A 288,358-nucleotide genomic window follows, 5' to 3' on the forward strand; every position below is an offset into this window, starting at 1 on the left:
ATTGAATACTGTACATGGCATCACATCTCTGTCAATAGGCTATATACATAGGCGGTGGGTGAATTAATTGCAGGATAAGGGTATATAAATTAAATTAAGTAAAAAATAAATAGATAACATTTAAAATGCAAATAAAAATTTCCCATCTGTATCCATACATTAATTAATTTCAAGATTTTCAAATGGCAGGTTCTGCCTACTGTACAATGTTCACACTCCATACAAAACACTCCAAATTAATACATTTTTGATTATTGTTATTTGCACAGACACCAGTAATCATATTGATAATTATACATCTCAAATTAATGCCTATCAATCCATCACTCTTTCCAGGAAATCTAGAGAATCTCCAGATGATGTCATGTGCAGCTTTAAGAGAGCCTTTAGAACCTTCTATCACATTTTCTTGGCCAGACAACCTTTCCTTCCTCATGGATCTCTTCTGAGCTTCCGAAGTTTTGTCTGTAAAACATATAAACTCCCATTTTCAAAATCAAAAAATCAAATCAAATCCCTTTATTGTGTTGCCACACAGTCATGTGTGTACAGGGAATACAGGAGTGGGCTGAGAACACAGCCCTGTGGGGCTCCGTTGTTGAGGGTCAGTGATGAGGAGATGTTGCTGCCCATACAAACCACCTGGTGTCTGCTTGACAAGAAGTCCAGGATCCAGCTGCACAGCAAGCTGTTTAAGCCCAGAGCCTGGAGTTTTACATCAAGCTTGAAGGGCACTATGGCGTTGAATGCTGAGCTGTAGTCTACAAACAGCATTTTCACGTATGTGTTCCTTTATTCCAGGTGGGAGAGAGACATTGTGTATTGTAGATGCAATGGCATCATCAGTGGAGCAGTTATTGCAGTATAGCAAACTGCAGTGATTCCAGTGAGGCAGGCAGCACAGAGCAGATGTAATCTTTGATTAGCCTCTCAAAGCATTTGCTGATGATGGGGGTCAGAGCAACAGGATGCCAGTCATTTAAACAAGTGATTTTGGATTGCTTTGGTACAGGCACAATAGTGGACGTTTTAAAGCATGTGGGGACCACAGACAAAGAGAGGGAAAGGTTGAAAATGTCCTTAAAAACACCAGCCAGTTGGTTCACGCACGCTCTGATGATGCGGCCTGGAATGCCATCTGGACCCGCGGCTTTACAGATATTCATCCGTCGGAAGGATCAGGTTACATCCGCTACAGAGACGGAGAGTGAACTAACCTCTGTAGCTTCGATCACAGGAGCTCTCTCCACGAAGATGGTGTTGTTTCCCTCGAAACAAGCATAAAAAGTATTAAGCTCATCCGGGAGAGAGTTTTTATTCCCTTTGAAGTCTGTGTATACATCAACTGACAAACACTGTCATTTATTTATAATAATAATTAAAAATAAATAAAAATAAGTCAAGCAAGATTCAAACCTGTACCCTCTCACAGTTGCACACTGAAGGTATAGGACTTAACATCTATACCACAGTTATACTGTTCTTAAGCTACATGTTTATAAAGTTTTATCCCATCTAAGGTGAACTCATTAAATTGCCTCTGCTCACAAGTGATTACCCATATATGCATTTTAGTGGAATACTGCAATAGATATTAAATATTTTCATCATATACCCTCATTGGGGGCTGAACTTCCTAAGACCGAAATCCTAGATTCATCTCTGACAAAGAGGTGCTAGCATTTCATTGGGAAAGCAGACTAACAATATTTTTCATGTTAGTAGAAGTGAATAGGCTATATCAAAGTTACTTCACACAGGCACATTTGTTTGGCAGCCATGAACTTGTCTGGTCTGACTCAGTTCATTGTTGATTGGGTGAGAACAGTTCAAACTTACTGGCTGTGGAAATCAGCGGGCGGGACTCATTATACTATAAGGAAAACGCCGTAAGTAAGGCGCGTATTTGTGCAACCAAAACGCCATTTTAAACTGCGTCGTGTGGCAATCCAAACGGCGTTTAAAGCGGCGCTTTTCACACACAGGAAAATGGCGTGAAATACGGCGTTTGTAACGTTTTTCACGCGTTTTTTTTTACGCCGTTTGCCATCACTACGGCGTATTTTACGGCGCCAAGTTAGTTTAAAACATGAAAACGCGATTTGTCTATAGCGTATTGTGAGCCTTTTGGCTTGCCATAATAGGTACATGTTAGCAACGCGTAAGCACATGTAGGAACGTGTTGGATATGATTTTATAAAAATTATATCTAATTTCGTTTTGGCTCATTGTTTGTACGTCGCTGATATGACAATTATCGACCATAATTTAGGATTTAAGATAATTTATAATATTAAGGATATTTTATTCTACAATTTACTTTGAGAGTTTTTAAAGAATGTGACATTTTAAAACAATTGCAATCTTAATTAATTACAAAGTTTAACCTGTCTGTGCGCACACTCTTCTAGGTAAATAATTTACAGATTCAGCTGACTGTAGACCTAAATGTAAAATTAGAACGCTTAGAGTTGTTTTTAATAAACCTTATCACTTTGACATTCATGAGGTTCATTTGTGAAAAATTACGCCATTTAGTAATTGTATTAAAATTCATTCGGTGTCGATATTTCTCTTTAGTTCTTGAAATAAAAGATCATGCTTAGATTTATTCACTTTTTATTAGTTTGTAGTTATATATTTTATATTATGTAATTTATGTTATTATTTGCGCTATATATATATATTCATGAATAATGTTTTTTTTTTTTTTTTTGTATTTACTTGTAAGCTAAAGCAACTTACAAATGAGGAACATTGCAAGACCAATGAATCTTATATCTTATGATATACCATTTATGACTTACAAGTTTGATGTAGTTTGGCTTAATTTAAATACTTATAATGTAGTACCTTTGAGTGTCCCGAAGATGGCGTCAATTTGTTAATTTGTTCAATAATACTGAAACGGAGACAACCTTGAAAAGTGAGCCTTTTTTGGTGAAACAAGATACTTCCATATACAGCTTTTTTGTGTAATCCCAAAAGATAAAAGATTTAACAGTGTTTGGAATGCTCTAAACTGTTTATTATATACCTGTTTTAGAAAATAAAAATATATACTTAGAATAGAAAAGTTTAGCACAAATGTAACCTATGATGGAAACATAGTAAACATAAATATACAATAGACAATGGGGGAATGTATGAATATGTTTTACAGACAAAACTTCGGAAGCTCAGAAGAGATCCAGGAGAAGGTCCTCTGGCCAATAAACTGTGAAAGAAGGCTCTAAAACCTCTCTTAAAACTGCACATGATGACATCTGGAGATTCACTAGATTTCATGGAAGGAGGGATAAAGAGTAGGGCTGTGCCAATACAATCAAATATCGATATATCGTGATACTTTTTCTCATGCTATTGTAGCGATCCCAGTATCAATATTTTATATATATTTTGTGTGTGTATTTATATCTTGTCCAACAGTTCAATAAAGACGAAGCAGATTGTCTAAATAAGAGGGTCGTTGTTCATATCTTTCATATATGAGCAAATACGGACATTATAACTGAAATATACCCAAATTAATTGGAATTGAATCAAGAGCTTGTGAATCATAACTGAATTGAATCATGATATTGTGATGTATCATGATATATTGAATCGTGACTTATGTATGGTGATACGTATTGTATCGTGAGGTTCCTGGCGATACCCAGCCCTAATAAAGAGACTGACTAAAGAATGATGGATTAATAGGCATCAATTTGAGATGTATAATTATCAATATGAATACTGGTGTCTGTGAAAATAACAATAATCAACAATTTATTCATTTGGAGTGTTTTGTATTGAGTGTGAATGTTGTACAGTAGGCAGAACCTGCAATTTGAAAATCTTGAAATTAATGTGTGGATTGAGATGGGACAATTTTATTTGTATTTTAAATGTTATCTATTTATTTATTTACTTAATTTGATTTACATACCCTTATCCTGCAATTAATTCACCCACCGCCTATGTATATAGCCTATAGACAGAGATGTGATGCTATGTACAGTATTCAATGATATGCTTAGAATATGAAAACACGAGGCAGTGAAAATGCATGTTAGATCCAGTGTACACAAGACCTCTCACCATCAGAAGATATCCATATATCAGAGTTCTGTCTGATATCCAAAACCAGTCAACATAAACTGCTTGTTATGTTAACTCAATCTCCTACCAGCTCAAGAGTCAGCAGGGGGAATATAGCATAAGGCAGGAGAAGAAGTGATGGTAAAAATTAGCAGTTTATTGAATAATCTTAAACGCGTCTTTCTCAATACTCAGTGTAAATTTATCTGACCAGCACAAATTCAACAAGTGTTACTATACCATGCAAAGTCAATGGACAATTACTTCTTCACAACATCGTCCCATGACATTGAAGACCTTGAAATTTAAACTCTTTATCTCTAACTTGAGACAATAGAGCACATAACATAAAATTAAGGAATTTGACAAATAATTATATGAAAAATGAGTAAAAAATGATTATATAAAAACTAATATATTATATTATTATTATTATTATTTATTTTTCCCCTAACAGTTTATTCAAGTTAAGGCACCGTATAACAAAGAAAAATGGACAAAACAATGGACACAAGGCTACAAAAATAAGTGGGAAGTTAACTCGTCCATAATGCGAGTATCTGAATGCTCAGAAAAAAAAATAATAATAAAAAATAATATATATATATATATATATAAAATCAATTATCATAATTTTTGACCAGTCAGTTAAGTGTACCTATTCATTGTTGGGTTACAAATTGAAGTTGGGTTACAAGTTGCTCTAATAAATATATTTCGATAAAATTTGAAGGAATGTGGCTTTAACACTCATTTTCATTCCTATAGCATAGGAATACTAAAAAACTATTTATTTTCTCCCAAAGATTAGGTTAAGTAATAAAAATGTTCATTTTACATATAACATATACAAAGTACATGTACACAAATCTCATGCAAATGCAGCTGGCAAAAGATCGAAGCAAACTAGTATTGATACTCTTTGGACACTGATAATCTCAGTAAAAATGGACAACTATCAACCATTACATATCCGGATGATTAAGGCTGGGGATCAACAATGCATTTAATAATGTACATTCAAGGAATCTATCCTTTGACAAAGGCACAAAAGGTATGCAGGCGTAGTCAGAGTAGTGCAGAAAAGACACATTTAAACTGTAAAGATGCATGTGGTGTAGGCTTCATTTGGTGTACAGTAGTCTGAGAAGTCCCTCTCTGAGTCTCTATTTGCCATAGAACTTCTTGTTGAGTAGGAAAATGAGATGGTTCACATTTATAGTAGCTCTATCAAACAGCTTCATCACTGCCACCCCCTTATATTGTAACTGGAGAAGGTCCTGTTATTCCAGCATTAATGTCTCCAAATGGATTCCCATTAACTTAGCTTTCACATCAAACACTCCTACAGCCTCAGATGGGGAGATCTCAAAAATTATATTCTTATACTGATTTGTCTGAAATTCCTCAATGTCAATGAGCACTCTTTTTAGCCTTATTGTCTCTAGGTTTCTTAATATATGATATTATTAAAAATAATATATATGAATAATAAAATAATATGAAAAACTAGACAGACATGAATTAAGACTTTGTTTGTATGTATGTATGTTTGCTCTCTTTAAGTAACACACTCACGTTGCCTTTGAAAAATGAAAACAGAACTTTAGATCCTTCTGTCATGGAATATGTGTAAGCTTCATTCAAAATTATCAGAGAAAGTCATGATAGACAGGTGGTAGCTTTTTTTATAGCTATCAGTTCATCACTCAGAATGACTCAGAATAGCCTACAACACCTTTCTCTAACTGCACAGCAGGATGCAGGAAAAATGGTTGAGTATTGTTTTAGGTATAAGATATCTACATCTAGTGCCTGTATTGTCCATTTATAGTCTTTAAACAACAGCTTGGCTCCTTACCTTGTTAAAAACCAGCTAATTTCAAGACGTTGAGGTCACACCAGGTCGTCACATGAAGATGTCATTTAGGTCACCCGCTGTGCAAGACGTTCAAAGCACAAGACATTCGGTCAGACGTTCGGTTGGTCTGTCCATGGGTGCATGCAGGACTTAATCTGAGGGTACAAACAGAAATCTGCCGTAGAGGTCTGCACGGACCTTAAAATGAAACCCGACCCTTACCTGAGAATGTGTGGCCCGACCTGGCCCGGCCCGAACGATACAGTCGAACCTGAAATCGCTTACTATCTAATTTCTTCGAGCAAGTACTGTTGCAATAGGCTGTATTATATGCAGTGCTGGGGAGTAACGGAATACATGTAATGGGATTACGTATTTAAAATACAAAATATAAGTAACTGTATTCCACTACAGTTACAATTTAAATCATTGGTAATTAGAATACAGTTACATTCAAAAAGTATTTTGATTACTGAAGAGATTACGTTGCATTTTATTGTCATTTGTTTCATTTAATATTTAGTTCTTTCAGATGGAAACATTTATACATATAAATGATGTGATCCAAAGTGCATTTGAACAGCAGTGAAACACTTTCTTATGATGTGTTACATTCATACGAGCAGACAGAGAAGTAAGTTTGAAGTAAGTTTGGAGCAGAAGAAATAGAAATAAACCTTGTGTAAATTGTCAGCTTTACGCTAAGCTTAAATGCTATTTCTAGCCATTTTACATGCACGATCATATTTTTTTATCAAGAAATTTACATTGGATCATAATTTCTTTTTTCTAGTAAGACCTTTGATAGGGCAAAAATCTTATTCTTGATAATTTTTTTAATTTTTTCCTGTAAAAATATCTAGAAATCCTTAAAACAAGATCAATTTGATTTATCTTAAAAAAACACTGCATAATATATTTAGGTTTTTCAGAGAATGTATTTTTAACATGTGTATTTTGTCTTACTTTTATAGTCAAAACAAGAAAAAAAAAAAAAAAAATCTACCAGTGCTGAAGAAGTAATCCAAAGTATTTAGAATACGTTACTATCCTTGAGTAATCTATCAGAATACATTACAAATTACATTTTACAGCATGTATTCTGTAATCTGTAGTGGAATACATTAAAAAGTAACCCTCCCAACCCTGATTATATGTAAGCATATAGGCAACATTCCTAACAGTACTGAAACTGTAAACATACACTGTTTTAACAAGGCACAGCCCACCTTAGTACAGTAGAGCAGAAGGGGGGAAAAGCATTGACTTACTATTTATTTAATGAAACTTCACTTGGTGCAGAACAATCTGGAATAAAATGAAACACTGCAACAGTCCCCTCTACGCAGCCTTAAATTGTTTAGAATATTGAATCTTTGTGACAACTGCGCTAAAAACAATATAGAAGCAGCGCAAAGAATGAAACAGAGTGCAGGTGTCTTTCTTTTTAACTTGACATGGTGTTTAAAATGTGCCGGTCCTGCTTGAGACGCTGGAGAAAAAGCGAGAAGCGGTGCAAATGTCAAAGACATTAGCCCAGCATGTGTTTAAACAATGGGAAAACAGAACAGACGCGCGCAATAACACGTTCGGTGTGAACGGCCCCTAACTCGTCCGTTCGTGCGTGTCTGTGAGTGAGAGCGCGAAACAAGTTCGGTAGGCCTCATATTTTTTCATTCATACAAACCTGAACCCGAAGCCCTACTTGAAAAATTGACCTGAACCTGACCCGAAACCCGTCGGGTTCTAGACCTCTAAATCTGCCTAATAAACCTTATTATCATGCTCCCCTGTGAGATTATTTTATTTTTTATTTTGTAAAAAAACAACAACACCAAAGCGTTCAATTCTGGTGACTTTGAGATAAGCATTTGCTTTATTTTCTCGAATATGCGTAGCAGTCATGTAACTATTGGCTAAAACATTTCTTCCAGTAACTGTTCAGACAGACGCGTTTTCGCGCAAAAAAGCAAAATACACCACAACGAATAGAGCAGAACGCAGGTGTCTCGAGATGCGTTTTTATCAGTTGAAGAAGTTTTTTAACTTGACACAGCGTCTAAAAATGAGAGATGCTAAAAGCACAGTGAAACGTGACGCAGTTGTCAAAAGACATCCATCTAGCGAATGTATACAAGGAAAACAATTGAAAAACAGCGCGAGGGGACGCAAAAACATTTTAAGTTCGAACAGCCCCTTGTTCACATGCCACAGCACTAGCTTAAGTTCCTCAAAGTTACCTCTCAAAAAGACAGCCTTTTGTTTCAGTTGACTGTAGGTAAGTTTCCACTGTATCCAGTGCTGTTTGTTCTCTGTATTCGTAAATATCCCGATACTATTTTACTGTGTGAGAAACCGCTCCAAATGATTCAGTAAAAGAGCGCTCTTAACGAATTGTACTGAATCATGAATCGATTCAGACCATTTTGTAAGCCTGTTTGTCCAATTCACTGAAAAGAACCGACTCAAAAGAATGATTCATTCGCAAATTGGGCATTGTTAGTTCTTTTAAACAGCCAACAGAAATACGGGACGCATTTCATGATTGATTAAATATTCTGAGAGTAAATATTTCTCATGTCAGTCGCAGCGCTCATGGTACGCACAGTGCGTACGGCCGCAAGCGCCACTGGGACTATCGGTTGGTCGGACGCTTGGGATTAGGCACAGTGTTCCCTCCACAGGTGAATGTCCCTAAAGCGCAGCTTTCATGCGTCTCCGCAAAAACACCGTGAATCTCGTTATATTCAATGAATGCTTGTTGTCATAAGCAGGACCATACACAGGGTCTCCGCTGTCTTCACTGATCCTGGAAGCTTTAATCTAAACCCACAAGAGCAATTTATTAAAACGAAATATTAAAATGCACATCTGATGAATGAAGCAGTGATTGTGTAAAATAAATATATCGTTCTGCACAAAACGACTGCAAAACAAAATGCAATTATGTGGTGAATTAAGTTGTAGCTACATTTAAGAAAATATTTTTACATATTTTTACATGTTTGTAAAATCGCTCGTAGAAAACGTTCTTAACCGCTAAGATCAATCATTATTGGGAAACGAGGCCCAGGTCTGTTTCAAATAATATCTGTTCTAACCAACTGTAACCTAATAGGGCATAATACACACACACACACACACACACACACACACACACACACACACACACACACTGGCGGCCAAAAGTTTGGAATAATGTACAGATTTTGCTGTTTCGGAAGGAAACTGGTACTGTAATTCACCAAAGTGGCATTCAACTTATCACAAAGTATAGTCAGGACATTACTGATGTAAAAAACAGCCTGCTCAGGAGAACTAAGGGTGGGTACAAGGGTGGGAACCATCTCCAGGTCCGACTGCTCAGATGTGGCCATGACATGGTGTGGAACAGACTCAGGCGTGGCTGTGACATGGCATGGAGCATGCTCAGGCATGGCTGTGACGTGGCATGGAGCAGGCTCAGGCTTGGCTGTGATGTGGCATGGAGCAGGCTCAGGCTTGGCTGTGACGTGGCATGGAGCAGGCCCAGGCGTGGCTGTGACGTGGCATGGAGCAGGCTCAGGCGTGGCTGTGACGTGGCATGGAGCAGGCTCAGGTGTGGCTGTGACGTGGCATGGAGCAGGCTCAGGCGTGGCTGTGACGTGGCATGGAGCAGGCTCAGGCGTGGCTGTGACGTGGCATGGAGCAGGCTCAGGTGTGGCTGTGACGTGGCATGGAGCAGGCTCAGGCGTGGCTGTGACGTGGCATGGAGCAGGCTGAGGTGTTGCTGTGATGTGGCATGGAGCAGGCTAAGGCGTTGCTGTGACATGGCATGGAGCAGGCTGAGGCGTTGCTGAGACAAAATATGGCGCTAGCTCAGCGACCATGATGAGGAACTCTGGCTCGGCGGCCATGATGTGGAACTCTGGCTCGGCGGCCATGACATGGAACTCTGGCTCGGCGGCCATGACGTGGAACTCTGGCTCGGCGGCCATGACGTGGAAGTCTGGCTCGGCGGCCATGACGTGGAACACTGGCTCAGCATCCGCCTCCCCCACAGTGAACGTAGGACCAGTGATCTGCAGGGCAAGGTCGATATACTGAGCGAGGCTGAGGGAACTGCGACCGCCAGGCATAAAAGTGGAGATAGGCTCATTTAGTCCAAATCAGAAACAGTCTTTGAGGGCAACCTCATTAAAGTCCACCTGACAGGCCAGAGTGCAAAAGTCCTCAACGTAATCCTCCAGGGGACGATTCCCCTGACGTAGGCGGGGGAGCTGGATTGCTGGGTTCATGGTTGGGTGAAGTATTTCTGTAACGAGTGGCTGCTGACACTGGCAATGACGAAGATGATGACGATGAAATGAAGAACCCAAGTGCAATTTATTAATAAATGTGAAAACCAAAAACCCCAACTATAAACATGAATGAAACATAAACATGAACTTGACATGGCTTAAAACTTGACATAAACTTGACTTAACATGTACACATGACAACGTTACCAATCACATACAATACTTCACAAAGGACAATAGAAAACATGAGGGTTTAAATACATGGACATGGGAGAACAAACCAATGAACAAACAGAACTCTAAACAAGATAATTAAACAATAAACCAATGAAAACAAGACACATGAACATAGAGGGAAAACAGGAAACACATGACATGAAACAGGAACTAAACTTTCAAAATAAAAGACATGAAATACAAGAATCAACAAAATACACATGACAATTGATACATTTGTGTGAAAACCAAATTGCTAATTAAAATTTTTTTAACTTTAGTTCAGAGCATTCGGTTAGTTCTCTGTAGCTGTTTGAAATTACCTAACACTCGCGTGACATCCGTTCCTCTGTGGTAAACATAGCGGAACATCTAAATTATCATGTGAACACGGCAACGTGATGACGTCATGTGACAGCAACATGAGGCATTGCGTGTTTACAGAAAGCAATTTTTTAAAGTTAATAAAGTTTTAATTAGCGATTTGTTTTTCACACAAACGTATCGATTCACTTCAAAAGATGTTACTTGATTGACTGGAATCGTGTGGATTACTTTGATGCTGCCTAAAGGTGCATTTTGGACCATCAAAACTGGTTGCTGTACACTTGCATTGAAGTTAGGATAATACTCCTAAAATGTTAATTTCTGTTCTGATGAAGAAAGAGTAAATTATCAGCAAATTTTCAGTTTTGGGTGAACTATTCCTTTAAGAAGGCCCCAGCAGCCAGGTAAGTGTGAACAGGCAGTTTAAAGTCATCTGACAACAGTTTTTCATGCACAGTATGTATTGCCCACATTGACTGTATCCTAAGATGATTTTCACATTTGTACATTTGCCATATTATCAATACTAAGTAGAACATCTGTTTACTGCCGTACCCTCGATCTGTTGTAAAATCTAACTCTGAGGAAGCCTGGATAGCTTATAGACAATTAGGAATCATATAGTAAATATAGACCTTTATCTACATCAGAAGTCCAAGGGATTCTCGGAAGAGCTTAAAGGTGCAATATGTAACAATTTTCATGTAACATTCACCTTTTTTTTGCCAATGTGTGAATGGCTTGTAATGCAACTTAAAAAAATGAGCCGTTCCCGGACTTCCTAAGTTGCCTATTAAAGCCTGTAGACTGATTTTCATGCGAAAGGAGAGGGTCGCTTTTGCTGGGAAAATCCAAAGGATGTGAAGTTTATACGTGCTCCCGAGAGCCTTGCCTCAGTAATAGCTTCTGTTCCGCGTAAACAGACAGTCTGCAACACTAGGTAATGTTATCTTAGAGATGAGATGGAATCCAGTAAATGTCCGGCTCCCAGCACAACACTGACTCCTACACAAACTCAGAGTAAGCCAAAAAAAAAAAAAAGGTTTATCTACTGAATCCAGTCTGGCTAAGCGGGAACGTGATCATGGTCGAGCGAAAACTAGAGTGAACATTGGCAGGACATTTGATTCCTGGAGGGACCTTTCAAAACCGACCCTGAATTGGCATTCTTATTGGACAGATAAGCATAACTACAAAGCATGTGAAATATAGTGCCATAAGGATTGATCCTTAGCTACCTTGCTTTGTAAATTTCACATAATTTCAACGATCTTCTCTTTATACTAAAAGTCAGATATACAGGATACATTTAAGCAAATACGCTGGTTTCTTGATCATAGTACAACATATGACATACAAAACATACAATAGTGCAACATAACAGTGCATTGCAACAGTAAACTATATGGTATAGTTCGGTAGTATGCAGCTGTATGTGTGTATCAGTATGCTATGATAGCTAATAAGTAGTTTTAGATTAGTCTCAAAGTTTGTAGTAAAACAATCATAACTGTGTAATTTTTAATTATGCTACCTCATCTGTCAGCATGATGCCAGTGAATCACGTTCAGTCTCTTTGTATATTACATCATTGTTTTGGATGCTTGCTCGCTCACATCCCTATGGAGTGTTCACAGCAGGAGCATGAGCAATAGGTAGCTGGCTGCAGTTCACTTAATGGCCACAGGTGTCATTAATAACAAGGGTTTCTGAATCTTACATACTGCACCTTTAAAGGAGCAATTAGCAATTTTTAGATAATATATAACAAAATAATTATATATTTTCTCCAATATATTGACATCTATTTATTTTATTCATTTAATTTGATTCTTTATTTTGTTCTAGTATGTTAGAATAAATTTTACTAGAAACCAACTGAATGCTGGGGCTGAAGTCCCATTGCATTATAAACATATGAAGAGATCATTTACAATAAAGAGATGACAAGGTTGTTATCAATTGATATTTATAATAATGTGTTCAGTGTTTCTCCTCGATTTTTTTATGCCCACGAGCATGCAACACCGGCCCATATTCACGTGCGTTGGAATAGCTTAAAATGAATAAAATTACTTCATGGTCATTATAGATAGGATTATTCATGTTTGCCTTTTGTGTCTTAATTTAGACATTTACCTGTAGAAATTTATATCAAAGAATGAAATGCCACAACACAGAACATTACTTACACCATTTATTTACAAAGAAGTAAAAAGTTAACAAATGGCTTCTACACCGAGTTACAAATATTTCTCAATCTAAAACTTGGTGACATAGGCTACATCCTGCCTGTAAGCATTTTATTTTTCTGGGCCTTTGGTAGAAGAGCTCCAGGGCTCTTCTATAAGGGAATTGGGTGGTGGGGGCCCCATTGATGCTCATGCCTGTGAAATTTTAAATATAATTTAACTATCAAGATGTATGTGTACAGGACAAAGTTGTGCACCAGTTTATTCTAAGCTTGTACCTGACATTTCTAACACTGGATAAGTAGGTAGTAAAATGTTGCAGCTAAGTCAAGTAAATAATGTTGCTTTCTATAAATTTAGCTAACATTACATAGCAGCCAAAAATGTTATGTTACTGTTAGCTTTTCCTGCTCAGCTTCCAGACCGTAGTCGGGAGCACAGGGGAGATGTTTGCTAAGGCTAACCCCCTTCAATTTTCAACCCTCATTAGAACTGAATTTCTGGTTGAGGTTTTGCATTGTGTCTGTGGAACATATGCTGGTGTGTGTGAATGGAATACAGAGTATTTCAAAATATTTATTTTGGGATTTCAGGTCATGTGGAAAGACTGCGGAGATCTACAACAGATGACCATGGCAATCCAGGTGTGGAAAATGTGGACTGTTTTTAATCTGAAATCTGCATAGTCAATGATGGACAAGTCTTCTGAAGCCATACGATTGCTCTGAGAGTGGCAAAAAATTAAATTTGATCTATACTGTATATCCATTATCCAATAATATCCATTATTATTTATCCATTTGATCCTTGTGGGGCCACTGTGGCTGCGCGAGGTTTGGTATTGCAACAGTGAGACCTCCATCTTGCGAGGTTTGTTATAAGGAAGTAAATACAATGCAAATCGACTCGAATTTCATAAATTAGTGGATCAAATTTATTTATTTTTTCTACTCACAGAGCGATCGAATGGTGTCAGAAGACTTGGATTATACTACACGAGCCGCATGGAGTCATTTTATGGACATTTGTTGTCCTTTTTGAAGACGAAAGGCTGGATTTACTGCAATTGTTTGGAAGAAAGCTCCCCTGGCAGTAATTTTTGGGTGAACTTCCATTGCCCCTGTCACTTTCCTGATAGTAATATTTTATCTTGTGACTGAATGCAAAGATTCCTGAAATCATTGCCTTTTCTTCAGGATTTTTATCTGCGAACTGCACTCATTGCTGGGCACAGCCTCATACCTTTGTTTTTATGAACATCAGGACTGGGACACTTCCCTTGAATGATATTGAACTTTGTTGAAGTTTGGGTTGTGGAGTTTAGTGGCCATGACATATGTCCAAATATTGCTGATCTTCTTCTTCAGCTGCTCCTGTTCTTCACAAGTGTGGAACAAAGTATAGCCTCCCAGTACATATTCATTGCATTAGGGAAAAAGGTCTCAAAATGACTCTTTTTGCACATAAATGAGCAAAAGGCAGATTCTGCTAGTATATGTTACAAAGGCCACCTTTTGCATTGTGAAATGCCCCCTGCAAGAGCAAAGATATTACTGACTCAGTACACAGATGGTAAAAAGGAAATGGTAGGCTAATCTTACCACTTATAGGTGAAAAAAGTTTGCAATGGGATAATTTTAGCAGAATCCACTTGGTTTCTGTTTCCTGTTTCACCATGCAATGAATGTGTATGGAGGGCTATTCAACGTTACCTGCTTGTGGAGCACAGGAGCAGCTGCTGGAGAAGATCAATATTTTGGACTTGCAGCATGGACAGTACTACACAAAGTTCAACCAAGATTCAATATCACTTTAATGGATAAAGCTGGTGTAATTTTGTATTTTACTTACTGTAAACATGGCCAGTGAAAAAAGCAAAAACTGCATTGATTTTGTATTACTAACAACAATGGTTAATCTTGCCACCACCAGAAATACTTCATATCATGTAACTTGAACTCCATGGTATTCTAAAATTAAAACAAGTCACAAACTTGTAATTTTGCTTTGGTCTGCATAATTTATTGTTACAATGACACTTCATGAAGTTGTTTCCCAGAAAAGTGTAATGAGGAATTATGCTGATCAAAGAAAAAATATAGGGCTGTGACTTGTTTTCACAGGTTTCTGGAATACAGTGGAGTTCAATTAGCTACATAATTTAAGGTGTTTCTGATGGTGGCTATATGGGCCATAGCTGGAATGCACTGTAGGTTTTGCTCTTGTCATAGGCCATGGTGACAATAAGTATAAATGTACAAACCCCATTTCCAGAAAAGTTGGGATATTTTGTAAAATGCAGTAAAAAGAAGAATCTGTGATTTGCTAATTCTCTTGAACCTTTATTTAACTGACAATAGTACAAAGAAAAGATTTCCAATGTTTTCACTGACAAACTTAATTGTATTTTGTAAATATAAACAAGGTTTGAATTTGATGCCTGCAACACACGAAATAAGTTGGGACAGAGGCATGTTTACCACTGTGTTACATCACCTATCCTTTTAATTACACTGTTTAATCGTTTGGGAACTGTGGATACTAACTGTTGCAGTTTTGCAAGTTTGCCCATTCTTGCTTTATACAAGACTTCAACTGCTCAGCAGTCCGTGGTCATCGTTGTCTGATTCTCCTCTTCATGATGCGGAATACATTTTCAATAGGAGACAGATCTGGACTGCAGGCAGGCCAGTCAAGCACACACAATCTGTGTCTACAAAGCCACGCTGCTGTACCATGTCTCTCTAAAATCCCAATGGTACCTTCACACATATGCAAGTCACCCATGCCGTAGTCACTGATGCACCCCCATACCATGACAGATGTTGGCTTTTGCACCTTTCGCTAAAAATCAGGATGGTCCCATTCGTCTTTGGCACAGAGTTCTTGACATCTGATTTTCCCCAAAACATGCTGAAACATGGACTCATCTGACCATAGCACACATTTCCACTATCTTTCAGACCATCTGAGATGAGCTCGAGCCCAGAGAACTCGGTGGATTTCTCCTTGCGTAATAGAGTTTCAAGTTGCATTTCTTGATGCAGCGGCGGTCTGTGATAAGTGACAACCTTTTCCTTAAGTACTCTCGAGCCCATGTGGCTATATTTAACACAGTAGCATGATGGTTTCTCATGCAATGGCGTCTGAGGGCTCGAAGGTCACACATATTCAACCGTGGTTTCTGGCCTTGCCCTACACAGACTGAGATTTCTCCGGATTCCCTGAATCTATTCACAATATTATGTAGATGGTGAAAGACCTAAATTCTTTGTAATCTTACATTGAGAATTTTATTTTTTAACTGTTTGACAATTCTCTCACAAAGTTTGGCACAAAGTGGTTAGTCATGACCCATCTTTGCTTGCAAAGTCTGAGCCTTTGGTGGATGCTCCTTTTATACCCAATCATGATACCCTCACCTGTTACCAATTCACCTGCTTATTGTGGAATGTTTCAAAACAGTGTAACTTAAGTATTCTATAAACTTTTCACTCATTTTCATTTTGCCCCTGTCCCAACTTTGTTTTGAGAGTGTTGCAGGCATCAAATTCAAAATTTGTTTATATTTTACAAAATAATCAAGTTGGTCAGCCAAAACATTAAAAGTAATTTCTTTATACTTTGTCAGTTAAATAAAGGTTCAAAAGATTTAAGAAATCACAAATTCTTGTTTTTATTGCATTTTACAAAATATCCCAACTTTTCTGGAAATGGTGTTTGTATACTGGCCTTATCCTTTAAAGTGCCTCACCACTATGTCGTGAAATAAATTAAAATAACACCCACTGAGTTTAAACCCTCTGACATATGTGATGTGTGGTTAAGCATGTACTAAAATTATACAGAAAATGATTCTTTAAAGTAGTCAGTTATACTATAATTTTACTATTTATTTTTTATACTCTTGTAAAACTTGTATACTTGCATTTTAATACTGTGGATTGCTGATGTAAATCCCTTAAATGTTAGCTGAACACTGTAAATGTGAAGAGATTTGCTTTAAAAAGCAACATGTGATGTACTTTGTTTTCTTGAGCATTTTGACATTTTCAATATGAAAGCTGTGTAGTGTAAATAGAGATTTGCAGTCAATATGAATTACTTGGGGATGTATTTTGAATTTGATTTTGCCATTTGAACATCTTCAAACCTATATTTAAACGAATGTGTAAAAACTGGTTAAATCCTTAAAATGTCTGATTCTGTAAATATCCAGGATATTCACTTTGAATGTAGCTACTTATTAAAGGGATAGTTTGGTATATTGAACTCTGGGCCCAAATGACGTTTTCATCATGATCGCTATTATTAGAAACCAGAACTTCGCTAGCTCCCTGGTCTGTCCGTCCGGTAACGCCGGGAAGCCCCCTCCTACTTTACTGCATGGGCATACGAGTCTTTGAAAACAATGATAAACTTTGTTTTGCAAGACACGGCGATCGCAGTGTAATAATACGCTATTAGTAGAAACCTAATAGCCTTGTAAAAAAAAAAAAGTTTCTGTAAGCAGTTATTTTTGGATTCTTCTGGCTCATGGAGCTTACACCGGCTTAGCTGATGCACTACATAAAACGTACTTACACCGGTATGATTGTACTGTGAGCGTCATGTTTTGAAAAGCATTTATCATAATTTTCAAAGACTGTCGCATATGCCCATGCAGTAGAGTAAGAGGGGGCTTCCCGGTGTTACTGGACAGGTGGAGCAGGGGAGTTAGCAAAGTTCTGGTTTCTACTAATAGGGATCATGAAAACATGTCATTTGGGCCTAGGGTTCAAAATATTGAACTATTACTTTAAGTATTTTTACTTATTTCCTGTTTTTTTTTTCCCACATAAAAACCAATATTTTGGCAGTAAAACACTTTATTGGACAATAGTATAAAAAACTACTGTCAAATGAACATTTTTAACAATAAATTTGTTCACAATTCACTAAAATGACTGTTTAATGCATTTAAATGCATAAATTAAAAGTACACATTCTGTGTTTATACAATGTGTTGTTTATACATTGTCAAGTCTAGTTAAGTAGTTCATGTTTTTGTATTTGTTCACGTTTGTAGTTAGGGTTTCTGGATATCACGTTTGTAAATAAAACTGCACTTGTGTTCATCACACATCATCGACTCTTTGCCTACGTTACAGAATACCTGACCGACCAAAATTAACCCAGCAGTCCAGCTTCTTCGTTTTCACCAGGGAAATCAATCCTTGGAAAATTATGTGGAGGACTTCTGTGCTCTGGCCTGCCAGGTGGACTTTAATGAAGTCGCCCTCAAGGACATTTTCCGGATGGGATTGAATGAGCCAATCTCTTCCCTGATGCCTGGTGGTCGCAGTTCCCTCAATCTGGCTCAGTATATCGACATTGCCCTGCAGATAATTGGTTCACTGTGGGGAGGTGGATGCCGAGCCGGAGTCCCACGTCATGGCTGCCAAGCCAGAGTCCCACGTCATGGCTGCCAAGCCAGAGTTCCTCGTCATGGTCGCTGAGCTAGCGCCATCTTTTGCCCCAGATCCTTAGTCTGCTCCATGCCATGTCACAGCAACACCACAGCCTGCTCAATGCCATGTCACAGCAATGCCTCAGCCTACTCCATGCCTAGTCACAGCAACGCCTCAGCCTGCTCCATGCCACGTCACAGCCACGCCTGAGTCTGCTCTATGCCACGTCATAGCCACGCCTGAGTCTGCTCCATGCCACGTCGCAGCCACGCCTCAGTCTGCTCCATGCAAGGTCTCAGGCTCACCTCTGGCCAATGAACCAGCATTGCAGGCCTCGTTCATTCCAGAGCCATCTCTCACTGGGGTGTTTGAGCTGGAATTGGTTCCCACCCTTGTGCCCACCCTTAGTACTCCTGATCAGGCAAGGGGAACTTTTGACCCTCCGACACCGCCTGGACCCTCCGAGCCCTGGACTCCGTCTTGGTCCTTCGATCCCTCAGTCCCACCTTGGCCCTATGTCCCTTCAGCTCCACCGTGGTCCTTCAGCCAGTTGGCATCTCTGGGGTCCCTCGTCTCTCCGGCTCTGCCTTGGTCAGTCGGTCACCTGGCTCCGCCTGGCCTCTCCTATCCTCCAACTTTGCTTCGTCACTCCGAGCCTGCGGCTTCACCAAGGACTTCCTTCCCTATGGCTTCACCTTGGTCCTCAGTCCCATCGGCTCCGCCTCTGTCTTCTGATCCCCCAGCTCCACTTCGTTCCTCCGAGCCTATGGTGCTACCTCGGTCCTCTGAGCCTCCGGCTCCACCATGTCCCTTCAAGTCTCTTACGTCTCCACCTTCCATGGCTCCACCCCTCAAGTCTCTCAAGGCTCCGCCCCTCGAGCCTCTCATGGCTCCACCTTCCGCTGGCTTTACACTGATCCCATGCTTCATGCCCTGTCTTGCCAAGCCACGCCTCAAACCCCAACCCCCCCCCCCCACTACAGCTCCCTACAGAACTTTAGGATTATGACATGTTTCATGTGTTTGTTCATGTTTTGGGGCGTCGGGAGCCGCCCCTAGTGGGGGGGATATGTAATGTTTGTTTGTGTAATGTTGGTTCAACTCAAGTAAAGTCATGTTTATGCCAAGTTCATAGTCAAGTCATGTTATGTCAAGTCAAGTCTAGTTAAGTAGTTCATGTTTTTGTATTTGTTCACGTTTGTAGTTAGGGTTTCTGGATATCACGTTTGTAAATAAAACTGCACTTGGGTTCATCACACATCAATGTCTCTTCGCCTACGTTACACTTGGAGAAACAAAAAATATGTAGGTAGACGGGGTAATTGCATAAAGTAACTACTAAATACCCTTAATTTACGGAGATTGGCCTTAAATGTAGCTATTTTTGATGTACTACGCTTGTTTTTCCACTGTCCAATCAACTTTTAAGAATATAATAGTTCTGTAAAATGATTGATTAATACTGTAAATGTGCCGATATTGTCTTTGATTTTATGTACTTATTGCGTTTTTATACATTATTTCTTAGTAACTGTACATGAAAAAAAACTATATTTTAATAGGAAATTACTGTAGATAGACTGGGTAGTTTCAAAAAGAAACAAATAAAAGCCCTAAATTTACAGAGATTAACCTGAGAGGTAGTGGTTCTTAATGTATTTTGACATAATTTATCTGTTTTTTCACTGATTAATACAATAATATACTGTAATTTAATTAATTTTGACTGTAAAATCTGCTCTGTATTTTTTATAGTTTATTGCATTTAATTTTGTGGTATGGTTATTTACTGTAATTTGACAGTATCCGTCTGGAAACTTTGCTGCCAGACGTTTTACTGTTCCTTTACAGGGTTTTTTTTTTTTTTTTTTTTTTACAGTGTGGTTCTCAACTAGGGGGCAGGGACCCATTGGGGGGCCTCAGCACACTTCCAAGGGGGCCTCAAGATGACTTAAAATTAATTTAAAATAAGAAATATTAAAATAAATAAAATAATCCTACTTAATTAAAATGCAAAAAATTACTTTAAAATGTATGCCTACAAATTATAACAGATTCTTTCTGAAACTTCTAGAATAAAAAATGATCAATTATCCATGATTAATTATTTTAATCAGACATGTCTAGTTTCGGGCGAAGGGGCCTTCAAATATTGTCTTGGACAGTGGGGGGGCCTTGGAGTCAAAAAGGTTGAGAACCACTGTTCTAAAAGAACCCTGCTGGAAAAACAACATAAACCATCTTAAATTGGTTGGTAGGTTATATTCTCCCAGCCTGGCCAGGCTAGTACTCATCTGGTTTTAGTCTTGCTCAAAACCCCTCTAAAACCAGCCTTAATCCTAAGGCCACCGCCCTTGCTTTCATTCAAAATCATTTATTCTGATTTAAACTGTAACACTATACATTAAACAGAAGTGTTAACCTCCATGAACTAATACGGATGTCAACTTTTAGTTTGCAGGATTCCATTTGAATATTATTATTATTTTTATTGCACCTGTTGTCTCTTTCTGTTCCTTGTCATTTGAACTTTTTACTCCAACACTGACCTTTTACATACTTAGTTAAAAAATGTGTAATAATATTAAAGTAAAAACCTGTTAATTGGTAGAAAAACTGAACAAGTAAAAACGAAGTTACCTTATCACATACAGTGAAAAATGATGCTACATTTAACAAGTTTGTTATGTTTCTGCTGTACTTATCTGCCACTTTTGATTAAATTGAAATCATCATGTGGCCTTTCAATGCACCACCTGTGTTATTATGGTGGTCATCCTTACATTTAATGGTATAAAGCAGATTTTGTAGTTCAAGTTGGTTGGTATATTAACATTACATCATGTAATAATGTATACAGTTATGAATTGTAAAATTTACAGCTATCAAAATACCATTGCATAATGCCTGAAACACAGTATTCCTTTCAATAAAATTCTGGCAACCACAGCTGTCAGTTTTTATAAATTAAGCAAGCATTTTACAGTCTAACCTATTCTCGGTTAAACTTGATTGTCATCAATAATGTACAGTTGCTTTGGTTACTCTGGCTTGAGGGGTATTGAATGTATGAGATTAGCATGGCTGTTAATTATAATGTGATTTATACATAACAATATCACACAATATTCTAAAAATGGCCCTCCAAATGTCTGTAATGCATGAGTATTAAAGAATTTCTGTCAGAGACTTTTTTTTTTCTCCACAATTTGGCATGCCCAATTCCCAGTGTGCTTTAGGTCCTTGTGGTGGCGTAGTGACTCGCCTCAATCCGGGTGGCGGAGGATGAATCTCAGTTGCCTCCGCGTCTGAGACCGTCAATCTGCATATCTTATCATGTGGCTTGTTGAGCATGTTACTGTGGAGACCTAGCGCTTGTGGAGGCTTCATGCTATTCTCCGTGGCATCCACGCACAACTCACCACGTGCCCCACCGAGAGTGAGAACCACATTATAGCGACTACGAGGAGGTTAACCCAACGTGACTCTACCCACCCTAGCAACCGGGCCAATTGGTTGCTTAGGAAGCCTGACTGGAGTCACTCAGCACACCCTGGATTCAAACTTAAGACTTCAGGTGTTGTAGTCAGTGTCTTTACTCGCTGAGCTAGCCAGGCCCCCTGTCAGAGACTTTTTAGGATTGATAAAGATTTTTAACCAAACTGACAGTAAACATGATGGATAGCAGATGGCGCAATAACATTTAACTAATAGTGGTATTAATGCTGTTTCAGGCCTAAGCTATGAAGCCAGTTGTCTTCATCTCAGTGGATCCTAAGACCATCAGTTTAGAAGTCAGCAGCTTTGATCTAGGACCATAATCATCTAAATATCTTCAGAATTGTGGTCGATCAATAATTAATATGTTTTTTCAAAAAGGTCGATCAGTTATCATCCTACTTTTTCAATAGATGATTCCTAAACTTTTAAATTTGGTCCTTCATCCATATTTGGTTACTTCATTGCTCTGCTCTATATTATCATTCAGGACAAAGTTAAATTCAGGACGTGGGACCCACTCATGTAAAAACAATTCAATAAATAGCACATTAAAAATCGGTGTGAAAAACTTAAAAACCCACTTCTCAGGAGAAGGCCATTTTATTTACAAAATTTATGGATTACACTCCACATTCAAGACTTATTTTTCGATATATTAGGCACAGTCAGAAATGTTCACTCACTACACTTGTTTACAGTGAATGCAAAGACATCTGAAATGTTCACTTTTTTGTGAACAGTTTTCCCCAGACCTAAGAGAGGTGTATTCACTGACAGTCACTGATGTGTCACAGAAAACAGAACAGAAAAGCCCCATCTGATCTATCAAACAGCAGCCCAAAAAAGACAAAAAGCATGAGATAGGGAAAACTGAATTTTCTCTGAAAGCATTTCAAGCTCAGGTCACAGCTATAAACATTTGATAGGATAGAAACAGCCTATTCAGTTTCCATTGCCTGAGCGCATGGAAGTTACTCTTAAGTGAAAACACTTATCCAGCGAGGACACGACATTCAAAACAATACACACATGAAAAGTCCTTTAAGCCCTTATCTGACTCATGACAACTCCAGAACAAAGGGCAAATGGCATGTGGTGTGTTTCAAACAATGCTAACTGCATTAAACTGACATTACCTCATTACATTATTCTACCTCCAGTGACTTTTTCAACTCTTCGCACGGTACAAGACAATGAATTAAGGCTTGGGCTTAATGCCTACATTTCACCCCATGTTTAAAGGTTACATTCATTATTATCATCCCATGAAGGACATGGAAGCTTCAAATATGCAAAAAGGCCAACATAAATTAGCAGAGGTCCCACAAACACATTAAGAGCAGGGAAAATAAGCAAAATAACCTTAAAGACCTGCCAAGCAAACCATGAGAGCTTCACACAGAATTGCTAGCCTGTGTGTTTACGTGCAAATTGCTGTTCAATAACCCACTGGCCAGCTAGCACTCTGCTTAGGCTTTGATTAAGAGAGAGAGCTCACCAAGCACAAAGGCCATTATCCCACTTGACATTTGTGGTTGTGTAAATGAAGCATTCTGAGATTTTCACCTAAAAACGGCCAAAGTCTGTTCTACATGGCTGATGAGGGAGGCACTTAACACAACATCCAAAATGTAATCAAGGGAGAAGACATGTCTCAGCCCCTTCAGATAACTCCCTCAGTGCGACTTCTGTAATCAACCAAAAACCCAAGAGTCGCAAAAAGGGGCCATAGATCGCCCAGATTTAGCGATAATGACCTCAATAATGCTTTGAGCGTTCTTCATGCTTGAGTTAGCAACTTGAATAAAGTACTATGTCAGTTTTCTCTGTGAAAATCTGAGAAAAATGACCAATTCTACAAGACAGAAAGCTTCTGTCCTAATTTTAAGGTGCACTCATACAAAGGTGTCATGAAATATTCAGTCCCCCCCATAAATCCTGTTTCCCTTGGATAGTTTGTAATGCCTGATCAGAAGTTGTAGCTGATCACGTAAATACAGTCAGTAAATACATTATTACTTGTGCTGAATATGTTATTATCTTGATGTAGCTTTGGTTATATCATGCAATATGTCATATAGCACAAAATTAATTGATTGATGTATTTTCATGCTTAAGACTACATAAATCTTCATGCGATATTGTAGGATTTCCAACAAGGCACCTATAGAATAGAATGTCCAAAAGAACTGCTTTTAGCCAATGGAATTGCTTCAGAGTCCAAGGGGAACATGATTTAAATGGGGGACTGAATATTGCATGACACAAGCCAGTATGGCATTCGGACCCATACTGACACCTAGTGGTGTGGATGCAGCATCATGCAAAAGCAATCATTTTCGGTGACTGGTGCCATTGTAGAAATACTGTCTTTGCAGTTAGCCATGATTAATTTATTCTGTGAGTAAAAGTGTTTGATAATGGGGGGTTACCAAGATTTTTGCTGGTCATGTGATCCTAAGTCTTTCTAGCAAGTCAGTCCACTGGCGGCCACCTTTAGAACACTCCAGGGGAACACCGAAATCTTATAAATGGTTGGTCAAGATTACGATCAAAGAACACATTTCAAATCATCGATAACACTGGAATCAAAAATTGTGCTTCTTTATCTCAGTTTACTTTAAAAAACACAATGTTCCCAACTTATATAGCTAATGCGCATGAGTGTCCTTAAGTTGATTGACAGGCGATGTCTGTATCTAAAAAGTGATTGGCTCTTTTACCTGTAAGGCAAGACTTCCTTTCTACATCCGTTGACCATTGGGCGTTCTAATTTCTCCCATTCATTTTAATAGAAGTGGCTCGTCTCTGCTAAATAGTCTCTGATGTGATCTCAACATGGCGGCCTCCATGAGGCAACCCAGCTCCATGTAAAATAAACAGCTTTTATTGGGCTACTTAAAAGACTGCAGTCTTCATCTCATGTGTACATGATTTTAAACATTTTAAAAATAAACATCAAAAGTACCATTAATTTCCTAAAGGGAAAAACTTTTTAATAATGAAACAGTTATTATTATTACTCAGTATCAATTATTACCATTACGTACACACAGACATGGAAATGTTGATGCATGCTCCTAAAATATCCATAGATGCAATAATGTCAAGGTTAAAGTTCAGAGAATGTGACACAGGGCAGGCATGAGGGGAGCTTTTAAAGCAGTTTATGGTCCATCAAATTGGTAAAGGGAAATCAGCTCTGGCACTGCCAAAGGTGAATGCTGAGCTGCATGCTCTGCAGGGAGTAGACCTGAGCAGTCTGCACCTCATTATTGCAGGGCTCATTACCAGTCCGTTGTTTTTCAGAGTAAACTCATTTATAAATAATTAAAAGCTGTGCTTGCTTATCTGAACAAGATAGCCACATAGTTTGAAAATCTTGTAAGTGATAGAGGATAGAGAGAGGAAGACATTGAAGACTTTTAGAGGGTGAAATCTAAAGGAAAATGGCAGGATGTGTATAGGGGTGACAGACAGTAATAATGAGCAATAAATAAATATGAAAATGAGGTTAAAAATGACACTCTCTTTAAATGAGGAACTAATTTAATGCTTTTACAGCTGTTTCTGCTCAAGATCACATGAAAAATTCCAGAGCACGATTATCTATTTAGTCTACTGTGCACATGCGGAAAACAAGATGTTTCCTATACGTATCCTATATAGAGTATCTGTCAATGTCCGCGAAAGTAAATAGGGCCATGTGGAGATGCTCATGATTACTGTCAGATTTCTCACTGTGGAGTCCAAAAATACTATTCGACTTTATTATGAAAATGCGAAAGTTACATGTTGTCTGTCTGTCTGTCTATCTATCTCTATGTCTCCCCTCTTTATATTCATCTTGCACAAAGACACATGAAATAACGCTTAATTTTAACAATAGAACTTTTTCACAGAATGTGATGAAGCCTTATTTATCAGCGTAAATCTAAATTTATATTACACATTTTTTAAATATTGAGTGAAAATTTAGCTTTGTGATATATTTCCCTGGAATTTTATATATACAGGTGCATCTCAATAAATTAGAATGTCGTGGAAAAGTTAATTTATTTCAGTAATTCAACTCAAATTGTGAAACTCGTGTATTAAATAAATTCAATGCACACAGACTGAAGTCGTTTAAGTCTTTGGTTCTTTTAATTGTGATGATTTTGGCTCACATTTAATGAAAACCCACAATTCACTATCTCAAAAAATTAGAATACATCATAAGACCAATAAAAAAAAACATTTTTAGTGAATTGTTGGCTTTCTGGAAAGTATGTTCATTTACTGTATATGTACTCAATACTTGGTAGGGGCTCCTTTTGCTTTAATTACTGCCTCAATTCGGCGTGGCATGGAGGTGATCAGTTTGTGGCACTGCTGTGGTGGTATGGAAGCCCAGGTTTCTTTGACAGTGGCCTTCAGCTCATCTGCATTTTTTGGTCTCTTGTTTCTCATTTTCCTCTTGACAATACCCCATAGATTCTCTATGGGGTTCAGGTCTGGTGAGTTTGCTGGCCAGTCAAGCACACCAACACCATGGTCATTTAACCAACTTTTGGTGCTTTTGGCAGTGTGGGCAGGTGCCAAATCCTGCTGGAAAATGAAATCAGCATCTTTAAAAAGCTGGTCAGCAGAAGGAAGCATGAAGTGCTCCAAAATGTCTTGGTAAACGGGTGCAGTGACTTTGGTTTTCAAAAAACACAATGGACCAACACCAGCAGATGACATTGCACCCCAAATCATCACAGACTGTGGAAACTTAACACTGGACTTCAAGCAACTTGGGCTATGAGCTTCTCCACCCTTCCTCCAGACTCTTGGACCTTGGTTTCCAAATGAAAACTTGCTCTCATCCGAAAAGAGGACTTTGGAACACTGGGCAACAGTCCAGTTCTTCTTCTCCTTAGCCCAGGTAAGACGCCTCTGACGTTGTCTGTGGTTCAGGAGTGGAATACGACAACTGTAGCCAAATTCCTTGACACGTCTGTGTGTGGTGGCTCTTGATGCCTTGACCCCAGCCTCAGTCCATTCCTTGTGGAGTTCACCCAAATTCTTGAATCGATTTTGCTTGACAATCATAAGGCTGCGGTTCTCTCGGTTGGTTGTGCATCTTTTTCTTCCACACTTTTTCCTTCCACTCAACTTTCTGTTAACATGCTTGGATACAGCACTCTGTGAACAGCCAGCTTCTTTGGCAATGAATGTTTGTGGCTTACCCTCCTTGTGAAGGGTGTCAGTGATTGTCTTCTGGACAACTGTCAGATCAGCAGTCTTCCCCATGATTGTGTAGCCTAGTGAACCAAACTGAGAGACCATTTTGAAGGCTCAGGAAACCTTTGCAGGTGTTTTGAGTTGATTAGCTGATTGGCATGTCAAAATATTCTAATTTTTTGAGATAGTGAATTGGTGGGTTTTTGTTAAATGTGAGCCAAAATCATCACAATTAAAAGAACCAAAGACTTAAACTACTTCAGTCTGTGTGCATTGAATTTATTTAATACACGAGTTTCACAATTTGAGTTGAATTACTGAAATAAATGAACTTTTCCACGACATTCTAATTTATTGAGATGCACCTGTATATATATATATATATATATAAAAGAATTACCAGTTGCGAAGAGGTTTCTATTACAGCTGCTGAGAGAGTGACTAAAAGTCTTAATCCATCACTCTCTATTTTTTTTCCTCTTCTGGAAAGTCATTTAAACTTAATAGTGGATTTTTAGGGGTCCAAGCACAGAAGGTGCAGGAAACCTATTGTATTTATTCCGATTTTCTTCTTCATATTTTTTTTTCTGCCCTAAATGTGTCTGGGCGTCAGAGACCGTAAATCGTAGAGATTCCAAACTTGGCAGGATGGTTCCAAATCCTAGCATGATTCAGCAGAGTCCCAATATGAAAAGTTATCAAAGGAATTTAGAAATTCTGATTTATCTTCAAACGGTACGCCAAAACGTTCATAATGGGTGTGGCCACTTTTACTAAAATGGTTATAACTCTTGAACATATTGAGATATTATCACCAAAAACCAATCAGCTTTCAGCAGCTTTTAAAGTACATTTTCAAACAAGATATATTAAACAGAGATTGTCTACTAAAAAGAAAAACTAATTCACAAAACATCTAAAGCAATAGAAATTAAACATACAATAAATGAATAAACATGAATAAAAAATAAAATAAAATAATTGTCACCTTCAGGAAATCAGGAGGTAACTTATAAAGAAACCATAATTTTTTAATCAACAGAGCAGTTTTAGCGGCTTTCTCATTAAATGATGAACAAAGAGAGTAATAGAATAACTTAAGATCAACACAGAAAAGCCTAAAATTGGCCTTAGAATCAGTGACTTTACATTTATGGAGATGAAAATGGCCACAGAGTGTTAGCAGTTTTAACCTGTCATCCATTTCCTTTGTCCCTGAGTCCCAAATCAAAAACAATACATTCATTATTTCAAAAATAAAAAAGTTGAAACATGTTATTCAGACCTCCTCATTCTAAACAACTTTGCCTTAAGCACCATTGGTTTGAAACAAAACGTTCAATAAATACTTGAGATTATTTTAAAAGATTACTTTTTCGAACTATTTGTAGGCCGTTCGCCCGATCGGAACCAAACCAGTGCAGAAACATTCTCTGGATTCCCAAAATGAAAAGTTATCAAAGGAATTGTAAAATTGTAATTTATCATCAAATGGTATGCCAAAACATTTATAATGGGTGTGGCCACTTTTACTAAAATGGTTATAAATCTTGAACAGATTTAGATATTATCACCAAATTTGGTACACTTATGTATGAGGTCATTCTGAGGACACACAAAAATATTATGCACCTCTGCCTCTTGGTGGTGCTATAATGGTTAAAAACAAAAATGGCTCTAACTACGGAAACGTTGGTCCGATTGACTTGAAATTTTGCATGCAGTTTATTTGTCCAAGGTGTCATCAAGGAGGACAGTCACATATTTTGAAAAACATGGCCACCATCGGCCGATCAGCTTTCAGCAGCTTTAATATAGTCAGTTTGTGTAATTTGGCATCCACTGCCTCATTTCTGTCAATTCTGATTATTTTGGTTTTTTCTTCACATGTGCTTGGACCCCGATGATTGCCGCTTACGGCTATATTTTATTTTGGTCTTGGAGCAAATGGGTAAGTGAAAATAATATTTGCTGTGATCTCCCATTCATTGCTGTCGAATTTTACCCTGCAAAAACATTACAAAACCCGGAGTGTGAAAAAGGTCTATTACTCTCCCTGTTGAGTCCCATGCCAAGCATGCTGAGAACTAGAAATCCTCTGTCCAGTTTCAGTTAACCAAACAAAAAATATAAATGTTGTCCAAACACTAATGAATTAAGTAAAGCTGACAATACACTTTTTAGTTGAATCAACTTTTATATAAGTTCCCTTGGTTACTTGAATTCTTTGGGTAATATGAACAAATGAAGATTGAGTAAAACTGATGATAGTGAAAGTTTTTTTTTTTTTTAACATAGCTTCTGTAGTTAAAGGTTTCATGGAAAAGTATGCAAATTTTTTTTTTTACTCCCTTAAAGATATGAATGAAATAAGTGTCCTGAGATATCTCACCGGTCTCTGTGACAGCTTTAGACTTTGTAAACAACAAACAAAAATTGGTCCGTGGACCGCGGACATTGACGCTTTTCACCTGTCAATCATTTTGCTCGTTTTCATAGGGTTGTATTTAAAGCGGTTCACTGAGGGTATGATTCACAATGTTTGTCAGTTGAGGGTGCTATTGTGCCACTGTTGAATTTGACAGCCACAGGAACAAACAATGCTGCACTTTTGCTCAGTTTTGGTCTCAAAATGATCTTTGGAGGGTGGTGTTTTGGAATGAGGAGGCATGGCTAATTCAACGGCTCAGACATGTGAAAGCTTCAGAATGATAAATTCACTTACAGCACCTTTAACTCTAGCTTATTCTCTTGAAACACAGCATTGTGGTACTATGAATATTGTTAGTGCCTATATGATACATATTCCTCATTTTTTAATCGCTATGGATAAAATTGTCTGCTACATGATTAAATGTCATTATGAATGATAGTATATATGTTGGTTTGATGATTCGATGTGATATTTTGATAAAAATAAAAAAACAACACACAAAGTTTAATAACATCTCGTAGTCTTTAATTATCTTTTTTTTTAGAGCTGTCACATAGCAACAGAAAAAGTAATACACATAGCTCCCTGAAAGAGAAGCCTTACATGAAAATATCGATCTTAAATCCACCAAAATAAATACTGAGTTTGCAAAAGTTCTACAACTTGTTGGGAGATTTACAACACATTCACGCTTAGAACTTTTGCCTTCAGGGCTTTGAGGTGTTATAGAATGGTTTGTATGTGAGGCTGTGCATGGAAGTTTTAAGGAGGCTGGGGGCATTAAAATATGGAACAATTCCACATGAAATTCTGACTTCAATTACTACACTGAAGGTCCAGTATCTGGGCATGAAGGTTTTGGGAGAGCTCTGAATGATACTTCTGTCATATCTGACACACCACGTCTTTTGGCCCACTCTTTTAGAAGCAATAATTAATGGCTCATATAGGAGTATTTTAAGTACTGTCATGGGTAGGAAGTTTACATTTTTCCCCCAAATCTATACATATCCATCTGGGCTCATAACACAATATATTCCCTTTTCATAACTCAAGGGAGATCTGTTGTCTGCTCTTAGCTCGCAGTTCCAAATTCTAATTTAAACAAAGTGATGAGATCCAAACAGTAATTGAAAGGAAATTGTGCAAGCTGTTTGCTCTTGTAACCAACAAAGCTGCTTACAGTTAAAGGAATAGTGCACCCAAAAATTAAAACATTTTGTCATCATTTATGTTTTCTAAAAACAAAAAATATTTATGTTGTTCTAAAACTGTACAACTTTCCTTGTTTAGTGGAAAACAAAATTAGATATTTATATTATTATATACAATAAAAGATCAGCTTGGGGGGCCTGGGTAGCTCAGCGAGTAAAGACACTGACTACCACCCTTGGAGTTCACGTGTTCAAATCCCAGGGCGTGCTAAGTGAATCCAGCCAGGTCTCCTAAACAACCAAATTGGCCTGGTTGGTAGGGAGGGTAGAGTCACATGGGGTAACCTCCTCGTGGTCACCATAATGTGGCTCGCTCTCGGTTGGGTGCATGGTGAGTTGTGCGTGGATGCCGTGGTGGATGGCGCGCGGTAAAGTGCTCAACAAGCCATGTGATAAGATGCGCGGGTTGACGGTCTCAGATGCAGAGGCAACTGAGATTTGTCCTCCGCCACCCGGATTGAGGCGAGACACTATGCCACCACAAGGACTTAGAGTGCATTGGGAATTGGGCATTCCAAATTGGAGAAAAAAAAAAAAGAAAAAGATCAGCTTGGACATTCAACTAATGTTCTCCTTAGGCGTTCCATGGAAGTAAGAAAGTTTTTAAGTTTGGAATGACATGAAGGTGAGTAAATAGTGACAGAATTTTAATTTTTGGGTAAACAATAATGACAAATTACCTTTAAATCAAAGGATGCTACATAACTGAGTGTGTAAAAATGAAAACTGAAGGTCAGTAATTTAGACATTAAATATCTCTATCAGATCCTTGTGGGTGGATGGCTTGCCAGGGAAATCCTTTGATTGTACGTTACAACCTTACAAAAAACTTTTTCTGCAATATTTTCAACCACTACCAGCATTTAATTGTGTTAACTTGCACAGTTTCACTGCAAATCACAATGATCATGTACGTCCGCGAGATGGCTGTGAAGGCACAACCATCCACATGTTGGATTGTTAAAAAACAAGTAGCCTGACAGCTTATCTGGACATTGCTTTGAATTACATTTTGGAATTCATGGTCAGCGTTTACTGATATACCAAACTGAAAGAAGAGATGCATCAGACTAAAACATTTAAAGGAACACACAGACCACTATCAAATTTCTTGCATAAAAATATATTCCTATGTACAATAAACTTCAAACAAAGCTCTAGCTTTAGAAATTAAATATCAGTTGATAAAAACATATGAACATGAAAAAAGAAACCAAAAGTGGGCATTCCCTAGAACTGGGTAATGTAGCTAGCTTTGTTTGCAATACAGGTCAGAATTACAAAAAATAAAGCCATAATAGATTCTTCCGTTGGCTGAACAAATTGCAGTCTCTTTCTCTCATTCGGTCTCATTTGTTACTTCATCACATTACCACGCATATCACTCCAACAAATGATTACATTATGAAAACTGATCACCAATGTCATATTCATTCAACTTTCATATTCTTCAAATATTAGTTTGGTCTGCAATAATATATTTGTGACCAGAATACTGAATGACTTGTGGATACAATAATTTTTATATTATAAAAGTGCTACAAGTGCTTTATTTGCAGGAGAGGTCGCCATTTGAAAATAATCAGGAAAACGATGCATGAGGATAGTGCTGAGATGTACGTTTGATATTTGTTGTTGTTGTATGTATTATGTTAACGTCATTGTCATAGATGTGTCAAGTAGAAAGTCAGTACTTCCCTGCAAAATAATGAAAAACTTCACTTTTCCCTCATGAAACTGGCTGACACATACAGAAAAACATAATTTTTTAAAAAATATTTACATTTCTTAGATCAATTCAAACAACTATTTGTGTACTGAAAGGCAAGTGCTAAAATTAGGAATTGTTCTGGGTCAGTACTGATGTGTTGGACACTTTAAGGAGCAAATATATTTAGGCCCTCAGCTCTGGAAGTCAGCTTTATAATGGCACATCACTGCTTATGGAGTGCTTAGTTTAAGAAAAAATATATTTGAGAAATGTATGTATATATGTATGTAAATATATATATAACAATTCTTTTAAGGTCATTCAATAGGTTTGTGTGAGGAACAGGCATAAATTTATGTCATTATATGCACTGAAAATCTTCCCCCTCAGTCGCAGCTCTTAAATCTCATTTGCACTTCCACATATTCAAACTTAGCACCTCAAGATGCGTCGCTAAAGCCATTAGTTCTTTGGTGTCTCGTGACTAATTTGAATACACAAAAGCATGAATGAAATTTGGTCACACTCTATGGTCATTTTATGTAGAAAAGAGGCTTGGAAGAATTAAGTCAGTCAAACTGGTTTGGAATGACATGAGAGTAATTAAAAGAAGACAGAATTTAAATTTTTGGGTGAATTATCCCTTTAAGAAAGTCTGCAAGAACAACTTCAGATTTCTGTAGATATTTTTGCCCAAAACCATTACAACCACTCGGCCTCAAGGTAACCCATGGTCATTTTTGGCTAAGGCCAGTGCCGTTTAAGACATAGTAGTTGAAATTTGGCCCTGGTTGCTGTCACCAAAGGTTTTGTTTGTAGACCCTGACACATTCTCAGTAATAGAGAGTCACCAGGCATCATGTAGCTAAAGCACTCTTATAAATACTGTGCATGCTAGTGACTTGTAATGCATGGGAAGCACAATCCTGACCTGACTGAGAATGGTTTACAAGCCAACAGCATGAAATTTTTGTCTGTGACCAGTACAACTCATTGCTCAAAGAGCCTTAGATGTCTTACAGTACATAAAGGAGATTTCAATTCATATATATATATATATATATATATATATATATATATATATATATATATATATATATATATATATATATAATCAATTTTCATGGCTAGAAGAAAAATGTGTTATCTTGCCAAAATCCTAGGTATAAGGATGATGCATCTGTGTCTAAAACTAAAATATACTTAACATTATGTTTTTATAAAATAATTTGGTGGTGCATCTTTGGAATAAATTGTATTCACCAAAAGGCATAATTTCTGCTGCATTCCTTGTCATACAAGTGTGTACGCAGACACTGGAAAGATCTCTCCCCACCAACATACAGAAATTTGATGATTTATTCTTTGATCTCACAATTAAATTATTTTCTTTCATTAAAGGCCTTTCTTTTTACTTTAAAATTTTAAATTCAATTGAAATTCCATATTGTTTTAAAGCATCAACTGTTGGTCTGAGATTTCATAGCTGAAAAGATGAAAAGAAAAACCAATCCCTTAACAGTGCTCCCAGCTGTACCTCTTAATACTGTGGTGTGAATGTTTTTGAGTCTTAACTATCTTTTATTTAAAGAATAAAACTAATCTGGATCTTCTGAACAAAGTGTCATTTTTTCTGCAGTACCTTTCAGAAAGTGCGATCCTGACTCTGGATCTAATGAAAGCCTCTCCAGATAAAGCTTGTAAGATGTTTTGGGTTTGGAAATTGCATTCCCAGGGGAACCAATAAAAAAAAAAGAAGAAAAACATATTGTGGAATTTTTCACCACCATTCCTTTACAATGGAAATACTCATATCCTAAAATATAGACCAAATACCTTTGGCAACATTGTTCTTTCCTTTATTGTTCACCAGCTCTTTGAGCAAATACTTTAGTCTGCCTCCCAGAATGTAAGTCCTGAAATGCTCGGGTCAGGTTTGAGCTGCAGGCAGGGTGGTATGGAATGGCACCTTCCAGTGATGGTCCTCATTAGAGGGTGACTTGTGTCAGAAACATGACTCCTGGGACTCTGTATCATTCTGTACTGACAGTTTCTCATGTTCAGTGTGGTTTCCATTGTGAAGAACTGAATACCTGAAAGAAAAAAAAAAAAGAGACACTACTTCACTACTAAATTCAACTGTAACATTTATAAGCACCTTCCAATCACATATTCATCTCTCTGCTTGCTTCAAGAAGAATTCTGAAGTGAACTGGAAGAGCTGATCAGCAGATATGTGGCATAATATAATAAATCATGTAACCTCTACAGTGCTGAAAAGCTTGGTTGCCATTGACCAAATATATCTGAGACAGTTGGGTTTGGCTCTGGTATTTATTTATATTTCCCTGAAGAGCTATTGTTGGAAATATAATAAATATAAAAAAATGGCTTTTCAGCAAGTATACAGTCCTTACTGCAGTCACTATTGTCAATGGTGATCATCATATATCATTATAAGGTGCATTATAAGTGCTTTCCATATTAAAGGGATTTATACAGTAGCTATACAGGGATTCAGATCAGATGTGCATACAGTGTGAAGAATTTATGTTTTTTTTATTCTTACAGCTGAAGTGTGTAATATTTGTGCCACTAGAATCATCAAGTGGAATTGCAAATATAATGACTGCTTTCAAAGAGGTTTCACAAATACTCGCCCTCGCTTCCATTGGTCAGCTAAACAGATTGGTTGAGCCAATGTTGCTGTGTCGGGCTGGTTGGGATGCTCAAACAAACAGAGCAATGTTTTGATAGCGCCACAGAGCCACACACTGCGTCTAAAATCGAGTACTGTCAGAGTATGTACTGTATTTGATGAAGAATGCACTTCTCGGCTTTTTCTTTTAGATGAACCGCTATTTACATTGTCATTTGCGGTGTGGGTCGGGAATCAATAGGCATGGGAAGACTGCGGGTCATTTAGCCAAGGCAATGTTTTTAAATGTCAAATAATGTTTATCTTTCTCATCTTTTTTCTGTTAATTATCACCACAACGTTAGGCTATATGTCTATTTTTCTTAAATGCTCCAACTAAGAGTGCCTAATGTTAGTTTGATTGCTTGAGTGACGTGAGCAAATAAACCATTTTTGTCTACCTGATATAGTAGATTAATTTTAATGCGTGTGTGGTTCGGGTCGCGGTCCTTATGTTAAACGGGTCAGGACAGGTACGGAATTAAATTAGTGCTGCTGTTGGATAACGGGTTGGGTGTTCTGTTAAGTACTGTGGGTGCAGGGGGGTGCGGGTTTACAAATCAGGACCTGTGCAGGACTCTGACGTAACATCTCCTCAGCTCCTGAGGGATAATGGGATAGTAAAGTGTCCAGTCGGTCTGCTCTTCAGAATCTTGCCGAAAATAGCAGGTCTTTCAGGTATTTCTCACTTACTGTTTTATGAATACTGAGGATTCGGACATACTACACCACTGGCATACTACATACTGTAGTAGAGAAGTATGGATATTCAGACACAACGACAGTGTTTACAATTTTCATGGAATCAGCCTAAAAATTTATAACTTATAGTTGGGTATGTTAACCGGGGATAGGAGAATGTATTTTTACATTGAAAATATTACACATTTCACCTTTAAATCAGATGGAAACCTTAACACCTTGTGTATTCCAGCACCCTAAAAGAAATGGTGACCCTGTGAAATGGTTTGAAACCTGCTGGAAAAACATTTGTGCATCTAGATGACCTATGTACAATATTTCTTGCTTTGTTAAACTACTGAAGCAGAACATATTGCCCTACTGTTGCACACTGCTCAGCTTCCTCAGTCTGTAGCCGCACCAGCCATGAACTCCCATTTCTTACGGGCCAAGAAAAAAATCATTACAATCTCTGTTCATAAACAAGCAAATTCAAGGCAATTCCTGTGGGGCAATTGGGCATGAAATTTACCTGGGAAAAAGATTAAAAAGAAAAAGCTCTCAAAAGTCACCAGTGTTCTGGGATTTAGAAAGGAAACGTGCAACAGCTTTTCAGTGAAGCAGAACCCAAAATTGCTGCCACATTGCAGCTTTCTAACAGTAGTTTGCCATAAGATGGCCCTGCACGAGCCAAGCAAAGCCTGCAAACATACAACACTCCCCACTACACTTCAGTAATGTCTTGATCATGCTGGTACATCCAGTCTATACATTAGCTGGCTGTATTAGAGGGAGAGCTCATTAATTTACATGAGCATTAGCTTTGGGTCTTACACACACAGAGGTAGGATCTACATCACTCATTCTAAAGACTTTATTCTTAATTATGTGTGCCTGTGCACCGGGAAACTGCAGTGCCAGTCACACAAGCAAGACTAAACAGATCCCTGAAGAGTGACAGGAGAGAAACAGTGGTATAAGTTGGACTTAACCACCAGAGACCCAATCATTGATATGAATTATATATTTCCTTTTCCCCCTTGAAAATGTTTTAGGAAATTACCTGTAACAGAGATAATGTTTATGCATCATGCATTTTCTTTAGGGTAAAGGGAAAAATGGGTTATCAAAGTTGCAAAATGTCACTATTTTTATTATTAAGTATACAAGCACACATGCTTTTACTTTCTTATAAATCTCTCCCAGCAAGCTAGGAAGCTGAAATGTGGATTTATTCATGTCAAGGCAGCCCTCAGACGCACTCTAAAGTTTAATGATCCTGGGATATTCCTACACATCATTAACCCTCCTGTAAATTACACTGAAATATGCATTTAAAAAGAGGCCTTAAATAGTTGCTTTGACCTTCATAAACGCTTTCCCATAAAGCTATAAGGCTGAAATGTAAGTATGTTCACCCCAGAGCCATCCTGTGACACTCAAACTCCTTTTACAATACTGTATTTGTTGACAATTTACTGAATGAGCACTGTTTGTGTGAATTACATTGAAAATGTGTTGACTGCAATGGTGCATTTGTGTAATATTTGAGAAAATGGTCTCAATTGTAATGTTTTATTGAGATTTTGCCTTTCGCTATTCACGGTTGTGATTTTGCTACAGTGGGTGTCTGGAGATTAAACATTACATATATATTTTTACTACATATGAATAGGCCTATGCATGAAACGATATGAATACTATAATAAATATATAGGTTTGTTCACCTAAGTGCTGCTATATATTACTTTATGGTTTATCAAAAAGACAGTAGCTAGTGTGTTTTCTTGTATGTGCTTTATATGACTAATCGAATATTTACAATATTTACAGTAATGTGCAAAAGTCTTAGGCACATAAGATGTTTCACAAAAACATCTGTCTTAAGATGGTTATTTCTATCTTCAGCTTCAGTGTGTCAATAGAAAATATACATTTTAGACTCCCAAACATTCCAAACAGAATAGAAACAAGAACAGGGAGCCCTGCAACAGATGGCATGTCACCCACAGAGCCCCCCACTGAACATCGAATCAGACTGGGATTATGTGAAGAGACAGAAGCAATTGAGACAGCCTAAATAGATAGAAGAACTGTGGCGATTTGTGGTTTACTGGACTTTGCACGACGTTAACTGATAAATGAAAAGTATTTATGGCATTTTTTTTTAAGAAATCCTCACTATGCAAAGTTTTTCATAAATGTGATAACCTAGTAATTTCAGGCTTTCCTGACATTAGTGGCTCTCCACGCTCACTGATGTATGAAAATGAGAGCAGCTATAACCTAAAACAAGTTAGATCTGAGCTTTACCGTCTGCCCAGTCATGAAGAGCAACAATGTAACAAAGAGTTAAAATTTTGTAAAGTGAAAATGAATGACCAACAGTGACAAAATATGTATGAATTTATCACAGTTATTGGTAGGGACAAATATAGGTTTTTTTTTTGACATTGATAGGCATGGTACATGCCAAAATGCAATGTTCCCTCTAAGCAGCATGTGTGCAGCACTTCTGATTTTGCTCCGGTGAAGACAGAAAAAAATTCTATGCAGAAGGCAGACTTAAAAATGTCTGGGAAAAGCTAGAAATGTCTTGAATTATAGCTAAATGAATGGACAGCAATTGAACTGGAGTCCATCTACATGTCCACTCATTTTCAGAATGGAACTGAAGCTGTGAGCGTAAATATGCAGCAGCAATTATTAATTTGCACGATATGGACCTCGTCTTCAACAGTCAGAATATTTCAAGTTTACAGCAGCACCATAATTTAAAACTAATGACTGTGTCCAAACATACAACATTATTATTTTTCTGCCTTGCTTTCTCCAGGTAATGACTTATTTTTCTTGTAATCTCGACGAAACAAGTTTGTGACAAGGAGGAGGGCGGAGCTGGGCCGTGACTAAGCACGCCCGGCCCCCAATTGGGCTAATCAGCCAAGGAGAGTGATAAGTGCACTGGGATGCGGCAGTTCGAGAGAGAGAGAGAGCCACATGCAGCTGCCGTGTGTGTGTTTGTGTTTGTGTCTTTTTGTTTAAATTAAATATTATTTTGACCGTTCAGCCGGTTCCCGCCTCCTCCTTTCCCATTTTTGACCTTGTTACATTGGTGCCGAAGCCCGGGAAGGAGGAGGGATGTGCTGTCGTGGAGTTTGCCACTGCCATCCGCCCAAAGGAGTAGCTGCGCCATCTGCCGGGGGACAGAGGAGTCGCTGCCAGCCGCCTGGACGCGGAGGAGGGGCTCGCTGCTGGCCGCCTGGAGCGGTGGAGCCGCTGCCAGGGGCGGAGGGGCTCCCTACCGGCCGCCAAAATGCGGAGGGGCATTCCATCTGCCAGGGGTCGGAGGACTTGCTCCGGTTCACCTGTGGAGGAGCGGCTGTCGTCCGCCAGAGGGTGGAGGAGTGGTTGAGGACCAGGCAACGGCGTGTCTGGGAACTGGCAAGTTTTTTTCTCTCTCTCACTGTCGCTCCGCCTTGCCCTTTCCCTCTCCTCTATTTTTTTTCCTCCCCTCGTCCCCCTCCCCAGCTCTAGAGAGGTGGGGAAAAGCCTGCCAGCAGGCGGGGCCAGAAGGGCAGTGTGTCCCCCCCCCTGATAATTATAACTATCATTCTGGCACACTTAGTTTAATATTTATTCATTTTTCCACACCCTCAATAAGTTAGTCTACCAAAATGTTATAAATAGCCTAATAAAGAAATGTCTTTTAATTTTCACTTCTTTTGCAATGCATATTGACGTCATTAAAATCTGTTGAGCTGTTCATTTGCATTTGTAGTTGAGAAAACCAAAAGAGCAAAGACTACATACATTGCTCTCAGTGTGAAATAAAGGCAAAGAATCGTAAGGAATTTACTTGCATTAATGTCACAGCAATACCACGGCAAGGCTCATTCGAAATAAACTGGCCAGTGAACTACTGGTCTGTGTTCTGCATATGTTTTGCAATTTAGAGTGGCTCACTGTTGCTTTCGACATATTTGAACGTCATGGTTACTTGTGTAACCTCCGTTCCCTGATGGAGGGAATGAGACATTGTGTCGATGTAGTGACAATAGGGGTCACTCTTGGGAGCCCGAGACACCTCTGGTCTTTGATAAAAGGCCAATGAAAATTGGCGAGTGGTATTTTCATGCCACTCCCCTGGACATACGGGTATAAAAGGAGCTGTATGCAACCACTCATTCAGGTTTTATGCTGAAGAGCCGATATAAGGTCCGGCCATTTCAGCGAGTAGTTCGGTGTTGTGGCTGGAGGGACACAACATCTCGTTCCCTCCATCAGGGAACGGAGGTTACACAAGTAACCATGACGTTCCCTATCTGTCACTCACTCGATGTTGTGTCGATGTAGTGACACTAGGGGTCCCTATACGAAACACCACAACTGGCTGAACTGTGTTATGTGAACTGGTGGTGTGTGGTGGGTAGACTACTGTATGCCACAAAGCCAGCACACCAGGTCGACACGTAACCTCCCCAAACATAGTTATGAGTGTCGAACAGCCCTTTTGGGACAAATTAGCTACCCAAACGATAGAGACAGGCTAACCCAGTCGTGGCCTCTTTTCCCCTTCTTTTTTTCCACTCCCTAAAAAAGAAGGGGGATTATCCGACTGGGCCGCCAGGTCCCTCCCAAGGGGAAGACACCGCGGAGACCACAGCTCGCCCAAAGAAAGGGGGGGATATTTAAGTGGAAAAATACATCACATGGTCTTTCCGACCATGTGGAGAGTCTTCAAGGTAGATCCTACCCAAAGGGGGAGGAGTTATTACAAACATGGAGACTGGGGCAGAGGGGCTCTGCCCAAGGAAGACGCAGTTTGCCAACAGGGAAATGAATTAGCGGAAGATATATATCGCATGGGGTTAGCCTTACAGGGACCCGCCACATGCGGAGCACCTACCCCAGAACAGGATTCTTAGTTAGCACGTGTACTGGGCCAGCAGCGAGTCTCTCTGAAAACTCGACTGCCACAGGACTCAGAGGAAGTCAACCAGGGAACAAAGTTTGTGAACACTACTGGGAATTAATGGCGCACGTCTTCAGCTCAAAAGGAGGTGGAAGGCACTATGTGCAAGCGATACACCCGGCTGGCTATCCCGGGCTTATCCGCTTGTGTTACATGCCATTACCTGGGACGAAACCGGTTCCACCCAGAGGCTGTAGAACCTTGCAAAGGTGTTGGGTGTTGCCCAGCCTGCTGCTCTGCAAATGTCTGTAAGAGAAGCACCCCTGGTCAGGGCCCAGGAAGCCGCTACACCCCTGGTAGAATGGGCTCGTAGCCTTACCAGGGGCGGCATGTCCTGGGCGTGATATGCCATAGTTATGGCGTCAATGAGCCAGTGAGCGATCCTCTGCTTGGAGATAGCGCTTCCTTTATGCTGTGCACCAAAGCAGACAAAGAGCTGCTCAGAGATCCTAAAGCTCTGCGTTTGATCCAAATAGATGTGTAAAGCGTGCACCGGACACAGCAACAACAGGGCTGGGTCTGCATCCTCCTGGGGCAGTGCTTGCAGGTTCACCACCTGGTCCCTAAAAGGGGTCGTGGGAACCTTGGGTACATAGCCCGGTTGGGGTCTCAGGATCACGTGAGAGTAACCCGGACCGAACTCCAGGCACGTTTCGCTGACAGAGAATGCTTGCAGGTCTCCTACCCTCTTGTTGGAAGTGAGCGCAGTCAGGGGGGCAGTCTTCAAGGAGAGTGCCTTATGCTTGGCTGACTGCAAAGGCTCAAAGGGGGCTCTCTGAAGACACTGAAGAACTACAGAGAGGTCCCATGAGGGAACGAGGCGTGGTCTAGAGGGATTCAGCCTCCTGGTGCCTCTTAGGAACCTGATGATCAGGTCGTGGTTCTCAAAGGACTTACCGTCAACTGCGTCGTGGTGTGCTGCTATGGTGGCAACGTACACCTTCAAGGTGGAAGGGGACAGCCTCCCTTCCAACCTCTCCTGCAGGAAGGAAAGCACTGATCCGACTGCGCATCTCTGGGGGTCTTCCCATCGGGAAGAACACCACTAGCGAACAGACGCCACTTAAAGGCATACAGGCGCCTCGTAGAGGGGGCCCTAGCCTGAGTGATCGTGTCTGCCACCGCAGGTGGGGGAAACACATATTTGCGCAGGCCAGGGGGCCAGCTGTGTGCCAGCATGTCTATGCCAAGGGGAGCCTTGGTGAGGGTGTACCAGAGCGGGCAGTGGGATGATTCTTGGGAGGCGAACAGGTCCACCTGTGCCTGTCCGAATCGACTCCAAATCAGCTGGACCACCTGAGGGTGGAGTCTCCATTCTCCCCTGAGGGTAACCTGCCGTGACAGAGTGTCTGCCGGGATGTGAGTGGCTCGCAGCGACTTGAAGTGCTGCTGACTCCAGAGGAGGAGATTGCAGGCAAGTTGTGACATACAACGAGAACGCAGACTGCCTTGGCGGTTGACATATGCTACCGTTGCCGTGTTGTCTTTCCGAACTAACACGTGCTTGCCCTGGATCAACGGCTGAAACCTCCGCAGGGCGAGTAGAATTGCCAACAACTCGAGGCAGTTGATGTGCCAATGCAGTTGCGGGCCCGTCAACAGGTGGCTGCGTGCCTGTTGCAAACAGTGCCCCAGCCCGTTTTGGAGGCGCCTGTCGTGACCACAATGCGCCTGGAGACCAGTTCTAGAGGAACACCTGCCCGTAGAAACGAGAGGTCGGTCCAAGGGCTGAAAAGACGTGACAAACCGGCGTGATGACCATGCGATGTGTCCCGTGGCGCCATGCCCATCTCGGGACAGATGCTCTTTTCCCAGTTGACCCGAAGCCCTAGTCGGCTGAGGTGTGAGAGCACCAAGTCTCTGTGTGCGCACAACATGTCTCGAGAGTGAGCTAGGATTAGCCAGTCGTCGAGATAGTTGAGAATGCGAATGCCCACCTCCCTTAACGGAGCAAGGGCAGCCTCCGTGAAGACGCGAGGAGACAGGGACAGGCCGAAAGGGAGGACTTTGTACCAGTGCAGAGGAGGGAGAACCTGCTGAAATGCACCGTCAGATCCAGCAGAGGTGAATGAACAGTAGAATTCAGCTCAGTGAGCATGACCGTTTGGCTCTGAAGAGAAAATCTGAATGAGTGGTTGCATACCAGCTCCTTTTATACCTGTATGTCCGGGTATTTTCATTGGCCTTTTATCAAAGACCAGAGGTGTCTCGGGCTCCCAAGAGTGACCCCTAGTGTCACTACATCGACACAACGTCGAGTGAGTGACAGATAGGGAACCCTTTATATGTTATACACATAGAAACTTTTAGTCAGAAATGTGGCATATCATTATTTATATTTCATTATAATATTCTTTTTTGCATGCTTATATTATTTTATTTGTTATATATTTTTATTAAGATTATATATATGTATACATAATAGCTCCCAGTTTATTAAATATCAGAGACATTCTTAGTATCTAAGGCAAAACAACAAAACAAAAAACAAAATACTTAACGGTGCCCTCAGTAATTTTTTATTCATTAAAAAAAGTTTAACTCCTAAAGACATGAATTGCAATATATGCAATATATGTAGGAAATCATGAGCACTCACATTAAAATGAAGACTCCAGAGATATCAGTAACTTTATAAAAGCGGTTTTATTCTACACAGAGGACATGAGAGCAGCAATGTTAGAATAACATGACCAGCCGAATACTACTTGCATAATCTCAGTAACCGTCCTGTTATTTGACACTTTCACTTATTGATTAAAGTAATTATGGCTGACTGTGAACACTAAATTTCTACAATGGCATCTGAAACTAAAAACTATTGATTTTAAATGATGCTGCATCCAAGCCGCTAGGTGTCAATGTAAGTCCAACATGACACAAAGACAAAAGTTACATATACATTAATGAGGGTTTATTACAGCCTGGCAGTACAAGGACTGGTACAACAATCTTGGTTTTTAGTTCATTCAATGTTTATGCTTCTGTTTCTTTCATTTTTAATTCATCATTTTGTGCCTGGCGCTTTACAGAAGGGTGGGGTTGAGCATTGTGGGGACTTTGATCATTTTTTTTATCATCACTATGAATTGCATTAACAGTTGGTTATTACTATAAATTACCTTAAATAAAAAGTATTGTGACATTATAGCACGTTAATTTTCAAATGCCAGTTATTCAAGGTAACTAGCAGGGCATTTTTCTAAAGGTAAAATCTGAGCTCACAAAGGCATATTCACGCGTATTTCGGACCGACAACCGTATTTACTATCAAGGGTGACTCTCAAATTGTCCTTTACATATAACAGCATACAAGAGCTGATCAAATAATGTCTATATAATCAGGTAATTAAAGTCAATCCTCTTCTTTTACTTGTGAGTAATGCTTGTAACCATATTGATTGATAACAAAAGTAAATGAAGACTTCGTATTGCATATTTAAGCATTTAATTTTCATTCTTATCTGTTTGCATTTTCGGACACTCCTACTGCTTTTATTCTCTCATATATGAGGTAAACTCTCTGTTTCAGTCCAATGGACCTTACTCACAGAAGCACCATCTTTAATTTTTGAAGAGAATTAGGACAAGGCTGTGAGTGACAGACTTACAGTCTCTTCTCTGGGTTGTACTGTTGTTTTAAGTGTTTTATATCGTTCCACTGAAGTTAACAAAAACTCCAGAAAACATGAGTTGCGGAAAATTAGTTGTCATCTAGGAGCTTTATACATCTTTATACAGTGCATGCCATTGAAGAGACGGTAAGTATATCCCTCAGAACCTCTTTTTCATTCATGTCAAAAATAAAACAAGGCGGTACTCTGAATAAAGTATATACAGGTTTGTTTCTTTCTCCTCAAACACTTAACATGAATTTTGTCTTACTCTCCAACCTCACAACACTGCTATTTTTCTACCATTTTCTGTGAGGTTGACAGCTCTAACATTAGTGATTGACAGCAAAGAATAACATGTGAAGTGTCTCAGGCAATACGTATGTCAATCATGAAAATGCAGCTAATTTCATACAGCACACATGAACCAAACTCGCTCACAAAATTTGCTTGTAACTCCTTAAAATTTAAGCGAGTCACTTTGCTTATAGAATGCTGTTTCCAAACTCTGTGTGAACAGATGTGTATTCAGAACTCAAAACAGGCCTGACAACCCTATTTTACTGCAGTGTGAATGTAGCCATAATTTGTGGTCTTTAAAGGACATGGAGTTTACAGAGGCAAATGTTCATACAAAGACCCAGAGAAGTGAAAATTTCAATTGACAGCTGATAGAATAGGTCTGCTCAATTACAACCCCCCTATTGTTACAATTTAAACAGTACAACTGAGCACAGACTAAAATTAATGCTTCCATTAAATAACAGGCTATTGTCTCCATAATATATCATTATCAATAGAGCAGTGAAAGTAAAGATGTTCTTCTCTTTAAAACAAATACACATCTCAAGGAGGTGGTGATAATGGAATACTTATTTAATTGGATCAGTAAACCATGTTTATCAAGCCGTCTTATCTGATCAATTTACCTCTTTGTAATATAGTTTGTGACATGCACACTATCATTTTAGAGTGATAGAAGATGCAATTCAGGAAAATCTCCCTCCACTGAACTGCTTAGGATTAACCAGCAAAGGCAGGGCAAGATAACTTTCTTTGCTGTCTGATATCATCTGCAATTCCAGGCTCACTTTACAGGAAAAAAGTGTGGCCAATCTATTCAAATCAAGTCATTGCAAGGCACTGCATGTATCTGCTGATGCTGATGTATCACTGCTCTCATTCAGTGACAAACTAACTGGGCCTAATTCTGTCAGACCTCAGAAAATACCTGAAAAGGCTACTCACTTAACACTGTAATACTGTGTTGACATTGATTGTGACCGGCTCCACTTGCTATACTACTTCCAAACGGCTTCCCATGCTGCTCAAAGAGCGCTTCCAAGGATGAAACAGTCAATGGATTTGACAATATTTGTTTACAACATCGACTCTTTGTAGAGATGTTCAAAAATTTTGTTTGAGACCAGTATCGCTGCTCCCTATATGTACATTATGCTGTCTGCGTAGGGCACCAACTCATTACGGGGGCACCACGTTACCTTGGGGGGCACCAGAAACTCCACTGGCTGCCCTTCCTCGCACGGTATATGTTATTCCAGGACACGACAGCACTCACGGAACCCAGACGATCGCCTCGCAGCTCGCATCGCACCTTTCCCCCCTCCCCCGCCATCCGAAAATCGCAGAGCTCTGTGTAGGGCATCAATTTGACCAGCACCGACCCTGTTTAAGATGCTTAGAAGCAAGCAAACAACACATCATTGAAGACACCTATAAATTCCTACTTGGCCTCATAGAAACACATTACTATAGATATGTTTTTGCAAAAGATTTTTTCACTGCAGTTTCCTTTTGAAATGAACACTAGAGGCATTGCAAAAACAATGATTTTATTCCCTTTCATACAAATCACGAATAAAAGTGCATATTATCAGTTCATAAACACTTATATTTCATTCTGTTCCCCAAAAACTGCTTTCTTTTGACATCAAATCACTTTTCACAATTTCCGTGAGATTAGGCTTGAATAGTCTAATGTGTTAAGCCTGCTTTCAGATATACCCGACCCTTGTAGTGGTTGTTCACTTTATGTCGGTCAGATGGCCCCTTCCTGCCTAATTGAATTCTGGTTAAGCTGATCTTTTCAGCAAGGCTGTCAGCCAAAGGATGGTATCAATCTACACTGGACCATGTCATTTCTTCAACTGGCATGTATGTGTGTGTGTTTGTCTGGCCAAAACTGTCTGAGGAAAAGCGCCAGTGCCAATGTTTACCTTATAAACACAACCTGTGTGTGTGTATTCCTGTGCAAGTCTGTCAGAACTCAGGCAAAGAACCAAGACCACAAGGCAGTGCAAGTCCATTTTGCTCAATGTTTGATTAATTTTCCATTACATAGAATAAACTTAACATTAGGCAGAAAAATCTACTTATAAAATTTCACAGGCCCCTCTGAGAAAAGCGAAAGCTAAAGTTAAGGCAAGGACAGCATCGATAAAGAATTGCACTCACATCTCTCAAAATACTCCACTACATGGCAGAGATTACTTCCAATCCAATCATGCTTTTTAGAGGTGAAATTCTTCACATCAGACAGTGACAAATTCCATTAGGTTAGAATAAGCGACTAGCACATGAATAATGGAATTGGCTGGACCAGTTTCTGATCAGTGGGGAAAGCCCTGTAAGCCAGACAGAATAAGATAGCAGCTGGTGTTTACCTGCCTATGCTGTCTCAGGTGACAGCTTATTCTTGGCATTCATAATTCATAATGATGCATGTGAATGCTTGTTTTGCATATGTTAAGTAATTTCAACCAATAAATCACTCATTCAATAAGCTTAATATATTTTTTTCCAAAAGAATATAAATCTTCTGTTGCTTGATTTTCTACATTTTATCCAGTGTTATATTCATATTATTTTATCAATCACCCCTAGAGATATTCCTTATTGTTCAAAAAGTTATTTGAGAGAAAGCATCCATATACTTTAAAAATCGACCATTCCCACAGCAAAGACAAATCACAAATTAGATCTTTTCAACATCGCCATATCTAAATGGATATTTCTGGATATAATATGAAGTCTCCTGAATCTCACATTTTTCTCCTAGAAAAACAAAACAAAACAAAAAACAGTAATATCACAAGTGTCTCCTGTAGAATTTCAGAAGATATCAAACATCTCAAACTGTGCTTAAATCTGACAAGATTTAAGAAAGTCTGCTATCAAAAGTCAATTTCAATATCAGCTCCACATTTCTCAATTATATTATTTCAAGATCCAATTATATGAACTTTAAATCAAACAACTGAGAGCTCCATTTAGTCTTCTGAGCTACAGCATGAGAGCAACTTCTGAGGGGGAAAAAAGCATTTGGGTTTACATGCCACAGAAAATGTATTTTATATCAGTTTATATCAGTTAGTGCTTCATGTGGTAACATCTAAATTAACTGGTTTGATTCAATTAATTTTTTTTTCTTTTTTTTTTTTTTTTTTTTTTTACATGTTTGTATCAACCCGTAAACACGTAACCAACAAGATTGATTAAGGATTTGATCACATAGAAATAATTCCTTAATGTAACAATGGCTGGTTACCATATTTTACAGTGTATAATGGCTTCTAGTCAGTAGTTTTATATTGTAAAAAATTTGCAACACTTCGTGGGATGAGACATTCACTCATAAACCTTTGTCCTTTTTTAGAATTTCAAATACTTTTTGCTTCGAATACAAAGTTGTCATTTTGTGATTTATCTTCGAGCTGGTTGGTTTGGTTCATTGCTTAAAATTCTTTTTTGAAAGTCATTAAGAAAATATAATAGAGAAAAAAAATAGTTCTGAAACCAATACCAGTGAAAAGGCAAACAGACACTTTTTCATTCTATTATGCCGATGTTTATTTCCTGTTACTAAATTTGCCTGTGTTGGATGTGTCATTAAAGTCACCTTAAGACTGCTAATTATTTTAGCATCACAGTATTAGCTGTGCCTTTACGGCATAGCAGGACAGAGGGTTTTGCGGAAAGCACACACTCTCCATTGACAGATCACATTGCCACCAGGTTTGGGGAGTAACGAAATACATGTAATGGGAATACGTTTTTAAAATACAAAATATAAGTAACTGTATTCCACTACAGTTACAATTTAGAATACAGTTACATTCAAAAAGTATTTTGATTACTGAAGAGATTACTTTGCATTTTATTGTCATTTGTTTCATTTAATATTTAGTCCTTTCAGATGGAAAACATTCATACATATAAATGATGCGATCCAAAGTGCATTTGAACAGCGGTGAAACACTTTCTTATGATGTGTTACATTCATACGAGCAGACAGAGAAGTACGTTTTAAGTAATTTTGGAGCAGAAGAAATAGAAATAAACCTTGTTTTATGCTAAGCTAAAATGCTATTTCTAGCCATTTTACATGCACGTTACCAGGCACAATCACATTTTTTTATCAAGAAAATTCATGTTGGATCATAATTACTTTTTTTCTAGTAAGACCTTTGATATTAGGGCAAAATTTGTATTGTTGATAATTTTTGTATTGTTTTCCTGTAAAAATATCTAAAAATCCTTAAAACAAGATCAATTAGATTTATCTTGTTTTAGAAACAACACTTCATAAGATATTTAGGTTTTTCAGAGTGTATTTTTAACATGTGTATTTTGTCTGTACTGGCAGAGTTTTTATAGTCAAAACAAGTGAAAAAATATACCAATGCTGAAGAAGTATTTAGAATACAATACTGACCTTGAGTAATCTAATGAAATACATTACAAATTACATTTTACAGCGTGTATTCTGTAATCTGTAGTGGAATACATTTCAAAAGTAACCCTCCAAATCCAGACTGCCACACTTGTTGGGTTTCCATCCAAAATTCGACTAAAGAAAATATGAATTGTTGCGTTTCCATACACTACGTAATGTGTATTATCATGAGGGAGCCCCTCGTCTAGATGGAGCAGCTGAATGACCTCTCCCTGCTTTGGGGACAGTTTTATTTGCAAAATTGGAGTAAGTAACTAATTTTATTAAATGCATCCACAAGAGATTGCAGAATAAGTGTAATATCTGATATAATGTGGGCTGAAATAGCTGCGATGCCCACACACCGCCAGGCCCAACATACCTAAGAGCGCCCGCCCTCAAAACTGTTCTGGCGGATTGTGAGAACCCACTTTATCGACCAGCTGTGGGTTAACACTTCAGAATGACAAGCGCTATGTTCAAAAAATTGTGTGCCAAGGTCGGACCTTTCGGTGGGCTAGTCACATCAAGCTATCGCACACTCATAACACATGCACTAATGGTCAAAACATGTCAACGTTTTGCGAATAAACTGTATCCATCACCTTAATGCACATTTTAACTAATGTGAAACTCTAGAAAATCCACCTCCTCTTAGTGCATTCAATTTTAAGTGAATTTAGAACGTTTATATGCATATTATTTCCATTCAGGATTTCTTATGCACAATTTGAAAATGCACACAAAAATAGTTGGATGGAAACCCACCTTCTATTACAACAATTTTAGACCACAAGCCAGTTAAAATATAATCACACTTATTTTCAAAATGTCATATGTTACAGCTATGCACTGAAGCAATATAGAGGGAAAATATAAAAACTCATAGCATATGCAAAAATGTATATTCTAAAAACTATCTAGAAGTCAATGAGTTCATAAATATAAATAACAGGTGGCATCATCGCAAGCGATCCAATTAGAAGCAGAATCACACTTTACGAGAGCAACAGAGCAACAGGGCAAAGAGAAAGGAGGATATTGAAACTTTTGGAAAAAAAACAAAAAACAAAAAAAATCAAATCAAATAAAAAACAACTTCAAAGTTTGGCCCTAAGTCACTCTGTTGAGAAAAAGTATTAGTGGGTAAAAGCAAGGAATGCTGGGCATGGCTGGACTCTTCTAAGTGCCCTGTTATTCTCATGCAACGGTTGCTGTTACATAATCTATAAGAACTAATAATAGAGCTGGGGCTTTGTTTTTACTTTATGACCTGATATAGAAGCACTCAGCCACAAAAAACCTCTTGGTCTATCAGATTTAATCCCATTCTGCTTGACATAATGCACTCAGTGGAAATGAAGAGAATTTAACATTTACCCCAAGTTCCCATTTTTCAACTGCGGAGACTCAGGTTATTGTGGGCTGTTTGCTGTTAGTGATCCTTACATCGCATTGATCTGCTCCTCTTGAATACATGTTTGTTTACATTAGGGAGCAACAGCATTTAACACACTCACAAAAACAAACATGTTTGTTTTTCTATCATGATGGGGATTCTCCATTGATTTGTTGATTTTATATTGAGCTAATAATATTTTCTATATTCTAACCCTAGTGCAAAAACCAAACCCTCATAAAACCTTCCTCTAATTTTAACTTATAATTAAGACACTATTTATTATGTTTATTAAGACACTTTCCTATGGAGACTGTGCCTAATGTGAAGTTTATTTCAGTTTTACGACAGCATACAAGTTGTTCCCGACAATGTAAGCAGAACCTGACCCATACATGCGTGGACTACAGTATCAGTATGTGGACATACCATAGATTTCTACTGTTTCTATATAAAGCTATTTATAATTATTACTATACACTAAACCTAATCCACATGCTAATTCTACCCCTAAAAGGATGAAAAAAATGTTTTGCATTTTTATACAGTGGCAAGAAAAAATATGTGAATCCTTTGGAATTACCTGCATTTATGTATAAATTTGTCTTAAAATCTCGTTTGATCTTCATCTAAGTTACAATGATGAACAAACACAATCTGTTTCAACTAATAACACATAATATTGTACTGTTCTTGTACATATTGAATACATTATTCAAACTTTCACAGCATAGGTTAATGATGTCAACAAAAGCTAATTATTGTCAGGAGTTGGCAAACCTGACATCCAATTAATGAAATGAGATTGGGAATGTTGGTTAGAGCTACTTTGACTAATAAAAAGCACTCAAACATTTTGAGTTTGCAAAAAAAAAAGAGATCTCAGAAGAAAAATAGTTGCTTTGCATAAAGCTGGATAGGGTTACAAAGTTATCTCGAAGAGCTTAGATATTCATCTGTCCACAGTTAGACAAACTGTCTATAAATGGAGACGATTTAGTACTGTAGCTACTATCTCTAGAAGTTGTCGTCCAGCCAAGATGACTCAAAGGGCACACCGCAGAATGATCAGTGAGGTAAAAAAGAACCCTAGAGAGACAGCTAAAGAATTTAAGGAATCATTGGAACTGGTTAACATCTCTGTTCATGAGTATACTATATGGAAATCATTAAAAAGTCCATGGAAGGACACCACGAAGAAAGCCGCTGCTTTCCAACAAAAACATCTCTACGTGCCTGAAGTCTGCCAAAGACCACCTTGTCACTCCACAACTTTACTGGGAAAATGTTTTGTGGACTGATGAAACTAAGGTTGAATTGTTTGTGAAGAACATGCAGCACTACGTATGGTGTAAAAAGGGCACTGCAAATCAACATAAAAAATAATCCCAATGGTGATGAGGACAATTTTGTCCCCACACAATAGCTAAGTAAGCACACACACCTAAATACACACTGGAAGAGCCCCTTTGGCTGGAAGTTGAGTTTAAACCCACTACGCTGTTGCACAAGGGGCTCTGAAACATGTTACAATTGAATAAACTTTTGAGCATGTGCTCATTAGGAGGAAAGCAGGAACCTGTCTCATGGAAACAAGCTGTAGGCAAACTGCACTTCAATAATAATACTTGCTTCTCATTTTAATGGTCTGATTCAAAGAGATTTGTGCTAAAATGTTTCTGACAAGATCTTTAACACCAGAGGACATCCTGTAATTGTGCCTGGGAATGCTAAATGTTCAGTCATTATTAAAATCCAGTTCCAGAGAATATTAATATAATTAGAGAGACCTGACACTAGCTAAAACATCCTGGTTACTTGCGTAACCTCCGTTCCCTGATGGAGGGAACAAGACGTTTTGTGTCGATGTAGTGACACTAGGGGTCTCTTTTGGGAGCCCGAAACACCTCTGGTCTTTGATAAAAGGCCAATGAAAATTGGCGAGTAGTATTTGCATACCACTCCCCCAGACATACAGGTATAAAAGGAGCTGGTATGCATCCACTCATTCAGGTTTTGTGCTGAGGAGCCGAGACAAGGTCCCAGCCATTTCAGCGGGTAGTTCAGCGTTGTGGCAGGAGGGACACAATGTCTCGTTCCCTCCATCAGGGAACGGAGGTTACGCAAGTAACCAGGATGTTCCCTATCTGTCACTCACTCGACATTGTGTCGATGTAGCGACACTAGGGGTCCCTATACGAAACGCCACAACTGGCTGAACTGTGTAACTTGAACTGGCGGTGTGTGACGGGCAGACCACTGTGGGCCTCGTAGCCAGCGCACCAGGCCAACACGTAACCTCCCCCAACGCTGTTATGAGTGTCGAACGGCCCTTTGGGGACACGTCGACTGCCCAAAAGATAGAGACAGGCTAGCCCAGTCGTGGCCTCTTATCCTCTTTTTTTTTCTCTCCCCCAAAAAAAGGAATTAACCGAGGGCGATCTCCGCGCGCTGGGTAGCGGCGTTCTCGCCCCTTCACCGAGGTGAAGTGGACGCCGCTGAACTGGCGAACTGAGTCGCATAGCCGAGTCGGACGGTCCGGACCAGCCATCGCGACGGGTTGGAAGCCAGCGAAAGCCACGCGTCCAAGCTCTGGGCAAGGGGGACCAAGGGGACAATCTCATCGGACGTACCGGCGGGTTGGGCCTCGCGGCAGGGCGGAGCCTGAGGTGCCACGTTAGAGTTCAGGGACATAGAAGCACTTACCTGGCTCCTTGTGACCACCCCCAGAACAGCCTGGTATGGGGGAGGAAGAGGCCTGTCCTCGTGACCCATGGAGACTGTCACATCGGGGGCGGATTTGTGCCACAGCTGGGTGTGCAGGGGTGGGGGGACCGCCGCTGGAGTGCCAAACCTGCCAAAATGGAATGGTGGACGGTGGTCGTGATGACGGCCGTGCACACCAAGTATGTAACCCAGGGAACAAGGAAACCGCTCTTTTGCTGAACTCTTGGGTACCGCAGCCACTTGGGCATGCAGCGAAATTTAATGAAAAGGCAACAAAAGATTCCCCTGCCAGCCCTCCACCACGCGATGGAGTGTTCTGCTTACCAGCTCCAAAGCAGTGGGTTTTGTCGTCCCTGGGCCACCTGTCTCAGGGGCGCTTCGAAGCCTTTCACGGGTTCTTGGCGGCCAGCCATGAGACGGGTGGCGTCTGCTTCCTGCGTCACCGCAGGGGGACGCCCTTGGCAACGAGCAGGTGGGGTGTGGGATCTTGAGCCACGCCGGGGCAGAATGTGCCGGATAGCCTCCGTCTGCTGCTTCACCGCCGAGATCTGCTGGGCAAAGTCCTCGATGGTGTCGCCGAACAGGCCAACCTGGGAAATAGGGGCAGCAAGGAACCGTGCCTTGTCGGCCTCTCCCATCTCGACCAGGATGAGCCAAAGGTGGTGCTCCTGGACCACCAAGGTGGACATCGCCCGCCCGAGAGACCACGCCATGACCTTCGTCGCCTGGAGAGCGAGGTCGGTCGCCGAGCGCAGCTCCTGCATCAATCCCGGGGCGGAACTACTCTCGTGCAGTTCCTTTAATGCCTTGGCTTGGTGGACTTGCAGGAGAGCCATGGCATGCAGGGTGGAGGCGGCTTGTCCAGCAGCACTGTAGGCTTTGGCCTTCAGGGATGATGTAAACCTACAGGCCTTGGACGGGTGCTTTGGGCGCCCGCGCCAGGTGGTGGCACTCTGCGAGCATAGATGCACCGCGAGCGCCTTATCCACCGGGGGAATCGCCAAATAGCCCCTGGTCGCCCCCACCATCGAGGGTAGTGAGGGCGGGGAGCTGAAAGATCAGGATTGGGCAGTAAAAGGTGACTCCCACAACCTTGTCAGCTCCTCGTGCACTTCCGGGAAGAAAGCAACTGGGGCGGGGCGTGGCTGTGAGTGGCGCCGCGAGCCCAGGAACCAATCATCGAGCCGCGAGGGTTCAGGGGAGAGCGGAGGATTCCACTCTAGCCCGACGCTCACGGCTGCCCGGGAAAGCATGTCCGTCATATCCGCGTCAGCCTGTGACTGGGCGACCGTACCCGAGGGGGGGAGCCCAGCTGAGGCTTCTGCATCCGACTGGATGAGCCCACTCTCCGATGCTGCGCTCGAGAGCTCATCACCTTTGCGGGCTCCGAACAAGAGGTCGAACTTGCCGTGAGACGAGCCGGCGGACTCATCTGGAAGCCCGATCGGGGCAGACGAGCTTGCTGGGGAATGGGAGATTTGTGGGGGGATCCCGGCGGAGGTGGTCCCATTGAGGTCCCCAAATCACCCCCAGTGCTAGCCGCGCTGGCCTCATACCCGTAGGTAGAAGGACCGAGGCGGGGAGCTGTTGGGGTGGCTTGCTTTGTTACGAAGGCAAGCCACGACCACAATGTTGCCATGGTCATGTTCTCGCAATGAGTACATGATCCATCCACGAACGCTGTCTCTGCGTGGGTTGTGCCCAGACATGAAAGACAGCGATTGTGACCATCAGAAGGTGAGAGATAACGACCGCAACCAGGAATAAAACACAAACGGAAAGGCATCTTTAAAAAGACGTTCCGTGTGTGCCACTCTTTTAGAGAAATATACTCTTTTATTTCTGCCGAAGTGCCCAGGGGTGTTCTCTGCAGTGCACCAGTGCAGAGGAGGGAGAAGCCGCTGAAATGCGCTGTCAGATCCAGCAGAGGTGAATGAACAGTCGTGGAATTCAGCTCAGTGAACATCGTCCGTTCGGCTCCGAAGAGAAAATCTGAATGAGTGGTTGCATTCCAGCTCCTTTTATACCTGTATGTCCGGGGGAGTGGTATGCAAATACCACTCGCCAATTTTCGTTGGCCTTTTATTAAAGACCAGAGGTGTTTCGGGCTCCCAAGAGTGACCCCTAGTGTCACTACACCGACACAAGGTCGAGTGAGTGACAGATAGGGAACAGACATTTCAACTTATTTTAAATCGCTGTATGCAAAATAGTTTACTAAACGTTGTGTACAATACCTACGCAATGATGCATAGGTATTGTATAGGTATAGGTGGTTGCCAGGGCATTACATTGCAGTTGCTAGTGGACTGCAAGGTGTTCTGAGTAGTTGCTAGGGGATTGATAAAGTGGATTCTAGGTAAGTGAGTTTAAACCCACTAACCCTTAGCACAAGGAGCTCTGAGAGATGTTACTAACAAAAAACAGAAGAATTTCAAAAAAAAAAAAAAAATAAAAGAGAGAAATAAACTAATTAAGGAAGACAGAATCAAACAAAGTAAGAAATAATATAAAATAATTTCCAGAACCTTTGAAAAGTTATAAAAAGGTGGAGTTGTTCAGGAGTGAGATGCTGACAGTTCAGTGCATATGGCAGTACCATTCAAAGAGCTATGACAACGATCATGCTTATAGCTCTATAAATGGCGCTGCTATCTGCACCACTCAAGTTCTTCCTTGGCACCTTCCTGTGGGTCTTTGCTGTATCTTGGGTGCAAAAAAATTAATTAACAGCCATGAAAACAAAAAGCATAAATCAAATCTGGTACACCAAGATTTTATTTGCCCTTTCAAAACTATGGGAGTAACACACAGCTATAAGAGGAAAAAGTTTATGAAAGCTGGACTTTTCCCAGCTGAGGAAGTGAAAATGAAAATTTGTGAAGCCAGACAGAGTTATTTGTAATCTATCAATGTACACCCGCTCTAAGGCTCCCAAAATCCACACTGCAATCCAGCTGTTTACAAGCGCAAATGCACAGAGCTGAGTAACATAATTTTCTCAAGTGGAATTATATTCTGCCAAAAAATATTCAAGTTTGTATTAAAACAAATTAATTAAATTATAAAATATTTTGTGTTCACTTAGCACTATTTTTTTATCATGCAAATCCAATTATTTTACCACCCACCCAGGTCAAAATGTAAGCGACTGAGCAATACTGTAATTTTCCCAGTTTAAAAAAGGTTATGTTTTTTTAAAGATGTAGTTCAACAAAGCTCATCCAAAGAAAAAAGAAAATGGAAAAAGAAAACATATTTTGCAGACTACATAAATTGTGACTTTATTTTACTGACAATTAAGCATATACGCACTTAAATTGTGAAATATATATATTTATATACAGTATATATATTTTATGTGTGTGTGTGTGGAGAACCTGGACCTTATGTGACCTGGACATCTTTCTGACAGATTTTGTGTTTCACCCAAGATGATATTTGAATGGTGTAGCACAGATAATGGAAAAGAAAGCACTGCTGTATTTTTCGTAGATGTCTCAAAGGCAACTGCAGTACAGGGTTTTAATTACTGTTATTAGACAATGTTTTGATCAGTGGGTCAGATCCACCCGCTATCAGTTTTTTTTTCATGACCCTAATGTAACTCTCCCTAGTGAAAAAATAAAATCTAATGGTTTCCTAAAGGAGCAACTTTTAGTTGCTACACTTAATTATTGAGCACTTTATACAAGCCAATGTTCTTCTACAGTCAAGAGATAAAACGCAATTTTAGGGTGAAAAGTGTCTTGATAAACAAGTCACTGGCTCTATAGTCTCATAGGGAATTTCCTGAATGTTACTACAAAGATTATTGCTATGATTGAATGCTGCTGTTTTTGGTGGAAAACAAAGCGGTTTATTGTTAAACTATCAGGTATTTATTAGGGATGGGTCAAAAAATTTTTTCAAGTCAACTGGCTCATATGAAGAATGCTGATAGGTCATTTGAAGTGTAATCGGGTAGCCAATCAACTTGTATACTCTCTCTTTGCCTACATTTAAATTTGCTCAATTTGCAAGCATCTGTCACTCACTCGACGTTGGTGTCGATGTAGTGACACTAGGGGTCACGCTTGGGAGCCCGAGACACCTCTGGTCTTTGATAAAAGGCCAATGAAAATTGGCGAGTGGTATTTGCATGCCACTCCCCCGGACATATGGGTATAAAAGGAGCTGGTATGCAACCACTCATTCAGATTTTCTCTTCGGAGCCGAACGGTCATGCTCATTGAGCTGAATAGCACCGTTCATTCACCTCTGCTGGATCTGATGGCGCATTTCAGCGGCTTCTCCCTCCTCTGCACTGGTGCACTGCAGAGAACACCCCTGGGCGCTTCGGCAGAAAAACTAGAGAGTATATTTTCTGAAAGAGCGTTTTTCCCCTCTAAAAGAGTATATTTCTCTAAAAGAGCGCACACACGGAACGTCTTTTTAAAGATGCGTCTTTCTAAAGATGCCTTTCCGATCGTGTGTTATTCCTAGTTGCGGTCGTATTCTCTCAACTTCGGATGGTCATGATCGCTGTCTTTCATGTATAGGCGCGACCCACATGAAGGCAGCGTTTATGAATGGTTCATGTTCTCACTGCGGGAACATGACCATGGCAACGTTGCGGTCGCGGCTTGCTTTTGTAAGAAAGCAAGCCACCCCAGCGGCTCCCCGCATCGGTCCTTCTACCTACGTGTATGAGGTCAGCGCAGCTAGCACTGGGGGCAATTTGGGGACCTCAATGGGATCGCCTCCGCCGGGTATCCCCCCGCGGACCTCCCATTCCCCAGTACGCTCGTCTGCCCCAATCGGGCTTCCGGATGAGTTCGCCGGCTCGTCGCACGGTGAGTCTGGCTTCTTGTTTGGGGCCCGCGAAGATGATGAGCTCTCGAGCGCAGCATCGGAGAGTGGGCTTGTCCAGTCGGACGCAGAAGCCTCAGCTGGGCTTCCCCCTTTGGGGACGGTCGCCCAGTCACAGGCTGATGCCAAAATGACGGACATGCTTTCCCGGGCAGCCGTGAGCGTCGGGCTAGAGTGGAACCCTCCGCTCTCCCCTGAACCCTTGCGGCTTGATGACTGGTTTCTGGGCTCGCGGCGCCGCTCAAAACAGCCGTGCCCCGCTCCAGTGCCATTCTTCCCGGAGGTGAATGAGGAGCTGACAAAGTCGTGGGAGGCACCTTTCACTGCCCGGCCCCGACTCCGCAGTTCCCCCGCTCTCACTACCCTCGATGGCGGGGCGGCCAGGGGCTATACGACGATTCCCCCAGTGGATAAGGCGCTCGTGGTGCACTTATGCCTGCAGAGTGCCGCCACCTGGCATGGATGCCCTAAGCTCCTGTCCAAGCCCTGTAGGCTCACGTCGTCCCTGATGGCTAAAGCCTACAGCGCTGCTGGACAAGCCACCTCTGCCCTGCACGCCATGGCTCTCCTGCAGGTCCATCAAGCCAAGGCGCTGAAAGTACTGCACAAGGGTAGTTCCGCCCCAGATTTGATGCAGGAACTGCGCTCGGCGACCGACCTCGCCCTCCGGGCGACGAAGGTCACGGCGCGGTCTCTTGGGCGGATGATGGCCACACTAGTGTTCCAGGAGCGCCACCTGTGGCTCAACCTGGTCGAGATGGGCGAGGCTGACAAGACACGGTTCCTTGCTGCCCCCATTTCCCAGGCGGGCCTATTCGGCGACACCGTTGAGGACTTTGCCCAGCAGATCTCGACGGTAAAGCAGCAGACGGAAGCAATCCGGCACATCCTGCCCCGGCGCGGCTCAAGATCCCGCACCCCATCTGCTCGTCGCCAAGAGCGTCCCCCTGCGGTGACTGCACCGGCTCCACCGCAGCCCGCCCCTTCGGCCCGGCCCCGGCGTGGAGCCCACCGCAGGAAACCGACGCCACCCGTCTCACAGCCAGCGCCGAAGAACCCACGGAGGTCCTCGAAGCACCCCTGAGAAGGGCAACCCAGGGACGAGGGAACCCACTCACGTGGAGCTGGTAGAAAGACCACTCCATCCCCCGGTGGAGGGCCGGGTGGAAAATCTTTTGTTGCCTTTTTGTTTGATTTCACCGCACGCCCAAGTGGCTGCGGTACCCAACAGTTCAGCAAAAGAGCGGCTTCCTTCCTCCCTGGGTCACATACCTGGTGCGTACGGTCGTCACCACGACTACCATCCACGGGCTTTGTCTTGCAGGATTGGCGCTCCAGCGGTGCCCTTTCCGCCCCTGAGTGCCCAGCTGTGGCACACAGCCGCCCCCGATGTGGCAGCCTCCACGGGTTACGAGGACAGGCCTCTTCCTCCCCCGTCTCAGGCTGTTCCGGGGTGGTCACAAGGAGCCAGGTAAGTGCTTCGATGTCCCTAGACTCAGCACGGCCACGACATGCTGTGGCACCTCATGCTCAGCCCCGCCACGAGGCCCCACCTGCCAGTACGTCCGACGACGTTGTCCCCTTGGTCCCCCACACGCGGAATTTGGATGCATGGCTTGCACTTTCCAATCCATTGCGGTGGCTCGTCCGGACCGTCCGACTCGGCAATGCGATTCAGTTCACCAGGTGCCTGCCCAGGTTCAGCAGTATTCACTTCACCTTGGTCAAGGGCGAAAACGCTGTCACCCTGTGCGCGGAGATCGCTACCCTCCTACGGAAGGACGCGATAGAACCTGTCCCTCCAGCCGAGATGAAGAAAGGGTTTTACAGCCCCTACTTCATTGTACCGAATAAAGGCGGTGGGTTTTGGCCAATCTTGGACCTGCGAGTACTGAACCGGGCTTTACACAGACTCCCTTTCAAGATGCTGATGCAAAGATGAATTCTAGCGAGCATCCGGCATCAAGATTGGTTCGTGGCGGTAAACCTGATGGATGCGTACTTTCACATCTCGATCCTTCCTCGACACAGACCCTTCCTGCGGTTCGCGTTCGAGGGTCAGGCAAATCAGTACAAAGTCCTCCCTTTCGGCATGTCCCTGTCTCCTCGCGTCTTTACGAAGATCGCAGAGGCTGCCCTTGCCCCATTAAGGGAGGTGGGCATTCGCATTCTCAACTATCTCGATGACTGGTTAATCTTAGCTCATTCTCGAGACGTGTTATGCACACACAGGGACCTGGTGCTCTCACACCTCAGCCGATTAGGGCTTCAGGTCAACTGGGAAAAGAGCAAGCTCCTCCCGGTTCAGAGCATCTCTTTTCTCGGTTTGGAGTTGGACTCAGTCTCCTTGACGGCGCGCCTTATGAACGAGCATGCCCAGTCGGTGCTGGCCTGTTTGAAGGCGTTCAAACAGAAAACAGCGGTTCCACTGAAACTTTTTCAGAGGCTCCTGGGGCATATGGCATCCTTGGCAGTTGCCACCCCGCTCGGGTTGATGCATATGAGGCCGCTTCAGCACTGGCTCCAGACTCGAGTCCCGAGATGGGCATGGCGCCACGGGACACACCATGTGGCCGTTACGTCAGTCTGTCGACGTCTTTTCAGCCCTTGGACGACCTCTCGTTTCTACGAGCAGATGTTCCCCTAGAACTGGTCTCCAGGCACGTCGTGGTCACGACAGATGCCTCCAAAACAGGCTGGGGCACTGTTTGCAATGGGCACGCAGCCGCCGGCCTCTGGACGGGTCCACGACTGCATTGGCACATCAACTGCCTCGAGTTACTGGCAATTCTGCTTGCCCTATGGAGGTTCCGGCCGTTGATCCAGGGCAAGCACGTGTTAGTTCGGACGGACAGCACAGCAGCGGTAGCATATGTCAACCGCCAAAGTGGTCTGCGCTCTCGCTGTATGTCACAACTCGCCCGCCGTCTCCTCCTCCAGAGTCGGCAGCACCTCAAGTCGCTGCGAGCCACTCACATCCCGGGCAACCTCAACACTACAGCGGACGTGCTGTCACGGCAGGTTTCCCTCAGGGGAGAGTGGAGACTCCGCCCTCAGGTGTTCCAGCTGATTTGGAGTCGATTCGGATGGGCACAGGTGGACCTGTTTGCCTCCCAAGAATCCTCCCACTGCCCGCTCTGGTACGCCCTCACCGAGGCTCCCCTCGGCATAGACTCGCTGGCACACAGCTGGCCCCCCGGACTACACAAATATGCATTTCCCCCAGTGAGCCTGCTTGAACAGACTCTGTGCAAGGTCAGGGAGGATGAGGAGCAGGTCGTCCTGGTAGCACCCTACTGGCCCACCCAGACGTGGTTCTCGGACCTCATGCTCCTCGCAACAGCTCCCCCCTGGCGAATTCCCCTGAGGAAGGACCTTCTTTCTCAGGGACGGGGCACCCTCTGGCACCTGCGCCTAGACCTCTGGAATCTCCATGTCTGGTCCCTGGACGGGACGCAGAAGACCTAAGTGGCCTACCACCCGCGGTGGTAGACACGATCACTCAGGCTAGGGCCCCCTCTATGAGGTGCCTGTATGCCTTTAAGTGGCATCTATTCACTAAGTGGTGTTCTTCTCAACACGAAAACCCCCAGAGATGCGCAGTCAGATCAGTGCTTTCCTTCCTGCAGGAGAGGCTGGAAGGGAGGCTGTCCCCTTCCACCTTGAAGGTGTACGTTGCTGCCATAGCAGCACACCATGATGCAGTTGACGATAAGTCCTTAGGGAAGCACGACCTGATCATCAGGTTCCTAAGAGGCACCAGGAGGCTGAATCCCTCCAGATCGTGCCTCGTTCCCTCATGGGATCTCTCTGTAGTTCTTCAGGGTCTACAGAGAGCCCCCTTTGAGCCTTTGCAGTCAGCCGAGCTTAAGACACTCTCCTTGAAGACTGCCCTCCTGACTGCGCTCACTTCCATCAAGAGGGTACTTGACCTGCAAGCATTCTCTGTCAGCGAAACGTGCCTGGAGTTCGGTCCGGGCTATTCTCACGTGATCCTGAGACCCCGACCGGGCTATGTGCCCAAGGTTCCCACCACCCCTTTTAGGGACCAGGTGGTGAACCTGCAAGCACTGCCCCAGGAGGAGGCAGACCCAGCCCTGTCGTTGCTGTGTCCGGTGCGCGCTTTACGCATCTATTTGGATCGCATGCAGAGCTTTAGAGTCTCTGAGCAGCTCTTTGTCTGCTTTGGTGCACAGCGGAAAGGAAGCGCTATCTCCAAGCAGAGGATCGCCCACTGGCTCGTTGACGCCATAACTATGGCATATCTCGCCCAAAACATGCCGCCCCCGGTAGGGCTACGAGCTCATTCTACCCGTGGTGTAGCGGCTTCTTGGGCCCTGGCCAGAGGTGCCTCTCTAACAGACATTTGCAGAGCAGCGGGCTGGGCAACACCCAACACCTTTGCAAGGTTCTACAGCCTCTGGGTGGAACCGGTTTCGTCCCAGGTAGTGGCATGCAACACAAGTGGATAAGCCCGGGATAGCTGGCCGGGTGTATTGCTTGCACATAGCACCTTCCACCTCCTTTTGAGCTGAAGACGTGCGCCATTAATTCCCAGTAGTGTTCACAAAATGTGTTCCCTGGTTGACTTCCTCCGAGCCCTGTGGCAGTCGAGTTGTCGGAGAGACTCGCTGCCGGCCCAGTACACGCGCTAACTAAGAGCCCTGTTCTGGGGTAGGTGCTCCGCATGTGGCGGTTCCCTGTAAGGCTAACCCCATGCGATCTATATCTTCCGCTAGTTTGTTTCCCTGTTGGCAAACTGCGTCTTCCTTGGGCAGAGCCCCTCTGCCCCAGTCTCCATGTTTGTAGTAACTCCTCCCCTATTGGGCAGGATCTACCTTGAAGGCTCTCCACATGGTTGGAAAGACCATGTGACGTATTCTTCCACTTAAATATCCCCCCCTCTCTTGGGGCGAGGTGTGGTCTCCGCGGCTAGACCTGGCGGCCCAGTTGGATATTCCCCCTTCTTTTTTAGGGAGTGGAAAAAGAGAAGGGGAAAAGAGGCCACGACTGGGTTAAGCCAGTCTCTATTTTTGGGTAGTCGACTTGTCCCCAGAAAGGGCCGTTCGACACTCATAACTGTGTTGGGGGAGGTTACGTGTCGACCTGGTGTGCTGACTATGAGGCACACAGCAAGTCTGCCCACCACACACCGCCAGTTCATGTAACACAGTTCAGCCTTGTGGCGTTTTGTATAGGGACCCCTAGTGTCACTACATTGACACCAATGTCGAGTGAGTGACAGATAGGGAATGTCATGGTTACTGCTGTAACCTCCGTTCCCTGATGGAGGGAACGAGACGTTGGTCCCTCCTGCCACAACGCTGAACTACCCGCTGAAATGGCCGGACCTTATATCGGCTCCTCAGCGTAAAACCTGAATGAGTGGTTGCATACCAGCTCCTTTTATACCCGTATGTCCGGGGGAGTGGCATGCAAATACCACTCGCCAATTTTCATTGGCCTTTTATCAAAGACCAGAGGTGTCTCGGGCTCCCAAGAGTGACCCCTAGTGTCACTACATCGACACCAACGTCTCGTTCCCTCCATCAGGGAACGGAGGTTACACCAGTAACCATGACGTTTCACTGCAGCACGCTGTGAGAGTTTACTATTAAAATGCTATTTACTGAGGTGGTTGCTGGGGCTTTTTCTTCTATTAGCTTGCATGGTAAGATCTGCTTTAGACCTTACCATGCGTTTAGACCTTGTGTTTCCTACTCTGTTGGGGGATTGTATTTATGTCTAATTGTGCAGAAGCATGTCATACATGCTTGATGCAGCATGTCTTGTGTTTTTATAACTGTGCAGCAGTAGCAGCATGTACATATGCTTAACTCAGTATGTCTATGTATGTTCTAGCAGTAGCAAGTCTCCGTAATTGCTCTGCAGCAGCAGCAGCAGCAGCAGCAGCAGCAGCAGCAGCAGCAGCAGCATAGCATATCTAGTCTGCCAAGATCAATGTCATCAATATGTGTTACCCACAGTAACATTCTAAATGTTGTAATTACTGAAATTACTAAGTTCAGGTATGAAACTCTGGATGGCACAAGCTGATAGGTTCTTTGTACTTCTTATGTGTTAGCCAATCAGCTCGCTCACATGTGATATGTCGAGCCAATCGCCACATATGTTGTAAGCTGATAGGTCATTTGAAGTGTAATCGGGTAGCCAATCAACTTGCATACTCTCTCTTTGCCTATCCCAGTCTCCAAGCGATCGCAGGGCTGAATGATCTAACTCTAAGATTCAAGAGACTAGTTTTGTTTATTCAAGGAGATTGAGATTTCTTTTTCTCTTTGTCCTGTTCAACTAGTTAAACTTTTAAAAACACACCTTGAGACACCAGCAATTTTTTTATATTCTGTTGAACTCTGCCTAGCTGTTTTGAATGTAAGAACGCATCCTATGTGAACGCCCCCTAAGAAACGCATCTATTCTCAAATGACACACTACATCGCTCTTAATAAGACATTTGCCTCGTCAAACATCTTATTAGATGTGACAGTCTCTCGGCTCTGGTTTGGTTTAGATCCTTTCTCTCCAATAACCTGGGTAGCATGATTTGCTATAATAATAGTCAAATTACCACAAGCTCAAGGCTATGAATGTTTCATAACTCTTAATACATCAGCCTAGACAAATAGAAGAATATTGACGTCTATTGTGGATTCACCCGCAGCCCTGCAAGGTGCTCCTCTGAGGTAAGTTTGTGCACGTCATGTTGAACAAAGCTAGTTCCTGTGGTACAGGGAAGAAATAATTCACTCTCGATGCAGAATAATAATGCTCTCATACACCAGCTGCATCTGAGAATTCCTGTCTAAAAGCCACCTCCTCCATTTATTGCACCTATTGATTTTGAGAAATTTGGCAACTGAGAAGAAAAGCCTAAAAAATGTCAGAGGTGAAGAGACATAATTTCTGGATGTAAACATGAGCGAAATCCAATTACTGGTGAGGGATAATTTACTGGAATGTGTATGTGAGGACTGCAGTCTTAACATGGTGGACCCAGCGAGCATATGCTCATTAGTAGGAAAGCAGGAGCCTGTCTCATTGAAACAAGTTATGAGCACACAGTACCTCAGTCATAATGCCTACATCTATTTTTAATGGTCTGATCTAAGGGAGGGCATTATGACCAAAATCCCACATCATGTAATGAGTAATTTACAGTAAATATCATAATATAGTTATTTTTATTTGCCAAATGCCTTATTCATTACAAATTAATTAAAAGTCTGGCATCGGTACAAAAACAGCTGCTAAAATTATGGATCACTCGAGTTAAAACACAAAACAGTTCCACTCCTGAATGTTGATTTGACAACATAGACTGGTCAAGACTCAAAGGGATTGTAAAACGGAGGATTTACACATACAAATCTGTGACCGCACATCAGTGGAATTTTATATTAATGTGTCCTAAATGTTCAGTCTTTGAAATCCAGTAAAGGCACGGTCAATTTACCTTTACGGCAAAATTACACGGGGTGAAGAAGACGTGGGTGGATGTTGAGCGCGTGTGTAACCAACAAAAAACTAACTGCCACGCAGCCACTTTTTGCTGCACTTTATACTCTGCGAGAGTAAAGTTAAAAAGAAACTTGCCGCTAAAATGATATCCTTGTCTACTGGGAATATTTCAGGTAGCTGTGTACTAAGCACTATCCACACAGAGGCCATTATCAAACAAGCATCTTCCTATTGGTCAGCACAATAAATTCACCTGTTAAAGTTCACCAAACTTGAACTCCACACAAAATCCGGGAGGGGAAATTCTTTGCCACCGGAAGTCCTTTGCGCAAATTTACGAACATGCGGATTCCCATTGAGATGACTGTATTATTAAGTAGAATTTTTTTTTCTATTTAATTTTATCCCCTTTTTCTCCCAATTTGGAATGCCCAATTCCCACTACTTAGTAGGTCCTCGTGGTGGCGCGGTTACTCACGTCAATCTGGGTGGCGGAGGACAAGTCTCAGTTGCCTCTGCATCTGAGACAGTCAATCCACGCTTCTTATCACGTGGCTTGCTGTGCATGACACCGCGGAGACTCACAGCACGTGGAGGCTCATGCTACTCTCCGCGATCCACACACAACTTACCACATGCCCCATTGAGAGCGAGAGCCCCTAATCGTGACCACGAGGAGGTTACCCCATGTGACTCTACCCTCTCTAGCAACTGGGCCAATTTTGGTTGCTTAGGAGACCTGGCTGGAGTCACTCAGCAGGCCCTGGATTCGAACTCGCGACTCCAGGGGTGGCAGTCAGTGTCAATCCTCGCTGAGCTAACCAGACCCCCTATTAAGTAGATTTTTACATTTTATGAAGAAAATTTCAGTGGTACTTGCTCATGCAAAACTCGCTACCAAAATTCAGTTGCATCATTAGTGACTATGATTCATATGTTTTAGAATACTAAAATAATTGCCATTCACAGAGCCAGCTGTAAACAAAAAGGCTAACCAACGTAAGTGTCATTATTTTCCAGGCTCACTAAAGCATGAACAAGTTGTGATGAGTCACTGGATCACACAATGTACACCCAGCATAGAAAGAATTGCAGTGATGGGACAAGAAAGGACTCACTTGAGAACTCCCTATACAGAACTAGACAGGAACAGGTCTAGTGTTGCAGAACCAGAGAAGCAGTTTGGAGGCAGAGGAGCAGCCACTGGAGAAGAAAAGGGCAGCGGGGTAAGGCAGCACACATGGAGGACAAAGAGGGAGAAGAGGAGAGAACAGGAAAGCAGGTTATTTCAGTCCCAATTGATTCAATCCATAATCAAAAAACGAGAAAACAATAACAGTGAGAACTAGAAAAGGAAAGTTTGTAAAACTTTGAATGTTAGCTTGAAGAAGCCTTAAATGTATGTTTAAGAAAAGTTTAAGATAGAAAGAAAGACAGACAGACAGACTGACAGATAGATGAGATAGATAGATAGATAGATAGATAGATATGAAAAATAGTGGATAGTGCATTGTTTTTAAAGTTTGTTCAATAACTGTATGCTGGCCTTGTCAAGCTTACATAATGAGTGAGAGAGACTGAAAGAAAAAGAAAAAGAGAAATCTGTTATAATGAGGAAAAACCTGTTTCACTGTAACAGAAAGAAACTGTTATTTTTGTGGTGTTTTAACCAATGCTTTAATGTTCAATTAATTGACTGAGAAATGGTAAGGTTATTGTAATAATAAAAAATAAAAAAATAGGCAAGAAACAAACAATGAAACACATGTAAGGTTATGCATTTTTGGGGATAATATTGAACAGATTGGAATGACATTGATATAACACAACTTTCACAAATTCTGTTGATCATGAATATAGCTTGACAGTTTGAGTTCAAAGTTCAACACCAGATCGTTTTTCAATTTACACAAAGAATTTGAGTATATCCATAAATAAGAAAGTTAACAAATTTAGCACAGTTTAGCCAATATTTGTAATATAAACTATTCTCAATAAGCAACTGGGTTGATAGATTACAGTAGCTTTTATGTACCATGTGAATACAGCTATTTTCCTGGTTTTAAGTAGTTGACACTTACAATTTACTGTATCTATGGTTCCTCGTTTGTTGGCTTGATAACAGGTTCACAACGCAAATTACTCAAACACAGAGGCACGCAATAGCCTTAAGAATGATTGCATGACTCACTGTGCTGCCTCTCATAAAGGTTATGGATCAACATTCACTCTCCAAGCTTTGAATAAAAACACTATTTATGTGTGTGTGCTATAAAGCAAACAGAGCTGACATGTAAACTTATAGACTCTCGTAATGAAATACTAACCCCAGTCTTTAAAAGTTCGGCATCAATAAATACTTGTGCAAATCAACTATTCCTGCAGAAACTAGCCAGGTGTAATTAAAATCAGAGGGCAGATGCACACTGAAATATTCTAAAGGAGCATTGAGTGTAAATTCCTCCATCTCAGACATCACAGATTAGATTGGTGCACTTTAATGCCAGGTGAAAGCATGGCAACTAGATTTGCATTTCAGGAAGTACCAGTACTTACAAAATGAAATAGTGTTAGGTTTAGTTTTAGGTAAAATAGGTTTTAGGTTTTGGTTATGTGTCAATGAAATGCTGCATTGGAGCCACCATAGCTGTTGTTATGAATATAAAATCAAGAACACAAACACAATTTAGCAGACAAATATTACAATGAAATAATTGCTGTTGGTCAGATTTGAATTTCATTTATAGGCAAATCTGACAACATTTGTCAGGTTCTTTCGCCCATCTGCACTTTTTTAAATTGTTGGTGTATGAAAACATGCGCTGGATGGACATCTTTGATCATTTAGATGCGTTTCCGGCAAAGTGCATTTCAGTGCAGGATGGTACTGGATGTGGCTGTGTCTTCAGCGTATTTCAGTGTGGACTGCACGTTTTTTCGGCTCGTATCCACGTGGATTGCTTGTGAACCAGTCATAAAACGATTCAAGCTTTGCAAAGGAACTGTTATTGAAGGATGGGGCAGTTAAAAACACTTGGACCCGATGCAAAACAAAGTAAAAAGTTCCATTCCTGAATATTTCAAATGTCATGACTGTTTGATGTCATGACTATGGTGCTGATAACATGTTTACACTGGGCATGTCTGTTGATGCGACACAACGGCTTGAGGCTGTCTACACCGGATGCGTCAACACAAACTTTCTAAACCGTTTATCTATGTTTTTGGCAGTAGTAGCTGCACTGCGCAGCAACAGACACTTCCATGGTAGACAGCATCACTGATTGTAAATGGTTCTATTGCTTTTTACATGACGTGACTCTCGCATCCGGTGTAGACAGGGTGTGAATGTTAACAGTTGTCTTGAGATAAACAGTTTCATATATTCAGATGCAATGTGCTGGACATGCATTATGAGTAAACCCTGAAATTTAGTTTTATAATGTTGTGGAGCTTTAAGTCTCAAATATGGCTGAATTTGAGGGGCAGCATGATGTTAGCCAATTAGAACAGTGGCCATTTACGTTGAAGTTTTAAGGAGGCGCTTAAGCGAGAACTGAGCATTTCAGACAAAAGGCCAGAGACAGGGTGGAAAATTATCATATATTATTAATTTATTATTATTAAATTATTACTAATACTGTTTTAAGGCAAAAAAAAACAAAAAAAAAACAATGACATTATCAGTGGACCTCAGGGTAGATAATAAAACTATATAAAAAACGAGCATTTCATGGCTCCTTTAAGAATATTGGGGGAACTCAAAAGTAAAATGCCTGGATAATGTCACAATAGAAAAAAATATTAATATGCTTAATTCAAAAATTTGAAATTGGGGTAAAATGGACCCAGACAATTCTTAAATCATCTTGATTAGGGAAGTAGTACATGTGACAAATATTTACCAGATTTAGTAAGAGCACACCAAACCATAAATTCACAATTGCATCAGATTAACCATTCACTATAAAGCCATGGGCGTGTCTGGTGGAGCATGTGTACAGTTAATCAGTTTTTGTAGCGCTACTGCACTGACAGCAAAAATCTGAATAAAACGAATTAAAAATGACAAATATTGTTTTCGTCCTCTCTGGGCATTTCGTTTGATCTGCTCTGTCAGTTCCTGCTTCATTTCGAGGAAGTTTATTGTCAAAGAGCAAAACACTTGTGGTGTGCTGCTCAGCTGTATCTGAAAACTGGTAAGAGTTGACATATGTGCGGTATTGCTTCAGTCTGAGGTTTGTTGAAGAAAACATCCGGTCCCAAGTGAGACCCGGTCCCAAGTGTTGAGTGATAGCTTATGCCAGATAACATGTGCTTATCATCAAAATCGAGAGCCAAGTCTGGCATTAGCGGGAAAACCCTTCATTAAATGCAAAACCAATATGATGGCCTAAAGATAAGCCAATCTATGCCAAAGACCTGTATGGCCTATACAAAGATTTTATAGTTCTCTCTTATGATGCACAGTGATAATATGTTACATAGTCAATGACTTAAGTCATCAAAAACATATTTTCTAATTTTCCTTCATGAAACCCATGGGTAATACGTCAATATAAATGTAAAACAAATTACAAGCTGGGCAGTATTTTTGGGGGGCTGGAGACAAGAATCGTAATTTTAAAATATGAGGCATGAGTTTGAACTGGCATGCACTCTGTGGACATGGAATGCTCCATTAGACAGAGTGTTGAGTTTGCTTCTGAATGGCTAATGGCATGAAAAAAGCCAGCTTTCATCCCCATGGTGGTGTGTTGTGACCTGAAATGCAGGTCCATCATTTCAGATAGGACTCATCATACTTGCGCACAGAAAGGCCTCAATAAATCCCATATATCAACGTAGCTCAAGTGCAGCTAACACGTAAAACTGCTGTTAGTTTTAGCAACGCCAACTGGGTGTTGTGTAGCTAACCTCTGCTTCACATGCACTCCTTGTGCTAATGTTTGCACAGGGCAAATCTTCCCGGCCCATCAAGACACAAGCTTTCAGATCTTGGGATATGCACAGGCCCTTAGGAATCACCCTTCTCCTCTCCACATGCCTTAAGTGTTGTTCACACAGGACACAATCTTTCGTGCAAAAGCAGTAAGATGCAGCACAATGTAATGGAGTAAAACACAGAGGTATCAAGATGCAAGTTGAACTTGGCATGGAATCTTAAAAAATTTGATGCTTATGCCATAGACACTGAGACTTATTGCAATGGTCAAAGATGCCTAGCATGTTTACTTTACTTAGAAAAACAATAAAAATATATGTTCACCGAGCTTGTCACCATGCATTCAGGGATTAACATTTCTGTGAAGATTACACGCAATTGCTGCCTAAGGGGCCGTTCAAACAGAACATGCTCTGGCATTAAAAAAAGCTAGACACTGCTCAATGAATGGAACAGAATGCAGGTGTTTTCCGAGAAGCGTTTTAAAAAGTTTAACTGTTTTTAAGTTGACACGGCGCACGTGTTGAACTGTTTTTAACTTGACACAGTGATTAAAAATGTGCCTCTCATACACAAGATGCTGAGAAAACAGAGAGATGCAGCACAGCGGTCAAAGACATCTGTCTAGTGCATGAAAACATAGATAAACTGTTATAAAATAGTGCAGATGGATGCAAAAATGCCTCTTGTGTGAAAGACCCCTCAAAATTTGGATACCTTATAAATATTCTGTCAAACTTTAGGAACAACCTTCGTGTAAGGAGTGTGCCTATGATGCCATAAAATGCTGTCTAGGTAGGTAGAAATTAAGTAACTAGCAACTAACTAAGTTTTGTCTACTTTAGAAAATAGCAAGCAGCAAAACTAGAATGTTTATGTGTAGAATCAATGCAGTTGCATGCCTGCAGTGTAGGCAGCTTCATTGATTATAATGAGAATGTTCTAGTTTTGTCATCAAGATTGGGTGTCAGTCTAAGGACAAGACTCATCCTTCAGGAAGAAAACTGCCTTTAAACAGATAAGAAAGAGTCAGTGAAATTTGCTGACTGGTTCAATGTGATGTGCCCTATCAGATGTTTGAAGGATTGACATGTCAAATGAATACCAGCAAACTGCGTAAAGAATACAGGCTCCCGTGTTATGTCTAGATTTCATACCTCTCTAGACCTCATTTCAAATACACTTCAATGGCCTCATCTCTCACAACCCGCTAATGTGATGAGTGCATAATGTGTTTATACAATCACACAATCTCTCTGCAAGTTGCTTTATGGAGTAGATGTTGAGGTAAACAATCAGTGGAACAAACTTCGATGCAGTCTGTCAGAAATGATTGGCCTTCCTCAGTAAGCCAACCATAACTTTAACATATAAATCTTAATAGGGATAATTTATGGCGTGCTGTAAGAGCCAGAGACCATGGCTCAACACAAACAGGCCCTTTCAGAGTAGCAGACATTACAGTTAGTTCTCTCCCAAAAGCTGCCATATACTTTGAGCCAGGTATATGCGACACTGTCCCGGGAGAGTCATACTTACAGAACAATTATGAATCCAATATATCAAATATAGTGCTGATGATAGTTCAAGGGCCCTAGGGCATTTCTATTATTAAGTTTCCATAACTCTGCATTTTTCTAAATCACTGTTGTTTTCCTTTATAAGACCACCTGTTATTTGTAATTAGCTGCCCAAACATTGCAAGACGCAAACCACATCCTTCCAAGCAGCAAGTGCTTACTCAGTTGAGTATTTTTACTTTCCTTGTGCTCGATCAGTTAAATAGCATAATCAAATTAAAAAAGAGCTACTCGACAGAAAAACAGAGCCAGAATGTTTTGTATGTAAAAACTTCTTCATAATATTTAATCAAAATTACTACCTCTGCCTTTGACACAACTTTTATTTACAGCTGATGTCACCAAAACCTCTTACTGTATTTAGCCGCTCGCCTCCAACCACCTGGCTCCATTCTGTTACGTAACTTCCCCTTTCACAATGCAATCAATTCCCAATAGAGGGCATTTGAATTTTTTTTAGTAAGCCCTAAGATCATACAATTAGTTAAGACAGAGGTTGGCAGTCTGGATCCCTTAAAGAAAAAGAGCAATGTTTTGAAAGCACCACAGAGTCAGAGTGTTTCAAAGAAAACACGAATTCCTTGCTATTATTAAATTGGGAAAGGATGAACTACATTCACTGAGCACTTTTTTTTAGCAACGCCTGTACACTGACTTATTCATGCAATTATCTAATCAGCCAATTGTTTGCCAGTAGTGAAATGCATAAAATAATGCAGATACAGGTCAGGAGCTTCAGTTAATATTCACATCATCCATCAGAATGGGGAAAAATTTGATCTCAGTGATTTCGACCGTGACATGATTGTTGGTGCCAGATGGGCTGGTTTGAGTATTTCTGTAACTGCTGATCTCCTGGGATTTTCACGCACAACTCTACAGTTTACTCAGAATGGTACAAAAAACATCCAGTGAGTGGTAGTTCTGCGGACAGAAATGCCTTGATGATGAGAGAGGTCAACGGAGAATGCCCAGACTGGTTTGAGCTGACGGAAAGTCTGTACAAAGCTCTGTACAAATATAGTGAGCAGAATAGCATATCAGAATCAGAATCAGAATCAGAATCAGAATGAGCTTTATTGCCAAGTATGCTTACACATACAAGGAATTTGTCTTGGTGACAGGAGCTTCCAGTGTACAACAATACAAAAACAGCAGCAAGACATAGATTATAATAAAAAATAAAAAATTATTATACACATACGTACAGACACACACATACATACATACACACATACACATGGGTAGTGCAAATCTAATACAATCTGTTATGTACAGTGTAAATACAAATCTGTTATGTACAGTGCAAATGTTTTTTTGTTTTTTTTTTTCAGAGGAATGAATTGGCAGAAGAGGTTGGATGTGTTGGATAAATATAACAAAGTCTAAACTGTGTTAGTTATTGCTCAATGGGGCAATTTAACTGTTCATGAGATGGATAGCCTGAGGGAAAAAACTATTCCTGTGCCTGACGGTTCTGGTGCTCAGTGTTCTGAAGTGTCGGCCAGAAGGCAACGGTTCAAAAAGGTAGTGGGCAGGGTGAGTGGGGTCCAGAGTGATATTTCCAGATATCTCCTCACTCTGGAAGTGTATAGTTCTTGAAGGGGGGGGGCAGGGGGCCACCAATAATCCTCTCAGCAGTCCCAACTGTCCTTTGTAGTCTTCTGATGTCTGATTTCGTAGCTGAACCTAACCAGACAGTTATGGAAGTGCAGAGGACAGACTCAATGACTGCTGAATAGAACTGTATCAGCAGCGCCTGTGGCAGGTTGAATTTCCTCAGCTGGCGAAGGAAGTACAACCTCTGCTGTGCCTTTTTCACAATGGAGTCAATGTGGGTCTCCCACTTCAGGTCCTGTGAGATGGTAGTGCCCAGGAACCTGAATGACTCCACTGCTGCCACAGTGCTGTTTAGAATGGTGAGGGGGGTCAGTGATGGGGTGTTCCTCCTAAAGTCCACAGTCATCTCCACCATTTTGAGCGTGCTCAGCTCAAAGTTGTTTTTACTGCACCAGACAGCCAGCTGTTTAACCTCCATTCTGTATGCAGACTCATCGGCATCTCGGATGAGGCCGATGACAGTGGTGTCAACTTCAGGAGCTTGACAGAGGGGTCCTTGGCGATGCAGTCATTGGTGTAGAGGGAGAAGAGTAGTAGGGAGAGCACACATCCCTGGAGGGCACCAGTGCTGATTGTACAGGTGCTGGAAGTGAATTTCCCCTGTCTCACAAGCTGCTGCCTGTCCGTCAGAAAGCTGGTAATCCACTGACAGATAGACATGGGAACAGAGAGTTGGTGTAATTTATTCTGGAGTATAGCTGGGATGATGGTGTTGAAAGCCGAACTGAAGTCCACAAAAAAGATCCTTGCATATGTCCCTGGTCTGTCCAGATGTTGCAGGATATGATGCAGTCCCATGTTGACTGCATCATCCACAGACCTGTTTGCTCGATAAGCAAATTGAAGGGGATCTATGAAGGGTCCAGTGATGTTCTTCAGGTGGGCCAACACCAGTCTCTCAAATGATTTCATGACCATAGACGTCAGGGCGACAGGTCTGTAGTCATTAAGTCCTGTGATTTTTGGTTTCTTTGGGATGGGGATGATAATGGAATGGTTGAAGCAGCATGGGACTTCACACTGCTCCAGTGATCTATTGAAGATGGGGGCCAGCTGGTTAGCACAGGATCTAAGACATGCAGGTGAAACGCCATCTGGGCCTTGTGCTTTCCTTATCCTTTGCTGTCGAAGACGCGGCTCACATCATCTTCACAGATCTTAAGTGCAGGTTGAGTAGCAGGAGGGGGGAGGAGGGGGGTTGCAGGAGGTGTTGGTGTTTGTGTGAAGTGAAGGTCAGAGTGGGTGTGAGATCGGGCCTTTCAAATCTACAGTAGAACACATTCAGGTCGTCAGCCAGTTGTTGGTCCACCACAGGGTTGGGGGCAGGAGTCCTGTAATTCGTAAGTTGTTTTATGCCACTCCACACTGGTGCAGGGTCGTTAGCTGAAAACTTGTTTTTCAGCTTCTCAGAGTATCTTTTTTAGCCACTCTGAATCAGAATGCACAACACGTTGAACCTTGAGGCGGATGGGCTACAACAGCAAAAGACCACGCCAGGCACATTATTAGGACCATAGTGTTCCTAATAAAGTGCTCAGTGAGTGTATTTTAACATAAATAAAAAATTACACACTTCACCTTTAAGAAAAAAAAAAAAAAAATCTACATATTGAAGATGGAAAATACCTGCACTTTGATCTGAGAATGTTGAATTGAGATTAACAAACTAAACCCTCGCCGTTAATCCATGGCAGTTCACAGGACAAGCACTAATTTGATCAGGAACTGAGGACTCCACATGTGATCATTAAAGACTGACCTACATCTACAGTAATGCTACTGATTATTAACGTAATTGCTGCTGATGCCCAATTATTACACAGACAAATTAGTAACCAAAAAACATAAGAGTATTAGAGCATTAAGTTTACATATGTATTTATTATAAACACAGATGTTGGACAGCAACACTGCGCTTACAGTGCAATAACTCACTATGCGTACAGACAAGTTATTTTCAGTCCACTGCACTGCGAGAACATTCAGTGCTCTCAGATTATAATCCATCAAAAAGATGTCTGTTGTATGTCTTTACAAAATAGCAGGATTTGGAAATACAGAACAGTAACTGAGAGAAAATATTGTGACAATTTTCAACAATCTACAAAATGGTGAGAGTCTGGGGAAGTATTCTAGAAAGCTGGTGTTGGTATACTGTTGCATGATTCTAATTGCACCAAATTATGTTCATGTTTGGTTAAATGACAAGTGAGGATGTTTAAGAATATGAAAAATTAAAAACTAACGTGTCAAGTTCTTAGAAATCTTTATATTCATGTTGGTTTCATACAACAACAAAAAAGTTTTTATTTAATCACTCTAAACTTTTAAAGTGGTGTATATTTCCTTACACCTTGAATACACATGAGTGTACAGTACACATTTTATTCATTATTTAAAAATACTTTTTTAAATAAATGTTTTTTCAAGGTAAAAAGCAGATTTTGCAAATGGTAGTATAAATATTGAACTATGAATATTATAACATTTTTATGGGGTTAAATTCCTATTTGACAACCTAAACAAACCTGGCCATGACATAAAGAGGTAAAATAATCAGATATTTTTAAGAGAACTTTTGACCATTAAATGCAGTCATAAGGTTCTGCCGTGGTCTTCTCTACAAAGTAATTTCCTGTTTGATGATTTTCTTCTAACATGACAACAAAATGGATTCCTGTGCCTGTTGGTTACAAAATAGACTTGATTTGGCAGACAAAACCTTTCAAAACCAATACTAAGGAAGACAGCAGGCCTGTGTTTAGATCCGTGTCATCTGTGTTAATCTGCCTGGATCCTCCAAAAACTCATTTGCCTGTCCCAGAGCTCATGCCTCCAGCGCCTGCAGCAGAGCTACAGCTCTTCAAATCAGCTGCCCCTGAGATCCCTACATACTTCACTCCAATGTTTATCAGCCATATTAACATGCTGACAGCCCCACCATTTGGAAACAGTTCCACGATTTATGGCCCAGGCAGGTTTCCAAGGGCTGTGGAAAACAAAGAATAGTAGGACAGAGTAAAGGGCCTAAATGGTCGTTTGCAAAATCTAATCTGGACCTGTTTTCAGTAGGTATGAAAACATTGTTGCCCATGGCAGGCAAAGACACAATGGAAAATAGAATATTGATATTCTAGTAATGTTTTTACTAGTCGAACATTTAAAGCTGAACGAGTAAATCGATTGGTCGACTAATAAAAACACTACTAGAATATCAAAATTCTATGTTCCTTTGTGAGTTTGCCTGCTGTGGGCAACAATGATACTGATTTTTTCACCTAACTCTTGCTGTTACAACTCAATGCATTGAGTGGCGCTTTGGATACATGACATTATTAAAGAAATATTTCACCCAAAAATGAAAATTTTGTCATTATTTAAAGTGATGGTAGTGCTTCAGAAGTTGGAATTTATGTTTCTATGTGTAGTGCAATTTATTAATTTTTTTAATCAAGATGTTGTTCATGCATAGCGCTCATTTTTCATAAGAAAAACAGGTTCAAATGTTGTTCAAGTTAGCTTTTTCTGAAACTCCTATGAGGGTGACATTTGTGAAAACCCCCATAGACTATAAATTTCATGTGTCATACGCTTTATTTTACAAAATGTAAATCATTACGCATGCTCAGTAAGGGGATTTAAGAGTTCTCAGATGTTTCAATGTGAACGAGCAATTTTTGAAAAACATTTGAAAACGGCAGTGTGGATTGAGACCATTTTGAAGCAAAAATGCTGTTTTAATTTTTTGTTTTTGGATTAATGTGGTCTATATTGATATCTTCTTGTATTTGCATTAGTAGTGAATAGTTAATGCAAAGAAGCATCCCTAGTATCTGTTTTAGGCAACAATGATCAATGCATTTTGATGTCTGTATGCAAAATATTTGTCTGCAAGATATCGAAGACTTGTAGCTGTGACACTTTAGTTGTAGATATTAAGTCTTGAAATGTACAGTGATATTTGTTGAAGCTCCACTAAGTAGTTTGTTGTTTATTGGCTCATTTCAAGCACCTCATCTTGAATGTAGACAAGAGTAGGTGGTTGAAGTCATGGGAGGAAAAAAACTGTTAAGTGGGAGACTTCCCACTTCTCGTAGCTGACCAGCAATCTACGCATGCAAAGGCAAATGTTGCTGCTGATAATGCGGATGCAATTGAAACACATTGCTTTTACATGAATATGGATTTTATTTGACAACAAATTGCTCTACCTATTATATAATTCTGAAGAAATCTGTCTTTTTAAATTAGTTCAGTTAAATAAAGATAGATATGTCTTTGTCTTCCTAAACAAGCAGTGCAGTAAATTAAGTCTTATTCTTATGTGAGAGTGTATAATTTTAACATATTTTTCAAAAGCACTATTTATTTCTTTAGGAGTAATTTTTTTTTTTTAATGGAACAAAAATTATGTGCACTTTTAATTTGGGTATCCAGGATGAAAAGGACAAGGAGAAAAATCTTAAGTAAATTGCGACATGAATGTTATGACATGTAAATGACAGTGACATGCCACTCTGTAATTATTGTCCATCTAAGACCCATACTGTTGACATTGCAGTGTGTCTCATTCCCATGAATCATTTGATTGGAATCGTCATGGAGAGACCTGAAGCAGAAAGGACATTGGACAATGTCAAAACATGTTTTTCTGACCATGTCGAACAAGTGTGTCACAGATAAGGGAAATAGCAAATAACTTTTCTGGTGTAAGACTGGCACAGAATTGTTCGCATCACTTCCGGGAAAGTCAAAGAACTCTGCAAGAACCAACGTCATAAAACTCTCACACAGAGGAGCATCTCCACCTGAGAAAACACACCCTACTGATTGGGGACCATAAACCGCAAATCACTCTCACATCTGCTCTCTCTCTCACCTCAGGTCACTTTAAGGACACTAAAAATTAAGTTATGACTTATCATGTTCTGTAATGTAAAAGGTTTTCTGATCATACATGTTTAGTATCATTTAAGAGGTCTCAGTGCAACTGGTAAAACGGTCTCATTCCCTTTCAGGAAAGTCAAATCGCAAGTAAGATTTAAGAACTTAGTAAAATACTGTATTTTATCCGGGGCACAACCCCTCCCAAGTCTCACACAGAGACCAGATGCTGTATGCAGATTAGGTGCATTCTTTATAAACATCAAACAACCTACTCAATCAAAGGTCGACTTACAACTCCCTAAATTGTAAACCAAATCCTAAATAACATCAAACATACACATCTGAAACAATAATAGAATCGTTTGGTACTTAAGAAAGGATGGCAGAGGAGCTCTGGGAATCTGTAAGCCAGATTGCTCATGCTTTACCGTTTGCATGTAGTTTTTTCTCTACCAGGTAATTGCAATTTGTATTTTTTATGTTTGGTAAATGTTTGAATGGAATGCAACTTTAATTATATTATTATGCTTGGTTCAATGATAGCTTTGAGTTTGATTTATTACTTTAATTGGATTGTTTGAATGTATTACTATTACCTGGTAAATAAATTGTTATTATGATTCATTCTGAAGGACTGTTTTCTAATATGTTTCTTATTAACTACAAATCTATGGTCAGAGTTGGCTTAATTAAGCTACTTCAGAAGTAACCCATTAGTTAAGTATGTAAAAGGCTAAACAGTAAACCGAGAATCTATAATAGAACTTAGCCAAGTAGAATTAAATGGGAATACTAAGGGTAGGACCGAGAATCTGTAAAACAGAACTTAACTGACTGGGGCTAAACGGCAAACCGAGAATCTATAATAGAACTTGGCCAAGTAGAATTAAACTGGAATACTAAGGGTAGGACTGAGAATCTGTAAAACAGAACTTAATTGACTGGGGCTAAACGGTGAGTCGAGAATCTATATGAACTTAGCCAAATAAGACTAAACGGATAAAGCCGAGAACCTATAAGGATTTAGTCTAAAACTTACTAATATCTGAAACTGATGAGTTTTGTAGTTAAAGGACCTGTGTCTGGCCGGCACAGGACCCAAATAACATTGAAATAACAAATGCAGTCTAGAAGAGAGAATTTAAAAATAATAAGATACAAAACTTAAATTCAGAGCATTGACACATCAACAAGGTTTTTTCATAATTTGAGTCAGATAAAATAAAGAAAAGAATTAATGATAAGATTAATAAAACATGGAACTCAAATCAAATAATCAAAGTATTATTTAATGTCGCGCACGGTAAGACAGAACATGCAGGAGACCTTCAGCCACGCCATTGGATACCGTCCTTGGACCAGTGGGTGACTTTCCCCTTACACTGGACATTGATGATGTGCTGGAGAATCAAACAAAGAAATGTCCGGGTCATATTTCGCCCATAAAACCTAAAGGAAAAACTAGAAATTATATTTTGCACAAAGGAAATGTTAAAATTTGTGAATTGTGACATTATTTTCATGATATTTGTGCACATTTTCCTCCAAATTCTCATGACTGTAAAGCAAAAAACAAACAAACAAAACATCTCATTCTCATATTTAATAGAGTAATTAAAATCATTCTGTTCTGACACAATTTTAAAAAATGAAAATCAGCAAAAATCCTGTTTTGTTTTCGGGTCTCCAGTTTTTTCACTTGCATTAGCTTGTGTTCTTAGCAAATAATATGATGTTTAGCGTATTAAATTTGTAAAAATTTCAAAATTCTGTCCATTTGGTCTCAGAATCATGTCCATTTCATCTGGGCACAACTTTCATTTCACCTGCTCTCTTTAAAATGAAAAATGCCTGTAGATGTACAAATGCATTATGACTTCTCTGTGAAAAAGCATACCATAAGATGGCCAAACCCAAAGGCATTGTCTAAAAGGAGGTAATCCATTTGTGTTTCCATGGAAACAAAATCCACAGATCTCTTTTGAGAAAGTGATTTAAAAGACTTGCATCATATGATCAGGATGAGAAGAAACGGCACACCATTATTCACTGTGCTCATTACCATGAATACAAGAAACTGTCAGAACTGCGAGGAAAATGCTAAACCCAAGCAGCTTCAAATTAAACTTTCGGCTCTACAGCTCTGGACAATTATTCGATGACAAAGCTCACAGAGTGGGTTTTAATCTCACCTCTATATTTAGTCATTTGCAGGAATGACTATGCTTAAAAATTGCAGCACATGAAACATAAAAACTCTAACAGAATTCAACAATTTGAAAACACTAGCAGTGAAAACAGAGCAGAGAGGCACTGATCGGAGGATATGTAGACATGAGGTGCTGACATCAGAATATTTTTATTTGGCCTCTTTGAAAGTTTGTCTTCTCTTCCCAGCAGGTACACCTCTAAATGTCACCAACAAGCCATGCATAAAAGCACTCTTATAAAAATGGCAAACTACAATAATAAATAATTTAAAAAATAAATCATTCATCTTTTATTGACAGTTTGCTTATGCTTTCTTAAGCATCTTGAATTGTGGCTTAGAATGGCTTAAGTGTTGCATTACAATTCATAATAAAGAGAGAGAGAAGATCAGTCAAAGCATATAATAATAGATAATTTGAGCATCTATTAAATGCATGAATGTGAGCATCACAAAAAGTTAGAGATCTTTTCACTGGAAAATTTGTGGAACACTGTAATTTCTACAACCCAAAAGGAAAGTATCTGCAGAGCACAATAAGCATGAATTAATTAAAATATTTATATTGTTGCCACTTGCACAATATAATTGTGCAATATATTGCATACACTGAAAATATTAATGCCCCTTCAAAAATGTTACATCATATTAATGTTTTTTATTTATACCTCCTTCACTTGTGCTCAGCATATTGTACATCTGTTCTCCGTGTCTTGTTGAATTAATAACATCAGACACATGCTTGCATTTTAGATTTCCCTTGAGGGTTATGAGTTCAAATAGACCAGCTGGCTTAAATCTTTAATCTTCACTGTATCAAAAATAACATGCTATGCTGTGGTTAAAGCCTGAGGGACATCCCCTCAGTAGACCACTTACAGCAGAGCATCTCTCTCTCCTCTACAAACCTCCTCCATCAGAGCACTTCAGCCACAATGTCCAACAATCACAACCATGTTGTGTTAGGTGAAGGTCATCTGGGAATCGTTGTGTTCTGTTAATGCTGACACTGTAACCTACATTACCAGATGAGCATTTAAAGTGGTCACATCACATCATGACAAATCAAACTCTCCTTGATCTTTTGAGATAAGAGTTTATTGAACTATGAAAGCTTACTGTATATATAAAAAAAGTAATTTATTTAAGCTGCAAAAATGGCTCGTTCTGTACTTCGGCAACTTATTGACGTCAGACAGAATAATTCTCTTGAATGCTTGAACACACGAGTGCCCACATTTACACATCAACAACGCATTCAGTATTCAGAAACTTGGCTCGCCAATTTACTTTTAAGTAATAAACAGAAAGCTGGATAGACACTATTATTTCTAAACGGCAGAATAACTAAGAACTAAGAGTAAAATGCAGGAAAATTCACCAAACCTTGAGCTGTTCCTGGCTGTGTGTAGAACCACCCACTCTGCATTTCTTTCTCAATAATCCCAACAATAGACACCTTAACAAAGTCCCTAAACATTTCAATCCATCCTTCACAGTTTCAAAAGCACATTTCAGCATGGATTGTTGTGTCACCTTGTCACAATGTATTGTAGGCTTTGCATAGAGGCAGTAATTGAAGTATGAGGCAGTTAAAACTATATTGGACCTGACAGGAAGCCTGCAGCTCGTGAGCAAAAGTGAGCTATATATATATATATATATATATATATATATATATATATATATATATATATACAGGTGCATCTCAATAAATTAGAATGTCGTGGAAAAGTTCATGTATTTCAGTAATTCAACTCAAATTGTGAAACTCGTGTATTAAATAAATTCAATGCACACAGACTGAAGTAGTTTAAGTCTTTGGTTCTTTTAATTGTGATGATTTTGGCTCACATTTAACAAAAACCCACCAATTCACTATCTCAAAAAATTAGAATATGGTGACATGCCAATCAGCTAATCAACTCAAAACACCTGCAAAGGTTTCCTGAGCCTTCAAAATGGTCTCTCAGTTTGGTTCACTAGGCTACACAATCATGGGGAAGACTGCTGATCTGACAGTTGTCCAGAAGACAATCATTGACACCCTTCACAAGGAGGGTAAGCCACAAACATTCATTGCCAAAGAAGCTGGCTGTTCACAGAGTGCTGTATCCAAGCATGTTAACAGAAAGTTGAGTGGAAGGAAAAAGTGTGGAAGAAAAAGATGCACAACCAACCGAGAGAACCACAGCCTTATGATTGTCCAGCAAAATCGATTCAAGAATTTGGGTGAACTTCACAAGGAATGGACTGAGGCTGGGGTCAAGGCATCAAGAGCCACCACACACAGACGTGTCAAGGAATTTGGCTACAGTTGTCGTATTCCTCTTGTTAAGCCACTCCTGAACCGCAGACAACGTCAGAGGCGTCTTACCTGGGCTAAGGAGAAGAAGAACTGGACTGTTGCCCAGTGGTCCAAAGTCCTCTTTTCAGATGAGAGCAAGTTTTGTATTTCATTTGGAAACCAAGGTCCTAGAGTCTGGAGGAAGGGTGGAGAAGCTCATAGCCCAAGTTGCTTGAAGTCCAGTGTTAAGTTTCCACAGTCTGTGATGATTTGGGGTGCAATGTCATCTGCTGGTCTTGGTCCATTGTGTTTTTTGAAAACCAAAGTCACTGCACCCGTTTACCAAGAAATTTTGGAGCACTTCAGGCTTCCTTCTGCTGACCAGCTTTTTAAAGATGCTGATTTCATTTTCCAGCAGGATTTGGCACCTGCCCACACTGCCAAAAGCACCAAAAGTTGGTTAAATGACCATGGTGTTGGTGTGCTTGACTGGCCAGCAAACTCACCAGACCTGAACCCCATAGAGAATCTATGGGGTATTGTCAAGAGGAAAATGAGAAACAAGAGACCAAAAAATGCAGATGAGCTGAAGGCCACTGTCAAAGAAACCTGGGCTTCCATACCACCTCAGCAGTGCCACAAACTGATCACCTCCATGCCACGCCGAATTGAGGCAGTAATTAAAGCAAAAGGAGCCCCTACCAAGTATTGAGTACATATACAGTAAATGAACATACTTTCCAGAAGGCCAACAATTCACTAAAATTTTTTTTTTTAATTGGTCTTGTGATGTATTCTAATTTTTTGAGATAGTGAATTGGTGGGTTTTTGTTAAATGTGAGCCAAAATCATCACAATTAAAAGAACCAAAGACTTAAACTACTTCAGTCTGTGTGCATTGAATTTATTTAATACACGAGTTTCACAATTTGAGTTGAATTACTGAAATACATGAACTTTTCCACGACATTCTAATTTATTGAGATGCACCTGTATATATATATATATATAGATATAATTTTAATTGTTTTAAAATATTGCCTTAGTCTTTCTTTACTGTTACCGGATGGCTCCAGACACAGAGACTACAAATCTTATTTTGAAATGTCTGAGCTCCCAGTTGTGAGCACACTGACGGCTGATTCACTGAGAAAGTGAATCTGATTCAAACTGCTAACCTGAGCTCCTGAGTTCAAACCCTCAGTTCTTTTCGGGTGATTCATGAAAAAGATCCGGTGCAGTGCAGTGAGCTCGTCAGAAACAGAACGGGTGAAAAGCGAGACACACTGGTTATGCACATTCTAAAAATATATTCAATAACTCACAAGATGATATCTGACGAAACCGCATATGAATGCACACAACTCGACTGTCACCAGTGGTGACTAGATTTATAAATTATTGTTGCAATCAACTATTTTTGGTCGCATTTGCGACCATTTTATTTGCAGTCTGGAGCCCTGCTGAGTTCATCGCGGCACATTCTGGGATTGCCTACATGGGGAAGGATACATAGGATACTACCTTAGAATATGGCCAAAATAAGATATCTTAGGAGATAGCGTTATTAAGTTACCTACCTTTTAGAACTTTTTTTGTGTCAGGAGCATGCCTAGCTGCCTCTGGAGGCAGCTCATTAGGTTGAAACTAAGATGACCAACTGAGCTATATGCTCGCACATGATATTTAACAGCAGTATTTCCAATATACAGATGTTTCTTGTGTGCTCTTTTCTGAGTAAATGTTGTAAGGTCATGGAGGTGAACAATCTAGAAAGGTCAAATTAAGTAGTACCAATGAAGAAAATTACACATGACAGTGAACGTAATGTATAGGTGCACAAGGCAAGAAATTGACTTATTCTTAGCTGCCTGTTGCACAAAGAACTTTCGAACATGCAAAAATGACCATCAGACATTAGATTTATGAGAATAAGCCAAGGAAACTATGAGAAACATTAGTATATAACAATCAATCAATCAGGAGATCTTCTACATTGCTGAAAGTGAGGCTTGATTTCAAAATTAGGAAGGATTATTGACAAGGCCAATGCGGCCAGTGCTCTGAAGACTCAGACTACCATGGGCCTCAAGGTTAGAGAAACAGTAGTGAGCAAAAATAGATTTAAAATTGAGAGAGATAGAAGAACAGTGCTTGACTCTGTGCCAGTGATTGTTGGCACAATGTGAAAAAAAAAAAAAAATGACGAAATGAGAAATGTTATCTGTTTCTGGTCCTTTCTCAGCACAAACACCGTCTTAACACCTTATTGAAGCTTTGATGTCATATACTAGTCGTAGTTCTTTTTGTGTCTTTTTTAGTAATATTTTAGAGCTGAGCATTACTAGAAAAACATACATTAACTATAGAAATTTCCATGGCTTTTCAATGACATAGGAAAAGAATATAAACCTTGTATCACTTACTTCAGGACGTGTGTAGAGCCGTTGATCTGTGTGGCCACACAGGGTGTTCCAGGCCCCAGGACGGAAGGTCGACGGTAACGCTTGTGTCCACAGCAGAGAATGATGAGGAAGGCACGACGGAAGGACTTATTGAGGAAGGCATAGAGGATGGGGTTGAGCATGGAGTTAATGTAGCCCAGCCAGAGACAGGCCGCCCACAGCTGCTCAGGGACACTGTAGTCTATGAAGGGATCCACCACATTTGTGATGAAAAAAGGTGCCCAGCAGAGGCAGAAGCAGCCCATAATAATGCACAGAGTCTTGGCTGCCTTAGTCTCTATGCGCATTCGGTGGTTGCGTTGGTGGTCCGCGCTGTCAGAGGCCGCGTTCCCCGCTCCTCCAGCCCGCTGCAGCATGTTGATCTGCCGGGCATGTTCCCGTGCCGTGACATAGATGCGCTGGTAGGCCAACACCATCAGGATGAGTGGTAAGTAGAAGGCCACAACTGAGCAGGTCAGCGCGTATGGCTTGTTCACCATGAAGACACATACTGTGGAGTTGCCAGAAATCTTCCGTTTCTCTATCTGTGGAGGGGGAGATGTGTACACATTCAGCTTATGCAAACACTAAAGAATGTGGCTTTTTTTTTTCTTTTAGATTTCTAGTGCTTCTCCCTTTGCATATGTTCATTAAAATTCTACCCTATGAATGTCAGTCCATACCAGGAACAATTGTGGACCAAAATGACTGAATTTCCTGTGGTTTTTCTCAAAAACTCCAAAGTGTATAATGATTGTAAAAAAAAAAAAAAAAAAAAAAAATAAATAAATAAATATATATATATATATATATATATATATATATATATATATATATATATATATATATATATATATAGTTTAAAAAGGATGTCTCACTTTACCTTTATCATTTTATCATATTTTAACTATATTACAACAATTTCTGATTTATTCTTGAAGAAATTCAACAGTATACATTATATAGTTACAATTTTAGTAAATGCCTATTTCACAAATGAATCACAATGGCCTTTTCCAGCAGTCAAAATGGGCCCACTTTGCATGTCCATTGCAACAAATCTATCCCTTCCCACTAATGTCAAACAATTTGTTACAGTGTTACTGGGGTTTAGAAATGTGCCATAGTTCTTTCTGCCATCTAATGTTTGAGGAGAAAATGATATTCAATAGGTCTTTTACCACTGGGGGGCCTTTAGCCCCACTGCACCCTATAATAAAAAATCATGTTAGTAAAAACATATTTACTAACATATTACTGTTCAAAACTGTAGAAAATATTCTCCCTGTGTGTGGACATGTGCATGTGTGCACAGCCCTTTTGAGAGGAAAGTATGCAATTTGTAGAAAAGATGTAGTACCCAATAGGGTTGCTCCGATACCAAAATTTTGGCTTCGGTACGATACCAGCTCTAGTACCTCGGTATCAATACTAACTCGATATTTAGGCAAGAAATAAACAAATTCAGATTTTTGATGAAATTACACAGAAAATTACTGACAAAAAGAACTGCATAAAGTCTTATAGATACAAATTAAAAACACTATTTAAAGATGTATTATATCCAGAAGGTCAGAAGGCAAAAGGTCACAACTAATTCTTCCAGTAGGGGTCAAAATGTACCCATCAAGACAATAGATGGAACAATTTGTTTTAAATTGTTATTTAACGTTTGGTTCCATTACCAATAACTATGCTGTATAACTATGCTTTATAACGTAAACTACCTGTACCAGGTCAAAAATGACCCTTAGACAATAGGAGGGTTAATTATTTTTATATAACATTTTTCTGCCTCAGACAATGCAAGTAAACATTGGTTAAAATAGTACACCTACAATAAAACTGTAAACTAAAAAAACAGATATATTAATAATTAGACCTGTTGCGATTATTATTATTAACAGTGATTTTAAGCTTTTCAAGAATTTGTTATGCTGCTGTCAAACATGGAGAAAAGAGATCTGATAACCTCATATTCAAATTTTTTTGCGGAATCATTTTGGAAATGCATACGGACATACACTGTTTACAAACATGCTAGAATTGATCTGATTCATCGAGGGAAGTGTCAGTGATGAGAGCCATTAATCACTGCCTGTTCATCCAGCCCTATCAAATTATAGCCCTACATGCCTTAAACCCACCACGACAACATAATCGATAAAAAACTAGCACATTTTTCTCTCATGAACTATAAACAAATTTCATATCAGCGTCAGACTTTTTTTTTTTTTTAATAAGCTGGACTTTGGCCCACAATATCATTGATATTCAACTTCAAACCACTAATTAGTCCTTTTGAGAAGAGCATTTGGTGGAAGCTTGACTCTTTCCCCATCTCTGAAAATGTGAAATAATTATCAAGAATAGGTGGCCATTAATATATGTGGACTTACACAAGGTACTCAAATGAAGGTAGAATTAAGTTTAAAGAGAGGTCCAAGTTCACAACTTCTTCTTTCTTGTTTTTTTTTTTTCTTTTGTCTTTTTTAAAATTGGGGTTTGAAGGAGGCTAAAATATATACATAGTTTTTTATCTGACATTACAAACAGGGAAAGATAAAAACAACTTCAAGTCTGAATTATATATTTAGTGAGTTCTCTAAAACCTTTAACTACATCTATGATAAAACAGATAATGTAGACTGAAAAACCAAAAACAACAACAAATCAAAACATAAATCGTGTCGCATGTTTCTGCACACTAGCGTTAATGCTGCATCAGAAAATGCTTTGAATCCATTGGTATCAGTGGGGATGTTGCGTTGCAAGGATGTAGAGAAAAATTCAAGGGATTGTGAAAGTAACTACAATCAAAAGTTGAGAACATTTTCACTTTTGCTGTAACCAGGGGGTCAGGAATTGGCTAGGTAGCATCGCCCCATTAGCCCTTGCTGGTAGATGCTGGAATTACACCATTTGGTGCCAAAAAAGCATGTTTCCTCAGTGACGGCCATTAAAAAATAACTGTATATTCTGACAAAAAATTATATATACACTAACCAAGCACTTTGTTAGGAACACCTGTAAACCTTCTTATTTCTGTGATTATCTAATCAGCCAATTGTGTGGCAGCAGTGCAGTGCATAAAATCATGAATAAAATAATGCGGGAGCTTCAGTTAATGTTAACATCAACCATCAGAATGGGGAAAAAAAAATTTATCTCAGTGATTTCAACCATGGCGTGATTGTTGGTGCCAGATGGGCTGGTTTGAGTATTTCTGTAACTGCTGATCTCCTGGGATTTTCACACACAACAGTCTCTAGAGTTTACTCAGAATGGTGCCAAAAACAAAAATCATCCAGTGAGCAGCAGTTCTGCGGACAGAAATGCCTGGTTGATGAGAGAGGTCAACAGAGAATGGCCAGACTGGTTCGAGCTGACAGAAAGGCTACAGTAACTCAGATAACCGCTCTGTACAATTGCAATGAGCAGAATAGCATCTCAAAATGCACAACACATCGATCCTTGATGGGCTACAACAGCAGAAGACCACATCTGGCACTTTATAAGCACCATAGTGTTCCTAATAAAGTGCTTAGTGAGTGTAAATTGCAAGTATTTATATACATTATAGCAGATGTTTTATTAGTTACAGATTGTTTTTTGGAGGGCTTTTAAAAGTGTGAAATGACCCAGGCATCTGTTGACCACTGAGAATTTTAGAAAGGTGGGTCCAGGTGTGCTTTAAGAAAGCCAACCGACCTGGCTCTTTCCACACTCACAAAATGCATCTTATGCATTCCTAGCCATCAAACGCTCCGTCTGAACTTTCTCTAGTGTGTAGGTGCCCGTGAAACCCGTCTGCTAGAACATTACATTTACATGTGCATGTCAAAACTGGAGAGAAATTCTTTCTTGACATCATTCCAATTCCATTTCCTTTTCTCCAGCATGACTTTAATTAAGGTCTCCACCCTGGACCATTTTTGTTTTTTTACTGAAAAGTAATGGATTAAGTTCCCTACCTGAGACTCTGACATTTAATTTCCCACTCAATCATCCCACCCCTCAAAGAAGGTCTTTATGAGAGCCCCTTCATACTGCAATTGTTTTCCTAGATACACGGACAGTGGCTTGGGTTTCTGCGAGTGGATGCAAAATTGCCTTTTTCAAACTGCATACAGAATGTAGAAGTAATATGAAATGCTTAAAAAAGATTTGGCTTTTATGATGTGAAAACACATGCGTCACAAGTTTGCTGGAATTGCTCATAATCACTACATGCACTTTTTATAGAGCATTTTAATAATCCATGCATCCTCATGTTTTTGCTCTTATTGTAGACAAGGTGACAGAGAATCAAAGAAACATCATTATTAAAAGATCCAAAGTCAGATTGCATTCACAAACCTTATCAACACAAACAGACTGTAACATCTAAGGGATGTGACTCACCAAATCATTTATTCCAATACTGTTCCAGCCTTGCATTATGGGTAAGAAGGAAATAACGGTTGGGATTATCCAGCATCCACCGATCATTAGAGCCACTCTCAGTGGTGTCATCTTATTCCTGTAGACTAGTGGCTGGCAACAGATGGCATAGTACCTGTAACAATAGAGGAGCACAAGTTATGGTAAAATTATCTTGCATAATCTTTATTTGTTCAGCAATACAGTAAAAGCTGCTTATGTTGCCTGCAAAATAACTGTACATAGCCACACTTAATATGTTGCTGGAAAAAATTAGTACATAACCATACAAAACATACTGCTGACCTTTTTCTTGTATGGATTTTCTTGAAAACTGTAACTTTAATACAGTATGCATGTAAAAGACAACAAGGCACAATGGTAATCCTGAAGGATGATGTCCTGTCAATGCCCCTGGCTGACAAAATGTCAACCGATCAAGCATCTGGAAAATTCAGGAATCAGAGATTCTGTCAACCTGCTAGAGTCTATTAACCTTTCTGATCTTTTGGTCTCTAGAGAACCAAGATCATCTGGTTAAATGGCACCATCAGTATTCTGAGGTACCTAAGATTCTTAAGAACACATATTAAAATTTTTTGGTGTAGAACTCTGTGGAGTTTTCTGCTGGGTTCTGTGGGCACAGATTTGGTGTGGGCACTGCCATTAACACAATTAAACTGATATTTATCAATACTTATAGCTGTGCTACAATGCCTAAGATAAGGAACATGATTAAAAACAATTTTACCATTTATTTCACGCTATAGGACACAAGCAAAAAGACAGACAGAGACAGAGCAGGCATACAGCAAAGTTTTTAATTACAGAATTGAAATGGCAATAAATCAACTCTGTAGAAAACCATATATAGGTTTAAAATAAAAGGAAAATCAAAGCATAGGACACTCTTGGTGAATGACTAAATGGTTGAATGAATGAATTAATGAATGAATAGCACTCATCTAACCAAGAATGCTCTTAGTTTGAGAGAAATAATGAAGCCGATTTAAAGGTGAAAAGCAGGCCTTGGTCTGCAAATAGGTGTAACTTAGTGACTCAGATGAGCCTCACAAAAGTGTCACTATTTAAAAAATGTGAGTGTACATAAAAAAGTCAAGCTGCACAATACAGCCACTCAAAAAACTACTGCGTAACACTTCACCATTTTGTTTATTTTTATTTCAATAATAAAAATTCTGTAGTCGACATCATTCAACATTATTTCCAGCTTAGGTGATGTGAACTGAAAACAAAAGTTGCTGCACAGGCGGAGGAATGTATTTCTTTTTCATGAAACATTACAACTTTACAACAAATAAGACAAACATATATATATATATATATTTAAATAATATGGACTGACAAATCATGTGCAATAAAACCAGGAACGTGAATTAAGAATGACAATAGGGCCAATTTGACTTTACCTATTCTCTATACGATATATGAATCTACTGTACTGTATATGACTCAAAGATTCAAGTTTTTGACATCAACATGTCAAATGTACTTTCAAACAAACATCAAGTCTGTTTGAAAGTACATTGCTATAATCTGTTAATCGTACATACTATAGTGATACCAGTGTGAATCTCGTCAATGAAATCACTGACGAAAATGTTTGTTGATGAAGGGTTTTTTGATTTCGTCAACGATAACGAATATGAGACTAAAAATACGCATCATGATGATTTTATTAAAGCACAGTGTTGACGAAAATATGTCGAGAAAAGTAATACTGCAAGATATTAACAGTTCAAGATCTAAACAGAAGAACAAACATCTAGAGGAACATCTTTTTATAGATGAAGATATTAGATATGGATTCATATAATCCAATAATCCAGTGTGTTGGGGATTTTTATGCTTGATCTGCATGAGTTAAATGCATTGAACATCGGCAAAATGAACTGCTTTAAAACGGATTAATTACCTCACTCAAACACATCCTATTTATGTCTACAGTACATGAGATTAATCACTATATCCAGAACATATATGTAAAATAACAACTTGAACTAAGTTATGCACTAGTCATGAAATGCCTAGCCTGAATTGCGTAATTCTGTGTTGTGAGTGTGCTGTTACTGTAAAAATTACACAACAGGCACTGCAATATCCTAAACTGACTAAACAATTAATAACAGTCTCTAAATCATGAAGAATTCAGAAATCTCTAAGCTAACTTCTCAAGAGTAGCTAATACTTAATTATATTAATTATATGCTATTATTTCAGGTGAAATATCTTTTATATGTTTGATACAGTACATGTTTAAATTAAGAAAATGTTTATACATCTTTTCTAAATGTTTGAATATTTGATTAAAGTGTGGTCCATTACAGTTTGACATACTTTTTTTTCTTCTAATTTTGCACATTATCATCAACTGAAAGATATTTTTGTTGACTACAATTATATGCCAGCCAGAGCTTCATGAATATGATATAATGAAATATTAAAAACATCAAAAAACTAAAACTATGAAACAAAACAAAAAACTGTGTAAAAATTAACACTGTGTGAAACTCTGAATGGCGCAAGCTGATAGGTTCTTTGAACTTGTTATCTGTTAGCCAATCAGCTCGCTCACATGTGATGTGTCAAGCCAATCGGCTCACATGGCATAAACTGATAGGTCCTTTGACATGCATTCGGGTAGCCAATAAATTGCAAACTCCTCTTTGCCTAACATTTAAATTAGCTCAGTTTGCAAATAATCCGATTTAACTGCAGCATGCTGCAAGAGTTTTTTTTAAACCCTCCACCTCCCCAGCTGCAGTTGTCTGTATCTGTAACATGGGGATTTTATTTATGTCTATTGTTTGAAATAAAAAACAATTAATGCCTTGTTGAAGAGCTGAGCCAATGTAAGCACTGTGTAAATCTAAAGTATCCTCATAACACTGGGTTTTTGTGGACAGAAGAGAGGATGCGAGGATTTCTCTGCATTAAAAGGCCATTGTCAACTCTACTACTTCCTTCAGTGTACCACTAAAATAAAAGCTTCCCCCCAAAATAAAGGCCTGCATAGCTATGCCGCATGCAGGTTAAGAACATATTACATAAATATGGTACTGTTTAATAATAATAATAATAGTTGTTTTTGTTAACATTATACAAAAATATATGTTCCATTATCATTTCTTAACTTAACTTATTGAGTTCCAAAAAATTATGATCAAATGTAGCAAAAACAAAAACAGGTACACAGTGAACAGATACAATGTGAAGATGATGCGAATCAATTTTTTTTCTCTCTATGTTTCACTGTATTTTTTTATCTTTCTAGTCTGGTTCTTTTTAAGAAAGCTCAAATGTGAATACCCTTTCTTTGAACAGAATTTCTATTGGCAGTAGAGCATGTCTGCCCATGACATATTTTGGTCAAAAGGAAACACTTACTAGTTTTTCTTTTAATGTGAATAATCATATCGCAGTTCAAATCTCAATTGCAATATTTAAAAAAAATAATCCCAATTAGATTTTTTGTCCAACTCATTCAGCCCTAAAACCATCCAACATTTACTTCCAATCAAATTCTAACCCTTACAATTTGCCATCTAGTGCACATTGAGAGAAAGGCAGAGGTGAGTGGACATTTTGTGCCTTTCTGTCAAGGATGTGTGGTTGGACAGGCCAGGTAATTCAAAGACAGAGAGAGAGACAGGAATGAGGGAAAAGCCACAGTACCAACAATCCTTTAGACCAAATGGGACAAATCAATCTTTCCTTCTCTCTTTGACCCAGATGTGTCAATGCTTCAGTCTGTGTGTGCTGAGGTTCCTGTTTATATCATGCCTCTGGTAATGAAAATCTGCCATTCCTACCATGTGTTCACCACAGAATGTTTACAGCTGGCAAAGAGTACTAAACTCTGCTCTATGTCAGAGGAAGTGCAATGCGTCAATGTGACCTTTACCCCTTCAGGTGAGAGTCTGGCCTTTAAGCACCTGTGCATGGCACAGATAAAGGCTGTGTCTGAAATCTGAAAGATTCAGCCTTTGCAGGCAGTATACAGAGGTATCAAGACACATTTGAATTGGGTCAAACAAGATGCCTTCATCTAGTCTGTGTCTTCATTATTTTTAAGAGCAGCACAGATTTACATTTAATCATCAGCCAAAGTGACATACAGATGAGGAACATCACAAGTAACTTATCATACACGAGCCAACAATTTTGCAGAATCTACTGCAACAACAAACTTGTGAGTTTAAATTTTTTATTTGTGGTGCTTTTAAAGGGATGTATTGAGAGATACAACTTCTATGAACGTTTAAGCGTGTTGACAACGCGTGGTGCTTTTGTGTGTAGTCATTATCAGCATGGTATCTACAAAAAAGTTGCATCTCAATTTGTTCTCTTTATATAAAGCATTGCTTGTGTACAAATTCCACGCATTTAACAATAATTAAAAATTTTAGTCAATATCAGACTTTAAATCACCTGCTGTAAGCAGTTTTCCTGTTATTATGCATAGTCCATGTGTTTATTTGTGAGGTGTGAGGTTTATTTTTATGGAGTCTGTTACCGATTCTTATAGTAGGGTGTCTAACAGACAAAAAAGAGCAAAAAGCTGTTGGATGCCGTGAAATGCTTTTGAAGGATCGAGGATCGTCCTGTGACTTGAAGCATTCTGGTTACATTGAAGAGCAGCATGCTGCACACGGGATGCGCATAAACAGTGTTGTGTCCTATACTGGAGCGTCTCTTCCTATTTATTTGTACCTCCTATTTATTTGTTGTGTATTTATTAGTTTTCCTATTGTAGGGCTGTGCTAAGTGTCCATATATCCCTAAGAAATGAATCTACTAACACGTTTAATTATGATATATTGACTTTTTGCATTAGTGCTGTTGCATATTAAGAGAATTTGCAAAATAATCGTAAAACTGGTTAACCATGATTTTTTTTTCTCTCAGATGGTAATCTAACCTTTAAAAACTCACACTGTGGCATTCCTAACTACAATGTTTGTGCTGGGCACCCCAGATAACATCCTGAAACACTTTATTGATTCTTTATATAAGGCTGTTTGAATGGAGCTCACATATCATTCTTCTGTAACAAATTTGGAAAGGTTAGGCCTTCTGAGATTTGCAGAAGCGAGGGCAAGTGTTTGTTAGTGGGTCAGTAGAAGCTCTAACTCTGCATTACTTACAGTACATGTCTTAAATCATTCTCTGTTAAAGTGTCAAAATACTTTCTGCTGTGAAAGGGACCAGAATTCCTTCGTGGATTACCAGGCTAAACACAGTGAAGACTGGAAGGCAAACCAAAACCTGAACAACGTGTGGAACCAACAGAGTGACAAGACAGGACCAGCTAAACAAGGAGAGCGAGGTTAGCACTCAACTTAGTATAACAATCTGGCAACGAAACAGAGAAAAATGAGGGCATATGTTGGGAGTGAAATCAGGCTGGAACAGGTGTTGCTCGATAAGCTAATCAGTGGCATGATTGGCGCCACCCTGAGAACAATGAACGTACCCATGGAAACACCGATCATGCCAGTTGAGCGCCCCTGCGAAACATGAGGAGAGAAAATGACAAAACAAACAAAACAAACCTGCGGGCTCACCAGAGCCGTGACAGTACCCCAACCCCAATGCTTTTCAGGTGCATCGGCACCTCTGCAAAAAGGCGTGAACAGACGGAACCTGGACGTCAGGTCCTTGTGCGGGGAACAGAGGGGGCTGGTAACCGAGGTTGCACTGGAAGGGTGATAACCCCGTAGACGACGACTGCAAGGAGTTATAGGCGTACTCGACCCAGACTAAATGATCACTCCAAGAAGACGGATTACGGGAGGCCACACAATGCAGAGCTTTCTCCAGCTCCTGATTTGCCTGCTCAGCTTGTCCATTAGTCTGGGGATGGAACCCTGAGGACAAACTCACTGTAGACCCCAGCTGTCGGCAGAACTCTGCCCAAAAACATGACACAAATTGGGGGCCTCTGTCAGAAATCACATCGACCGGGAGACCATGAATACGGAAGATTGGTTAATGACTACTACCGCTGTCTCCCTTGCTTAAGGTAATTTGGGGAGGGGAATAAAGTGAGCTGCCTTCAAGAAACCAATTCACTACAGTCAAAACATCTGTGTTGCCATGGGAGGGGAGACCAGTTACAAAATCCATGGCTATATGCGACCAGGGTCTCGAAGGGGCTGGCAGCGGTTGGAGGAGCCCGGCTGGGGGTTCACAGGATGTTTTGTTAGTCTCGCAAGTGGGGCAAGCTGCAACGAAGTGACATACCTCCCTGCAATGAAGTGACATATGCGTTAGTGATGGCCAGCAGAATCGTTGTCTAATGAGCGTCTGTGTATGAGTTGCCCCAGGATGACAAGTGACATTAGACAAGTGACCCCACTGTAAGACATGCGTCTGGACAGATAAATAAATAACCGACCCGCTGGGCAAGCGGCTGGAGACGCGGTGTTGTGTAGCCTCCACCTCCCAGGATACCATGCCCACCGCGCGATTGGAAGATAGAATGGTATCAGGTGGGACGGTGGAGGTCTGGACTTCAAAACATTGAGAGAGAGAGTCTGGCTTGATGTTTTTAGGCCCCGGGCGATACGAAAACATGAAATTGAAGTGTGTGAAAAATAATGCCCAGTAGGCCTGCCTAGAGTTAAGATGATTGACGCTACGAATATACTCTAGGTTCTTATGATCTGTCCAGACCACAAAAGGCACCCCTGAACCTCTAACCAGTGACGCCACTCGCCCAAGGTCAACCGGACAGCCAACAATTCTCGGTTGCCGACATCATAATTCCGTTCAGATGGGGTTAAATGATGCGAAAAAAGGCACACGGATGCATCTTTCTGTCCGAGGGGGCGTGCTGGGATAGGACTGCTCCGAAACCAACCTAGGACGCATCCACCTCTACCACGAACTGATTTGCGGGATTGGGAGTAATTAGAATAGGTGCGGTAGAAAACCACTTCTTTAATTTGGAAAAAGCATCCTCGGCTACCGGGGACCAACAAAATCAGTGCGAGTGGAGGTGTGATCCGTCAAAGGTGTGACGAGCTGACTGTGATTTCAAATAAATATCCGATAAAAGTTAGCAAGAAAAGCCTTGTGATAATCTGGGGTTGGCTAATCGGAAACAGCCTTTACCTTATTCGGGTCCATGCACACTCCCTCGGATGAAACAATGAACCCCAGAAACAGAGCGGACTGTACATGAAAAGCACACTTCTCTGCCTTGAAAAGCCGATTCTCTAACAGTCACTGGAGCACCCGCCTGACGTGCTGCACATGGTCCTGTATATTCTGGGAGAAGATCAGAATATCAAGCACATTATTCACAAGCCCCTGGAAGACGGTGGGGGTGTTGACCAATCCGAAAGGCATAACCAAATATTCTAAGTGCCCCCTATGGCTGTTAAATGCTGTCTTCCACTCATCCCCCTCCCTAATTCGGACAAGGTGATAATTGTTGCTTAGGTCCAACTTCATAAAGACGAATGCCCCCTGCAAGAGTTCGAAGGCTGATGTCATCAATGGCAAAGGATAACGATTCTTTACCATGATGTCATTCAGCCCCCGATAATCTATACAGGGTCTAAGCGAGCCATCCTTCTTCTCCATGAAGAAGAACACATCCCCTGCCGGCAAGGAGGAAAAGCGAATGAGACCGGCTGCCAGAGAATCATTGATGTACCTGTTCATGACCTTCCTCTCAGGAGCCGAGAGCGAATATAGCCATCCCCAAGGCGGAGAAGTGCCAGGGAGCAATTCGATAGCACAGTCGTATGGGCGATGAGGAGGAAGAGTTGCGGTGCGGGACCTACTGAACACCGCCCTCAGATCAAGGTATGTCAATGGCACTCTGGATATGTCCGCTGGTTCATCCTGTAACAAAACACAAGACTGGACAAGGGAAACAGCAGCGTTAAGACAGTGTGACAGACAATAAGGACTCCAAGCAAGAACAATGTTGGTTGATCAATCGATGTGTGGGTTGTGCTTTACCAACCAAGGATTCTTCAACACTACCAGAGCTGATGGAAATGGGATAAGGAGGAAAGACAACTGTTCCATATGATTCCTGGAGATGAACGTGACCGGCTTAGAGGAATGAGTGATGACAGACAGTGGTGTTCCGCTCAAGGTATGGGCGTTTATAGGTTCATCCAGCCGAAACGTGGGAAGTCGCCATTTGGATGCTAATTCAAGGTCCATAAAGTTACTCTCAGCGCCAGAGTCAATCAAAGCAGAAACAGTATGACATGCCGATCCAAGCTGAAGTCGAGCTGGAACAAGTGTCCGAAGTCCAGGGGATTTATCCAAAGGTGCCGCGCTCACCAGTAACCCCTCTCCTACCAACGAGCGATGTCTTTTTAACAGACAGGCAGCAGCATGGTGACCCGGGGCAGCACAATACAGACACAGTCCATTAATAAGGCGCTGCTGTTTCTCCCTACAAGAGATTTGAGTCCTGGTGACTTGCATGGGTTCATGATTGGGTTGAGGTTCTGATAAGTTAGCTGGAGAGGCAGAGTGGGTAGGATGATCAACCGCCATAGCAGGTGCAATACAGCGTAGATGGTGATGGCGATATAGAGAACCGTGACACTTATATATTCACTTCTGTCTCTGGCTGAATGATTAACAACGGGTCATCCTTTTAACACCTACCTACATCCAGACTGTTGTGAAATAAATTTTGAAAGACCAATTTTTGGGTTGATTGTCAGCCATGGTCTATTGCAGCTAATGCCAATGTGATTGGTGCAGTGTGTTAATGGAGCAGGGAGCGGATTTGTGTGATTTTGCCTGAAGCAGGGATTTTGTTTTTTTTAAACTGGAGTGTCTTTATTTTCTCTCGCTCCAAGATACGGCTCCATTGCGAGCATAACACATGTTAAAATATACTGTACTGGTAATTCAATTATATGTCAGCAAGAATTCACCACACAGTGTTACAGTATTAGGATATTAGAATGAATGCAAGCTGGAAGACAATGATAAAAAATAGAGTTAAAATGACGGAGAGAGTGAACACAAGTGTGGGAATGAACAAAGACTCGTTGTGGAATTTTAAAAGACATGTCTCAGGAAATCCTGAATCCAATAAGAAAAAAATCCATATTAAATCTCTCTCCTTTTCCATATGAGAAGTCTATCCCAAATTTTTATCAATATCAGTATAACATCATACTAATGCATCACCATCACAGCTGTAGAAATTGTGCAAGCATGAGTTTTATTTAACTTATTTTGTGTCCAAATGTTCATAATATATATATATATATATATATATATATATATATATATATATATATATATATATATATATATATATATATATATAAAACACACTAAAAGATCATGCTAATGAGACAGTGACTGGGCGCACTGTATACAATAGAGTGAACTTAAGGGGGAATTCAGAAATAATAAACTGTGCCCTGTTAATGTGCTGTTTATCTGCACTAGATCCCTCCGCTGGTTTAACTGATTTATGCAGATCAGGCAAAGGTGCAAATATGCCCAAAAAAATCTGTGCTGAACACAATTTAAATAACGCTATTCCAGTCTTGCAGCAGACTGCAATCTGGTTCACTCTATCGGGACTGTACAGCATCACTCCTGTACTGTGATGCAGATATGTGAATCATCTGTTTACCATGCGGGGTGTGCGCCTGACTACACCATGCATCTGGATATATGTCAGGTTATAACAGACTTATCCATCACTTGATCACTATTTAATGAATTACTACTGCTATGATTAATAGGAAATGTACATAAACATCTCTTTATAATAAAATTCAGTTTACCATCTGCTTTCCTCAGGTGGTAATAGCGTGATATTAATTGCGTTGGGCAAATAGCACAGAGTTTTGTGAATGAAGTGCAATCTATAATGAGTCTAACTTACAGTTCATAGAATGGAGGCATGTTTGCACAGAAAGGAATGATAATTACTTAATTTAAATACTCAAGACACAGCGCTATTTCAACACTGATTGTGGCAGCTTAAATTAGATACCAGGGGGTTAATGAGGAATTATTTTTGCGCTGAAATACCAAGCACAAAAGTTGCGCAACTGTCTAGTGAATTTGCCCATCAGAGGCAAATTCTCTCACCAGTGAGTGGAAAGCGAGCAAAGATCATGTAATAGAAAACCCGAAGTGGAATTGGAACAGAGTTATTACAAAATGCTTTGAGTGGGGAGTGCAAATTGATGTTGCTCCACTCACATACTCTGCCAACCACAGCCCAGCTGAAGATGGCTATCATCCAGCCAGTTATATGCACTTGTTCACCTGGCTTATTGAATTTTGACCATGGCACGTGTAAGCGGTATCTAAGGGGATGAAAGCAACTGCAACGGAGAACAGAATGCAGACTTGTACCATAATTAGTCCCCATGATCAATACGACCAGAGACAGTACTCATTCTCTGAACAAAGAGTGTATTTCAGGATCTCTGAATCATTGTCTATAGGGTGTTCATTGCATTTAAATTTGAACAGCATCATGAAATCAAATCTTTGATTAGAATTACTAAATGCAGAACCAAATTGCCGTTTTTGCACATCTCCTGAAGCATGTATGAATTATCAGTCATGCAAATAAGATTCCCTAAGTTTGCCCCGTGGGGAAAATAGCATCGTGAAAGTCTGCATGAAAATACAATTCAATGCTTGGCTGCAAAGCATGTGCTTTGGAGAAACTGACCTCCAGTCAAATGAAAAACAGACGTCTGGCCTGAGTGGGCAGACACCCAGTTCTAATGACTTTAAGCCTGTGAGCAAGAGCCACCTATATCACAGGCTCATGGCTCTTTTGACACTTACCCCACTTTCATTGGCTCTTTCAAGTAACGTTTCATTGATCAGAGGAGGAATATAAGTGCTGTGGTGAGAAGTGCGGCTATTTTTAGTAGACTTTATAAACCGATGTGCAAGCAATAAACCCTCTCTAAAGTTACGAAGACACTGCCTCGTGATATAAGTCAGAAATTGTTCTAGAGATGGTAGTCTGGACAGAAATCCAATGTGATATGCCTACAGAGTCAACAAGCGAGTCCTTGCAGGGAACAACATATCTCTGGCAGTAAAGCAATGTGGTGAATCGGGCATGCCTGGAGAACACTCTTTATTGTTGTCATATAAAGAGCATGACAGTAAAAGGTCAAAGTTATTTGTGATAGAGCTGGTTGAATTTGCAAGCTGATATTGCAGGGGAAGATAACATATTCATGCTGGTTTGCCAAAAAAAAAAAAAAAACATAAAAAAAAAAAAAAAAAAAAATATATATATATATATATATATATATATATATATATATATATATATATATATATATATATATATATATATATATATTAAAGAGTGCATCTTTATTTAAATGATTAAAACCTCAAATAAATTCTTACAGGAATGCAACAGTTAAAAGAGGTTCCAGTCACATTACATAACAGTCTACGAAATTTCAAAACCGCAGCCAAAACAGCTGAAAAACATTGACAGCTCCCCTGTTGATCTTTTATTCCCCGTGTGGAGGCAGATCAGGTGCACCACTCGACATTTTATCTATGGAGTTCCATCTCTCTCTCTGCTGCTGAGGTGTGCAAATAGTCGTGACATCAGCAGTTCCTAGATCAATTTAAAACTTACACCATATTCGTGCTTGGTCAGAGATTCTGTGACTGAAGTTACAGCATATGGTATTTTGTCTGTTTAATGCAATGTTTTCATATGTACTACATTACATTCAGCAAATTTTTCCTGTTTTTCAGTAAAATGATCTTAAATATCCTAAAAACTAGATAAATTCACCTGAGAAGCAAAATTTGTTATAAGCATAACCTTCACTAAATTCAACTAATTCACTAAGTTAACATGAAACAGCATTCAAAACCAATATTTACCAATATAAAATTTCGGAGCAAAACAGGAAATTAAACGATAAACATTTTGGTTCACATTATTTCCCACCAAGGTGATGTCAGCCAAAAATCTGACATCATGAAAGATTTACAATGAATGATTACAAAGACAAACATTTTTTCTTTGGAATAACGTGCACTGGTGAATCATTAACCAATTTGACTAGGAACATGTATTAAGAAAGTGCAATTTTGCTTCTTGGGTAAATGTATGTTGAATTACGATGTTTAGATGTTCCCTGTCTGTCACTCAATCAACGTTGTGTCGATGTAGTAACACTAGGGGTTCGATCTTGAGAGCCCCAATCACCTTTGCTTAAAATAGAAAAGGCCAATGAGAATTGGCAAGTGGAATGTGCATGCCACTCTCCGCCGGGACATACGGGTATAAAAGGAGATGGCGTGCACCACTCATTCAGATTTTTTCTTTGGAGCCGAATGCATGCTTGTGTTCATCCTCTCACCTTTTGCTTACGCTGCTGGATTTTACAGCGCATATCAGCGGACACCCTCGCACAGTCAAGTGTTGTGTTTCCCCCCTGGGTGCTTCGGCGGCTGAGTCCGCGGGCGCTAAAAGAGTATATTCAAAAGAGTATATTTCCTTCTAAAAGAGCTTGCACAAACGCTTGTCGTCTTTTTAAAGATGTCCTTACGCATTTGCACTACTGGATGTGGCCATTATCTCTCCCCTCCGGACAGCCATGAAATTTGCCTCGAGTGCTTGGGGCCCCAGCAAGCCGAGGCAGCATTCGTAGAAGGGACTTGTTCTCATTGTGAGAACATGCCCATTAGAACGTTGCGGTCACGGCTCACTTCCTTCTTTATGAAGCAAGGAGCCACCGCGGCTGCTCCCCAACCTGGTCCTCCCTGGGCTTATGCTCAGCCGGCCGGGTCGGCGAGCACCGTGAGCGATCTGGATGTGGACATGGGAGCATTTCTGCCGGCTCAGCCCCGCGGACCTCCCATCCCCCAGCATGCTCGTTCTATCTGGAAAAGCTGTCGAGCGATACAGGCGGTCCGCTTCAGGGTGGATTTAATGTGTCGTTCGCAGTTCGCGACGAGGATGAGCTTTCGGTCGCAGCATCGGAAGGTGGGCTTCTGCTATCGGAAGCGGACGAATCTTTTGAGCTCCCGCCCATGGGCGGTAGAGCACAGGATGAGGCGGACGCTGAGATGGCAGCTGTGCTTGCCCGGGCGGCTGCGAACATCGGGCTAAGTGGAACTCTCCACCCTGCCCTGAGCATTCGCGGCTGGATAATGGGCTTCTGGGCTCGGAGCACGACTCACGGCTGCGCCCTGCCCCGGTGCCTTTCTTCCCGGAAGTGCACGAGGAGCAAACGAAGTCGTGGAAGGCACCTTTTTCTGCCCGTACATGCTTCGCGGGCTCGTCCACCCTGACTACCCTCGACGGCAGAGCAGCTAAGGTATATGTCGAGCTCCCCCAGGCACGGAGCAGCACGTCCCCCCTGGGCTGTCTTCCAGGTGGGGCGCCTGCTCTGCCTTGCCGCAAACCTCCCTGCCTGGGCATGGTAAGTCCAGTCGTCCCTTTGGTACCACTGACGCGGGGCTGGAGGCCTGTTTAGCGCTCTCCAGCCCCTCGCGGTGGCTCATTAGGACGATTTGCCTTGGCTATGTGTTCCAGTTCACCAGACGCCTGCCCAGATTCAGTGGCAGGCATCCTCTCCACTACGGTGTGGGGCGAGGGTGCCTCCATCCGCTGGGTGAAGGGAGCAATAGAGCCTGTACCCATAGCAGAGCTGCACGAGGGCTTTTACTGCCCTTATTTTATCATACCCAAGAGAGGGTGAGGGTTGCGTTCAATCTTTAATCTGCGTGCCTTGAACAAAGCTTTACAGGATGTTATTTCAGAAGCACATCCAGGCGTCAGTACGACGTCGGGATTTGTTCGCGGCCATCGACCTGAAGGACTCCCCTTCGGTTTGTCCCTGTCCCCTCGCGTCTTTACCAAGGTTGCAGAGGCTGCCCTGGCCCTACTGAGGGGAAGGGTATACACATTCTCAATTATCTCGACGACTGGCTAATCCTAGCTCACTCACGAGACCTATTGTGTGCACACAGGGACCTCATGCTTCAGCACCTCGACCGACTCGGGCTGCAAGTCAACTGGGAGAAGAGCAGGCTCTCCCCTGTGCAGAGCATCTCTTTTCTCGGTATGGAGTTGGACTTGGTCAGAAGGTGGTGGTGCCAGTGAAATAATTTCAGAGGCTCCTGGGACAAATGGCATCCTCGGCGGCGGTTCTCCCCCTCGTGTTGATGCATATAAGACTGCTTCAGCACTGGCTTCAGACTTGAGTCCCGAGGTGGGCATGGCGCCACGGCACCCGGCGTGTGACCATCACACTGCAGGGCTGTCAGACTTTCAGCCCTTGGTCGGACCTGGCGTTTCTATGGGCAGATGTTCCCCTAGAGCAGGTCTCAAGGCATGTCATGGTCATGACAGACGCCTCGAACTCAGGCTGGGGCACCGTGTGCAATGGGCAGGCAGTCTCGGGGCTCTGGATGGGGCCCCTTCTCCTTTGGCATATCAACTACTGGCAGTTTTGCTGGCCCTGAGGAGGCTTCGGGCAAGCACGTGTTGGTCCGGACCGACAACACAGCGACCGTAGCGTACATAAACCGCCAAAGCGGTGTATGCTCGCGTCACATGTCGCAACTCGCCCGCCGCCTCCTCCTTTGGAGTCAGCATACGTTGAAGTCTCTGCGAGCCACTCACCTTCTGGGCATCCTCAACCATGCAGCGGACATGCTCTCACGACAGGTAGCGCTCCATGGGGAGTGGGGACTCCACCCCCATGTAGTCCAGCTGGTTTTGGAGAGATTTGGGAAGGTGCAGGTAGACCCGTTCGCCTCCCAAGAGTCCTCTCACTGCCTCCTTTGGTACTCCCTATCCTAGGACCCCCTTGGCACAGTTGTCTTGGCACACAGCTGGCCTCGGGGTCTGCGCAAGTATGCGTCTCCTCCAGTGAGCCTCATTGCACAGACTCTGTGCAAAGTTGGGGAGGACGACCAGCAAGTCCTGTTCGTTGCGCCGTACTGGCCCAACCGGACTTGGTTCTCTGATCTGATACTCCTGGCAGTAGCACCTCCCTGGTGCATTCCCCTGAGGCAGGACCTTCTCAGGGGCAGGGCACGCTCCAGCACCCATGGTCAGACCTCTGGAATCTCCATGTCCGGCTCCAGTACGGGACACGGAAGACCTAGCGGGACTTCCGCCAGTGGTGATAAATACGATCACTCAGGCCAGAGCCCCCTCTATGAGGCGGCTGTATGCCTTGAAGTGGTGTCTCTTCGCGAACTGGTGTTCTTCCCGTGGGGAAGACCCACAGAGATGCACCGTCGGGTCTGTGCTGTCTTTCCTTCAGGAAGGGCTGAGGAGACAGCTGTCTAACTCTACCTTGAAAGTGTACGTGGCTGCCATAGCAGCCTATCACGACACACTGGACGGGAGACCCTCACAACAGCGTGACCTGATCAACAGGTTCCTCAAGGGCACAAGGAGGTTGAATCCTCCTAGATCACACCTGATTCCCTCTTGGGTTCTCTCTGTGGTCCTACCTGCCCTACAGAGAGCCTCCTTTGAGCCCCTGGAGCAGGCCAAGCTCAGCACTTTGTCTCTGAAGACAGCCCTCCTGGTGGCGCTCATTTTCATCAAGAGGGTGGGGGACCTGCAGGTGCTCTCTGTTACCAGAGAATGCCTGGAGTTTGGGCCGGCACACTCTCACGTGATCGTGAGACCCTGGCCCAGTTATGTGCCCAAAGTTCCCACCACTCCTTTTCGGGACCAGGTGGTGAACCTGCAAGCGCTCCCTTCAGAGGAGGAAGACCCGGCCTTGTCTTTGCTGTGTCCAGTTCGCGCCCTGCGCATCTATCTGGACCGCATGCAGAGCTTTAGATGCTCGGAGCAGCTCTTTGCCTGTTTTGGAGGACAGCAGAAGGGGAAAGCTGTCTCCAAGCAGAGGCTGGCCCATTGGATTGTGGATGCCATTTCTCTCACATACCAATCTCAGGACTTGCCGTGCCCCTTGGGAGTCTGGGCGCACTCCACTAGAGGTGTTGCGTCCTCCTGGGCACTGGCAAGGGGGGCCTCTCTAGCGGGCAAATGCAGAGCTGCAGGTTGGGCTACACCCAATACCTTTGCAAGGTTTTACAACCCATGCATAGACCCGGTTTCGACCCGAGTGTTACACGGTAACAGCAGGTAGACTGGGCGGCCGGTTGGGTGTATCGCTTGCATTGCACCTTTCCCCTTTTTCAAAAGGTGATAATGTGCACCTTTTTGTCCACAACAGTTCCCCTGCTGACATGACATTCTTATTTTTAATGGAATATGTGTACAGTTAGAAAACACATCCATGGCTTGTTTTGATGTAAGCTAAATGACTTTGGCACACCTTTGGGATAGTTTATGCATAATGCATCCTCTAACTGAACCTATTCATGACACTATAAAGTACATCTTTACTTATCATAGATATTTCACAAATCTTAATGACCCAGAAGGCTTCAATGAATTTCTCACTTGCTGAAATACACAACAATTATCAAGTGAAATTACTGAAGGTTCTGAAACATATGTAAGTGGCTGCTAGTGACGCACAAATAACACAGCTAACAAGCACCTACAATTAGCATTCAATTGGAATGAGTCAGATGAGCGGAGGCATAATAGAGAGCACTAAATTAAGCATTACATCAACAAGAGACAAAGATTCATGTGAAGAGATTCACGCAGTATCAGAGACTTTAAATACATGCTACTCGTTGTGTGAGGTTTGCATGAGGAATGAGTCATGTTGAATATTCATGATTTAGCTGGTGATCTAAAATTAAGGAACATTGTGAATATTGCAATGATTTTAATGTGCTTTTTATTCGGTAATTAAGTTTTCTAAACACAGTGTAATTTGAGTATTTGTAGATCATTCCTTTTCTCATGATTCGCAACTATGAGAGAATTAAAGTTGTAGTTCACCCAAAAATGAAAATTGTGCCATCATTTACTTCCCTTCAAGTTGTTCCAGACTTGACTAGAGTCTGGAACTTTCTTCCATGACACACAAAAGGAGATGTAAGACAGGATGTTAGACTCTGTCACAATTCACTTTAATTGTATGGATAAAAGATGTAATGAAAGTAAACAGTGACTGAGGCTAACATTCGGCATAACATCTCAACATTGTGATTCATGGGAGAAAAAAGTAATATGGGTTTGGAACATCATGAGGGTGAGTAAATGATGACATAATTTTCTTTAATGGGTGAATTCTTTTTATTACCGTGTATTTTTATATTGATTCATAAACTGAAAATTAGATATAATTTTAAAAATTAATTACATTTAAAGCTTAAGTGTGGGAAAGCATGCCTTGATTTCTTTTAACTTGGTTTAAATGAAACATTTTGAATGTACTTGGCAACATTGGCTGTTTTCTTTGAAATTATGGATCCTCTTATTGAAAAAAGAAAAATTACATTTCAGACACATACATATCAAGTTATATATTAAAACAATTGACAAAAAGGCTTAAAAAAACTGTATAAAGATATCCTTTTTTCTATCCAGCCCTAGTGAGAAATGAGAGGAGACTGCTACTAAACCCGACAGCCAAAATAAAAGGAGAAAGCAGCTTTTAAGAAAACGGCACAGCATGTTTGACACATTCTTATATGAGATGACATGCCTATTATTGCTCTTTGTGCTAAGTGACTACCTGAAGGACACCCGGCCAGCCTCTTTGTCAAAACTCAGAATTGTGAAATAGCTGTTTCCCTTCCTCAAGATTCATGATTATAATAAGTGCTGCCTGTAGTCTAGTCGACTGTAGCTTCGGCATTCCTCCACACTCAGGAAAACATTACTCTCCTTATGAAAATCACACAAGGGCACACCAGTATATGCCAGCAGAGCTGTGAATGCAAGGCACGATAAATAGAAAATAGAAAAAAACAGATGGACAGAAATAAACTGAGATAGTGAAGTTACTACCATAAAAAGTTGCTTGCCACCATATTTTATTTTTAAAACCCTCGAACAATAGCAGAACAAGCGAGACCACAACAACTTTGAGTGCAGTCCTTTTAAAGACCAACTGCTGGGGGAGTCACATGATGCTATACGAAGGTCATCGCTTAAAGGCGAGCTCTGCTTAAACTTTGCTACAATTATCCTTTTAGAACTGTAATAGTTTTGTTTGTTAAACTGTGCTGGGATGGCAGGATGTCGAAAAATTTGAAATTGTCAGCCCGTGGGGACATTAATAACACTTATGTTCTCAAGCGTCGGATGCCTCGGAGGATCAGGATGGCAGAGGTCCAGTTGATGGTGGCAGCGAGCTTCGTGAAGTAGGTCTGGGTATCTCGAAAATGTATGCAGTGCCAACGAAAATCTTATCCTGACTTGGAGCACCTTGCAGAAATACATTGAGCGATCACATCTATGGAGGCAAATCTTTCCGATTTTATGCACTGCACTGTTGCCACATGATTGGCTGATTAGATAATGGCATGGATGATTGTTGGTGCCCAGACGGGCTGGTTTGAGTATTTCTGTAACTGCTGATCTCCTGGGATTTTCACACACAAGAGTCTCTAGAATTTACTCAGAAAGGTGCCAAAAACAAAAAACATCCAGTGAGGGGCAGTTCTGCAGAGGGAAATTCCTTGTTGATGAAAGAGGTCAACAGAGAATGGCCAGACTGGTTCGAACCGACAAAGTCTATGGTAACTCAGATAACCGCTCTGTACAATTGTAGTGAGAAGAATAGTATCTCAGAATGCTATTCTGAGATGCGGGTTGGCGCAGTTTTGGCGGCACGAAGGGGACCTACACAATATTAGGCAGGTCGTTTTAATGTTGTGGCTGGTAGGTAAAATGTTTCTCTCCACGTGGAATGTTAATGGGCTGGGGCACCTTATAAAAAGATGAAAGGTTGTATCTTTCCTTAAGCATAAAAACTATGATATAGTGTTCCTTCAAGAAATGCACCTTTCAGAATCAGAATCAGAATCAGAATGAGCTTTATTGCCAAGTATGCTTACACATACAAGGAATTTGTCTTGGTGACAGGAGCTTCCAGTGTACAACAATACAAAAACAATACAAAAACAGCAGCAAGACATAGATAATAATAAAAAATAAAAAAATATAAATAATTATACACATACGTACAAACACACACATACATACATACACACATACACATGGGTAGTGCTAAATCTAATACAATCTGTTATGTACAGTGTAAATACAAATCTGTTATGTACAGTGCAAATGTTTTTTTTTTTTTCAGAGGAATGAAGGATGTGTTGGATAAATATAAGAAAGGCTAAACTGTGTATTGCACATAGTTATTGCTCAATGGGGCAATTTAACTGTTCATGAGATGGATAGCCTGAGGAAAAAAACTGTTCCTGTGCCTGATGGTTCTGGTGCTCAGAGCTCTGAAGCGTCGGCCAGAAGGCAACAGTTCAAAAAGTAGTGGGCAGGGTGAGTGGGGTCCAGAGTGATTTTTCCAGCCTTTTTCCTCACTCTGGAAGTGTATAGTTCTTGAAGGGGGGGCAGGGGGCAACCAATAATCCTCTCAGCAGTCCCAACTGTCCTTTGTAGTCTTCTGATGTCTGATTTCGTAGCTGAACCATGTTCACATGAAGCTGAAAAACTTGGTAGGGCATTGGGTGGGCATGTGTTTTGCAGTGCTGGTTCGAGTAAGACCAGGAGAGTCATCACATTGATAAGTAAACTTCAATCTTTTAATGGATCCAGCCCTTGATCATAGTGATGCAGAAGTGTGTAGACCCTTTAGAGCAATGTTGACACTTCAGAGGATGTGTAAAAATCTTGGTCTTACAGACATTTGGAGATTTCTGAATCCATCTAAGAGGGACTACAATTTTTCATCAGTTCATAAGATTTACTCTAGAATATTTTTTTTTATATATCTAAGTCACTTATTCCATCTACCACTGACTGCTCAGTTGGGAACATTTTAGTTTCAGATCATGCTTTGGTGTGTTTAGAGATGTTGCCGCATATAGAGAAAAGAAAATTATATAGATGGCGCTTTAATACAAGACCCTGAATTTCAACAAATGTTAAAGCCAGAAGACAATGTTTATGTAGAAACCAACTGTTCCTCAGTATCCTCTGTGGGTGTGGCAAGGTTTTGTTTGTTTGTTTCTTTCATTTTTTACACCATGCCAGCTTCTATGGCTATATTCATGGTGGGAACCAGGTTTAGTTATTTAAAATAATTAAATAAGTTAAATGAGGTGTTTTAAGATACATTTTTCCTAAAAACCTTAAAACTAAATTTGGATTCACTTGATTAAAAACCTTTTCAAAAGAATCAACTGAATAAAACAGGTTGGGTGTGGCAAGGTAGGAATATAAGGCAGTTCTTAGGGGCGGATCATACAATATGCCTCATTCATTAAAAAGCACAAGAAATCTTAGAATTGGAAAAGATTATTAAAAGTGCTGAAACAGAGCTGAAGTGCCGAATGTCATCCAATGGTCTTAGAGAGTTGACCTAGCTAAAATATAGGTACAATACTATTCTGTCACAGAAGGTTGAGTTTTGGTTATTCAGGGCAAGACAAAAATATTTTGAGTCGGGGGACAAAGCAGGGAAACTCTTGCCAGATACATAAAACAGAGAGTTTTTTTCCACTGTTCCTTCAGTGACGTCTTCTGGAGGCAATATATTTCTTCTGCCACAGATATTAATAAAGCCTTTAATTCTATTTCGATCTTTATAACTCCACATCTTCGTCTACTTTTAAGGATATTAGCAACTTCGTAGAGCCATTAGAACTTCCAAAATTGATGAGTGATCAAAAAAACTTTCTTGACTCAGATATTACTTTGGGAGCTTGTTGAGGTTATTAAAGCCTTGCCAACAGGTAAGGCACTGGGGCCAGATGGTTTTGCTGCAGGATTTTTTAGATATTCCATTTATGTTAGAAGTTTACACAAAGTCATTAAAGAAAGGTGAACTACAGCCAACCATGATGCAAGCCCTGATCAGTCACCATGCACCCCACCAAGAGCGAGAACCACATTATAGCGACCACGAGGAGGTTACCCCATGTGACTCTACCCTCCCTAGCAATGGGTCCAATTTGGTTGCTTAGGAGACCTAGCTGGAGTCACTCAGCATGCCCTGGATTTGAACTCGTGACTCCAGGTGTGGTACTCAGCGTCTATACTCGCTGAGCTACCCAGGCCCCCTGATCAGCCTTATTCTTAAAAAAAGACAAGGACCCAAATGTAAAGTTATCGTCCAATTTCCCTGATCCAGTCAGACGTAAAAGATATTGTCTAAAATTCTGGATAATTGACTAAGTTGAGTAATTACATCTATTATACATATAGATCAAGTGGGGTTTATTCATGGTCTTCTGATAATATTAGATATTTTATAAATATTATGTGGTCAGTAGCGAATGATCAGACCCCAATCACCACCACCCCAGTGGTGGTGGCGTAGTGGGCTAAAGCACATAACTGGTAATCAGGTTGCTGGTTCAATTCCCACAGCCATCACCATTGTGTCCTTGAGCAAGGCACTTAACTCCATGTTGCTCCAGGGGGATTGTCCCTGTAATAAGTGCACTGTAAGTCGCTTTGGATAAAAGCGTCTGCCAAATGCATAAATGTTAATGCAATCACTGCCAACTTACTTGACGCCGAGAAGGCGTTTGATAGGGTGGAATGGGACACTTTTTAAGAATTTGGAAATGTATGGGTTTGAGGACACTTTTATTGGGTGGATTAAGTTACTTTATAAACAACTGTTAGCAGCAGTGCAAACTAATGGATTAATTTCAGATAATTTTCCTCTTGGTAGGGGAACCCGGCAAGGCTGTCCTCTCTCCCCTTTATTGTCTTGCCCTGGAACCATTAGCAGCCACAATAAGAAAAGAGGATGATTTTCCTTGTGTTATAGCAGGAGGTGTGGTGCATAAACTTCTACTCTATGCAGATGATATATTATTTGTCTCTGCCCTAGTAGATCTATGCCTAGCCTCCATAAAATTATTAATTCCTTCTCCAATTTTCAGGAAACAGGGTGAATTAGTCTAAATTGGAAGCTCTTGCACTGACAGCATATTGCCCTGTCATGGCTTTCCAACTTGGTGCCTTTTAATGGCCCAAGCAAGGCATTAAGTATTTAGGGATTTTATTTCCAGCAAATTTGAGAGATTTAGTTAGAGTTAAATTTGACCCATTAATGAAAAGGTTCTCATGCGATGTTAATAGGTGGGCTTCACTATATTTGTCTATGGCTGGGAAGGTCAAAATAAACTGTATCCCAAAATTAAATTATCTACTATAGTCTCTCCCCTTAGAAGTTCCTCTTTCTTATTTTAAACAATTTGATAGAATATCTAAGTCCTTTATTTGGAATGGTAAACGACCTTGGTTGCATTTCTGTAAGTTACAAAGACCAATTGACAAAGGAGGTTTATGCCTCCCAAATTTTTTGTTTTTTATTACTATGCTTTTAATCTTAGACAATTGACCCATTGGTCTCTTCCACCTGAGAGAGCCCCTCCCTGGTACTACATTGAACAAGCGGTCCTTGCCCCAATCTCGCCATTGCAAAGTCTTTCTATCTAACTGCCTGGAGAAGTAAAAATGCATCGCATTATTTCACACTTACATTCAGTATGGACAAAGGTTTCCCGTTTGTTCAGTTTTTATATTTACCTATAAATGTTTTCTCAAGCATATGGCTGAACCCCAAATTGAGTATTAACAAGTCCTCCTTTTGCTGGAAAGAATGGATTAAGAGGGGTATTGCTACACTTGGTGACCTTTATGAAAACAGAGCTTTGAGATCATTTGAAAATCTAACACAGCAATTTGGGATTTCTAGATCTCAATTTTTCAGGTATTTACAGTTGCGCCATTTACTTTGTTTTATTTTTGGTGGCAGACCACAGCCCCCAAAAGCTGCAGACACCCTCTGTATGGTGCTCAGAGCCTTTGGAAAGGGGCATGAAGCTTCAGTGTATTATTCCTTGTTGATTCAGAGTCTTGGTGATGGGGCATTAACAGCTCTTAAGAGGTTATGGGAAAGAGATTTGAACTTGGTATTTACAGTTGCGCCATTAACTTTGTTTTATTTTTGGTAGCAGGACACAGCCCCCCAAAGCTGCAGACACCCTCTGTATGGTGCTCAGAGCCTTTGGAAAGGGGCATGAAGCTTCAGAGTATTATTCCTTGTTGATTCAGAGTCTTGGTGATGGGACATTAACAGCTCTTAAGAGGTTATGGGAAAGATATTTGAACTTGGTATTGGAGGATGTGGAGAGGGAAAGAATTAAAAACAAAAATTCTGTATATATATATATATATATATATATATATATATATATATATATATATATATATATATGCAGAGTTTTTTTGCTCAGTCGTCAGTTTAGGAAGATCTAATGGTTCCACAAAGTTTCTAATATCTTCATCAGTAGACGAAGATGTGGAACTATAGAGATCAAGATAGAATTCTTTAAAAGCATTATTAATATCAATGGCGGAAGTAAAAATTTCACCATCAGCAGATTTCACTGAGGGAATGGTAAAAAAAAGACTATCTCTGCTTTATATATCTAGCCAAAAGCTTCCCTGCTTTGTCACCCGACTCACACGACTCTGTCTTGCCTTAAATAACCAAAACTCCACTTTCCGTGACAAAATAGTATTATATCTGTATTTCAATCGGGTCAATTCTCTGAGGCCATCAGCTGACATACGGCGCTTCAGCTTTGCCTCAGCACTTTTAATATTTCCTTCCAAAGTTTTTGTGCTTTGGATTTTTTGATGAATGAGGCATACTGTATGAGCCGACCCCTAAGAACCGCCTTAAGTGCCTCCCAAGCCACGCCCACAGAGGATACTGAGGACCAGTTGGTCTCCATATAAATATTGATTTCAGTCTTTAACATCTGTTGGAAATCAAGATTTTGCAGAAGGGATACATTAAGGCGCCAACTATATGATTTCTTTTTCTCTATATGTGGCATCACCTCTAAACTCACCAGGGCATGATCCGAGACTAAAATGTTTCCAATTGAGCAATCAACAACAGATGAAATGAGGGATTTGGATATAAAAAAAAATCTATTCTAGAATAAATCTTATGGACTGATGAAAAAAATTTATAGCCCCTACCAGATGGGTTCAAAAGTCTCCAAATATCTGTAAGACCAAGATTTTTACACATCCTGTGAAGCGTCAGTGTTGCTCTAGGGGGCTTGCACATTTTTGCTTCACTATGTTCAAGGACTGAGTCCATCAAAAGATTAAAGTCTCCTCCCAATATTATATCATGAGGGGTGCCAGCAGTTTGCAATATCCCTTCAAGATCTATAAAAAAGCCCTGATCATCAGTGTTAGGTGCGTAAATATTAGCCAAAATCAACCTTTGTCCTTGAATTTCAGCTAAAACTATAATGACTCTTCCTAATTTATCTTTAATCTGTTTGAGACATTTGAATTGTAGATGTTTATTTACCAATATAATGACTCCCTTGCTCTTACTTGAGCCAGCACTAAAAAAAACATGTCCACCCCATATCTTCCCAAATTTTTCAGCTTCCTGTGGGGAGAGATGTGTTTCTTGAAGAAACACTATATCATATTTCTTACGTTTAAGAAAAGTAATAACCTTCCTTCTTTTTATGGGGTGCCCCAACCCATTTACATTCCATGTGGAGAGAGATAGTACACTCATATTAACAACTGACATATTGATATAGTTGAAAAAATAAATTGTGTGTCAAAAACAAAATTATACATACCACATTCCCCATTAGTGAAACAATCAAACCCCGAACTTCCCCCCGAACAAAACAAACAGAAAAAAGAAAAACGTGCGCATTAAACCTGCGCACGACAGCGTCAACCGGCGACAATCCCTCTAAACTCAAAAGGTCCATGAATGCCCACGAGTCCCCACGACAACTTTGCCATTGGATTGCTCAACTTTGCCATTGGATTGCTCAGAAAATACTTTGTAAAATAAACCCAGCAAATAGGAAGAATGAACACAAAGAATGTGTAGATTCACTCACAGAATTGTTTTAAAGGTGTGATCTTCCACAAAACTAATTCCAGCTGATATAAAACTGTTCAGATTCCTCGGACAGACGAACAAATGTTCAGTGAACCAGCTGTTATGAGTTCAGTGGATGACGTAATCATTCCAATGTCCCGTAAAAAAAAACTCAAAACAAAGTCCAGCCAGCAGGAGGAATAAGCACGAAGAACGAATAGATTAATCCACAGCTGTTCCAAAGGAGTTTTATTCAATAGAACCAGCTCCAGCCACTAGGCGGAACCAATACAAAAAGAAACAAAACCGGCATACCTGTTCCCCGGATGGTCGAGTCAATTCACTTGGAGGCCGTATAAAAGTATATACCATGACTTACATAATCCGTCAACTTCATAAAAGACATCCTTTGTGTGAGCATGTAGATATTTTGCGGTCATCCGTAGTGTCCACTCTCAAACTGGCCGGGAACTTCAATGCAAAAGTTTCTTTAAGGAAAAGTGTTATTCACAAAACAAGCTCCGGCTGCTCGGCGGAGTCAACGCAAAAAGCAAAAAGAAACCAAAATGACGCCCAGCTTCCTCAAGAGTAAGAACAGCGAGTCGACCCACTCACATGAGAAACATCCAATGGTTTACTCAGACATTGATTCTATAAAAGACATTGCCTGATTTGGACATGCAAATACTTTGCGACCATTTTTCATTTCTATTCTCAGCTTGGCCGGAAACATCAGAGCAAACGAGATCTTTTTCTGATGTAAGAGTTTCTTGCATTCCTTGAACCGATCGCGTTCCTCTCGTCAAACTCGCAAAGTCCGGGAACAAGAAAACATTATGGTCCTTCCAAGAGAGCTTCCCTTTGCTCCTCGCCTGGTGCAACACAAGATCTTTATCGGATGATCTCAGAATTTTGGCCAGAATCGATCGGGGCCTTTCTTCCTCAGCAGATCTCTGAGCAGGGACTCTGTGAGCTCGCTCAATTTCCAGCTTGTGGCCTGTTATGTCAAGCAGACTCGGGAAAAGCTCCTCAAGGAATTTCACCATATCTCTGCCCTCCTCATGCTCAGGAATTCCAACAATTCGAACATTATTCCTGCAGCTTCTATTCTCAAGTTCTTCAAGCTTTTCAAGGAGATGTTCCAAATCGACTTTGGTCGCTGGCGGATTAGCGGTTAATTCCCTCTCCGAAGATTCCAGAAAGTCGATTAGTTTTTCAACATCAGTCTCTCTTGTAGCTAACTCAGAGAATTTTGTTTCCATCGCCGTAATCGATCGACGTATTACAGCGAGATCCTCCAAGTCAGCAAGAATCTTCATCAACATCACCGACATGCTGGACAACTGACGCTGGATTCCTTCTCCCACCGCACCATCCAAATCGAGTCCCCGGTCTGTAGGTCTGTCGGGGCTTACCTGAACACGTAAGTGTCTTATAATGTCTCCAGAGCCCGATGATTTTTACTTCTTTGCCATGTTTTGCATCAAAGAGCAAATGTGTAGCTAGGTGTATCAAAATTTACCAGATTATAACATGAAAATAATTAAAAACTTAGCAAAGTGCGCAGAGCTCGTTGCTCACACGTCTGCCTCTTGCATGGCGTCACGTACAACCCCCCCCCCCACTACAGAGACATCCTTGATGAAAACCTGCTCCAGAGCGCTCTGGACCTCAGACTGGGGTGAAGGTTCATCTTCCAACAGGACAACGACCCTAAGCACACAGCCAAGATAACAAAGGAGTGGCTCCGGGACAACTCTGTGAATGTCCTTGAGTGGCCCAGCCAGAGCCCAGACTTGAACCCGATTGAACATCTCTGGAGAGATCTGAAAATGGCTGTGCACCGACGCTCCTCATCCAACCTGATGGAGCTTGAGAGGTCCTGCAAAGAAGAATGAGAGAAACTGCCCAAAAATAGGTGTGCCAAGCTTGTAGCATCATACTCAAAAGACTTGAGGCTGTAATTGGTGCCAAAGGTGCTTCAACAAAGTATTGAGCACAGGCTGTGAATACTTATGTACATGTGATTTTTTTTTTTTCTTTTTTTTTTTTTTAATAAATTTGCAAAGATTTCAAACAAACTTCTTTCACGTTGTCATTATGGGGTATTGTTTGTAGAATTTTGAGGAAAATAATGAATTTAATCCATTATGGAATAAGGCTGTAACATTACAAAATGTGGAAAAAGTGAAGCGCTGTGAATACTTTCCGGACGCACTGTAGATAGCTAAATAGATGCAAGAAAGAAAACACCAATCACAATTTAGTATGCAAATAGATTAGAGGTCGACCGATAGTGGATTTTGCCAATACCGATAACTAAGGTGGTGAAAAAGGCTGATAACCGATAAATTGGCCGATAGTTAAAAAACAAAATCAATTTATAGAATGATACAAAAAAAAAATCTTAGTCATTCCTTACTATAAATGGCTCATACACTGAGGCTACAAGAGTCCAAAATAAATAAAATAACAAAAACAGTTAATTGTGCAACCAAAATCTCAATAATAACTAGAAAAATAAAGATTTATTTATTATTTATCACACTCGGATCTGCACCAAAACAATCGGACTGAGACTACCCTGTCCAGGTGCAAACGAACTCTGAAGCGTTTCATTTGTGGTGAAAATTCAATCTGACCCAACGGACCAACAAACAAAGACATAAACAATTCCCAAAAATGTGACAAATTTTTAACATGTCAATTATTTTAACTGGTATATCGATTTATGAGCTCCCAGAACTCTGACCAATGAGGGGACTGTTTGCTCAAATGTGACTTTTATTAATGCAGTTTTAGTCAGTTTGCGTTGCAGCACAAGTTAAAATGTTCTCAACAAGCCCTTGTATTTTTCCTCCATGTCCTTGGAATGTACTATCCCTGGATATGCAGGGTTTTCTGATGCAGAGTAAACTCTGTAGGCACCCATTATGATGACATCATCATTGTCAGTAACATTTTGAATGGCAAACATTTTAAGTGAATGGAAGATTTTCAAACATTACATTTCGTATCTTAAAGTTTAAAGTAAAAAATAAAAAAAAGATAGTACACCTGACTGAGATTATCAACAAAAAAGTCTTAATGGCGTCTGTACACGAATCAGTTGCTGACATTTAATACTTAGGTTTAGGTGTTTAGAACAAACCCTAACCAGAATGTATGAGGAATTTCAATAATTCGGAAGCACCAAAATACATAGAAAGAGGCAGATAGTCAGACATAAGAAAGAGGTAGACATTTTATAACAAGCCAAATATTATCAGTGTCTCCCTCCTGGAGTGCCCCCGTGACTCCTTTTTACAAGTGAGCCATTGGAAGGCGGTCTCTGTGACTGCAGGGGCCGAATGACGTAAACTAGAGGGTGAACTGAACACTCAGAGCTCATCTTGAATATCAGCCCTGTGAGCTAATGCATCACTCTAGTGTAAAGGGCCAGAGATGAAAGGGAAGGAAGTGCAAACTAAGCTTGGCGCTTTATTGAACTGCTAAGTGGCTTTACAGGGTGAGTAGCTTTACAATGTGCTAATGTCACACAAGATGCTTGAGATACTAAACCATGTTCGAGTACCACTTGTTTTCTCCTTTTATCATTCTCGATGGAGAGTTTACTTCCAATGGAAAAAATGCCAGAATCTTTAATAGGATGTCAAAGTATAAAATTGATTATAGCTGAATGCCCATTCACAAAGTTTAGACAAATTGTACACCAAAGTCCTACGGACCAAAAAGATAATCTCAGATGGACAAAAACATGACAATGCACTGGATGTCCTTAGGAAAACAGCTCCTCTTCGAGTTCTTGTATTTATTTGTCTTTTCAATGCTCTTGTGGCTATTACAGTAATTATTTAAAAGCAGCAAGCGCCATCCAAGAAAATGGAAGCAGCCTGCCAGATCAAAAGTACAGGCACTTTACCAAACATCCCTCGTGTTTCACTAACAACAACAATCATTTATGCAACATTCATCATTTAGGCACTGGAAATACTAAGAACTAGTGAATGTATGCACAATGAAACTAGATAACTTTACGTTCTTGGGGGAGGGCGGTGTATAACGCTGGGCGAAATAGGTAAAAAATTATATCTCAACATTTTTTAGGCCTTTTATCTGAACATGAGGAAGAATGATTTTTTTATAATTTTCTCTGATATGCACCAATATAAGAATACAAGTATTAAACAGCTATAATTACAAACATTTTTACTATGTTCAGTAAATGAAAAAAATGCCAAGCAGAGCCTTCTATGAAAATGTTTAAGTGATAACGCAAACTAATTGTTGTTAGTCCCTGTAATAAGTGTACTGTCATTTACCTTGGATAAAAGCATCTGCTAAACAACTACTTGCTTTCTGTAAGAGTGTTCCAGCATCCAGATGTTTCTCGATCTTACTTAAACACTTGATGTCCTTATGGCTTTGCCTGTTGATCGGCTGTAAGACTTGAATAGGTTTGTGATCACAGTGCTGGTGGACGATTTATTTGGCAAAGGACTTTGTGTGGCCACACTTATATCACCATGGAAACAGCATCACCACACAGAGCGCAAAACTGTACTCTCAACTGCCTGTCCTCAGTGGCGAAACAGTTTATGGCTGCCATGACAACAGCAACTGAAGGCATGTGTCAAGAATATACGTTCACTGCATTTCAATTAATATCACTTAATTAACACACAACCAAAACACCTCATAGGCAATGGTATAAGCATTCTGAAATGAAAGGGCATGACTTTTTGTACCTGTCTAGGGATATGCAGCACAGGTGTAGGATGGAGGCAGTGGTCAGTAGCACATCCAGAGAGGTGCGGACCAGGCAGAAGGTCTCACCATAGATCCAGTTCTGATGGATCAGTTCTATGGCACCAAACGGCATCACCAGCACTGACACCAGCAGGTCAGCGAATGCCAGTGAGACGATGAAGTAGTTGGTTTTGATTTTCCTGCAGGAGAAACAGAGAGGATGTATTTGTTCTCCTCATTTATGAATTCAAATGAATAACATTTTTAATGTTCCTCTCTTTTTTAGAGTTTAGGGGGAAATGATTAGAAAAAGTGTAAAAGAAACCAATATTCAAACAACCATTTATAAAACAGAAAATTCTATGAAATCTTAAAGCTAATGTGTGATTTTTTTGTTAAAATAATATTTCCTAATCCATTTTATTATGTAGAGACAACTACAAGTAATATTTCCCCCAAAAAGTGTTAACATTATGGTGCTATCAAATTACTGCTCTGTTTGTTTGAGCACCTTGACCAGCCCAACACAGCAACATTGGCTCAACCAATGGCATAAGTTTGGGGCAGGACTTATCTGTTTGTAGGACCAATTACAGGTGGATTTGAAAACATTCACTATTTTTACATCTTTTGTTTGGTGACACTAGTGAAATACATTACACTACAATACACTACAAATACATTTATGCATCTGGCACATGTTTTTACTCAAAGAGACTTAGGGGTAGATTTACTAAACAGCTGTACCACTTTTGTGCATGGTATTTCAGCGCAAAAACCTGCATCTTATTTACAAACCACCCGCAATCTATTTTAGCAGGTGCAATTACAACTGAAATTGTGCTGCATCTTGAGTATTTAAATGAAGTCATTGTCATTCCTTTCCACATATACACGCCTCCTTTCTGTGTAAGGCTCATTGTAGATTGCACTTCATTCACAAAAATAGCCTGCCGCAATTTAGATTGTGCTACTACTGCGAATGAAAGTAGGCGGTAAAATGAATGTTTGTGAACATTTTCAACTAATCAAATCAAAATCAAATCACTTTTATTGTCACACAACCATATACACAAGTGCAATAGAGTGTGAAATTCTTCGGTGCAGTTCCGAACAACATAGCAGTCGTGAAAGTGATGAGACATATACCAATCTACAATAAACATCAAATTTACACAACACAATTTAAAATCTAATATACACATAATTACACACAACACAATATACAAATAATAACATACAATGTACATTATACAATACACACAATATAGAACACATTATACAGTATAAATAAATAAATAAATAGTATATATAGTATATATAAAATGTACAGTAGGTTGTGTTGTACTGTATGACATTCAGGCTGTCGGTTGATAGTCAGTTGCCAGTGTGTTGTTAAGAGAATATAATTTTTGACAGTCCAGTGTGAGATAATAAGATTAATAAAGTGCAGTGCTGATGTATATTGATCGTGAGAGATCAAGAGTTCAAAAGTCTGAGAGTATCTCATCAAATATCGGCAGTATCTCATCAAATGATGATCAACTGATGGAGAAGAGCATTACAACCTGGCATATACACTGATCAGCCACAACATTAAAACCACTGACAGGTGAAGTGAATAACATTTATTATCTCATTAGAATGGCACCTGTCAAGGGAAGGTATATATTAGGCAGCAAGTGAACAGTCAGTTCTTGAATTTCATGTGTTGGAAGCAGGAAAAATGGGCCAGCATAAGGATCTGAGCGACTTTGACAAGGGCCAAATTGTGAATGCTTAGCATTGCTTATTCTTATTCTCATACGTTCGTCATTTTATCCTTTGTCATTTTACTGCGTGTTTCATGTTTTTCTGCTTTTCTACTATTTCATCTGTGAGTATTTTACCTGTTGCTGCTGGCGCCTAGCTCGAGTCTGTGTTTGTAGCCTGCTAGCTTTTTTAGCATTGCTTATCTATCTGTTTTCAGCATTTAATCCTTAACATCTGCCATTTTTCAGCACGCATCAGGTTTTCCCCCGCATTATTCTCTTATCGCGATTCAACTGCATGCATTTTCAGCGTGCATCTGCTTTCTATTTTTATCGTGATTAAACTGCGTGCATTTTACAGTGCGCACCCATTTTTCTCCTCTGGATTATTGCATCGATCTCAAAGCACCGCTTATCAAGAACAAACATAACAAACAATTGTGTGAGGGATTCACATCAATCTCAAACCCTCACTGCTCAGGTACAACAAACAACAACAACAACAACAATCAGTTGCAGTAAGTCATGGCATCCGCTCAGAACGATCCAGTGTTGGTCGGACCAATCAGACTCTATGCTAAAAGACCTGATCATGCGGACTGGGAGATGTTCCGGCCCGCCTTTGATGATGACATCGAGGTTTACGCTGATAGCGTAACGTGTTTCATCAGAAAGTGTGTAGAGAATGTTGTTCTGTCCAAAACAATATGGATCTACCCGAACCAGAAACCTTGAATTAATAGCGATGTTCGCGCGGCACTTAATGCGCGGACCTCCGCTTTTAATTCCGGGAACGCGGAGCAGCAAAACGCCAGTACAGGAACAAGATTGAAGGACAGTTTAACACCACCAACTCTAGAAGCACGTGGCAGGGAATTAATATCATCACGAACTTTAAAGGGAATAAAAACTCAGCCGCGAACACCGCTGCCTCCCTCCCGGATGAGCTAAATACTTTTTATGCACGGTTCGAGGGAAATAACACAGACCTCGCAGAGAAAGCTCTCGCGGCCGAACCTACAGAGGTTAGTTCACTCTCCGTCTCTGTAGCGGATGTAACACGAATGTTCCGACGGGTGAATATCTGTAAAGCCGCGGGTCCAGACAGCATTCTGGGCCGCGTCATCAGAGCGTGCGCCAACCAACTGGCTGGTGTTTTTACAGACATTTTCAAGCTTTCCCTCTCTTTGTCTGTAGTCCCCATATGCTTTAAAACGTCCACCATTGTGCCTGTACCAAAGCAATCCAAAATCACTTGCTTAAATGACTGGCGTCCTGTTGCTCTGACCCCCATCATCAGCAAATGCTTTGAGAGACTAATCAGAGATTACATCTGCTCTGTGCTGCCTCCATCACTGGACCCATTGCAGTTTGCTTACCGCAACAACCGCTCCACTGATGATGCCATTACATCTACAATACACACTGCTTTCTCCCACCTGCAAAAAAGGAACACTTATGTGAGAATGCTGTTTGTAGACTATAGCTCAGCATTCAACACCATAGTGCCCTCCAAGCTTGATGAGAAACTCCGGGCTCTGGTCTTAAACAGCTCGCTGTGCAGCTGGATCCTGGACTTCCTGTCAAGCAGATGCCAGGTGGTTAGAATGGGCAGTAACATCTCCTCATCACTGACCCTCAACACTGGAGCCCCACAAGGCTGTGTTCTTAGCCCACTCCTGTATTCCCTGTACACACATGACTGTGTGGCAACACATAGCTCCAATGCCATCATTAAGTTTGCTGATGATACGACGGTGGTAGGTCTGATCACTGACAATGATGAAACAGCCTACAGAGAGGAGGTGCACACTCTGATACGCTGGTGTCAGGAGCACAACCTCTCCCTCAACATCAGTAAGACAAAGGAGCTTGTAGTGGACTTCAGGAGAAGAGAAAGAGAACACAGCCCCATCACCATCAATGGAGCACCAGTGGAGAGACTCAGCAGCTTCAAGTTCCTGGGTGTCCACATCACTGAGGAACTCACATGGCCCCTCCACACTGAGGCCGTTGTGAAGAAGGCTCATCAGCGCCTCTTCTTCCTGAGACGGCTGAGGAAGTTTGGAATGATCCGCCATATCCTCACATGGTTCTACACCAGCACTGTAGAGAGAATCCTGACTGGCTGCATCTCCACCTGGTACGGCAATAGCACCACCCACAACCGCAAAGCCCTTCAAAGGGTGGTGTGAACTGCCAGACACATCATCGGAGGTGAGCTTCCCTCCCTCCAAGACATATACACCAGGCGGTGTGTGAAAAAAGCTTGGAGGATCATCAGAGAATCCAGCACCAAGCCATGGGCTGCTCTCACTGCTACCATCAGGCAGGCGGTATCGCAGCATCAGGACCCACACCAGCCGACTTCATGACAGCTTCTTCCCCCAAGCAACCAGACTTTTGAACTCTTGATCTCTCATGATCAATATACATCAGCACTGCACTTTATTAATCTTATTATCTCACACTGGACTGTCATAAATTACATTCTCTTAACAACAAACTGGCAACTGACTATCAACCGACAGCCTGAATGTCAATACAGTACAATACAACTTACTGTACATTTTATATATAGTATATATGCAATTTTTTATTGTATAATGTGTATTCGATATTGTGTGTATTGTATAATGTACATTGTATGTTATTATTTGTATTATTGTGTGTAATTATGTGTATATTAGATTTTATATTGTGTTGTGTAAATTTGATGTTTACTGTAGATTGGTATATGTCTCATCACTGTCATGACTGCTGTTTTGCTCGGAACTGCACCCAAGAATTTCACACACTATTGCACTTGTGTATATGGTTGTGGGACAATAAAAGTGATTTGATTTGATTTGATTTGTTATTTCTTCCTGCATTGCATGTCACATGTTTACAATACCTTCTTCCATCAGCAGTGAGGGATTCACATGTGATAAATGTAAGGAATTAGTCAGGCTGACAGAGAAGGTTAATGAGTTAGAGACATGCATCCGAATGCTAGTGGAGGTCAGTGAGAAAGAGAAGCCGGTAGATACTGTTTCGATGTGGGCAGTACAGAGAGCAGCACACACACTTTGGTTCCGGCTCTAGAGCCCCCGCAGCAGGGCGTTTGGGTGACATCTCAGCGGCATATCTGCTCAGCAAAGCGACACCACTCTCCCGTTCCCGTTAGGGTTTCCAATCGATTCTCCCCACTCAGTGATGCACCCACTGAGAATCATGTTGAAAGAGCCCTAATAATTGGTGATTCTATTGTAAGGAATGTAGAAATAGAGATGCCAGCCACTATTGTTAAATGCATTTCGGGTTCAAGAGCATATGACATCAGATCAAATTTACTAGTGCTGGCTAATGCTAAATGTAGATTTTCTAAAATTGTTATTCATGTCAGCACTAATGATGTCCGGTTTCACCAGTCAGAAATCACTAGAGATAATGTTAAAGAGGTGTGTGAATTTGCAAAAATGATGTCAGACACCGTAATATGCTCTGGCCCCCTCCCTGCTCATTGTGGTGATGAGGTTTATAGTAGATTAGTGTCACTGTATGGCTGGATGTCTGAGTGGTGTCTGGAGAATAGAATAGGATTTATAGACAATTGGAAGAGTTTTTGGGGTAGACCTGACCTGCTAAAGAGAGGAAGGTGCCGCTTTCCTCTCTAGTAATTTGGCTCATAGTCTTAATGATAGTATTTGACTAACTGGGGCCCAGGTCAGGAAGCAGACAAACTGGTTAATCTGAATGTCTGCTAGCTGCCTTGAGATGTCACACAGGTCACATAAACTACAACACATAGAGACTGTATCACCTAGATATCACATAGAGACTATGTCTGTTCCCCGAACTACCAAACACATCTCACTAAATCATTTAGAAAAAAACTGATTAAGGTCAAACTTGAACAAAACAAAAAAATTAAAGATAAACATCATATGAAGGTAGGGCTGCTAAACATTAGATCTCTTTCTACCAAAGCACTAAATGTAAATTAAATTATTACAGATCATAGTTTGGATGTGCTCTGTTTGACTGAAACCTGTCTTAAACTGGATGAATATATTAGTTTAAATGAATCTACTCCCCCAGGTTATAGTTATAAACATGAGCCTCGTCTGAAGGGTCGAGGAGGAGGTGTTGCTACAATTTACAGTGAAGATTTTGGTTTTACTCAGGACAGCATATAAATGTAAGTCTTTTGAACTAATAATGCTTAAAGTGACACCGTCAGATATAAATAAAATAAAAAACTCTGTCGTGTTTTACCCTTGCTACAGTATATAGATCAGCCGGGCCTTATTCTGATTTCCTTGGTGAATTTGCTAATTTTTTATCAGATCTTGTAGTTACTGTAGATAGAGCTTTAATTGTTGGTGACTTCAACATTCATATAGATATGAAAATGACACATTGGGATTAGCATTTATCGATATTCTCAACTCTCTTGGAATCAGACAAAATGTAACAGGACCAACTCATAGCCACAATCATATGCTAGATTTAAATCTGTCATATGGAGTTGATGTTGATACTACAGAAATTCTGCCGCAGAGCGATGACATCTCGGATCATTACCTCGTCTCTTGTATGCTGCGATCAGCTAATGTTACTCAATCTACACCATGCTATTGTTCATGTAGAACTATTCTTTTGACCACTAAAGATAGCTTCACTAATAATCTTCCAGATCTATCTCATACATTCAGTAAACCCCAAAGCCTAGAAGAACTTGATGAAATAACAGAAAATATAAATACAGTCTTCTCTAGCACTCTTGATAGTGTCGCCCCCCTTCGATTAAAGAAAATTAAAGAAAAAGCCCTGCACCATGGTACAATGATCACATTCATGCTTTCAAGAGAGCAGCTCGGAAAATGGAGCGCAAGTGGATGAATACAAAATTAGAGGTATTTCGCGGTGCATGGAAGGATAGTGTCTGCAGCTACAGACAGGCACTAAAAGCTGCCAGGTCAGCATATTTTAGCAAACTCATAGAAAACAACCATAACAATCCTAGGTGTTTATTCAGTACTGTGGCTAAATTGGTTAGGAATAAAGCCTCAACAGAACCAGATATTCAGTCGCAGCACAAGAGTAATGACTTCATGAATTTCGTTACTGATAAAATTGAAATAATCAGAAATAAAATTGGAATTATACAATCATCTGTCACAGTACCTCAGAAAACAGTGTCTCATAATTTTCCTCACGTGCAACTTCAAACCTTTGCTGTCATAGGTCATGAAGAGCTAACAAAACTTATCGAAACATCAAAAGCTACAACATGTATGTTAGATCCAATACCAACCAAGCTCTTAAAAGAGGTATTCCCTGTAATATCAGAACCTCTTCTTAATATTATTAACTCCTCGCTATCCTTAGGACATGTCCCAAGAAACTTTAAAATGGCAGTTATCAAACCACTTATTAAGAAGCCACAACATGATCCTGGAGAACGGGCTAATTATAGACCAATTTCAAATCTCCCGTTTATGTTGAAAATACTAGAAAAGGCAGTATCCTCCCAAATATGTTCATTTCTACAGAGAAATATTATATATGAACAATTTCAGTCAGGATTTAGGCCCCATTACAGTACAGTGACTGCACTTATCAGAGTTACAAATAACTTGCTCTTATCATCTGATCGCGGCTGCATTTCACTTCTAGTACTTTTAGATCTTAGTGCTGCATTCAACACGATAGATCACAACATTCTCATGAATATGCTAGAGAATTATGTTGGCATTTGTGGAGTTGCATTAGCATGGTTTAGGTCCTATTTAGCAGACAGCTACCACTTTGTCTATGTAAATGAGGAATTGTCAACCAAACAAAAGTAAAGTATGGAGTGCCACAGGGATCAGTTTTAGGGCCTCTTTTCTCCTTGTATATGCTTCCCCTGGGAGATATTATCAGGAATCATGGAATAAGTTTCCACTGTTATGCCGACGATACCCAACTTTATATTTCTTCAAAACCTGATGAGATTTCACAATTCTCCAAATTAGCAGAGTGTATTTAATAAAATAAAGATTGGGTGGCCAGAAATTTCGACAAAACAGAGGTACTAATTATTGGACCAAAAATCTCTAAAAACAAGCTGCTAAAATATAATTTGACTCTTGATGAATGTACTGTTACACCTACGAAAAATGTAGGTGTTATATTTGATACCAATCTGTCCTTTGAAAATCAAATTACCAATGTTTGTAGAACAGCATTCTTCCACCTAAGAAATATTGCTAAATTCGGCTGATGCCGAAAAACTAATTCATGCATTCATGACCTCAAGACTAGATTATTGTAATGCATTACTGGGAGGATGTCCAGCAAGATCAATAAATAAACTTCAACTGGTTCAAAATGCAGCAGCCAGAGTGCTGACTAGAACCAAGAAATATGATCATATTAGCCCCATTTTATCGTCGTTACATTGGCTACCTGTTAAATTTCGTATTAATTTTAAAATTCTGTTAACTACGTACAAAGCTTTGAATGGTCTAGCTCCACAGTACTTAAGTGAACTTCTACCACGATATATTCCATCACGTTCATTATGATCACAAAATTCTGGCCTGTTAATAGTTTCTAGAATATCAAAATCCACAAAAGGAGGTAGATCCTTTTCATATTTGGCTCCTAAACTATGGAATAATGTCCCTAACACTGTTCGAGATGCAGACACACTCACTCAGTTTAAGTCTATATTAAAGACTCATCTATTTAGCCAGGCATACACCTAATTTATCCTTCAACTCACAATTAGGCTGCTTTAGTTAGGTCTGCCGGAACCAGAAACCAGAAACATTGATCGTGATCTATAACTCTGCAATAAATTGAATGGCATCTATGTTAATATTATTAGGGGTCAAGCCCCGAAGGGGCGAAAGACCTCTATTGTTTTCGTTAGTTTTCTTATTCTTCTTCTTCTTCCGCTCGAGTCTATGGCTGCCCATAGAACCGCTTGCGGGAAAGTTATGAAATTTGGCACACAGATAGAGGACAGCCTGATCTGTTAACACAGCAAATTTGGCGTCTCTACCTCAAGTCCTCTAGCGCCACCAACTGCCCAATTTTGCACTCATGTTTATGTTAATATGTTTTGAACCGTGAGTCCTAGGCTGTTTGTCCGATTTGCATGGAAATTGGCCTGCATCATCTAGAGGCACTCAAGACAAAAATGTATTCACAGAATTTTGATGAACCATACCATTTTCGAATGGCGCTTCAATGAATTGGACGAAGAGCACGCCAAAACGTGAGGGTATATCTCCGTAATGCTTTAGCGTATTCATAACAAACTTATTACTTGTCATAGGCACCATGACTCGAGGGTGCCTGCTCAGTTTCGGAACAGTGCCACCTAGTGGTCACGAGATATGAAAAAAGCTAATTTTTGCTTATAACTTCTGAACAGTTTGTCATAAAATCATCAAACTGGTCTCATTAGACTCAGTGGGGCATAGCGAGTGTCGGCCATTTTGGACGTCGGCCATTTTGAATTTAGTCATAAAATGCTGTATTTTACGAATGACTTGGCGTATCGTTACAAAACTCGGTATGTGTCTTTGGCACCATGCTCTGAAGGGACTCAAAAAATTTCGGGACAACGCCACCTTGTGGTCAAAAATTATAATGCTATTTCTAAAAATGCTAATAGCTATTGACTCCTTTTGCCTACTGTCATGAGACTGGTCTTGATAGATTCCGTGGTTCATGCCGAGAACAATTATATCAATTATGTCATAATCAAGCAAACTTCCTGTCCGCCATTTTTAAATGTTTTGAAAACATACATTTTCGAACTCCTCTTAGATTGTTTCTCCGATTTGCATGAAAATTGGCCTGCATCATCTAGAAGCACTCAAAACAAAAATTTATTCACAGAATTTTGATAAACCATACCGTTTTCGAATGGTGCTTCAATGAATTCGATGAAGAACGTACAAAATTGAACTTGAGGCTGTTTCTCCACAACGCTTTGAGGGATTGGGACGAAACTTGGTATGTGTCTTCACCATTAGGCCCTGAGGTTACCTGCAGCGTTTTGGTGCACTGCCCCCTACTGGTCAGGAGATAGAAAAAACTGATTTTTTTGGTTTATAACTTTTGAACACTTTTGCTGAAAAATAACAAAAATTGTCTCTTTAGATCAAGTGCTACATACTGAGTCGAACGATACCACATTTTCCTATGTCGGCCATTTTGGATGTCGGCCATTTTGAATTTAGCCATAAAATGCTGTATTTTACGAACTACTTGGCGTATCGTTATGAAACTCGGTATGTGTCTTTTGCACCATGCTCTGAAGGGACTCAATTGCCACCTTGTGGTCAAAAATTATAATGCTATTTCTAAAAATGCTATGCTGCTCATGGTTCCGATAATTGGCTTGACCCCAGTATCGCTGCTTGCAGCTATATTTCTATTTGTTTCCCTGTCTCAACCTTGGGACTTCTATCCTGAGTTCAACAGAACTGGCTGGATCCAGCTCCATTCCTGCTTTGTGTTGGACTCCACTGCTACGTGTCGCTGAGTGATGATGACTAATAGCAGCTGGTGCCAGCCAAACATCACTTCAGTCTATTACGATGGACTTTAGAGGATGAACTGATGCCAACTCCAACCATAGGACACGGGATACTTATGCCATTGCCTGAACCTTGGACTTAGGATAGACCTCACCAAAATGACTGGCCGGTTGAACTGCGATGCACCTAACTATTCTCTGTCTGCATCACCTCGGTCTAATGATGGACTACACTCTTGAAATGGAATACATAGACTATCAATTCATTGCCAACAAATCCCTTCATCAGCCAACTAATGAGGACAATTGCATCTATGTGAACTTCTGCAGTTAATCCAGGATGGACATCAAAGACATTAGTCATTTATCTTACAGTTCATACAAAATCTTTGTTTAAACACTGACTGTGGCAGCGGAGGCGTGGTCAAGCATATGTCCGGAGAGAGAGAAAGCGGTAAGGGCACTTGCACCTGAGCTAGATTATGTCTAACACCTGTCTCTAATTCCAGTGAGCATGAGGAGAGCGGCATATAAGCAGCCACGCCACCAGCAGAGAGGGAGAGAGAGCCTGGCACAAGGAAGTCCATGGTGTCTGTGAAGCTGATGAGTTTATGAGTGTTCATATCTGTGAAGCTAATGAGTTTGTGAAACTACGTACCTGTAAAGCTAATGAGTTTTGTGAAGCTGTAAGCATTGAAGTTGCCAATTAAAAATCTTACCTGTGCAAGGAGAAGCCCGTTTCCCTGTGTCCTCCTTTCATTCTGCTGTAGACCCTTTTACACTGACCCTTAACACTTACTTAGTTTAATAATTTTAAACCATGACTTGCACTATAATATTACATAAGTAATATTGGCATTATATTCATTATGTTAGCCAGAGGGGAACTGGCCCCCACAGTGAGCCTGGTTTCTTCCAAGGATATTTTTCTCCATTAACCAACATCTTATGGAGTTTTGTGTTCCTTGCCACAGTCGCCTTCGGCTTGCTCACTGGGGTTATAAATACAATTATTATTTAATTACTTATTTTTAAACACAATTCACAACTGTATTTTATCAAACTACACAATGACTCTAAGACATTATAGATATTACAGTTTCATTTTCTGTTAATGCATGATCTTCTGTAAACCTGCTTTGAAATGATGTGTGTTGTGAAAGGCGCTATACAAATAAAAATGACTTGACTTGACTTGACTAGACGACTGGGTCAGAGCATCTCCAAAACGGCAGGTCTTGTGGGGTGTTCCTGGTATGCCGTTGTTAGTAGTACCAACCAAAAGTGATCCAAGGAAGGATAACTGGTGAACTGGTGACAGGGTCATGGGTGCCAAAGGCTCATTGATGCATGTGGGGAGCGAAGGCTAGCCCGTTAGGTCTGATCCACAGAAGAGCTACTGTAGCACAAATTGCTGAAAAACGTAATGCTGGCCATGACAGAAAGGTGTCAGAACACAGTGCATCGCAGCTTGCTATGTTTAGGGCTGTGTAGCTGCAGACTGGTCAGAGTGCTCATGCTGTCCCCTGTCCACTGCCAAAAGTGCTTACAACGGTCACGTGAGTGTCAGAACTGGACCATGGAGCAATGGAAGAAGATGGCCTGGTCTGATGAATCATGTTTTCTTTTAGATCATGTGGATGGCCGGGTGTGTGTGCGTCATTTACTTGGGTAAGAGATGGCAGCAGGATGCACTATGGAAGAAGGCAGGCCGGGGGAGGCAGTCTGATGCTCAGGGCAATGTTCTGCTGGGAAACCTTGGGTCCTGTCATTCATGTGGATGTTATTTTGACACATACCACCTACCTAAAATTGTTGCAGACCACGTACACCCCTTCATGGCAACGGTATTCCCTGATGGCAGTGGCCTCTTTCAGCAGGATAATGTGCCCTGCAACACTGCAAAAATTGTAAAGGAAAGGTTTGTGGAAAATGACAAAGAGTTCAAGGTGTTGACTTGGCCTCCAAATTACCAATCTCAATCCGACTGAGCATCTATGGGATGTGCTGGACCAACAAGTCCGATCCATGGAGGTCCCACCTCGCAACTTACAGGATTTAAAGGATCTGCTGCTAACCTTCAGAGGTCTTGTGAAGTCCATGCCTCGATAGGTCAGAGCTGTTTTGGTGGCACGATGGGGACATACATGATATTAGGCAGGTGGTTTTAATGTTGTGGCTGATCGGTGTGTATATAGATGCATGGTGTAGTCAAGCACACTTTTGGCATTTTTAAGAGACGATTCAGTCAAATACGTGGTCTGCTGTGGCATCCTCTGCTATATAGCACTCAGAATCGGCCCACAAGATCAGAACTGCGAGCACAAATTGCACAGTTGCACAGACAGCGAGTGCAAAAAAAAAAAAGCGCTTTTACCGGGCGCAATTTATTCTTAGTGAATTCCCCCCTTAAAGTGCATTTAACAACTGTTTTTCAAAACTTCATAGATTTAATACCCTGACCGTGGCGCTGCTAGCACCGACTCTTCTAGTTGAGCATCAGGAACACCTTTACACACTTTAAATTAAATTAATAAATATAAACACACAGACAACAGCTAGGCAAGATGTGTTCCCTCATGACTGGAAATTCATATTCCCTATTAAATCAATAATTAAAAAAAAAAAAAAAAAAAGCTGTAACAGGATATCGAGTCAATATGTGTACTTTGTGTGTGGTACGTTGCTGATAGGCTGTCATAATGTTTGCTCCCTTTGAGTATATCCAGAGCTCTGGGCACCTATTAATGAGTAATAAAACTCTTGCTTGAACGTCTGAACACACAGCTCTATTTATAACTCACTGAGAACCATTAATGTGTTCAAATCATTCTGGCACTTAACCATAACATGGCATAAAATTCACATACCAACTGCCTGTGAATATACATCTTCGAAAGAATGCAGAGAGGGGCACTGATTGGCTTTCATGCAAATTTGACAGCAATTCAGAAGAATAAAAGGAACAGGCATCCGATAATTATGCTATCAGATAGTGTATCAGTATTTACAATGGATGCATCATTGAAGCAAAATGGCACCAGATGTTTCATTTGACCCTGCTGGAGGTGCGTTCGGACATTGATCATTACCGTCATGACTTAACATTAAGCATGTGACACTTGGGTGAGCTTTTTGGTAACCCTTGATGAATGAACATTATTTTATTTATGCCTTCTATTATGAGATAACCATTACACAGGTGGTGGAGTGCAAACATGCTGCAGTGCATAAGTTTAGGTGGTATGCAACACAATAAGCAATACATAAATCAAACGGAAGTACATGAAAAGCAGGCAGGAATGTATTTAAGTGATGTGAGGCATAAGGTTTGAAAAGACAATGAGCATACCAGATTTTTCAGTCTAGAGAGATAAAGGGACAAGGGAAGCTACAGCCTTTACAGAGCTTAGATGAACTCTCCAGGTTGTACAGTAACTTATTTTTACCATTCAAAGGGTTCATTTGTGAATTTTTAGGGCCAGCAAAGCCTTCCCTGCTGGTGTAACCGTTCTCAAAATAAATCTTTTCTGTGATGTAAGGCACTGTAATGAGCAATGTCCATAGGGTGTCCTATTCATTTTGAATGATGGGGATATTTTTCTAAAGCGGTTCTCTTCTCACCTTGGGCTGTGTCTGAAACCTGAAAAATATTGCCTTTGCAGGCAGTTTACAGAAGAAGGAAGGCATCAAAACACTTACTCAATGTTTGTGTAACATTCTGTCCACTAAAATGCCTTCATCAGATCGCTTTTTTTTAAGGCAGCATAGATGTATCCTCTGCTGCCTGTGGTATTACACAATCCTGTATGTGCTGTTCTGTGTTTTGTTGAATAGTAGGGCTTGCATGACCACTCATTTTTACTATACTACAAGTCCTTCAGAAAAGTAGTTGACTAGTTGGTGCACACAAAAAAATAGCTCATTAGCTGAATTTGATTCAATCATGAACAGTGGTTCCATGTGTTTGAAATGACTTTCTTAACCTAAAATTAATATGTAATCTCAACACAAACACTTTGTGTAGAAATAACCTAGTTGAATTGGGTGAACCCAACAAAATTAGATGTGTCAATGTAACTGAAATAAATCTCTTATTTCTTTATGTACTTACTAGTGAAAGTGAATGTTAGCATCCTAAATACCTGCTGGTTGGAAGCACTACAGAGTGTCATTTTGTAACAATGGTTAGCACAGCATTTACTCAATGAATCGAGCAATCAATTTCATGTGCAACATCTACCTGTCCTTATCGTTAGCTCAAGCTTCACTTTTCACCGTAATGGTGACCCCTCCAACATAACAGAAACTCTTCTATACCTCAGTATAACAAAACATTAAACACTTACAAGCAGTGCGGGTCCTACCCCATTTGGCAACCCTCAAGCCCCCCCCCACCAAGAAATAAATAAAAAATAAAATAAACAAAGGCGTACAAATATCTATGCACATTGTACACTACACTGTGGCCCATAAAGTACACAATATATTGTCCCATGATGTTGTAGGGGGGTCTGAGGGCATGCTCTCCAGGGAAATTTTTATTTATTTATTTTTGCAAAAACAGCACCAAAGCATTCATTTCTGGTGATTTTAAGAGCATCATTTGAAAGTTTTCTTTAGTAGCCTACCTTTATTGTGTAGCATTAATGAAACTATGGACTAAAAACATATTGACACCTTTTCACATTACACAGCACAATATTTTTACCCCAAGTTTATCAAAGTTACCTTTCTCAAAAGCCTGTTGTAGCAGCATCATGGTACAGTGATGGTACAATATGGTAAAACCTTGTTTTTTAAAAAAAATAACATATCATGTATTTAAATAGTAGGCTACTCCAAGGAACATGTCCAATACACATGGTACTGGCTTGGTAATTTTTGGTACTTTTAAGTGCTTTCATGTAATGTTAGTATTTTGATACACTTTTATTTAGAACATGTCTTTACCTGAAGTAGACAATCACTCACAGGCTGCATACGCACATGACCTTCTTCATCAATGACAAACGATTGAATGCAGTTGCAGGTTTTGTCAATTAAAATAAAAAAGTAAATATCCACTTCATTCAGCGTTGTTTTTGTTCTCTTTTCTGAAGCAGAAGGAAAATTGAGAAATACAGCCGGTGTTCTCATCAGAGTAAGACGTCATGCAAATTGACCCCCGCTACCCAGTATTCTACTGGCAAATGTTCAGTCTCTGGACAACAAGCTCTGTGAGCTGAGAGTGCGGATCTCTTTCCAATGAGAGACGAGGGACTGCTGCATTATCTGCCTTACAGAAACTTGGATGTCTGCGGAGATTCCAGACTCAGCCATCGAAACCACGGGGTTCTCCGTGCACCGAGCAGACAGAGCGAAAGACCTCTCAGGTAAAAGCAGAGGTGGTGGTGTATGTTTTATGATCAACAAATCCTGGTGTGATCAGAGGAATGTACATTCTATCAAGTCTTTCTGCTCTCCTGATCTGGAATTTCTCATGCTTCTGTGTCGACCATTCTGGCTACCGAGGGAATTCACAACGGTCATTATCACTGCCGTGTACATCCCGCCACAAGCTGACACAGACTGGGCACTCAAGGAACTGTATGGGAGTATAAGCAAGCAGGAAACCGCGCACCCTGAGGCTGCTTTCATTGTGACCGGGAACTTTAACAAAGCCAACTTCAAGTCAATAACACCGAAATACTACCAACACATCAGTTTCAACACACAAGGGTTTTGGACCATTGCTACTCTCCCTTCCAGGATGGCTACAAATCCCTCCCCCACCCACCATTTGGCAAATCGGACCACTCTTCCATTCTGCTTCTGCCCGCTTACAGGCAGAAACTGAAACAGGAAGCACCCACCGTCAGAACGAACCAGTGCTGGTCAGACCAATCAGACTCTATGCTACAAGACTGTTTTGATCATGCGGACTGGGAGATGTTCCGGTCCGCCTCTGATGACGACATCGAGCTTTACGCTGATAGCATAACGTGTTTCATCAGAAAGTGTGTAGAGGATGTTGTTCCGACCAAAACAATACGGATCTACCCCAACCAGAAACCTTGGATTAATAGCGATGTTCGCACTTGATGCGCGGACCTCCGCTTTTAATTCCGGGAACGCGGAGGAGCATAAACAAGCCAGTTATGCCCTCCAAAAAACTATCCGAGCAGCCAAATGCCAGTACAGGAACAAGATTGAAGGACAGTTTAACACCACAGACTCTAGAAGCAAGTGGCATGGAATTAATATCATCACAGACTTTAAAGTCTTCGTTTCGAGGGAAATAACACCGCCCTCATGGAAAGAGCTCTCGCGGCCGAAGCTACAGAGGTTAGTTCACTCTCCGTCTCTTTAGCGGATTTAACCTGATCCTTCCGATGGGTGAATATCCGTAAAGCCACGGGTCCAGACGGCATTCCGGGCCTCGTCATCAGAGCGTGCGCAAACCAACTGGCTGGTGTTTTTACGGACATTTTCAACCTTTCCCTCTCCTTGTCTGTGGTCCCCACATGCTTCAAAACGTCCACTATTGTGCCTGTACCAAAGCAATCCAAAATCACTTGCTTAAATGACTGGCGTCCTGTTGCTCTGATCCCCATCATCAGCAAATGCTTTGAGAGGCTAATCAGAGATTACATCTGCTCTGTGCTGCCTCCCTCACTGGACCCACTGCAGTTTGCTTACCGCAACAATCGCTCCACTGATGATGCCATTGCATCTACACTACACACTGCTCTATCCCACCTGGAAAAAAGGAACACTTATGTGAGAATGCTGTTTGTAGACTACAGCTCAACATTCAACACCATAGTGCCCTCCAAGCTTGATGAGAAACTCCGGGCTCTGGGCTTAAACAGCTCGCTGTGCAGCTGGATCCTGGACTTCCTGTCAAGCAGATGCCAGGTGGTTAGAATGGGCAGCAACATCTCCTTATCACTGACCCTCAACACTGGAGCCCCACAGGGCTGTGTTCTCAGCCCACTCTTGTTTCCTTGTACACACATGACTGTGTGGCAACACATAGCTCCAATGCCATCATTAAGTTTGCTGATGATACGACGGTGGTAGGTCTGATCACTGACAATGATGAAACAGCCTACAGAGAGGAGGTGCACACTCTGATATGCTGGTGTCAGGAGCACAACCTCTCCCTCAACGTCAGCAAGACAAAGGAGCTTGTGGTGGACTTCAGGAGAAGAGAAAGAGAACGCAGCCCCATCACCGTCAATGGAGCACCGGTGGAGAGAGTCAGCAGCTTCAATTTCTTCGGTGTCCACATCACTGAGGAACTAGCATGGTCTGTCCACACTGAGGCCGTTGTGAAGAAGGCTCATCAGCGCCTCTTCTTCCTGAGACGGCTGACGAAGTTTGGAATGAACTGCCACATCATCACATGGTTCTACACCAGCACTGTAGAGAGCATCCTGACTGGCTGCATCTCCGCCTGGTACGGCAATAGCACCGCCCACAAACGCAAAGCCCTGCAAAGGGTGGTCCGAACTGCCAGACACATCATCGGAGGTGAGCTTCCCTCCCTCCAGGACATACTGTATATATATATATATATATATATATATATATATATATATATATATATATATATATATATAGACACATATAAAATCACAGAATGTTTACTATGTTTAGATCATGCCCCCGAAGTGATGTCACCTAATGGGTTGACCGGCCCTGCTAAAAAGTATCCCCCGTTATATTCATCTTGCACAAAAACACAGAAAATAAAACTTCATTTTAACATTTACTCTCCCTAACGAGTCCCATGCAAAGCATGCTGGGAAATGGAAATAGCCTGCCCAGTTTCATCAATTCTAATTAACACCATAAAAAGTATTAATGTCGTCCCAGCTCAAATGGATTAAGAAAACTTCTGTTTTGCCAATTAATATGGATAGAACGCAATTAAATTTCAATCAAGTTCAGACAAAATGTTCTAGAATTGTTTTGCTTTAGTTCATTTAGTTCATTCAACTTAATTAAATTTATTTTTGAGTGTGGGTTAATGTTCACCTTATTTAAATGCCTTGTAAAATGTAAAAGCAACAATTATGTAAAATATTTGCTTGTATATGTCTACAGCTCAGCTGAATGTGTTCTGGATCATTAGACGTGACGTTATGATGATCTGGTTTCTAGAAGGTACCTTCATACAAAAAGCTGCCTGTTTCCTGTTACCTTCAGTTTCGGACACAGCCATAATGTCAGAGGGAATCAGCTGCCCCAGAAAATGGACTTTGATTAGCAGCCATCTCTGTTCACATCAATGATGGCTTTCTTAGATATTCACATTCTTGATGGTGTTGGCACGATCTAGACAGACTGAGATGATGGTGAGACTGTGAGATACAATGTGGGTGGAGATCTGGGGCTTATGTGAACAACCGCTGTTTTTTTCTGTCAGACTATTTCTGTTAATAAAGGACTCAAAGCTCCATTCAGCCGGTGGCTTTCATTGATGCAAAAACAATTGCTGCATAGTTTTCCAAGAACACACCAGGACTCCAAATGAGTAATTAACAAGCTGCTAATTACCCACTGAAATGGAACCCAAAGAGGATATATTTAAGTGCTTATGAGCTTGTGAACTGTTAAACTAATAAAAAAAATGGCCTACGATTGCCAGAGACACTGTAAAGCATGTTCACTAATTTGACAATAAACTGTGTATCATGTGTAAAAGTGGATAATTTACAACATATACTGTTCAGACAACGTTTAGTCTCTGGAACATCAAAAAGGAGCCATCCAGTTTTTAATAAAAACCCTTTTCTTACAGAGTATTTTTGTCTAATTTTCCTGTAAAAATATCTAAACATTCTTAAAACAATATAAATTTACATGAGAAGCAAAATTACATAAGATATTTATCTTGTTTTTAGACAAATCTAACCAAGTTGAGTAACATTTACAGTATGCTTTTTACAAGTAATGCTTATTACACAAAATTTTGTTACATTTTTTCTGAAAACAAAACTACATTTCTTAGGTCATTTTTCTTCTCAAGTAATTTTTTTTTTAAATGTATGTTTAGACATTTTTACCAGAAAATAAGACAAAAATACTCAGTTAGAAAATTCTTTTTTGCAGTGTACCACAAACACAAGTGATGTGAGTTCTGAATAGAGATGGGAATCATTAGAAATTTATTGATTCTGGTTCCAATTCAATTAAGTATTTAGAGTTAGAAATTACTGTAATTATTGACTTTATTCAGTGAGTGAGTGAGCCATTTTAGATTGATGAGTTAATCTGAGTTAATCTGTGACTCATTTGTGAGTCGTTTTGAGCAATTCATTAAAAGAATGGGCTCATAAGAGTCATTCATTTGCAAATAGGAATACACTGGGCTACACCGCTTTGTTGTTGCATGCAATCAGCATAGACAACTCAGTAGACAGACATGTTGTCTATTTATTTTTTTAAATTGTACTATTTTTCCTCACTCATCGCATTCAATTCAGTCGGCATGCTTTAAGTATAATTTGTTTTGCTGTGGCGCAGAGTACGAGAATTCCCAATCCTCAATTCACAGCCCTAGTTGAACAAATAAAATGAATAAAAAATTTCTCCTGGTGTGAGAGAATAGTGGAGAGTAGTGGACAGAGATAAGAGGAGGTGCAGGAGGGCAGGTTTTCTGACCTGAGCTGCCGGTCCTTGCAGACGGCCACCATAACCAGCAGGTTGCCCAGGACACTCATGAGCATGACCAGTGACAGGAAGCTGATAAGAGCAACCCTCTTCACCAACCAGTTGCTGTGGTAACAAGAGAAAGGACACAGACTTATTGAAAATCAGTTTGAATGGAACAGATCGTATGGAATGAAAAACATACTGAAGTGAGGTGGTCAAATGATACTAATTGACAAGATGTCTTCTTTAAGACAAAGAAATTCAATGAGGCTAACAAGACCACATACAAGACATGACTACGGAAATGCTTCCCTTTAATTGTCTATTTAAGGCAAGTAAGTTTTAAATGCTAATTGTCAAATGTTGACATTTAAGGAAGGTTTCACCTCTATTCCAATGGAAACAGCAGTGTAGAGAACTGCCCAAGAATAGAAAGCACATTGCCCACACAGTGTGGACAAAAAAGACAATTCCTTCTTGCAAAAAAGATAATTTCTTGCACGAGTACAAATTATGTTATATTAATGACGTGAATCTCATGACACAAGCAATATTTTTCATCAAAGTTGCTATAATCATTTGCAATGATGCCTGAAATATTTATATGTCTGCCACATACATTTGTTTGTATTTGTCATTAAGACTGTGATTTAAATTAGATGGTACCCATATCACACTGTGAAACACAATGTACAGTGTACATCAGAGAGGGACTGAAATTCCTACATTACAAATGCCTCTTGCACAACATTTTAACATTAAAGTAATTCTTATCTGACACAATGTTTATCCTCAAGATTGACAGTGACTATGAGATTGCAGGTTAACCCTGTCATTGTGACTGCAGGCTCATGGTAGAGGGTAACCCCCTGTCGCACATTACAGACAAATGAACGACAGGCTGAGGCCGGGTGTCTTAAATGTCCTCTGTACAAGTATAACACAACATTTGCTAACATAATAAAATTGTTTAATGACAACCAGAAATTTATCAACCAAAACTGAGTAAAAAATTACAATAAAAAATAATGATTAAAAAGGCTCATTATGAATGTTAAAACACCCTAGTTTTCTGGGCTTGCCCACATATTGCCATGTTGTTCTTTAGAATGACACATACGGTAAAAATTAATCTATTGCGTAAAATCAATGATTTATCAAGATTAGAGTATAGGTTAGAATTAGACAGCTTAGAATTGATCCGTTGTATGGAACGTGTACAGGTCTTGTAAATGGCCATTGTTTCTTTTAAGATTGTCTCTATTTCTAAACATTTTAAATGGTGTTGCAGTATAACCAATTAATTTATAAAAGTACAAATAGTATTCCATGTAAAATCTCAATTATATACAGTATATACATTTACTGAAGCTCCTGACACACATCTGCATGACTTTATGCATTACACTGCTGCCACACGATTGGCTGATAAGATAATTGCATGAATAAGTAGGTGTACAGGCATTCCTAATAACATGCTCAGTGAATGTATGTATAAAAATAACACAAAAATTGGAAAGCTCAATGGTCAATGGATGTAGAAAAGTCCTGCCTTACAGGTAAGAGATCCAATCACCTTTTAGATACAGACATCGCCTGTCAATCAACTCGAGAACATGTATGCACATTAGCTATACAAACCAGGAAAATTGAATTTTGTAGCATAATCTGAGGTAAAGAAGCACAATTTATGATGCCAGTGTTGTCAGATTTTACTGCTGATTTTAAATATGTTTTTTGATTGTAATCTTAACCAACCATTTTGGAGATTTCGGTCTTTCCCCACTCAAGTAAATAGGAGCTGCACTTGTATGCTGCTTGTTTACATAGAAAAATAGCAGCCCAGTCTGCCTGGGAGTGTTCCAAAAATGGCCGCCAAGTGGACTGACTTGCTATCAAGCTTTGGTTATACATAAAAAAACTACAACCTTTAGAATGTGAAAATATTTTTTTAATAACTAAGGCAGTTAAGACTGAACATGCAAGTAATTTGAATGAATACTTGGACGCCAGTGACATTTTAGATCTGTGTGTGGTCTTTTCAGATGGTCCTTTACGCACGTAAGCACAAAGGCGAATATTCAACGAATATCATATTTAAAACTAACTTTACCCTGCTTCTTGTTAAGGATCCCCTTTAAGAACCACTCCTGAATTTAAGATCTTTTGTTCATGAGCTACAGTATAAAGCTGCACCTATCTAAAGCCTTTCAAGAAATATGAACATTTCTAGCATTGCTTTTCCATGCCAGTCCTCTCTCGGCTAAAGTTCATTTGTTTAAATAAAACAAATGAGCATAAATTAGATAAGGAATACTTTTTGTAACATACAGTACATTATGAAAAACCCAGTGTGAATTCAATAGCCATTACTTTCATCTTTGCAACTGACCAATTATGATTTCTTGACTGCCTCATATCTTACATTATAAATAGCCTATATCATTCAGTGTTGGGGAAGCTACTTTGAAACTGTAGTTTGCCAAGTTGCAAACTTCTCATAATTTAAAGTAGTTAAATTTACAGTCAAGGTAATGTAGCTACACTATAACTAGGAATAAAAAGTAACTGCACTGAATCTATGTAAGTTGCAATATCTTTTTAAATACTGCAAAATACTCTAGACTTACAGTATAGTGTTTAAGAGCAGTTTTTAATTGGGACAAAAACAAGGATCTCAATTAGGGTGCATTGGCATTCATTGATTGCAATTTTTACACATGAAAAATTCAACTAAAACACACTAGTTTTTTAATGCGATACTCCCAAAGCTGTGGAATGTTTAAGCAGTATTGACTGAGGAGATCAGCCAAAGAACGGAAGTCTAACAGAGACAAGTCTTCGTTCTCTCTGCAGCTTATACGGTTATGTGTGTATATTTGTGTGTGTGTGTATAACGACTGGCGAAACCTTTGACCCAGAGTATGTAATTGAACTGAGGGTGCAATCAGAACATAGCTGCTCGATCAGAGCACTCAGTGAGATGACCTCAGGTCAGTCTGTACACACTGGCCCTTTTGTTGCCTTCTGTCGGAAAACAGCACATTTCTAGACAGTGTGTCTAGTATTGAATGCATTCTAATTTCTCATTTAAATTAATTAGTAGCTTTTGTGCCACAAGTGCATATTATTCTGAAAAGGGACTTGAAATATCCACTAAAGTAAGCTATGAGAAACTAAATACTGTGAAGAAAATCTGATTTAATGTCATCAATGATGTAAATAATATACAATCTTTTTTCCTTGTTGTGCATGTTGAATTGGTTCCAATTTAAAATGCAGTTGATGAAGGTTTCTCATTTGTCTCATCTATCTTTCGAGGAAAGGACACACAAAAAGTTCTCAACATTTTTAGAAAGTAAGTTAGTTTTAACACTGATAACATCTTAAGGTAGCTGAGTGTTTGGGAAGTAGGCATACTTTAGTGCATAATGTATTATAGGTCTTATTTAATGCTTGTGACATGGACATGGGCAAAAGACGCACAAAAGACTCACATCTGCAGTGAGTCAGCGAGGGGATTTTGACTTGATCCTTTTTTTAAAGCAATGTGGTCTACCTGTAATATGATGTCATGTAATTAAGCCACATGTTCCTCAAGTTCTACATATTTTCTTTTTAGTGTGAGAGCTGTGTCAAAAATTCCAGTCTCTAGATTGCACTTTAAGTGAAAACATGCTTTTTCCAGAGAATGATGGCAGCAGCTCAAGTTAAATTTCAGTCCTCCTGAATCTACTCATTATATAATAAACGATAATTGTTAGATTCATAAACACTACTATTTTTTACATTCCATTACATTTTCTGCTAAAAGAAAATATGTCTGAAATTCTGAGGAATCAATAGCCAAAAAGGGGGAAGTAAAATATTTTGCTCGTCTCAATTGTTTTATTTATTATATAGAGAATGCCAAAATAAAGTGAAGTTGTGCAGCCCTGTGTACTATTTCTCAAAAATATCATTCACCAAAAAAGGAACAAACAGTGCTGGTGAAAAAACACACAGGTCTTTGAATCTCCAGCATTGCAGGGTGGCTGGTTTGAGCTTTCCTATTGTCTGGCTTGTCATGCATTCAGCCATACCTGTTGTTATTCAACTGCTACTGATATGAAGGTTGGAGGAAATTTGCCCTCAATTGCTGGGAAACTGTCCAACAGTCTAACTGTTGAAAATCCAAAGGCCCTTCATTTTTATTAATTCAGCCCTGTGCAAACTTCATGGCCACTTGTGAAGGACAAACATGCTGATTAAAGGCACAAAGTGCATAGTGTGAATTTACCAAGATCAATGAATAATTGACCCTTGCAGAAGTGGGCATTTGCAATTCTAGATTTGCAACTATAAACGTTAATTTTCCACATAAACTAAGCTAACTTTCAGCTTGCCATAAAACTCCTGCAAGTTATGGCAGGGCTGGACTGGGAGTAAATGTCGGCCCTGCAAAAATCCAGCCCATCCGGCCCACATGTTTCCCTGTGATTGTTTCACTGGTCAGAGCTCTGTGGGTGAGAGACACGGGTACCGCTCTGCTTTCGCTTTGCGGCCGGCAGTGGATATGCTTTGCGGCTTAATCGGGTAGTGCCGTTTTGTCACACTTTGAGGATTTTGAGTGGTCCACTACTCAACCGGCCCACCAGCAAATGTTCTGGTCATAGTGTGGTTAATGAACAACTTTACAACATATATGAACATGAAATTTAGTAATTATACTAAAATGTCCAACATCATGGTTTAAATTTATCACAAGGCTCTAAAATCATACATGTAAACTGCTTTGTTTGGATGTATTGCTGCCTTTCAACCCTCCTGGGAAGTTCCTACTTGTAAGTTTGGAAATCAGGCTTCATAATTTCATAATTCTTTCTCTCTTTTTTTATATTCTCACAAAGACAGGAAACTTGCGCTAGTAAAAAAAAAAAGAGCAAAGGATGCACATTAGACCTTATCTATGTATTTTATAAATCTTGTGCTGAATAAATGGTGGGAAATGTATTTTTTGTCGCTTAAGGGCAGTTCATACCGAACATGTTCTTGTGCTAAAATCCGAAACAGTACGTTGGTGTCAAGGAGTGCATTTTTGGCTCTAACTTAAGAGTGCTAGTGCTAAGCGCAGTGCTATACCATACATCATCATAAGTGCAAAGTCAGTGGACATGGCCATGAAGTTTTGGTATTTTCATGCAAGCATGCTGTGGTGATGGGGGCGTGGTCATGTAACTGTCTGCAGGAGTGAGAGCGGAAAGGCTCGTCACCTGGGTTATCATTATTTCTAACACCTGTTTCTTGTTGTAGTGTGAGTGGCAGAGAGAGACCAGAGAGAGACTGTACCTGTGTGTGCGCAACAAGAATCATTTACTTGTTTATGTGTGTGACTACTTGGCCACTGAGTGCCCTTTTTGTTTATTTTGTGAACGACACTGAAGAGTAATAAAAATACTCATGTTGACAGTTCGCTGCCTCCTGACTCCTTCACAGTGGTGCCTAAACCCAGGATTTATTGGAGGAAAACGTCGTCATGGAGTCTTCATCACTGGGCGAAGTCATCAAGTCCTTCACTTGCATCCAGAAAACACAACACCAGGCCCTCATGGAGTTACGCCTGGAGCAGGAGCAATGTTTCCAACTCCTGCTCCAGGCTCAAGTGGAGGACTGACAGGCGTTCTGGAGCCTGATGATCCGAGAGGGGGCTGCAGCTCTGACTCCATTTTGACCCTTGTCAAAATGGGACCAAGCAATGATCCCAAGGCCTACCTCGACCTCTTTGAGAAGACTGCTGAGGTGTGGAAGTGGCCTCCCGACCAGTGGGCAGCCTGCCTGTTACCGCTACTCTCCGGGGAAGTACAGCTAGTGGCCCAGCAACTTCCTGCCGCCAGCCTCCTCGAGTAAAAAAACCTGAAGAAGGCCATCCTGCAACGAGTTGGCCATAGTCCCAAACAGAGCTGCCAGTGTTTCAGGTCCCTGAAGTTCGGGAAACACGGCTGCCCATTTGCTTTTGCCCAACAGCTCCGGAATGCCTGCCGGAAATGGTTGCTGGCTGAGGGAGCCTGCGGCACTATGGAGATCATCAACCTGGTGACACTGGAGCAATTCATCTCCCAGCTTCCTAGGGGGATGGCAGAGTGGGTCCAGTGCCACTGCCTGGCATTGCTGGAGGAGGCCATCCAGCTGGCTGAGGACTACATGGTGGCGTTTCCAGGAGGCAGTAAACCAGAGGCTCTTCCTTCTCTCTCTCTCCCCTGCATCTCAAACCCCCCACCTCCGGAACAGGATGGGAGGGGTTGGGGGGGGGACCCCACCCAAACCCCATCCCCGATCTAGGGTGTCCCCCACTTCTCCTATCTCTCTCCGCTCTCCTCCCCAGGTTGATGGGACTGCCCCCACGAGTGAAGTAGGGAAGCCTGGGCCGGTCTGTTGGGGCTGCGGGGAAGCCGGGCACTTCCAGGATCAGTGCTCGGCGATGGAGGTGGCGACACTGGTACGGATCCCTGACGTTCTGCAGGCTGCCCCCAATCGGGCGTATTGTATACCGGTGCGTATCGTATACCGGTGAGTCTAAAAGGGGATACATACCAAACTTTGTTGGATTCAGGCTGTTCTCAAACCTCCATTCACCAATGCTTGGTGCAAGACGGGGCACTGGGCACGGATAAACGGGTGAGGGTGCTTTGTGTGCACGGGGATATTCACATGTATCCGGTGGTTACCATTGAGATACTATTCAGGGGAAAAAAGTATAGAGTAGAGGCCACGGTTAATTCTCACCTCACCCATCCACTAATTTTGGGAATGAATTGGCCTGATTTCAAGAATCTATTAAGGGAAATATGTGTGGATGGGTCCTGTAAAATATTGTCTCGGTGTGTGACGTGTGATGCTATGGCTGGAGAGGTGGTGCTGGGGCCATCTACATCTGGGGGTTCCCTGAGGGGGATTTCCCTCTAGAGCAGTCATGTAACGAGTCTCTCAAACACGTGTTTGACCAAGTGAGAGTAATCGATGGTCAACAGCTCCGGCCTGAAGTCGCACTCACATACCCATATTTTTCATTTATCAAAGATAGGTTGTATCGAATGATGCAGGACACTCAAACAAAACAAAATACAACCCAATTGTTAGTACCGAAGAGCCGTCGGTAAACCCTCTTCCAGGTGGCTCACGATAATCCAATGGCTGGCCATCTAGGTCATGTAAAAACACAACCGAATAATGGCCTGTTTTTGTTTTGGCCAGTTGGTGAATCCACCGGCCAAGCCAAAAGCGCCATTGGGCCCTCTACCGCTAATCGAGGTCCCCTTTGAAAGAATTGGCATGGACCTTGTCGGGCCATTAGAATGGGCCACACGCGGGCATCGCTTTGTGTTAGCTCTGCTGGACTATGCCACGCAATATCCAGAAGCAGTGCCCCTGCGCAACATCTCAGCACATAGTGTTGCGGAGGCATTCTTCAGAATTATCTCCTGAGTGGGGATTCCATAAGAAATCCTCACTGATCAAGGCACTATATTTACGTCACGAACACTACACGAACTGTATGAATTATTAGGTATTAAATCGATTCGCACCAGTGTTTATCACCCACAAACATATGGGTTGGTGGAACGATTTAATAAAACCTTAAAAAATATGATTTGTAAGTTCATACACGAGGATGCTAAAAATTGGGATAAGTGGCTCGATCCCCTGTTATTTGCAGTGCGAGAGGTCCCACAAGCCTCTACAGGGTTTTCCCCATTCGAGCTGAAGTATGGGCGTCAGCCGTGCGGCGTGCTCGACGTCATATGGGAAGCTTGGGAGTAGGGACCTTCAAACAGTAAGAATGAAATTCAATACGTCCTTGATCTTAGAGCAAAACTCCACACTATGGGTCAGTTAACACAGGAGAATTTGCTCCAAGCTCAGGAACATCAAAGCCGACTGTATGACAGGGGCACTCGACTATGGGAATTCGCACCAGGAGATAAAGTGCTTGTATTGTTGCCCACCTCATGCTCTAAATTATTCGGCAAGTGGCAAGGGCCCTTTGAAGTCACACGGTGAGTCGTAGATCTCGATTATGAGGTTAGGTGAATGGACAGGGGCGGGGCATGTCAAATTTACCACCTCAACCTCCTAAAATCGTGGAGGGAGGTAGTCCCTGTGGCCTTGGTGACGGTAGTCCCAGAGAGGGTGGAGCTCGGGCCGGAGGTGACTCTCAAACCGAATTCATTCACCCCTCTTGTGGAGACCACCTCTCACTGTCGCAGCTCACAGACATGGCCAAGTTGCAAGCGGAATTCGCAGATGTGTTCTCGCCTCTCCCCGGTCGCACAAACCTCATAGAACACCATATCGATACCACCCCGGGGGTGTTGGTTTGTAGCCGCCCCATCGCCTTCCTGAACACAAGAAAGAGGTTGTTCAAGAAGAATTGGAGGCAATGCTCCAGATGGGCATAATAGAAGAGTCGCACAGCGATTGGGCCAGCCCAGTGGTTCTGGTATCTAAGAGCGATGGGACAGTCCAGTTCTGTGTAGACTATCGCAAAGTGAACGCGGTGTCCAAATTTGACACGTACCCAATGCCTTGGATTGACGAGTTGCTCGATCGGTTGGGCACGGCTCAATTTTATTAGACACTGGACTTAACAAAGGGTTATTGACAGATCCATTTAACTCCAATGTCCCGAGAAAAAATGGCTTATTCCACACCGTTCGACTTACACCAATTTGTGACCCTTCTGTTCGGTTTGTTCGGGGCCATGTTCCAGCATCTCATGGATAAAGTTCTCAGACCACATACAGCATATGCTGCTGCATATTTAGATGATATTATTTTTTATAGTAATGACTGGAAGCGGCACATGCAATCTGAGAGCTGTCCTGAGGTCGCTGCGACAGGCGGGGCTCATGGCCAACCCGAAGAAGTGCGCAATTGGGCGGGTGGAAGTTCAGTATATGGGCAGGTGAACAAAAGGTTAACAAAACCGCAGAGATCACAGCCTGTCCGAGGCCCAAGACCAAAAAGGAGGTGAGACAGTTTCTGGGGCTGGCTGGCTACTACCGAAGATTTGTGCCTATTTACTCTGACTTCACCAGCCCACTGACTGATCTTACTAGAATGGGGCCCCCGATCCGGTTCAGTGGAACGGAATCGTGCCAATGGGCTTTCCTGAAAATAAAACCAGCGTTTTGTGGGGGGCTGCTTTTACATGCTCCTAATTTCTCTCTCCCCTTTATTTTACAGACGGATGCATCGGACAGAGGGCTGGGGGTTGTACTCTGGCAGGAGGTGGAGGGGGAGGAGCAACCGGTGCTGTACATTAGTCGTAAGCTCTCGCTGAGAGAGACTAAGTACAGCACTGTGTACGTTTTGTGAACGACGCTGATGAGTAATACAAATACTCACGTTGACAGTTCGCTGCCTCCTGACTCCTTCATTGCCCAGATAACAAACTTGCCACACATGCACTATGTCGAGGCATAAATGGGTTTGGCGAAATCATGCGCGCAAGGTGCTAATTAGGTCAAGTGCAATTTAAAGTAAAATTTGGAGGTTCTTATCCATCTGCGTCCTATAATATAGTCCAAGCACCAGTGATATAAACAAAGACAGCACATTTATAAGAAGTTGGTAGAGTAAATGGAATATATGCAATGAAATAGAAGAACAGAAATATGGATTTACATTATTTTGTGCATTAACTGCATCCTTGTTAAATGGGACGCACTCCTTTTATACGCATGGAAAATGTGGTTCAGGATATGGATGTAGGCTCAATTAAATTAAAGAGAATGTAAGTGTTATTAATTATTTTTATCTACTTACACACAAATCGTGGCAAGTATTAACAGTGATTGTATCAGCACGTACTTCACTTCTACTGGTCGATTTTGATTTTGAAAAATGAAATACATTTATTGAAACAAGAAAAAATTAAACCAAATATTTCTAAATTCAAATTACACTTCAAACAAAAATAAATTTGAATAAAAATAATAAGTGGTAAAAAAAAAAATCATACCAAATCCAATCATTTTACTCTCTCCGTCTTCCACCAGCCCCTTTTGCAGTGACTTAAAAATCACTCTACGACAACAGGCAGAAAAATACCAATACAAATTAGATCATAAATACAATTGTAAATATAAACAATAATAATAATAACTGAAAAATTAACCATGACCTATAGATATTTTAACACAAATCTCATATATGATTTTTTTTAAATGATAAAAAGGCTATAGTCAGGGACATAATTTGATGTTCCACCATATTTTCAGAGTTTGGACATGAACTTTATTACTAACTGCTGGTGGAATCTCCAAACTGCAAATGCAGGAACTTAATTTGGACTTTGTGTTGTAAACAAACATGGAATTGAAACTTCTTCACACAATAACCTATTTCTAATGAAAATAGCATATTGCGCTTTGCGCCACTTCATTAACATACAATACACCCACAGTTTGCACACATACACCCACAGTTAGCACAAACACTCCCACCCACGACCACTGTCGCTTTGTGCTGGCACAAAAATTGCACTTAGAATTAGTGCTCTCAAGGAATTTGGATAAGAAGTAGTGCTGCACTTTGCGCGCTTATGAAAATAAAGCAAAAAAAGCAAAAAAGCAGTGCTTTCTGCACGAGATTCTGAAAAACAAAACAAAACAAAAAAAACAGTGCAACAGCCAAAGATGTCCATCTAGTGTACAAATAAGTAGCCAAGTAGCTCAGTGAGCATCAATCGTTCGGCTCCGAAGAGAAAATCTGAATGAGTGGTTGCATACCAGCTCCTTTAATACCTGTATGTTTGGGGGAGTGTTATGCAAATACAACTCGCCAATTCCCATTGGCCTTTTTTCAAAGATCAGAGGTGTTTCGGGCTCCCAAGAGTGACCCCTAGTGTCACTACATCGACACAACGTCGAGTGAGTGACAAATAGGGAACTGGCTTTTTACTTTTTCAGGATAGCTTCTTTTCGCCACTCTAATCTCCTTTATCAGTCTGAATTTGGCCTGATTTTAGATTTTATCCCCAATTCTGTAAGCATCCTCTTGGCCTGACAAAGTTGCCTGAATTTTGCTGTAAACTATGGTGTGATGGTGGGGGCGTGGTAGTGTGTCTGTCTGCGGGAGAGAGAGAGTGGTAAGGCCTGTCACCTTGGTTGTAATTATCTCTAACACCTGTCTCTTGTTATAGTGATGGTGGAGGGAGACTCAAAAGCTGCTCCAGTGCATCAGTTCGGGAGAGAGAGAGACCTGAGAGCACGAACTCGACGCTACAGAGTGTTTTGAAAAGTTTGTTGTTATCTTATTGAGTGTTGTGAAGTTACGTGAACTGAGTGCATTAAAGAAAATCCAAGACCCTGAAGGCAGAAAATAAATGTCTTGCCTGCACATGGTTTGTCATTGTTGAATGTTAAATAAGTCCTAGTAGGAATGCACATGTCCTCACAGAAACTGATATATGATGTCACAGTGCCATGTCAGTGGCTGCAGCATCAAAAACACTTCAATCAGTGCAGTCAAAGCAGGCTTGTAGTTCCAGCTCTGCTTCATTGGTCCATCTTTTTACAGTCTTTACTACAGGTTTAGCTAATTTTAGTTTCTGCCTCTAGGTCGGAAGAAGATGAACCAGACAGTGATCAGAGAGTCCTAAAACTGCACGTGGGACAGAGCAATATGCATCCTTTATTGTTGTGTAGCAATGATCCAGTGTATTTTTGTCTCTGGTGAGGCATTTAATGTGCTGTCTGTATTGGGGCAGTTCACGTGTGAGATTTGCCTTGTTAAAATTTCTAAGAATAATAATAAGTGAGTCAGGGTGTTGTTGCTCAGTGTCTGTGATCTGATCAGCCAGCTGTTGCAGCGCTGTGTTCACGCATGCGTGTAGAGGAATATAGACACTCACAAGAATACACGAGGAAAACTCCCATGGCAAGTAAAGAGGCTTATAGTTTATGAAGAGCACCTCTAAATTAGGACAGCACATCTTCTTCAGCATTGTTATATCTGTGCACCAACATTCGTTGATGTAAAAACACGTTCCACTACCTCTCATTTTCCCCGTTAACTCCCCGTTGATCTGCTCTGAACAGCTGGAAGCCCTGCAGATGTAATGCGCTGTCTGGAATGGCTTCACTCAGCCAGGTTTCCAATGTAGCAGATTTGCAAAGTCCTAATTTTTGCAGGCGAGGAGAAGTAATACGTCCGTTTTGTTAGGAAGAGAGCAGAGATTCACTAGGTGGATGCTTGGCAGTGCGGTTCGAAAGCCACGCTGTCGGAGCTTGACCAGCACACCGGCTCGCTTCCCACGTTTGCGTCTTTTAGGGCGCTTGTACAGCACCACAGCTCCTCCGACTAAATGTCCAACTGAACGTCCGAGTAATCCAAAAACCGGTAAAAGATTGTCTGGTGTGTGCTGCCGAATATTCAGCATCACGTCTCTGGTAAAACTAATCGGAAATAAATTACTTATCACAGGACAAACAAACAAAAACCGCAAAAGAACTGGAGAGATCCACACCGAGACGACCATCCGCTGCACCATCTTAGCAGTATTATATTCTGTAATTGAAGTAAGGACTGTATTGAAGTACTGTAAATCAGCATAGATTATATGTAATACATGATATACTGTAGTTGAAAAAAGCAAAGTCTTTTAAAATAAAGGTTATAAATTCATACCCTTCAAGCACTGACATGCACAGAAGGGGGGCAGCAGGGCCGCAAGGCTGCCCCTTTCATTCACAAATCTAAAGGTGCCCTTTTGGTCATCCAGAAAAAGGGAATAAATTGTAATAATTAAATTAAAATAGTTAAATAAAACAAAATTAAAATGTCATCATAATCTCACAATAACAGTAATGTGTTATTATGAGATTTCTTTGTAAATCGCGGGGGTATTAAAGATAATAAAGCGGAGCTGCCTTTAAGAGCGTGCTACAGCAGATCGGGGGCAGATTCCAATCGCAAGTGATCCTCCCTATGCCCTATACTCACTCCGAAGTGCAGAGCCCTTGAAATGAGTACTCTGAAGGAAACATGGCATTACTGTATGAATGTACCATTCGCTAACAGTCTTGTGGAAGGGCCCTCCAAGAAAAGATTCATTTTCTGACTTTCGTTTTGAACTAGCTTTCGAGTAGCATCCCCTCCTGCAGCAGTGCCCTTCAAGAAAGCAAAAAATGCAGTTTTTAATTCTCCCAGGAGCATCGAAGTGCCATTACCTCAGATGAGTAACAGGTCAGATAAAAAGTCCACTCCATGTATTGTGCTGTAAATTCATCAAAAGAAAATACTCGATTGCTACTGCATTTCCGACATTGCGTATCTCTAGTGTAGACATATTTATTAATTATAATGGGAGTGGTCGTGTTGCTTTCAGTGATATAAATTAAATTAGTCTTTAATAGAATATTGACATAAACTGAAGGAGCTGTCTGGTTCAGCCAAAGCCAGTTTGGTTTTGTCATTAACAATTTTTATTGATTCCACACTCAAATCAACATAAACAGCACATGAAAACACGGAATCAATTTTCAACAAAATATACCCCGCTCCCTCCCTCCTTCCACCCCACCCACCCACCCAACACACAACCCAGTAAAATAAAATAAAAAATACTTCGATATAAAAAAACAAAAAATTGCCCAACAAAAAAGAAAAAGGGTTCCACACATCAATTAATTACATACACACCAATTAAACTGTCCCTCTCCACTGTTCCTCCCTGGTACCCTCCAAGAAGGCCAAATAAGTGCCCCACTTCTTCTCAAAGGCACCCAAGCTGCCCAGCCACCTATGCGACATCTTTTCAAAGGCCGCCACTGTGCCCAATTCGGTGCACCCTCATTTCACCAGCCGAATTCCATCCCCCAAGGATCACTTTCCTGCCGATCATCACACTGGTAAGGACCCAGTTTTTAGTGTGTGTGTTCGCTAAGTTAACCCCTGCCCCACCACCCAAAATACAAAGTCTGGGGCAGAGCCAGTTTGGTTTTGTTGAAACTAATAAGCCATTAGACTAATCACTTTTAGAAAAATACCATTAGGCTTCCACAATACCGCCGCTCCCTATACACATATTACGCAGTCTGCGTTGGGCACCAACTCCCTAGGGGGGCACCATCATATGCTAGGGGGGCACCAGAAACTCAACCAGCTGCCCTTACTCGCATATTATAGGTTATTCAAGGACCCGATAGCATTAGCGGAACACAGTCGATCGCCTCGCGCTTGCACTTTCTCATCACGCCTTCAAACCGTGCACCACGTTACCAGGGTAATGCCATGGTACTGAATGATTGATCATGTTCATGTTTCATGATACTGTCATGGTACTCCAATATACTTTAAAAATACCATGGTTTTTCTATGACACGTCAAAAACATGGGGTTATAACAGACCATGTCTGAAAATAAACAAGTGTAATACCATGGTGCTTTTTGTGAGAAATATAACAGAAATGGCTATTATTATTGATAAAGGAAAAATTAAACAAATTATGTACAGTATATATATATATATATATATATATATATATACAAGAAAAATGTTAAATACTCAAAAAGCAAAGAAATTAGTTAAGTATTTATAATTACTACTCATTAAAAAAATAAAATAATAAAAATCAGTGCCCTTTTTTATCCTTACGCCCCTGTCCCTGCCTAAGGTCTGTGCACGTCACTGACTTCAAGGTTGTTTATCAAATGATATGCAACAAACAGCCACATCTCTGGTTTCACTGGAGCACTACTGCTATTTGCTAAATTCCTCAGGTGAAGTATGTCATACATATACACATGAGACAAAGAGTGCACGTTTAAATGCGCAAATATTCTGCTTAGCTTTCATAAATCTAAGGTGGCATATATTTCTCCCCAATCCATTTGCAGATGAACGCATCCCTGAAATTGAATAAGGCATCTCAATGGAGTTCAACCTCTTTGACCTCATCCATATAGACTCACATCTGTAAATGTGTTTCCTGACTATTATAAGTCTTTTTTCCCTCTCCATCCTGTTCTATGGATTGACACTAATTAATGAGAAATCTGTAAATAACTTGCACCTGGGAATGGGTTGGGCTATGTATCGAGCTTTGCCTTTTCTCCTGGCGCATGTGAGATTCTTCCATACGTGAGGACAAAGAGTCTTTTTGGAGGAATCTGCAAGAATGCGGATCTCCACAGGATGACAGGCATAAGTTCAAATGTGGATCGTTTAGCACTTGTAAGCATCGTATTTGTTATAATAATTTAAGGGTATTTGTAGATGTCATATCGTCAACATGGAAATGTATTCGAGGTGCTGTAAGAAACCTTTAACCGTGATGAGGTGTTTGAAAACATGTCTCAGATCCCCACTCCCCATTTCGACATGTGTTAGGCTCATTTGAGAAAGTAAATATGTGTGGTAGCCTATAGAATTATGTACTATATTAAATGTGTTGAGCCATTTTTCTTGCGATGCTGACTAAAACCTAATTCAGAACCTCAGTGTTATCTGTACACGTAACATCCATTGAGAAATTTGCTGAAGGTAATAAATCTTTGTCATCTATTTCACATGGTGATGACAATGCTGACAAGACAAGAGGTACTTTCAGCACAACCTCTAAATTCTGTAGTAATTGTGCATTATCCTTCAAGCACCACCAAGGCCAGATTCTTTTAATTTCTCTTTACTCCTGTATACAGTACATGAGGCTCGGTCAGTAAGCATCTTTCTCCACAGCAATGTAAGTTCCCTGTGATGCTTGTGGAAATAACAAACATGGGATCCGAGGAAGACTATTTTATTTCCTGTTGCTTTGCTTTATTTCCAGATATTCCAGAGTTGTTGCTGTGTTTGTTTCTTTAAATTTCCATGGTGACCTGCAGCAGAATTGTGCTGCAATAGTGGGGTTTACCTCTTACGTAAAACTCTGGGATTCCCCCAATGTACTTAAGTGCATTTACGCAGACATGAGGGAGAGTAGTCGATATTTTAATTGGAGTGTATAAATGGATATACACTCATTAGGAAAACTATGGTCCTAATAAAGTGCCTGACGTGGTCTTCTGCTGTTGAAGCCCATCTTGCTCAAGGTTTGATGTCTTGTGCATTCTGAGATGCTATTCTGCTCACTACAATTGTACAGAGTGGTTATCTGAGTTACCGTAGCCTTTTTGTCAGCTCAAACTAGTCTGGCCATTCTCCAATGACCTCTCTCATCAACAAGAAATTGTTATTTGTATAGCGCTTCTCACAACATACATCGTTTCAAAGCAGCTTTACAGGAAATAATGAATAAGAAAATAAAATAAAAAAAGGAAACTGTAACATCTATAAAGTCTTAGAGTGATCATTGTGTAGTTTGATTAAACATGATTGTAAATTGAGTATAAAAATTAAATAATTAAATAATAATTGTACTTATTATTATATACACTCTGTGAGAAGCTGAAGGCGATTGTGGCAAGGAACACAAAATGCTATGAGATGTTGGAAAATGGAGAAAAATAACCTTGGGAGAAACCAAACTCACTGTGGGGGCCAGTTCCCCTCTGGCTAAACAACATGAATATAATGCCAATATTAGTTATTTGTGTGCAGTGCAAGTCATGGTTTAAAATGTGTAAATTAAGTAAGCATTAAGGTCCAGTGATAAAAAAAAAAAAAAGATTTTTTATGAACTGTAAGATTAATGACTAATGTCTTTGAAGTCCATCCTGGATTAACTGTAGAAGTTCACACAGATGCATTGTCCTTTGTTAGTTGGCTGATGAATTTGCCATTTGTTGGCAATTGCTCATTTGTTGGCAATTAATTGACAGTCTTTATATTCCATTTCAAGAGTACAGTTCATCAATAGACAAAGGTGATGCAACAAGGCATTTCCATCCACAGAACTGCCGCTCACTGGATGTTTTTTGTTTTTGGCACCATTCTGAGTAGGGCTGCAACTAACAATTATTTTGATAATCGATTAATCTAATTATTATTAGAACGATTATTCGACTATTCTGCGATTATTGCAACTAATTAATCATTAGCTCTTAACCGATTATTCAGCTTGTGCCCCGAGTTAAAAGGTTGTATTAAATGTGCTTACTAACAATAAAGAGGACAAAATCATCTTTTAAAAATACCTCTAAATGACATTCACTGAATTAAAGGCGGAAAAAATACTTTTTAAGTTTAATTCAGTAAAGGAATTCACTGCAAAAAATCCTATTGTTACCAAGTGTTTTTGTCTTGTTTTCCATTTAAACTTTTCTAAAAATCCTTAAAACAAGATACATTTACTTGAGAAGCAACATATAAGATATTTAGACTTGCTTTAAGAAAACGTATCTTAAATATAAGTGTATTTTGTATATAAGTGTATTTTTTCACTTGGTTACACTTCTGTGAGTGCAATAAAGACAAAATACACTTATATTCAAGATCTATTCTCTAAAAGCAAGTCTAAATATCTTATAAGCTGCTTCTCAGGTGAATGCATCATTTTTGAAAGGATTTTTAGATATTTTAAAATATTTGTATTTTTAATATTATATTCAACATTCTCAGATAACAATTTTTTCCTTTGTAGTGTAGCTGCTAAAGAAAATGTACGTTGGTTTAAAGGAGTTTTAGATATTTATATTGGAAAACAAGCCAAAACAAAAACAAATCAAAAACTTATTTTGTTGCAGTGTATAATGGGGCAAAAACTACCTCTCTCACCTTTCTGTTCACTTCAATCCATCTTTAACTCACAAAAAAAACAAAAAACCTCTCTCTTATTAATAAAGCTGCTTATTGCCAATTTTCTTCATGATAATGCACAGTGACATATACTATGATTCAATAAGTCACGAGCCATCACGTTATAATCTAGCTGCATTAAGTGTGCGTGCTCGAGGGACGAGCGTCCCTGCAACAGAGTGTGCCTCAGCCGGGTGCAGTTTCAATCTCTCCTTAGATCGGGACATTCGCTCAACTCAGAGAAGAGGTGCTGACCGCACAGAGAAATGCCAGTTTTGGAGTTTGTAATTATTTACATGATCTGCTTCCATATTATTTGAACTTTAATAAAGCTATTACACATTAAATATAACTGCATTAAAGATGTAACGCCAGAGTGTTTCCTTTAAAGATGCTTGACACCCAAGTTTTGCTTCAGCGGCGCATTAGTTCCAGCTCCAATTATTCCACAACGAGAGTACTTCTGTATTTACTTATTTTGTATTTTTGCATAATAATTCCCATATACTTTGTGATCTACATCACCTGAAGCTGTTTGGAAAGTTTAGAGTGCATATGGACTGTGAGCTGTGTAATTCTACCTCTCATCAGTCAGGCACGAACTGCAGTGCTGCTCTCGCGCATCATCATTACAGTTTAATGTGATCTTATGTACGTTTAACGATATCAAAGGACTATTTGACAGGGAAAATTTTTGTCGACATTTTTTTATTGTCGACTAACTTTCAGCCCTAATTCTGAGTAAACTCTAGAGACTGTTATGCATGAAAATCCCAGAAAATCAGCAGTTACAGAAATATCCAAACCAGCCCGTCTGGCACCAACAACTTGCCGCGGTCGAAATCACGGAGATCACATTTGTTCCCCATTCTGATGGTTGATGTGATCATTAACTGAAGCTCCTGATCCGTATCTGCATGATTTGAATAAGTATGTGTACCAAATAAAGTACTCAGTGAGTGTATTTTACAGTGTATGTGCTTTTCCCTTATCCCACTGTACTCCCAGAAATGCTCAATTCTTTCCGTTGTGTTGACTTGTTGATATGATGTATGGCTTCATCCTATAACGTTAATTATGTGGTCTGTTACATGAGCACTCATCCAAAACCTGTAAGAATTGCGTTAATGAGTTTACATACTGTATGTTCACATAAACCATGTTCTCCGGGAGAAACCTGGATGTGTTAAATCGCTTTCTCTTAATCCCTTAAACAGTGTTAGGAAAATGGTGTTCTCGTTTACAAAATGCTTCAGAATGCCGCTTTCAGCAAACACCCTGGAATAAACCGTTTTCTAAAGTGCATGTAAACGTGGTCAGTAAGCTTGTGCTTAAACATCACCCATAGATCTGATATCTCAAAGTAAACAGGGCTAAAAATTTTTCTATACCCTACCAATCAAAAGTCTGGAAAACATGATGAAATAATTTCCATGGCTTTTCCATGACGTTTGTGATTACTGGATAGTTTAATAATTGATAAAACAAAATATTTTACTGAGATTGCACTCACAATTTCAAGCTGCTAATTTTTTTTTAAAGCTGAGCATAACTAGACAAATACATACATATTCACAACAGAAAGACTTTTTAGACTTTCAGACCTGGAAATCACAATTTTGAAATTCCCTGATACTTGCTGTAAATCGTTCGGCCTAAAACAGCATCAAGCGTTCACAGTTTTCTGTTTGTTCTTGACCATGTTATCATTGCTACATCTGGTAATTTCTGGGGCGAGATGGACTACAGTATGTGCCCTGGTAGATGAATTGCTGCCAAACAGATCTAGAAGATAATCCAAGCATGCAAGGCTCCCGTTTGAGAAGCGCTGGGCTTCCCTGTCCCCTGGAGCCTGTGCTCTGACAGCTCAGAGCCACTGGAGAAGTGCCAGCTAACACCGAAATGCCTGGTTCATAGTTTTGCTTCTTCATAATACACAAGAGACTTTGCACCTATAGTTATAGAAATAAAATATAAGGCAGAGCTATTCTTTTATAACAAAAAAATGTAATTTGTATTGTACAGAACGTGAGGATTTGAATACTATTCACACAGGGGCCATAAATTGTGCATGACTCCTTTCAAGGGCATCTCATTAGGGATGGAGTCAGGATGTCTTTATCAAAGAGACCCGTCGCCCCGCTCATAGTAGCAGTTCACAGGTCAGTTCAATAGTAAAGTTCACAGCAGTGGGGTGATTTTCAGGCTGATTTGCTGAGATCAAAAGGCCATGACATCTCTACAATTGCATTTCTGGACATGTTATAGCAGAGAGAGGGTGGAAGAAAGAATCGACAGACACGGATAGATTAGTGCAGCACTACTCAACATGTGGCCCTTCTTCTTACCATGTTACCAAGGATCAGCAGGGCTGGGTGGTATGACATGATATATATGGTGGTATACTGTATACTGTGCAATTGTATACTGTGGTGGAAATGTGTCAATCAGTAGAGATTCTGTTATATCGTTTATACCTGGGTAAAATACTGTATATCCACGGCACAATTACAGTTTTTATTCCTAAAATTTCTATATACAGTATAGATGGCTTTGTTGATTATAATGGGATCGATTTAGTTTTGATTTGTCATGGCATTCCTCTCGTGTCCAGTGTAAACATGCAACTGTAGGGTGTTTATGGTGGCTAATCATCGTCACAATATGCTGCATTAATAGAGCGCAACAGTGACTGCCCACTTTCTTAAGCTGTCTGGGTTCCAGAAATATTTTTTTCCATTCATGTCTTCCATAAGTATTTCATAAAATCATTTATAAAAAAAGTTAAAAGCCATGAACCAAACCAACCAGCTCTGAGGTGAATCACGGCATTACAAATTTAAATTTTAATCCAAAAAGTATTTCAGAATCGAACACAAAGAAAAAGGTACAAGACTAGGTACTTACTGTCTTTCATGAATGCATGAACTACAATCCCATGACGCATTGCGAATGACATAATTGAATTAAAAATTATACATATAGATAGTAAGTATAAGTACAGAAACAATATAATATTTTATTGCAAAATATTCAGATATATACAAATATGTAAGTAGCTTGAGAGTGCCGGAAGACCGACTTGGTTGGGTCATTCACAGTACATCATGCGAGTGGGTGGTCGCTGCAATGCATGTTTGGCACGCTTTGTTGGCCGTGATTCTCTGTTTGGTGGAGTGTATATCTTCAGGATCATGGGTAGTGTAGTTCATCTCCAGAAATGTTGATATTCTGAAGTTGAAATAATGCAGACTGATGGCTTCAACAGAAGCATAATCCACCGATTAATAACTTTGGAGCTCATGGCAGGTCTGTCTTTAAAGGTTTGTAAGTTATTGTTAAAAATGTATTTGCTTATGGAAAACATTACTGGGATTTTAACTTCCTGAACTCGACTGTTGTGCTCTATATAGAATCCAACTTTGTGTTTCTGACATTTTTTGGTTTAAAATGTGGCTTCTCCAATCATATTTGTAATGTATTACTGTTTTGAGTCTTGTGTTTCTACCTTAAGTATTACATAACGTAAAGCGGTTTTTGCATTGATGCCAGACTTATCATTCATGTGTCATGAATAATCTTTGTTTTGGTTTTTGTGTCCATCAAGTTCAAAATAAAAAAGCAAATTACTTTTTATTTGTAATATATTTTAATCACTGGATTATCTAAATAATGTATACATTACAACATGTTTATGTAATATTTAAACCATTTTTGGATAGAATTTCCAGCAAAAATAACTATATCATGATATATACCTTTACTACTGTATTTACTCATACTGTACAGTAAAATATGATTTTGGTCATACTGTGTACCAAAAATAGTGTACTCGCCTTATTAACATAAATTAATTACTAAACCAATTAAAAGGAGTTTAAGTGAACCTGCTCTGTGGCCCCTGTGCTTTCCAAAGTTGAGTAGAGCTCTGGATTAATGACTCACCTGCTTGTCTCATTTGTTCTAATTTAACAGAGCATTAACATTAGTTCAAGCAGCATAATAAAGCACAATGGGATTTACCTCTAGTTATGAGCTCGATGACAAGCTCTTATGATAAAATGATAATCTTTAAATTTTATTCTGCAGAACGTCATGGTTACTGGTGTAACCTCCGTTCCCTGATGGAGGGAACGAGACGTTGGTGTCGATGTAGTGACACTAGGGGTCACTCTTGGGAGCCCGAGACACCTCTGGTCTTTGATAAAAGGCCAATGAAAATTGGTGAGTGGTATTTGCATGCCACTCCCCCGAACATACGGGTATAAAAGGAGCTGGTATGCAACCACTCATTCAGGTTTTACGCTGAGGAGCTGATATAAGGTCCGGCCATTTCAGCGGGTAGTTCAGCGTTGTGGCAGGAGGGACCAACGTCTCGTTCCCTCCATCAGGGAATGGAGGTTACACCAGTAACCATGACGTTCCCTATCTGTCACTCACTCGATGTTGGTGTCGATGTAGTGACACTAGGGGTCCCTATACAAAACGCCACAAGGCTGAACTGTGTTACGTGAACTGGCGGTGTGTCGTGGGCAGACTTGCTGTGTGCCTCATAGCCAGCACACCAGGTCGACACGTAACCTCCCCCAACACAGTTATGAGTGTCGAACGGCCCTTTTTGGGGACAAGTCGACTACCCAGAGATAGAGACAGGCTTAACCCAGTCGTGGCCTCTTTCCCTTTCTCTTTTTCCACTCCCTAAAAAAGAAGGGGGATTATCCGACTGGGCCGCCAGGTCCAGTCAGGGGGTGTCCCTCCCAAGGGGAGGACACCGCGGAGACCACACCTCGCCCCAAGAGAGGGGGGGACATTTAAGTGGAAGAATACATCACATGGTCTTTCCAACCATGTGGAGAGCCTTCAAGGTAGATCCTGCCCAATGGGGGAGGCGTTACTACAACATGGAGACTGGGGCAGAGGGGCTCTGCCCAAGGAAGACGCAGTTTGCCAGCAGGGAAATGAATTAGCGGAAGATATATATCGCATGGGGTTAGCCTTACAGGGAACCGCTACATGCGGAGCACCTACCCCAGAACGGGCTCTTAGTTAGTGCGTGTACTGGGCCGGCAGCGCGTCTCTCCGAAAACTCGACTGCCACAGGGCTTGGAGGAAGTCAACCAGGGAACAACTTTTGTGAACACTACTGGGAATTAACAGCACATGTCTTCAGCTCAAAAGGAGGTGGAAGGCGCTATGTGCAAGCGATACACCCGGCCGGCTATCCCGGGCTTATCCGCTTGTGTTGCGTGCCACTTCCTGGGACGAAACCGGTTCCACCCGGAGGTTATACAACCTTGCAAAGGTGTTGGGTGTTGCCCAGCCCGCTGCTCTGCAATGTCTGTTAGAGAGGCACCTCTGGCCAGGGCCCAAGAAGCCGCTACACCACGGGTAGAATGGGCTCGTAGCCCTACCGTGGGCGGCATGTTTTGGGCGAGATATGCCATAGTTATGGCGTCAATGAGCCAGTGGGCGATCCTCTGCTTGGACACAGCGCTTCCTTTCCGCTGTGCACCAAAGCAGACAAGGAGCTGCTCAGAGATTCTAAAGCTCTGCATGCGATCCACATAGATGCGTAAAGCACGCACCGGACACAACAACGACAGGGCTGGGTCTGCCTCCTCCTGGGACAGCGCTTGCAGGTTCACCACCTGGTCCCTAAAAGAGGTGGTGGGAACCTTGGGCACATAGCCTGGTTGGGGTCTCAGGGTCACGTGAGAATAGCCCGGACCGAACTCCAGGCATGTTTCGCTGACAGAGAACACTTGCAGGTCACCTACCCTCTTGATGGAAGTGAGCGCAGTCAGGAGGGCAGGCTTCAAGGAGAGTGCCTTAAGCTCGGCTGACTGCAAAAGCTCAAAGGGGGCTCTCTGTAGACCCTGAAAAACTACAGAGGTCCGATGAGGGAACGAGGTGCAGCCTGGAGGGATTCAGCCTCCTAGCACCTCTTAGGAACCTGATGATCAGGTCGTGCTTCCCTAAGGACTTACTGTCAACTGCGTCGTGGTGTGCTGCTATGGCAGCAACGTACACCTTCAAGGTGGAAGGGGACAGCCTCCCTTCCAACTTCTCCTGCAGGAAGGAAAGCACTGATCCGACTGCGCATCTCTGGGGGTCTTCGTGTCGAGAAGAACACCACTTAGCGAACAGACGCCACTTCAAGGCATACAGGCGCCTCATAGAGGGGGCCCTAGCCTGAGTGATCGTGTCTACCACTGTGGGTGGTAGGCCACCTAGGTCTTCTGCGTCCCATCCAGGGACCAGACATGGAGATTCCAGAGATCTGGGCGTGGGTGCCAGAGGGAGCCCCGTCCCTGAGAAAGAAGGTCCTTCCTCAGGGAAATTTGCCAGGGGGGAGCTGTCGCGAGGAGCTTGAGGTCTGAGAACCATGTCTGGGTGGGCCAGTAGGGTGCTACCAGGACGACCTGCTCCTCGTCCTCCCTGACCTTGCACAGAGTCTGTGCAAGTAGGCTCACTGGGGGAAACGCGTATTTGCGAATGCCAGGGGACCAGCTGTGTGCCAGCGCATCTATGCCGAGGGGAGCCTCGGTGAGGGCGTACCAGAGCGGGCAGTGGGAGGATTCTTGGGAGGTGAACAGGTCCACCTGTGCCTGACCGAATCGACTCCAAATCAGCTGGACCACCTGAGGGTGGAGTCTCCACTCTCCCTTGAGGGTAACCTGTTGTGACGGCGCGTCCGCCGAAGTGATGAGGTTGCCCGGGATGTGAGTGGCTTGCAGCGACTTGGTGCTGCTGACTCCGTTGGAGGAGACGGCGGGCGAGTTGTGACATACAGCGGGAGTGCAGACCGCCTTGGCGGTTGACATATGCTACCGCTGCCGTGCTGTCTGTCCGATCTAGCACATGCTTGCCCTGGATCAACGGCCGGAACCTCCGCAGGGCGAGCAGAATTGCCAGTAACTCGAGGCAGTTGATGTGCCAACGCAGCCGCGGACCCGTCCAGAGGCCGGCGGCTGCGTGCCCGTTGCCAACAGTGCCCCAGCCTGTTTTGGAGGCGTCTGTCATGACCACGACACGCCTGGAGACCAGTTCTAGGGGAACAGCTGCTCGTAGAAACGAGAGGTCGGTCCAAGGGCTGAAAAGATGGTGACAGACTGACGTAATGGCCATGCGGTGTGTCCCGTGGCACCATGCCCATCTCTGGACTCGAGTCTGGAGCCAGTGCTGAAGCGGCCTCATATGCATCAACTCGAGCGGGGTGGCCACCACCGAGGATGCCATATGCCTCAGGAGCCTCTGAAAAAGTTTCAGTGGAACCGCTGTTTTCTGTTTGAATGCCTTCAAACAGGCCAGCACCGACTGGGCGCGCTCGTTCGTAAGGTGCGCTGTCAAGGAGACTGAGTCCAACTCCAAACCGAGAAAAGAGATGCGCTGAACCGGGAGGAGCTTGCTCTTTTCCCAGTTGACCCGAAGCCCTAGTCGGCTGAGGTGTGAGAGCACCAGGTCCCTGTGTGCGCATAACACATCTCGAGAGTGAGCTAAGATTAGCCAGTCGTCGAGATTGTTGAGAATGCGAATGCCCACCTCCCTTAACGGGGAAAGGGCAGCCTCTGCGATCTTCGTAAAGACGCGAGGAGACAGGGACAGGCCGAAAGGGAGGACTTTGTACTGATACGCCTGACCCTCGAACGCGAACCGCAGGAAGGGTCTGTGTCGAGGAAGGATCGAGACGTGAAAGTACGCATCCTTTGGGTCTACAGCCGCGAACCAATCTTGATGCCGGACGCTCGCTAGAATGCGTCTTTGCGTCAGCATCTTGAACGGGAGTCTGTGTAAAGCCGGTCCAGTACTCGCTGGTCCAAGATTGGCCGCAACCCACCGCCATTTTTCGGTACAATGAAGTAGGGGTTGTAAAACCCTTTCTTCATCTCGACTGGAGGGACAGGTTCTATCGCATCCTTCCGTAGGAGGGTAGCGATCTCCGCGCAAGGTAGCAGCGTTTTCGTCTTTCACCAAGGTGAAGTGGACACCGCTGAACCTGGGCGGATGTCCGGCGAAGTGAATCGTGAAGCCGAGTCGGACGGTCCGGACCAGCCCTCGTGACGGACTGGAAGGCGCAAGCCATGCGTCCAAGTTCCGCGCAAGGGGGACCAAAGGGACAACGTCATCGGATGTACCGGCAGGTGGGGCCTCTCGGCGGGGCGGAGCTCGAGGTGCCACACCACGTCATGGCCGTGCTGAGTCCGAGGACATCAAAGCACTTACCTGGCTCCTTGTGAACACCCCCGGAACAGCCTGGGACAGGGTAGGAAGAGGCCTGTCCTTGTGACCCATGGAGACTGTCACATCGGGGGCGGATTTTTGCCACAGCTGGGCGCTCAGGGCGGGAGACCACCGCTGGAGCGCCAACCTGCCAAATGGAGTGGTGGACGGTGGTCGTGATGCCAGCCCGGATACGTGACCCAGGGAACAAGGAAACCACTCTTGCTGAGCTCTTGAGTACTGCAGCCACTTGGGCATGCAGCGCAATTAAATGCAAAAGGTAACAAAAAGATGAAGACCTGCTTACCAGCTCCAGAGCAGTGGGTTTCGTTGTCCCTGGGTCGCCCGTCTCAAGGGCGCTTTGAAGCCTTTCACGGGTTCTGGGCGGCCGCGAGACGGGTGGCGTCTGCTTCCTGCGGTGGGCTCCACGCTGGGGCCAGGCCGAAGGGGCGGGCTGCGGCTGAGCCGGTGCAGTCACCGCAGGGGGACGCCCTAGGCAATGAGTAGATGGGGTGTGGGATCTTGAGCCGCGCCGGGGCAGGATAAGCCGGCTAGCATCCATCTACTGCTCTACCATCGAGAACTGCTGGGCAAAGTCCTCGACGGTGTCGCCGAACAGGCCCGCCTGGGAAATGGGGGCAGCAAGGAATCGTGTCTTGTCGGCCTCACCCATCTCGACCAGGTTGAGCCAAAGGTGGTGCTCCTGGACCACTAGTGTAGCCATCTTCCACCTGAGAGACCACGCCGTGACCTCCGTCGCTCGGAGAGCGAGGTCGGTCGCCGAGCGCAGTTCCTGCATCAATCCCGGGGCGGAACTACCCTCGTGCAGTTCCTTTAGCGCCTTGGCAGACTTGTAGGAGAGCCATGGCGTGCAGGGCGGAGGCGGCTTGTCCAGCGGCACCGTAGGCCTTGGCCGTCAGAGACGACGTAAACCTACAGGCCTTGGACGGGGGCTTTGGGCACCTGTGCCAGGTGGCGGCGCTCTGCGGGCATAGGTGCACCACGAGCGCCTTTATCCACCGGGGGATTGCTGAATAACCCTTGGCCGCCCCACCATCGAGGGTAGTGAGAGCGGGGAAGCTGAAAAGATCGGGACCGGGCAGTAAAAAGTGCCTCCCGCGACCTTGTCAGCTCTTCATGCACTTCTGGGAAGAAAGGAACGGGGCGGGGGTGGCTTTGAGCGGCGCCGCTAGCCCAGGAACCAATCACCGAGCCGCGAGGGTTCAGGGAAGAGTGGTGAAATCCACTCTAACCGACGCTCGCGGCTGCCCGGGAAAGCATGTCGTCATCTCCGCGTTAGCCTGTGACTGGGCGATCAACCCCGAAGGGAGGAGCCCAGCTGAGGCTTCCGACTGGACGAGCCCGCTCTCCGATGCTGCGCTCGAGAGCTCATTACTTTCTCGGGCTCCGAATAAGAGGTCGAACTCACCGTGAGACGAGCCGGTGGACTCACCCGGAAGCCCGATCGGAGCAGACGAGCATGCTGGGGAATGGGAGGTCTGCGGGGGGATACCCGGCAGAGGCGGTCCCATTGGGGTCCCCAAATCGCCCCCAGTGCTAGCTGCGCTGGCCTCAAACCCGTGGGTAAAAGGACCGAGGCGGGAGCCTCTGGGGTGGCTCGCTTTCTTACGAAGGCGAGCCGCGACCGCAACGTTGCCATGGACATATTCTCGCAATGAGAACATGACCATCCACAAACGATGTCTCCGAGTGAGCAGTGCCCAGACACGAAAGACAGTGATCGTGACCGTTAGAAGGTGAGAGATAATGAGCACAACCAGGAATAACACACAATTGGAAAAGCATCTTTAAAAAGACGCGTCTTTAAAAAGACGTTCCGTGTGTGCGCTCTTTTAGAGAAATATATACTCTTTTAGAGGGGAAAAATGCTCTTTCAGAAAATATACTCTCTAGTTTTTCTGCCGAAGCGCCCAGGGGCGTTCTCTGCAGTGCACCAGTGCAGAGGAGGGAGAAGCCGCTGAAATGCGCCGTCAGATCCAGCAGAGGTGAATGAACAGTAGTATTCAGCTCAGTGAGCATGACCGTTCCGAAGAGAAGAGCTCCGAAGAGAAAATCTGAATGAGTGGTTGCATACCAGCTCCTTTTATACCCGTATGTTCGGGGGAGTGGCATGCAAATACCACTCGCCAATTTTCATTGGCCTTTTATCAAAGACCAGAGGTGTCTCGGGCTCCCAAGAGTGACCCCTAGTGTCACTACATCGACACCAACATCGAGTGAGTGACAGATAGGGAACTACTATTAATTACTGCTCTGGATAACGTTACCCCAGTGATGGCAGTCTTAAAATACTACATCAAAGAATTCCTCATCTGAACATGGCACAGACATTGAAAAACATCTGCTGTCTTCCTCTAAGCATAAAGTACAGCACTTCCAAGATACTCTGGAGATATTCTTCAAGAGGAGTGCTCACAGAGGGATAAGGACTGCATAATTCCTCTGAAACAGGGACATATGGCTGATAAGCAACTGAAAGGAGGGAATGTGGTATAAATCCATGTGGTTTATAGTGATATCCGGCACTCTGTGATCAGTGATGCTTGCCGGTATGAATTAAAATGTTTTGAGAGACAATGCGTTCATGCGGGTACAGTGATGATCACACACTCAGACTGGGGTGCTGCATTTCCTCAATGGGGTATCTGACAGCATTGTTAGACACGCTAGATTTCAGACTCGCCAAGAGCTAGATGGCTGCCGGAGCATCTAGCTTTACCATACATTAGGCTTTTACTGGGGGTTGTAAGAATTGCACTGTACCTGAATAAATCTCTCTTTCTCTTTTAATTACAGTGCTTCCAAGGCAGCACTCTGTTGATCTTCCTGAAACATTATGGTTGGTGTTCTAAACCTCTATGTACAGTGTTACACTTCTGTAATTAATTCAGCCTGAACTGCTTAATGTACAGACTCCATTCAAACTTTTTTGTCTTAGGTGTTTTACTTTTTACTTATAGGTTTTACTTTATACTTTTTAAATTAAAGTTTGAAAATCTATCAATGTATTGATTTACATTGATAGAATGTAAATGACAAATATTTGCATACACAATTGAGACTAGTCTCTATTCTTACAGTTATTGAAATACTAAATTATAATTAGCCTAGTTTCGTTTTTATTTATCCATTTACAGTTACCTTTATATGGCACACTGACTATGTGTTGATTCTTGTGTGCAGCTAAAACAAACTGTGTGCTAAATTTCAAAATGACGCAGAACCAAAGCCTAAAACCTAAGCTTACCTAAAACCTAGGTTACACCATTTCTTTTGCTGCCTTGCAAGCACTGCTATTTCCTTCTGGAAATGCAATTCTAGTTTTCTTTCTTTTTTGTTTTCACATTCAGCAGTGAAATTTATACCATCAGCACTAGGGGTGTAATGAATTCTGTAAAAATGAAAAAACATAAATATTATAAATATTAAATGTGTAAGAAAAGATTAAAATGTCCATTTTCAAAAGTAATGGCTGTACAGTTAGACAGAGTGGAAAAGAAACTGCACAAGGGTGTAACAATGTAAAACCTAAACATCAAACAAAGATGCAAATACTGTACAAATCTGAGTATACTTGATGAACATGAGTGTGCAAGTTAGACTGCATGCCTCATCTAAAAATACTTTAAAAAAATTAATCAAATCATTGGTCAAAAAAAAAAATAAAAATAAAAATAAAAAAAATCTAATAAATATCAGCCAATCATGGGGGCCTGGGTAGCTCAGCGAGTGTTGACACTGACTACCACCCCTGGAGTCGCGAGTTCGAATCCAGGGTGTGCTGAGTGACTCCAGCCAGGTCTCCTAAGTAAACAAATTGGCCTGGTTGCTAGGGAAGCTAGAGTCACATGGGGTAACCTCCTCGTGGTCGCGATTAGTGGTTCTTGCTCTCAATGGGGCACGTGGTAAGGTGTGCGTGGATCATGGGGAGTAGCATGAGCCTCCACATGCAAAGTCTCCGCACAACGAGCCACGTGATAAGATGCGCGGATTGACTGTCTCAGTCTCAGCAACTGAGACTTGTCCTCCGCCACCTGGATTGAGGTGAGTAACCGCGCCACCACGAGGACCTACTAAGCAGTGGGAATTGGGCATTCCAAACTGGGAGAATATAAAATAAAAAAATTAATATCAGCCAATCATAGTGATAGAATATTGGTTATTGGAATTGTTTTACTCCGAGTCGGCACCTTGAATGTAAACAGCAACAATGTTTAAATGGCATAACATTTTACTGACAGCAGCAGACCTGACAACAACATGAAGACACTTCCATGAGCAATGCACACATAACGCTATTTATAACTGTCATTACTGTTTTGTTTAATGCTGAGACTCCAGTGATGTTACAGGATATTAACTGAGGGTTTGGGGAAAATGTAAGCAGATACAGGAATGGAGAAAGTTGATGCCAACAAAGGAAGACCATATTTCCTCTGTTCTGCTGAGCAAACAGTCCCAACCTCTCTGGAGACCTTCAAGTCCCCCTATTCCTGAAGTAGCTTCCCCAGCAGTCCCATAAAGCTCACATTCCTTTGGATTCTTGAGGGAACCAGTCATATTTACAGCAGTGACATTTAGAAAAAGCAGGTCACTGAGGTGAACTTATAGTAGTATGTCACTGTTGTGCCATTTGAGTGAATTCCTGCAAAGTCCCCGGACAGGGTTAAAATGCTTTTAAATCATTTATGCATGAACCAGTTCTATTTATAAGCTAACTTTGGCCTCAAGGTTGGCTATAACATGTTAGGGAAAAGACAGATGATGGTGGAGGTGCTCTTACCTCTCATTGGTATCTACTTCCTCCATCTCAGGCATCTGGCCGGTGGAACTCAGATTCATGTGCCCATAGATGCAAATCGACCCTGGAGAACAAGGAGAAACAGAGGTTATGGTGATCGCATGGTCAAGAATCTCAATTACCAAAGTCATTTTCTTCAGTGTTTTTGTCTTGTTTATAAATCTAACAAAATTTAGCAAGGTTTATGCTTAAACCAAGAAACAATTTGCCGATAGAATTAGTTCAAGATCAAGATTAGTTCTCTTAATTTCTTAAACAATTTTGCTTCTCAAGTAAATCTTGTATCTTGTTTTAACCTTGTGCTGCCCTGCATACACATGCGTGGATGTTGTATTTTGGCTTCGCTATACCCAACGCATAATTTCAATTAAATTAAATCAACTGAACTCAGTTAGTAAAGGGTTAAACTTTCGAGTGATGTGACAAAACAACATGGCACTGATCACATCAGAATTTGTCTTTGGAAGAAATGCCAACAAAACTACATCTGGTAAGATTTTACATTGAAAACTGTCAAAAGATTAGAGTCTCTAGTATCATCTAATATGCCATTTTTAAAATTTGAGCGATTTACCACAAAACGCCACAATGCTAAACACAATATACACTAATGTGTAACATAGCACATTTTTTCCTTAGAAATCCTATATTTACTGTGCATTTTCACATTGAGAATCAATGGGTTCATCCAAAAGATGAAAAATGTTGCTTTCAGAGGCTTTATATGGAGTTAGGATGAAAATAAGGTGCATTACGAACTGTTCTGAGACCAGTGCAGACAGACAATACACTGGAGGTTAAGTCATTTACTAAATAGGGAGCAAGGGAGGATCCTATAGCTTTCATATGCAGCTATGTGCATTCACTCCAGAATTAATTATGCTAATTTCTGATGTAATGTGTGAAATGCCTCAAAAACATCAATAACCAACCAATATTATGTGGAGACATAAGTGGAGTATTGGTGGAGTATTGGTATCTACTCTCCATAAGTGGAGATCTTTTGGACTCAAGATGGCGCCGAGTATGGCTGCTGCGTTGCGAGCTCCGACACAACTTAGCAATGGTTTGTTTGTTTTGTTTACAATTCTTATGTTTCTTGTCTTGGATGTTGCCTGCCTTATTGTCTACGACAGACAAACACTTTTGGACATTGGCTCAGCGATCTCACACCGTAAACCGGACTTCACATTCCTCAATGCCGACCCGCTGTTTACAAACACGCAAGCGGAGCCCTTTGTCTGGGCAGCACGGCCGCGGAAACGCAGGAGGAAAAGGGGAAACAGAGCCGGCGTTCTCATCAGAGTAAGACGCCGCGCAAATCGACCCCCGCTACCCACTATTCTACTGGCAAATGTTCAGTCTCTGGATAACAAGCTCTGCGAGCTGAAAGCGCGTATCTCTTTCCAACGAGAGACGAGGGACTGCTGCGTTATCTGCCTTACGGAAACTTGGATGTCTGCGGAGATTCCAGACTCAGCCATTGAACCCGCGGGGTTTTCCATGCTCCGAGCGGACAGAGCGAAAGACCTCTCAGGTAAAACTAGAGGAGGTGGTGTATGTTTTATGATCAACAAATCCTGGTGCGATCAGAGGAACATACATTCTATCAAGTCTTTCTGTTCTCCTGATCTGGAATTTCTTATGCTTCTGTGTCGACCATTCTGGCTACCGAGGGAATTCACAGCGGTCATTATCACTGCTGTGTACATTCCCCCACAAGCCGACACAGACCAGGCACTCAAGGAACTGTATGGGAGTATAAGTGAGCAGGAAACCGCGCACCCTGAGGCCGCGTTCATTGTGACCGGGGACTTTAATAAAGCCAGTTTAAAATCAGTCGCACCAAAATATCACCAGCACATTAGTTTCAACACACGAGGGGACCGGGTTTTGGACCATTGCTACTCTCCGTTCCGGGATGGCTACAAATCCCTCCCCCGCCCACCATTTGGAAAATCGGACCACTCTTCCATTCTGCTTCTGCCCGCTTACAGGCAGAAACTGAAACAGGAAACACCCACCCTCAGAACGATCCAGTGCTGGTCGGACCAATCAGACTCTACGCTACAAGACTGTTTTGATCGCACGGACTGGGAGATGTTCCGGTCCGCCTCTGATGACGACATCGAGCTTTACGCTGATAGCGTAATGTGCTTCATCAGAACGTGTGTAGAGGAAGTGATTCCGACCAGAACTGTGCGAATCTATCCGAATCAGAAGCCGTGGATCAACAGCGATGTTCGCGCAGCACTTAATGTGCGGACCTCCGCTTTTAATTCCGGGAGCGCGGAGGAGCATAAACAAGCCAGTTATGCCCTCCGAAAAACTATCAAAACAGCAAAACGCCAGTACAGGAGTAAGATTGAAGGACAGTTTAACACCACCAACTCTAGAAGCATGTGGCAGGGAATTAACATCATCACGGACTTTAAAGGGAATAAAAACTCCGCCATGAACACCGCTGCCTCTCTCCCAGATGAGCTAAATACTTTTTATGCTCGTTTCGAGGGAAATAACACCGCCCTCGCGGAGAGAGCTCTCACGGCCGAAGCTACAGAGGTTAGTTCACTCTCCGTCTCTGTAGCGGATGTAACCCGATCATTCCGACGGGTGAATATCCGCAAAGCCGCGGGTCCAGACGGCATTCCGGGCCGCGTCATCAGAGCGTGCGCGAACCAGCTGGCTGGTGTTTTTACGGACATTTTCAACCTCTCCCTCTCTTTGTCTGTAGTCCCCACATGCTTTAAAACATCCACCATTGTGCCTGTTCCAAAACAATCGAAAATAACTTGTTTAAATGACTGGCGTCCTGTTGCTCTGACCCCCATCATCAGCAAATGTTTTGAGAGACTAATCAGAGATTACATCTGCTCTGTATTACCACTCAATCTTGACCCGCTGCAGTTTGCTTACCGTAACAACCGCTCCACTGATGATGCCATTGCATCTACAATACACACTGCTCTCTCCCACCTGGAAAAAAGAACACTTATGTGAGAATGCTGTTTGTAGACTACAGCTCAGCATTCAACACCATAGTGCCCTCCAAGCTAGATGAGAAACTCCGGGCTCTGGGCTTAAACAGCTCGCTGTGCAGCTGGATCCTGGACTTCCTGTCAAGCAGACGCCAGGTGGTTAGAATAGGCAGCAACATCTCCTCATCACTGACCCTCAACACTGGAGCCCCGCAGGGCTGTGTTCTCAGCCCACTACTGTATTCCCTGTACACACATGACTGTGTGGCAACACATAACTCCAATGCCATCATTAAGTTTGCTGATGACACGACGGTGGTAGGTCTGATCACTGACAATGATGAAACAGCCTACAGAGAGGAGGTGCACACTCTGACACACTGGTGTCAGGAGCACAACCTCTCCCTCAACGTCAGTAAGACAAAGGAGCTTGTGGTGGACTTCAGAAGAAAAGACAGAGAACACAGTCCCATCACCATCAATGGGGCACCAGTGGAGAGAGTCAGCAGCTTCAAGTTCCTGGGTGTCCACATCACTGAGGAACTCACATGGTCCGTCCACACTGAAGTCGTTGTGAAGAAGGCTCATCAGCGCCTTTTCTTCCTGAGACGGCTGAGGAAGTTTGGAATGAACCGCCACATCCTCACACGGTTCTACACCTGCACTGTGGAGAGCATCCTGACTGGCTGCATCTCCGCCTGGTACGGCAATAGCACTGCCCACAACCGCAAAGCACTGCAAAGGGTGGTGCGAACTGCCAAACACATCATCGGAGGTGAGCTTCCCTCCCTCCAGGAAATATATACAAGGCGGTGTGTGAAAAAAGCTCGGAGGATCATCAGAGACTCCAGCCACCCGAGCCATGGGCTGTTCTCACTGCTACCATCAGGTAGGCGGTATCGCAGCATCAGGACACGCACCAGCCGACTCCATGATAGCTTCTTCCCCCAAGCAATCAGACTTCTGAACTCTTGATCTCCCACGATCAAAATACATCATCCCTGCACTTTATTACTCTTTTATCTCACACCGGACTGTCATAAATTATATTACTGTCATTATATTATGTCTCTCTTAACAACTGACTATCAACCGACAGCCTGAATGTCAATACAGTACAATACTGTACATTCTATATATATACTTTTTTCATATATATTTTAATTTTTATTGAATAATGTGTATCTATATAGTATCTATATAGTAAAAAACAAAAAAAAAACAAAAAACAAAAACAGCATATTGTATACTGTGCAATGTATGTTATTATTGTATATTGTTGAGTGTAATTGTGTATAACAGATGTTTAAATTGTGTTGTGTTAATTTGATGTTTTAAGTTGTGTAATTATGTATAACAGATGTTTAAATTGTGCTGTGTTAATTTGATGTTTTAAGTCGAGTTTAATTATGTATAACAGATGTTTAAATTGTGCTGTGTTAATTTGATGTTTTAAGTCGAGTTTAATTATGTATAACAGATGTTTAAATTGTGCTGTGTTAATTTGATGTTTTAAGTCGAGTTTAATTATGTATAACAGATGTTTAAATTGTGTTGTGTTAATTTGATGTTTATTGTAGATTGGCGTATGTCTCATCACTGTCACGACTGCTATGTTGATCGGAACTGCACCCAAGAATTTCACACACCATTGCACTTGTGTATATGGCTGTGTGACAATAAAGTGATTTGATTTGATTTTGATTTGAGACATAATAAAAGTGATTTGATAAAAAAAAAAAAAAAAAAGACAAAAATTGATAGACTTTCTATAGCTTGGTATTATTTAAAATTACACAACTTAGTCCCACTGTCCACATGTTGCCATATATTTTTAGGAAAACTATTTTTTCAAAATGTGTTATTTATTTTAATTTTTTTTGGCGCTACTAAACTCAAAAAAGCTACTAAAACAAAAAAGGGAAATGGAAAATGCACACAGTAGTCATGCTTTGGTCTCAGAAGTTTAAGGATTTTTTGCAGTGTATTTTACCACATAACCCATCCAAATCACAACACTTGTTGATTTTACACAGGCTGTTCTGATGATTTGGTGTGTTGTGTTGTGCTGTTGTTCTTTCTTTACACAGATGACAAAAATAGCTGCACAAAGAAATTGGGTCAAGCCTAAGTTTAAAAGGAAGGAAAATATATTCAGCATATCATGTGTGTTATCTATTAACCCCAGGAACAATGTGAGATACCGACTGTAATGTGGTGAAGGAAATTTATTGCTGTTGTTGTCATGTGTCAAAGAGGAGGGTAAAATTACAGATGCTCTCAGAAGCTTATTTATATGAAAACATTGAACACATGCTACCAAAGTAAATAGGAAAGAATTAAAGGATGGGGCTTCTTAAAACCTCAATTGTTTTTGGTTTAACTTAATTACTTAACAAACATTGCTGTTTGCAGGTAGGTGTGGAGAATGCAGAGTTAATGTAAGTTCCAGTGCAATACATAGACAATAAATTCAAGGCTTATGCAACACTTTAATAGCCATATTTGAAACCAAGTTTAACTCATAGTCAATTTAAAGCTTGGCAAGTTCAACTGCTTGACTGTCCTGGGTTTACTTTGTTGACACTGGAGGTCGCCGTCTACTGTTTTGTCTTAACTTTGTACTGCTTAAATGTGACGTAATCTCTTGCAAATATTTATAGTTTCTTACTCACCCTCATGCCATTCCAAACTTTCTACCATGGAATACAAAAGGAGATGTTTAGCAGTATGTCCACACTTCTCTTTTTCATACAGTAAAACCATACAGTGATCAGGGGCCATCGACTTGTGCGCTATAGAAGTCTTTTGAAGCCATAAGAGATATATATTTTTGAGAAACATACCAAAATGTAAATCATTATCCAAATCATCTCTAAAATCTCTATGATACGCAGTCTGTTCCTCATCCAAACCTACACTGTATGAAAAAAGCTGTATCCGGACCAGTAGACTCCTGTATAAACCACTGAATTTCGGACGTATTCAGAAATCTACTGGCCTTGAGTCTAAAATGCCACAGGCCCGTATACATCAGATTATATATATAATTTCAGATGTACAGTGACTGACAATTCCTTCCGTGTTATATCCATTTGTTGCCATGGTAAGTAATCCCCTTAAAGCCCTAGGTATACTTCCATTTTGACTCAGCATCTATGTACAGTCAAACACAAGCCTGTCAAAGTATATTCCATATAACTGTGCACGCATACACAGGCATGCCATGGATGGCCATGAGATCTGTCTCGAGTTCATGGGTCGCCAGCACGCCGAGGCAGCTTTCGTGGAGGGGTCATGTTCTCACTGTGAGAACATGCCCATGAGAACGTTACGGTCGCGGCTCTCTTCCTTCTTCGTGAAGCAGAGAGCCACAGCGGCTGCTTCCCAACCCGGTCTGTCCTGGGTGCAAACTCAGGCGGCTGCGTTGGCGAGCGCCGTAGGCAATCTGGATGTGGATATGGGAGTGTTTCCGCCAGCTCAATCCCCGTGGACCTCCCAGGCCCCAGCACGCTCATTCTGCCAGGTAGATTTCACGAGCAAGGCAGGCGGTCCGCCTCAGGGCGGATTTAATATCTCATTCAGGGCTAACGACGAGGATGAGTTATCGGTTGCAGCATCAGAGGGTGGGCATCTGCTTTCGGAAGCGGACGAATCTTCTGAGCTCCCACTCTGGGGCGGTAGAGCTCAGGATGAGGCAGACGCTGAGTTGGCAGCCATGCTTGCCGGGGTGGCCGCGAACATCGGGCTTGAGTGGAACCCTCGGCCCTGCCCTGAGCGCTCGTGGCTAGATGATTGGTTTCTGGGCTTGAAGCGCGACTCACGGCCGCACCCCACCCCAGTGCCCTTCTTCCCGGAAGTGCACGAAGTCGTGGAAGGCAACTTTCTCTGTCCGTACACGCTTCGCCGGCTCGTCCGCCCTAACTACCCTCAACGGCGGAGCGGCTAAGGGATATGTCGAGCCCGTAGGGCGCAGCCACCTGGAGGAACCGTCCAAGGCTCCCTTCCAAGTCACCATTGTGGGCTCGCGGAGCAGCACGCCTCCCCTGGATGATCCTCCCAGTAGGGCGTCTGCTCTGCCTTGCCGCAAACCACCCACCCTGGGCATGATAAATCCAATCGTCCCCCTGGTGCCATTAGCGCAAAGGCTGGAAGCCTAGTTAGCGCTTCCCAGCCCGTCGCGATGGCTCATCAGGACATTCCGGATTGGCTACGTGATCCAGTTTGCCAGACGGCCTTCCAGGTTCAGTTGCGTCCTCTCCACCGCAGTGCAAGGCGAGTATGCCTCAGTCCTTTGGGCGGAGGTCGCCACCCTTCTGGTGAAGGGAGCGATAGAACCGATCCCCTTAGACGAGTCATACAAGGCTTTTACAGCCCTTATTTTATCGTGCCCAAGAGGGGGGGTTGCACCCAATCCTGGATCTGCATGCCTTGAACAGAGCCTTACACAGTCTTCCATTCAAGATGTTGACGCAGAAGCGCATCCTGACGTCTGTACAACATCAGGATTGGTTCACGGCCATCAACCTGAAGAACGCGTACTTTCACGTATCGATCCTTCCTTGACACAGACCCTTTCTTTGGTTTGCCTTCGAGGGACGAGCATACCAGTACAAGGTCCTCCCTTTCGGTCTTTACGAAAGTCGCAGAGGCTGCCCTGGCCCAGCTGAGGGAGAAGGGCATTTGCATTCTCAATTATCTCGATGACTGGCTGATCCTAGCTCACTCGCAAGATCTATTGTGTGCGCACAGGGACCTTGTGCTTTGGCACCTCGACCGACTGGAGCTTCAGGTCAACTGGGAAAAGAGCAAGCTTTCCTAGGCACAGAGCATCTCTTTTCTCGGTATGGAGTTGGACTCGGTCACCCTGATGGCACGCCTTACGAACGAGCATGCACAGTCGGTGAAACAATTTCAGAGGCTCCTGGGACATATGGCATCCTCGGCGGCGGTACTCCCCCTTGGGTTAATGCATATGAGACCGCTCCAGCACCTGGTTACAGACTCGAGTCCTGCGGTTGGCATGGCGTTACTATCATGCCTCGGTGCCATCAAACTTTCAGTCCTTGTTCAGACCTGACGTTTCTATGGGCAGGGGTTCCCGTCGTGGTCATGACAGTTGCCTCGAATTCTGGCTGGGGCGCTGTGTGCAAGGGCAGGCAGTATCGGGGCTCTGGAAAGGGCCCCACCTGCAATGGCACATGAACTGCCTAGAGTTGCTGGCAGTATCGCTGGCCCTGCGGAGGCTTCGGCCTTTGATTCAGGGCAAGCACATGTTGGTCCAGACGGACAACACAGCGACTGTGGTGTACATAAACCACAACATCGAGTGAGTGACAGACAGGGAATGTCTTGGTTACTGATGTAACCTCTGTTCCCTGATGGAGGGAACGAGACATTGTGTCCCTCCTGCCGCGGCGCTGAACCGACCGCTGACATGACCGGGACTCTCTCTCGGCTCCTCAGCACAACTCTGAATGAGTGGTGCACACCATCTCCTTTTATACCCGTATGTCCGGGGCGGAGAGTGGCATGCAAATTCCACTCGCCAATTTTCACTGGCCTTTCCTGATTAAAGCAAAGGTGATTGGGGCTCTCAAGAGCGAACCCCTAGTGTCACTACATCGACATGTCTCGTTCCCTCCATCAGGGAACAGAAGTTACATCAGTAACCAAGACGTATGCCGTGGTTGGTCAGAATTATAAGCTCTTGAAAGTTATGAAGGCACATATGAGAGGTTTGATTATTTCGCTGGAGAGAGCTCCCTGTCATATGAAATGCCTCCTGTTTTCTGTCACATTTGAAGCAAAGAGATTTGTAACTGCAATAAGCTTTTGGGTTGCCACACACACAGATGTATAAATCCATGCTGGTGCAATAACAGCACCACTGCAGTTGGGAAGCATGCCCACAATGAAGCACAGAAAGAGAGAGAGAGAGAGAGAGAGAGAAAGAGAGAGAGAGAGAGAGAGGTTGGGGGGGGTTCTGGTAAATTGAAACGTGGCTGGGCTGGTGGGATTCTCATCGTTCTCAGCTATGCCTTGGAGGAGAATTCCAGCAGGAGCCCACCAACAAGGATGTTAAACCTCTAGACGGGATACAAGTCTCCTGGTTGGTGCTCAGACTATCTTTTACATTCTCCTGAGAAAATAAACAACCAGTTCCACACAAAAAAATTAAATACATTGAGATGATACATTGTTTCCCATTATTCTGATTCCTGTGTAAAACTTTCCTCAAAGGTCCTGCTAATTGTAGACCTAAAAAATCTAATATCAGACAACGTTCTGTTAGTTTCTCAACTGATTACTCAACTATGATTATAAAATGAACTAAAATTATTTAGCAATTCAATGGACCACAAACATAGGCACTTGCCTTAAACTTTAATAAAGTAAAAAAATAAATATGCCAGCTATGAAAATGCCAGCTAAATGATTAAATGCAAATATAAAACTGAAGCTTGAATATAAAGAAATAGAAAACCATTGCTGAAACTAAACTGAAATGTAAAGTAAATCTGAAAGCAGTATTAAAATAAAAACAAATTTGAAAATGCAAAACTAGATTAACCCTGGAAGAGAGTCAAGTTTCTGTACTGGAACGACACCCATTTAAGACCACAAGTGCAATCATCACTGTCAGGTTTAAATTAGTGTGCTTCGACTGCTACATGTACAAACAGTATAAATTAGGTGTGACACAATCTAATAAAAGTAATAAATACTGCAGCTAACAGCACCTGAAATAGCTTGCCAACTGGCATTACTTTCAACAGAACACAAGACCTGCCAAAGTCATAAAACACAACATGTCTGTCTCACTCCAAGTATCATTCGATTCATTTTTGCTTGCAAGTTACTTCAAAACCCATTTAAAATTAGGAAATTAAATAAACCTGATGTTTATTAAATCTGAAAAGCTACAAAATGTGTTTGGCCTCCAAGGGGCTTTCTAGTATTAGAGTGTCTTGTACAAATGGAGAGAATAAAAAGAGACCTCATCATTTACACTTGTACTCATAAGCAAATATTGAGACCTGATGTAGTCAAAATCAAACATATCAATTTAATTAAACATATTCTTTGTTATAACTTTCAAAGAGTGCAGAACATTCACAGAGGACATGCGGATGATTTACAGGATATAAAGATGTAAGAGGTGGAGGTGTCATTGCTACTGTTAGGTGACACTGGAAAAATAATAATATTTCATTTTTTTGCTGTGATCAATGTCCTATGTGAACAGATATGGAAGAGGATGATTGTGGTGGTGAAAGTTTGCTTCTTTCTGTCATTATCTTTCTCAAGTTTCAACTGCAGGATGTAGTTTCAGCCTCAGATGGCATGCCTTAAATACACCTGAATAAAATATTTTCCCTCAATATATCTGATTTCAGATTTACATAAAATGTAAAAAGAAAGAACTGTGGTTGGCCATTTTGCATGTTGGTCAAATGGCCCTTTCCTTTCTAAGCGGTCAGTTCCTGGCCAGAATAAGCTGCAAAACGTCATGGTTACTTGTGTAACCTCCGTTCCCTGATGGAGGGAACGAGATGTTGTGTCGATGTAGTGACACTAGGGGTCACTCTTGGGAGCCCGAGACACCTCTGGTCTTTGATAAAAGGCCAATGAAAATTGGCGAGTGGTATTTGTCTGCCACTCCCCTGGACATACGGGTATAAAAGGAGCTGATATGCAACCACTCATTCAGGTTTTATGCTGAGGAACCGATATAAGTTCCGGCCATTTCAGCGGGTAGTTCAGTGTTGTGGCAGGAGGGACACAACGTCTTGTTCCCTCCATCAGGGAACGAAGGTTACACAAGTAACCATGACGTTCCCTATCTGTCACTCACTCGACGTTGTGTCGATGTAGAGACACTAGGGGTCCCTATACGAAACGCCACAATTGGCTGAACTGTGTTACGTGAACTGGCGGTGTGTGGTGGGCAGACTACTGTGTGCCTCATAGCCAGCACACCAGGTCGACACGTAACCTCCCCCAACATATTTATGAGTGTCGAACGGCCCTTTTTGGGGACAAGTCGACTACCCAAAGATAGAGACAGGCTTAACCCAGTTGTGGCCTCTTTTCCCATTCTCTTTTTCCACTCCCTAAAAAAGAAGGGGGATTATACGACTGGGCCGCCAGGTCTAGTTGGGGGGTGTCCCTCCCAAGGGGAAGACACCGCAGAGACCACACCTCGCCCAAAGAGAGGGGGGGCGATATTTAAGTGGAAGTATACGTCACATGGTCTTTCCAACCATGTGGAGAGCCTTCAAGGTAGATCCTGCCCAATGGGGGAGGAGTTACTACAAACATGGAGACTGGGGCAGAGGGGTTCTGCCCAAGGAAGACGCAGTTTGCCAGCAGGGAATTAGCGGAAGATATACATCGCAAGGGGTTAGCCTTACAGGGAACCGCCACATGCAGAGCACCTACCCCAGAACAGGACTCTTAGTTAGCGCGTGTACTGGGCCGGCAGCGAGTCTCTCCGAAAACTCGACTGCCACAGGGCTCGGAGGAAGTCAACCAGGAAACAAAGTTTATGAACACTACTGGGAATTAATGGTGCACGTTCTTCAGCTCCAAGGGAGGTGGAAGGCGCTATGTGCAAGTGATACACCCGGGCAGCTATCCCGGGCTTATCCGCTTGTGTTGCGTGCCACTACCTGGGACAAAACCGGTTCCACCCGGAGGTTGTAGAACCTTGCACAGGTGTTGGGTGTTGCCCAGCCCGCTGATCTGCAAATGTCTGTTAGAGGCACCCCTGGCCAGGGCCCAGGGAGCCGCTACACCCCTGGTAGAATGGGCTGGTAGCCCTACCAGGGGCGGCATGTCCTAGGCGACATATGCCATAGTTATGGCGTCAATGAGCCAGTGGGCAATCCTCTGCTTGGAGACAGCGCTTCCTTTCCGCTGTGCACCAAAGCAGACAAAGAGCTGCTCAGAGGTTCTAAAGCTCTGCGTGCAATCCAAATAGATGCGTAAAGTGTGCACCGGACACAGCGACGACAGGGCTGGGTCTGCCTCCTCCTGGGGAAGCACTTGCAGGTTCACCACCTGGTCCGTAAAGGGGTGGTGGGAACCTTGGGCATATAGACCGGTCAGGGTCTCAGGATCACGTTAGAGTAACCTGGACCGAACTCCAGGCATGTTTCGCTGACAGAGAACACTTCCAGGTCACCTACCCTCTTGATGGAAGTGAGCGCAGTCAGGAGGGCAGTCTTCAAGGAGAGTGCCTTAAGCCTGGCTGACTGCAAAAGCTCAAAGGGGGCTCACTGTAGACCCTGAAGAACTACAGAGGTCCGATGAGGGAAGGGTCTATAGGGATTCAGCCTCCTGGTGCCTCTTAGGAACCTGATGATCAGGTCGTGCTTCCCTAAGGACTTACCGTCGACTGCGTCGTGGTGTGCTGCTATGGCGGCAATGTACACCTTCAAGGTGGAAGGGTACAGCCTCCCTTCCAACCTCTCCTGCAGGAAGGAAAGCACTGATCCGACTGCGCATCTCTGGGGGTCTACCCAACGGGAAGAACACCACTTAGCGAACAGACGGCATTTAAAGGCATACAGGCGCCTCGTAGAGGGGGCCCTAGCCCGAGTGATCGTGTCTACCACCACAGGTGGTAGACCGCTTAGGTCTTCCGCGTCCCGTCCAGGGGCCAGACATGGAGATTCCAGAGGTCTGGGCGTGGGTGCCAGATGATGCCCCGTCCCTGAGAAAGAAGGTCCTTCCTCAGGGGAATTCGCCAGGGGGGAGCTGTCGCGGGGAGTGAGAGGTCCGAGCACCACGTCTGGGCGGGCCAGTAGGGTGCTACCAGGACGACCTGCTCCTCGTCATCCCTGACCTTGCACAGGGTCTGTGCAAGCAGGCTCACTGGGGGAAATGCATATTTGCGCATGCCAGGGGGCCAGCTGTGTGCTAGCGCGTCTATGCCGAGGGGGGCCTCGGTCAGGGTGTACCAGAGCGGGCAGTGGGGAGGATTCTTGGGAGGCGAACAGGTGCACCTGTGCCTGTCGAATCGACTCCAAATCAGCTGGACCACCTGAGGGTGGAGTCTCCACTCTCCCCTGAGGGTAACCTGTCGTGACAGCACGTCCGCTGTAGTGTTGAGGTTGCCCAGGATGTGAGTGGCTTTCAACGACTTGAAGTGCTTGACTCCAGAGGAGGAGACGGCGGGCGAGTTGCGACAACGAGAGCGCAAACCGCCTTGGTGGTTGACATATGCTACCGTTGCCATGTTGTCTGTCTGAACTAACACGTGCTTGCCCTGGATCAATGGCCGAAACCTCCGCAGGGCGAGCAGAATTGCCAACAACTCGAGGCAGCTGATGTGCCAATGCAGTCGCGGACCCATCCAGAGGCCGGCGGCTGTGTGCCTGTTGCAAACAGCACCCCAGCCCATTTTGGAGGCATCTGTCGTGACCACGACGTGCCTGGAGACCAGTTCTAGAGGAACACCTGCCCGTAGAAACGAGAGGTCGGTCCAAGGGCTGAAAAGACGGTGACAGACCGGCGTGATGACCACGCGACGTGTCCCGTGGCACCATGCCCATCTCGGGACTCGGGTCTGGAACCAGTGCTGAAGCGGCCTCATATGCATCTACCCGAGCGGGGTGGCCACCGCCGAGGATGCCATATGCCCCAGGAGCCTCTGAAAAAGTTTCAGTGGAAACGCTGTTTTCTGTTTGAACGCCTTCAAACAGGCCAGCACCAACTGGGCGCGCTCGTTCGTAAGGTGCGCTGTCAAGGAGACTGAGTCCAACTCCAAACCGAGAAAAGAGATGCTCTGAACCGGGAGGAGCTTGCTCTTTTCCTAGTTGACCCGAAGCCCTAGTCGGCTGAGGTGTGAGAGCACCAGGTCCCTGTGTGTGCACAACATGTCTCGAGAATGAGCTAGGATTAGCCAGTCGTCGAGATAGTTGAGAACGCGAATGCCCACCTCCCTTAACGGGGCAAGGGCAGCCTCTGCGACCTTCGTAAAAACGCGAGGAGACAGGGACAGGCCAAAAGGGAGGACTTTGTACTGATACGCCTGACTCTCGGACACAAACCGCAGGAAGGGTCTGTGTCGAGGAAGGATTGAGACGTGGAAGTTCGCATCCTTCAGGTCTACTGCCGCGAACCAATCTTGATGCCGGACGCTCGCCGGCTGAAAAACCCCTTCTTCATTTCGGCTGGAGGGACAGATTCTATTGCGCCCTTCCGTAGGAGGGTAGCGATCTCCGCGCAAGGTATCAGCGTTTTCGTCTTTCACCAAGGTGAAGTGGACACCGCTGAACCTGGGTGGATGCCCGGTGAAGTGAATCACGCAGCCGAGTCGGACGATCCGGACCAGCCCTCGCGACGGATTGGAAAGCGCAAGCCATGCATCCAAGTTCCGTGCAAGGGGGACCAAAGGGACAACATCATCGGACGTACCGGCAGGTGGGGCCTCGCGGCGGAGCGGAGCTCGAGGTGCCACACCACGTCGTGGCCGTGCTGAGTCTAAGGACATTGAAGCACTTACCTGGCTCCTTGTGACCACCCCTGGAACAGCCTGGGACGGGGTAGGAAGAGGCCTGTCCTTGTGACCCGTGGAGACTGTCACATCGGGGGCTGATTTGTGCCACAGCTGGGCGCTCAGGGGTGGGAGACCGCCGCTGGAGCGCCAAACCTGCCAAATAGAGTGGTGGACGGTGGTCGTGATGACGGCCGTGCACACCGGATACGTGACCCAGGGAACAAGGAAACCACTCTTGCTGAGCTCTTGAGTACTGCAGCCACTTGGGCATGCAAGTGCAATTAAATGCAAGTCCCTGGGTCGCCCGTCTCAAGGGCGCTCTGAAGCCTTTCACGGGTTCTGGGCAGCCACGAGACGGGTGGCGTCTGCTTCCTGTGGTGGGCTCCACGCCAGGGCCGGGCCGAAGGGGCGGGCTGCGGTGGAGCCTGTGCAGTCAACACAGGGGGACGCCCTTGGCGATTTTACTCCCACAATCGGATGGATTTCAGAGTGAAACAAGATGTTCAAAGAGAAAGAAATGTAGGTTGCAAATTGATGTTATCCATCAGATTTGATTATATCCCACAATGGAGTCAGAAGATTGAAGGGGAGGGGTTGAAAAAGGAACATTTTTGATAAAAATCTTTTTGATAAAAGATTAATGTAAATGGATTGGAGTAATGTGCACTGATGAATCATTAAGAAAGTGCATTAATAAAGTGAAAATGGTAATTTAACAGTGTTCATAAAAGCAATGAGCACAGACTTGAAGTCAGTAAAGCCTATTAATGTTTTCTTCATTATCACCAAAAGTTTGGAATGGATGCTTTTAAAGGAATAGTTCACCAAAAAATGAAAATTCTCTCATAATTTACTCACCCTTATGCCATCCCAGATGTGTATGACTTTCTTACTTCAGTAGAACTCAAATGAAGGTTTTTAGAAGAATATCCCAGCTCTGTAGGTCCGTACAATGCAAGTGAATGGGTGCCAATATTTTGAAGTTCCAAAAATCACACATGTCTGCATGAAAGTAATCCATAAGACTCCAGTGGTTAAATCAGTGTCTTCAGAAGCAATCTGATAGGTGTGGGTGAGAAACACATCAATATTTTAGTAAATTTTTACTTTAAATTCTCCTCCCTGCTCAGTCAAACTCCACTTTATCTTTCACTTTCACATTCTTCTTAATGTGTTTTTGGTGATTCACATTCTTCATGCATACACCCCCTACTGGGCAGGGAGAAGAATTTATAGCTTTATGTATAATTTATTAACATTTATGACTTAAATGTTGACCTGTTTCTCACCCACACCTATCATATATATTTTGAAGATATGAACATAACCACCGGATGGATGGATTACATGTATGCTTCCTTTATGTGCTTTTTGGATCGTCAACATTTTGGCACCCATTCACTTGCATTGTATGGACCTACAGAGCAGAGATATTCTTCTAAAAATCTTCATTTGTGTTCTGCAGATGAAAGTCATACACATCTGGGATGGCATGAGGGTGAGTAAATGATGAGAGAATTTTAATTTTTGGGTGAACTATTCCTTTAACACCTGTTTTCCAGTAGTGCAAGAGAGTAATCAGAGAGGCAGGAAATTCTTTTACACAGATCACAGATATACCACTCCTCGCAAGGTACACTCAATCTCTCTGGCTCAAAATTGAGGGATCCATTGGATGTCAGGCGCTGACTCAGCCACCCACTGAAAACTGAGAGGGTCTTTCAAACTTTCCCCCATCTCAGAAAAACAGGTCTCACTGAGTCAGCAGTCTCCAGTGGGAAGATTGAATTAACACTAGAGACCATCTCCCAGATGTGAGGAGGGTCACCACCAGCACCTAAGGTTCTCCCAGTATAGTGCTTTAAGTGTAATGGAGAGAGTAATAAGAACAGGGAAAGGTTCTTTCAAATGAGCCTCATCACTAGGCCATGCAATGCTCTGAGGAGTTTCATATTTGATTTAAATGCAAATTTGGGGTTTAATGTTGATCTGGGGAATCTACTTTTTAAACCTGTGCATCTACCGTTTCTCTGGATCCTATTTTTTAAGGCCATTCATTTGTCGGTGGTGTGCTCTGCATAGCTCAGATTAAGGCAGCAGAGTTACGCATTTAAAAAAAAAAATTATCCTTTAAAGGTGAAGTGTGTTATTTCTGCACCACTAGCATCACCAAATGGAATTGCAAAATTCAATCAGCTGCTGTGTTTGGCTGGCCGAGATGCTCAAACAGACAGACCATGTATTAATAGTGGCACACAATTTTAAGGGCAATTAACCTATGAATGGCTTACTTCTAGTTGTTTCTGCATATTAAGCTTGGATAGGAGAAAGTATTTTAAGATAAAATAATTACACACCATTAACAAATGCACTTCATCCAAACTTTAGAACCCCTTTGCTTCTTAAACCATTAATTGCTTACAATGTAATGCGTTACTTTCAGTAATGAGTGACTATTAATGGTAAATCACTGAGCATTTTGTTAAGAAATTCACAAAGCAAGACGAAGCGTTTGCCAAAAACATTTAATTTTAACAGGTAGTTTGTTTACTTTTTACAGAATGTAATGAATACGAATGAAATGTTGTGCTAAAACACACAGACATCTGTCTGTTCAAAATTTGTTATGTAAAATTTCCTTTAAGTCAATCAATAATGGTGAGTGCTGTAATGGGAAATAAACACTTGGAGATGAATTTCCCACAATAGCAGGTACAATCTAAACAGCACTTTTAGCATCTGTCACTCTTTAGGATGGAAATATTAAACCACTCCATGAAGCAAATTATTGCACAGTGACGTAAGCTCTTTGAGTGGTAGAAAAAGCCCATTGGAAAGAAAAATCACCTATGAGATCTCTCTAAAATCTCAGCTGATTCTAGACAGTAGTAAGATGTAAAGGGGTCATGTCATGCACATTTTATTTTCTTCCTTGAGGTTCACTTATGATGTTAGTAAAGTTTTTTTCAGTATTACTTCACCATTTCCAACCCTGTCTTTGGCCCTCTGTCTGAAACGCTTGGTTTTATGTGTACTTCACCTTTAAGACACACCCACTGTTATGATTGGCTAACATCTTTGAAAAGTTTTGAAAAAGTGTGGAACTGTATTTTACAAAAATGAAAGAATGAAAACTTGCAAGCGATTTACAAAATCCCCTAAAACACACAGTCCAGGCAATAATTGATATGAACATACAGTATGAAAATATGTTCCAATTGTCACTGGCGGCCAAAAGTTTGGAATAATGTACAGATTTTTATATTATGGAAAGAAATTGGTACTTTTATTCACCAAAGTGGCATTCAACTGATCACAATGTATAGTCAGGACATTAATAACGTGAAAAATTACTATTACTATTTGAAAAAAAATGTTCAGAACTTCTTAAACTACTTTAAAGAGTTTTTCTCTTCAAAAAATCCTCCACGTGCAGCAATGACAGCTTTGCAGATCCTTGGCATTCTAGCTGTCAGTTTGGCCAGATACTCAGGTGACATTTCATCCCACGCTTCCTGTAGCACTTAGCCATAGATGTGGCTGTCTTGTCGGGCACTTCTCACGCACCTTACAGTCTAGCTGATCCCACAAAAGCTTAATGGGTTTAAGATCCATAACACTCTTTTCCAATTATCTGTTGTCCAATGTCTGTGTTTCTTTGCCCAGTCTAACCTTTTCTTTTTCTTTTTCTGTTTCAAAAGTGGCTTTTTCTTTGCAATTCTTCCCATAAGGCCTGCACCCCTGATTCTTCTCTTTACTTTTGTACATGAAACTGGTGTTAAGAGGGTAGAATTCAATGAAGCTGCCAGCTGAGGACATGTGAGGTGTCTATTTCTCAAACTAGAGACTCAGATGTACTTATCCTCTTGTTTAGTTGTACATCTGGCCTTCCGCATCTCTTTCTGTCCTTGTTAGAAATAGTTGTCCTTTGTCTTTGAAAACTGTAGTGTACACCTTTGTATGAAATCATTCATTCCTCAAAACAATGATTGACTGATGAGTTTCTAGAGAATGCCGTTTCTTTTTTGCCATTTTTGACCTAATTACATCCTTAAGACCTTAAGACCTGCCAGTCTATTGCATACTGTGGCAACACAAAAACAAACACAAAGACAATGTTAAGCTTAATTTAACAAACCAAATAGCTTTCAGCAGTGTTTGATGTAATGGAAAGTGATTTTCTAGCACCAAATTAGCAATTTAGCATGATTACTCAAGGATAAGGTGTTGGAGTGATGGCTGCTGTAAATGGGGCCTGTCTAGATTTGATCAAATATAGCATTTTTTCAAATAGTGATGGTGCTGATTTTTACATCAGTAATGTCCTGACTATACTTTGTGATCAGTTGAATGCCACAATGGTGAATTAAAAGTACCAATTTCCTTACAAAACAGCAAAATCTGTACATTATCCGAGCAAGCTAAAATGTCTGAATAAAACAGAGAAAATTATGAGTTTACTCTTGTTCCAACAGAGAGAACCTGGGAAGTAGGATTATAAAATCTAACAAATATATATACAGAGAGGACCTCCCTGCCACCATACAAATGTCCTCCAAGGATGCACATTTAGCCAAGCCTATGAGGATGCCATGCTCCTCGTAGAATGGGCTCGAATACCCGAAGGCGAAGGTAAACCGTGCGCTTCATAAGCACTTGAAATAAGTAAGCCAATAAGACAGTCTTTGCTTGGACACCGAAACACCCCTGTTGCGGTCACCAAAGCACACAAACCATTGCTCTGACTTACGCCACTGGCTAGTTCAGATGGCCAAAATGGCGCCACTAATAAAAGCCGAACCCGATCCTCCTGAACTCTCTGCAGAACTGTGTGCAGCAGACTGATCGGTGAGAACACGTAAAGATGCATTGTCAGCCACTGATGAACCAACACATTGATGCCCAGCGGTGCCGGGGACGAGAGGGAAACCAGAGAGGACAGTGTGTTTGCTCAAAGCGAACAGGTCCACTTCCGCTCTGCCGAACCTTCTCCAGATTTGTTCCATAATCTGAGGATGCAATGTCCACTCTCTGTAATGTAATGTACTGTAATGTCATCAAGCCCTGTCTGGACAGGAGATCCACCATCAAATTCAACTGGCCCGGAACATGCACAGCTCGTAGAGACAGCACATTGTCCCATGCCCACAGAAGAATGCGACATGCCAGCCTCAGCATGGCATGAGAACACACACTTCCCTGGCGATTTATGTAGGACACCACTGTCCTGTTGTCCAACTGGATGAGGACATGGCTGCCCTAAATCTCAGGGAGCAAAATATTTAATGGCAGCAGCACCGTGAACCTCTCCAGACAGTTTATGTGCCAATATTGCCGCTGGCCCATCCAAACCCCATAGGCAGGACGGCCCTCGTATACAGAGCCCCAACCCATGGATGAGGCATCTGTCATTATAACTTTGCGGTGACAAACCTGTCCCAACAGAATGCCCAACATCAAAAGCCGGGTCTGTTTCCATGGTAACAGTGTTTGGTAGCATACACGCATCACTTTGAAGAGATGGAATGCATGCATAAGTGGTTGAAGTCCCTTTGTGGAGTTCATCCAGCACTGAAAAGGTCTCGCATGCAACATGCCCAGGGGAATGACAGCGGAAGCAGTGATCATGAGCCCCAAAAGCCTGTGAAATGTTCTCGCAGGGAGAACGCATCTGTGGCAGGGCTGATTAAGCCTGAGAGGGATAAGGCTGACCAGAGATGGCAGTGCGACACACTCTCTCTCTGTCGCACTGCCATCTCCAGTCGGCCTTATCCCTCTCAGGTTTAATCAGCCTTATTAGGGGCCGGGTGTGTGGAATCATGACCCGGCCCCGCCCTCCGCCCTGCCACAGCATCCAACTCTGAACATTGCTAGACACTGGCAGAATGACAGAATGCAAACTGGAAACAGACGCTCCTGCATCACCCGCGAATACAGCTCCACTCCTAGAAACCTTGGCAACAGGACACTCTTGTCTAAGTTTACACACAGCCCCAGATTGCTCAAATGGCTGAGAATGACATCTCAGTGTTGGGCAGCCAAAGTCTCCGAGTAGGCTAGCACCAACCAGTCGTCAAGATAATTCAATACGCGGATGCCCTGAGGCCTCAAAGGCGTCAAAGCTGCATCCATGCATTTTTTGAAAGTGCGTGGTGCCAGTGAAAGTCCGAACGGAAGGACACAAAACTGATATCCCGATCAGAAAGTGAATCTGAGAAAGCACCTGTGTTTTGGCGCAATCTTAATATGGAAATAAGCATCCTTCAAATCTGTTGTCACAAACCAGACCCCTGGCTGCACTTGTGACATTATTTGCTTCTGCATCAGCATTCTGAATTGAAATTTCATCAGAGTGGAATTCAAATGTCTCAAAACCAGAATGGGACGCAAGCCATAATGGCTGTAAAAAACGCATTCTCTCTGAGAAGGGGGAATCTTCTCTATTGCCCATTTTTCTAAGAGAGAATTAATTTCCTGAATTGAATTACATAACCATGCTTTATCAAACCAAGTTCGAAATGCTCTTCAGCTGCTGCCAAGCTGACAGACGGGAAGACAGAGGGATTAATGCATGGCTCTTGCCTGCAGCATGACTTGTAACCACTAGATGGCATGCTTGGCATAGTTTTAGCAACTGCACCAGAACCAGCGGCACAGTGGAGGGAAGCCTTCGCTCCTCCAATACTGTGGCTGGTTGAAGGGAATTTTATAATATTTTTGCTTTCATAGTATTTAGGCATAAAAGAAGAGCACCCTGAAATGTATCTACAGCAGGGATGCTGACTGAATAAACTTTTCCCTGGTATTTTGAATGGGGAAAAATATATGAACATTGGGGGGAATGTATATTTTAGAAAACTGGTTCACTACAACAGCCCCAGCATTCTTTATGGGGGGACAACATGTGGTGCTTATGTTCACTGTGTGTCCTTGATGAACATCGAATTCTGTTATGCATGTCTCGAGACCCTTGGTCATGGAGACTGAGGCTGAATTCGGAATGTGTTTTTTTATGGTTCACTCCCCAGTGCAACTATATTCTGGCTGTCGGGTGTTCGAGGCGTTAACAATGGCGAACTCATCCCAATGCTGTCCAAAGGGCAAATAGGAACAACATGGATATGTCTGTATGGCCTGATTTCGTTCACCGAATGGGGGCTCACCCTTTGTTTCAATGCAAGTCTGTCAAGCTCACTTCTGGTGTCCTGCTGGCCACTTAATAGGGGCTGGTCCAACATCCAAACGCCTATGCAGACACGCCCATGATGGCAAGAATGTTAGAGGACCCCAATTCTTCTGAGGGGGTGCAAAACTCGTGTCCGGCGCCTTATGCAGATCTCTGGTGGGACACTGCGAAGATACCAAACGTGAACGCACCGGAGCTGCATCGGGCTTTTCTCCCTCTCTGCGAGGAAGTATCTGCTGGAACAGTCCGGATTGTGACACAGGGGTGTTCAATAGAAAGGCCTTGTTCTTGTCACGAATATCTGTGAGCATAAGCCACAGATGCCGTTCCGCTGCTACAAGGCCCGCCATATTGCTCGTGCTGTTGGTCGGAATATGTTTGGTAGCTGTTAGCGCCAAATCAGAAGCACGGGACAATTCCATGATGGTCTCAGCATCCAGTCCAGCTCCCTCGTCTAAATCCCTCATAAAATGGGGCTAGTAGGCTTGCAAAACCACCATATAAGTGGATCCACTCCCATTTATTTTGTGATAAAAACAGCTGACTATACAATTTCTTACATATCAAACAAATTAAAATATGAAACATTACAATTACACTTGTTACTCACCGGCATTGTTGGGAAAGCTACTCAAAATTTAGCAAGCTAAGCTACCAGCTACTCAACAGAAAAATGTGTTAAGCTAAAAGCTACACTTCAGAGAAAGTAGCAAGATTCACTCCAAAGTCACACCAAAAGTACTGTAGCTTGCTACATTTAAGCTACTTCATATTTTTTCAACCAGATGCACAGAGCATACTGTCATAGGCAAAGCATCTAAAATACTTATTCACATTATGTTTATCAAAGCCATGGTACAGCATAGTACAGTATAGTGCAATACAGTATACAGGGATGCAGTATGGTGCAATATAACATGCATGTAAAAAACATGTAAATTCATATTTATGCTACTACCTCTACAAATCCATTCGAACATAATTTCCTTCTGATCAGAGGCCAAATTTCTTGTGTGTGTATGTGTGTGTGTGAGCACATCTGGGCAATAACAATGTGATATCTGATGGTATCAGATGGTAATACTATGGTACTTTTGAGATACAATTACCATATTTACATATTATTCTGTATTTTCATGGTGCTTTAAAGTACTTCAAAGTATATCATGGTATTACAATGGTAATTTGACCATTACCATATTCATATACTATTGAATGTGCATGGTACTTCAAGGTCATTCAAAGAATACCATGGTACTACTATGGTACTTCACTATATAACTACCTAGAAGTGGGCAATCCTATATCACGATATAAGTAATTTTATATCACGATAACGATATATTTTCTTCTTTTTATTATTATTATTGTTGTTGTTGTTATTGTTATTATTATGATTATTGTTTCCTCACGAAACATCTTAAAGCAATGCAAAAAGTAAAATAACAAATAAAAATATCCATAAATAAAACACGTAATTAGGCTCTTTGTGTTTTTAGTAATCTCTATAAAGAACATATAAAATATCTGAAAGAAAATATGGCTGGTTTGTTTCCTGATATCAGACATCATTCAAACTGAATTTTAGAAAGGGTTTTGTTGTGTATTTAAAAAATCCACTTGACATCGAGAGAAACCAGAATGAGTAGCAGGTGTGACCTGCGATTTTTCTGTCACAGGAGCACAAATGAAGGGACTGGAATGACTAAAGACTCGCACACCTGCGTGTTTCTGACTGAGTGCGCAACACTCGAACAAAACACAGCTGCACGTGTTTGGATGAGAGGCTTGTTTGGAGCGCAATGAATGTAATTGAATTTGCTTTGACGGTGGCTCAATCGAAATTTCATGCCACAGAATCGGATTCAGTGTCATTTTTCCTCGCGTTCTACACAAGCTTTTCATCTAATGACACGTGCAGCTGTCAGTGAAAAACTGTGTTTCATTATTTCTATCAGTCTCATGTGAAGCCCTGACCACTGCAACTGAATATTTGATGAAAACTTAAATGAAACACAAAAACATAAGAGCACTGGAAATTTTAGAAATGCAAAACAATACAGCCAAACATGGAAAAGAACTGACAAAGACAGAGAGTGCACAAGGGAAATATATACACAGGGACTAACAAGGTTAACAAGAAAAACCTGGGGAACAATCATAGGGGAACAAGGAACAGAGACAAGAACAAGAACTAAAACATAATTTCAAAATAAGAGTCCATACAAAACTAAAGTCCAGAACATATGTTACACTACTAAGTCTTTTGATACTCTTTTGGTGGTAAAATTGTTACCTGCAGTGCCATTCAAGCTGTACACGTGTTGAACTTAATAAAGACCTTCTTTATCACTAGGGGCAGTGGTGGCTTGGTGGTTAAGGCTCTGGGTTACTGACTAGATGGTCAGGGGTTCAAGCCCCAACACCACCATGATGCCACCATTGGGCCCTTGAGCAAGGCCCTTGACCCCATCTGCTCCATGCACTCTAACCCCAGCTTGGCTGGGATATGTGAAAATCTGTTTATTGTAAATTGGTGTCAGGTGTATTCTGTTGATTCATGTCTTTTATTTTGAAATTCTAGTTCCTGTTTCATGTCATGTGTTCCTGTTTCCCTAGTCATGTGATTTCTGTTTTCCCTCCATGTTCACGTGTCATGTTTTCATTGGTTTATTGTTTAATTATCTTGTTATCAGTTCTGTTTGTTCATTGGTTTATGTTCTCCCATGTCTTGTATTTAAGCCCTCATGTTTGCATTGTCTATTTGTCAAGTATTGAATGGTATTGTATGGGTTTGTCAACTCATAGTCAACTCATAGTCAACTCATAGTCAACTCATAGTCAACTCATAGTCAACTCATAGTCAACTCATAGTCAACTCATAGTCAACTCATAGTCAACTCATAGTCAACTCATAGTCAACTCAAGTTTCATGTTATGATTGCTTCATGTTTGTAGTCAGGGTTAATGGTTTTCATGGTCTCTAAATAAACTGCACTTGGGTTCTTCATCTTCACATCCTCATCATCGTCATCATTGTCAGCAGTTCCAGCCAATGTTACAGAATACTCGACCAACCCATGGACCCAGCAGTTTTACTTCTGCGCTTACGTCAGGGGAATCGTCCTCTGGAGGACTATGTTGAGGACTTCTGCGGTCTAGCCAGCCAGGTAGACTTTAATGAGGTTGCCCTCAAGGGTTGTTTTAGATTTGGACTAAATGAATCAATTTCTTTTTTGATGCCTGGCGATTGCAGTTCCCTCAGTCTGGCTCAATATATCGACCTCGCCCTTTGATTCATCGGTTCCCCGTTCACTGTGGGGGAGGCGGATCCTGAGCCAGAGTTCCATGTCATGGCCGCCACGACGCCTCATCCTGCTCCATGCCACGTCACAGCGACGCCTCATCCTGCTCCATGCCACGTCACAGCGACGCCTCAGCCTGCTCCATGCCACATCACAGTGACATTGCCTCAGCTCGGCGTTCCCTTGGCTCCACTATGGTCCTTCAGCCTGTCGGCTGTGCCGGGGTCCCTCGTCCCTCTGGCTCCTCCTTGGTCTGTCGGTCACCTGGCTCCCCTCTGGCTCTCCGATCCTCTGGCTGCGCCTCGTCCCTCCAATCTGTCAGCTTCACCGGGGACCTCCTTCCCTACGGCTCCACCTTGGTCCTCAGTCCCACCGGCTCCACCTCAGTCTTTCGATCCCTCAGCTCCGCCTTGCTCCTTCGAGCCTCTAGCACCGCCTTGGTCCTCCCTGCCATCGGCTCCACCCTGGCCCTTCGAGTCTTCGGCTACTCTCCGGGCACCACATTCCAAGGCTCCGCCCCTCGAGCCTCTCATGGCTTCACCTCCCACGGACTTTGCCCTGGTCCCATGCCCCTCGGCCTTTCTCGCCACGCCACGCCCCATGCCTCAAGACACCCCCCCCCGCTCCCTACAGAACTTTGAATTATGTAATGTATTACGTGTTTAGTTTATGTGTTGGGGTGTCAGGAGAAACCCCTTAGTGGGGGGATATGTCAGGTGTATTCTGTTGATTCATGTCTTTTATTTTGAAATTCTAGTTCCTGTTTCATGTCATGTGTTCCTGTTTCCCTTGTCATGTGATTTCTGTTTTCCCTCCATGTTCATGTGTCATGTTTTCATTGGTTTGTTTAATTATCTTGTTATCAGTTCTGTTTGTTCATTGGTTTATGTTCTCCCATGTCTTGTATTTAAGCCCTCATGTTTGCATTGTCTATTTGTCAAGTATTGAATGTTATCGTATGTGTTTGTCAAGCCAAGGTCAAGTCGAGCCAAGTCTAGTCTGGTTATAGTCAAGTTTCATGTTATGATTGCTTTATGTTTGTAGTCAGGGTTAATGGTTTTCACGGTCTCTAAATAAACTGCACTTGGGTTCTTAATCTTCATGTCATCGTCATCATTGTCAGCAGTTCCAGCCAATGTTACAATTGGTATATGTCTCATCACTGTCATGACTGCTATGTTGCTCGGAACTGCACCCAAGACTTTCACTCACTATTGCACTTGTTTATATGGTTGTGTGACAATGTGAAGTGAAGTCACTGGCAAATGATAGAACTTCCATTAATTGTAGATCCACTGCAACCAGTGTTCTCTTTATTTTCTGTATTTTAAAATATTCCATGAGCATGTTGGCAAGTGAGAGTGCGCACGAAATTCAGCAGCATGCGCGTGAGCTTTATGAGTCATTCAGATTGAATCGTGAACTGATTCAGACCGCTTTGCTATAACATGTGACCAAGTCATTGCAAAGAACCGACTCGTTGCATTTCATTTGTGAGTCGGACATCTTTAGTTCTGATTCAAAACTGTCAATAGTAAACACCGGTGTGAGGTATGATATAGCAGTGTAGCTTTTGTTAAAGCTATGCCGCTACCTAAACAAAATTATAGCTTTGCTACTGACAGCTACTTGATTTAAAAACTAGCAAAGCTACCACCTCACTACTCAGAAATGTAGTTTAGCTATTAGCTTCGCTATTTGTAGCGAAGCTACTGCCCATCACTGTTCACCAGCATTACTGTTGTGTCCAATATTGTTGCCACTGCTTCATCTTTCAATAAAAGTTTCTTTGCAAAGCCTGAATCCTTGGTCCTCAGAAGAATTTATCCATGAATCCAAAAGAATCCAAACATATAATCTCACATTGATGGGTTAAGGAACTTTGTTTGAATTAGCCACTCATTCTTAAATTGGGATACTTTATAAGGCTAAGCAGAGATTTTCCACAACCAGATACATAACTTTTCTTTTTGCTGGTTAAAAGCAAACTACAGTTACAATAGTACCACATTCAGTGTTGCAGTATCCCAGCCGCTTTCTCTCTCTGTCAACTCACCTGCTGCGACGATTACGTATGTTGTGGAGACAGGGACTATGCAAATGACTCATATCTTGTATGTCACAAGGGGTGGGAGGGGTTGTGATTTCAAAATGAGTTGTTTTTGCAGGGTGGAAACAATAAATGCTCTTTTTGGGCTGGAGAGGATATTTTTAGTTCTGAAACTTACAGTAGGTTTTTATAGCACAATGACCTCTTGTATGTCAAAATATAAGGAAAATGATTTTCCTCATGACATGACCCCTTTAATTGAGAACAAGTGGAGACTCCTGCTTCTCAGATTCTTCTCCTGAGAAAAAGAGCGCAGTAATCTCCCATGTGTCTCCTTTAGAGTTTCAGAAAAGATCTGAACAATGTCAAAAAGTGTGCTCTGATTTGCCAAGATTCCAAAGTCAGATATTTAAATATGAGCTCCACCATTTCTAATCTAATCAAATCCTTTCTTATCATCTTATCTAAATTCTCCCACAACCCAGTTATCTGTAGTTATGCTATCCACCTGTGTCATATCATATGTATACAGTATGTAGGTAAACAACAGCCTCATTTGTGGTTACTTTTATTTCTCCAAATGAATTTTAGGTGAAAAATATGAGATAAAGTTTATAATCAAATGAAACACAAACACAAATTTAGACTCTTGAGCTATGAAAGAATGTTAATTTTCTTCTGTAAGGGCTTCTATAAGATGAAAGAAAGTATAAGATGACTCATCCACTTTGATTGAAATTCTTACCAAGACCAATTTAAACACTTGATCAGGATTGGAGAAAAGTATGTTTATGAATTAAACTATGGTGAAACCTCCAATTTTTCAGGCTGCATTTATTTAACTTTTGATTTGTGAAGATGGCAGCCTTTATGTTGGAAAATAACACGTTAATATAGGGCAAAAATAAATAGATAAACAATGAAAAAAAGATAATAAAACACCCCTTTGACAACCTGCTAAAGAAAGCACATTCTGTTTATGGAAATTAAATAAAATCCCACTCACCAACAAGTGATATGGTATAAAAAAAGAAAAAGAATTTGCCTGACAAAAATGAAGAATCAGGCTATTTTGAACAGTAGCTAACAACTTCAAAACAGTTCCCTATAGCATTGCAGACACATTACACGCAGCCCTCAGCTGAACGTTTTAATGAACCAGGGAATTTCTCCAGCTTGTGATTAAATACAGTGGTGATTAATCCTCCCAGTGAGGTCTTGGGCACAAATCCTTCCTTTAAAATACTTTTATCAGACATGCAGCATTTAGTCTTGGTAAATTAACCTGTAAAATGAGAGCAGAGTCCAAGGACTCCCACATTGTTTACCATTTCCTTTGTGCTAACCACCGCCACCGACCACACACTCTACTACAAGCCACAAGTTTTTTTTTATCATTAACAATTTTTTATTGATTCCAAACTCAAATTAAACACAAACAGTACATGAAAACACGGAATCAACTTTTATCAATATATGCCCCCCCAACAGTAGTCAGACAATGTATAACAACAGACACACATATAAACAGACAGTTCAAAGAAAATACTTGATGACATAAAACATTAACCAACAAAAAAGAAAAAGAAAAAGGGTTCCACATCTTAATTAATTATATATATTTAATCTAAACTGTCCCTCTCCACTGCTCCTCCCTGGCAACCCTCTAGGAAGGCCAAATAGGTGCCCCACTTCTTGCCATAAGCATCCAAGCTGCCCAGCCATCTTTGCAACATCTTTTCAAAAGCTGCCCTTCTTGCCCCGCCTTCCGCAACCTGGGAGGGAAACAAGGGGAGGGAAAACAAAACAACAAAATGAGGAGAGGGAAAGGCCAACACGGAGCGACATGAGAGAGAGAGAGCGAGAGAGAGAGAGAGAGAGAGAGAGAGAGAGAGAGAGAGAGAGAGAGAGAGAGAGAGAGAGGAAAACATTTACTCGCTGGTTCCCAGACATGCCATCGCCTGGTCCTTGATCACTCCTCCACCCTCTGGCGGACAACAGCTGCTCCTCCCCGGGCAGACCAGAGCCAGTCCTCCGACCCCTGGCGGACGGAATGCCCCTCCGCATTTCGGCGGCCAGTAGGGAACTCCTCCGACCCTGGCAGTGGCCCCACCGCTCCAGGCAGCCGGCAGTGAGCCCCTCCTCCCCTCGCAGATGGTGGCCGTTCCTCCACGTCCAGGCGGCCGGTAGCAACTCCTCTGTCCCCTGGCGGGTGACCACGGCTGCTCCTTTGGGGTGGATGGTAGTGGGGTGGACTCTATGATGGCGCATCCCTCCTCTTTCCCGGTCTTCGGCACCAATGTAACAGGAGGAAAGGAGGATGTGTCTTTACTTCTCCGGGCAGCTTGGTAGAAAGACTTTGTAATGGCAAGATAGGGGCAAGGACCTCCTGTTCAATAAAGAGCCAGGGAGGGGCTCTCTCAGGTGGAAGCAACCAATGCGCCAAATGTCTGACTTTGTCAACTGGCCTGTGTAACTTATTAAAATGCATCCAAGGACGTTTACCATTTCAGATAAAAGGATTTAGCTATATTATCAAATTGTTTAAAATAAAAGAGGGGAACTTCAATGGGGAGAGACAATAGTAGGTAGTTGAATTTTGGAATACAATTCATTTTTATAACATTAACCTTCCCAGTCATAGATAAATGTAGTGAAGCCCACCTGTCCACATCGCTCGGAAACCTTTTTATTAAAGGGTCAAAATTAACTCAAATCACACAAATTTGCTGGGAATAAAATACCCAAACACTTTGAGTCAAAGCTTCGGATTTAGACAAATTAACTCTGTATTCTGAGAATTTAGAAAAGGAGTTAATAATTCTGTGGAGGCAAGGCATAGATCTATTGGGGTCGGAGACGAATAATAAAATATTTTCTGCATAAAGCAAAAGCTTATGCGCCATACCTCACGCCACCACCCCTGGAAAATCATCTTCTTTTCTTATCGCGGCTGCTAATGGTTCCAGAGCAAGACAGAACAATAATGGGGAAAGAGGGCAACCTTGCCGGGTGCCCCTTTTCCAGAGTAAAATAATCTGAAAATAATCCATTTGTTTTACCACCACTACCGGGTGTCTATAAAGTAACTTAATCCATCCAATAAATGTACTCCCAAACCCGTACCATATCAAACGCCTTTTTGGTGTAAAGTGAGATGGCAGCGACCAGAGTCTGATCGTTCATCACTGACCACATTATATTGATGAAACACCTAATGTTATCAGAAGAGCTGCTGCCCGAATAAACCTCACCTGATCTATATGTATAAGAGATGTCATAACATTATTTAATCGATTAGCCAAAAATGTTTAACGTCTAGCTGGATCAGGAAAATTGGACGGTAACTCTCGCTTGGATCTTTGTCCTTTTAAATATCAGACTGATCTGGGCTTGAGTCATGGTTGGCGGAAGCTTTCCATTCTTTAATGATTTCGTATAAACTTCTAGCAAAAGTGGAGCCAGTTCTGTAGCATAAAATCTAAAAAATTCAGCGGCAAAGCCATCTGGCCCCGGAGCCTTAATTACCTCACCAAGCTCCTCCAAGGTTATCTCAGAATCAAGAGAATTTTTTCGTCAGTTTAGGGAGTTCTAATGGTTCCACAAATTTTCTCCTATCTTCATCAGTAGATGAAGATGTGGAACTATGAAGATCAAGATAGAATAATTTAAAAGCATTATTAATTCAATGGCTGAGGTAAATATTTCACCACCAGCAGATTTCACTGAGGGAATGGTAGAAAAAGACTCTCCCTGCTTTATATACTAGCCAAAAGCTTCCCTGCTTTGTCCGCCGACTCAAAGTATGACTGTCTTGCCCTGAATAGCCAAAACTCCACCTTCCGTGACAAAATTGTATAATATCTGTATTTCAATCAGGTCAATTCTCTGAGGCCATCAGATGACATTCGGCACTTCAGCTCTGCCTCGGCACTTTTAATATTCCCTTCCAACTCCACGAGTTCTCTTGCTTTGGACATTTTGATGAATGAGGCATACTGTATGATCCGACCCCTAAGAACTGCTTTAACTGCCTCCCAAGCAATGCCCACATATTCTCCAGGTTTCCATATAAACATTGATTTCAGCCTTAAATAGATGTTGGAATTCAGGATTTTGCAAAAGGGATACATTAAGGCACCAACTAGATGATTTCTTTTTCTCCGTATGTGGCAACACCTCTAAACTCACCAGGGCGTGATCTGAGACGAAGATGTTTCCAATTGAGCAATTCACAACAGATGAAATGAGGGACTTAGATATATATATAAAAAAATCTATTCTACAATAAATCTTATGGACATATGAAAAAAATATATAGTCCCTACCAGATGGGTTCAAAAGACTCCAAATATTTGTAAGACCAAGATTTTTACACATCCTGTGAAGTGTCAATGTTGCTCTAGGTGGCTTACACACTTTTGCTTCATTATGATCAAGGACTGAGTCCATCAAAAGATTAAAGTCTCCTCCCAATATTATATCATGAATGGTGCCAGCGGCTTGCAACATCCTTCAAGATCTATAAAAAAGCCCTGATCATCAGCGTTAGGTGTGTAAATATTAGCCAAAATCAAACTTTGCCCCTAAATTATCTTTAATCTGTTTGAGACATTTGAATTGTAGATGTTTACTTATCAATGTAATGACTCCACTGCTCTTCCTCGAGCCAGCACTAAAGAAAACATGTCCACCCTATATCTTCCCAAATTTTTCAGCTTCCTGCAGGGAAATATGCATTTCTTGAAGAAACGCTATATTATATTTCTTACATTTAAGAAAAGAAATAACCTTCCTTCTTTTTATGGGGTGCCCCAACCCATTCACATTCCACATGGAGAGAGACAATCTACTCACACCAACATTTGACATTAGAAAAAATAGATTGTGTATCAAAACTAAAATGATAAAGACCACACTCCACATTAGTGCAACAATCAAACCCAAACTCCACCCAGAACCAAACAAACAGAAAAAAGAAAAGTGTGCATTAACCCTGCGCACAACAGTGCCAACCAGCGTCCATCCCTCCAAACTCAAACAGTCCATGTATGCCTACGAGAGTCCCCGCGACAACTTTGCCATCAGATTGCTCAAGTCCAGTGCTTCTATACAAATTCTGTAAGACAGAATTACACAACAGAAAATAAGTAACAAACTCCAGCCAATAGGCGGAATAAGCACAAAGAATGTGTAGATTCATCCACATAACTGTCCTGAAGGTGTGTTCCTCCACAAAACAAACTCCAGCCGCTAGCGGAACCAGCACAAAAAAAAAAAAAGAACGTTCATCTCGGGCAGTCAAATGAATGTTCAGTGAGCCGGCCCATTTGGCTATTACATGAGTGTAACAAATGCCCTAATCCCTCAAATGATTTGCAAGAAATATTCCACAAAACAAACGCCATCCAATAGGAGGCATAAGCACAAAGAACGTGCAGATTCATCCACAAACTGTCCCAGAGGAGTGTTATTCCACAAAACAAACTCCAGCCACTAGGCGGAACCAACACAAAAAGAAACAAAATAGGCACTCAGTTTCCTCGGACAGTCAAGAGAATGTTCAGTGAGTCAGGCCCACTCAGCTGTTACACGAGTGCAACAAATGCCCTAATCACTCCAATGTTTGCAAGAAATATTCCACAAAACAAACGCCATCCAATAGGAGGCATAAGCACAAAGAACGTGCAGATTCATCCACAAACTGTCCCGGAGGAGTGTTATTCCACAAAACAAACTCCAGCTGCTAGGTGGAACCAACACAAAAAGAAACGAATATATATATATATATATATATATTCTATATGTACTTCTTTTCCTGTCAAAATGCATTTATTTCCATCTTAGGAAAGAAAACAAAACAAAATGTGACAATATAATGCTTTATTTATTTATTTATTTATTTTTTAATTTAATTAATTAATTAATTTATTTATTAATTTTTCTCCCCTTTTCTCCCCAATTTGGAATGCCCAATTCCCAATGCGCTCGAAGTCCTCGTGGTGGCGTATTGACTCGCCTCAATCCGGGTGGCGGAGGATGAATCTCAGCTGCCTACACGTCTGAGACCGTCAATCCACGCATTTTATCACGTGGCTTGTTGAGCGCATTATCGCGGAGACATAGTGTGTGTGGAGGCTTCACACTATTCGCCGCAGCATCCATGCACAACGCCCCACCGAGAGCGAGAACAACACATTACAGCGACCACGAGGAGGTTACCCCATGTGACTCTACCCTCCCTAGCAACTGGGCCAATTTGGTTGCTTAGGAGACCTGGCTGGAGTCATTCAGCATGCCCAGAATTCGAACTCATGACTCCAGGGGTGGTAGTCTGCGTCAATACTCGCTGAGCTACCCAAGCCCCCCAATATAATGCTTTATTAACATTTTCTAAACAAAGCCCTCTAAACTCTCCGCTTTCCTACAACAATCGTGAAGCCGTGTTCATGATTTGCATCAGGGCATTAGCGCCAGCACCGCATTGAACTCCATATGAAGAGCATTTGCAGACAAAAACATCTCATTATGTGTTTTGGTGATAGTTAAGACTTGACATGCTTCAGTGATAATTAAAATGTGCCTTACACAGGTTGAAAAATACTTGATTTCTATTAGAGGTAGACCCATATATCCGTTTTACTGATTAATCTGTGCCGTTAGTTGCTTTTTGAACTATCAGTTATCTGAAAAAATCTATGCCGATAGTTACAGATAATTTTTTAAAGATTTTTTTCCCCACAATTTTTTTTTATTCCTCATTAATAAACTTAATTTGTTGAAATATATTATACATAAAAATCCCTTCATCTGGTGAAAACATAGGCTATGAAATGGTTCATTTGGTAAATACTTAAATATAGAGCATTTTTACTGCATTATTAACTAAAGTCTCTGTCATTTCAAAATAAGAGTCCCCAGTCTATTTTGGGCTTGTTTATAGTCAAAAGTCACATGTTATGTCATTTTTTTCTGGTTATTATTGGGATTTTGTGTTACACAATAAACTGCTTTTGGGATTTATTAATTCAAAGCCTCAATGTCTGTGCCCTTCTTAGTCAGGAAAGAATTAAAATTATTAAATAAATGTGTTAGTCTCCTCTCCACCAATACCTAGTGTGTGGTGGGCATTCTGGTGCACTATGGCTGCCGTCGCATCGTCCAGGTGGATGTTGCACACTGGTGGTGGTTGAGCAGATCCCCCTATACTATGTAAAGCGCTTTGAGTGCCTAGAAAGCATTATATAAATGTAAAGAATTATTATTATTATTATTCTAATCAATAAAAAATAAATAAATGATAGACCGATTAATCAGTTACCTGCCTTTTCCACCAGTTTAGTTATCAGTTATTGGGAAAATCCACTATCGGTCGACCTCTAATTTCTATCACAAGTCCCATCTGGGCTCGTTTTGTACATCAAATAGCATTAAGACATCATTTCTCCATCATTTTATCATGGAAGCGCTGTTGTGTGTGTGTGTGTGTGTGTGTGTGTGTGTGTGTGTGCAGAGATTCTTTTATTACTGAGATAACAACCTCCTCTATCATAGGAGAGATTGTAACGGTCAACTAGCGTGTTACGACAGTACATCCAATAGAATGTATATGGGACCGCCGCATAATGCTATTTTATGCTAAGCTTGTAGGCTCCTTTGGTAGAAGGGCTCTAGTGTGTGTGTGTGTGTGTGTGTGTGTGTGTGTGTATGTTGTGAAGTGTGACACATTACAAAGGTTCTGCCCTTCAAACCAGTGTTTATGCTGGTTTATGTTGTATTAACGGTAAATGCGTTAATCGCAATTAAGAAAAATTTACGTGTAAAAATTTAATTGATCACATGCATTAATGCGTAAATTCTGACAGCTCTATTGTTTATATAACAATTGCAGGACTTTTTTGTAAAAAGCGGTATTTAAAAAACAAAAATGATCAGTTATTGGTATCTGCAAAATCCATTAATCGTTTAACCTCTACCTACCCAGACAGCATTTTTGGGGATCATTGTCACATTGTGATGCCCAAATATGTTGTACTGTTAAGCAGCTCACTTGGTTTTGAAACAGCCTCTGACTGCAGGGCTGCTAAACTGCATGAATATGACAAGATCCAGAGAAATGAAAGTAAAATAACTCAATGAGGGACTCTCCTGGTTGCTGAATTTTTTATCAGAATGGCGAGTCATTCTGAAACATGTCCCCTCAGTGGGTTTGAATTGAAATGTTCTGTCATTCTGTCCTCAAAAACAAGTTACTTAGCGTCTTGCAATTGCTTCATGGTTCAGTCGCCTGAAACTGGTCAACACAAAGGTGTCCGTGCTGTGATAAAGTCACCTGCCTGTGCATGAACTCAAGGCTTTTTATTTTGATCTTTACTGACTTATATGTCTGCTGAACTAAAGTAACTGCATTTTTAGATCATCTTACACAAACAGACACATAATAAAAGCCTTAGTAATAAAATTATAAGCACAGACAAATTGAATTTTTCCACTGCTGCAATGACAGCAGAGAAAATGAAAAAGATGCTGATTGGCTTCTATACTTAAATGAATAAAGCGGATAAGATGTACCAAAAGAGTAATGCTCTCACAATCTCCTATGGCCAGATAATGACCTTGCAAAATGTGAGAATGAATGAGCGTATCACATTCCCCAGTGCAGTCAACAACTTTATCCACACAGCTATTCTGTTAGCCAACTGAGCGTGTCAATGAGAAGGCTGATCTGTTATTTGAACCCATAATTTTGCAATAAAGTGTAAAAGCAAAATTGAAGTAATGTATATGAGAAAGTTGCTGAAAATAATTTCAGAATGTTTGCAGCATCATTTGCGCGCTGCTCTGTGTTTAGGGTTGCCAGTGGTTTACCAAAAATTTGGGACAGTGTATGCAAAACCATTGGCGGTATGGATATGTTGTTATATTAATTATGTGTTTAGATGCATAGTAAATGAAATGTCACAGAAATCCCACACATATTCTCTAGCTACTATCCAGAACTATGTTACCTTGCAATTTACATTTTTCAATTGCAATTACATATATATGTACTGTACATTTACATTTGTTTTGAATGACCTGTATCACCATCTCTACTTTGTCCAAGGGCAGTCCAATTTCTTGATAATACTGACTCTTAATTTCCACACAGCAAGAAAGAAATCCTTGTAGAACAAATCATAGTTCACAAGTACTGTGTTACTCCTAATAAAAGTAACTAAGTTACACCATTATTTTTTATGGCAAAGTCTACTTATGCATTGAAAGGGCAACATTTTTTCTTACTGTCAGTTAGCCGAGTCTCTCTCTTCCAATAGCTGGGTTTATCTGCATGGCAAAGAACGCACACACACATAGTGCTCCCAGAACTGTGTGATGTGCTGTTGCTCCCAGACATGAGAGAAGTTCTTTACCGTGTTTTGTCTGTGTGCTCTAAACCGCGAGTAGTTTCTCCAGAAGTGACAATTTTGTTGTTTTGAACACATGGGATAGAAATGCGGCTTTATTTGCACATTGTTTTTGTGATATTATGTTTTGTTTTTTTTCGCTTTCGCATAAATTTAATTTGCATCTTGGATGGAAACATGCAGTAGCTACTAACATTTAATAAAAGTGCATTTACAAGTGTTTTATTGCAAAAAAAAAAAAAAAAAAAAATGGTATACATGTATTTATACAAGAATCACAATCAACAATCACAATGTAGTACACATTCAAATGCTATAATTTTGACACAATTTTGCCTTCGTTTATTCCCATGCACAGCTGAAAGAAAACAAGACACATGCTGATTGTAATGACTATGGCAAATTTTACAAGGTATTTCGTTTACATGTAATTAAACAGATGTCCTTCACTGTACATTTTTTGTATAATTAACGGTAAAAATGTATATTATGTTTAACAAGAAAGTACATGTACTTTTCATGATAAATAATTGTTAAAATTAAGGTAAAAAACAATAATGACCCATTGCATTTCATTATATTTTATGGGAATAGTTATGTTTCTTCTTAGTTTCAGTATCAGTTATGCATTTGGGGTGTTCCGTGTTATATTTTATGTAGTTTAGTTCATGTTTGATGCATTATTTTAATTTCACATGTGTTACCTTGATGGTGTTTTGTGTTTGTGTGAGTGACACTGTGCACACTGTCTCTACATGTTTATTGGTAATTGCTCCTAGAAGGGCCACTACTGATTTATATCATCATGTGCCTTTTTGCAATTACTAGAGTGATTAACAATACATTAAAAACAGATTTTTATTAGGGATGCTCCGATCAATCGGCCACCGATCGGTATTGGCCAATATTCACGTCCTATGACTCGATCGGTGATCTGTAATTTGGCCGATCACATAAATCGATTGCTCATGTCGCAAAAGACGGTGCGGCTCCTTTAAGGCTTGAGCAGCACTGTCATGGCATCACGAAGTGTGGGGAATACTGGCATAGTGTTGTAAGACAACAAACTTGATTCAGCAGTTAAGAAATATGCAGTGGGAGAGGTATGGCGAATATGAAAAGCTTGTGTACTGTACTGTTAATTTGGCATTTCACAGCATTCATGGCAGCAGCTTCTCAGTGTCTGCTGGGCATAGGCATCTCAGTAATAACGCGAGTTACAAGATGTGGTATAATTAAAACATCTTTATTAAACATCTCCAGACTAAATGACCTTAACAGTAGTAGCACTTGTAGAGTCCAGAAACATGCACTCTTTCTCCGCTTTCCTTTCATCTCTCATGAGACCGCATGTTCCCCTCATTAAAGTTCAAGCAGCAACAAGTGAAAAATTAACTATTAATACAATCGTCCAACTAAATGAAAAGGCATATATAAAAATAATAATTATTTATACAATATTAAGATTCCATAATATAATGTATTAAACGTATTAATAAAATCAAAATAAAATAAGGAATAATAATTATATGAAATAATGACAATGAATCAATAACCAAAAATGTCACATTAAGTTTAATTGCACCTATGGGTTTTCAGTTTGACACTGCTTAATTTAAAAAAAAATATTTTTTATCTCAATATAGCTAGAGAATATTTTGTTAGCCTATACTTGATTTAAAGTCTTTTTAAAAAAAAAAAAAAAAAAGCTTTTTTAATAAGCCTTTTAAACTTTTTAAACGGTTTTTGTCAGAAATAAATAGGCAAAGTGATATTACTGGGGAGAGGAAAATTCAATTAAAAGGGACAGTGTACAGAAAGCTTGTATATACAGTTATGACAGAGATCCTGATAAAAGGTGAAATGATCAGTATCGGGATCGGTATCGGCTGATCAGGTGACAAGAAGATCGGTGATCGGTATTGTCTGTAAAAATCCTGATCGGAGCATCCCTAATTTTTATAGTTCCAGATTATTAGTGTATCAAGTTTATATAATTTAAAGAGCCCATATTATCCTAATTTACAGGTTCATAATTTTATTTTGGGGGTATACTAGAATAGGTTTACATGCTTTTATGTTATTGAGACATTATTTTTCTCATACTGTACATTTCTTTTCTCCTCTCTTCATCCTCTGGCCCAAACACTCTGATTTACCTCCTGTCTCTTTAAAGCCCCCCTTTCCAAAAAGCCCAGTTTGCTCTGATTGGTCAGCTGGCCTAGTCTGTTGTGATTGGTCATCTGCGTAGAGCGTGTCAGAAATTTAACGCCCCTTACATAACGGAATAATAGGGTTCAAAACAGTGTTACTATGAATGCAAACTTTAATACAGTGAAAAAGACACTTTATTACCATAACATATATATATATATATATAAAAATAACAATTTCCAACATTCTTTTGAATGTCCATGTACTACAATAAAATATTTTATGCCATGAGTGTACTTTCATTTACTATTACTATTATTTTGAATGGCCATGGAAAATGAAGCAATGTGATAACAATTTTACCTGGCTGCAAAAAGTAGTCCGTTAATTTACCTGATGAACTTACACCTTTTGCTGACCCTTTATTCTTCGTAGAGCTAATGTGTGCTTCTAAATCACTTGCACCTTTATTAGCAACTGTCGCATAAGTGCCAGCTTTACATGTCATACATTCTGCTTCCCACGGTTCTCGACCTGGACGAAAGCATGGGAATTTTCTGTGCAAATCTTCTGTAAATTTGCACTTTTGTTTGGGCATTGTTTCCACTCAGCTGCCATTTGCTGCTACTGTCAAGCAAATGTTTGATGCCGAACACAACAGTGCTTTGTGCGTTCGCAGAGAGATTGACAGGCAGGAATTTGGCCAATAGTTGCTGCAAGCCTCTTATAAATCTACCAATCGGTGTGCGAGAAGGTGGGACTTACAAAGAGGGGTTAAAGCAATGCAAATATGCGTGCACACACAGTGAAGTATTAGACCAGATGCACATCATAATGCAACTAAAGCCACGTTTTAAGGTCCGAAAAAGAGGACATGTCCAGGAAAAAGAGGACGTATGGTCACCCTAGTTTACATGCATAAAGAGCTATGCTACACACTAAAGGAAAGGTAAAATCCCCGAAAGCATAATAGGGCCTCTTTAATAATATAAAGGTTAATGAACTGTAAAATATACAGGCATCAAAATTGCATCCCTAAGAATACAAATGCAAGTTTCTGTCTCTTTCAGACAATTGGAATAGGTCCCTATCAAGTTTAAGCAATCTGTTATCCCTAATAACTGTAATTATTATAAACATCTTTAGTAATTTTCTGTCATTTCATTTCACTCCAAGGAAGGTTCAATAATAGTAAGCATGTTGGTCTTCTTGACTAGGTAGATGGAAGACATCACATCACAAATTGTAGGCATTCTAGGTGAGCACCAGCCAGTTTTATACATCACTGAGCTTAGAGTACTGCTGACATCAGTAGAGATATTGCTTAAGCTAGCCTGTCAGGACTGACAGCCTGACTGAGTTGCCGGTAACAGTTAGTGATAAATTTTAAAGGTGAAGTCATTTCTGTGCCACTAGCATCACCATTACACATTTAATGACTGTTTTCAAACAGGTTTCTTGAAGACTCCCCTGACCTGCCTTTGGTCAAACAAACAGATAGTCCCCACCCTAAACTCATGCCACTGGTTTAGCCAATGTTGCTATATAGGGCTGGGCAGGATGCTCAAACAAACCGAGCAATGTTTTCAATGTCACATAGCCACAGTGTTTCCTTTTTTGGAGGAAACAACCTACAGTATAAATGGGTTACTTAGGGTCATCTCTGCATATTAAGATTGGAAAGCACAAAGTAGTAACATCAACATTTACACATACTGTATATTCTTTAAAATCCCACTGACATTACACTCATTAACAGTATTATTGCAAATATATAGCATATATATTCACACACACCGATCAGCCACAACATTAAAACCACCTGCCTAATATTGTTTAGGTCCCCCTCATGCCACCAAAACAGCATCTCCAAATAGCATTCTGAGATGCTTTTCTTCTCACCACAATTGTACAGAGCAGTTATCTGAGTTACCATAGACTTTGTCAGTTCGAACCAGTCTGGCCATTCTCTGTTGACCTCTCTCATCAACAAGGCGTTTCCATCCAGAGAACTGCCGCTCACTGGATGTTTTTTGTTTTTGGCACCATTCAGAGTAAATTCTAGAGACTGTTGTATGTTAAATCCCAGAAGATCAGCACTTGCGGGTTGGCGCAGTTTTGGTGGCACGAGTTGGACCTACGCAATATTAGGCAAGTGGTTTTAATGTAGTGGCTGATTGGTGTTTATATATATATACACATACAGTTGTGCTCAAAAGTTTGCATACCCTTGGAGAATTGGTAATATACTGTATGTACCATTTTTAAAGAAAACATGAGTGAGCAGGCAAAACACATTTCTTTTATTTCTTATGGAATTCATATTAAAATGTAGGTTATAACAGAATGGCACAATCATAAAACAAAACATGGCAACAAAGAAAAAAATGAAATGACCCCTGTTCAAAAGTCTGCATACCCTTAGTTCTTAATACTGTGTATTGCCCCCTTTAGCATCAATGACAGCGTGCAGTCTTTTGTAATAGTTGTCTATGAGGCCCCAAATTCTTGCAGGTGGTATAGCTGCCCATTTGTCTTTGCAAAATGCCTCCAGGTCATGCAAAGCCTTTGGTTGTCTTGCATGAACCGCACGTTTGAGATCTCCCCAGAGTGGCTCGATGATATTAAGGTCAGGAGACTGTGATGGCCACTCCAGAACCTTCAACTTTTTCTGCTGTAACCACTGGAGTGTCAACTTGGCCTTGTGCTTAGGGTCATTGTCGTGCTGGAAAGTCCAAGAGCGTCCCATGCGCAGCTTTCGTGCAGAAGAATGCAAATTGTCTGCCAGTATTTTCTGATAACATGCTGCATTCATATTGCTATCAATTTTCACAAGATTCCCCGTGCCTTTAGAGCTCACACCCCCCCAAAACATCAGTGAGCCACCACCATGATTCACAGTGGGGATGGTATTCTTTTCACTATAGGCCTTGTTGACCCCTCTCCAAACATAGTGCTTATGTTTGTGACCATAAAGCTCTATTTTGGTCTCATCACTCCAAATTACAGTGTGCCAGAAGCTGTGAGGTGTGTCAAGCTGTTGTCGGGCATATTGTAACCGGGCTTTTTTGTGGCATTGGCGTAGTAAAGGCTTCTTTCTGGCAACTCGACCATGCAGCTCATTTTTGTTCAAGTATCATCGTATTCTGCTCCTTGAAAAAACCACACTGTCTTTTTCCAGAGCAGCCTGTATTTCTCCTGAAGTTACATGTGGGTTTTTCTTTGTATCCCAAACAATCCTACTGGCAGTTGTGGTTGAAATCTTTCTTGGTCTACCTGACCTTGCCTTGGTATCAAGAGATCCCTGGATTTTCCACTTCTTAATAAGTGATTGAACACTGACTGGCATTTTCAAGGCTTTGGAAATCTTTTTATATCCTTTTCCATCTTTAAAAAGTTCCATTACCTTGTTACGCAGGTCTTTTGACAGTTCTTTTCTGCTCCCCATGGCTCTGTATCTAGCCTGCTCAGTGCCTGCACATGAGAGCTAACAAACTCATTAACTATATATATATATATATATATATATATATATATATATATATACACACAGACACTAATTGCAATTTAAAAAGCCACAGGTGTGAGAAATTAACCTTTAATTGCCATTTAAACCTGTGTGTGTCACCTTGTGTGTCTGTAACAAGGCCAAACATTCATGGGTATGTACATTTTGATCAGGGCCATTTGGGTGATTTCTGTTATCATTATGATTAAAAAAGGAGCCAAACAACTTGTGATAATAAATGGCTTCATATGATCACTATCCTTAAATAAAAAACAGTTTTTTTGCATGATCAGTCATATTTTCACAAAATTTCACAATTTCTGCCAGGGTATGCAAACGTTTGAGCACAACTGTACATACATACCACACATATACACACAGTATCAAGTCTACCTGCACAACCTCACATATTTTACTGAGATTTTTTTTTTTTACTTCTCTTGCATATTTTGATAATGTAACTAAATAATAATTGTAACAATAACTCACAGGAATTATTTTGTGTCTATTTATGTAAATGTGTTAAGTGACAGCAGAATGGCAACCATAAAAACACTGGCTTGACATGATTAAATGCATGAATTTAGTAGGACTATGTCCAGTGTTACCAAGGTAGCAAGCACATTTTTGATTCTCCTTATGAAAGTGTTTTAGAAATTGATTACAAATGAGTAGTATTATTGATATAGAAATAATTTGTTAATGCGGAAGTCACATAGATAGTCTAAACTAAATGCATACATCTTTCTTTCCAATGAAGAAGGGTAGAGCAATCAAATAGGTTATTTATTTTAATGCTTCAGTGATTGTAACCCTACGTGTTAGATTCAGTTATGAAATGTTTGCACAAGGCTCATACAACATTGTAATCCCCAGCAAATTCCTTTGTTTCTTTTCTTATGGATGACTAGAGGAAAAAACCCAGATTAATTTCTACATATTAATTTTCTCTCAACTTATATTGAAGTTGTAAAGCAGACAGGGAAATTATGTAATTAATGGCATTTATATAAATGCAAGGGAGACAGTAATGCACAGTACAATGAATTCTGTAAATAGTGGTTAAATTTACTTGAAAAACAAACTATAACGATGCACTGGTGCTGGCAATGACAAAGGTGATGATGATGAAGTGAAGAACCCAAGTGCAATTTTATGAACAAAAGTGAAATCCAAAAACCCCAACTACAAACGTGAAATATAAACATGAACTTGACGGCTATGTTAAGACTGTCACTAAAAATGCGATTTTTGGCATATCCAGATGAGTTTTGATAGTCTGGACAGCAAAAAAAAACACATGAAATCTGATTTTTTCCAATGCGCATTGGTTTCAAATGCAATTTAAATCTGATTTTTTTTAGATGCGTCTGAGTCCAGACACTCTGGCTGCTCTAATCGGATTTCAAATGGTCTTTTGCATCACTCTTAACGTGACACACAACGATGACGTAAAAAAAAAAAAACTTGACTTGACTTGACTTGACGTGACGTGACGTGACGTGACGTGACGTGACGTGACGTGACGTGACGTGACGTGACGTGACGTGACCAAACACAATACCTGACAAAGGACAATGGAAAACATTAGGGTTTAAATACATGGACAAGGGGTAAAACAATGACGAGGGAACCAATGAACAGACAGAACTGATAACAAGATAACAAGACAATAACCCAATGAAAACAAGACACATGAACATGGAGGGAAACAGGAATCACATGACTAGGGAATGCATGACATGAAACAGGAACTAAACTTTTCAAAATAAAAGACATGAAATATATGAACAAACACATCAAACATTACACAAACAGCATTGCGCTCTATTTTAAAAACAACAGTAACAAATCCACATACTGTAATGTTTTGCGATATTGTGCTGAGTTTACAGTTTAGGGTTTCCTTAAATTTATGTATAAGAACTACAATAATGCAGTAGGAATGTCTGGAAAGCAGTAAAAGTTTTCCTTCTTGGGTAATATTTTTGGGAGTATTTTGTTTCTTCTCTTCAATCAATTGTACAAATCATTAATATGTTCCAAGATATCATTTTGTAAGCATTAAACATTTTGTTGAAATACATTAATCAAATCAAATTTATTTTAATGAATCTGCACAAAGCAGAAAGCATGAAAAAAAGGCAAGCCCAGAAGCTCCATTCGTGCTGCACATCAAAACGGTTTTAATAGATGAACCCCGGCAAGGAAAAAAAGCTTAGGGGAATCCATTTTCACGTTGTGAAGTGGGCTGTAGCTCTATGTGTTTATTTTCTAGAGTCAGCGGGTGCAGAGGACGCGTTGGCATCTCATACAGGCGTAATAAAGCTGGTGCACCTTTGCCAGGGTAAATTATGATGATTTCGCTCTCGAGTTTCTTCTGAGTAAATACTTCACAGTTTGCTGTCTGGGTTTCATGCACTCCTAGTCTAAGTGTCAGATGTGGAGCTTTTGGATTGCACCAGACCTGGAATTCAGACTCTGTGCAAACTCATGCAGAGAGCAGACACGACGAGAGGACTTGGATGGATTGTGGAGTGCTGCTTTTGTTAGTGTTAAAGCCGGTCTCCCTCATCTGAGCTAAGTGGGGTTGCACAGACAAAGTGTGGTGGAAAGGGGCTGCACGGAACCTCCGGCTCAACAAGATCCACAGTGTGCTTGAGAGGCAGTTTGCCGGATTTATCAGTCAGGTGGTAGGCTGCTCCCTAACCTTTTCATTCACTACAATAGACCGTGGTATGGATTTACATATCACCCCAAAATGATGCCTTTTCTTGGAATCGGCTGAGATAACGTGAGCACATTGCTCGGTGTGCAGCCATATGGCATTTTCTTTTTGTCTAGCAAAGCACAACATTTTTTATTCAACTATGGAGTGTTTGCACTGGTCACTTTCCAGACTGGGCAATTCACAAGCCAAGGACTGAGTGCGTTTAATCAATTATTTGGCGAACAACTTAAACTGGCTCTTTTGTGGAAATACAATGGCAAAAACCTGATTAGAATATCAAGTTTGTTTGCCTTGGAGAGAAAAGTAGCTTCGTGTAGTCCTGGCTAAGTGACTGCAGTAAAGCTACTGGTAATAAAAAACAACTAATCATTAAGGGCAATGGCTGTTATTATGCAGAACAAATATTATCTGTACTATGTCAATATCCTTCTCATGTCACACACGCAGTCTCATCTGCCAGCAATTAAATTCCATAAGTCATCTCATGTACTTCGGGAACACTATGCAAATTAAAGTCATGTTTTCATAGGTCACTGCGAGACAAACTGATATGACCTGTAACATATGGAATGATTTAACATCCCTGACTGCAGATTTCTTTAACGGAGTCTAGTAAAGAGTGACAGAGATAAAACAGTGACAGGGTCGGCCACATTTACGCAAGCCAGGAAAGCACACAGAAGAGCAAGCACTCTGTCCCTGGGATTGTTTTCTGTCCATGGGCAGATGAGCACTGACAGAAGCAAGCCTGTTTTTGTCATATCTCCAAGTAGTCTCATGTCATAGGTGTACTAGTTTCAACGCTGCGCCTCTGCCTTAAATGGCTGAGCCAAAGGACTTTGCCTTATGTTTCATTCAATTTTTCTTTTTAATAAACTTTTAAAAGCTCAGATCTTGGAAACAGGTCCAGATGCTACCAAATACACTCACCGAGCACTTTATTAGGAACACTATGGTCCAAATAAAGTGCCAGATGTGGTTTTATGCTGTTGTAGCCCATCCATCTCAAGGTTCCACATGTTGTGCATTCTGAGATTCTATTCTGCTCACTACAATTGTACAGAGTGGTTATCTGAGTTACCATAGCACTTCTGTCAACTCAAACCAGTCTGGCCATTCTCCGTTGACCTTTCTCATCAACAAGGCGTTTCTATCCGCAGAACTGCTGTTTGTTTTTGGCACCATTCTGAGTAAACTCTAGAGAATGTTGTGAGTGAAAATCCCAGGAGATCAGCAGTTACACAAATACTCAAACCAGCCTGTCTGGAACCAACAATCATGCCAGTCAATATCATTGAGATCACATTTTCCCCCATTCTGATGGTTGATGTGAACATTAACTGAAGCTCCTAACCCGTATCTGCCTGATTTTATGCACTGCACTGTTGCCACATGACTGGCTGATTAGAGAATTGCATAAATAAGTCAGGTGTACAGGTGTTCCTAATAAAGTGTTAAGTGAGTGTATGTCCTATCAATCCAGTTCACAGGGGGAATGGAGGATTTTAAAACAAAATAAAGGCTTACTAATTAAATTTAGTGAAGAAAAAGAACAATCTGAAAATGTTGAAGTAATGGTGTAATTGTGTAAGATGTAAGTTAACAAACTCAGCATGTACCGCTTTAGTATGAATGTCTCTAACCTACTGTAAAAATTTACTTTCTCAGAAATAACTAACTGGAGCTTTTTTGCTCCCCTGAAAGTTGAGTGCACCTAATAAGAGTGCTTTCGTGGCTCCAGCACTGCAGGTTATGGACTGCCGTGATCTTCACTGAGATGTGCTGTAATACTAGTGGACATCATGAGGGTAATAAACAGAAATCCAGGTGTTCCTTTGCTTTCATGCCTCCTCTGAGTCCCACTCTAATAATGTGGCCATCAGTCTTCTGATAACTCACACTAGGCACCAGAGCACCTGGATTTTTGAGGTAAATGACTGTAAAACTGCAAAGGACTGTGAAACTGAAATTGGAGTGTTGTTCAGAAACATAAAAAACCCACTGGAGAAGGTGGCTTTCTTTAAGGCAAAGGTAAATCAATTATATGAATATTTATATGAATATTTATACAAAATATTCAATATTACAAACAATGCTTTTTCGTAACAATGAATTTGTAATGGGTGTTTCTTCTAATACTGTAAACTGAGGTGCAGCACAAATGTTCCTATGTAAACCTTATCCAATGTGATGCTATCAGTGTAACTACTGTTAGATTAAGATATGTCACATACTTGACCATCATGTAGTTTTATTAGGCTGTTATGTTATTACACGGCACTCTGGAATAATTGACCAATAGTAGTGCTAGTCTTATGTCTCTTGGATCAGTCTGTGGTCTCTTTCTTCAAACATAATCATTTAAACTCAAAACAATATTTAATGGCCATTTATTTATTTATCTATGTGCTTTGCGTCAGGGATCAACCTGTCAGGGTTTATTTTGTAATAATGACCAGCTGATGCACATTATCCCAAACCTAAACATAATGCTCAAGCCATTCTTTGATGTAAAGTACAATGTGTTATATAGTACTATGGGTTACAAAATACCATCATTTTACATGTAATTTTTTGATATTTTATAAAGTGTTCCTTATAAAGGCTCTGATAAATTGAAGACCTAGTATGATATTTTGTGCAATTAAAGGAATGTTCTGGGTTCAGTACAAGTTAACCACAATAGACAACATTTGTAGCATAATGTTAATTATTACAGAAAATAATTTTACTCACACCTTGTTTATTTAAAAAAGCTAAAATCGCAGTTACAGTAAGGCCAATTCACTGAATGGGGGTGAATGGGGCCTGTCCATTAACAGTAAAATGCACACTTTTTCAAAAGTATAACCACAATATGTAAATTTTATACATGCTAACATCATTTTAGATGATACAATCTTTGTTATACATTATTTTAGTGTCATAAAATTGCTTACAGTGTTTACTGTAAGCCGGCATTAGGTTATCATGGTAACAGAGTTGTAACATTGGATATAATTTTACATAGATAAGGCTAGAAAGCGATTTTATCAAACTAAAATCATGTTTACATGTCAAATGTTTATGTTTTGTGGCTAGACTTTTGAAGTAATGTGTATTTTAGTGTTTACTGTCCGCCCCATTCACTTACATCGTAAGTGCCTTAATACTGTAACCACGATTTTTGCTTCTTTTCTTTTTTTTTTTTAAATAAGAGGAACAAGACAAAATAATTTTTTGTGGTAAACAACATTATGCCACAAATGCTGTTGATTGAACTTGTATTGAATCCAGAACATTAATTTAATTCTAACCTTGGTATTTCCCTATGTTAGTTCTGACATACACCTCAAGATACAACTTGGACACATCATAAGTGATGGAACCTGGGGTCAACAGGTGTTTAAATAAACATCAATTTTACCTAACATATATCCATACGATATCACTACAAGACAAAAGTCCAGATTTGAACCCAAAAATGTGAGCTTAGGTCAGATGAGGTGGAAACAGGATAGGCGGGGTAATTGTGCATACAGCATTCATCCCACTGTTTCTGTCTGGGGTCAGTGCCCATTTTTGGTCAGTGAGGCAAAACAAGAGCCCTTGTTCACATTGAGGAAACCATGTCTGTACCTCATTAAAAAACTTGATTCCTAAACACTTTCTATTACTGCAGTAATCTCAAGATTTGCAGAGGGCTAAACTCTGAGATACAAATGACATTTACCATTACCTGTTAATGCATTGAAGTCACAACTGACAGCAGCTCAGTGAGTAGATAAAACGTTTCTCCTCTCAACCAGCATAAGATGTTTCCTCAACAAGCTTCTCAACTTCCAGGGCAACACAAGGGATGAAAATGAATCATCCCAATCACTGTGGTGTCCCAAACTCATTAATCCTTTATGTCAAAATCGAACATTGTTGAACATGGCTCCCATTGAAAATTGAAAACTCCAGCTCTGCCTACAACTACATTCTATTTAATCAATGGATTTACACCTTGGGTCCATACAAAGTGATTACACAAAAGAGGAAATTGATTGCGGAGTTTCAGGAAATGTAAAGAGAGCTGCATGTTCGCAGTTGCTCTGAGCTTCACCTTTGGTTTTGGGCTCAGCATAGGGGCCCTAATGCATTGTAAAAGAGCACTTATTGATCTTCTGGCCAGTGCTCCCTACTAAGCTATCTGTCAAAACACATTCGTTCCGTGCTTGGCACAGCAATATTGACAGCTCTGCACTCATTATTGCATAAACACAAATTGACCTAGCAGCTCTCTGGATATGTGATGAATCCTCCCATTGCTAATGCTTAGTACAGCAATACAGAACAGTCGTATGCTAAGACATTACAGACAGTACAGCTTCATTTTCTGTTAAGCTGCTTTGAAATGATGTGTGTTGTGAAAAGCGCTATACAAATAAAAATGACATGACTTGACAGCAGAACAGAGGAGATCCAATAGTCTCTGCTATCTATTTTAGGATCACTACCTAAGCATTCCATCAGAACTTTTTTTTTTTTTTTTGATTTTCATTTCATCCAAGGTCAATATTTTACTCTATGCGCAACCCTCTACTATATGAGTAAAACACTTGCACATGTGACCAAATTTCACGCTATGCAACAAAAAATATTTGTGATTTGCCACTAGTTAGTACATTTTCAGATTTTAATCACCAGTGATTTAGTATGATGAAGAGTCTCTTTTTTTTTTGTTGGGAGTAAAATGTTTGGTTTGACTCGTTCCGTGTAATGTGTCCTAAGATGAGATATATATATATATACCTTTCTGTTCTTTACAATGATTTATTTCAATCACGCATAGCTCAGGTGGGGTAAAGGAATAATTTACATTAATGCTGATGAACTGCCAGTATTCTTAGAGGCAGTATCATTTAAGCATGTGTTCTACAAATCAATGGAAATACTTGTATACACTACAAATTATGCATGTATAAAATTACATATATATATATATATATATATATATATATATATACATGCACAATACAATATATGCAATTTCAAGACATCATATTTATTGTTGGAATACATTGATTTGTATGTTTTCTTAAATAAAAAATGTGACCAAAATGATAAAATTTATATTTTCATATTGTATCAATTAGATGGTCCCCTGTATAATTAACAGCATTAGCTCAGGATGAATATATTTCATATGTAAGCAAAATAGACATTATAACTGAAATTTACCCCATATGAATCGGAACAGAATTTAATTGAAATCAGAATCTAATCAACAGCTTGTGGATCGGAATCTAATCAAATCTGGAAATCTGTATCAATACCCAGCCCTAATATGTAGTCCTGTATTCATTATTTTAACCTAAAATGAGAGCCTCCATCTAAGTCACTCATCTAATATGTTGCCTATATTCACACCTGTTTTTTTTTTGTTGTTTTTTTTTCAGTATTTTCTGTTTATTGGAAATGCATACATTTTGACTGATTAGCCATTGCAAAATAGAATGGAGAGCTCTTGGAGTGATTTTAGCAGAACACTAACAGGAGGAAAAAAATATGCTGTTGGATATCCATGTTTTAACACTGTCTGGTTGACCATGAATTTTGAAGACTAAAATCTTTAGTTTTTCAGTGGCTGATGCCAAATCCAATTTCTAGAGCGCAGGTTGGCCAGTTGTCATTGTTTGTAAAATTGCTGAAATTAAATGAACACTTATTTAACACAATAGTTACTCACAATTTACTGCTAAATATTTGAAAATAGAAAATATGCATTATCCACTGACAAGGCTAACCTAATGCTTCTGATAATCAGCCACGAATATTGCACTGGATGAATAGGCCTACTGGCCAATGTTTGTTAATAATGTAAAAATGGGCAAATTATAGTTGATAAATCGTCCTGGCCAATATACTGTCTATATTGCTAATCTTTAGAATGGTTTTGTACCAACTGCATTTTGAGCATTGTTAATATTGACAAATCTTTTTCTTTGGTTTTTAGAAGTCTCACTTAATCAGGGCAAGTTTGACATCATAAACCTGTCATTCAGAGCATAGTCTGAGATAGCAACAGCCAAAGTCTGTGTTTGTTTTACGGGGAACGGCACTCAAACTCACACTTCTTCCAATCACATTGATTGGAGCATCTGACAGAAATTACCCTCTTTATAGAGCCCATTATCCTACAGGTTTACATAGTTTTTCCTGCAAAGATTATGAATGACGTTTCAATATGTTCAATAAAAAAATGAGGAAATGTGCCTATTTTGTGTTATTTCTTTAGTGAGATTGGTTTCCATAACTTAGACGAAGATCAGCTCACATTTTAAGTCACATTAATAAAGGACTATGGATAATACTTATGTGTTCAAAAATGGTCTGCCACCACTGTACCATGTTTACAGTAGATCAAAAACTCATCAGACAAATCAAAAGTATTCATTTCTAATGCTCTTACTCTCTTTCCTATATTTTCTCTCTCTTTCTGTGTCACTGGAGAACTTCAGAATTGCAAATTATGGAGAAGGATTACTGCCTGGTGATGGACAGAGAACACTTTCCAAATGTGACAACCATTAAATTACCTTGCCGTAAAATTTACCGTCAGCACAGGTGATTTTCAAATGTTGATTGTAAAGTCACTAAAATCCACAAAATGATGAACAAAGAGAGGGCAAATGAAGAAATATTTTAAAAAGAGCTAAAGAAAACTGATATATGATACTTTAGAGCTCAGGGGGCCTTCAGCTAAAACACATCACAACAGAACAATAATATAAGGCTCTGTTCAAGTATTTTTATATTTAAATATCATAATATATCAATATTTAATGGAAGCTTTAAAGGGCCTTAATTAATCCACACATCAAGAACTTGATAGTCTCACCATCAATCAAATCATGGTGCTTCTTGCACCTTTGGGCAAGGTACATAGATTCACTCTGTCCTTAGAGATACATGGTGCAGTTTATCAAGATTACACAATGCTGTGCCAAATGTGAAGAATGTCTTGGCCTATTATGACATTTGTATTTATAAATAATAAATGATGACACGGGAAGCGTTAACAAAGATCATGTTACAGCCAGAACACTTGTTGAAAAGACTCATTTAAATCCGTATAAAAATAAAAAAAGGTTTTCAGAAGAGTTTCAAAGGGGGTTTTCATGTATATTTTGATTATGAACTGAATTTCAAAGTTGGTCAGCTTTGAATCTGAATAAAAACCCTGAATTAAAACAGAAGTTTGAATTAATTCTGCTGTTATAAGAACAGAAATATTCAACAAATGTGAGAAAGTTTTATCTTACAGTACAGCATTATTTCAGACGTATTTACAGCTAATATTTCCCACACATTCTTTTCGGAACAGACTTTAGTCTATATCAAATACTGTTGGACTACTGTGTATTTTATAGGCTGCATACCCAACATATAAAGATTATTTTATGCACCACATGTATTATAGCAGTCTAAATATTGCGGTGTATTTTCAGCTTTACCACAGAAAGAGAGACTGATGAGCTTTCAATATTTCAGCGCAATTACAAAGCTGTCAAGTTCGTTAACGATAAAAAATAAAAAATAAAAACAAATCACTCACCATTTCTGTGTGGAGCGCGCGGGTCAAAACCATGGCACGGCTTTAAATCCTGTGGAAATTCACGTCATTCACACGCTTGGAAAGAAACGTACAACTTCTAGGATTCCCCGGGTTTACCGAATGCCCACGGTCATGTGTGAGTTGCAAGCGACGGTTATGTCAGAGCAAACTAGATACGATACGCGCACGGCCACCTTCGTGGCTCAACGGTCAGTCCTGCAGAAACGAGCGCCAGCGCCTTTCGATTTCCACAGAGAAACGCAAACTGAAGTCTCAAGTCCCTCCTCTTTCACACGACTTCCACCTCTGTGTGTCTGTTGCCCTTTTCAAGAAGCGTTTCTGTGTCACCCTGCGTCCAGTGTCGTTGTCATATGTGCGTAAAACTGAAACGCGCGCGTTTACATTTTTGAACAAGGCGTTTGTTTGCATACAGGTCACCTTAATTTCAGTCTATAGAGATGTCAACGCACTTTAAATTAAGATCACTACTTTAAAAGTGCGCTGACATCTCTATAGACTGAAATTAAGGTGACCTGTACGCAATGCAACTGTAATGTGGTCTCTCAAATAAAATGACTAACAATGTTGATGTATTAATGTATAGTTGATATACTGCATATATATATATATATATATATATTTTTTTTTCCTACAAAACAATTATATTGTAGCAATTTAAGCATTTATTGAATTCAAGCAACATGTGCTTAAAATGTCATTATTTTGTAGAAAAATAGGTTTAAACAGGTTTAAAAATATATAATGTTCTGACTATTATTTCATATGTTAGGCTTTATATAATTAAGCTTTATTCTTTGTATAAAAGGGCTGTTGAACAAAAACATTTATTACACTATTCATTGCTATAACTGCGTGATGGCTCTACATTATAAAAGGCTTAGGTGTTTGGGAAAAATAAAATATTGTTATTTTACTTTGTGTGGTTCAGAACTATTGATTAAACTACATATGTAAAGTTTGTTGAGGCAAACAATAATGTTGATCTGACAAAACCTTGTCTGAAAGTTTAAAATATTTTTAAATGCTTGAAGTTAGAAATGTGTACATGTTTTAAAGAAAGAAAGAAAGAAAGAAAGAAAGAAAGCATCTTAAAGCAGATTAAAGGTCTTGTGTGGAAGTTTCGACAGCTGAAGTTTGAAACATTTTTGAACATTCAAAAACAGACTCATAGCTCATTTAAACATTCGATCAATGTAATGTAGTCTAGGGGACTTTTGGACACTTTGAAAAGGCTTAAATGATGCCTTCGCAGGGCTTTTCGATGGAAGAATAATAATGGTAGCCAAGCTGTAGGGTCATTCCAAACAGAATTTCCCAAAAAAATGACTAAATGACCACTATTTTTGAGCCCCACACCTTTCAGCCCTTTGAAGCTCTCACAATTGAGGGTAAAGTCTTTGAAGGAAACAGGGTGTAGGGATGATCAGTTCTGAATGGAACACACCCCATCATTCAGATGAGTTAGAAAAAATATAGAAGCGCGAGCCAGAACTGCCTGAAATCTTTTCAGAATTTCACCAAACATTGCACAGATACTGTAGGAGCCTACTGTGTTTGGTTAAATTCATCAATATTTAAAGTGTTTGATGAAGTTAAAGTATTTCATAATTTACTATGGTCCCTGTAAATATCTGCATTTTGTATGCATAATTTGTAGTATTTACACTGAGTTTACATTATGTATAACAAATGTTAAAATGGTACTGTCTCTTTAAGAACAGTGGCTGTTCAGTGAACGTGTTTTGTTTGATTGGATTCTTTACCACATCTGTGCTATGTGTTTGAATTAATCTGACTGTAAATAATATAAAAGTTTTAAAAGAAACTTAAATCAATGAAAATAGATTGCTTAGATCTCCGCTTTAAAAGAAAAATGGACCGGGGGGCCCTAAAAGAAAATTGGCCCTAGGGCCCTTGCTAGTCATAATCCACCCCTACTTGCAAAGTTTCTATTGGACTGAGGTCAGGGCTTTGTGATGGCCCCTCCAATACCTTGACTTTGTTGTCCTTAAGCCATTTTGTCACAGCTTTGGAGCTATGTTTGAGGTCATTGTCCATTTGGAAGACCCATTTGTGACTGAGCTTTAACTTCATGGCTGATGTCTTGAGATGTTGCTTCAATATATCCACATAATTTACCTTCCTCATGATGCCATTTATTTTGTGAAGTGCACCAGTCCCTCATAGAGCAAAGCACCCCCACAACATGATGCTGCCACCCCCATGCTTCACGGTTGGGATGGTGTTCTTTGGCTTGTAAGCCTCACCCTTTTTCCTCCAAACATAACGATGGTCATTATTGCCAAAAATTTCAATTTTTGTTTCATCAGACCAGAGGACATTTCTCCAAAAAGTAAGATCTTTGTCCCCATGTGCTCTTGCAAACTGTAGTCTGGCTTTTTTATGGTGGTTTTGGAGCATTGGCTTCTTCCTTGCTGAGCAACCTTCAGGTTATGTCGATATAGGACTTGTTTTACTGTGGATATAGATACTTGTCTACCTGTTTCCTCCAGCATCTTCACAAGGTCCTTTGCTGTTGTTCTGTGATTGATTGAACTACGGTCATATCTAGGAGACAGAATACGTCTCTTTCCTGAGCAGTACGATGGCTGTGTGGTCCCATGGTGTTTATACTTGCGTACTATTGTTTGTGCAGATGAACTTGGTACCTTCGGACATTTGGCAATTGCTCCCAAAGATGAACCAGACTTGCTGATTTCTTTTGATTTTCCCATGATGTCAAGAAAAGAGGCACTGAGTTTGAAGGTAGGCCTTAAAATACATCCACAGGTACACCTCCATTTCAGTACACCTCCTATCAGAAGCTAATTGGCTAATTGTCTAAAGGCTTGACATCATTCTGGAATTTTCCAAGCTGCTTAAAGGCACAGTTAACTTAGTGTATGTAAACTTCTGACCCACTGGAATTGTGATATAGTCAATTAAAAGTGAAATAATCTGTGAGTAAACAATTGTTGGAACAATTACTCGAGTCATGCACAAAATATATGTCCTAAACGACTTGCCAAAGACTTCCACTGTATATATATATATATATATATATATATATATATATATATATATATATATATATATATATATATATATATATATTACTATTTGTCGACACCCAAATAATTTTTCAACCCTGTTATCATAATATTTTTCTCCCTGTTTGAAAGAATGACCCAAATTATTCAGTCCGACATGGCACTGTAGCATTGAAAACAATAAATGAACTGAAAGTTGTGTGAGATTGTATAGAAACTGGAACTATACATCATTAATAACACACACACACATCAGTAATTTTTTTTCTACATTGCAATTCATCATGGATTTGTTCTCTATTTTCTTGATCATCCATATATAACCTTTTTAATCTGCATGTCTCACAACCTCTGTCAATTTCTCTAATCTATATATATAGCTTCAGTAAAACAAACAACAACAACAAAAAAAAAAACAGACATAAGTAAGGCATAGAAACCTTTGCTCAAAAACCTTGAGAGTCCAGATCCAACATTTTAAATACTTTTATTTACATAGCCAAGCAGTTTGATACAAAATAAACAAAAATAAGCAATAAAAATATAGCTATTATCAGTGAGTGAAATCAATACGCCTAAAAAGACCAACATACTGTAAGTTATATTTTAGATGCTGGTGTGTAGGCTGTTTAACCAGCAAAACCTTGAGATCAAAATTTTTTTTTTAAATAAGTTTTGCTGGTGAAAAGCATGCTGGTCCACCAGCTTGCAGCATAATCTACCTGGAAATTTTTTTTTTTTTTTTGGTCTAAACAGATCTTTTCAGCAGGGAAGGGGAACCTTTTAATTAAAAAAAACTGTATCGTAATTTATGTGTTGACCACCACCAAGACCTCTCACAATCCAAAGAGCTTGTTGACGCTCTCAAGAGTCATGGGAGCATGAGAACTCGAGGTTTCCCTAAATTATTTCTTTTCTGGAGGACAGAATGTATGATATTTTTCTAAAAGCTTAATTAAGGCAGCATATTCTTTCCATGCACTGAGCCTCATAAGTTTTCCTTGTCTGTTGTCCCAACCCTTGTTCTCTCTGTGAAAACTGGTAATGCTGTCCAAAGAGTCCAGTCCAGTCATCATCCAGACAGAACCATTATTATGCCTCTAGTTTGTCTTGCCATGTGAAAATTGGAAGGCACTTTGCACTATATAAACAGAGAAAGCTGATTTGTCAAAGGAGCATGGTTTCTTTAAAGTCGTCATCTAATTTCTTAATCTTTTTAATTTGCGTTCAAAAAACATAGACATTGAAAAGGCTACATTTCCATAAATGGGACACATTTCTGTTCTGAAAAACACTGCTAAATACATATATAAAATGCAACTATACACATAATTGTGTATGCTATCCATAATTCAAAATTAAAATAAACAGACTTATCAACTTTTGAATGAAAGGAGAATATGTTTCCCATACCTTTTGTTTTTGAAATTAACGATTGTGCATCTAGTCAAATTCTACTATAGTTTGCCATAAATTCATCTGTCACTTGGTAGAATCTAGCCAAATTAGGCACATGCCAACTTCTGGACAGGTTGTGTGACATGCCCGCATCCTTGAAAACCATGAACAAAACTATCCAAAGTAAATGAAAATATGACTACACTAAATACAGCTTACATTTGGTGCTATGTTGGGTTGTGACTCGATGACCACTGGAAAATCTGAGTCCTGAAGCAAAACCTGTTAAGAATCACTGCTCCACACTATAACATATTCTCTCACACAATATATAATTTTCTTGCATAACAGTTTGGTGTGCTGCAGATATGACAAACCAAAAAACTCCTTAACATACAAAGAAACAGGGATCTCTCTGCTCTTTCATGTGTAGAGACAAATTACTAAGGTACCTAGTCATTGTTCCTGTGAAATCACACTCCCACTCCACCCACAGAGTGGTAGCGAAATTGAAAAAAGATTAATCTTCAAAACAGTCACTTTTCTGTTCAGCTTCCTTACTCAATCCCACTTGCGTTATGAGAGAAAATGTGCAAATCCTGGTATTTCTCTTCATTATGAAAAATAGGTTGTCTGCTTCCCTGTAGGTATATTTAAAGGGTGAATGAGCAGCCATTACATTTAAATGTTAGTCATAAATTTTTCATAATTACGTGTACACCTGTCTGTCCTGAAGATACATTTAAAGTATATTTTTATCAAGACACCAGACTAAGCAAACAAGGGCAGGTAAAGACCTTAAGTTGCTTTTAATTAATTAATTAAATCAAGGGGTAAGCAATCCTTAGGCACACAAGCGACATGACAAAGAGAGAGGAATATTATATGTTTATACTCTAAGTTTTTATTTTATTTAAAAAATGTTTAAGTCAATCACATATGCATAAAAAACAAACACAAACACTTTTTGCAGTAATTACGCAGCCTTCTTTATTAGCTATAAGTTGTATGGGAAGCCAAACACAGAAGTGAAAAAAACTGCGCTACCCAACTGAAATGTTCAGGGCAATGCGCCATTTACTTGCAACCCACTGATAATCAGTGTTGGGTAAGTTACTTAAAATAGTTATCTACTACAAATGACTAATTATTTATCTAAAATTGTAATTGGATTACTTTACTAATTACTCCATTGAAAACGTAATCACATTACTAATTACTTTTAAGTCACTTTCTAAAACACTTTTCCACACAACAAATTCAAAATAATGTCTATATTTCTTTCTTGTTTATTGTTACATTGCTAACATTTCTCCTTCACAATAACTCATTACAGGGCATAATTAATGTATTCTGCATAAATAATATATTAGAAATAAGCATAACCCTATAATCAGGGTTTGAAATTAACTTTTTGGCTCACCAGCCACTGTGGCTAGTAGTTTCCAAGGCCACTATAGTCACTCAACTGTCACAGTCTGGCCTGACTGTGCCTCCTCTGATTGTCAGTTTGTCTTGTCTGAGTGTTTTTTGTGTTGGTTTTGTCTCTCTCTCCCTCTTGTGATTTGCAGGTGCCATGTGGAGAATGCCAGCTCCGTTATCCGGACAACAGCTCATTCTCCAATTAATAATCATCGGTGGCACATGCTTCCTATCTACCCATCTTTTCTTAAGCTCCTCTCGTGTTGAGTTCTTTGTCGAATCATTTGTTATGCTTGTAAAGTTTGTGTCTCCAGTCCGTTGGTTCTAGAGCAATTCTTGCTACAGTCTGTTTTCTGGTTTGTTTGTTTTTGATAGTTTTTAATTTGTTATCGGTTATATCACCCTCATGAGAGTTTTGATTTGTACTTTGGTTTATTTTGCATTAAAGCCCTTTTGAAATTGCCTCTTGTGTTTGGGTCCTACCTTGCAAATTGTACCTAATTGGACCCAGCAGAGGCAATGGACATTTTTTTTTATTCTGCCCCAGCCCGAAAGGAATCGGTCTCTCAAGGCACCGCCCAGCATAACAACCCTTTGGTCAGCTCCCAGAGCGGTCGGGATTTTGGCATCTATGCTATGGAGCTGGCCAGTGAGCCCCACAGGTGCTTTGATGTGACCCAGTTAAAACAACTGTTACTTTCAGCTTGGACAATCAGTTTGGTACGGAGGTGCTGGGTGATATTTTTGTATATTTTTGATATCTTGTGGACCATGTCTGCCGTTTTGCAGAAGTGGAGATTCTGCTGCATAGATGGAACTCCAGAACTTAAAACCCCTCTCAGCCCATGCCCTGTTCCCCCCCGGGCACTTCTCGGGCTTCACATCGCCGTAGGAGGAGGAAGCTCGCGTCTGACCGCCAGGAGGTGGAGTAGCCCGTTGTGACTGCCAGAAGGTGGAGGGGCCCGCTGCGGACCGCTGGGTGGTGGTAGGGCTCACAACTGACTAACAGGAGGCGGTGGAGCTCGCTACTGACCTCCAGGAAGCAGAGGAGCCTGCTGGTGATCGCCAGGAGGCGGAGGGGCCCGCTGTGGACTGCCAGGAGGCGGTGGGGTTCGCTACTGACCACCAGGAGGTGGAGGAGACCTCTGCTGTCCACCAGGAGGTGGAGTAGCCCTCTACTGTCCGTGGAGGCTGTTCCCCAGTCGCTGCCAGCACTCACAGCCATGGAGGCCATTCCCCAGTCACTGCTGGTGCTCACGGCTATGGAGGCTTTTCCCCAGTCGCTGCCGGTGCTCACGGCCATGGAGGCTGTTCCCCAGTCACTGCTGGTGCTCATGACCATGGAGGCCATTCCCCAGTCACTGTCGATGCTCACAGCCATGGAGACCGCTCACCACTTGCTGCCGGCGCTCACGGCCATGGAGGCCATTCCCCAGTCACTACGGTTGCTGCCCCATCTGAACCTGTCCTGTCCCCTGTGGCCACTCGGTCTGACCCAGTCCTGTCCCCAGCGGTCGTTGACCAATCTGACCCAGTCCTGTTCCCTGCAGTTACTGACCAGTCTGTCCAGTCCTGTAAGGTCCCTGTCCAGCCTGGCCAGCCCTCTGCAGTCCTCACCCAGTCCTGTCCCCAGTGGCCACCATCCAATCTGCCCAGTTTCCTGTAGCAGCCAAAGACCAGCTTACTCTGCCAGACCCTGTCCCCTTCCTCTAGCCTTCTCCCTGGCCACAGGACTTTGCTCCTTCCTTCAGGCCTCTGCCCTGGTCATCTGACCCTGTGTCGTTCCTGAGGCCTCCTCCCAGGCCACCAGACCCCACCCCCTTCCTCAGGCCACCGGACCCTTCCCCTATTCTCAAGCCTCTTCCTGGGATGCCTGACTCCGCCCCTTACTTGGAGCCACCCCTATGGTTTCCCCCATCCTCCCTCCCTTGCCTGGTACTTCGAGGGCCTTCGGCGCTATCCTGCTTTGTGCTTCATACCCCGCCTTTGTCTGTGTGTCTGTCGGTGTTGTTTGGTCTTGTCTTCTGTTTGATATTCCCCTTTTGGTATGTTTTGTGTTTGTGTTGAGCACATGGCTCAGTGTTGATCTCCTGGCCATGTGCTCTATCTGTCTTTGTTTTTGTCTCTGTGTGGGTGCACAGCTTCGGGTTCGGTTTACTTGCCGTCCGCTCTTTTGTCTGTTTTGTGCTTCATGTTCGGAGCATGGTGCCTGGATCCTGACTCTCCTGTCGAGTTCGGTTTTGGTTCTGGTGTTGGATCCGGAGTCTCATGCTCCATGTCTTGTCTTTCTTCCCACCCTCCCTCCCTCCCTTGGTCAATCCCTCCTGTGTTGGTGAGTCTGTTTTGGATGCCAAGAGGTGTCCATCAGGGGAGGGATACTGTCACAGTCTGGCCTGACTGTGCCTCCTCTGACTGTCAGTTTGTCTTGTCTGAGTGTTTTTTTGTGGGGGTTATTTTTTTGTCTCTCTCTCTCCCTCTTGTTTTTTGCAGGTGCCACATGGAGAATGCCAGCTCCATTACCCAGACAACAGCTCGTTCTCCAATTAATAATTATTGGCGGCACCTGCTCCCTATCAACCCTTCCTTTCTTAAGCTCCTCTTGTGTTGAGTTCTTTGATGAATCGTTTGTTATGCTTGTAATGTTTGTGTGTCTCTAATCGGTTGGTTCTAGAGAAATTCTTGCTTCAGTCTGTTTTCTGGTTTGTTTGTTTTTGAGAGCTTTTAGTTTGTTATCAGCTATATCTCCCTCATGATAGTTTTGATTTGTACTTTGCATAAAGCTTTTTTGAAATTGCCTCTTGCGTTTGGGTCATGCCTTGCTCTCCCGTGACACTCAACATTTTCACTATCCAAAATCCCCCACCTCGCAAAAAGTGATAAAGGTTACGGTATGCTGTAACTGAATGCATTTGTTTCGACATTATTTGAACAAGAATTATTGATCTGTTTCAAGTGATGTCACTGTATAACCGCACCGCCATGTTTGTGACCAAAATTCCATATACCTTCAATCTGCTGTGCTGTGGCATGCGGAAAAATTCAGCAACCTTTTTGTTTCTATTTATAAACCTCGAAAAGCTGTTTAATTACCACAGCCAAAATGTATTTTTTCTATAAATAAAGTTTTATCTTTTAAGTGGCATGGCTTCATGAAGGGGAAGAGCAGGGATGAAAACACTTGTGGGTCTTTGCTCATTTATTCAGACATGTCAGTTATCTGTACACATGTCAATTACATTTATAACATCATCTATTCGGATACAATTAAACTGGAGATGCACACAGGATGATGTTATGTTGTTCACAAGTTAAAAGCAGATCTTACATTCAAATAGGCGGGATCATCACAGATGTTTTGTAATATTTTGACCAAAGGAGAGCAGAAAACAACACAAACATTTGTAACTTCTGAATGAGAGATGATTACGGTGATGTAGTCAGATCAGACTCGCTGGCGTACGGAGGTAAATCTTGGATTAAATATATTTAAATGTCAGCGAAAGTCAAATTTGGCAATATTTGTGCTAATCACAGACCTGTATGCACCTTTCCAAGGACTTGGCATGGATCAAAAGAATTTTATTTAGGTTTTCTTGATATCGTTTAATGGGTATTTTTCCATTCATCGTCATTGTTTCCTCCTGCTGATGGTCACAAATATGGTGGCTGCAGGGGAAAAGTGATGTCACTGAAACAGTTCAGTAATAGTTTAGCAGGACACAAGCCTGATTTAAGTCACCTTTAGAATATCTATGTCATGGACAGTTAGAACAGGAGGAAAATCTGTCAATAATTTGTCCATAATTCATAGAAGATTTAATCCATTAATTTTAAATAGTACTTCCCTATATGAAAATTTACCACTGACCCTTTTCACAAGTCATAGTTGGGTAAACTATGGCGGCGATCGGGAAGAACAGTAATAACCATTTCCACTACAGTGTTCCTATTTGGACAAATTCTAAAAGAAAATGTCTGGATTGTTGTTTCCACGAATTTCCAAAAGATGCTGAACTTTATACAAGCTTGGTGAGTTCAGGCAATTAAACACGAAGAAGATAACTTCTTTATTAAACGAGGAAGCACTTTCGTCTGTGGACAGTATTTTCAAGACGAGGACTTACAGTACAGCAGTCGCTCATAGGTAAAATTGTGAAACGCTTTGAAATCTTAGCTGTACCGTCACAGTTTATTGGAATGACTACCCGTCACAACTGACACAAGAGTGTGTGTTTGACAGGGTTAGAAGTCAGATGGAGTGGGACATGGTTCTCTCCACTCCTTCACATCCTGTGTTGCCCTCCATCAGGTATTAGTTTCACTGAGTACAACTCAAAGATTGGTTAACTGTGCCCTCTTTTTTAATTTTTGGGTCAGTGTAATTCCTTTGATGGACGTAATCAAGGGCCTGTGATTCGCTTGAGATGAGAGAAGTTAGTGATTCCCCAGAGAGAGAGAGTGAAAGGTCAGGGGTGTAAGGCAGGATCTAATGCTTCAAGTCTAAGAAACTGGCACATATTTCTCTGGCCCCTCTGCCCTACCACGCTATTTATCCATACCTGGCCAAAGTTTCAGGGAATGCGCCTGCCAATGCTTAACGCAGCAAATATGCCTCATGAACAATGTACGCAGACCACAAAGTGAAGAGCAAACTGGAAAATGTGTTTGTATATACTTACCTAGACCATTAAGTGACCGAGTAGCTCATTCTTAATGATGTTTAATGTCTCTCCCAGACAAATGCATTTGAATTAGTGGATATTAGCTTTTACCTCATCTACAAATGTAAATGACAAATGTGGCATTTTTATGGAGTGCCTTATTAACAGACTACCTTCTTGGAGATTAACTATGGAATTTTTAATTGTACAACACTATTTTGGAAGGTCTAAACCTTCTGAGCATTTCATACTCACAAGTAAAGTCAAAAGGCATGTTTTGTGCAAGTTTATGTGAAGACAAGAATTGTAAGTAAAGGCCTTTAAAGAAACAACATCTTGCTTGTCAGCAATCAGGACTTCAGTAGTGTTTTTTTTCTTGGACAAAGTTTCTTTGCAGCACAGAAATAAACAGTATGCATGAGCTCTGATTTCCCACAGAGTGTCCTAGAGAGAATAAATCATGAAAAATACATACATAACATACACAAGCCTACCCTATGATGCGCTTGAATGTCAGACGTATTCTCTGATATTGAATTTTTTTTTTTACAAATGTTTGTTGTGTTGGGCAGCCCGGTTGGCTTTGATCATATTTTTTTTTTCCTGAAGTTCACAGCTGTCTGCATCTACAATTCTGGCCTTTTAATATAAGCTGATCAACATCAAACGAATGAAAAAAAAAAAAAAAAAACTTGTCCTTCTCTATAACAAATGGCCTCGCTTCTCAGCAACCACCCACATATGGCAGTTTTGTTTTTGTTTTCCATCTGATCCAAATTGATGTACATGCAGTGTGTGTTTGATACAAGTCCGGAGCCAAACAGATACATACATTTTAGTAAATTGATGGGGGAATATAAATACAGCTTTTGAACAAAGATTTCTGTATTTTTCATTCACTTGACATAGAGAGGAGAGTTGGGTAGACCACTTTAATGATTTATGTTATTTTGCTGTTTGGGATTGTCATGTGTGGTCTGAATTTGCAGGCAAGAGTAGAGGTCTAATTAAAGTTTCAAATACAAAATGATTTATGCAAATGTGGCAGGAAGGCCTCATTTCAAACATGTTGAATCTTCTATTTTGCAATGCCATGGTGACTAAAAGGTGGCATGACGTGATGTTAGGGTTCCCCTCCTCAGAAATCCCAGTTTAACCCCTGCTCATCAGACTTAATGGAGTTCTTCTTTGTGTGTCATTTAAAGGGATTGTTCACCCAAAAAAAGTTATTTCTCTCATCATTTACTCCCCCTTATGCCATCCCAGATGTGTATGACTTTCTTTCTTCTGCAGAACACATGCAAAGATTTTTTGAAGAATATTTCTGCTCTGTAAGTCCATACAATGCAAGTGAATGATGAAACAGCCTACAGAGAGGAGGTGCACACTCTGACACGCTGGTGTCAGGAGCACAACCTCTCCCTCAATGTCAGCAAGACCAAGAAGCTTGTGGTGGACTTCAGGAGAAAAGACAGAGAACACAGCCCCATCACCATCAATGGAGCACCGGTGGAGAGAGTCAACAGCTTCAAGTTCCTGGATGTCCTCATCACTGAGGAACTCACATGGTCTGTCCACACTGAGGCTGTTGTGAAGAAGGCTCATCAGCGCCTCTTCTTCCTGAGACAGCTGAGGAAGTTTGGAATGAACCACCACATCCTCACATGTTTCTACACCAGCACTGTAGAGAGCATCCTGACTGGCTGCATCACTGCCTGGTACGGTAACAGCATTGCCCTCAACCTAAAAGCCCTTCAAAGGGTGGTGCGAACTGCCAGACACATCATCGGAGGTGAGCTTCCCTCCCTCCAGGACATATATACCAGGTGGCGTGTGAAAAAAGCTCGGAGGATCATCAGAGACTCCAGCCACCCGAGCCATTGGCTGCTCTCACTGCTACCATCAGGCAGGCTGTATCACAGCATCAGGACCAGCACATACAACCTACTGTATATTTTATGTATACTATTTTTATTGTATACTGTGTATTCTATATCGTGTGTATTGTATACTGTTCATTGTATATTATTATTTGTATATTGTGTTGTGTGTAATTATGTGTATAATAGATATGTACATTGTGTTGTGTAAATCTGATGTTTATTGTAAATTGGTATATGTCTCATCACTGGCATCCAAGACTTTCACCCACTGTTGCACCTGTGTATATGGTTGAGTGAAAATAAAGGGATTTTTTTTAGTGACCAGACCTTTCAAGCTCCAAAAATCACATAAAGGCAGTATAAAAGTAATCCATATGACTCCAGTGATTAAATCAATATAATAGGTGTGGTTGAGAAACAGATCAGTATTTAGTTTTTTTAACTATAAATATCCACTTTCACTTTCACATTCTCAAAGTGAAAGTGGAGATTTAGATTAAAAAAGGATTGAAATATTGATCTGTTTCTCACCCAAATTGAATGCATTACTTCAGAAGACATATATTAAATCACTGGAGTCATATGGATTACTTTTATGCTGCCTTTATGTGATTTTTGGAGCTTCAAATAAATGGTCACCATTCACTTACATTGAAAGGTCCTACAGAGCAGAGATATACTTCTACAAATCTTCTTTGTGTTCAGCAGAAGAAAGAAAGTCATGAAAGTGAGTAAATGATGAGAGAATTTTCATTTTTGAGTGAACTATCCTTTTCAGAATCAACTTTGTTTTAGATGTTTTTACTAAAATAATAATTGAGACAAACAAGACAATTGTTCATATGCAATTGGAATATCTTGGCTATCTTGGCAATTCTGAGGACAGTTTGTGACATTGTTGAGATCTCTTCTTCAGCTCTAATATAAAAACATGTAAACATAAGAGGGCATCCTTCTATAGACTATTCATGTTGTTCCAAAACTGTAAGTCTTTATTTCTTCCATAGAACACAAAAGGAGCTTTTATTGTTTGGAAAAAGATGAGGGTGAGTAAATGATGACTAAGACTGCATTCCAAATGGCATAAATGATGCCTTCGCAGGGCACTTAGAAGGAAGAATAAGCACGGTAGCCATGCTGTTGGGTTGTTCCAAACAGAATTTACAATAAAAAAAATCATTAAAAAAGTTAGTTCAGCCCTCCAAAGCTCTTGCTATAAAGAGTAAAGTCTTGGGGAATGGTCACTTCTGAATATAAGGTACCCAGTATTTTCATTTTTGGGTGAACTCTCCGTTTAAGCAAAAATCTCAATTTGCTCTCCATTTGCATCTGAATGGGCTGTCATCAAACAGCCATTTGATTGTTAAATTTAACATGCTGTTAAAAATTTGTTTGTCAACACAATGTTAATCAGTCACTGACAGAAATTAATTAAATGTCTATAATTTCTTCTTGACAACACCTTATGTCGATAGGGAGTAAGAGAGAGAGAGAGAAACTCTGTTAAATGATAATAAACTGCATTCATTCATAACAGTTTAAATACAAAAATACCACACCGTTATTGTAAGAGCAGAGTGACATACTTGATTACTCCTTTAATGCTGCTGCAGTGTGTATAAAGAAGTCTATTACAAATAAAGACCATCATTGTCTGTCTGAGCACAATTTGAGATACATTAGTATACAGTAAACTGGCACCTTCCTTTGTGATCATTTAATGGTTCTATCATTAGACACAATTGTGTTTGTTTTCATTTATTTAGTTGCAGTGTTACTTAGAATAAATACTGGCAGGCAGGACATTGTTTTCAATGAAAAATCTAACAGTCCCACAAGAATAAAAATTGCAAGCAGTCACGTCCGCTTACCATATACGTAGTCTTCTAAGTATGTGAAACACAATGTACAAGCTGTATGCCTATAGAAATGCAGTTCTCCAGACCCTAACGCTTTCAGCAGATTCTGTTGGTGGGCAGCAATGCATGGGGATAATTAACTCTGATGATCTTACTGTGCAGGAATCACTAAGATCTGTAAAAATACATTCTCTTTATGAGGTCTGTTAGCTTCGTACTGAACTTACAGAACTGTTCAAGAAATTATAGTCACTGCACATGCACTTTCAAAGACTACAAATATGTTTTCTTTATGGTCTCCTATGTGTCACATAGCTTAGCAATTCAAACAATTCTGCTTTTTCAAGATTTAATTATTCAAAGTGTTTTGTTCGACAACTGCTGATAGCCATTTATTTTACTATGGGGTTTTCCCTTCTCTTTTAAAAAACGTATTATACATTTTTTCTTTTCAAACAAACCTCTCATTATCTTTTGTGAGATGAGTTGGGGTCAGGTTCATCACTGACACTCATAAAGCTTGCTAATAAAAAATTGTTATCTCATTAGTGTGGAAAATAAACAAAGTTTGCTGACAATGAACAGGCTCTAAGGAATGACAAAATGCTATTTCGACAGGGGAGCAAATTTGGTTAGAAAAGCAGAACAAATGGTTATCTATGAAATTATCTGGGAGACAAAGTGTTTTGTTCTGCCGAGTTAATTTGGTGTCATTCATCAAGCGTAGACAAACAACTGTGCTGATATAACAAGTGCACAGTTGTGCCAAAATACATAAAAAGAGAACTCTCAAATTCACATTCAAGAGTCGTGTCCACACGACAAAAGATTGGAATGGATCCACAGGAGGGCTGTTAAGACCAAATATATGTGATACTTTCCTGTTGAGTTTGTGTAACCATCTGGCTTATGTGAAAACTAAATCTGACATGCCTGAACACTGAGCACAACAAAAAACTGGCATTAGAACAATGGTTTTCAAACTGTGGTACACCGAGTGGTACACTACATGATTATCGATACCCAATTTTAATATAGCTTTCTGTGTCTAAGGCTCTAACGGTACTGTGTGTTGGCGCGGACGTGCTGATCCAAGTGTGTGCGCCACTATTTTATTCTGCAGGCTTAAAAGAGATCAGAAAAAAACAACATACTATTCTATTAAACTACCAAGCATGCATCGAGATGGCGGATTTCATGAAGGCAAAGTCTAAGAGTGGTGATGTGACATTGATAATGGAACCACCAGTCAGTCAAGTTTCAAGAGGCAGAAGATTTAAGACCAAATTCCAAAATATATTTAGCATTCATGTGTTCGAATTAGATAGATGAGGTTCTAGCAACACCATAATTTATCTTAAAGGAATATTCCGGGTTCAATACAAGTTATGCTTAATCGACAGCATTTGTGGCATAAAACTGATTACCACAAAAATTAATAAGTCTGGGTTACAGTGAGGCACTTACAATGGAAGTGAATGGAGCCAATCCGTAAACATTAAAATACTTTTTCAAAAGTATAGCCACAAGACATAAACAATATGCATGTTAACATGATTTTAGTGTGATAAAATCACTTACTAACGTTTTCTGTGTAAAGTTATAAACAATTTTACAACCTCGTTGCCATGACAATGTAATGTCAACAAACCCTAAACTACTAAAACTTAAGAATTCATGTAAATGCTTCTATAAATTTATAAACTTCACATTTCAGCCTTTAAACCTGCCAAAAATTGGCCCCAATAACTTCCATTGTAAGTGCCTCACTGTAAAGGGACGAGTCTAAATTATTTTTAAACATTATGCCACAAATTCTGTCGATTGAGCTTAACTTGTATTGAACCTGGAATATTCCTTTAACTACAGGAATATGTACAGTTGTGCTCAAAAGTTTGCATACCCTGGCAGAAATTGTGAAATTTTGGCATTGGTTTTGAAAATATGACTGATCATGCAAAAAAAACTGTCTTTTATTTAAGGATAGTGATCATATGAAGCCATTTATCATCACATAGTTGTTTGGCTCCTTTTTAAATCATAATGATAACAGAAATCACCCAAATGGCCCTGATCAGAAGTTTACATACCCTTGAATGTTTGGCCTTGTTACAGAAACACAAGGTGACACACACAGGTTTAAATGGCAATTAAAGGTTAATTTCCCACACCTGTGGCTTGTTAAAATGCAATTAGTGCCTGAGTATAAATAGTCAGTTAGTTTGTTAGCTCTCACGTGGATGCACTGAGCAGGCTAGATACTGAGCCATGGGGAGCAGAAAAGAACTGTCAAAAGACCTGCGTAACAAGGTAATGGAACTTTATAAAGATTGAAAAGGATATAAAAAGATATCCAAAGCCTTGAAAATGCCAGTCAGTACTGTTCAATCACTTATTAAAAAGTGGAAAATTCAGGGATCTCTTGATACCAAGGTCAGGTAGACCAAGAAAGATTTCAGCCAAAACTACCGGAAGAATTGTTCGTGATACAAAGAAAAACCCACAGGTAACCTCAGGAGAAATACAGGCTGCTCTGGAAAAAGACAGTGTGGTTGTTTCAAGGAGCACAATACGATGACACTTAAACAAAAATGAGCTGCATGGTCGAGTTGCCAGAAAGAAGCCTTTACTGCACAAATGCCACAAAAAAGCCCTGTTACAATACGCCCGACAACACCCTGACACGCCTCACAGCTTCTGGCACACTGTAATTTGGAGTGACGAGACCAAAATAGAGCTTTATGGTCACAACCACAAACGCTATGTTTGGAGAGGGGTCAACAAGGCCTATAGTGAAAAGAATACCATCCCCACTGTGAAGCATGGTGGTGACTCACTGATGTTTTGGGGGTGTGTGAGCTCTAAAGGCACGGGGAATCTTGTGAAAATTGATGGCAAGATGAATGCAGCATGTTATCAGAAAATACTGGCAGACAATTTACATTCTTCTGCACGAAAGCTGCGCATGGGACGCTCTTGGACTTTCCAGCATGACAATGAGCCTAAGCACAAGGCCAAGTTGACCCTCCAGTGGTTAAAGCAGAAAAAGGTGAAGGTTCTGGAGTGGCCATCACAGTCTCCTGACCTTAATATCATCGAGCCACTCTGGGGAGATCTCAAATGTGTGGTTCATGCAAGACGACCAAAGACTTTGCATGACCTGGAGGCATTTTGCCAAGACGAATGGGCAGCTATACCACCAGCAAGAATTTGGGGCCTCATAGACAACTATTACAAAAGACTGCACGCTGTCATTGATGCTAAAGGTGGCAATACACAGTATCAAGAACTAAGGGTATGCAGACTTTTGAACAGGAGTCATTTCATTTTTTTAATTGTTGTCATGTTTTGTTTTATGATTGTGCCATTCTGTTATAACCTACAGTTGAATATGAATCCCATAAGAAATAAAAGAAATGTGTTTTGCCTACTCACTCATGTTTTCTTTAAAAATGGTACATATATTACCAATTCTCCAAGGGTATGCAAACTTTTGAGCACAACTGTATATAAATAATCATATGGCATTATGTCGATCACAGCTTTCACTTGAAAAGATGTCATTCCCTTAAATTATGAAGAAATGTTTAAGCATATCTGTGAATAAAATTTTTATTTCCATAAATCAATCCCTCCAGGAATTATTAATGCAAATTCAACTACTCTCTGCATTTTTTGTGGTAACTTGCATTTATTTTATTTATTTTTTTTTACATTTCTGCATAAATTGTGAATCTGGGGTAATCCCATCACCAATCATTTGGAGTGCTCACATAATACACTGTTGCACTGGAAAATGAGACAAAAAAACATAACCATAAAGTTCATAGCATTTCTATATTTGCTTAAAATTGCCTTATTTGGATAGTAAAATGTGATTAGAATTTAAAGTGCTCAATAATCGCAGTTATCTTAAATAATCATCTGACTAAGACCAGGCGGTGAAATAATCGCGACAGACCTCATTTTTGAATCCTCAGTTGTGTTTTTAGTTTACAGTTTTGTTGTAGGTCTACTATTTTACCCTTATCAAAGTTAGCTTACATTGTCTGAGGCAGAACTTTTTAATATAAAAATAATTAAGGGTTTTCAGTTTAATTAGTAATTATTATATTTTCCTTGCTAGCTTAATATTCAGTTACTTTGCACTAAAATATTTAGAGGTACTGACACAAACTACACAAGTATACTATGATTATTTGTGAGTTTTCACTGCAAAACAATACAAAAAACTCTGCAAATGGCATAGCAATTTTTGAGAAAAACTGCAGCAACACAGTTATTCTGGGCTGCAACAATCAAGAAAAAGTGCCACAAAAACCTGGTGGAGACAAATTTAGCAAAGGCAAGTGCAAAGTGCATGGCATAGCTTTTAGGTTGACCAATGACTTGTGTAGGCTATTGGTATGTTATGCACAGGGACTAGAATTACAGGAAGGATCTGAAAGAGTGGATATCATAATTTAGATCTTTCTTGAGACAAGAAATTATGTAATGGCTGCTGCTTGACAAGTGGTTGTTTAGTTTGTTTAAAGAGCTCTTGTGCTCTAATACACTCATCCATCATTTAAAACAAAACAAAAGCTACCAGTTGAGATCCTGAGCTAATTACGCGACGTGACCTGAACCGGTGCCAAAAGACAATGTTTGCACCTACAGTATACCATACCTTTATCAAACTCATTAAACCTAATGAGCCACCGGGCTCTTCAGTAACAATGACTGATCAAATACATGAGAGTTTGGCAGGTTTTCAAATGTAAATTTGCATATAGGACATCAAAAGAGAGAAAACAAAATGGGTACAATTCAAATTAGCTTCTTTATTATTATTATTGAAGCACCTGTTTCAAATACACCTGAAAGAGCATCTACACCTGAAAGAACATCTAGTGTTCACTATTGAAGTCCTCTGACATTCAGCACTGAGAAGGAATTATCATGTGAACTACAAACACTATTCACAAAATAAACATTTAATGGGTCAAGTTGATAGGAACTTAAGGCCTCCACGCCCTCACCAGCATCTCTTGAAATTAGGCAAATATTGGGATGACTTTTTGAAGTAGCTAAACATACTGCCAGACTTGTTATCTCAGTGAACTGGCTGCCACTACTGACTCCACTTTCTAATTTGTTTTCTGTGACAACGTTTGCTTGGAACCAAACCCTCAGGTGACAGAGGTCAAGGTGGAAAATGTGAGCTGGTAAGGCCCTTGTCTGCCTTCCCAGTTACAGGAAACAGTTCCCCACATTCTGAAAACATACCATTATCATGCAAGACTCTCTTGAGCTAGCACAGTGCTTTGTCTAATGTCGACAAATCAATGTCTCTCTACATGAGGGTCAGAATTATTATTAAAAAAAAATGTTTAATTGTTTTTATCAAGGGTCAATATTTGCTTACTGGAATTGATTTTAAGAAATATGTTTGCCTTTATTAGGGAATACTTTAGTTTTTCTAAACATAAAAACAGACAGCATGTTGTTCATTTTTGTCAAATACTTAAAGGGACAGTTCACCAAAAATGAAAATTCTGTCAATGTCGCTCCAAACCCTTATGACTTATGGTACATTTTAAAAAAGTCTCCACACTTGCCATACTGTAAGTGAATTGTGACTAAGGTCTGCCAAGCTTGGAAAAGGATGAAAAACACACACCATAAAACCACAGTAAAGTAATCAAAAATGCATAAACTCATGCGCTATATCCCAAGTGTTCTGAAGTGATACGATCACTTTGTGTGAAAATGTAAGTTGTTATTCATTCTCAAATTAAATTATACTAAAAATGAAAGCAATTAAAGGGGTCACAGTAATATCTGATCATTTTCCACCCTGTTTTTGGCCCTCTGTCTGAAACGCTTAAACTTCAATGTAAATGCCCACTGTTATGATTGGCTAACATCATGCAGCCCCTCAAATTCAGAAAACTCAATCTGAAGAGAATGAACACGCAAAAACAGGGTTTACACATCACGCACATCCATCACATTGCATCCGAATATATTAAACTGTTCATCTCAAGCACAACTGTTAACACAGGGCACCATAAACTATCAAGCAGTCATGACATTTGAAATTTTCATGAATGAAATTATTTACTTATGTTTTTGATAGGGTTCAAGTGTTTTTAACTGCTCCATCCTTCAATAACAGTTCCTTTGCAAAGCTTGAATCGAATTATGTCCGGTTCACAAGCAATCCACGATGCCATGAGCCAAAAAAAAAAAAAGGTTATCATTAGCATTAAGGTTGTCATCCTGGGCCCCGGGGCTTATTGTTTCACTGGGCCCCTGTCAGTCGTGGAACGTTTTAACTCGATGATCATGCGCTACATGGACGGGTTTAGCCATTGCGCACCCTCTCTATGTTTACATCAGCGTCTCCGCAGAACGCGTTTACATACACCCTCCTGAGAACATCGACCCCGGAGTTCGGGACCCCCCTGCTAGCGAGGGCCCCCGGGCTTAAGCCCAGGTAAGCCCGTGTCGAGGTGCACATCGCTGGAAACACATCAAAACGGTCAAAGACGTCCATCTTAGTACATTTACATACACTGATGAGCCAAAACATTATGACCACTCACAGGTGAAGCGAATAACGTTGATCATCTCCTAACAAGGCCACATAGAATTGCCTTTCAGAGTTGTAACTTGACAACGTGTCTTTTAAAAGTGGCGAGATACATGGCAGCGGTCAAAGAGTCTGCATAGTTCCTGTTTATATACAAAATAATTTAAAATAGTCCGGATGGGTCCCCTAAGGTGTAATGTTAGGAATAGTTAGCCACATTGCGTGCCAGTGGGCGGGGCCAAGGGTGCGATGACGCATGTTGTGGGATGTGTAAAAACAAATGAGCAATGTTTCATGACGTCATGAACCGACAGATTTCAAAACGAGACGTTTCAGTAGGGTGGCAACTATAAATGCTTTTTTTAGACTGGGGAGGAAGTTTTTACTTCTAAAATTTACAGTATGTTTTTATAGTACAGTTACCTCTTATATGTCTAAATATCAAGGAAAATTTGATTCTCCATTTCATGACCTCTTTAAATCAAATTTGGTGTCTATGCTGATATCATCAAACCTCATTGGTTTTCGTCGTGTCTCGTGACGAAACGTGCAACATGACTTCAAAACATTTTTTCATGAGACACGATGAGAACCAACTAAATTGAAATAAAAAATACATCTGGTCCCACTTAATATTAGGTGTCGTTAACTGCTATGTACTAACATTAAAATACATACAATAAAATGCACTTATTATGTAACTTCATGTTATTTTGCGAAATTCCAACAAGATTCACATTTGCAGCTACTGAGGTTGAGGTACAGGTAGATTTAGGGATAGGGTTAGGTTTAATATTTGGGGTAAGGTTTACAGTGTAACTACAGATGTAATTAAATGAAGGTACTTTAAATGTAAGTACAATGCAACAACATGTATGTACATAATAAGTACATTGTATCAAATGCTTGTACATAGTAGTTAAAAATGCCTAAAACAAAGTGGGTCCATAAACCTGAACAATTATTGCTAAAATTAAATCAACATAAAATGCAAAAGTGGAACACAATAAATGCTCTGCTATAATACATTTAAAAAATGCTGATGTTACAATTAAGATTACGCAGCTCATACAACAGGTCATTACAGTGTCTTCAGAGGCACTAAACCCATACTAATGATTAGAATTTTATATTTTGAAATGATCAAATGTTAAGTAACATAAAAAGTGTAATTCACTCTTTTTTAATATCTTAGCTAAATATCACATTTTAAATATCTGGGGCATTTTTGTAATTTTAGCCCTGAGACCTAGTTAATTTTGGTCCCTGCTCAACACTCTTTTGCAGTACAAGCAATACGCTAAGTGACTGTGAATTAAACATTTTCTGTGAGTGTCTTAAGGCATCTCTGAGGTTGTTAGCACTGTTGCTTCTACTTGGCAGTTGGAAGTAGATCTCATTTGTATACAGTATACAGGCTGACAAGACCAATCAAGCTGCGTGCCTTCAAACTGCAGGGGAGATGGAGAGGGCAGGCCAGACACTAGGCTGCTGCATGTCAACCAACTACTTCAACTTTGTAAAAAAATAAAAATAAAAATAAATAAAAAAATAAAAATGTAAATTATTGGTATTGACCAAGTGCACTTGGAATGAAATGAATAAAACCAGGGTTGGACAGGATGGAAACACTATCTAATAACTGATCATAGCCAATGTATTAAACTCTGAAGTCTGAAAAAGGCACAATTTGTCTTAGCTGTTAACCGATACATTATTACATTATTATACTGCATTAAGACATGACACTCTCTTTGATAAACTCACTTTGATAAACTAATACTGAGTGTATTATCCCTAATATTCATAGAATACATCTTGTCAACCCACATATATCTTTAATGTGAGCCATAATGTGGGAAACACTCGCTACTTAACCCTAAATAGACATGTGGATGCAGATTGCAGAACAGTAATGGGGCAACCAAACTTTCCATCAGTGTAAAATGTACAAAGGTGCCTTTTGACTCCCTGCTGACTACACATGCTTCTGTTTCATACATTTTGAAAATTCACTCCACCGTCTCAAGTGCATAAGGTTCCTTCGATTGCACTTGTAACTCAGACTCTCTCCACTCTTTCCAGTTAGACAAATATTTTGATACTCAAGCAAACTTTTCGAAAAATTGCAAGAAATCTTTTCTGGAACTTGACGTGAACCATAATTTCTCAAAGCATCTTATACTGATTTTTACATATGATTAAACAGTCTATTGCTCGTGATTTCCCTTGAATGGACCTGGTAACATGATTATGGCGCAGATTTCCACAGACAAAGATTTAAAGTGTGTGTGTGTGTTAGTGAGTGTGTGTAGGTTACCATGTAGGTGGCTAGAGCAAAATGAAATGCCACCACCTGTAGATATCATTCTGCTCAGATTTCAAAAATGGTAGAAAGTTGCTTTATGAAACCTTGTATAATCATGAACTCTGCAGGGAGCACAAAGACTCATTTTTCACACATCTCTCACACACTGCTCTTCATCTGTCCTACAGCAAATATTCGCCATAGCTTTTGCATGCCATGAAATGGCAGATTAGTTTGTTTCTCTCTGGCCTTTTGTCACAGGAAAAGCTTTCATGATTTGTTAGTGTTCTCATTGCCTTTTAACACAATTGCTTTGTCCCAAAACCTAGTGAAATGTCTATGGAGGCAGCATTTATAGGCATCATAGGCATGCTCCTGAACATCTACGATGTTCCTAAAGGTAGGCAACAAAATTATAATACACTCATAAGATTCCTTGGTTTACAACATCCAACATTTACATTTACATTTTACATTTTTTAATTTAGCAGACACTTTTATCCAAAGCGACTTACAAATGAGGAACATAGCAAGCAATTTGTCGTACAAAGTTCAACAACATCTACAGTGTTGTACTGCCAAGCTCTCAAAGTGACTGGAGTAGTATAGGTGCTAGCGAAGAAGAAAGAGACAGAGAAGGTTTTTTTTTTGTGTGTGTGTTCATTAAGTGCATGTTTAGTTCAATAGTAAGTGCAATTAGTGTGGATTGGTTAAGTGCTCACGGAACAGATGTGTTTTCAGCTGGTTCTTGAATGTTGAGATGGTATCAGCAGATCGTGTGAAGGTTGGAAGCTCATTCCACCACAGTGGAAAAGAGAAAGTGAACGATCGTGAAATAGACTTTGATCCTCTTTATGATGGGACCACCAGGCACTGCTCATTCATAGACCGCAGAGAGCGAGTTGGAGTATAGACCTGGAGAAGAGAATTGAAGTAAGAGGGTGCGGTTCTATTGGCTGTCCTGAAGGCCAGAGTACCGACATACAGTATCCTTAAAAAACTATTGCTTTCTATGAATGTAAGCACATCGCCATCGCTGTGCATCACCAGCTCCCAGCTACGACTTCTGGGCTCCTCAAACTTAGTTTCATATAGCTTTCTATAAAAACACATAGTTTATTTAATACACATAGTGTATTAAATTCAACCCAAAGCAAAACCTTCAAAAATAGTTATCAAGGCACATACGTACATTATTGATTTTAGCCTAGGCTAGAAGATACATTGTGTACAGGCATTTTTTCAGTAACAGATTTGTCTTTTTTGTTTTCAGAGCTTGAATAAATCTTAGGTTACATATAGAGAAATTGCATAATAAATGTCACCCTTTCTAAACTTCAAACAAATCAAATCACTTTTATTGTCACACAACCATATACACAAGTGCAATAGTGTGTGAAATTCTTGGGTGCAGTTCCGAGCAACATAGTAGTCGTGACAGTGATGAGACATATACCAATTTACAATAAACATCAGATTTACACAACACAATTTAAAATCTAATATACACATAATTACACACAACACAATATACAAATAATAACATACAATGTACAGTATACAATACACACAATATAGAATACACATTATACAATAAAAATAGTATATATAGTATATATAAAATATAAAATATACAGTAGGTTGTATTGTACTGTATTGACATTCAGGCTTTTGGTTGATAGTAAGTTGCCAGTGCGTTGTTAAGAGAGAATATAATTTATGACAGTCCGGTGTGAGATAATAAGAGTAAATTATATTGTATTATATTATAACTTTTAGTTTGGTTAATAAAATGTTCAATAAAAATTTATCATTCCATCAAAATAAATTATCTTTATTGGAGAGAGTGTAATATTAAAACTTCCCCATCTTAATCTCATCGGGAATTGACTTTGAACTTAAGCTTGCACTTAAGGAATGACACGTTCTATGTGCGATACCCGGGCATGGTACGGCACTTCTCGTTTGGTGTGCGACCCCCTTAAGACAACATTGCATTTAATTCAGTGTTAAGAAAGCTACTTTGAAACATATTGGTAACTGATATAACCTTGGTTCCCAAAAAGGAGGGAAAAAGTCATGGTGTCAGTTGCTGATGCTGTGGGAGCTCCTCCCTGGGGGCATTGACCTTGAAACACTATACCATCATGCCAATTTGATTGGCTGGTGACACTTGGCGCTACACCATATAGTGCCACACCATCAGGATTTTATGACTGAAGGGAGAAGTGCACAACTCTCTGTCCATTAGCAGTGAGAAATCAGTAGTGCGGCACAGCTATGCAGTATCTTGTTCCCTCCTTTCAGGGAACCAAGGTTACATCAGGTGCAGTGGTAGCCATGGACCATAATGCCTTGCTACTGATAGGGTAATGCCCAATAGCCAACAGGGTAGTGCTGTAACCATTGATAAAAGTCATTGCTACAACCACCCCTTCATATTAAAAAATAGGAAGGAAAGTGGAGGAACCAAAAACCATAAGGCTTGATGCAAAGACAGAGACAATAGCCATACTGCGTAATGGTCAATGTCTCAACGCATTTTCTCATTTAAGGAGAATGACTTTTGGGAAACAGGCAGTTGCCTGGCCAAGGGCTTTGGTACAATGACACTAGTGGGTTTTTTTTTTTTTTGTGAAACATTGCTCGCATGCACTCATTCACACTAGAGAAAATAGAGAGACAGCACAGTTTTGATTTAATACCCAAATACAATGACACTAACAAACTGGTCAGTGATCATTGGGAAGCTAACCCTCTTCTTCTGTGAAAATCTGGGAAGATAGGGAAGATACATGCAGGCTATAAAACCTGGCAAAGATTTTAGGAAAAGCCCAACCTGCAGCCAGACATATGTCTTCTAGTGACACACCCTTTGCCCATGCCCCGGAGGAGGCCATACTCATGGCGGAAGGAGCTTTAATATCCATGGTACATTGTATGCCTTGCAAATCATAAACGAGCGCAATGGCATCCACAACCCAGTGGGAAATTCTTTGCTTGGAGACAGCCAAACCTGTTGCACAGCCTCCAAAGCAAACAAAAAGTTGTTCAGACACCCTGAATTGACTTGGTTGGTCAATGTACATGCGTAACGCAGGGCAGAGCATGTATAGGCAAAAAGAGTCTTAGGTGTCTCGCACCATGCTGGAATCTGCTGACCAGAGGGTGTAATGAGAGGTAATGAGTATTTGCTATGGAAGTGATGTAAAGCTTGAGCATGGATGGAGTGAGTCATGCATCCAAATGCTCTAGCAAGAAGGAGAGTATCGTCTTTACAGGGCAATATGTTGGATTCCCACCTCACAAGGAACACCAATCTGCAAAAATTCACCTTGTTTAGGGGGCCCTGGCCTGTAGTATGGTGCCTATTACTGGTTGTGACAACCCTATTGTGTCAGACGAGCCCCGTTTAGAGGCCAGACATCCAATCTCCACAGTTCTGGCTGAGGATGCCAGATCATGCCTTGTGCTTGCAAGAGCAGATCCATTCTCAAAGGAGCATCCAACAGCTCTACCAACTCCAGGAACCAGTGTCTGCTGGGCAATTTAGGCACAACTAGTGACACTGTTTCCTTGTCTTCAAGTATCTTGTACAATACTTGATGAAGCAAGCGGATGGGGGAAATTAATTTTGCTGGCTATCTGTGAGCTAAAGCTCCATCCAAACCTAGTGGAGCTTGTTGTCATGGAGTACCAGAGGTGACATTGTGTGGTCTCTGGAGAGACAAGCAAGTCCACCTCATCTTCCCCTAATACCTTCAAGTTCTGGTGACCTGTGTCACGCCACCAACTCCTTCCCGGCTCACAACATCGGGGAAATTGATAGGCTGCTTTGGCGACATGGAGGTGCCTAAATTCCCTGTGTTACGACATGACGTCAACAACAGTAAAAACAAGGCTAAACCATCCTGTGTTACAGGGGAGATGTCACACTTTGTTCCTGGCTTACAATGGCGGGAAAAGCGAGAAGTGAATTCCTGACAATTTTTAGCCAGGTGTGTCACCTGCTGACACCAGGCCACCCATAGAATTGCCAATTTCATGGCCAGAGATCTTGGTGGCCGGAGTGCCAATTCGTGGCATGGTGCTTTTAACAAGAACCGCAAAGGTGGCTGCACCAGAGACCTGAATTCTCAATGAACAGAAAGAACAGCACTGGTGGCAAAGCTTCAAGGCCCGCTGTGGGGAACCCCCAAAAATTATTTAATTAGGCTGAAAAATCAGCAATTAACTAAATATTTTGCTTCAAAAGATAAGCCAAATGCCCTTTTAATGCTGTGCAGGGGATTACATGAACTGTCCGAACAAACCAACTCATTGAAAGGAATTGGAGTTCCCAAGGCTAAATATAAGTGAATTTACATGAACTGTCTGAAAGAATTTATTCACCTAAATGATTTGGTTTTCCCCATGCTACATGAAAGAGAAAGAGAGATAGGATGGTGTAGGTGAGTGTGTTTGATGACTTCCTCAGCTCAGTTGCTGCATTCTCAATACAATGCGATAAATGTATTGTTTTGGGACACTACGGTGTTACTTGTTGGAAAATGTACCGTAGTTCATTACTGGAAAAGCTACTCTGTTGAAAAAATTGCTAAACTTCTGTCACGCAACTGAAAAATGTAGTGAAGTTAGTAGCATCGTGTAACATAGTTCAATGGAAAGGAGGAGGCGAGAACCGGCTTGACAATATAAATAAAGGTTCAATGATAAACTTAAACCAAAAGACACAAACAGGTGTCGGACAGCTGTCCGTAACTCTCTCTCTGTCGCACTACTGTCTCCGGTCGGCCTTATCCCTCTCGGGCTTAATCAGCCTTATTAGTGGCCGGGTGTGCGGAATCACGATTTGGCCCTGCCCTCCGCCCTGCCACATTCCTCCCTTCTTCTCTCAGGCCGGGGAGCCCCCAGCATTACGTACATCCCCTCCCACCCCTTTCCCTGATAATAATATTTAAAAGAGAGGGAAAGGTCAACGCAGTGGCAGTGGGAGAGAGAGAGGAGAGAAAGAGAAAAAAAACAACTTACTTGCCGGTTCTCCGATACGCCGTAGCCTGGTCCTCGTCTACTCCTCCACCCTCTAGTGGACGACAGCCACGCCTCCCCAGGCAGATCGGAGGCAGTCCTCCGGCCCCTGGTGGACGGAATGCCCTGCCGCATTTTCAGTGGATGGAAGGGGTCTCCCCCGCCCCTGGCAGCAGTCCTCCCGCTCCAGGCGGTTGGCCAGGAGCCCCTCCCCGCTCGAGGTCAGCGGTCTCAGACCCCGCCGCGTTTCAGCGGCTGGTAGGGGTCTCCTCTGCCCCTGGCAGTGGCCCTGACCGCTCCAGGTGGTCGGTTAGGAACCCCTCCTCCCCTTGCGGTCGGCGGCCGTTCCTCCGTTCTCAGATGTCCGGGCTCCTCCGTCCCCCGGCGGTTGGCCGCGGCTGCTCCATTGGGGTGGATGGTAGTGGCGAGGACTCTACTACGGCACATCCCTCCTCCTTACCGGGTTTCGGTACCAGTGTAACACAGTTCAATGGAAAGGAGGAGGCAAGAACCGACTTGACAATATAAATAAAGGTTTAATGATCAAATCTATTGATAAACTTAAACCAAAAGACACAAACACACACAGGTGTCGGACAGCTGTCCATAACTCTCTCTCTTTCACACTGCTGTCTCCGGTCAGCCTTATCCCTCTCGGGCTTAATCAGCCTTATTAGGGGCCGGGTGTGCGGAATCACGACCCGGCCCTGCCCTCCGCCCTGCCACACATCGCTACTATTAATTATTTACTCACTAATACTGATTTCATAGATTATTTTCCCAGTATTTGATTTGTTATGCTCATTAAAAGTATTGTGTGTTAGCTTAGGACATTGCTAACATTAAACTCTATTGAAATCAATTGCAAGTCAAATCTCTAGTGCAGAGTAAAATTTGAGTGGCACACAGAGTTGCTGTCAATGTAGAGCATCCAAATCTGTCGCTTATTAGTTTCCATGATGGTTAGCATGCTGCCTTAGAATGCAGCTGCCTATGTAGGCAGTGAGGCAGCTCACTAGGTTTTGAAACAAAGCTAATGTGCACAATTCAGTACCTACAAAGTACTGTTTAACCACCCCATATATCTGCTACCAATATGGTCTGGCTCTCATGAGAAAGCAGGACAAAAGGAAAACAACCTTGTTGGGAGGCATACAGCAGAACGACAGTGTGTGTTTATGTGTGTGGTGTGTTCTATGAGCGGGGGGTAAAACTACAACCATCTGAACAAGGGTCATGTCTTTACACAAGCTACACGCGTCCACTGCTGTCCGGCTGAGAAAAAAAAGAGAGTGTTTCTAATATATCTTAAGCCCTTGAGGCATTGCTATTCATAGTCCATTCAGACAAATATCACTGATGCTGGGTTACATACAAGCCATTCAGCTACTAATGTCTCATTCCTTTGGGTTAGTTAAAGTGAAAAGAGCAGAGTGGAGACTGTGCGTTCATGAGAAACTTGTGTAAACGTGGTTTACAGGGTTTTAACGTAATCTCTAGAGTGCATTCCAAAATGTTACCTGCCTACCTCCAACACAATAGTGGATTCCTGAAGCAAAGAATATGAGTGCTGTCAGCTTCTGTATTGAGCCTGTTTTGCTTGTAAAGTCAAGCCACAGGAGAGGCCAGTGTCAGACATTCAAAGATAGGACAAGGTGCCTTTGACATTTCTGGATAAGGATTGTGGCTAAACCATTCTCAGTTCATCACACAGTCTATGTGGGAGTATCTCCATAAGTAGACAAGCCTAAATGTCATGGATCTCACATCAAAGCCTCACTCTCTGTCCAGTCTGACGAGCCCAACTTAAACCAGAATTTCATTACCACAGATAAGGGCTGGGTTTGGCAGGAGGGTTGATCATGCAGATAATTCTGTGATGCTTGGTTGTTCTGAATGGGCCACTTATGAATTTACATGACATCCTGCAGTACGACAGGGAGAAGAACATTATTGAATTGCTCAGAGAACAATATGGCAGTTGCTACTGGTAGGGGGGACTTGGCAAAGGGCAGCCCACTCATGTCTTAGACCTTTAGTCTGCCAGAAATAGCAACAGTAAAAAAGGGATTGAAGGAGGAAATTAATATGCCAGGCGCTAAACAAACATGTTGCAGTGGCTTCTAAATGTTGTGTTTAATATCCAGAGCTGCTGAACACACAAGCCTCGACGAGCCTTGCTCTATCAAACAAACACAGTATCTTTGATAAACCACACAATTACCCTTTAAAGGTCTTCATTTCACAGACATTTCAGTTTAATTTACCTCCTCTCCCTTTATCTGCCGTGTTTATCTCATTAAATGGTTTGTAGGGAGAGGACCCTCCAGTGTGGTCGCTGTAGAGGGAGTGGGATAATACAAACTTTTTGTGCTTAGAAAACAAACACTTTATCCAGGGGCATAGCAACCATTTCAACTGGGGGGGAACATTTCCCCCTCACTTCTAGAAATTTCTAAGTTCCTCCCCCCATTTTGGGGGACATTAAACATTATATTTTAAGAGTTTTGGCCACTGTACAAAGAAATTGTAGCTGAAAAAATTACTGTCAAAAAATTACATCTGGTCTGATATTTCTAAATAATTACCACACATCTGGGAATAAAGTGACATTTCACCAGTCACCCGGGAAGTGTGACTCATCTTTCATTCTTCTTGGATCACTCTGCGACCTCTAATAAGCTAACAACATTATTTAAACTCAAATCAATATTTCATGTCCATTTATTTATTTATTTAGCGATTAGTATTGTAATAAGTGGGGCAATAAGCAGTCAAACTGTCATTTTTGGCAAAAAAAAAAAAAAAAAAAACACCAACAGAACTACGATGCAAACCAGAGGTGAAATTCAGCTGTTTAAAGATTCCACAATCTCTTTCCTCTCACATAATAAAATATTGGCAATGCAAATTGATATTTCATATCCATTTAATTATTTGTCTGGCAAGCAGTTTTGTGGAATAATGCGCAGTCAGATGGTCATTTTCGCAAAATAAACACCAACAGGAGTATCAGGTGGATTTGTACTGGGAGAGAACTGGTGACGTGGTTTCTAAATTTTAATTGGCTACACATTGGGTGTTAGGAACAGTTCACCACATTAATAATTTTCCCGGCACAGACTCATGCACATCTTTGTCAGCTTTGTCAGCAGTATAGCAAAGGCAATTAGCAGGGTAGATTAATTATTTGCGGAGATAACCGAGAATGTAGTTGCCAGACATTCACAGCATAGTCATGGGGAAAAAGCTAGATGAAGAGCCTTTGATAAAATGTCATATATTTTTTGTCAATTAAAACATCCACAGTAACTGAAATGAATAATGTTTGAACACAATTGTTCATTTACAGGCGCTCTGAATGTTGTTCCTCTTTTAGACTTTATTTGCAGACATTAAATTGTCACTACATTTTATGGGCTGGATTATGTTAAATTGTTATAGGCAGCATGCAATGAGTATTATGAAAGAAGTGCAGAACTTACAAAATCACAAAGAAAATGTACAAAAAACTGAGAAGCTATGGGTACTGATAGAAAAAAAAACCCATCAAGTTGAAATTGGCACATTAAAGTGAACATTAATACTAGTACTCTGTTTGAATTGGATCTAAACGTTATTTGATTAAACTTAATTTAATCAGGATAACTGCATCATTTCTTAAAGTAATTGATCCCACATAATTCCTCTGCATTCTCACTGCTTTTCTCCAGCTTCCATACCTCCTGAAGCTGTTACATTTATTCTGTTATTATATTCTGTTATACGTTATAAATTCTGTTATACATTATTTAGTCTTTTTGGACTCAAGATGGCACCGAGTAGTGCTGCTGCATTGCGAGCTCCGACACAACATTGTAGTGTTTTGTTTGTTTTGTTTACAATTCTTATGTTTTTTGATTTGGATGTTGTCTGCCTTATTGTCTATGACAGACAAACACTTTTGGACATTGGTTCAGCAATTACACACCGTAAACCGGACTTCAAATTCCTCAATGCCGACCCGCTGTTTACAAACACACCAGCGGAGCCCTTTGTCTGGGCTTCCCGGAGGAAAAGAGGAAAAGGGGAAATAGAGTCGGCGTTCTCATCAGAGTAAGACGTCACGCAAATCGACCCCTGCTACCCAGTATTCTACTGGCAAATGTTCAGTCTCTGGATAACAAGCTCTGCGAGCTGAAAGTGCGGATCTCTTTCCAACGAGAGACGAGGGACTGCTGCGTTATCTGCCTAACAGAAACTTGGATGTCTGCTGAGATTCCAGATTCAGCCATTGAACCCGCGGGGTTCTCCGTGCACCGAGTGGACAGAGCGAAAGACCTCTCAGGTAAAAGCAGAGGTGGTGGAGTATGTTTTATGATCGACAAATCCTGGTGTGATCAGAGGAACGTTCATTCTATCAAGTCTTTCTGCTCTCCTGATCTGAAATTTCTCATGCTTCTGTGTCGACCATTCTGGCTACCGAGGGAATTCACAGCGGTCATTATCACTGCTGTGTACTGCTAACACAGACCGGGCACTCAAGGAACTGTACGAGATTATAAGCAAGCAGGAAACCGCACACCCTGAGGCCGCGTTCATTGTGACCGGGGACTTTAATAAAGCCAGTTTCAAATCAGTCGCACCAAAATACCACCAACACATTTGTTTTAACACACAAGGGGACTGGGTTTTGGATCATTGCTACTCTCCCTTCCGGGATGGCTACAAATCCCTCCCCTGCCCACCATTTGGCAAATCGGACCACTCTTCCATTCTGCTTCTGCCTGCTTACAGGCAGAAACTGAAACAGGAAGCACCCACCCTCAGAACGATCCAGTGCTGGTTGGACCAATCAGACTCTACGCTACAAGACTGTTTTGATCTTGTAACAAGCCAGTTATGCATCAGATCAGCAAAACGTCAGTACAGGAACAAGATTGAAGGACAGTTTAACACCACCAACTCTAGAAGCATGTGGCAGGGAATTAATATCATCACAGACTTTAAAGGGAATAGAAACTCCGCCGTGAACACCGCTGCCTCTCTCCCGAATGAGCTAAATACTTTTTATGCTCATTTCGAGGGAAATAACACCACCCTCGCGGAGAGAGCTCTCGTGGCCGAAGCTACAGAGGTTAGTTCACTCTCCGTCTCTGTAGCGGATGTAACCCGATCCTTCCGACGGGTGAATATCCGCAAAGCCGCGGGTCCAGATGGCATTCCAGGCCACGTCATCAGAGCGTGTGCAAACCAACTGGCTGGTGTTTTTACAGACATTTTCAACCTTTCCCTCTCTTTGTCTGTAGTCCCCACATGCTTTAAAACGTCCACCATTGTGCCTGTTCCAAAGCAATCCAAAATAACTTGCTTAAATGACTGGCATCCTGTTGCTCTGACCCCCATCATCAGCAAATGCTTTGAGAGACTAATCAGAGATTACATCTGCTCTGTGCTGCCTCCCTCACTAGACCCATTGCAGTTTGCTTACCGCAACAACCGCTCCACTGATTATGCCATTGCATCTACAATACACACTGCTCTATCCCACCTGGAAAAAAAGAACACTTATGTGAGAATGTTGTTTGTAGACTACAGCTCAGCATTCAACACCATAGTGCCCTCCAAGCTTGATGAGAAACTCCGGGCTCTGGGCTTAAACTGCTCACTGTGCAGCTGGATCCTGGACTTCCTGTCAAGCAGATGCCAGGTGGTTAGAATAGGCAGCACCATCTCCTCATCACTGACCCTCAACACTGGAGCCCTGCAGGCCTGTGTTCTCAGCCCACTCCTGTATTCCCTGTACACACATGACTGTGTGGCAACACACAGCTCCAATGCCATCATTAAGTTTGCTGATGATACGACAGTGGTAGGTCTGATCACTGACAATGATGAAACAGCCTACAGAGAGGAGGTGCACACTCTGACACACTGGTGTCATGAGCACAACCTCTCCCTCAACGTCAGTAAGACAAAGGAGCTTATAATAATTAATTAATTATAATTAATTAATTTATAATTAATTAATTATAATTATATTTATTTATCACACATTATACATTTGCACATATACAGTGAAACTCTTTTTTTTCACATATCCCAGCTAAGCTGGGGTCAGAGTGCAGGGTCAGCCATGATATGGTGCCCCTGGAGCAGATAGGGTCAAGGGCCTTGCTCAAGGGCCCAACAGTGGCAACTTGGCAGTGCTGGGGCTTGAACCCCCAACCTTCTGATCAGTAACCCAGAGCCTTAGCTGCTGAGCCACCATTGCCCCTATGCTTGTGGTGGACTTCAGGAGAAGAGATAGAGAACACAGTCCCATCACCATCAATGGAGCACCAGTGGAGAGAGTCAGCAGCTTCAAGTTCCTGGGTGTCCACATCACTGAGAAACTAACATGGTCCATCCACACTGAAGCCGTTGTGAAGAAGGCTCATCAGCGCCTCTTCTTCTGAGATGGCTGAGGAAGTTTGGAATGAACCGCCACATCCTCACACGGTTCTACACCTGCACTGTAGATAGCATCCTGACTGGCTGCATCTCTGCCTGGTTCGGCAATAGCACCGCCTACAACCTCAAAACACTGCAAAGGGTAGTGTGAACTGCCAGACACATCATCGCAGGTGAGCTTCCCTCCCTCCAGGACATATATACCAGGTGGTGTGTGAAAAAAGCTCGGAGGATCATCAGAGACTCCAGCCACCCGAGCCATGGGCTGTTCTCACTGCTACCATCAGGCAGGCGGTATCGCAGCATCAGGACCCGCACCAGCCGACTTCATGACAGCTTCTTCCCCCAAGCAATCAGACTTTTGAACTCTTGATCTCCCACGATCAAAATACATCAGCACTGCACTTTATTACTCCTACTCTTATATCTCACACCGGACTGTCATAAATTATATTATTATTATATTATATTCTCTCTTAACAACACACTGGCAACTTACTATAAACCAACAGCCTGAATGTCAATACAGTACAATACAACCTACTGTACATTCTATATATAGTATATATATATATATATATATATATATATATATATATATATATATATATATATATATATATATATACTTTTTTATTGTATAATGTGTATTCTATATTGTGTGTATTGTATACTGTACATTGTATGTTATTATTTGTATATTGTGTTGTGTGTAATTATGTGTATATTAGACTTTAAATTGTGTTGTAAATCTGATGTTTATTGTAAACTGGTATATGTCTCATCACTGTCATGACTACTATGTTGCTCAGAACTGCATCCAAGAATTTCACACACTATTGCACTTGTGTATATGGTTGTGTGACAATAAAAAAGTGATTTGTGATTTGGTTATGTTTGTGAAGCTAATGAGTTGAAGTTACTACGTGCCTGTGAAGCTGATGTGTTTAAGTTACTATGTGCCTGTGAAAAGTTGCTACATGCCTGTGAAGCTGATGAGTTTGTGAAGTTGTAAAGCACTGAGGTGGCTGATTAAAAGTCTTACCTGAGCCTGGAAAACCCACTTCCCTGTGTTCTCCTTTCACTCTAACCCCCTTACACTGGTGCCGAAACCTGGGAAGTCGAAGTACGTCCCATGGAGCCCTCCCAGCTGAGCGAGATCCTCCAGTCCCTCGCTAGCCTGCATCAGAACCATCAGCAAGCCCTGCTTGAGCTCCGCCAGGACCAGGATCGCCGGTTTTTTTAAATCTCGCGGACTCAAGTGGAGGACCGGCATGCAATCCGGAGCCTCCTCGGCCAGGAGAAAGCCCCGGCCACAACCCCGGACAGCCGCAGCTCCCTGTCCCCACCCCCGCTCCTGAAGATGGGGGCGGATGACGCTGCTGAAGCCTTCATTGACCTGTTTGAGAGGACCGCAGGGATTTGGGGCTGGCTGCATGACCAGTGGGCGGCCAGGCTCCTCCCGTTGCTGTCCAGGAAAGCCCAGCTCGCTGCCCAACAACTGCCAGAGGCTAATCTCCTGGCCTACGATGACTTGAAGTGGGCCATCCTGCAGTGGGTGGGTCGGAGTCCGGAGCAGTACCACCAGCTCTTTCGAACCCTGAAGCTCGGGAAGACCAACCACCCGTTTGCTTTCTCTCAACGGCTCCGAGACGCGTGCCGGAAGTGGCTACTGGTGGGGAGGCGTGACGTCGAGGGATTGATAGATCAAGTGGTGCTGGAACAGTTGGTCCATTGACTGCCCAGTGGGACAGCAGAGTGGGTCCGGTGCCACCACCCGGCGTCGCTGGAGGAAGCTGTTCAGCTCACGGAGGACCATTTGGCGGCATACACGAGGGTGTATGCCGCCAAATGTCTCCCCCTGTGTGTTCCCCGGTCTCTTCCCCCTCCCCTCTTCTCTCTCACTCTGCTCTCTCCCCAGGGCCCTTTCCTGCCCCACAGATGCGAGGAGCTCCGCTGCCAAGGCCGGTTCCCCGCACACGGGGATTTGCACCACCGTCAGACCCTACAGTGCCCTGCCGCTCTCCCCCTCAGGTGGTAGTGTCTGCCGATGCAAGTGCGGGCGTGGCGCCTGGGCCGGCCTGCTGGAGTTGCAGGGATCCGGGGCACTTCCAGGATCAATGCCCTGTGATGGAGCTGGGAACGGTGGACTGGATCCCCGATACTCTGCAGGCTGCCCCCGATTGGGCCAGAGCGTACCGGATACTGGTAAGAATCAAGGGGGGTACTCACCAAGCCTTGGTGGACACGGGTTGTAATCAAACCACTATCCACCAACGCTTGGTTCAACACAGGGCGTTGGGCACAACTAAAATGGTGAGGGTGAAGTGTGTGCATGGGGATATTCACAACTACCCTGTGGTGACCCTTGTGATTAAATTCCGGGGAATAAAACATGGAGTGGAGGCCGTGATTAGTTCCCGCCTCACCCATCCGCTGATTTTGGGGACTAATTGGCCTGAATTTAGAAATGTTTTAAAGGGAATATGTGCGGATGGGTCCTGCCCGAAAGTGATGAAATGTGAAATGTGCGATGCTCTGGCAGAGGAGGCAGAGCCAGGGCCATCTTCATCAGCTCCACGTCAGGATGACATGAGGGGGGGATTTCCCTTAGGAGCAGTCGTGAGACAAAACCCTCAAGCACGCCTTTGACCAAGTGAGAGTGATCGATGGTCAACAACTCCAGCTGAATGTCGCACTTTCATATCCATATTTCACAATTATAAATGAGAGGTTGTATAGAATGACACAGGACGCTCAAACAAAGGAAGATAGGACCCAGCTCTTAATACTGTGGAGCCGTCGGGAAATGGTTTTCCAGGCGGCTCATTATAATCCCATGGCAGGTCATCTAGGGGAAAGGAAAACACTGAACTGTCTAATAGCCCATTTTTATTGGCCGGGCATTGGCGGTGATGTCCACAGGTGGTGGGCGGCATTCAGCGAATGTCAGCTGGTGAATCCACCGACCACCCCAAAAGTGCCATTGCGCCCTCTTTTGCTGATCAAGGTCCCCTTCGAGAGAATTGGAATGGACCTCGTTGGGCCATAAGAGCGGTCAGCACACGGACATTGTTTTGTATTAGACCTAGTGGACTATGCAACGCAATATCCGGAAGCAGTGCCTCTACACAGCATCTCAGCACGTAGTGTTGCAGAGGCACTCTTCAAGATAATCTTCCGGGTGGGGATTCCGTAAGAAATCCTCACTGATCAAGGCACAAACTTTATGTCATGAACACTACACGAGCATTACCAATTATAAGGCATTAAGTCAATTCGCACCAGCGTTTACCATCCACAAACAGATTAAGTTCAAGGTGGTCCACAGACTGGGGGTGCAGATGGCTGTTGCCAACTTCCTCTCCAGAAATGGGGGGGGAGTGGTAGACAAGCCGAATGCCTCCCCGGCCTGAGTCGGGCGGTAGGGATATGTGGCAGCAGGGGTGTGGTCAAGCGTCCATCCGGAGAGAGAGAAAGTGGTAAGGGCGCTTGCACCTGAGCTAGATTATGTTTAACACCTGTTTCTAATTCCAGTGAGCATGGGGAGAGTGGCATATAAGCAGCCACGCCACCAGCAGAAGGGAGAGAGAGAGTCTGGCACAAGGAAGGCCACGGTGCTCCTGAAGCTGTTACATTTATTCTGTTATGTTTGTGAAGCTAATGAGTTGAAGTTACTACGTGCCTGTGAAGCTGATGAGTTTGTGAAGTTGTAAAGCACTGAGGTGGCTGATTAAAAGTCTTACCTGAGCCTGGAAAACCCATTTATGTATTCTACATAAATAATATATTAGAAATAAGCATAACCCTATAATGAACTTAAAAGTAATTAAATTAATTGAAAGTCAGTTACTGTAATCTAATTACAAGTGTTTAAAATGCCAGGCATTTTTAAAATGTAATGCATTACACTACTTTTTTGGACAATAAAGTAATCAGATTACAGTAACTAATTACTTTCTAATTGGATTACACCCAACAGTGCAGATGACTTGGATAATGATGCACAAGTTGCATGGTCTACTTTTATAATACCTTTTTGTGTCCTTTTTGGAAGCTTAAAGATGAATCCATATCCACTGAAATAATTGTGAACAGACGGACTGGGATGTATTAATTAAAAATTCACAGAAAACTACTTGTCTAATTCAATCAATCAGCCTTTTTGTAATTTGAAATGTTTCAAAAAGTCACTCTCACCAAATGATGGTCAGTTCACTGGGATCAATGTTTCCTTTTGTCTCTTTTATTGGATAGACACAGTATAGAGAAGACAAAAAAATATGGGGAAAAAGGGGGGCAGGATTGGTAAATGTCACTAGACGGATTCAAACTTCACCCACATAAGCTGTATCACTCAAAGTGTTAGAGCACATGCTGTAACCACCAAGCCTGACACGGCACTAACAATATTGTTAGTATATTTAGTTTTATTCAATCAATTGTTTGATAGCATTAGTTCTTCAATACTGTACAGCTAAGAGTCTGAGCCCTACCCTGTACTAAAAGGTCTTATTGACGGCTCATTACGTATGCAAAAGTTAATGGCTCAGATCTGGAGTAGTCAGGAAGCAAACAAGTGAATGCATAATGTAATGATCTTCCAGTAAAGCCAGGCCTACTGTATGCAACCCCTCTTTAAGAGCCCTGCTATTTATTTGTTACAAACCCAACTATTTGTATGTACATCTAGCTGAACCTTGAATCACACTGAGGCTTTCCACATTACACCTGCTATTGGAGAAACCTGGTGTTTTTTCTGTAATTTACCAATGGCATGTGTCAGAAGAGAAAAGGAAGGCTGAGCCAAGATCTAAGAGATCGCCATCGGGATGAAAGTACTCGACTCAGAGGAGAAAGTTTGCCTGCCTGCAGACATCACAAGGGAATATGATTATGCTGCTGGATTGACAGATTTGGACATGGTGAATAGTGACAATGTGTTGTCATGTTCTGCACTTTATGCATAATGAGCTCTTTATAGCTTATTCAATTTTTTTTTTTTTTTTTAACTCATCACAGTAAACGTATTCACTCTCTCACAGTGCCTCGTGTCACTCTCTCACAAGCAGGGGTAGACTGGGAAGAGAAATAGGTCCGGGATTATCGTGGCGCCATTTTGTGGCCCTTTCTGCATAACGCGGCGGCCCATTTCAGCTTATCGTGGCCCATTCAGCCCCGTTTCGCAGCTGGCCCTTCGGGAAAATCCCGGTTCTCCCGATGGCTAGTCTGCCCCTGCTCACAAGTGATGTCATGAATGTGTAATATACATTAAGATTTTTACAGAAAATCGACTTTTGTTTTTTGGGTTAGATTTGAGATTGTTTCTCATCATCGTATGCCTTCAGAAAGATTGGAATGTGCCGCTATAGTAACATAAACTTATTTAATGATACTTTTTTTAAGATTTGAAGTAAATCACTATCAACTTTCACTGTACTGAATAGATGGACCAGAATATACATACAATTTTTCCTTTTGTGTTCTGCATTAGAACAACAGTCATACAAGTTTGGAACTACACTAGGTTGAGACAGAATTAGCTGAAAATGACTGTGGCAAGGAACACAAAATTTTGGTTAATGGAGAAAAATAACCTTGGGAGAAACCAGGCTCACTGTGGGGGCCAGTTCCCCTCTGGCTAAACAGCATGAATATAATGCCAATTTTAGCTATTTATGTGCAGTGCAAGTCATGGTTTAAAATGAGTAAACTAAGTAAGTGTTAAGGGCCAGTGTTTAAACAAAGATATTGTATGAATTGTAAGATTAATGACTAATGTCAAGTTCATCCTGGATTAACTGCAGAGGTTCACATAAATTAATTGTCCTTTGTTAGTTGGCTAATGAAGGCTTTTTTTGGCAATTAATTGATAGTCTGTGTATTCCATTTTAAGAGTGTTGTCCATCATTAGACCAAGGAGATGCAGGCAGAGACCAGTGAGTGCATTGCAGTTCAACTGGCAGGTCATTTCAATGAGGTCTATCCTATGTCCAAGATTCAGGCAGTGGCATATGAATTATCCCATGTCTTATGGTTGGAGTTGGCATCAGTTCATCCTCTGAAGTCCATCATAATAGACTGAAGTGATGTCTTACTGACACCGGCTGCATTTAGTCGTCATCACTCAGAGACACATAGCAGTGGAGTCCGACACCAAGCAGGAACGGAGCTGGATCTGGCCGGCTGAATCCTGAGGTTGAGACAGGGAAACAAATAGAATAATATTAGCGTAGATGCCATTACATTTTTTGCAGAGTTATAGATCATGATAAATGTTTTTGGTTCCAGCAGACCTGGCTAAATAGATGAGTCTTTAGTCTAGACTTATAGTGTGTCTGTGTCCCGAACAGTGTTAGGGAAACTATTCCATAGTTTAGGAGACAAATAGGAAAAGGAGCTTCCTCCTTTTGTGGATTTTGATATTCTAGGAACTATTAACAGGCCAGAATTTTGCGATCGTAATGAACGTGAAGGAATATAGCATGGTAGAAGACCACTTAAGTACTGCGGAACAAGACCATTCAAAGCATTGTTCGTAGGCAATAAAAAAAAATATTTATACGAACTTTAACATGTAGGTAATGTAATGATGATAAAATGGGGCTAATATGATCATATTTCTTGGTTCTAGTCAGTACTCTGGCTGCTACATTTTAAATCAATTGAAGTTTATTTATTGAACTTGCAGGACATTCTCCCAGTAATGCATTACAATAATCTAGTCTTGAGGTCATGAACGCATTTATTAATTTTTTGGCATCAGCAACAGAGAGCATATGTCGTAATTTAGCAATATTTCTGAGATGCAAGAATGCTGTTCTAAAAACATTGGAAAGTGATTTTCAAAGGAAAGATTGGTATCAAATATAACACCTAAGTTCTTTGCTGTAGAAGACAATGTAACAGTACAGCCATCGAGAGTCAAATTATATTTTAGCGGCTTATTTTTAGAGGATTTTGGTCCAATAATTAGTACCTCTGTTTTGTCGGAATTGAGTAGATGTCACATCTTCCCAATCTGTTCACACAAGACCTCTTTCCCCTGAGTATTAACCCATAACCGGACTACATTTCCCAGAACCCCCTTCTTCCCTCCATTGACTCTCACACCTGATTGCCATTCATTCATTAACTCACTGTGTATATAATCCCCGCTCAATCTTCACTTCATTGCGAAGTCTTGCCAATTCACCCATTGTCTTGCATTTCTGAGCGTTATCTTTATCTGCTGCCTGCGTTGATTATTGCCTGTCCCTTGGATTACCCCTTTGTTTACTGTCTTTGATTTGTTACTTTGTTTGGATTGCTTACCTGGTTTTGACCTCTGCCTGTTTAACTATGATTGCATTAAACTCTGCACATGGATCTTCACTCGGTGTCTGCCTCTGACTCATTACAGAAGACTTCGCCGATGTCAGATCCAGCGGAGTTTCCTTCTCTTCAAGCCGCTTTCACGTTTTAAGCTGAACAGCTGGCAGCTCACCACTTTCAACTGGGACAGCTTTCTTCTGCCGTGGAAGAGGTGTTAAGTTGTTTGCGCACCGCTTCCCCAGCCAGGTCTCCAGCACCAACTACAAATACAGCCCTCACACCATCGTTAACCACTCCCACAGAAGCCTCTTCGCGTCAGCCGAATCTCCGAGCCCCTCATCTCACTCTCCCAGAGAGATTCAATGGCACGCCAGGTCAGTATGATGGTTTTTTGCTACAATGTAGCATCTACTGTATATCACTCAAGCTTTCTCCTGTTTCCCCACTGAGGAGTCCAAGGTGGCCTTTATCACCTCCTTGCTCACAGGTCGAGCACTGGACTGGGCTACGGCAGTATGGAATCGGAATAGTGAGATACGTAACTCTCTTGAAGCTTTCTTTTCCCATTTCAAGAGTGTTTTCCAGAATCCAGTGGATGGCGAATACGTGTGTGATCGCATCATTCGCTTTACATAAGGGAGTTCAACGGCAGCTGACTACGCACTCACATTCCATACTCTCGCAGCACAAACCGGATGGGCTGATGCACCACTCAAAACCATCTACTGCAACGGACTCACGCATCAACTTCAGATAGAGATGGCCAACCGAGATGAAAACCTCTCTCTCGACCAGTTTATTGCCCTCTCCATCAAAATGGACAATTTGAAGCAGAGCCGCACTCCAGCTACCCTATCTTCACCTCCTCTACTACCTGCCATAACAACACCTCAACACGAGCCTATGCAGTTGGGTCACTCTCGTCTTTCGAGAGAGGAACATCAAAGACGCATCCATTACAAACTATGCCTGTACTGTGGAGAACCCGGCCATTTCCTCTCCTCCTGCTCCTCACGTTCCTCCCTACCCACTAATTCTTCGGTGAGTACTGACGAGTCTTATCTGTTGGAAAATAGAAATTTACTAGTTGAGGTAAAACTCTGTTCCAGTCAGAATACCATTTTTGTCAAACGAGTCATTTCTGGGGCTGCAGGCAATTTTATTGACTCTGATCTCTGCAATCTGTTATCTCTGGATACTGCCCCTTGTGTGCCTTCTCTCTCTGTTACAGCACTAGATGGTCGCCCTCTTCATGCTGGCACAGAGCTTCACGTCACTCAACCCGTCTCTGTGCAAGTTGTAGTTCTTCATCATGAAACACTACAACTACTCGTCACCAACAATCCCAAGAACCTCTCATCTTTGGGTACCCCTGGCTCACTAAACACAATCCTCACATTTCCTGGACTGACGGAGAGATCATCCAGTGGGGGACCTCTTGTTTTACCTCCTGCCTACGTTCGGTGGAACCTCTTTCTCTTCAGACCACTCACATCAACCCCGATGAGACTTCTGTACAACCCACCATCCCGACAGCCTACCAAGACTTCCTGCCCATGTTTAGTAAAGCTAAGGCCACTCAGTTACCTCCTCACCGCTCTACTGATTGTGCTATCAACCTCCTTCCAGGCACACAACCCCCTAAGAGCCACATCTATCCCCTATCGATCCCTGAGACACAGGCCATGGAGGATTACATCGAAGAAGCAATTCAGATGGGTTTCATCCAACCATCTACTTCACCTGCAGTAGCTGGCTTCTTCTTTGTGGCTAAGAAAGATGGCGGATTCCGTCCCTGTATAGACTATAGAGGCTTTAATGCCATCACCGTTAAGTTTCCCTATCCTCTTCCGCTAGTGCCTGTGGCACTTGAACAACTACGGGATGCCAAGGTCTTTACCAAACTTGATTTGTGTCATGCTTACAACCTTATTCGCATCAAGGAGGGGGACGAGTGGAAGACTGCCTTCATCACTCATTCGGGGCACTACGAATACCGGGTCATGCCTTATGGCCTTGCCAACTCGCCTTCCATCTTCCAATCCTTCATGAATGAGATCTTTCGGGACCTTCTGCACCGAAGCATTGTAGTTTACATCGATGACATCTTGGTTTTCTCCCCTTCCCTCGAAGCTCACGTTCAGCACGTACACCAAGTTCTCCAACGCCTTTAAGATAATTACCTCTTCGTAAAAGCTGAGAAGTGGGAGTTCCATGTCTCCACCACATCTTTTCTGAGTTACATGATCAGCCCCGAGGGGGCCCACGTGGACAGTCTCAAAGTTGATGCTGTCAAGAACTGGCCTCGACCAGGTTCAACCAAAGAACTCCAATGTTTCCTGGGCTTTTCTAACTTCTACAGGCGGTTCATATCGCAACTTCAGCACCATAGCAGCCCCTCTCACCTCTCTCCTCAAAGGAAAACCTAAAACTCTTCAGTGGACTTCTCTGGCCATAAGGGCCTTCCAGGATCTTAAAGTAAGATTCACCACTGCACCTGTACTCCAACATCCTGATCCTTACAAGCCTTTCATAGTGGATGTGGATGCCTCTAACATTGGGATTGGAGCGATTCTCTCCCAACGACATGGTAACCCAGCCAAGATGTATCCCTGTGCTTTCTTCTCTCGCAAACTCAACTCAGCAGAACAGAACTATGACATGGGGAACCGTGAGCTTCTGGCCATGAAGGATGCACTTGAGGAATGGCGCCATTGGTTAGAGGGTTCCCAACACCCGTTCACCATCTTCACTGATCATCGCAATCTGGAGTATTTACGCTCTGCCAAACGACTCAACCCTAGACAAGCTCGTTGGGCTCTGTTCTTCACCAGATTCAACTTCTCGGTGACGTATCGTCCTGGGTCAATGAACACTAAAGCTGATGCCCTCTCTCAGATTTATTCACATGAATCTCCTGAATCCCCTCTGACCATCCTGCCCGAATCAGTTATCGCTGCTCCTGTCCAGTGGGACATCATGAAGGACATCGAACAAGCCACGTTGATGGAACAACCCCCACCCAATTGCCCTAGAGACCATGTCTATGTTCCTACCAAGCTCTGTCCTCAAATCATACAATGGGTCCATACATCCTTGAGCTCGGGTCACCCAGGTGAGAACCGCACAACACAACTGGTTCATAATAAGTTCTGGTGGCCTTCCCTATCCCAAGATGTAGCCCAGCATGTAAAGGGGTGCTCTATCTGTGCCCAAGCTAAATCCTCCAGACTTCTTCCAGCAGGACTCCTCCACCCCTTACCCATCCCACAACATCCCTGGTCTCACATTTCCATAGATTTCCTCACTGATTTACCTGTGTCTCAGGGTAACACCACTATCATGGTGGTGGTGGATAGGTTCTCCAAAGCCTGCCATCTCTTCCCACTTAAGAAACTGCCTTCCGCTCTAGAGACGGCTGAGACAATCTTCCATCAAGTATTTCGGCTCTACGGTTTGCCAGATGACATCGTCTCGGACAGAGGACCTCAATTCACCTCATGGATCTGGAGAGGATTCTGCAGGCTTCTGAATATCAATGTCAGCCTGACTTCCAGTTATCATCCTTAGTCGAATGGCCAGACTGAATGCATCAACCACGAAGAAGGTCGCTATCTCTGCACCTTCTGTTTCTCTAACCAGTATGATTGGTGTCGATTTCTCCCTTGGGCAGAGTATGCGAGAAACTCCCTTCGCAGTTCCTCTACTGGTTTGACCCCTTTTCAGTGTATCCTGGGATATCAACCTCCACTCTTTCCCTGGTTGGGAGAACCATCGGAGTTACCTGCGGTTAATCACTGAATGCAGCACAGCAACCAAGTCTGGGAGTCTGCCCATGTTCACCTACAGAGAGCCGTCCATCAACAGAAGATACATGCTGACTGACATTGCTGACCCTTCCCACTCGTCTACCAAGTCAACACTCTCCTTGACTCTCGATGCCGGGGCAGAGTCCTACAATATCTGGTAGACTGGGAGGGCTATGGACCTGAGGAACAATCTTGGGTCTCATCAGAAGACATTCTGGACCCCTGCCTCATCTCAGAATTTCACCTAGCCCATCCTGACCGCCCTGCCCCTAGGCCCCGAGGCAGACCCCCCGGACACTCTAAAGGGGGTCCTCAAAGGTGGACTACTGTCACATCTTCCCAATCTGTTCACACAAGATCTCCTTCCCCTGAGTATTAACCCATAACCGGACTACATTTCCCAGAACCACCTTCTTCCCGCCATTGACACACACCTGATTGCCATTCATTCATTAACTCACTGTGTATATAATCCCCGCTCAAACTTCACTTCATTGTGACGTCTTGCCAATTCACCCATTATCTTGCATTTCTGAGCGTTATCTTTATCTACTGCCTGCCTGTGTTGATTATTGCCTGCCCCTTGGATTACCCTTTTGTTTACCATCTTTGATTTGTTACTTTGTTTGGATTGCTTACCTGGTTTTGACCTCTGCCTGTTTAACTACGATTGCATTAAACTCTGCACATGGATCTTCACTTGGTGTCTACCTCTGACTCGTTACAGTAGAAGGAAATTTCTGGCCATCCAATCTTTATATTTCATTGATACATTCAATGAAATTTCATCGGGTTTTGAAGAAATATAAAGTTGGGTATTGTCGCCATAAAAGTGGAAACATATTCCACGATTCCTGATAATATCTCCCAGGGGAAGCATATATAAGGAAAAAAGCAGAGGCCCTAAAACTGATCACTGGGCACTCCATACTTAACTTTTGTTTGATTTCACAATTCCTCGTTTACACAGACAAAGTGGTAGCGGTCTGCTAAATAGGACCTAAACCATGCTAATGCAAGTCCACAAATGCCAACATAATTCTCAAGCCTATTCAATGTCGTGATCTATCGTGTCGAAGGCAGCACGAAGATCTAAAAGCACTAGAAGAGAAATGCAGCCACGATCAGATGATAAGAGCATTTGTAACTCTGATAAGTGCAGTCTCTGTACTGTGATGAGGCCTAAATCCTGACTGAAATTGATCATATATACTATTTCTCTGTAGAAATGAACATATTTGGGAGGACACTACCTTTTCTAGTATTTTCAACATAAATGAGATATTTGAAATCGGTCTATAATTTGCCAATTCTCCAGGATCAAGCTGTGGCTTCTTAATAAGCGGTTTAATAACTGCCATTTTAAAGTTTCTAGGGACATGTCCTTAGGATAACGAGGAGTTAATAATATTAAGAAGAGGTTCTGAGATTACAGGGAATACCTCTTTTAAGAGCTTAGTTGGTATTGGATCAAACATACTTGTTGTGGCTTTTGATGTTTCGATAAGGATTGTTAGCTCATCACGACCTATGAAAGCGAAGGGTTGAGGTTGCTCGTGAGGAAAATTATGAGACACTGTTTTCTGAAGTACTATGACAGACGATTGCATAATTCCATTATTTCTGATGATTTCAATTTTATCAGTAAAGAAATTCATAAAGTCATTACTATTATACTGTGACGGAATATCTGGTTAAGTCGAGGCTTTATTCCTAACCAGTTTAGCCATAATTCTGAATAAACACCTAGGATTGTTGTGGTTATTTTCTGTAGCCACAGACGCTATCCTTCCATGCACCGCAAAAAAACTATAATTTTTAATTCTTTCAATTGTACTCCATTTTCCGAGTTGCTCTCTTGAGAGCATGAGTGTGATCACTGTACCATGGTATGGGGCTTTTTTCTTTAATTTTCTTTAATCAAAGGGGGCGACAATATCAAGAGTGCTAGAGAAGACTGCATTTATATTTTCTGTTGTTACATCAAGTTCTTCTAGACCTTTTGGCTTACTGAGTATATGAGATACATCTGGAAGATTATTAGTGAAGCTATATTTAGTGGTCAAAAAAATAATTCTGCTTGAATGATAGCATGGTGTAGATCGAGTAACATTAGCTGATCACAGCATACAAGAGAAGAGATAATGGTCTCAGGTGTCATCACTCTGCGGTAGAATTTCTATAGTATCAACATCAAATCCTTATGACAGAATTAAATCAAGCATATGATTATGGCGATGAGTTGGTCCTGTCACATTTTGTCTGACTCCAAGAGAGTTGAGAATATCGATAAATGCTAATCCCAATGTGTCATTTTCATTATCTATGTGAATGTTGATGTCACCAACAATTAAAGCTCTATCCACAGTAATTGCTAGATCTGATAGAAAATGTGCAAATTCACCAAGGAAATCAGAATATGGCCCAGGTGATCTATATAGTGTAGCAAGGACAAAAGACGACAGAGATTTTTTATTTGTATCTGACGGTGTCACATTAAGCATTATTAGTTCAAAAGACTTAAACTTATATCCTGTCCTCTGAGTAACACCAACAACTTCACTGTAAATTGCAGCAACACCTCCTCCTCGACCCTTCAGACGAGGTCCATGTTTTTAACAATAACCTGGGGGAGTAGATTCACTTAAACTAATATTAATCCGGTTTAAGCCAGGTTTCAGTCAAACAAAGCGCATCCAAACTATGATCTGTAATCATTTCATTTACAATAAGTTTTTTGGTTGAAAGAGGTATAATGTTTAGTAGCCCTACCTTTATATGATGATTATCTTAATTATTTTTTTTTTTTTTTTTTTTTGTTATTTTCAAGTTTTACTTTAGTCAAATATTTTCTAAATGATTTAGTGAGGGGTTTGTGTTTGGTAGTTCAGGGAACAGACACAGTCTCTATGTGATATCTAGGTCAGTGTTTCTCAACTGGTGGGTCGCGACCCAAATGTAGGTCACACGTCTATTCGGACTGGGTCGCGGACAGCAGGGAAAGAACAATGCCATGGTTCTCCCATTGAATATATTTCAGCGGCCGCCCAAGTGATAGCTTATTTAGGACTGCCAAGGCATATTTAACGATAATCTCGCAATCAGCTAAAGGCTTCTCATCTGCAGTTTTGCACGAGTGTAATGGAACCAGCTCACGATCATGATTTGCTCTTCTCTCTGGCGTGCGCGCACGTGCAACAACCAGGCTTCCCTCGAAATTGCGGAGCGCAGATCTCAAAACTGATGTTACCAATTACAATTGTAGTGAGACTTTTCTAGTTTAAGGCGTTACGGAGGAGTCAAGTCGAACCTCTCAAACAGTAGGCAGCCCTGACATCCAAACAGCACTGAGGAGGAAAAGAGCAACACTGTCCTATGCGCAAATTTTTTTTCTTGATACATCATCACCTTTACAAAATTGTTTCACGATTTTACATGAGTAAAAAGTAACTGTTATATTTTGACAAAATGTTATAGTTTCATATGAAATAATCTAAAGATAGAATCTATTAGACCTCATTTTATATCAACAGTGGCAGTTGTAGTTAAAGTTTCAAGATGTGTTTCAGCTAGTACTTATTTTTTCATAAATTCTATAATATGTTATTATTATTACTATTATTTAAGACTAGCTACACTGACCTAACCATGATAATGAGGAGCCTTTCCTACTGTGTAATATGTTTGTTCTTTTTGAATTATGTTTGAAATTAGGAAACAAATGGGATAATAATGGGCTCATATAAGTAAATATGCTCTTCAGTTTTTAAAAGGGGGGAGAGAAAACTTCCTGTCGCTTTTGTTGTTGACGTCACTTGATGCATGTCCTTGTACTTGAAAACCATGAACAAAGCTAAGCAACATATAAGGAAATGCTTGAAACACTTGATTTCAAATGTAAAATCTGGGTCCTGAAGCAAAACCAGTTGAGAACCACTGATCTAGGTGATACAGTCTCTACGTGTTGTAGTTTATGTGACCTGTGTGACGTCTTAAGGCAGCTAGCAGACGTTTGTCTGCTTCCTGACCTGGGCCCCAATTAGCCAAATACTATCACTATTAAGACTATAAGCCAAATTATTAGAGAGGAGAGCAGCACCTTCCCTGGAAGGATGGATTCCGTCTCTCTTTAGCAGGTCAGGTCTACCCCAAAAACTCTTCCAATTGTCTATAAATCCTATGCTATTCTCCAGACACCACTCAGACATCCAGCCATTCAGTGACACTAATCTACTATAAACCTTGTCACCATGACTAGCAGGGAGGGGGCTAGAGCATATTACAGTGTCTGACATCGTTTTTGCAGTCTCACACACCTCTTTAACATTATCTCTAATGAGAAGTGTGCGCGGTAATACGCCATTTAAAAAATGTCATTGATATATCGCAATGACCATGTATGTGGACTTTAGGCTCATTTCCTTAAAATATCCTATTTTACTGTGCATTGTAAATATACTGTGCTTTGCTTTGCTCTGCTCTCTGCCTTTTCTTAAAATACTGATCTGAATTCATTCACTCATACTACTTATAGGGATGAGAACAGATTCCTGTGACCCCCGCGTCCACATACGTGGACATTACATTTTGGTTTCACTATAGGATATGCATAATTTAATTTCATTTATACTGACTGATCTCAGTTCAGGAGACATTAAGGTGTCATTAAAGGGTTACATTTTTGACGCACCGAGTCATGTGACAAAACAACATGGCACCGATCTCAGATGTGTTTGACATTGGGAGAAACGGCAACAAAACTACAGTACATCTGGTAAGAAACCTCATTAAGTTTTTACATAAAAACCTGTTTGAGTCAAAAGAGTAGAGTCTCTAGTTTCATCCGATATGCCATTTTAAAAATTTCATAGATTTACTGCGAAACGGCACAATGTAAAACATAATGACCACATTCATGGACTATAGGCTCATTTTCCTTAAAATATCCTATATTTACTGTGCATTATCACATTGAGAACAGTGGATGCATCCAAAAGCTGGAAAATGTTGCTTTCAGAGGCTCTATATGGAGTTAAGATGAAAATAAGGTGCATTTCAAACTGTTCTGAGACCAGTGCAGACAGACAGCACACTGGAGGTTAAATAATTCCCTAATTAGGGAGCAAGGGAGCATCCTGTTGCTTTCCTATGCAGCTAGAAGTGCATTCACACCTAACATCTGGTCAAAAGTTCAGTTTCTGGCTGCAGATGATGTTTGGACCACTCCACATTTTTTGGCAGACATGGGACAATGGTAATACATACATAGATTCATAATTTTTCATGCAAAATTTTATTTTAACATGGTTGGCAATGATTGGATGACGTATATTGTACTACAGGTGACAGTCATACTCCTAAGGAGCAAATGGCCTCAAGTGAATCCATCAATGATGATTGCAAGTCCATTTCTCCTGCATATTTGCATGCAGTACAGAGCCAAATCTCTTGTTTCTCAGATCATTTATGATGTTTTTCACATGGTTTATTAAGATGTACTGTATTCCCCAGCACATTTCTCCTGCATTTCCATATGCATTGCAAAGCTGCAACTCTCTTTTAATAGATCATTATGCTTCTGGTCACATTTTTTATAAATGTTACTAATATTTATTTTCTCTTCTCTCTCTCTCTAGAAAAATAAGTTTTCCCTCTAGTGCAGCCCACTCTCCAGTGGCCATGGAGCTAACTTTTCAAAGATTATTTCTTATTTCACAGGGTTGTGAAATGTTTTCCTAGTATAAGTTTCACCTAAATATTACTATTTTGTCTTTTCTACAGCAACACCTGAAATTGCGCCTTCCGTAGGGGTTTCACCTATATATCTTCCATCAAATTCCTGTCACTGGATTGTACGCAGGTTTACCTCTCACTTTCTCTATCTAGGTGTCTTTCCAAGAATTCACCATTACCTACTGAGGAGCCAAAAAGGCAAACATTTTAGTTGTTAAGAAAGCACAACTGCGGTGCTCCTGCCTTTGGCTCAAAACATCCCTAAGCAGCACAAATGTGCTGTCACATGCCACAACTGTGGCGTCTTTCGGACCATGCACTAAATCTCCCACAACACTGCAACCAAGTTTCCTGTTTCCTCTTATGTTTCTGTGGCAAGGAGGACGGCGGGGCCAGGCTGTGATGACGCATGCCCGGCCCCTAATCAGGCTAATCAAACCCACGAGAGGGATAAAGGTAGCTGGAGGTGGCAGTTCGGGAGAGAGAGAGCTACAGGCAGCTCTCCTGTATGTGTGTGTGTGTGTTATATGACTTTTGCTTTGTTAATCATTAAATGATTATTTATATTGTCAAGCCGGTTCTTGCCTCCTCCTTTCCCATTTACCCTATTACAGTTTCCTCTTATTAAAAGTCTAGGGGCATACCTCATAAATATATACCCATTGCAAACCGCAATTCGGCAAGGTTCTTTACTCTGCGCCACCCGCCATTCGAATGCAGTGTGGGCTCTCACGTTCGGACGCAGTGTGAGCCTATGCAATTTGGCCACAGGTTCTCCTGTTTGAATTACATTATGGGCCCTCCCGTTCAAATGCTATGCAGGCTTTCCCGTCGAATTGCAGTGTGGGCTCTCCCGTTTGAATGCAGTGTGAGCCTCAGCGCATTGGTCGCAGGCTCTCCCCTTTGAATCGCAGTGTGGGCCCTCCCGTTCGATCGCAATGCAGGCTCTCCTGTTCGAATCACAGGGTGGGCTCTCCCATTCGAATTCAGTGTGAGATTTCATGTCATTCACTCCGTGGGCTTTCCTGTCCGAAATGCAGTATGAGCTCTCCTGTTTGAGTGCAGTGATGGTGCAGTAATCTTAAGAGCCTAAAGCATTTCCTGTTAGCCTTTGCATTGGCATTTCTTTTGCTCATGGTTAAAATGAGCCCAACACATAATAAATAGAGCCTGATATAACCTCAAAAATAAACTTGTGCTTTCCTTACAGGTGTGTGTAAACATAATAAAGCCATGTGTGTCCCACTTGATACTGTGCCGCAGTGCCCGACCACGCTCCCACCTATGCTTGATACCGCCACAGCAGTACCCCTTTCACTTTTGATACTGCCGCAGTAGTGCCCCGACATGACAAACGTAATAAAGTTATGTTTTCATAACTAACCTTTTTCTTCCTTTACAGGTTTGTATAAAGTTATGTATTCCTAACTAACCATTTGCTTCCCCTACAGGTGTATACAAATGTAATTGTCATGTTTTTTCCTAACTAAACTTTTGGTTCCCTTGCAGGTATGTATAAATGTAATGGTTATATTTTCTTAACTAACCTTTTGCTTCCCTTAAAGGTGCATACACGGAGTTATTTCTATTTTCTCCACAGGCGCTTTCAATGTCTAAGTTCCATACTTTTATAGAAGTGCATCTACAGTAATGGAAACACAGCAGTGCTCCCACAGGAGCTCCTTCACTATGCCCCCAAATACTCAATGCACTGCCGCAGCAGTAGTTTAAACTCCGCTCCCGCAGGAGCACCCCCCCCTTTTACTTTTCCATCTCCTCTACTCCACTGCCACAGCACTGCCTTAACTCTGCTCCCACAGGAGGCTCACTTTACTCTACTGCCGCAGCACTGTTTTACCATGCTTCCGCTAAAGCCCTTTGTCTTCACTTCACAGCAGATATAATGAGCATTACAGCTGCGGTCACCATCTCCACCTGTTCATTTCAAGTACCATATTTCCCTGTCCTGGGTAGACCATTGAATGAGGCTACCACCGCAAGCGAGTTGATCTGACAGTATACCTATGGTACAACTCCCTATCATCATACACAGGCCCTTTAATCTAAACCTTCCACCCGGATCGGGCCCTTACGTGAGGCTGCCTCCATAAGCTGGCTTATTAGATACAATATATCAATGGTACAGCCCCCTATAGATTCATAAATGTAAATAGTCTAAACCTTCCGTCTCCCGTTTGAATCACAGTGTGAGCCCTCCCTTTCGAAACGCAGTGTGAGCCAACTCTTGCTTTCATTTTCCCCATTCGTTTGCTTGCTGGGCTTACCCGTTCAAATGCCGTGAGATCTCTCTCTCTATAGAGCAGTCTCCCATTCTAATCGCAGTGTGAGCCCTCCCTTTCGAATGCAGCATGAGCCAACTCTCGTTCTCACCTTCCCCGTTCGCATGCCGTGAGCCCATTCACTTCTACGATGAGTGGTGGTCTCCCGTTCAGATCGCGGTGTAGCCCTCTCGACCAGCCATCGTACAAGTATGCACCTTCAAACACATGCATACAGCGGCCCCTCTATACAGATTTTGGGGGGGAGAACAATTCAGAAGTATCCGCCAAGCCAATTTACCAAATTGAATTGTTGCTGGCTCGCTGTCCTAAATACGTCCTGCCATAGTCATGGTACCGACCTTTGATCTTAATGCCTTTTTGTGGGTAATCAGGACTCGAGTCGAATCTCAAGCTCCTAGCCCTCCAGTATATGGACAGCAAGCCAAATACGTTTACTGCTTCAACACAAGATAACATTAACATACAATCTACTGAAATAGGTATTTGATAACAAAATTTATCATTTACCAGCCACTGTGGCTGATAAAGTTAATTCCCCACCCTGACTGTACCCTATTGTTGTACTGTCTCCATTTCTCACAATGAATGGTTTCTGGTTTGAAAATCGCAAACCATAGGCCTGCGATGTCACTACAGATTTGAATCAGATACTGATTGCTTTCATTGCACTGAGCATTACAGTTATGTTGTCTAAGGCTTTTATTGCTGGGATGAACTTGACATTGTCAGTATGCTTTATCTCTAGTGTGTGGCTAATCTGAGGGTGATGTCTATCAGTAAGCACTGATCTGCAAAGCACCTTCTCTGTCAGCAGCACCATCAGGGCCAGTTAGCATCATCTCTTGGCTCCCACTGAGGGTTCCCTGCCCCTTGCTGTCCCTGTCAATCACATCCTACTCGAGTTGCACTAATGGCTGTCCTTGTGAAGGAGGAAGAGGAAGAGGAGAATGGGTGTACCAGCACACTTTGAAGAATCTTAAATTACTTCTCTCAGTGGCATGGCTGCACCCCACCCTGCTAACTATAAGAACATCTCTTCAATCCTATGTCAGCGGTCGGTTTCAGCACCGCGCCAGGAGGGACACAATGTCTCATTCCCTCCATCAGGGAACTTTTTGCTCTTTTATTGACAATTTGGGTGCAGGAGCCCAGGAGGCATCCAGCGATGTTATGAGGATACTCACCTCGTGCTGACCCAGGGGCGGGAGTGGGGCCTGTGCGCACACCTGGGTCAGAGTAGTCAATGAGAGTTGCCTCATCCCTGGGTCACCGGTCTCAGGACTGCTTTGAAGCCTGTCCGGGGTTCTTGGCAGCCGGCTGGTGGGCAGGCGGTGCTGCCTTCCTGCGGGAGGATCATCTTCTCAAAGGCCAGCGTATGGGCTTTGATGGTGGGAGAGGTGCTGGCCCTGGCGAGAGGAAGATGGGGCGTGGGACTTTGGAGGCCTATAGGCGGCCGAGTCGCGCCACGGCAGGATGTGTATGATGGCCTCTGTCTGCTTCTTCACTATCGAGAACTGATGGGCGAAATCCTCGACAGCATCACCAAAGAGCCCCCCTTGGGAGATGGGCGCATCGAGAAAGCGGACCTTCTCGGCATCACGCATCTCCGCAAGGTTGAGCCACCGGTCCGGCCCAGGGCGCGTGCCATGACTTTCGTCGCCTGTAGAGCGAGGTCAGGGCATAAATGCACCACAACGGCGCACTCTACCTGGGGAAGCTTGACATATCCCTTAGCCACTCCACCGTCGAGGGTAGTTAGAGTGGACAAGCCGGCGAAGCGTGTACGGGCAGAGAAAGGTGCCTTCCACGACTTTGTGAGCTCCTTGTGCACTTCCGGGAAGAAGGGCACTGGGGCGGGGCGCGGCCGTGAGTTGTGCTTCGAGCCCAGATACCAATCATCTAGCCGCGAACGCTCAGTGCAGGGCGGAGGGTTCCAATCAAGCCCGATGTTCGTGGCCACCCGGGCAAGCACAGCTGCCAACTCAACGTCCGCCTCATCCTGAGCTCTACCGCCCGAGAGTGGGAGCTCAGAAGATTCCTCCGCTTCCGAAAGCAGAAGCCCACTCTCCGATGCTGCAACCGATAACTCATACTTGTCACGAGCTCCGAACGAGATATTAAATCCACTCTGAGGCGGACCGCCTAACTCGCTCGTGAACTCTACCAGGCAGAACGAGCATGCTGGAGGCTGGGAAGTCCACGGGGACTGAGCTGGCGGAAACACTCCCATATCCACATCCAGATCGCCCGCGGCGCTCGCCGACGCAGCTGCCTGAGTCTCAACCCAGGACGGACTGGGTCTGGAAGCAGCCGCGGTGGCTCTCTAAGTAGGAAGAGAGCTGCGACCGCAACGTTCTCATGGGCATGTTCTCGCAATGAGAACATGACCCCTCCACGAAAGCTGCCTCAGCGTGCTGGCGACCTAAACACTCAAGACAGATCTCATGGCCATCCAGTGAGGAGAGATAACGGCCACAACAAGTAGCACAAAGGCGAAAGGACATCTTTAAAAAGATGCCAAACATTTGTGCGAGCTCTTTTAGAGAAAATATTCTCTTTTGGAATATACTCTTTTAACACCTGTGGACTCAGCCACCGAAGTGCCCAGGGGAAGCACAACACTCGATCGTGCGAGGGTGACCGCTGATTTGTGCCGTAAATTCCAGCAGCAGAAGGTAAGGTGACGGGACGAACACTGTGCACCACTCATTTCAAGTCTGAATGAGTGGTGCACGGCATCTCCTTTTATACCCATATGTCCGGGGTGGAGAGTGGCATGCAAATTCCACTTGCCAATTTCATTGGCCTTTTCTGAATCAAAGGTGATTGGGGCTCTCAAGAGCGAACCCCTATTGTCACTACATCGACACAACGTCGAGTGAGTGACAGACAGGGAACTTAAACTTACATTTGGCTTCTAACCATGAATGTTCAAACATGTTAAAGGAATATTCTGGGTTCAATACAAGTTAAGCTTAATCAATAGCATTTGTGGCATAATCTTGATTACCACAAAAATTTTTACATTTTCTTAAAAGAAAAAAAAAAAAAAAATCTGGGTTCCAGTGAGGCACATACAATGGATGTGAATGGGCCAATCCGTAAACGTTAAAATACTCACTGTTTCAAAAGTATTGCCACAAGACATAAACAATAAGTTTGTTAACATGATTTTAAATGTGATAAAATCGCTCACTAACCTTTCTGTGTAAAGTTATAGCCAATTTTACAACTAAACTCAAATAAATCCAGAGATCTTTGACTTTAATTATTGAGTGAAAAAGGTCAATGCCTTTTGAGCAGTTCATAATCACTCTTGAAAGATACTAATAACATGATAATGGTAATTTACTGAGATATATGAGACTAAGTCTTGCACCTTGGCAGGAAATGTGTTGTACCCTAATGGACAGACTTTAATAATTCTGTTATCCAGTTTCACATCATAAAATAGCATAAAATAGTTATCCTTTGGTGACCTTGCACAAGAGATGTATAGGAGCCTTTGAATGTAAATTAAGGTACATTTTCATACCACATTTTTGTTTATTTAGATTGAGTGTATGTTTCAAAGAGATTCATTAATGACTATTTATCTATTATTCTATTTATCTATTCATCTTTATCTAGCAGCCGATGGCCTCCAAATCTTTTCTCCAGCACCTGAATATCCAATCTGATTATTAACTATGTGAAATGAGGTCTGAACATACAGATATGAAGGTGTGAGTTTTTCTAAAAGTCTTGATTAGGACACATTTCTGTAGGTATCTATTCTGAAAGCAGCACCCCAGCTGTCTCACAGTAGGGGTTGATTTGATTGCCACAGCTGTGCATTATTGAAAACCTTTCATTTCTTTTATGCCCATTTTGCACACTAATCTGCATGCAGAGAAATAAAAATAACATTGGTTTCTTTAAATGATTCTGAAAAATGGAATGATCTGAATCTTAAATGATTTCTGAAGTGATCTTAATTCTGAGATATTGATATGCTACAGTGGTTATGTTTAGACTCTGAATGGGCCACTGAATGGGCCACTGGTCTAAAATGTAAACCGCTCTGGAAAAATGACATTGTCCAGGTAATGAAGGCAAAGAGTGGGCAAAAAAGAAAGAGGCTTGAATTGAAAGCAAGAAGGAAAGCATAACACTTTGTGCTGCTGTGAGGCCCAGAGGTGGTATTGGCTGTGACAGCGGGAAGCATCCTTAGAAGGTGTAGGTTTTCCACAGGCTAAAGGAAAGGTCATGTTCTCTAGCCCATTGATGGACTGGTTGCACTTGAACTTACTCCATCATTGCACAGAGACTTTGTCCACTGCCCTCAAAAAAAGATCATCTTACACCACCATGAATTTCCATGCTGGTCTAAGCTGGTTAGTGCTGGTTTGGTGCTGGTGTAGCTGATGGACTTTTCAATAGGTTAAACCAGCAGGTAAAGCCTAGACATTGTCTGCTGAATCACAAAGCCAAATACCATCTAGTCCTGCATGAATTAGTCTCTACTAGGGATGAGAATCGTAAGGAATTTAAAGGATTATTTCACCAAAAAATGAAAATTCATTCATTGTTTACTCATGCTATGTTGTTATAACCCTATATGAAGGGAGAAATTGTGAAAAAAAGTTTGTGCTCAGTGATGTCATACAATGGAAGTTTATGGTGACTACCTCTTCGAGCTTCAAAAGAATACAAAAGTATAATTCAGAAGTTGAATAAATTATTTAATGAGACTCATGGTTGTTATGAAAGCATACAATAAGGTTTGGTGAGAAACAAACCGAAATCTAATGAAAGCCTACATTTTAATAAGTAATTGTTTAGATACTGCTTGTTTTAATCTTTGTATAATTTGAGTTTTTAATGTGTTTTTGTTGAAACCTTTGTCTTTTTAATACAGAAATCTAAAATCCTAATGAATAATTTATGCATTTCTATACCCAGTCTTATTTTTTTGAAGGTTTTTGGACCAGCGCCATTTCACAGCGGATGGAGTTACCCGCGAGATGCAGAATATAGAACAAGCGGTCAATAGAATGTATCGTTGCTCGTCACTGCTGGTTAGGACAAAAACTATTACCATAGTTCAGTTAGGACAACTCTGAGATAGATTTTAGATAGATATAACTTTATATATTCTGACAAAAGGGAAAAGCTTACTCTACAAGGGAGGTGCACCTGTTCAACCTATCAGCCACGCCATGTAGAGTTTCCTAACTGAACTTACATGTCATAAAATATACCTTTTATCGCGTGTCGTTTACCACCAGTTTAGGACATGGTGTGACTGTGGCTGCCTGTAGTCTCCTCGATATTTCTGTTTGGTTTCCGAGTGCTCCGTTTAAAAAAATAAGGCTAGGCATAGAAATGCATCAATTCTTCGACTACAAACAGAAATGTTTATTAAGTTCTGTTGTCTGTTTTGTGTGCAGCTGTGTTGTGTTCTGTTGTCACTATTGCTGTGGAGGACCTGTTTTTAAATAAACAAAACAAGTTTTCGCTTGAACGCCCCCAATGTTGCAAGGGTGCTGCATGAACTTCTGCTCTCGTGCCCTATCATATGCGCACAGGAGAACAACAGTCAGTGAATAATTTCACTAAATAATAAATTAGATTTTTTTTGTTTTTCACCAAACAAAATGCTTTCATAACAATCATGAGTCTCATGGAATACATTATTAGACTTCTGAATTATACTTTTGAATTCTTTTGAAGCTTGAAGAGGTAGTCACCATAAACTGCCATAATATGACATCACTGAGCACAATTTTAATTTATTTTTTTCACAATTTCTCCCTTTGTGTTAATAAAAGGAAAGAAAGTCATATAAGGTTAAAAGAACACAGGGGTGAGTAAACAAAGATTGAATTTTCATTTTTAGGTGAACTATCCCTTTAATGATTCCGGTATGATCCCTCTTAACAATTCCAGTTCCTTAAAGGTTCCATTAACCCTTAAATGCATGGGAATTTCACAATATATATTTGGGTCTTTAGAGACCCGGCTCATATATCTATCAAAAATGGATCTACAAAATGCCCAGCTAGTTTAATTTTTTTTTTTTAAATTATCAAGACAATTAGAAAATAATAAAATAAAACATATTTTTATATTTTTATTTTTCTTATATCAAAGAGATAATGCAACAAATCAGGACAAATCTAGAACAGGATTCATTACTTTCATACTGAAATTTTATGAGATGTAACTGGCTGTCAAAAACATATTGAGCTCCACGTAACACATAATCTACACATAAAATACACATAAGCTACACTATTTTTAAGTATTTTCTCAGGCACCTTTTGAGTCTAAATAATTTTATTTACAGTACATAATTTACTTACATATTTTCAGTTGTACACCCAAATTAAAATAGTCATATCATACTGTTCATGTGTTGTACTTGCTATAGTTTACTTCCATGTTGTTTCTTCATTAAATAACAATGTCAAAATTCAATCACTGAAACATCGGTGCAACCTTGAATTAGAATAAGCATGTATATTATGTATGTGAACACGCATATGGGATACAGATATTCACCATTGTTGCACAGAAAACAGCGTGATGTAGTATTTATTTGTATGAATAAAGTACTCCTTTCTCTTGTAATAAACAAAGAAATAGATATCCTGTAATAGTAAACTTATATAGATATAAAATAATCATCAAAAATATAATTTATAAATGTGCAAAAAGTATCTTTTCATACTTTTGAGGAAGAAATATTTGGAAATAAGTAATGCTATTCTTACTGGATTTACTGCCCTCAGCAGCCTGTTACCAAATGGTGAGATGATTTCTTATTTTAACATAGCCTGTTCAAAAAGATAAAAAAAACAACAACTTTTTATTAAGATATTTTTTCATTTATATATTTAATTTGATAAAATACTATTAATTACAACTAAAATCATAATGTGTATCTTTAAATACACATTGTCATATCAACAACCATCCAGTAATTACTCTGAATCTTTGGCTCATTTCAAGTCGGACATGACCAAACCCTGAGATATCCCTGCATGTTTAAAAAAATATTTATGATGCACACTGATGTTATACACATCCCAAAACATCATGAGGGAACGTAGTCAGACATTTCATATCTAAATGAATGAATGGTTCTTGACGTTTCTTATATACTAAAAAGAACTGGCTAATAAAAGTAATTTGTTCGGTAGAAAGCACTGTATCATTTGTAGTGTAGATTTAAGAAACTGCCTCATTAGAGTAATTTGTTTGGGAATCTGACAACACTGGCCATGCTGTAGGTTTCCCGGCAGCAGGAAACACTGTCAGAATATTTTAACATGGTGTTGCATCCGCATCAGCAGAAATTCCATTAATGGAACCTAAACTTGTGAAAATATTTGGTTCCAGAATTTTTCTTTTTCTTTTTTCTCCCAATTTGGAATGGACAGTTCCCAATGTTCTTTTAAGTCCTCGTGGTCATGTAGTGATTTGCCTCAGTCTGGGTGGCGGAGGATGAATCCCAGCTGCCTCCATGTCATTGTCAACCTGTGCATCTTATCATGTGGCTTGTTGAGCGCGTTGCCACAGAGACATAGCACATGTGTAGGCTTCACGTCACATACTGCGGCATCCACGCTCAACTCACCACACGCCCCACTGAGAATGAACCACATTATGGCGATCATGAGGAGGTTACCCCACATGACTCTACCCTCCCTAGCAACCGGGCCAATTTGGTTGCTTAGGAGACCTGGCTGGAGTCGCTTAGCACGCCCTGGGATTCAAACTAGTGAACTCCAGGGGTGGTAGCCAGTGTCTTTACCACTGAGCTACCCAGGCCCCCCTGGTTCCAGAATTTTTAAATAAAATTGAACTGGTTCTAAATTAGAACCGGTATGGTTTTAAGCTTCATGAATTATCGCTGGTAAACTAAAGAAAGGCTACATGTCTCTCAGGCAAATTGTTGGCAAATGTCCATTTTCAAAATTTGCCAAGTGAATCCAGCAAAGTCCCAACTGGGCTTAGATTTATGAAGGGAAGGGCTGTTTTCTCACTCTTTCCCTGAAACATTATGATGAGGCATCTATGGGACATGTTTATGAAATACCACGCTAATTAGAAATTGTTAGCTTTGAAATGTGTGATTTCTGCACCACTAACATCATCAAATGGAATTGCAAAAATAATGACGAATGGTTTTCGTACACTCTCCTCATCTGCTATTGGTCGGTCAAACACATGGTTCCATCCTAAACTCACCATTGGCTTAGCCTGTGTTGCTATGACAAAACAAGCAACGTTTTAATACCACCACAGTTGACACCTTTTTTAGGAGAATCAACATATTAAGCTTGGATTGGAAAAATATTGAAAAGAAAAAAATTCATGTCACCTTTCACATTTCAAAACAAAAAATATATTTAGATATCACTAAAGGTGCAGTATGTAAGATTCAGAAACCCTTGTTATTAATGACACTTGGCAGTGTCATTAATGTGGCAGTTAAGTGAACTGCAGACAGCTACCTGTTGCTCGTACTCGCGCTCGTGCACACACTCCATAGGGATGCGAGCGAGCATCAGCCAAAACAATGACGTAATGTACAAAGAGACTGAACGTGATTCACGGGCATGGCAGATGAGGTAGCATAATTAAAATAACACAGTTATGATTGTTTTAATACAAACTTTGAGACTAAACTAAAACTACTTATCAGCTAACATAGCATACTGATACACACATACAGCTACATACTACCGAACTATACCAGACAGTTTACTGTTGCACTGCACTGTTATGTTGCACTATTGTATGTTTTGTATGTCATATGTTGTACTACAAATAAGAAACCAATGTATTTGCTTACATTTATCCTGTATACCTGATTTTTAGTATAAAGTGAAGATCGTTGAAATTATTTGAAAGTTACGAAGCAAGATAGCTTGCAATTCGTCAGCGTTAGCAGGCAAGATCAAGTTAGTTAAAATTACACAGATCAATCCTTATGGCACTATATTTCTCATGCTTTGCATTTATGTAAACTTACCTGTCCAATAAGAAGAATGCCAATTCAGGGTCAGTTTTGAACCGAAACTGAACGAAGGTCCCTCCAGGAATCAAATGCCCTGCTCATGTTCATTATAGTTTTCGCTCAACCACGATCACTTTCCACTTAGCCAGACTGGATTCAGTAGATAAATGTTTTTTTTTTTTGTTTGTTTTTTTTGGCTTACTCAGAGTTTGTGTGGGAGTCGGTGTTGTGCTGGGAGCTGGGCGTTTGCTAGATTCCATCTCTAAGATAACCTTACCTAGTGTTGCAGTTTGTTGTCTATGTTGAATAGCGGAAGAGAAGCTATTACTGTCTGAGTCAAGGCTCTCGGGAGCACATCACATCCTTTGGATTTTCCCAGCAAAAACGACCCGCTCCCTTCGCATGAAAATCAGACTACAGGCTTTAACAGGCAACATAGGAAGTCGGGGAAGGGCTAATTTTTTAAGTTGCGTTACAAGCCGTTCACACATTAGCAAAATAAAGGCGAATATTACATGAAAATTGTTACATATTGCACCTTTAAGAAGGCTTGAGTTGGATTTTCAGAGTTTCATATTCCTCAAAAGTTAGCCAAAGGACGTTCCCAGAAGTCCTAACAAAACAATATGTTCTTGAAAAAGGAAATGTATTTGGCTTAATGGGTCACTAAAGTCTGACATAAACATTACCGCAAGTTAGCTTGCTCCATTTCTGTGACTTCTTAAGAACAGTGTTGTCTCAAGCTAAGGAGTGCACTAATTGAAAACACTTGCCTACGACAGAGCAGGAAAAGTTGCTCTGTCCCAGCCTTTCTTCTCGTAAACAATGCACATCTGTGATAGAAATCAAGCGTTGTCACACACAGTAAAACTCTGAAAGTCCTTTATATTTCCTCTCACGGGAATATATCTTTTTGCCATCTTGAAATGAATCCAACAGCAGTTTTCTGAGGTTCTAGTGGCACTGCATTCTTTCTCCTCAGTATCTTTGCTGGGTGTATTCCACACAAGGACCCGCAGTCCCCTGATCACTGCAGTATCATTCTATTTGTGGCTCTCCCTGACTCTAAGGCAGTGGTTCTCAAACTTGTTTTGATGAACGTCCCCCTATTTCATTTCCTTACCCATGGATCATGGATCTTCTTCACTACCATGGTTAGATGTAACATGATTTTGATAAAACAAACTATGGCATTTTTGTAATTATAAACACATGTAAAAACAATAAATACAAAATATAAATATTTATAATATTTATAACAAAAATATTATATTCGCTTACTCCCCTAATGTAACCTATGATAAATTTAATAGAGCTGAAGTAGTGATATAATAATATGTATTATGAATCTATTTCTGCCTAAAACACAGTTAGTGTTAGTGTAGTAAATTCAAGGGTGGTGATGTAGAATTCTATGCCGAATTCAAATGGTTTCCACTTCTCGCGCCTTGCTTCTCACTGATTCACACAAAGCTGTGCTTTTAAGAGCTTGAGACAGGTCTGCGAGTAAAAACGCACCTGCTTTGCGCTCGCGCTGCCCTGTCTATTTAGCAGTATCCATCTAATGAGCCAAACAGGTGCATTAGCTGAGGTTGTTCCTCCGCCTGTGTATTTGACGCTGCTAAACCAGACACTACAGATGTGTCGCTAGACTTCAAAATCAGATAAACCATGGTACAAATGCATACCAACCCGTATAATTGAGAACCAACTGATATACTCCAAGTCTAGATAAACATTTTAATGCAAAGAGGAACTTGACAACATATTTGATTATTATGACTGATAAACGCCCCCCCCAATTGTAACTTAACACCCCCCTCTCTACTAATTTGCTCTCAGCGCCCCCTGGCATCCTTTGAACGCCCCCTGGGGGGTGTTACCACAACCACTGAGAACCCCTGCTCTAGGGCATCATACAGAACCATTGATGCTTGGCCAAAATGTGGCTCCCAGCTGATCTACACTTTGACTATTACTAATATCTGCCATAAATTATGCTGCACAAATCAGCTGTTAATTAAAAGAATTGATCTGCAGTTCAACAGAAAATCACAACTAAGTCTAAATGGGAAATCAGATATTGGGTGATGTTCCAATGTGCACTCAGAATTCTGTACCATGAGGGATACAAGGAGCAGCAAAAGCGATTTTAGAATAAATAGGATAAGTGGAATTAGTGATATGCTGGTTACAGAATCTCCTAGCCCTTGGCTATTTGTTACATCTTTTATAGGCCATTTAAGAAAGCCAGAGACCTTACCTAATGTCAAATGTCAGGTTCAGTATTGCAGTGGTTTAGAAGCACACTCTTGCACGTAATGCCAGTTGCACTCAATTTAGCATAATTATAGGATGCAGTGTCCATGAGTCTGCTGACCTACACAAGGACTAAGTGTTGCATTCTGGCATAGGACAATGTTTATTGATCAGAACCAATGATGCCCACTGAGTGAGAACAATTAGGGGATGGTAGATTAATACATTTACATTTAGTCATTTAGCAGACGCTAATGACTAAGGAAGCAAGCAATTACTATAATGCAATTAAATCAAAAGATTAATTACATCCAGTATTCTTTAAAAATGGTTCCTAAGATGAAAAAATAAATGGTTCCCTATCTGTCACTCACTCAATGTTGTGTCGATGTAGTGACACTAGGGGTC

General features: G+C 41.2%; 1 protein-coding gene across 2 annotated transcripts; it reads right to left on the bottom strand.

The window, feature by feature from the left end:
• Positions 1–33,579: 33,579 nt before the first annotated feature.
• Positions 33,580–223,163, bottom strand: LOC127413173 (5-hydroxytryptamine receptor 4-like). Of its 2 annotated transcripts, XM_051650053.1 has the most exons (8): positions 222,884–223,163; positions 170,456–170,537; positions 139,722–139,835; positions 119,789–119,989; positions 90,013–90,166; positions 85,591–86,153; positions 66,755–66,839; positions 33,580–34,570 (listed from the first exon to the last, which is right to left on the bottom strand). In XM_051650053.1, exons 2-7 carry the CDS (start codon positions 170,512–170,514, stop codon positions 66,776–66,778), a joined length of 1,155 nt encoding a protein of 384 aa, XP_051506013.1. In that variant the 5' UTR covers positions 170,515–170,537; positions 222,884–223,163; the 3' UTR covers positions 33,580–34,570; positions 66,755–66,775. The 2 variants fall into 2 exon arrangements, with proteins under 2 accessions (XP_051506013.1, XP_051506012.1); XM_051650052.1 differs by lacking the exon at positions 66,755–66,839.
• Between the last annotated feature and the right edge of the window lie 65,195 nt (positions 223,164–288,358).

Source organism: Myxocyprinus asiaticus, chromosome 22 (assembly GCF_019703515.2).
Source record: "Myxocyprinus asiaticus isolate MX2 ecotype Aquarium Trade chromosome 22, UBuf_Myxa_2, whole genome shotgun sequence".
NCBI lineage: Eukaryota > Metazoa > Chordata > Actinopteri > Cypriniformes > Catostomidae > Myxocyprinus > Myxocyprinus asiaticus.

Bases quoted from the DNA above. Each gene is read 5' to 3' on its own strand.
- LOC127413173 (XM_051650052.1), bottom strand. From the start codon at position 170,514: ATGAATCTGAGTTCCACCGGCCAGATGCCTGAGATGGAGGAAGTAGAT. The intron at 139,836-170,455 runs GTAAGAGCACCT...TTGTTACCACAG, and splicing joins GAAGTAGATACCAATGAGAG to CAACTGGTTGGTGAAGAGGG. The intron at 34,571-85,590 runs GTAAGTGATACA...TTTTTCTTTCAG, and splicing joins GGCTCTACACACGTCCTGAA to GTATTCAGTTCTTCACAATG.